This window comes from Lithobates pipiens, unplaced genomic scaffold (assembly GCF_037356315.1).
Source record: "Lithobates pipiens isolate NorthernLeopardFrog02 unplaced genomic scaffold, aLitPip1_a1.2 Scaffold_27, whole genome shotgun sequence".
Lineage (NCBI taxonomy): Eukaryota > Metazoa > Chordata > Amphibia > Anura > Ranidae > Lithobates > Lithobates pipiens.
In genome coordinates this window covers 47671503-47959860 of record NW_027507788.1, presented here as the reverse complement: position 1 = coordinate 47959860, position 288358 = coordinate 47671503, and the positions used below count along the sequence as shown (strand labels likewise).

The window sequence follows — 288358 nt, the reverse complement described above, 5'->3', positions numbered from 1 at the left end:
TCAGAATTCACCTATTAGTAAATAGAGTCCACCTGTGTGTAATTTATTCTCAGTATAAATACCGCTGTTCCATGAAGCCCTCAGAGGTTTGTTAGAGAACCTTAGTGAACAAACAGCATCCTGAAAGCCAAGGAACACACCAGACAGGTTAGGCATAAAGTTGTAGAGCAGCTTAAAGCAGGGTTAGTATATAAAAAATATCCCAAGCTTTGAACATTTCACGGAGCACTGTTCAATCCATCATCTGAAAATGGAAAGAGTATGGCACAATTACAAACCTTCCAATACATTGTCGTCCATCTAAACTGACAGGCCGGGCAAGGAGAGCATTAAATCAGAGAAGCAGCCAAGAGGCCCATGGTAATTCTGGAGGAGCTGCAGAGATCCACAGCTCAGGTGGGAGACATTGTTCACAGGACAACTATTAGTTGAGTACTCCACAAATCTGGCCTTTATAGAAGAGTGGCAAGAAGAAAGCCAGTGTTGAAAGAAAGCCATGTTGAAAGAAGTCCCTTTTGCATTTTGTAAGAAGCCATGTGGAGGACACAGCAAACATGTGGAAGAAAGTGCTCTGGTCACATGAGACCAAAATTGAACTTTTTGGCCTAAAAGCAAAAGGCTATGTGTGGCAAAAAACGAATGCCGCGTACACACGATCAGACTATCTGGCGGACTTTGTCCAGCGGACCAGAGTCCGCCGGACAATCCGTCCTTGTGTGGGCTCCAGCGGACTTTGTCCGTCACATCCCGTGGGAAGCACCAAGAAAATGGTTTCATCACTTTCTGTGTAGACGGCGGCATTCGCTTAGACATGGTATACCTATCCTGAGTCCCTCTGAATTTATGAGAAAGATTTTTTGGGAGCGTTTTTCTACAATCCTTATTTTGGAGTGGTCGCGCAAGGAGAATATCGAGGACCCCTCTGGATTGGGAGACGATTATATATTCATATGCCTTTTGTGACCCTCTGTAGTGGGGGGTCATGATTTTCTGGTAAGCAGCAAATTTAATTTTTTTGGTGGCGGATCAAGCACTACTTAATTGCACACAGCAGTGGATCGCTTATGGTTCATTTGTGGAGGACTTTATTCACATTCTTGAAAGAACTCTCTTTTGATTTACACATACAGACTTGTAATCCATGCCCTGGGTGTATTTAGAGTTTGTATTGCTATACATAGGGGCATGCGACTTGGTCCTATCCTGCAAGGAATAGGTGGTTCGCATGGTCTGAGTTTGTAATATTTAAACGCATTTATTTTTTATGGTTTGATTTCATATTAATTTATGTTTAGAGGCTGGGAACAGCCCATAATTCATTGTTACTTTGTTTATGTATACACAATTTGATGTTTGTGGGATTTAGCGCAGCTTATATTTTTATCTTTGGTTTTTTTCTGTAGTTATGTGACACAGTTAAGCCGCAGCCGAATCTGATCCGTCTAGGATCAATCTATATAATTGTTTCTTGTGTCTCACCTTAGCACAGTTTTTTTTCCCCTTTTTTCTATTTGTTTTCTAAGTCTTTCTACCTCACCTAACTCTGTCCTTTTTTGAGTTTCTTGTACAACAAGAACCATTCCCCTCCAATAGAAGCAGAGATATACACCATGATGGAGGAGAGGTAAAGAGGTTAAAGGTAGCGCAGAGGACTCCTTTTGCTTTATGATGGAGGAGAGTGTTTATGGTGTGAGGAGTATAACCTTGGCTCAAGCTTTATATGTCAGAATTACAGTCACAGTGCTTTTCTATGCCATAAGCATACCACTACTTTCAGAAATATTTCCCTTTATCATTCAGTTTGGCAGTTTTTCTCTACATAGAAAAACATTCTGCACCAAAAAATTATGTACTATTAGTTCAGATTACATAAAAACAACATTTTGTTTTAACATACACATGTAAAATGAATATAGTGTAATTAGCAGTTACACCACAAGATGGAGCTCTCTTACTTCAATAGGTTTGCTCTTAAAGTGAGATTTGGTAAGACTACAGAATATATTGTCAATGTCTATGGACATGCACATATTATGTATTAAAAGTATTATTTTTATGAAAGAGAAAAAAGGTATTTGAAATGTGATTTGATGTACTGTGAAATGTGACTTAGTTCCAGGTTCCCTTCATCCATAATCAAATAAATAGTTTCAAGCACACTTTTTTATTTGTTTTTGTCTTATTAATTTGCCTGTAAATCATGGTTTAACTATAGCTTTTTAGGTTCTCAGACAACTGGAGATGCAAATATAGCGAAATGTTTATTTATTTTTTCTTCACACATTTAAAGACATGTTAAAATAATATAATTTGCATACAATTACAAAACAATTAGAAGGTTTTCTTCCATTTTTTTCTCCCACAAGAAAGTGTAGAGACTTTAAAATATTGTCAAAGCCAGTGACAAAGTGGTCAAGATGATAGTTAGACCATTGCACTTCCACGATTATCCAAATCAAGTATAGACAGTCCTTACAGCCCCCCCCCCCCCAAGCCCTGATGGAGCTGGGTAGAGTACCCAATTGAGTATCACTGTAATAAATATATATATATATATATATATATATATATATATATATATATATATATATATATATATATATATATATATATATATCTTTTTACATTGTAAGCTCTAACGAGCAGGGCCCTCTGATTCCTCTGGTACCAAATTGTAATGTAACTGTAATGTCTGCCCTCATGTTGTAAAGCGCTGAGCAAACTGTTGGCGCTATGTAAAACCTGTATAATAATAATAATAATATATACAGTGCTGTGAAAAAATATTTGCCCCCTTCCTGATTTTGTTATTTTTTTGCATTTTTTTTACAATTAAATAATTCAGATCCTCAGACACAATTTAATATTACACAAAGATAACCTGAATAAATCCAGGACGCAGTTTTTAAATTATTATTTCATTTATTAGGGGAAAAAGCTGTTCAAACCTGCCTGGCCCTATGTGAAAAAGTAATTGTCGCTTCCCATGCTGAATCAAGAATGAACTGTGATTAACCACAATTTTATGGAAAGCTAAGTAAAATTTCACTTGCCACACCCAGGCCTGATTACTGCCAGACCTGTTAAATCAAGAAATCACATAAATATAATCTGTCTGAAAAAGTGAAGCACGCTAGCAGATCACAAAAAGCCAAACATCATGCCACCATCTAAAAAAAAAAAAAAACTGATTGGAAACAAACATGTTTTGTCTAGGAAGGGTTTCAAAGCCATTTCTAAGACCTTGGAACTCCAGTGAACCATGGTGAGAGCCATTATCCTCAAATGGATATAACTTGGAACAGTGGTGAACCTTCCCAGAAGCGCATGACAATGACTCATCCAGGAGGTCATAAAAGAACCCAGAACAACATCTTTAGAACTGCAGGCCTCACTTGCCTCAGGTAAGATTAGTGTTCATCATTCAGCAATAAGAAAGAGACTGGGCAAAAATGACATTCATGGGAGAGTTCCAAGGCCAAAGCCACTGCTGACCAAAAAGGACACAAAGACTCATCTCACATTTACCAAAAAAATCTTGATTATCCCTAAGCCCTTGTACACACGGTCGGACATTCCGACGGAAAATGTCCGATCGGACCATGTTGTGGGCTCCATCAGACTGTTTCCATTGGAATATCCGACCGACAAAGTTTTAGAGCTGGGCTATAAAATTTTCCGACAACATGATCCGATCAGACTTTGTCCGATCGGAATTCTCTACAAACGATCGGACAAAGTGCCACGCATGGTCAGATCAAATTCCTAGACCAAAGCTATTGGCTACTAGCCTGAACATAGTCCAGTCCTAACGAAAAAATGTCATCACATTCAGAACGATCGGATTTTCTGACAACTTTGTCCAACCGTGTGTATGCAACACCGGTTTCGGACAAAATCCGCCGGATTTTGCTGTCGGAATTTCCGACTGTGTGTACAAGGGCTAAGACTTTTGGGCAAATATTCTGTGGACTGATGAGACAAAAATGTAACTTTTTGGAAGGTGTGGGTTCTGTTATATCTGGCATAAAACGAATACAGCATTTCATAGCAAGAACTTCATACAAACAGTCAGACATAGTGGTGGTAGCGTGATGGTCTGGGGCTGCTTTGCAGCTTTAGGACCTGGACGACTTAGCATAATTAATGGAACCATGAATTCTGAGCTCTACCAGAAAATCCTATAGGAGAATGTCCGGCCATCAGTTTGTAAACTCAAGCTCAAGTGCACTTCATTTATACAGCAGAACAATGATCAGAAACACAACAGCAAGTCCACCTCCAAATGGTTAAAAAAAAGCTAAATTTAGGTTTTGGAGTGGCCTAGTCAAATCCCGGACTTAAATCCAATTGAGATGCTGTATCATGACCTTACATAAGCCATCCATGCTGGAAAACCCTCCAATGTGGTTGAATTAAAACAATTCTGCAAAGAAGAGTAGGCCAAAATTGCTCCACAGCAATGTGAAAGACTCAGTGTCAGTTGTCGCAAATGCATAATTGCAGGTGTTGCCTCCAAGGGTGGCGAATCCAGTTATTAGGTTTAGGGGGCAATTACTTTTTCAAATAAAGCCAGACAGGTTTGGACAGCCTTTTTGCCTTAATAAAATAAACCATCATTTAAAAACTCAATTTTGTATTTACTCAGGTTATCTTTGTGTAATAATAAAATTTGTCTGATGATCTGAGTCATTTAAGTGTGAGAAATATGAAAAAAAAAATCAGAAAGGGGGCAAATACTTTTTCACAGCATTGTATATTTTTGCAATATGACATAAATGGAGGTTGGTGAGTAAATGTTCTTTCGGGAGCTAGTATGCAAGCTGGCATCAAGAGAATGTCCGCTAGTAATGAAAGTGGAATCTTCGATACACATGTGTTTTTTTTTTTTTATTATGGTCAGCCAGCTATATGGCTGCAATGCTCACTTCCAATCAAGAGCTGTCCACTGCACTACTCCTTTCTTCTACTGTTTTTATGTCTTGTATCATTCAGCCACAAATACTGTGAGTGCGTGGTGTCATGGACCCACACCCTAAGGGGGTTTTACTATGGAACCCTGCACTCACAGTGCTCTGTATCATGGAGGACCACCTAGTGCTGGGAGAAGACTGAAAAGGAAAAGTATTTTGAATGTTAAATAAAAACCTGATCAATTCATGATTTATATAGCATGACATTTCTTTTTTTACTACTATTTCCTCCAGTAGGTGATTGCATTGCTCCACTGAAAACTTCATCAATATGAATGAAGTCTAATGCCCTGTACACACAACCATTTTTCCAGTCAAAATAAACTCTGAAGGTTTTTACGATGGTGTTTAACGGAATTCTGCTGAAACTGTCTTGAGTACACACGATCACACCAAAGTCCGACCGTCAAGAACGCGGTGATGTACAACACGTACGACCAGACTAGAAAAAGGAAGTTCAATAGCCAGTAGCCAATAGATGCCATCTCGTACTTGCTTCAGAGCATGCGTCATTTGTGTTCCTTCGGAGCAGCATACAGACGAACGGTTTTATCGATAGGAATTGGTTCCGACGGAAATATTTGAACATTGTTCCATGTCTAGGTCCATCAGAATTTTCGAAGTAAAAAGTCCGATGAGGCATACACATGATCGGAATATATGATGAAAAGCTCCCGTCTGACTTTTTCTGTCAGACGTTCCGCTTGTGTGTACGCGGCATAAGTGTAAGTGGTGCTAGGTTCCATTGTTGTTATAGAGCTTGGATGCCAGAAGAAAAATATGTATATGACAAGATGGGCCACTTAGCAAGTATGGATCCACAGAATGTTGCGATGCGACGCACGGGGACGGAGAACGGCGCCAAATTCAAAAAGTGAGACACACACATTACATACAGTATAATGTAATCTTACAGATTACATTGGTGTATGTAATTATTTCACATCCCCTTTGTCCCTAGTGGTTTCTCCAGTGCCCTGCATGCAGTTTTATAATATAAAAACTGTTATTTATGCCTGGAAACTGGAGATTGTCCATAGCAACCAAAACTGTCCCTTTACATCAAAAGTGGTTTTAGACCAGCTAGAAAACAGCGATAATAAATAAGAATCACTCGCAGATTTGAGCAATAGCAATTTGTTTGGAGATCCGTCATCAAATATTGAAAAGTAATGACAGTGACAATTCTGCAACTGAGCAAATTTCAGTGTTTTTGATTTGATTACATTATTTGAATAATTTTTAATATTATTATATTATTATTTGTTATAATTATTTATAGTAATTTATTATATTATAATTTATGATTCAATTTTTCAAACTTTATCATACCCGGGATGTCTGCTAGACTCTTGTTTGGACAGATTTAAGTGAGTTATTCCTAAGAATTACAGGACTACAATATAAAACGCCAAATTTCCATGCAAAATAATTGTACCGCTTTCAGCACCGAAAATCTGAAATAATCATACCGCCAGGGAGGTTAATATCTTGAGCAATATCACTTGAATTTCATACTTCTCAATATTCCTGCATGATACAGGCACAGAGGTGCATGGTCATGTATAATAAAATAACCAGCACATCCTACATATCTGAAATAATTAGCACATCCTAATGGGCACATGAAATCGTGCCTTTGAAATCATAAAAGTATCTGATTTATAGTGTACACTTTCTTTGTTTTACATTATTTGTGCTTTAGAAACCTATTAAACATTGCCCTTATTTATTTCCATGAAGCTACACTCTAGTCACACACAGGCAAATGAGGTGATTACAGAAAGCTAGCAATGAACTAATATTTTCTGTTGTCACTTTACACCCAATGCACAAAAGTAAGCACAGTCTTTGGTACATACACACTGGGAAATTGTGCTATTCGCCTGGTTTAGGGAACATCGGAATTTGTAGGGTGTTTGGCGGGTGTTCGCCCCACCCAACACCCTGCAATGCACTGGGCGCTGCACAGTGCATTTTGTGCCCTGATTGGGCAAAGCACAGTATAAGCTTGTTAAGGAGCCAACTGTGGCGTCCTTAACAACTGATGAATCATCAGATGTCATTGGGGCTTCTCCGTTGACAGCTGAGTACAAAAAAAAAAAATTGGAGGTAAAAAAAAAAGTAAAAAAAAAAATGACATGGGGTGGGGGGACTTTCAGATCTGATGATGATTTTAAGGGGAATTCCATGCCAAAATGTAAAAGAAAAAGCATGGGTCCCCCCAAAATCCATACCAGACCCTTATAAGGTATGCAGCCTGACAGGTCAGGAAAGGAAGGGGACAAGCGAGCGCCCCCCCCCCCCAACCTTACCAGGCCACATGCCCTAAACATGTCACATTGTCCCTATGTTGATGGAGACAAGGGCCACAGCTCCACAACTGTGGCCGGTGGTTGTGGGGGTCTGCGGGCAGGGGGCTTATCAGAATCTGGAAGCCACCTTTAACCACTTAAATACAGGGCACTTATACACCTCCCATGCTACACTGTACCCAAACTAAATTTGTATCATTGTTCCCACAAATAGAGCTTTCTTTTGGTGGTATTTGATCACCTCTGCGATTTTTATTTTCTGCTAAACAAATAAAAAAAGACTGAAAATTTTGAAGTTTTCTCCTTCCCTGATGGCCACTGAAGGGGCTGCACTGACGGGTACTGATAAGGCGACACTGATGGGCACCGATGAGGTGGCACCAGTGAGGTGTCACTGATGAAGTGGCATTGATGTGCACTGATGATGGGCACTAATATGCGGCACTGATGGGTAGCACTGACATGCGGCATAGATGGGCACTGATAGGCGGCATGGATGCGCACTGATAGTGCCACTGATGGGCACTGATAGGCGGCATGGATGGGCACTGATGGGCGGCATAGATGGGCACTGATAGATGGCATGGATGGGCACTGATAGGTGGCACTGATGTACTGTAATATATGTCACTGGTGGATGTCAATCAGTGCCAAACAATAATGCCTGCCAAACAGTGATCCCCATCGTGGGCACTGATTGGCATACATTGTGGGCACTGATTGGCATCCATTGTGGGCACTGATTAGCATCCATTGTGGGCACTGATAGGCATCCATTGTGGCAAACTGATTGGCATCCCTGGTGGTCTAGGTTGGCATACCTGGTGGGAACATCTCTGGTGGTCCTAGTGGCGCCCCTGGTGGTCCAGTGTGGGCATCCTCAAGGGGACTGCGCTGATAATCGATCAGCACAACCCCCCCCCCCTGTCAGAGGAGCAGACGATTGGCTCTCCTCTACTCGCATCTGACAGATGCGAGTGAGGAAAAGCCGATCACTGGCTCTTCCTGTTTACACTGTGATCAGCAGTGATTGGACATGGCTGATCTCCGTCAGAGACTCTTTTATCTAGATGAGTGTTGCGGGGTGTCAGACTGACACCCTGCAACAATGATCCCTGTGATGCGTGCCCCTGGGGGGGTACGCAGCGACTCAATATCCTGAAGACGTCATATGATGACTGGTCAGGATATTGAAATCACTTTGCTGCCGTCTTTTTGCTGTATGGTGGGTGGCAAGTGGTTAACAGGGACGAGCTTTATGATGAACTCATGTTCGATTCAAACATTGGCTGTTCGCCAGTTCGCTGAACAGCGAACAATTTTGGGTGTCCGTGGCAAATTCGAAAGCCGCGAAACACCCTTTAAAAGTCTATGGGAGAAAAAGAGCTAATTTAAAAATTTGAAAGGCTTATATGCATGGTATTGTCTTAAAAACTGTTTGGGTACCCGGATCCTGCCCCAGGGGACATGTATCAATGCAAAAAAAAAGTTTTAAAACTGCCCGTTTTTCGGGAGCAGTGAGTTTAATAATGCTGTGTTATCAGAGGTCACCCGTTTACGTAAACCCATTAAACACTACCTCAAAGCATCCTCCCAATGTTGAGGGCATGTGGTCTGGTATGGTTCAGGAGGGGTCCTGAAGGGTCTGGTATGGATTTTGAGGGGGATCCCCACTCCATTTTTTTTTTACATTTTGGCATGGGGTTCCCCTTAATATCCATACCAAACCTGAAGGGCCTGGTATGGAATTTAGGGTGACCCCCCACACATTTATTTTTTAAAATTTTGGTTCGTGGGTTCCCCTGTGTTCCCCTGTGGGGAAATCTCCATGCCGCTTTTATCAATGAACTTTTATGCATATTGCGGACCGACAATTCATTGTAGCCACGAGTAGTTTTAAATTCCTTTTTTTTCCTTTAGAAATGTCATTTTGCTGTCAGACAGTTTTAAACACAGGAAACATGTGCCCCTTTACGGGCATACTACAGACACCACCCAGGTACGAAATTTAAAGGAATATTACACTTTTATTGTTTCACTTTAATCATTATTAAAATCACTGCTCCCGAAAAAACTGCCATTTTTAAAACTTTTTTATCCGAATGACGGCTACAGCGCGGATCTCCTTTGCCGGGACTACGTCTATTGACGTCGTCCCGTGCACGAGCGGCCTGCGCGGCGCGCTCTGTGATCGGCGAGTCTATGAGACTCGCCTGATCACCGATCCGAGCAAGGGGTCGATCCCGACCCCTTATCACGTGATGATACAACGGAGCCGGTAATCGGCTAGCGCGAGGAGAAAAAAAAAGAGCCGATCACCGGCGGCCGTAATCGGGACATCAGTCCCGATCACGGCCAGCCCTGCCAGTGCCCACCTGCCCCCTGCCAGTGTCCAGCTGCCCCCTCATCACTAAACATCATTAAAAAATAAGTGCCCCCTGTCAGTGCCACCCAGCAGTGCCCATAGTGCCACCCAGCAGTGCCCACAGTGCCACCCAGCAGTGCCCACAATCTGCCTCAACAAAGGTGCTGCACCCCAGTGCCACATATCCGTGCCCATCAGTGTCATCTACCAGTGCCCATCAGTGCCCAGCAGTGCCGCCCATCAGTGCCCAGCAGTGCCACCTATCAGAGCCAACTATCAGTGCCACCTATCAGTGCCCATCAGTCCCATCGATCAGTGGTACCTATCAGTGCCCCTTAGTGCCACCCATCCGTGCCACCCATCTGTGCCACCCATCCGTGCCATCTTATCTGTGCCCATCTTTGCCCATCAGTGCTGCCTTATCTGTGCCCATCGGTGCTGCCTTATCTGTGCCTATTAGTGCCTCCTTAACTATGCCCACCAGTGCAGCCTATCAGTGCCCACCAATGCAGCCTATCAGTGCCCACCAATGCAGCCTATCAGTGCCCACCAGTGCAGCCTATCAGTGCCGCCTCATCAGCGCACTTCAATGAAGGAGAAAAATGACCTGTTTGCAAAATTTTATAACAAACTATTAAACATGATTTTTTTTTTTTTGCATATTTTTGTTTGTTTAGCAAAAAATAAAACTCCCAGCTGTAATTAAATACGACCAAAAGAAAGCTCTATTTGTGGGAAAAAAATGATAAAAATTTCATTTGGGTACAGTGTTGTATGCCCGCGCAATTATCATTCAAAGTGCATCAGCGCTGAAAGCTGAAAATTGGTCTGGGCATGAGGGGGGTTTAAGTGCCCAGTAAGCAAGTGGTTAAAGCAACAAGGCCATCAGTACATGTATATATGCTGCCTTGAAATTTGAAAATAAAATATCCTACAATAAAGAGAAAATTGTGAAGTCACTGACCCATCATTCCCCAGGCGGTGAAGTCACAAGGGAGTGGGGCCTCCGGATGACATCATCCGATGACCACACCCCATAGTTATTTATGAAATGCTTGACATTGGCGTGGACAGGTCAGTGGGATGCAGCATCGGAGGAGGGTCATTGGTGGGAGTGGTGGTGGAGGAAGAAATCCAGACAAAGAAGAACGGACAAAAAAAGAAGACCGGAAGAAGAAGCGGGAAAAGGAGAAGCCCAGAAAAGGAAGAAGCAGAGAAGAAGAACACATTTTTAATAAGGGACTTGTCAAAAGCTGTCTATTGTTTTTTGTTACACTACACTACTTTTTTTTGGTGAATGGGTAGGGGTACAATGTATCCCAGACTCATTCACATAGGGGGGTAGGCCGTGATCTGGGGCAGCTTTGTTTAAGGGGCTTCTGGATTCTGATAAAGCCTCGCCAGCAGACCCCAACAACGACCAGCCAGGGTTGTCAGGAAGAGGTCCTTGTCCCCATCAACATGGGGGGCAGGCTGCTTTGGGGTAGAGGGGCGCAGAGCCCCCCTGCCCCAAAGCACCCACCCCCATGTTGAGGGCATGCAGTCTGGTGTGGTTCAGGAGGGAGGGCGCTCACGCATCCTCTCTTTTCCTGTTCTGCTGGGCTGCATGCTCAGATAAGGGTCTGGTATGGATTTTGAGGGGGGACCCCACATCATTTTTTTTTAAATTTGGTGTAGGGGTCCCCTCCCAACCCATACTAGACCCAAGGGCTTGGTATGGACCTGGGGAGGGGGCACGCTATATTTTTCCCACGTATTTTTAGCCAGAAATTATTTTTTTCTACATTCAGCTTTCAGCAGGGAAACCCGCTGACAGCTGATGACTCATCAGTTATTAAGGATGAGGTAGCCAGCCTCCCAGTCTTCTCCTTAGCAACCAGCTCTATACAGTGTAAAACAAACAAAATGCAAAACACAAATTGCTGCAAAATCGCTGCAAAATAGTGGTAAAAACGGGGTGCTTGCGTTTTGGATGCCGTTCCATTGAAGTCTATTACATGCAAAACGCTGCATTTTGCTGAAAAAAAAGTCCCAACTCTTTCCAAAAACGCAGAGGCACAACAATGCATTCATGTGAACGTGTTCCATAGGAACCCATGTTAAAAAAATTCCCTGCATTATTGCAAAATGCATAAAACGATGCATTCGTGTGAATTGAGCCACAGAGATCTCTTTCATTTTCATATCATGAGTATTAGATAGAATTGTTGCTGTTTAATACACAGTGCTTTGTAAATTATTGTTGTAACTATGGGTCCATGTAATTTTAATCTGGGCACGGCATTGGTACTACCTGCTTTAATGTGCTGGATATGTACTTCTCTTTTTCCCTCCACATTGAGGATCAGACTGGTACCTGGTTTAGAGCGATTTTGAGGCTTGGTTGTTTACCACCTGGATATGATGTGTGATATGAGTAACAACTTTTGCTGCTGTTTTGAGATTGAGGCTTGTTTTCATTTGTTGCCACGCCTCTAGTATGTGATTGTCTAATTGCATTGATTCCCCTGCTGGACGCATATAAATATTAGCGCGGCTATTGACGGCACTCTATATGCCCCTGATGATGTCAGTTGTGACATAACATGTAGGACGGAGTCTACGTATGCGCCGTCATCACGTCTGCCTTGCTGTGTACACAAGCAGTTTCCTTGCCACACTTATTGATCTTATATGCCTGATTAACTCAGAGATATTGTGAGTACCTCCAACCCTTTGTTTTAATAAAGTGTTTTTTACGGATTTATGCTATGCTATGTGGATACTTTGTTCTATTGCATATCCATGATGAGCTGCTACTGAACTTGCTTCTTTTTTGATCCTTTTGGTTGGGTGACAAGAGCTGCCTCATTTATCACTATATGGTCCTTTATGACTATGCAATAAAGTCCCAACTATTTGGTAAGAGTCCATCTTATCACGGTGGTGGATCACATGGTGAAAGCAGCTGATCACATTTGCATTTGGATTATTATGATTTCATGGTTGCATGGACACTCTTTTCTTTGAGACTTATGTTTTATCAATTTATTTGAATATTCTATTGATGTGTGTTTAACTTTTTGTAACAAATTTTGCACACAATATTATTTAATATTTTTCATTATTGGCACTGTATTTTTTTGTTATTTTAATGGCACAGTTTTTGTCTGACTGGTCTTGCTAGCAGCTAATGCATGTCAGCATGTCATCTCCTCCCCTTGTAATGAATCTCCATAGACATTCTATAAATGAACATTTGGAGGGGACCTGAAGGACTGTAGGACAATATTTTGAACAACCAGACCATTCTATTGAAGACATTAATGTTTGGGTCCTTAACCACTTGCAGACCATCTGCCCGCAATGTACTGCAGACGGACAGCCTGCACAGGCAGAGCAACATACATACGTTGCTGCCTGCTTCCGGGTTGTGATTGTACACAGTGGGAGCCTGCCAACAAGTCCTGCTGATTGGCTGTGTGCAATCACATCCCAGAGCCATGTGTTGGCAATCAACACAGTGCTCTGTATACAGGGAACGATCTCTGGGTTTCTAATCTGTGCAAAGCAGATTTTTTTTTTTTTTTTATTGGATATACTTTGAAGTAGAAAGTAAAAAATATTGGGTTTTTTTTGTTTTGTTTTTAAATTTTTTGCCTTTTTTCATTTATATCGCAAAAAAAAAAAAAAAAAAAATCCCAATGGTGATCAAATACCACCAAAAGAAAGCTCGATTTGTGTGAAAAAATGATACAGGCATACCCCACTTTTAAGTACACAATAGGGTTTATTTACTAAAGCTAGAAAGTGCAAAATCAGGCTCCCTTCTGCATAGAAACCAATACAGGATATGCCTGTATATAATTTGGTAGGGTACAGCTTTGCATGACCATGTAATTACCAGTTAAAGTAGTGCAGTGCTAAATAGCAAAAAAATGGCCTGGCATGGGGGGGGGGGGGTACAATCTTCTAGAGCTCAAGTGGTTAAAGGGAGTGTAAAAAATACCCAGAAAATGAAAAACGGAACTATGAATGATAATTCTTTTTTGACACAAAAGAAAATTAACTGAATTCAGCCCAGTGACCCCCTTTTATTCCATAGCTATTCTCCATATATGTATGAAATGATCTGTTTAAAAGGTTTTTTTATATACATATACTAGATACTCAAGCTCCTGGGCAACATGAGCGTAACATGTAGAGCAATCCCCATGAGTGATTTTTCATTATGACTCAACCACCTCATGTATCAAACAATATTGGGTTTATATTGATAGTGTATATCTCAACTAACTGTATTAATATATATATATATGACCTTTTCTTTATATTATAGGTTGTAGGAGAATCAATGAGGTCATTCATTTACATGTATTTTTTAATATGTAATTACATACATTGTTTTTAACTTTATCCGATTAAAATATAAACAATTTTTTACATAAGTCTATGCGTGTGCCTTTCAATTTCATATCTTTATCCAACCATTTCTCTTCTCCTTATCTGACTAAAGCTGGGTATACACTTATCAAAAATCAACAAGTTCAGCAAGAACAGGACGATTTTTGGCATGCATGTACTGTTGTTTGTTTAATAGAAGACGGTCTAATTATTGACTTCTATAAAACAGTCTTGCTGGAAAAACCAGTATGCAAGCGCTGATCTGTATATTCTGACAGCAGGGAATTGCACTGTCAGAATGCAAGGACACAGTAAGAGAGATCCCTGTAACAACATTGCTTGTGTCGATGCGGTTATTAGGGAGATTTTGTTTTGTTCAACCCACTAGTTGAACAAAAACACTTAATGACCATGTGTCATGTGCATTTTTTAACATTTTGAGAATGTTGATGTTAGCATTTTGCTAAGGCTTTGTGTATCAATGCTGCTTGAACCTTAGAATAAGGGGGCTTACCCCCTAAAGCTCTTCCATCACCATAGGATTGCTTTTGTTACTGTGGAAATATTCATTGAGCCCTAGTCTAAGGAGATCCTCTATATCAGAGAATAATTGTTTATGAACCAGTTTGGTGGTTGGGCAGAATGTAAGACTTTTGGGGAGAACTGATATTTCTGGTCCTTAAAGGGACCCATTGGTTGAATGAAAACAACTCATCATGTATACCCTGCTTAATTTTCACCCTTTAATTACCATGTGCTGTGTTTCGTGTGTGTGTTTTGTCCAAGATTTTGCTAATTCTTGTCCTGAAAATGTAATTGTAAGCGCTAATAAAAAAGTATCATTGACGGTACTCAACGGTGGTGTTGCAAGCATACTAATTTGGCTACAATCACTTAATCACGAGTTGGTTAAATAAATCTCAAACTGTTAATTGATAAGTTTCAGATGTCCTTACAGATCAAAATTCAATACACAGAAGACCACTGAGATATCCTAACTTCAAAAATATAATCTTCATGTGAGACATGGTTTTTAGAAAGCTTCAGGCATTGCAGGTCAAAAGTTTGCAAACTTAGAAATCTTTATTAATAATTAAATTTAAAAAATGCAGTGTTGCTTAGGTATTTAACACAAACACAAGTACCACAAATAAAATATATATGTACGAATGAGTTCAAAGTCTTAAGGTTTTTTTTGTTTTGTTTTTTTAGGAAAATAGTGTATTTATTTGCCAATCGCATATGCTATAAACTGGGAAAAAAAGGTATTAGGTGTCCAATAGACAATAAACAGTTAACGTAAGTTAAGTTAAGTAAAACCAAACTTAGACGAGGAAGGATAATTTTAGGGTCATCAATAACAGTTAGTCTGAATTATTGAACTGCAAAGGTTTTTGATCCATTGACTATGTACACTTGGGTAGCTGAAAATAATTGAAATCACTTGACATTATTCATGCGTATGGCTAGTATATGAGGCAAAAAAACATAGTTCTTAAACTGATCTTAGACTAATAACTAGTGCAAATCCTTTAAATTTATGTTATAATACATTTCTATGAAATTACATTTTGCCATGCTACTAATTTATTTTTCAATGAAAAAGAAATCTTGTATAACCCATTTTATATACCACAGCTAACTGAAAGTAAACATGTTAGATTGTTCAGTGTTTTGAAAAAAGGTTGATTAGGTCAGGTTCAATTTGTTTGTCAGGGCCCACTTGATTACTTGTTGGTCAGGGTCCACTGTTACTTATGATCACACATGATGTGATACAAAATAAATACTCCCAACAATTTTGTCCTTGTCCATTATAATTTTTGAATTTTCTTAATATTTTGTTGTTGTTGTTTCAAGTTTATTTTGGGGGCAAAAATAAAAAAAGATCTAAAAATTGCACTTTTACTACTGGGTGCCTGATTGCGTTACTGTCTCTTTAATTCTGTTTGGACACCATTTGCCATTTGGATACCATTTATTTTGATGACACGCTAATTTTGCAGCATAAGATTTCATATTTAATCATATTTATAGATCAACATACCCTCAACTCTCATACCACCTATCCAAGCCATCAACAAGAAGAACATAGATCCAGACCTCCAAGAGACCAAACTGAGTACAGACCACAGTGGAAGACACCAAGACCACCCAGAAATGAAGGAGGATATAGATACTACAATGGACACACTCCACACAATGAAGATAGGAGATATAATCATTGGGAATGCACACCTCGAAACACATGGAGAAAACATCCCTACTGGAAAAACAACAAGAAACTGAATAATAACTGGTATAGACACAAAAATGGACCAAGGGAAGAAAGAGGTTCACCACAGGAACAAAGGTATCACAGACCTCAAGAAAAACGTCCAATACCTACCTACAATTAATATGACCCCTTGAGGGAAGACCATGAGGAAGAGAGACTTGATAGACAGTCATACAACAATAATGATCAAGGAAACTACAGATCTGAAAGACAACAATACAACAACAGCTATTATAAACAAGGAAACATCGGCCTTTTTTAGAGAGGGGCATGGAAAATCATTCCCCAAGGAAGAGAGAAGAACAAAGAGCACAAAGAAGAAGCATGGAAAGAAAAGAGGATGTAGAGCAGGGAAGAGAAAACAAAAGAAAAATTGAGTGATTGGAGAAGGTGTTTTCAACCTTAGTGCAAAAGAATTGACGAAGTAGGAGCTGATAACAGTGGATAAGAGTCTCAAATATGCACCAAAAAGAAATTTGCACAAGTTTTAAATGTATATAGAAGTACAAAAGTACATAAAAAAATTGAATATCAAAAAGTACATAATGGGCAATCCCATAACAAATACTAGGATGACAGGAAATGGAGACACAATGGCACATAGCTCTTTACGTAATAAATCTATTTTTAATACTGTAGTAACGGATAATAAACATATTGAAGTATTCAAAAAATTAGTACTGGAAGATGTGAGAATGCTGAAAATCAAGAAAAAAAAGAACCTGCAATGGGTTTTACTTTCTCTTTTGCTCCCCGCCAGGCCTGCAAATGAAAAGCATGGTATTGCATACTAGCCCATTATACAACACTTACCTGCGACACTATACAACACTTAAATGAAGCCCACGCAGTCCCCTGAACAGGCTGCATTCATCTTCATCCCTCTTCCTTCCGGGGCCACAGACTCTGGCTCTGTGACTCGCCAGAGTCACATGACGTCACGGCACATGCTGGGGGAAAAAACGGCACGGTCTTCTTCATAGTGCATGCGCCGCTGATGACATCGGCACACTACAAGTGAAATATCTCCTGAACGGCACACGTTTAGGAGATATTTCCACTACCTATTGGTAAGCATTATTCTAGGCTTACCTGTAGGTAAAAATCAACAAAAAGGGTTTACAACCACTTTAACCACTTAAGGGCTGCCTCACGCCAATATACGTCGGCAGAATGGCATGGCTGGGCACAGGCACGTACAGTTACGTTGCCCTTTAAGAGCCCAGCCATGGGTCGCGTGTCGGTGGCGGCGCACTCACGACCCAGTGCTGAGATCCGTGACTGTGGCCGCTGGACCCGCGGACCCGATCGCCTCCGGTATCCCACGATCGGGTCACAGAGTTGAAGAACAGGGAGAGGTAAGTGTAAACAAACCTCTCCCTGTGCTTCCTAGTGAGCCTGTCACCGATTGTCTGTTTCCTGTCATAGGGAAAGACAATCAGTGATGTCACATGCCAAGCCACGCCCCCTACAGTAAAAAAAACACACTCACACTTAACCCCTACACTGCCCCCTAATGGTTAACCCCTTCACTGCTGTGACATTTTTACAGTAATCAGTGCATTTTTAATCGCACTGATCACTGTGTTAATGCCAATGGTCCCAAAAATGTGTCAAAATTGTACAACGTGTCCGCCATAATGTCGCAGTTGCAATAAAAATCTCTGACTCACCGCCATTGCTAGTAAAAAAAATTATTAATAAAAATGCCATAAAACGAACCCCTATTTTGTAGACGCTATAACTTTTGCGCAAACCAATCACTAAACGCTTATTTTTTTTTAACAAAAATATGTAGAAGAATACATATTGACCTAAACTGAGGGAAAAAAATGTTTTTTTTATATATTTTTTGGGGGATATTTATTATAGCAAAAAGTAAAAACAGTTTTCTATTTTTGTTTATAGCGCAAAAAATAAAAACTGTAGAGGTGATCAAATACCACCAAAAGAAAGCTCTAATTTTTGGGAAAGAAAGGACGCCAATTTTGTTTGGGAGCCATGTCGCATGACCACGCAATTGTCAGTTAAAGCGACGCAGTGCCGAATTGCAAAAAGGGGCCTGGTCCTTTAGCTGGAAAATGGTTCGGGGCTTAAGTGGTTAAGAGAGGTATAAAAACATTGATGAGAAGAAACGATCTAATAATAGGGCCAACTGACAAGGGATGTGATACAAACAAAAAAGACTATCACACAGCAATGTCAAAATTATTGGATGATGAGATAACTTATCAAAAAACTAAGTGGCAATCCCGTATTTAAGACAAGAAGACAATTGGAACAGGTAACCCATCTGGGACTAAAATGAGGTATCCTTAACAAAAAAAGAAGCAAGGTACCTAATCCCAGAAACATGCCGTACGCTTATCATCTATACAGTACCAAAAATACATAAGAATAAAGAAAAAACACCTGCAAGACCTATAGTAAATGGAATAGATTCATTGACTTCAAGAATGGGCCAGTATATAGATAGTTTCCTACAACCAGCAGTACTAAAAACAAAGGCACATGTAAAAGACACAAATCATATACCTCAACTATTGGAGAATGTATAACTAAAAGGGAAAATAGTACTAATGGCTACAGCGGATGTCTCCTCGCTATACACGATAATTCAACACCATCAAGCATACGAGGTGGCAAATTGGGCACTCAGAAAATATACTACATTGATATGCATTCAAAGACAATATATCATCAAATGCATAGATTTTTGCTTAAAGAATAACTATTTCTGGTACCAACAGATGTTCTATAATCAGAAAACAGGAATAGTGATGGGAGCCAAATTTGCACCCAGCATCGTTATTTTATTTATGGCACAATGGGAAGAGGACTTAGTCTATAAACATACACCATCAGAGCTGATGCTATACAAAAGATATATAGACAACATAATTATAATATGAAAGGGTAGCAAAGAAAAACTAGACATTTTCCTTGACAGTCTGAACCAGAATGATAGGAATATTCAATTAACATGGGATATCAGCAAGACCAAGATTTCCTTTCTAGATTTGGAAATGATGCAATTGGATAACAAATTAATCACCAAGACACACTTTAAGAACGTCAATCGAAATAGCTACCTACCCATAGAGAGCTGCCATCACAAGAACTGATTATATAACATCCCCAAAGGACAAATGACAAGATTGAGACTTAATTGTACCAATGCTACTGATTACATAGAACAGGCAACAAAAGTAGATGAAAGATTTATCAATGAAGGATACGATAGAAAACGAATTGAAGAAACTACTAAGGAGGTATGAGAAATAGAAAGATCATTACTAATCAAGGAAAAAGATAAGAATAACCAACAGATAGATAGAGTACCCATTATACTCGAACATAGCATTCAATACAAGCAAGTAGAATGGATTATATGGATTTATATGGATATACAAAGCCATTGGCACATATTACGTGCTGATAAACATCTACACGCTATCCTACCAGACCAGCCTAAATTCGTATACAAAAAGGCCCCAACATTAAAGGATAAAATTGTAAAGTGTGTGATTGATCCTCCAAAAAAACATTCACTTTCTTTACAGGGAAAGGCTTTCACCCATGTAAGAGATGCTATGCATGTACCTATATACAGCTCCCAAATGAAAGAAGGTAAAATTTTACATAGAACAGTACAGGAATCACATATAACATGAATTAATTCATAGAGTGTAATACAGAAGGAGCAGTCTATGTCCTATAATGTAGCTGTGGGTTACAGTATGTAGGCTGTGCAAAAAGATCACTGAAAGTGAGAATTAAAGAACATGTACAAAATATAAGAAAAGGCTGTGATAAACATAATGGGGCTGATTTACAAAGGGTTTGTGCCATGAGTTGTGGCACACGCCAACGCGCAACCGCCATTTTCGTATTCACAGAGCATTTGCGCCTGTAACACAGCGCAATTCCCCATTTACTATTAGCATGTAGGCGCACAGGCGGGCGCGATCTCTGTGTCGCTATAGACCTGGCGCATGGCATCTTCAACTCAGAATTAAAAGAAGCTGGAAGTGCGAATATTATGGGGGTGATGGGGGGTGATGTGAGGAAGTATAAATATGAGCAAGCCTGCTGCGCCTGAAAACTTGGAACTGCGCTAGGTCAATTTATGCACTGAGCATGCGCAAACGGCATTTGCGCCCGTTCAAGTGCTCTGATTCACTGCGCCGGCAAAATCTTAGTAAATGTCAAGCCACATAGATTAATTTGCATAAGTTGAACAGGCACACCTCTCAACTTGACTTTTTTTTTTGCACTGGTTCACTTCTATGGGGTTTTTTAAGGCTATTTGCACACAGGTCATGTTAGCATTAAGTAAAAAAAAATTAAGAAATTCCTTCAGGCCTGGTATGGATATTAAGGGGAACCCTGCACCAAAAAAAAAAATGGTGTGGAGGCCCCCCTCAAAATCCACACCAGGCCCTTCGGGTATATTAAGGGGAACCCCACACCAAAAAAAATGTGTGCGGTTCCCCAGAAATTCCATACCAGGCCCTTTAGGCATGGTATGGATATTAAGGGGAACCCCACGCCACAAAAAATGGCATGGAGGTCCCCCTCAAAATCCATACCAGGCCCTTCAGGTCTGGTATGGATATTAAGGGGAACCCCGCACCAAAAAAAAAGGCATGGAGGTACCCCTCAAAATCCATACCAGGCCCTTCAGGTCTGGCGTGGATTTTAAGGGGAACCCGCACCCCAAAAAATGGCGTGGGGTCCCCCTAAAAATCCATACCAGACCCTTATCCGAGCACGCAACCTGGTAGGCCGCAGGAAAAGAGGGGGGACGAGAGAGCACCTCCCCCTCCTGAAACATGCCCGCTCTGCACAATGGGAGGCTCCTGCTGTGTGACACTTCTCTTCTTCTGACAGGTCTTATATAACAGAAGGCGGGGCCACCCGATGACCGGTGACCCCCACGCCATTTTATTTTGTTGGCACGGGGTTCCCCTTAATATCCATACCAGACCCGAAGGGCCTGGTATGCTCTTGGAGGGGAACCCACCATGCCATTTTTTTTTTTTAATTAAAGTCGCCTGGCCTGGGGGCGACTTAAAGTCGTGTTGTAAGTCGCCCCAAGTCGCGCTGTGATTCAGAGTCAAGTCGTGTCCAAGTTGCCTCCCAAAGTCACGCTGGAAGTCATATTGCCCCTGTGTGAATGGGCTGTTAATGATGATGATCAATTGCGCCAGCATATTATGTGTTGCGCTTATGCGTGTGCCGGTTCATATGCTCACTTGATAATTTATCTGGCGCACAAATTGAGGTATGAACCGGCACAGCGCATTCATCTTAGTAAATCAGTCCCAATGTGTCAACATATTTTTCCAAAGTACACAGGAGAGACCCCACACATTTGAAATTCTGGGGAATAGAACCCTATATAAGACACTGGAGAGGGAGACACAAAGTTGGAACACTCAGTCAGCTAGAGTCTAAATGGATATTTATTTTAAACATGGTTACGCCACACAGCGTTAATACAGAATTTTACCTAAATTGCCTTATCGGTGACTTATAATCACATATTTAAAGATAAATTATACTTCAATATAGAATTTAAGAATCATGAAAGGGTTTTACCTATTTATTACATCCGACCAGGGCAAGCCTACAGTATATGATCATAGAATTTGATTATAACTGCTATATCAGGGATCTCTCACCATACATTTGAGGATTAAATACTACTTGCACTCTTTTTTAGAGTATAACTACTACCAGGGTTTACCTATTTATTACATCTGACCCAGGCAAGACAGTATTATGTAGTTTTAATATCTCATCGCTCGATCACTATCTGTATTCCTCAGAGGATTAAAGATTCAAGTTAGAAGATACCTTCAACCCGGTACAATATTTTCCCATATGATTCAAGCATCCTTTAGTTTTTTATTTACATGTATTTTTAACAGGTGGAATGTGTTTTAAGAGTGCTTGAGTACTCTTTCCCTATATAATGTACTCTTTCCCTATATAATTGTTGAAGTTGGATGTCTATTCTGGTATTCTTTCAATTTAGCACTCGATTATTCCCCCATTTGTCCTACACTAACTGTCCATTTATTGCAATATACTAAGCCTTTCTCTTCCAGTATAAGGCTTTACCACCAACAAAATGGAGAACAGGAAGGATCAAGTTAAAGAGAGGCTGAAAGTTATACAGATGATTAGGGATCTATTGAAAAATGGCTGCCTGTAGATACAACATAGGACTACAGAAAAATGCCCGCAAATAATGACTGTTGCACACTATATAAACACGCTTTCCTTGTCCCACACTATCCCCTGATGAAGTCACGTGACCGCGATGTAACGCGTAGGGCGTGAGTGGAGGCATACCAGAAGTGACGCAATTGTGGAACAAGCTTGGAGCTTGTGGATATACTCCGTTACTCTGCTTTTTAATGTGAGTGCACTGTATGATGTTATGATTTTAATAAATTCATTCTAAGTTACTACAATACGAGAGCGCTCTTCTTCCTTTATATATACCCTTTGAGAGGACATTAGAGGGAACCCCCTGGGAGGAAACAGAGACACAACATATGTGAGAGCAGATCATCAGAAACAATTATAGAGGACCCCAAGAGGTGACTACACATCAGTACGCCGTCCAAGGAACCATAAGGCTATACTGATTTAATACTTACCTGAGGTGATATGGGTGATGTGGGGGAAATTTACTGCATGACAATCGCAGCGCGATTGTGGTGCCATTAGAAGTAATGTCTCACTGATAATTGGTTATATGGCTTTTGTATGGCTGATAGACTTTCACTGGAAATCTTCAGGTAAAAAAAAAAAGAAAATATTAGCCCACTCTCTGCAGGTTGCAGAATCAAAATGAATTTTATTCAATGACTGATTAGAGAGTTCTTTCTTTCATATGAAGCCTTGCACAGAAGGGCTTTAGACTGAATCAGATCAGTGTTTAAAGCACACACATGTTCAAAGAATTTGAAAGGCTTTCCTCGAGCCTTGAACAGCTTTCTTAACCGGTTCCCGAGCGGTGCACGCCGATGTACGTCGGCAAAATGACACGGCTGGGCAAATCGCCGTACCTGTACGTCCCTTTAAATTTGCCGCTGTGCCGTCGCATGCACGGTGACGTCTGGCCGGGACCTCCGTGAGTCGGGTCGCGGGTCCCGCAGACTCGATGTTGGCGGGGATACCCGCGATTGTCTCACGGAGAGGAAGAATGGGGAGATGCTAATGTAAACAAGCATCTTCCAGTTCTGCCTAGTGACAGTGTCACTGATCATAGCTCCCTGTGAGGAGCTATGATCAGTGATGTTTCACAGCTAGCCCATCCCCCTACAGTTAGAAACACTCCCCAGGGCACACTTACCACCTAGTGTTAACCCCTTCAGTGCCAGTCACATTTACACAGTAATCAATGCAATTTTAATCGCACTGATCACTGTACAAATGTGAACGCTCCCAAAATTGTGCCAAAATTGTCTGATGTGTCCACCATAATGTTACAGTTGCAGTCATGATAAAAATTGCTGATCACCGCCATTACTAGTAAAAAAATATATGGAATAAAAATGGCATAAAACTATCCCCTATTTGGTAGATGCTATAAATTTTGCACAAACCAATCAATAAACGCTTATTGCGATTTTTCTTTTTTTACCAAAAAATATGTAGAAGACTACGTATTGGCCTAAACTGAGGAAAAAAACTTTTTTTTATATATTTTTGGGGGATATTTATTATAGCAAAAAGCAAAAAATAATGTGTTTTTTTTTCAAAATTGTCACTATTTTTTGTTTATAGCGCAAAAAATAAAAATCGCAAAGGTGATCAAATACCACCAAAAGAAAAAAGTTAAAAATAATGATTTTTTTTTCAAAATTTTGGCTTTTTTTGTTTATAGTGCAAAAAATAAAAACCGCAGAGGTGATCAAATACCACCAAAAGAAAGCTCTATTTGTAGGAAAAGGACAGCAATTTTGTTTGGGAGCCACATTGCACGTCCGCGCAATTGTCAGTTAAAGTGACGCAGTGCCGAATCGCAAAAAGTGCTCTGGTCTTTGGCCAGCAAAATGGTCCGGGGCTTAAGTGGTTAAAGCATTTAAAGCATCCTCCAGTTTCACTTTGGGGAAATTTAACACCAATCATATTAATAGTGCTGGTTGTCACTTTAAGAAAGTTGCTAGCAGACATCTGATGGCTTTCAGAAAAATTCTGTGATACTTGAAATGTTGGAAGAGCTGAATCTGAAATTGATTTTGTTCCTCAGCATGACTAGTCAGCTCTCTAACACAAAATTATCTCCAGACAAAAAGCATCACAGAAAATGAAAAATGAAGAAGAAAAAAGAATACCAAAATTATTGGGGCTCCATTATTTTTCTGTAATCACAAAAACAGCAAATAAGTCATCTTTGTTATCTTTAAATTATATGAAGAAATACAAATACATATAACTACGGATACTTTTAGGGTAAAACAATTATTCTCTGCACCTTCCAAAAATAAATGAGAGCATGCTACAGGCATACATGTTGGGCACTTCTTGATGATTGTTCTGCCCTCACAATGATTTTATAGTACAAGGCTTGGCAAACAACTAACAACATTCTCTATAAAGAATGAGGCCAAAGTTTTAACAGTTGTAATCTTTACTGAGAATTAGATATTTTTTGTAAAACACAAATTATAAACGTATGCATTAGCATTAACTGCCAGCCGACCAGTCGCCACAGTTCTACTGCGGCAGGTTGGCATGGCTGCACAAATCGCCATAGATGAACACTGCTTCTTTAAGACGTCACAGCAGGCGCACGCACCCACCCCATGTCCCCGGTGCAATGACCGCCATGCACCCGCGAACACTTGTGACAGAGTGAGAACCAGGATCTTTGTGTGTAAACACACAATTCCCGGTTCTCTCAGGGGAGAGGAGACAGATTGTGTGTTCATACTAAGTGTGAACACAGATCTCTCTCCTGCCCTAGTCAGTCCAGTCCCCCCCAGTTAGAACACACAAAGGGAACACTATTAACCAATTGATCGCCCCGTAATGTCAACCCCTTCCCTGCAGTGACATTTATACAGTAATCAATGGCTATTTTTAGCTCTGATCGCTGTATAAATGTCAGTGGTGCCAAAATAGTGTCAAAAGTGTCCAATATGTCCTCCACAATATCACAGTCCTGATAAAAATCGCAGATCCCCGCCATTACTAGTAAAAAAAAAAAAAATGACATAAATCTATCCCCTATTTTGTAGATGCTATAGCTTTTGCACAAACCAATCAATATAGGCTTATTTTTTTTACCAAAAATATGTAGAAGAATACATATCAGCCTAAACTGAGGAAACATTTTTTTTTTTTTTTTTTGGGATGTTTATTATAGCAAAAACTAATAAAAAATTGTGTTTTTTTTTCAAAATTGTCGTCCTTTTTTGTTTATAAATAAAAAATAAAAACCGCAGAGGTGATCAAATACCTACCAAAAGATATCTATATTTGTGGGGAAAAAAACTGAATAAATTATGCTTGGGTACATCATCGCACGACCGCGCAATTGTCAGTTAAAGCGACAGTGCCGTATCGCAAAAAATGGCCTGGTCGGGGAGGTGGCAAATCCTTCGGGGCTGAAGTTGTTAAACATTACATTACAAAATGCAAATACAGCCAGGCATATTACATTAGTGTAAAGCATTAGCTAACAGAAATTAAGCCTAGCTAAAGAACTCCCTGGCAGAAACTACTACCAAGCAAATTAGTAGAACATATACTACTTAATTGAATGCTAATGACAGCCTACTTACAGACTTATGCTTCCAAGGCCAGTCTTAAGAAACAGTGGAGCTAATCCCATGCTTCTTTACTGCTGGAGGTATTAAGCAAAATGTCTGCTGAACAGGAAGTGGGCAATACTACAGTTCCTGCCAGTAATGGATGGCAATTTAAAGCAACAGTAAGATATGTAAATATATACTGTTTGGAGATCAGAACAATAATAAATTACCGTATTTATTGGCGTACAACACGCACTTTTTTCCCCTTAAAAGCAGGGGAAAATCGTGGGTGCGTGTTATACGGCGATCACCCAAAATTCTGAGCCTCTGGGCGGCTTTCAGCCACCTTCGGCTCTTCGAGGTGACTTTCGGCCGCCTTCCGCCATTATCGTCGGCTTTCGGCCATCTTCGGCCGTTCTCGGCAACTTTTGGCCATCTTCGGCCTTTCTCTGAAGCTTTCGGCCGCCTTCGGCTCTTCTCGGCAGCTTTCGGCCGCCTTCAGCCGTTCTCGGCTGTTTCCGGCCGCCTTCGGCTCTTCTCGGTGGCCGAAAGCTGCCGAGAATGGCCGAAGGCGGCCGAAAGCTGGCGAGAAGAGCCGAAGGCGCCAGAGGCCCACCGAGAACTACCGCACGCCGCCGAGATACATATCCGGCTCTGTATCTCGGCGGCGGCATTTAAAAAAAAAAAAAACAAATAGCAAAATAAATAGACAAGGCTGCAATGGGGGACAAGACTGCATAAGGCTGCAATGGGGGACAAGACTGCAATGGTGGACAAGGCTGCATAAGGCTGCAATGGTGGACAAGGCTGCATAAGGCTGCAATGGTGGACAAGGCTGCATAAGACTGCAATGGTGGACAAGGCTGCAATGGTGGACAAGGCTGTAGATGACACTGATGGGCATATAAATGTAAGGTTTTTTTTTTCCCCTTAAACTTCCCTCCTAAAAGTTTTTTCCCTTAAAATTCCCTCCTAAACTTGGGGTGCGTGTTATACCCCGGCGCGTGTTATACGCTGATAAATACGGTAAATTATTTAATTTTATAGGCAAATACTACATCTTTTTTTTATCCTACACAAAAAGATGTTGCAACTTACAATATGTTAACATCAAGAAGATGAAATGGGGAAGGAAGTTTGTTGCTGCGTCAATATTGCTTGGCATGAGTTTCTTTAAAGCTGCTGCCAGCAACCACAGAATTATAACCAACCTTAGGGGATATTTTTATAATTTTTAAACATCCTTTATCAAAGGTATATCCACTGAAGCAAGCGATATGCTAAGATATTAACCAAAAACATTACATACATTATCTTTGTTTCTACTGAGACCTAAAATGCAGTGAATGTGCTAATTATAAATACAGAAGAGAGCAACATTAATTATGCATTATTTATGAGAAACCAACATTTACAAACAATTTATAAAGACCCTTTAAAGACATTATGAACAAAATCAGGCTCAACTTCTGACTAATTATGCGCATTGTAACCAGGGTTCTCAGTGTTGGCTGTTTTAGTGATATTTTATAGCACACATGAAATATAATTTTTAGCTACAATTTGAGGTTAAATGGTTAATTGTGCTTCCAATGAGTTCCATTTAGTAGTTGGGCTTCCTCTATTTATAGGCTAAATTTACCATTAGGAACATGCTACATGTTACACCTCTATTAGTCATATGATGCAATAGATCCCTTCTGGACTGCAATAAGGTAGGACCTTTCTTTAGGTACACACATCTCTGCTTGCGTGACATTGACCCTTCCCATTGGCTCTCATGTGGCGGTGTCTTCTCAGGCTCCAGTAGACTACAGTAGTATGCAGATGTCATGATATCATGATGAAGGGTGGCGTCAAATCAGAGGTGCATAAGACCCAGAAGAGGAAATTTGTTTAAAAATAACAAACATGTTATATTTACCTGCTCTGTGCAGTGGTTTTGCACAGAGCAGCCCAGATCCTTCTCTTCTTGGGTCCCTTTCTGGCACTCCTAGCACCTCTCTCCTGCCGAGTGCCCACACAGCAAGCAAGATTGCTATGGGGGCACCAGAGCCGAGCCACTGCTCTGTGTGTCCAATCAGACACGGAGCAGTGGCTCAGCCTCGCCCCCTCTCTCTCCTCATTGGTTTACTGACTTTGATTGACAGCAGTGGGCATCAATGGTGCCCGCTGCTGTGTCTCAACCAATCAGGAGGTAGTCTCATGCAACATCACTGGATCAAGATAGGGTTCCGGTAAGTATTAAGCCCCATACACACTATCAGATTTTCTGCTGATTTTTGTCTTCAGATTTACCAAAACCATGTAGTGCAAGGACCTGCCTGATTGCATACACATTGAAACTCCTAAGATTTGACCTCATATTATATGCTTTTGCTAAATCTGAAGGAAAGAATCAGCAGAAAATCTGATAGTGTGTATGGGGCTTTAGGGGGACTGCTGCACATAGAAGGATTTTTTTTTGCATAGAATTCATTAAGATAAAAAACCTTCTTGGTCCTGCGGGGGAAGGGACGCGCACACTGTCCACGATGTATGCCGCGCTGACCGTATTGGACGAGACTAGGATCTCCCATTTGTTTGAGCTCTGGCACGGTGACATTCCGGAGCTTACTGAGGAGGACTGGGAGGAGGGTTTACAGCAATATCTGACCCTGGCGATTTCTGCAAGGGATAGGTTTATACAATTGAAGTTCCTCCACCGGGTATATTTTTCACCGGCACGCCTGGCAAGGATTTACCCTGACCGATTGACTACCTGCCCTAGATGCAACGAAGATGATGCTGACTTTTTTCACATGGTGTGGTCCTGCCCTGGGGTAGTGGGATTTTGGAGGGGGGTCCTGGCCGATATCAATGCTGTGGGGGAGCTTACGATTCCACTTAGCCCGCTACCTCTCCTGCTGGGTATCTGTGATTTCTTGGATATCTCCTGGGGGAAGAAACTGTTTATTTTTTACACTACAATCTATGCGAGGAAAGCCACATTGCTGCAATGGAATCAACCTCTCCCTCCTACTAAACAACTGTGGCAGTCCCTGGTGAACGCGGCTTTGCCGCTCTACAAACTCACATATCTGGGCAGGAACTGCCCTGGGAAATTTGGAAAGATTTGGGCGGCATGGGTTGAGGCGAGGCATTTGACCATTGCTTAGGCTAGGGGGAGTGGGGGGTGGGGGGGGGGTCTTTCCCCTTCTTGTAATTTCTGTGTTTTTTTGTGTAGTGGGGGGAGGTCTTGGGGAAGTTTTGTATTATATGCTGCAATGATTAGTGACTCTACACACTGTTAAGAACTGTCTGTGCTTTCTATGTGATACAATTTGATTATCTGTCTACTCAAAATATGTAGGTACCCTGCTGATGCATGTCTGTTTTCTGTTTTTTTTTTGTTTGAAATATAAATAAAAATCTTTGTTAAAAAAAAAAAAAAAGATAAAAAACCTTCTGCCATTAGAATCACTTTAAGAAATAGCTGATGGTACAGTGTAGTGAGAGTTACTGTTTTTTTTTTTGTTATTTATTAATTGTTTTTTTAGCATTGGTACATGTCCCCCCCGTGGCAGTGCAATCTTTCAACACTTTTTTTGGACATACATTTGCTTATTAGGCTTTCAAATGGTCAAAGTTAAATAACAAAGTCATCCCCACAGACTTCATGGTTTTGTCTACAAAGTTGGTGAAATTAGAGCAAGATTTTCAAAACTGTTAGTGAATCTGAACCAATGCAGCTTTGCTTATGTTTATTAACAATCTCATTGCCCAAACTCTTTCTCCAATGTTAAACTAATGCCCCAAACACAATAAGATTTCCTGCTAAATTTTTTCCTTCGGGTTTATCAAAACAATGTAGTGCAAAGGCCTGCCTGATTGCATACAAATTGAAACTCCTAAGGTTTGAGCTCATATTATATGTTTTTGGTAAATCTGAAGGAAAAATTCAGCAGAAAATCTGATAGTGTGTATGGGACTTTAAATGTAACTTTACCCTAACCTTTGTTCACAAGCTTAAAAAATTGACCAGAAAGTTAAATCTGTCCCAGGCCTTAATAAAGACCATATGAAAAGAAATATGTTTCCTGGAGTGATTTAAAAACAACATTTTGGAGCAAAGAGGGTTAACAAGCAGCTCACATTATGGTATTTTTATGATATAAAAATATCCTGGTTTAAAATGTCATACCAGTCTGAAGAATACCACTGTCTTTAAATTATTATTCAAGCTTACTCCAAAATTTGATACCAAGTCAATTCATTTGGCATCTGGAAAGTGCCATGCAAATAACGAAAGGCAAATTAGGCGTCCTTGTTGAACAAGCATGAATGCAAGTACTATTCATTGGTATAGTACGTGCATGAATTGAACTTCCCTCAGTAAGTATACAATGGTTGTTATATTTACTTTTCTACACATGCCTTCAAAGTTGTCATAGGTATAGTTACCCATGCATTCATACCTTTAGCTATTTATTTTACATAATTATTTAACATTTTAACAAATCACATTAAGTTGTTCCAAAAAAGAATATGCGATTAAAACTTGAGTCCAGTTGAACATATGGTGCACCAGTGCAAAACAGTACCACAAACATTCAAAAAGTAGGAAACTCACAAGCTGCTCCACTAACTGACTCTTTAATCGTAGGGAGTTATGGTATTTTTCAGCTTTTTCCTCTATTTTCCAAAGTTAGAAATTTCACAATATACAGTTTCACAAATATGTTGGTTGCTATTACTAACTTTTCCTACTTAGGAGGCTAATTAACTCTCCGTTAAACTGATGTTTTGATTTGTATACAATGTAGTAAATATATCTGAACTGTATTACTACTGCTTAGTGACTCAAAATGACTGAACCAAGACACAGCCTAGCAAATTTTCATTCCATGACAGGTGTACTTAAAGTGATTGTAAAGGATAATTTAAAATTTTTTTTTTAAAATAACAAACATGTCATACTTACTTCCATTGTGCAGCTCGTTTTGCACAGAGTGGCCCCGAATATTCTCTTCTGGGGTCCCCCAGTGGCTCTCGCGGCTCCTCCCCACATCAGATAACCTCCTAAGAGAAGCGCTCCTAGGGGGTTGGCTCCTCCTCACATCAGATAAGGAGAAACGCTCTCCCGAAGGGGTTACCTTGTAGGCGCGCACCCGAGTCCAGCATTTGCATCAACAGACACGAATGCCAGACTCGGCCCCGCCCCCAGCACTCGCGTCATTGGATTTGAATGACAGCAGTGGGAGCCAATGGCTGTGTTGCTATCAATCTATCCATTCAAGAGCCGGGACCTTGTGGAGAGAGGGACAGCACGTCCCCGCTGAAGAGATGAAGGGGCTCAGGTAAATAAAATGGGAGGGCTGAGGGGCCAGTGACTGCCAGATGTTTTTTCACCTTAATGCATAGGATGCATTAAGGTGAAAAAACACAAGGGTTTACAACCCCTTTAAACTGCAAACTGATTTATGTTTTTTTTATTTTTATTTCATGAATTTAAAGTTATTTTAAAGAAAGTAGCCCAAAAATGGCCACAGTGTTAAGGTTATTACTGCTGTTTTTTTTTTATATGTATGATTTGTATATAGGCTCTATGTATAACTAAATTGCCATACAGATTTCCTAATAAGTCGCATAGGCACACAGTTGATTCCTGTATTTTTTGTAATCTGATTACTGCCTATGATTATCAAGTGGCCATAAAGCAGAAAGGTTTTTAATTAAGGGATTCAGAAAATTATATTATTTTTTTTATACATGAACCCTTGTGTGTTTCTTACTGTTTAACTCGTGAAGATCGGCACAGGGAAATTATTCAGCTAATTCCATTTTTTTTGTATTTTACTGCAAAAATCTGTGTGTGTGTGTGTGTGTGTATCTTTCTGTCACAATTTTTTGGGGTAATAGATAAACTATGTCAAAAAATGTCATTGGAAGCTAGGCACTGTCATGGGGGATACTGTACCGTGGCAACTGGATGAGTTTTATGTGGCTTTGAAAGTGAGCGTGAAAAATACAAAGCAGTTGGTAGTTAGCTGTGACACCAGATTTCTAATCAAGCAGTAGTAGGGTTAATTGACCAGTGGAAGTAGATCTAAAATGTATAGAAAAGTATACTCTTGAAAAAATAATCCCAAAATCCTCAACTGCATACAAATTGACAATTGTGGAAAAAACAGTTTTTTTATAGTAAATGTGGGAGCTTCTACTTAAAGTGGATGTTAACCCGATTCATGAAATTTGAGCTGGACACATACAGTATCTCACAAAAGTGAGTACATCTCTCACATTTTTGTAAATATTTTATTCTATCTTTTCATGTGAAAACACTGAAGAAATGAAACGTTGCTACAATGTAAAGTAGTGAAGTAGTGAGTGTACAGCTTGTATAACAGTGTAAATTTGCTGTCCTCTTAACCCCTTCAATACCGGGCCATAGTCAAATGATGCCCACAGATGAGATCTCCCATCCTGGGTGGGCGTCATATGACATCCTCAGTATTTCGGCGCTCCTACGGGCCCCGGGAGGCCCGCAGCATGGGGATCATGGATGAGCTGTGTTCCTCGGACACAGCTCCACGAACGTCGCTCATGCAAGCCCCTAGGGCACGTACAGAGCGGCGAAAGGGGACGGGCTTGTCACCCTGACACAGCCCAACCCTGATCGAAGTAAAGAGCCAATGAAATTGACTATTTACCACATGACCGGCTATGTCCAATCACAGAATGTCAACAAACCACGGTAACGAGATGTTACCGGGTTCTCCTCTTCACACACTGATCCTGTGTGAGAAGGAGATTGTGGTAACATCTCGTTATCGCTTAGTGTACACCAATCACACTGATTACCCCCTTAATAAAGAGGACCTGTCACCAGCCATCAAAGTACCTGGCACCCGTCACAGCCCATCTGAGTACCTGAGTACCTGACTAAACCCATCTGAGCACCCGAGTACCTGAGTACCTGTCCCATCCATCTGAGTGCCTGAGTACCTGAATACCTGTCACAGCCCATCTGAGTACCCGAGTAACTGAGTACGTGTCACAGTCCATCTGAGTACCCGAGTACCTGAGTACCCATCACAGCCCATCTAAGTACCCGAGTACCTGTCCCAGCCCATCTGAGTACCCGAGTACCTGTCACAGTCCATCTGAGTACCCTAGTACCTGAGTACTCGTCACAGCCCATCTGAGTACCCGAGTACCAGAGTACCTATCACAGCCCATCTGAGTACCCGTGTACCTGTCACAGCCCATCTGAGTACCCGTCACAGCCCATCTGAGTACCTGAGTACCTGTCACAGCCCATCTGAGTACCCGAGTACCTGAGTACCTGTCACAGCCCACCTGAGTACCTGTCACAGCCCATTTGAGTACCCAAGTACCTGAGTACCTATCACAGCCCATCTGAGTACCCGTGTACCTGTCACAGCCCATCTGAGTACCCGTCACAGCCCATCTGAGTACCTGAGTACCTGTCACAGCCCACCTGAGTACCTGTCACAGCCCATCTGAGTACCCGAGTACCCGAGTATCTGTCACAGTCCATCTGAGAACCTGAGTACCTTTCACAGCCCATCTGAGTACCTGTCACAGTCCATCTGAGTATCCGAAAACCTGTCACAGTCCATCTGAGTACCTGTCACAGCCCATCTGAGTACCCGAGTACCTGTCCCAGCCCATCTGAGTACTCGAGTACCTGTCAAAGCCCATCTGAGTCCCCAAGTAACTGTCACAGCCCATCTGAGTACCCGAATACCTGAGTACCTGTAACAGTCCATCTGAGTACCTGAGTACCTGTCACAGTCCATATGAGTACCTGAGTACCTGTCACAGTTCATCTGAGTACCCGATTACCTGAGTACCTGTCACAGTTCATCTGAGTACCCGAGTACCTGTCCAAGCCCATCTGAGTACCCGAGTTTCTGTCACAGTCCATCTGAGTACCTGTCACATTTCATCTGAGTACCCGAGTACCTGTCACAGTTCATCTGAGTACCCGAGTACCTGTCACCAGCCCATCAGAGTACCCGAGTACCTGTCACCAGCCCATCGGAGTACCCGAGTACCTGTCACCAGCCCATCGGTGTACCCGAGTACCTGTCACCAGTCCATCGGTGTACCTGGGTACCTGTCATCAGCCCATCGAAGTAACCGAGTACCTGTCTCCAGCCCATCAGAGTACCCGAGTACCTATTTGCAGTCCATGCCTCATAGTATACACGTTGGGGTGTTTGCTTTCCAAAATGGGGTAATTTTGGGGGTAATTCCATTGTCCTGAGTAAGAAGGGTAGTGGTGCGCTGTACACAAGGAGGATATATCTATTGATAAAAGCAGTATATAAAATTCGCAATGGGGGGATATCCAGTAAACAATACAGGTCTAGGTATGTCTATGTGACTAGTTTAAACAGCAACACTCATTTCTACTAATAGTCCACAACATAAATACATAAAATAGTGAAAATTCATATAAAATCCAAAGTGCAACGTGTTGCGATCCTGTAGTCGCATAAAAGTGCAAATATTCCAATGTGCCGCTGTGGCTGATAAAACAATAATGTTCGTTGCTATTAGTGTAAAATCTACAACATAAAACCGTGAGATAATAAAAACAAGAAAAAAGAAGAAAAAACACAATATAATATTCAAAAGTGCAGCGTGTTGCGATCCTAAAATCGCATAAAGTGCAGGTGTTCTGCTGTGGTGCACATAGCCAAATCTTCAAACATAAATAATAATTAAGTGACAAAAAATATAAGTGTATCAGACAAAAAGTCAGTTTTCAGTGCAAAGTGCTGCGATTATTCTCAAAATCGCATAGGATGTGACTTCTTCAACAAGATATACGATGTGGAGCTGTTGCAATGGAAAGGGCAGTGGTGCTGGTGGAAGGGGATGTAGCCTTGGTGGTCCCGTATATACCAGTAATGGATGTCCCCTTACCTTACCGCTGTAAGGTAACAGCGTATATATAGAGAGCTTTTTGGAATCCTTTAGCGGAATTTTCCCTTTAATGTGGGGTGCCAAGGTCCTGACCAATGGTATGGTTCCTTTAAGGGGGTTTCCTCTGTGGTATTGCAGTCAGGGTTCCTCAGTGGTATGGCATATACATGGGTTTAAGCAGAGATGGAGGAAGAATACTCCATAGTGTAAGATGCTTCAACAGGTTTATTGTTATTAAAACAGTTTAAAAATACTCACAAACAAACAGTCTGTACAAGCAGTGTATAAACGAGCTGCGGGCTCGGTCTACGTCACTTCCTGGTTGCTGTGTCCCGACGCGTGTTCGTCATGGGGTCACATGACTTCATCATGATGAAGTCATGTGACCCCGTGACGAACACGTGTCGGGACACATCAACCAGGCGTCGGGACACAGCAACCAGGAAGTGACGTAGACCGAGCCCTCAGCTCGTTTATACACTGCTTGTACAGACTGTTTGTTTGTGAGTATTTTTAAACTGTTTTAATAACAATAAACCTGTTGAAGCATCTTACACTATGGAGTATTCTTCCTCCATCTCTGCTTAAACCCATGTATATGCCATACCACTGAGGAACCCTGACTGCAATACCACAGAGGAAACCCCCTTAAAGGGACCATATCATTGGTCAGGACCTGGGCACCCCACATTAAAGGGAAAATTCCGCTAAAGGATTCCAAAAAGCTCTCTATATATACGCTGTTACCTTACAGCGGTAAGGTAAGGGGACATCTATTACTGGTATATACGGGACCACCAAGGCCACATCCCCTTCCACCAGCACCACTGCCCTTTCCATTGCAACAGCTCCACATCGTATATCTTGTTGAAGAAGTCACATCCTATGCGATTTTGAGAATAATCGCAGCACTTTGCACTGAAAACTGACTTTTTGTCTGATACACTTATATTTTTTGTCACTTAATTATTATTTATGTTTGAAGGTTTGCCTATGTGCACCACAGCAGAACACCTGCACTTTATGCGATTTTAGGATCGCAACACGCTGCACTTTTGAATGTTATATTGTGTTTTTTCTTCTTTTTTCTTGTTTTTATTATCTCACGGTTTTATGTTGTAGATTTTACACTAATAGCAACGAACATTATTGTTTTATCAGCCACAGCGGCACATTGGAATATTTGCACTTTTATGCGACTACAGGATCACAACACGTTGCACTTTGGATTTTATATGAATTTTCACTATTTTATGTATTTATGTTGTGGACTATTAGTAGAAATGAGTGTTGCTGTTTAAACTAGTCACATAGACATACCCAGACCTGTATTGTTTACTGGATATCCCCCCATTGCGAATTGTATATACTGCTTTTATCAATAGATATATCCTCCTTGTGTACAGCGCACCACTACCCTTCTTACCCATTATTCCCCGGGGTTCATATATTTCCCTTTCAGTGTGTGCAGCAGTACCCTATCTCCCTCTATTTCCGTGACGTGGCGCAGGAATACTTCTTTTCCACTAATTCCATTGTCCTGGTGCTCCAGCACCTTCAAAAGTGTGATAGGTAGGAATGAAATGAGATGTGTAATTTATGCTCCTAGAATGCCTGAAGGTACTACTTCAATGATGGGCCTCTGTATATGGCCAGGCTGTGTAAAAGTCTTACACATGTGGTATCGGCATACTCAGGAGGAGTAGCAGAATGTGTTTTGGGGTGTCATTTTCTGCTATATACATGCTATGTGTTAGAAATATCTTATAAATGGACAACTTTGTGTAAAAAAAAAAAAGATTTTCATTTTTTTCCACGTATTCTGAAGACTTGTGTAAAAAAATTAACGGTTCAAAAGAATCATAATGCTTCATAGAATATACTTTGGGGTGTTTTTTTTTTTCCAAAATTGGTTCATTTGGTGGGTAATTCCATTGTCCTGATGCTCCAGGGCTTTCAAAAATATAATAGGTTGTTAGGAAATTAGAGGTGTCATTTATGCTCCTAGAACCCCTGACGGCGCTCCCTGCATGTTGGACCTCTCTGTGTAGCCAGGCTGTGTAAAAGTCCAACACATGTGGTATCGCCATACTCAGGAGGAGTTGCAGGATGTATTTTGGGGTTTAATTGGAAGTATGCATATGCTGTGTATGAGAAATAACTTGTTATTATGACAATTTTGTAAAAAAAAAACAAAAAAAAAACATTCTTCTTTTTCCCAAGAATTGTGGGAAAAAATTACAACTTCAAAAAACTCACCATGCTTCTTACTAGATACCTTGGACTGTCTACTTTTCAAAAAGGGGTCATTTGGGGGGTATTTGTACTTTCTTGACATTTCAGAGCCTCAAGAAATGAGATAGGCCGTCAGTGCATCAGGTGTGATCAGATGTGATCAATTTTCAATGATTTGCGCCATAGCTTGTAGACTCTATAACTTTCAAAGAGACTAAATAATATCCACTAATTATGTTATTTTTGCCAAAGAGATGTAGCAGTGCAAATGTCGGCCCAAATTTATGAACAAAAATTACTTATTTGTTATTACTTATTTAAATGTTATCATAGAAACTAAAAAAAAGTGTTTTTTTTTCAAACTTTTTGCATTTTTTCACTTATGTCGCAAAAAATAAAAAACCCAGTGGTGATTAAATACCACCAAAAGAAAGCAATATTTGTAGGAAAAAAAATTATAAAAAATTTGTTTGGGTACAGTGGTGCATGACTGAGTAATTGGCATACAAAGTGTGAGAGCGCTGAAAGCTAAAAATTGGTCTGGGAAGGAAGGGTGTATAAATGTCCTGTATTGACGTGGTTAAAATAACTCAATTCATGTCTAAACCACTGGAAACAAGTGAAAATGTCCAAATTGTGCCCAATTAACCATTTTCCCTACCCGGTGTCATGTGACTTGTTAGTGTTACAAGGTCTCAGGTGTGAATGGGGAGCAGGTGTGTTAAATTTGGTGTTATCGCTCTCACTCTCTCATACAGGTCACTGGAAGGTCAACATGGCACCTCATGCCAAAGAACTCTCTGAGGATCTGAAAAAAGAATTGTTACTCTACATAAAGATGGCCTGGGCTATAAGAACATTACCAAGACCCTGAAACTGAACTGCAGCACAGTAGACAAGACCATACAGCGGTTTAACAGGACAGGTTCCCTTCAGAACAGGCCACACCATGGTCGATTAAAGAAGCTGGGTGCACATGCTCAGCGTCAGAGGTTGTCTTTGGAAAATAGACACATGAGTGCGGCCAGCATTGCTGCAGAGGTTGAAGGGGTGGGGGGTCAGCCTGTCAGTGCTCAGACTATACGCTGCACACTGCATCAAATTGGTCTGCATGGCTGTCATCCCAGAGGAAGCCTTCTTCTAAAAATGAAGCACAAGAAAGCCCACAAACAGCTTACTGAAGACAAGCAGACTAAGGACATGGATGTCCTGTGGTCTAATGCAGTGGTCCCCAACCTTTTTGGCCCCGACGACCGGCTGCGTGGAAGAAAATTGTGCCAAGGCCCGGCGAGGGACTGGGGGTGATGTACGCACACACATGGGGGGGGGGGGGGTAAGCAAATTTTGCCGGCAATTTATCAGGGAATAGCTGGTGTTCGGCTGTTGGTACTTCAGTCATCCCGGCACCATGGTTGGTATGGTGTCAGAATTATTGAAGCGCATTATTTCTTATATTACATTGTAATATAAATGAAATAGTTCAACTCACCATAATGCAGAATCAGTGGGAGCCCTGAGTGTGTCACTTTCCAAGTCGCCTGCCACCAGATGAGAAATGCCACTTGTCACGCTGCCTGCCACCAGTTGAGGAATGCCACTTGCCATGCTGCCTGCCACCAGTTGAGGAATGCCACTTGCCACGCTGCCTGCCACCAGTTGAGGAATGCCATTTGCCACATCACCTGCCTGTGCGACCAGATGAGGAATGCCACTTGCCACGTCACTTGCCTGTGCCATCAGATGAGGAATGCCACTTGCCACGCTGCCTGCCACCAGTTGAGGAATGCCACTTGCCACATCACCTGCCTGTCACCAGTTGAGGAATGCCACTTGCCACATCACCTGCCTGTGCCACCAGATGAGGAATGCCACTTGCCGTGCTGCCTGCCACCAGTTGAGGAATGCCACTTGCCACGCTGCCTGCCACCAGTTGAGGAATGCCACTTGCCACGCTGCCTGCCACCAGTTGAGGAATGCCACTTGCCACGCTGCCTGCCACCAGTTGAGGAATGCCACTTGCCACGCTGCCTGCCACCAGTTGAGGAATGCCACTTGCCACGCTGCCTGCCACAAGTTGAGGAATGCCACTTGCCACATCACCTGCCTGTCACCAGTTGAGGAATGCCACTTGCCACATCACCCGCCAGTGCCACCAGATGAGGATTGTCACTGCATTGGTGACACTGGTTCAGTGGTCTTTGTTATATGAGGGCAGGAGAGCAGAGATGCGGGGCGAGCAGTGAGAGATGATGTCATCTCTCTGCTCCCCGCCGCACCTCCGACATTCTGTATGCTGTGAGGGCGGAAGACCGGTGATGCTAGGCGGGCAGGGAGAGATGATGTCATCTTTCTGCTCCCCGCCGCTCCGCCGTCATTCCGCACATTGTGAGGGCGGAAGAGCGGAGAGCAGGGATGCTAGGCGAGCGGAGAGAGATGTCATCTCTGCTCGCCAGCCCGCTGCTCTTATTCACCCGCCCGCTTTCCTCTCAATCCACCGCCTTAGAGTCTGCCGCGGCCCAGCTGCAAAGACGCTACGGCCCGGTAGTGGGCCGCGGACCGGGGGTTGAGGACCTCTGGTCTAATGAGACCAAGATAAACTTATTTGGTTCAGATGGTGTCAAGTGTGTTTGGCTGCAACCTGGTGAGGAGTACAAAAATAAGTGTGTCTTGCATACAGTCAAGCATGGTGATGGGAGTGTCATGGTCTGGGACTGCATGAGTGCTGCTGGCACTGGGGAGCTACAGTTCATTGAGGAAACCATGACTGCCAATATGTACTGTGACATACTGAAGCAGAGCATGAACCTCTCCCTTCGGAGGCTGGGCCCCAGGGCAGTATTTCAACATGATATCGACCCCAAACCCACCTCCATGATGACCACTGACTTGCTAAAGAAGCTGAGGGTAAAGGTGATGGACTGGCCAAACTTGTCTCCAGAGCTAAACCCTATTGAGCATCTATGGGGCATCCTCAAATAGAAGGTGGAGGAGCGCAAGGTCTATAACATCCACCAGCTACATGATGTCATCATGGAGGAGTGGAAGAGTACCCCAGTGGCAACCTGTGAAGATCTGGTGAACTCCATGCCCAAGAGGGTTAAGGCAGTGCTGAAAAATAATTTGTGGCCACACAAAATATTGACAATTTGGGATCAATTTGGATCAATTTGGACATTTTCACTTAGGGGTGTACTCACTTTTCTTGCAGTTTAGACATTAATGGCTGTATGTTGAGTTATTTTGAGAGGACAGCAAATTTACACTGTTATACAAGCTGTACACTCACTACTTTACATTATAGCAAAGTGTAATTTCTTCAATGATGTCACATGAAAAGGTATAATAAAATATTTACAAAAATATGAGGGGTGTACTCACTTTGTGAGATACTGTATGTCTGCAGTGTTTTCTTATCTCTCTTTAACCTCCCTGGCGGTATTATTATTTCCGATTTTTGATGCTGAAAGCAGTACAATTATTTTGCATGGAAATTTGGCATTTTATATTGTAGGTCTGTAATTCTTAGGCCGCGTACACACGGGCGGATTGTCTGCCCAACTAAGTTCGTCAGACAATCCGACAGACAGTCCGTCCAAATTTTGAATGAACGGACTTGACTACACACGATGAACAGACAGTCCGCTGAAAGCGTGCGCAATGACGTGTACAGCACGTACGACGGGACTAGAAAAACGACGTCCAATACACTGCAATGCAACCTTCGGCCGTGTAAATCCTTTCTGAGCATGCGCCATACTTAGTCCGTCCAACTTGCCTACACACGAGCGGACTGTCTGCCGAAACCAAGTTTGGACGGACAAAATTATGGAAATTCCGTAAGACTTTGTTCGTCAGACAGTCCGCTGAAAAAGTCCGCTGAAGCCCACACACGAGCGGATTGTCCGCTGAAACACGTTTCAGCGGACTAAGTTGGACAGACAATCCGCCCGTGTGTACGCGACCTTAGGAATAACTTAAATCTGTCCAAACAAGTAGACATCCCAGGTTTGATAAAGTTTGAAAAACAAAATCATAAATTATAATATAATAAATAACTATAAATAATTATAACAAATAATAATATAATAATAAAAATAATTATTCAATAATGTAATCAAATCAAAAACACTGAAATTTGCAGAATTGTCAATGTCATTACTTTCAGTGTTTGATGACGGATCTCCCCACAAATCACTATCGCTCAATTCTGCAAGTGACTTTAATTTATTATTGCTGTTTTTTTGCTGATCTAAAAGCACGTTTGATGAAAAGTTTCAAGAAATGTCAAAACAGATTTTTTTTTTAAAACCACAACCCAACATTCCCAAACTCTTATCCCTGTATTCCCAGGTATAACCAAAATATTCTAACATAAAGTATGTGACTGGTTAAAATTCACCAGCATCAGGAAAGTGCATGAACACAGGATTTTGGACAGCAAAAAGAGACAACGCAGTTTTTTTTTTTTTTTTTTACACAAATATGTGTGTACCAAATAAAGTACAAATGTGCGAAAGTTAGCTGTGACTGCTATACAATGTTCCATGTAAAACCAAAACAGTGTGAAAATAAACACATTTAAACATAAATCCAGTTTCCTATAAAGTGCAAAATGGTGAAATCAAACAACTGTTGATAGGTGGTTTGAATTCAATGAGAGATCACTTATGAAGTATGAAGCATGAATCAAAAATTTGACCATGTGAAACTCCTCACCACAGTGAGACAAGAGGCTTACCAGAAAGCCAGCGACCACCCTTATTCAGGGGGGGTCACAAAATGCTTGTTGGATCTGTATTCGCTGGAGAGTTTTCCTGATGTCCTAAACGTCCCCCACCAAAAACCTCCACAGATGCCGGGCGATGTTCAAATCTGGTCCAATAGCATCAATACCAGAGAGTGCAAATATTAGACATGTGCAATTCGTTTCGTTCCAAATTTATATTTTTAGAAATTTCGACAAATTCGTTAATTCAGAAATATCTGAATTAACGAAAACCCATTCTTAAATTTGAATACCGTATATACTCGAGTATAGGCCGACCCGAGTATAAGCCGAGGCCCCCAATTTACCCCCAAAAAACTGGGAAACCTATTGACTCGTGTATAAGCCGAGGGTGAGATATGCCTGTCCATCCCTGTGTGTGTGTCCATCCATCCATCCCTGTGTGTGTGTGTGTCCATCCATCCCTGTGTGTGTGTGTGTCCATCCATCCATCCATCCCTGTGTGTGTGTCCATCCATCCATCCATCCCTGTGTGTGTGTGTGTCCATCCATCCATCCATCCATCCCTGTGTGTGTGTGTGTCCATCCGTGTGTGTGTGTGTGTGTGTGTGTGTGTGTGTGTGTGTGTGTGTGTGTGTGGCCTTGTGTGTCCAGCCTACCTGTGTCCCGAGCCTCCGTCCGGTCCCGAGCCTCCGTCCGGTCCCGTCCCGTCCCGAGCCTCCGTCCGGTCCCGTCCCGTCCCGAGCCTCCGTCCGGTCCCGTCCCGTCCCGAGACTCCGTCCGGTCCCGTCCCGTCCCGAGCCGAGCCTCCGTCCGGTCCCGTCCCAGGATCACCGCTCTTCGTCGGCGCCCATTCCCCTGTTCAAATGCCGCGCCTCCCTGTCTGTGATAGGCGGAACACAATTTCCCAGCAGCCTGTGTTCCGCCTATCACGGACATCGTCTCATCCTCGTCCGTAGTACGAGGATGAGACGATGTCCGTGATAGGCGGAACACAGGCTGCTGGGAAATTCAGTGTTCCGCCTATCACAGGCGAAGGCGGAGCCGGAGGCGCGGCTTTTGAATTATAGAATGGCCGCTGTCTGTCTGCTCGACGCGCTGATCGAGCAGGCAGACAGCGATGACTCGAGTATAAGCCGAGGGGGGCACTTTCAGCCTCAAAAAAGAGGCTGAAAATCTCGGCTTATACTCGAGTATATACGGTATTCAAAAATTTGTAAATTCGTACATTCGCACATTCGTAAATCTGTACATTCGTAAATTCTTAACTTTGTACATTCGTAAATTCATACATTCGTACATTTGTAAATTTGTAAACTCGTAACTTTGTAAATTCGAAAATCTGAAATAATAATTATGATAACCAATAATAACTTAACTATTATTCATTATTAAATTATAGGTATTGTTAGTGAACATAACGAGTACAAATTTATTTGAAGTTACAAATTATCTGAAATAACCAATGCCATATCTAAACAAATGGAACGTAATGAATTAATAATAATAAATAATAATAATAATAATAAAAACATGTATTATTATTATTTGTTATTAATTTGTTCCGTTACATTTGTTTAGATGCAGCATTTGTTATTTTGGATAATTTGTAACTTCGGATAAATTTGTTACGTTCACTAACAGCCGCATTTTAAACGAAATTCCAATACCTATAATTTAATAGTTATTTCAGATTTTCGAATTTTCAGGTTTTCGGATTTTCGAATTTTGAATTTCCAAATTTTCGAATGTACAAATGTATGAATTTTAGGATTTATGATTGGACAAATTTACGTATTTACGAATTTGTGAATGTACAAATTTACGAATTGCAATCATAACGAAAGACCCGGAAAAAAAAAACAATTAAACAAATTAAACGAAAACAAACAAATTTTTTGTCAGTGAACATGTCTAGCAAATATGTAAAAAACTAAAAAACTCCAATAGTGCAATAATGCCTCTTAAGAGTACTTTAATGGTAGGTAATGCAATGCTGCATATAAAAAAAAACGGACTCACAAACGAGACATCCAATTCAGGTAGATAAAAATCACATCAACAAGTGAGGGCGATCGTGCATGCGCAGAGCTCGTGTATGTAGCTTCCCGACAATCGTTTTGTCATATGTGACGTCACCAGGGGTGCCTGATAAAAGACAACCAATAGTCCATGGGTCCTCACTTCTGCCTTAAAATTGATGTAGTCAGCAGTCATGTGGTTCAAGTGCTTCCTGTGATTTCTGCCAATATCCAGACCTGGCTGCTGTGGTTTAAATAAATTAAATGTAGTGCTGAGGTAGCTGCTGCCACTGCTGCTCCGTCCTTTAGAGATCTGAGGATTGGAGACAGATCAGAGGGAATTCTGACGCTTACCTGCTCCCATCAGAAAATGTGACAGAGAGATTCTAATGCAGCATCTCCTCATGGGATGGTGGCAGCCAGGACCACCGATCATATAGCACAGCATACTCCCAAATCCTGGAGATAGGAAGATAGCCTATTAATGACTGTCAGGAAGCTCTATGTGTCAGGGAGTTTTAAAATAAGTTGTAATGGGCAAACAAGCTCCAATATAGTATGAAGGTATGCTCTTCAGTGCTTTGGGTGCTTTCTGGTTCCAGGGAGTCAGAGAATGAGGCCAGTCAGGTGGAGGAGATACAGGTTACTGCACTGCCACCATCAGACTAGGCACAACATGCCTCCACCAGTTTCAGTGACATGCCCAGCCCTGTATCTTTCCCAGCCACCAAAGGATTCACCATGTGTTCCATGAATGTCACGTAGCATCCCTGCTCATGATTACCGAACCACATGCTCATGCTCATGTGTATAGAAATAAAACAGAAAAGGGGTTGATGGCGCTACCTGTATACTAAAGGGTGATCTATTAAGTCACTTTTTAGTCTCTTAGAGCAACTCAAAGATATGGTAAAATCGCACTGGGGATCCAAGTCCTACCAAACAGAATGGGTAATAGATACATTTATATTAAACCAGTGCCTAAAGGATGTCCAGGGTTATGCGAAATAAACAAAATAATAAATAACCAGTTAATTACTGTATTTATTGGAGTATAACACTCACTTTCACGGTGAGGCTGCTGCATTGATGGCAATGGTGAGGTTGCATTGATGTGCACTGATGAGGCTGCATTGATGGCACTTGTGAGGCTGCAGATGGGCATTGATCAGGCTGCATTGATGGCAATGGTGAGGCTGCAGATGGGCACTGACACTTATTTTGCTTAAAATTTCCTTATTTAAAATGTATTATTTTTTTTTTGTGAAACTTCCCTCTTAAAATTTATGTGCATGTTATACGCCGATAAATACGGTACATACATCCAAAAGAATTAGAAGTGAACCTCCATAATGCATACAATCCAAACACCAAATGTTATATGTTATGCAAAGAAAGTGTCCTAAAAATATATATGGTGTCCAAAAAAAGATGTCTGGGTACCTTCAACTTTGTTGTAGCACAGGCTATAGACTTGAGAATGGAGCATAGGCGTGCACACAAGGTGCGGCAGGTGTGCCTGGGCACACCCTAATCACTCATTCCGCGTATACACGATCAGAATTTCGTCCAGCAAAAGACAGATGAGAGCTTTTCATCGGAAAATGCGACCGTGTGTATGCTCCATCAGAATTTTCCTGGCCGAATTCCCGCCAGCAAAAATTTGATAGCATGTTCTCAATTTTCCCGAAAGAAAAACTTTCTATTGGAAATTCCAATCATGTGTATGTAATTCCGATGTGCAAAAACTCACGCATGTTTAGAATCAACTACAAGATGGAAGCTATTGGCTACTAGCTATTGGACTTCATTTTTCTAGTCCGATCGTACGTGTTGTACATCACCGCGTTTTTGGCGTTAGAAATTTGGTGTGACCGTGTATACGCATGACAATTTGAGCGGAATTCCGTCGGAATTCTGATGGTAAAACCATCACAGCTTGTTCCGATGAGAATTCCAATCGTGTGTACGTGGCAGTAGTGTGCATATGCATTATCGCTCTGTGTAGCAGCAGGAAGATGGGAAAGATCTCCCTCTTATTGGTTCTGCCATAAGAGAAGTGTTTATGCACTTGTCTTTCACTGTGCTGGCAGGGATATCAATGTATCAGGGCCGCATATATAGACACACACACCCACGCATGTGTGTTTGAGCTTTGGGTTGCACACCCTAATGCAATGGGCTGTGCACACCATTGGAAGGGAGCTGTTTCCATTAGCTGCAATGGGAGCAGGTGCAAAGTGAGCAGTTTTGATTAGCTGGCATTAACATTTTTGGCATGGGGGGGATTAGGAGATTTTTTTTTTCTACTCCAGCATCTGTGGTAGATATACCTGCTTTGGGAAGGATAATGCTATACTTAAGTCTTCTTAGCGTGGTCCTATGACCCTTTTCCATATTTTATGTGGCATATTGAAAGCCTCTGAAACCCTTTTTGAGACTTTCCTCACTGTCACTGAAGGCTGCAGATGTTGTAGAAGAAGGAGAAGAATGTTGTGGAGGGGGAAGGGGAGATGCAGAAAGTGAGGAACGGGGAGGAGTGTGTGACTTTTGCATTTGACTTGTCTCATCGAGATTCTACTCCCACTGAATTCAGAGTCATGCTCTTCTTCATGCATGTAGTACCCAAATGACCAAGATTTTTACCACGTATATTAAAGTGGTGTTACCACCCAAAAAAAAAAAAAAAATAGCTGAAAATTCATAAAAAAAATGTAAAAAAATAACTGGAAAAATATTTTTTTTACTCACCTATAAATGCCTGTTGCTATGGGGTCCCTCGTAGTCTGCCTTCTTCAATGCCCGGGCTGGTGACATCACTTCCCCTCGGGCCACACAATCATCTGGGACCTGTCACATGTCCCAGATGACTGTGCGGCGTATCACAGCACCCAGCGCCGCTCGCTCATGCGCAGTGGGTGCCCGGCTATGAAGCCACAGCCGGGTGCCCACAGTAAGAATGCCAGTGCCGCAAGCAGAGCAGGGAATGAGGTGGGGGCTTCGTTCCCCTGCATCGCTGGACCCTGGGACAGGTAAGTGTCCGATTATTAAAACTCAGCAGCTGCAGTATTTGTAGCTGCTGACTTTAATTTTTTTTTTTTTTTAGGGGGAACCTCACTTTAATACATTTTATACAGTGCATATATTTTTTTTTTATATTATATATCTAATATGGAGGAAACTGTTTTTTCAATTTCCTTAGTGGTTGTTAAAATGCTGTTTGGGATCTGGAGCCTGGAGAGTTCGTACTGTTCTGGGTGGGAGGAAATATCCAATCCTGGGACCAGCTTTTATGAATAGCCAGGATACGGATTGTACAGGTGGGTTCTGTGCTTTTTATATAGTCAGGACCAGAGTTCTGGGCTCCACCCTCATGCAGAGTCCATGTGGGTGCAGGGGAGCAGTCACAAGCATGCATGTCTGCATGGTGCAGCCTGAGAGAGCAGACAAATGGCCCAAGACTGTAGCCAGTAGCAGCAGGGAAGCTGCAAAAGAGAGAGTGCTAACAGAGGTATGGCTTTTGTACATGAAACCAGGGACACTGTTACATGGTCAGGAGGACCCAGGCAGAAAAGCCTCATCAGCAGTGCTGCTAAATAGAGCCAGGAGGCTAAATTGTACTTTATTTTTGCATTGATGGTGGAAACTAGGGATGAGCTTCGTGTTCAAGTCGAACGTACGTTCGACTCGAACATTGGCCGTTCGGCCGTTCGGCGAATTCCGAACGTTTTGGCCGTTCGCGTCAAAATTCGAGTGACGCGCGCGCGGACCACAATGCACTGCGTTGGCGCAGTGCATTGCTGCCCGATGATTGGCCAAGCATGCACTGTGACCCCGCATGCTTGGCCAATCGCAGCGCCGGCAGCGAGGAGAGCCATGATTGGCCACAGGCATCCTGCCTGTGGCCAATCATAGCTCAGGCTGTGTAGTGCACACCCCACACTATATAAGGCCGCCTTTAAGGCGGCCTCCTGTAGTGTGTTACTGTGCATCTGAAGCAGTGGGTGTTCTGTGTACCTTCAACACAGTACACACCAATCGTTTTTGGCTGATTTTCTATCTTGCTGCTGTGTAGTGGTTGTTGTCTGTGCCCTGACTGCAGTATACACCACTATATTCACCTCACCTATATAGCTAGTGATCTAGCTTTTTTTTTTTTTTTTAACAAAGAATTTTTATTTATGTTTCAAACAAAAAAAGAAAAAAACAGAAAACAGACATGCGTCAGCAAGGTACATACATAGTTTTAAGTAGACAGATAATCAAATGTATCACATATAAGCACAGATAGTTCTTAGCAATGTGTAGAGTCACTCATCATTGCAGCATAGAATGTAAAACCTCCCCGAGACCTCCCCCCACCACACAAAAAACCACATAAATTACAAAAAAAAAAAAAAGGGGAAACCCCCCCCCCCTCCCCCCACCCTCCACTCCCCCTAGCCTAAGCAATAGTCAAATGCTTCGCCTCAACCCATGCCGCCCAAATCTTCCCAAATTTCCCAGGGCAGTTCCTGCCCAGATATGTAAGTTTGTAGAGCGGTAAAGCCGCGTTCACCAGGGACTGCCACATTTGTTTAGTAGGAGGGAGAGGTTGATTCCATTGCAGTAGTATGGCTTTCCTCGCATAGAGTGTAGTGTAAAAAATAAACAGTTTCTTCCCCCAGGAGATATCCAGAAAATCACAGATACCCAGCAGGAGAGGTATCGGGCTAAGTGGAATCGTAAGCTCCCCCACTGCATTAATATCGGCCAGGACCCCTCTCCAAAATCCCACTACCCCAGGGCAGGACCAAACCATGTGGAAAAAGTCAGCATCTTCTTCTTTGCATCTGGGGCAGGTAGTCGATCGGTCAAGTGATCTAGCTTTAACCACTTAACAACTGCCCATTGCCGATTAACGGCTTCAGGGCGGTTGTTTAACTCAGAGAGGCCGTTAATTAACGGCCTCCCAGAATTCTGCTCTCGCGTGCCCCGAGGTGTGCGCACTCGAGAGCATCCGTGACCGCCGGGTCCATAGGACCCGGCGCATCACGGTAAACGGCCGCTCATAGCGGCCGTTTACCACGTGATTGCTCCGTCAAATGACGGAGTGATCACTTGGAAACAAACCGGCGTCATGTTATGACGCCTGTTCCTACCTCCCCTTTCTGTACCGATCGGTACAGCGGAGGGGAAAGAGATCGGTGTCAGCAGCGATGTGGGCTGCATCTGCAGTGCCCACATCGCTGCTCACCGAATTTAACCCCTCAATTCCCTGCCAATACTCTGCAATACCAGTGCATACTCTGCAGTACCCTGCCATTACTCTGCAGTACCCCGCCATTACTCTGCAGTACCCCGCCATTACTCTGCAGTGCAGTACCCCGCCATTACTCTGCAGTGCAGTACCCTGCCATTACTCTGCAGTGCAGTACCCTGCCATTACTCTGTAGTACCCCGCCATTACTCTGCAGTGCAGTACCCTGCCATTACTCTGTAGTACCCCGCCATTACTCTGCAGTGCAGTACCCCGCCATTACTCTGCAGTGCAGTACCCTGCCATTACTCTGCAGTGCAGTACCCCGCCATTACTCTGCAGTACCCCGCCATTACTCTGCAGTGCAGTACCCCGCCATTACTCTGCAGTGCAGTACCCCGCCATTACTCTGCAGTGCAGTACCCCGCCATTACTCTGCAGTGCAGTACCCTGCCATTACTCTGCAGTGCAGTACCCTGCTATTACTCTGTAGTACCCCGCCAATACCCCGCCAATACTCTGTAATACCCTGCCATAAATTGCCATACCCAGCCATACTCAGAGATACCCAGCCATACTCGGTGATACCCTGAAATACCCAGCCATAGACGCCCCCCACCCCTCACCGCCCTCCGGTGCTTCTACCAACTCGCCAGTACGATCAAAGCCAGAATCTTTTTTTTATTTTTTATTTCAGGCTTCCCAGCCTAGAGGTGAGATGTGGGGTCATATTGACCCCCCAGATTTCACTGTAAAGAGGACCTGTCACCCCATATTCCTATTACAAGGGATGTTTACATTTCTTGTAATAGGAATAAAAGTGATCAAAAATATATTTTTGGGAAAAAAAATGTCAAACTAAAATAAATAAAGTAAAATGAACAATAAAAAAATAAAATAAAAATTAAAGCGCCCATGTCCCCATGTGCTCGCATGTGCCACACATGTGAGGTATCGCCGAGAATGTTAGAGCGAGAGCAATAATTCTAGTCCTAGACCTCCTCTGCAACTCAAAACATGTAACCAGTAAAAAAATATTTAAAGCGTCGCCTATGGGGATTTTTTAAGTAGCGACGTTTGGCGCCATTCCACGGGCATGTGCAATTTTGAAGAGTGACATGTTGATATCTATTTACTCAGCATAACTTCATCTTTCACTTTATGCAAACATTGGGCTAACAAGTGGTTAATAATAGAGCTTGCAGTCAGTAGTGTTAGGAGTGCGTGCTGTCTGCGTGCTCTGTACCCAGTACATACCGCTATAATATAGGGCAGGCCCCTACTTTCAAACATCCAACTTACAAACATCTCCTACTTGCAAACGCAAGGAGACAGCAGCAAGTGAGATGAAAAAAGATGGACGACAAAACAAATTATACAGGGGTGATAACCCTTCCCTATGTTTTCCAAAAAGCTTAAAGATAGTTTTTTTGACTGGAGCTACACTTTAAAAATGTACCGGTTGAAAATGACAAACAGATTCAACTTAACACAACAAACCTACACAGTCCCTGTCTTGTTTGCACCGCCTGTATACTGCTGTTCTGAGTATATAGGGCCTGGGGGCCACACGCATTTCCTTTTTTTAATATGGGTACGGGGTTCCCCTTAATATGTGTACAAGACCCAAATAGGCTGGTAATGGGCAGGGGGGGGGCTACCCATGCCATGTTTCTCAATGATTTTCAACCATATTGCAGGAACCAGATATAACATTAAAACCGCAAGCAGTTTTAAATGGTGTTATTTCCGTTTAATGTCATTTTGTGCAGGGACTGTTCTAAACACGGGAAACACGTGGCACTTCACAGGCATACTACAGACACCCCGCAGGCACCATATTTAAAGGAATATTTCACTTTTTTTTTTTCACTTTAATCGTCATTAAAATCAGTGCTCCCGCCAAAACGGTAGTTTTTAAAACTTTTTTTTGCAGTGACCCATGTCCCCTGAGGCAGGAGGCAGGTCGCCAAACCCTTTTTAGGACACTATCTTGCATATTAGCCGTTAAAATGAGCACTTTCCAATTCGAACGTTCGAGTCCCATAGACTTCAATGGGGTTCTAACGTTCGTACCGAACGCGGGGGTCGTTCGCAAGTTCTGGTGCGAACCGAACCGGGGGGTGTTCGGCTCATCCCTAGTGGAAACCCTTGTGTGGGCAGCTGTTTGTTTTGTTGGACATTTTCCTTTATTTCACTGCAATAAAAGTGGGCCAGCAAGCCCTTAAACAGCACAACTGCCGTGGTCTCCAATCGCTGGTAATGTCTACACTTATGCTAAACAATCCCCAATATACAGTATATACTCATTCTTTTAACTTGGCAGAAAATCAAATCAAGTTTAAAACAAACAAGAAATAAAAGAACATTTAAAAAAAAAAAAAGCCTTCTGGGTACAAAAGGTCAGTGATGATCGCTTCCTGAAATTTTAGGATCCACTTCATCCTGTTGGCTTGTACAGCACAAAAGCATTGTACAGAGCCAACTGAAATAAATATACAGACACTTTTTTGTACCAGAATCTGTCTTTTTGGGAAATGAAGCACATATTCATCATCTGGTCATTGAAGTACACCTCTTCCATGTTAAGGCTATAGTTGGGATGTTGTGGTGTTGTTGAGAGACTTCTCAACAACACCAGATGCCAAGCAAATTTGGACTGTCGCGGGGCTGGACTGGGACAAAAATGTGGCCCTGGACTTCATCCAGACCAGCCCACTTTAATTTTGAAAACAAGCACAAAAACAGTTTATAAAACGATATGCAATTGTGCAAAAAAACATAAGTAGCATAACATAAGGAGTCCTCACTAACCTCTTTTATTATTGCACTTATTCTGATCTGTATTTTTCTCATCTTTCTCACATCAGTGCGTGAAGGTGAGGGCGAGACGCACAGCCATTACTTTGTCACTGAAACCGGCCCACTGAACCATCGGCCTACCGGGAAACTCCCTGTAGTCCCAATGGCCAGTACATGCCTGCCTGGACTGTCGTCTCTGTGTGAATGGAAGACAGGACGAAAATGCTTCCAATCTCATGCAGCACATGCATCTAGCCACCATGTTGGTGGATTGTTATCTCTCCAATCACATAGGAACCAGGGTTGGTTTTTCTTAGTTATTTCTTGTACAACACACACTCACTGTCTCCCATTTGGACTATCTTATCTACATCTTTGTTATCCGACCAATTGCATTACATCACTGTTAAACCAGGTTTGTGTGATGGCTTGTATGTGTTTACTCTTCTTCTCTTTTAATGATGATTGATATGTTTCTGGACATATGTCTTACTGTTTGCCACTGCTGTGCTAAGCATGATGAATTGATGACTGTCAGGTCACCTTGAGGCCAGGCGACAGATGCACACCATTGAGATCAGGAGTGCACCGCAAGGTAGTGGACCTTACGGCTGACTGCTGCGGACGGGAGTCAAGGTGATAAGGAAGGCAGGGCTGCCAGAACACCAAGACGGATCCCACCAGGGTTAGAGCGTAAGATTCCCTAGGGCGTGGAGTCTAAGAGCCAGCAGGTATTCACCAGAGCCTATAGTCGTGAGGATGGACTAGGCTGAAACTGGCTCCAGGTTGCGACCCCCAGGCTCCCCCAGCTCACACCCACAGTAGGCAACAGGAGGATAGGTATAGTAAGGGAATAAGCCAAGGTCAGGGCCACAAGCAGACAAGGACAGCAGAGTTCACGCCAAAGGTTTAGGGTCACAGGCACACAGGGATAGTCAGGGACACGCCAAAATGGGTAACAGAAACAAATGAAGAGCACACGGCAGGTAACAGGAAGCCAAACACACAAAGGTTGATCAGCAGGGTTGGCCTGCAGTGCACAGGTTAAAATAGAGTTCTCTGATAGGAGCTAGGATGGAGCCATGCCAGAGGAGGGATTATAAAAGCAGTCAGGTAAGAGTCGGCTGGTCTCTAGAGATGAACACATGGAGACAGGTAAGCAGACAAATTCTATTGCATAACCATGACAATGACACTCTTTGGTCATAATTTGAGCTAATAGGCTTACTAATATTGAAAAGTGATTACTACTTCCAGGCGCTTAAAAATCCCCTTTTCCCATTATTTCTTCCTATGGGGAGGTGTGGGGACTTGCTTTTGATTAATCCTATTTCATATAGGGTGGGGGGCCAGCAACGAGTAGATCGCGATCTACCAGTAGATTGCAGACAGGTGATTGGAAGATCATGGTCTGGAATATGCTGACCCCCCATCCCAGAGCATCAAACAGAGTACAATGCAGAGGAACTGCATCTATTTGTAAATTTGGAGCTGTAGTACAGATCAAGAGCCGCATAAGCCGATGCCTCCACTGTAGTGCTGGCTCCTGTCCCATGCGCAGTGATACCAACTGCACTCCATCTCTTATCCCAACTAGCGGTCCAGAGAGTGGTGCCAGCAGTAGGAAAGAAGAGATCTTCTGGTCAGTGTGAAGCAATAAACTATCCAATATAAAAAGCTATCTCCACCTTATAAAATGTTTCCAGCAGCTGCTGGACGATACTTCCACTATGGCTGGTCTTACTAAATGGACCAAGAATTGTCTCCAAAAGTTGACACAATTATAAAATGACTATGTTTGTCTTGGAAAAAAATCAAAGCTACAATGTACACAGGATGGTGCTTCAACTTTTCAATCAGTCTTACAGTATCTCACAAAAGTGAGTACAGTACTGGAGAAAAATTAAATTTCTAAAGGAAAAAATTAATTCAAAATTGCTCGCGGCTGTAATGTATTTTCGGATCCCGGCAATATACATAAAAAATCATTGGAAAAAAATCATCGAAAAAACGGCATGAGTCCCCCCCAGTCCATTACCAGGCCCTTCAGGTCTGGTATGGATATTAAGGGGAACCATGTGGCAAAATTTAAATAAAAAATGACGTGGGGGTCCCCCTAAAATCCATACCAGGCCCTTCAGGTCTGGTATGGATTTTAAAGGGAACCCTGTGACAATTTTTTTTAAAAATGGCGTGGGGGTCCCCCAAAATCCATACCAGACCCTTATCCAAGTATGCGAGCTGGCAAACTGAAGGAAAAGGGGGGACAAGACAGCGCCCCACCTCTCAAATTGTGCCATGGAACATATCCTCAACATGGGGAGGGTGCTTTGGGGTCACAAAAATGTGAGGAGTGTACTCAAAATTTTACATTTTGGCACAGGGTCCCTCTTAATCACTTCAATACACTTTGTTATATAAACTACACTGCCTGCATTGACTGAATATAGAGTATACACTGAATATCTAGACTACACTAAATGCAGAGTATATATACTGCCAGAGGTTTTGTGACAGATAAATAAGTACATCTGTCCACAGACTCTGTTGACCGACTGGCAGTTATCAAAATGAATCATTCCTGGATTAACAGCAGCTATCTGGCCCCTGATGCTGATGTCGCCAATTAAGTGTTTTTGGGATGTAGAGTCTCTAAAAGACTGTCAAGGCTGCCTAGCTTTGTGGGTGTTGAATTTATCTAGAAGAATGTTTTTGGTATAGGTTTAATGGGCACAATTGACACCAGTGTAGATTTTTGCAGCAAATTTCTATTTAGTTTTGGTCTTAGGACTAAAATTTCATTTTAGTTTTAGTCACATTTTAGTCTTGTGCAAGTGTTTTAGTTTTAGTCGCATTTAATCAACTAAATCTCCAGGACTTTTTAGTCAACTAAAATATGCAACATTTAGTAAAATGACTACGATAATAGCACAAAGGGACAAATAGCAGCAAATGCCTCACTTTTTATATATTTTATTTTGTTGTTTTGTAATACTATGCATTTTATTCATACATGATCCTTTCTTCCATTTTTCTTTGATAGTCAATATAAAATCTCCTGAAGAAGCGCTATGAGCGCGTAACATGTAGAGCGAATTAATACTTGAACAGCACTATACCGTCTACCTGTTTTTTTAACCATATTCCGGGATTCATACGGATTATGGAATGACTCCTACTCATTCTCTTGTCTCCTTGTAGATATCATTGGTTCTATTAGTAGCTGTAACACTATGATGTATCGTATTATCAATGTGGATTTTTAGAGATCATGTATTTCTGTGTTTATATTATAATAAATTATTTATGAATGAATGAATGAATTAAATACTTGTATAGCGCACAATGCGAACTGAATCGCCTCTAGGCGCTGTGGCGAGCTTTGATCATCTGCTAAAAGAGGAAGGTCTTGAGTTTTTTCCTAAAAGCCAGGTGATTTTCTTCCAGGCGGATGTTGATTGGTAGAGCATTCCATAGCCGAGGCCCTTGGACAGCAAATCTCCGATCTCCCTTGGATTTATACCGGGCTTTGGGCACGAGGAGGAGGTTTTTGTTGGCTGATCGAAGACTGCGGTTTGGTGTGTAATGATTTATTTTCTCCGTTAGGTATTGCGGAGCTTCTCTATGCACGCATTTGTGGGTGAGGCAAAGGGTCTTGAACGTGATCCGATTTTTTACGGTTAGCCAATGTAAGCTCCTCAGCGAAGGAGAGATGGATTCCCAGTTTTTTTTTCCTGTTATCAGCCTTGCCGCCGTGTTTTGGATCAGTTGTAATTGCGCAAGTTGATATTGTGGTAATCCTATGTAAAGCGAGTTTGCGTAGTCCAGTCGAGATAGTCTGCCCAAAGACGGTTGGTGGAGACCAGGAGGTTTTGGTTGCGGGCTTATGATTTGGGTGTAAGATAAGAAGCTTTGTCTTTGATTCGTTCAGCTGGAGGGAGTTAGTGGTCATCCAGTCCTCTATTGATTTGAGGCAGTTTTAAAGTTGTTGTTGGTGATCTTTTTTTCCATTGATCCGGAAATAAAGTTGCGTGTTGTCAGCGTAAGAGTGGAAGCAGAGATCTGAGCATCTGATGATTTAGAGAAGTGGGCGAATGTAAATGTTGAAGAGAACGGGTGATAAAGGAGAGCCTTGAGGGACTCCGCAGGTGACTGCCCGAGTTTCGGAGAGGAATTTTCCTAGTTTCACTGTCTGTGACCGATTTCCTAGGAAGGACGCGAACCATTGGAGATCTATGTCTTGGACTCCGGCTACTTCTGTGAGTCGGACGAGTAGAGTATTGTGATCTACTGTATCAAACGCTGCACTTAGGTCTAGCAGTACGAGGAGACGCGGCTCTCCGTCATCTGCTGCTTCGAGGGCGTCATCCCAAATCTTGAGGAGAGCTGTTTCTGGTCCATGACCCGGGCGGAAGCCTGATTGCAGCGGGTCCAGGAGTTTGTGAGTATCCAGGTGAAGTTGTAGCTGATGTACTACAGCTTTCTCCATGATCTTAGAAATGGTGTTGAGGCTTGTAATTGGCCTACGGTTGTTTGGATCCTGAGGGTCCAGGTTTGGTTTCTTGAGTAGAGGTCTGGTATGGATATTAAGGGGAACCATGTGGCAAAATTTAAATAAAAAATGACGTGGGGGTCCCCCTAAAATCCATACCAGGCCCTTCAGGTCTGGTATGGATTTTAAAGGGAACCCTGTGACAATTTTTTTTAAAAATGGCGTGGGGGTCCCCCAAAATCCATACCAGACCCTTATCCAAGTATGCGAGCTGGCAAACTGAAGGAAAAGGGGGGACAAGACAGCGCCCCACCTCTCAAATTGTGCCATGGAACATATCCTCAACATGGGGAGGGTGCTTTGGGGTCACAAAAATGTGAGGAGTGTACTCAAAATTTTACATTTTGGCACAGGGTCCCTCTTAATCACTTCAATACACTTTGTTATATAAACTACACTGCCTGCATTGACTGAATATAGAGTATACACTGAATATCTAGACTACACTAAATGCAGAGTATATATACTGCCAGAGGTTTTGTGACAGATAAATAAGTACATCTGTCCACAGACTCTGTTGACCGACTGGCAGTTATCAAAATGAATCATTCCTGGATTAACAGCAGCTATCTGGCCCCTGATGCTGATGTCGCCAATTAAGTGTTTTTGGGATGTAGAGTCTCTAAAAGACTGTCAAGGCTGCCTAGCTTTGTGGGTGTTGAATTTATCTGGAAGAATGTTTTTGGTATAGGTTTAATGGGCACAATTGACACCAGTGTAGATTTTTGCAGCAAATTTCTATTTAGTTTTGGTCTTAGGACTAAAATTTCATTTTAGTTTTAGTCACATTTTAGTCTTGTGCAAGTGTTTTAGTTTTAGTCGCATTTAATCAACTAAATCTCCAGGACTTTTTAGTCAACTAAAATATGCAACATTTAGTAAAATGACTACGATAATAGCACAAAGGGACAAATAGCAGCAAATGCCTCACTTTTTATATATTTTATTTTGTTGTTTTGTAATACTATGCATTTTATTCATACATGATCCTTTCTTCCATTTTTCTTTGATAGTCAATATAAAATCTCCTGAAGAAGCGCTATGAGCGCGTAACATGTAGAGCGAATTAATACTTGAACAGCACTATACCGTCTACCTGTTTTTTTAACCATATTCCGGGATTCATACGGATTATGGAATGACTCCTACTCATTCTCTTGTCTCCTTGTAGATATCATTGGTTCTATTAGTAGCTGTAACACTATGATGTATCGTATTATCAATGTGGATTTTTAGAGATCATGTATTTCTGTGTTTATATTATAATAAATTATTTATGAATGACTGAATGAATTAAATACTTGTATAGCGCACAATGCGAACTGAATCACCTCTAGGCGCTGTGGCGAGCTTTGATCATCTGCTAAAAGAGGAAGGTCTTGAGTTTTTTCCTAAAAGCCAGGTGATTTTCTTCCAGGCGGATGTTGATTGGTAGAGCATTCCATAGCCGAGGCCCTTGGACAGCAAATCTCCGATCTCCCTTGGATTTATACCGGGCTTTGGGCACGAGGAGGAGGTTTTTGTTGGCTGATCGAAGACTGCGGTTTGGTGTGTAATGATTTATTTTCTCCGTTAGGTATTGCGGAGCTTCTCTATGCACGCATTTGTGGGTGAGGCAAAGGGTCTTGAACGTGATCCGATTTTTTACGGTTAGCCAATGTAAGCTCCTCAGCGAAGGAGAGATGGATTCCCAGTTTTTTTTTCCTGTTATCAGCCTTGCCGCCGTGTTTTGGATCAGTTGTAATCGCGCAAGTTGATATTGTGGTAATCCTATGTAAAGCGAGTTTGCGTAGTCCAGTCGTGAATTAATGATTGTTCCAACTACCACTGCTTTGTCATTCTTTGGGATAAAACGGATGAGACTGCGAAGCATGCGTAGCAGATGGTGAGATCCACTGACTACAGATCCTATTTGCGCATCCATTGAAATTTGTGCGTCTAAAATAACCCAGAGACTCTTCGCTTTGGTCTTTGGGGAGATAGTCTGCCCAAAGACGGTTGGTGGAGACCAGGAGGTTTTGGTTGCGGGCTTATGATTTGGGTGTAAGATAAGAAGCTCTGTCTTTGATTCGTTCAGCTGGAGGGAGTTAGTGGTCATCCAGTCCTCTATTGATTTGAGGCAGTTTTAAAGTTGTTGTTGGTGATCTTTTTTTCCATTGATCCGGAAATAAAGTTGTGTGTTGTCAGCGTAAGAGTGGAAGCAGAGATCTGAGCATCTGATGATTTAGAGAAGTGGGCGAATGTAAATGTTGAAGAGAACGGGTGATAAAGGAGAGCCTTGAGGGACTCCGCAGGTGACTGCCCGAGTTTCGGAGAGGAATTTTCCTAGTTTCACTGTCTGTGACCGATTTCCTAGGAAGGACGCGAACCATTGGAGATCTATGTCTTGGACTCCGGCTACTTCTGTGAGTCGGACGAGTAGAGTATTGTGATCTACTGTATCAAACGCTGCACTTAGGTCTAGCAGTACGAGGAGACGCGGCTCTCCGTCATCTGCTGCTTCGAGGGCGTCATCCCAAATCTTGAGGAGAGCTGTTTCTGGTCCATGACCCGGGCGGAAGCCTGATTGCAGCGGGTCCAGGAGTTTGTGAGTATCCAGGTGAAGTTGTAGCTGATGTACTACAGCTTTCTCCATGATCTTAGAAATGGTGTTGAGGCTTGTAATTGGCCTACGGTTGTTTGGATCCTGAGGGTCCAGGTTTGGTTTCTTGAGTAGAGGTTTGACGATGCCTTGTTTGAGGATGCTGGGAACAATCCCTTCGTGGAATGATCGGTTTATGAGGTGGCTTATGGTTGGAGCCACGATGTCGGAGCATTCTTTCAGTAGTTTTGTGGGGAGGATGTCAATAGATGAGGTACTGTCACGCAGTTTATTAATGATGTTTTTTGCGGTGTCTACGGTAATTGGGGATAGTGAAAATTTCGGCAGTTGCGGTTGCGGTATGTTGGTGCAGAAATCCTCTTTATGTATTTGCTGGCTGAGGTTGGATGTTTTCTTCTGACAAATTGTTTCCCTGATGGTTTTGACTTTATCGATGAAAAAATCCAACAGTTTGTCACAGTAATCCTGGGATTCGCTTTCTGGGGGTTCTAGGCACACCGGATTCATTGATTGATTAACCAGTTTAAACAGTTCCCGTGGTTGGTTTGCGGCCGTTGAGATTGTATATGAGAAGTGGTCCTTTTTGGCTTTGAAGATTGCTTTCCGATAATTCTTTGTGAGACCTTTGTAGTTAAAGTGGTTTTCCTCTGTGGTATTTCTTCTCCATGTTCTTTCCGCTCTTCTGTGTTCTTGCTTTAGTACGGCGAGGGAGCTATTAAACCATCCAGAGTTTTTCTTCCCGATGAGAGCCGTGCGTTTTGGTGCTACCGAGTCTGCTGATTGCAGCAATGCCCTGTTCAGGGAGTTGAGTGTTTCCTCCGTAGAGTGGTTTAAGGTTATTGTAGTTATCTTGTTGGACAGAGTGGATTTGAAGGATTCAGAGTACAGTTTTTTATGCAATCTGGTCCAGTGCGTTGTTGTTAAGGGTTTCCGTTTTTCGTTGGTAATGTTGGTAGCTATTTTGAATTTGATGGCGTGGTGATCCATCCATGGCAGAGTTATGTTGTCGAGTATGTTGACGTCAATGTTCTGTTTGAAAATGAGGTCCAGGGTGTGTCCTGACCCATGCGTGGGAGTCTTTATCAGTTGCTGGAGACCCAGTTCTTCTAGTTGATTGATGCAGGCAGTCGCAATGGGGTCTTTAGGCTCATTTGCCCAAAGGTTGAAATCTCTGAGTGCCAGGAAATTTTTGAATTTTAGGGTGTGCATTGCAAAGGATTCCGTGAGGGGTGAAAGAAGATTGGACTTTGGTCCCGGTGGTCTGTAGCACAGTAGAATATGAGTGTTGTCATGGGGTGTTGGTTGAAGATGTAGCGTCAGGGTTTCCATAAAAGGCACTGGGTTCTGAGATGATGGTTTAATGAGATCCAGGTGACCTTTAAAGATCACTGCTAGGCCTCCTCCTTTTTTCCCTATCCGGTGTTCGGTTAGGATCCTGTAGTTTTCCGGCACCAATTCGGTGAGGATGGTGTTGCAGTCAGAGGTTAACCAGCTTTCGGTGATGAAGAGGCAGTCTACATTGTTCTCGATGATGAAGTCGTGTACTTCCAGTCTATGTTTGACTGCAGACCTGGCGTTAATCAAGGAGCAATCTAATTGTAGTGGTCGAGTAGATGTCTTCCTGTGGTTGGGAGCTGCTTGTCGTCCGGTTTTTAATAGTTGTTCTCTTTGAAGTATTTTTTGTATGGAAGATGGCAATGTGGTGCTGATGTTCCTTAGTCTGTGCAGAACTTCAGCTGAGTATTTGAAGTAGCACATGGTTTGTGGATGCTGTTGATGGTACTATGGGCCTAAGATGATGATCCTGATCAGGGTATTGATCCTGAGGAGGGTCTAGGTATCAGACTTGCCACCGTGCTTGAGGCTATTAGCGCGCAAGTTGATCAGGGGATGCCTATATGGATGCGGAAGGAGTTGTTGTATTTGGTTGCTGGCTGTTTCGGCTACCTTTACTTAAGGTGAAGGTCTCTGCTCAGAAAAGAAGTCTTGCTGTGATCTGGAATAGTCGTCCTAGGATAGCGTGAAAAATGGAATGGAGGCCGGAGGTAGGGGTATGCTAACCTACGGTTGTTCCTGATTGTTCCAGAGGAAGGCGAAAAACCCCCTGACAGTAGCAGCCAAACGCACCAGTGGGGCGAAAATTCCTTCCTGACCCCCATAGGCGGTCGGACGGAGTCCCTGGAACAATCACTGGGGGGAGGGGGGGGGAGTGGAGGTGCGAGCTTACCTGACGTTTCCAGAGAGCTGTCTGGTTGCCCCTTGCAGTGGGATCTTTAAAATGGAGGGGAGGATGGAGGTTAGAGACTCCTGTCTTAACTCCTGTTTTCAACTCCTGGTTATTAACTCTCCACTTTAGTTCAAAAAATCCACTTGTGTTCACAAAATCCACATGCAAGCCACCATCAGGGAGCAAGCTCCTGGAGGAGTTTCTATAACTACCTTTTATACACCTGTGCACAATTAACCCCTCCCCTAAATTGGCAGGAAGAAAGAGGAAAAAAAAATGCTGTTTAAAAAATGTCAGAAAAAAGGTCTTTTAAAAACTGCTAGCAAATGTATCAAATAAAGGAGGGGAGAAAAATAAATAAAACACCCCCAAAAACAACACTTGCAAGCAGAAGCAGTCAAGCAGAAGCTGTCAGTTTTTTGTATAAAATTATCTGTTGACTGTGCCTAAAAAGTCCAAATCCCACTCTCTCTTGCTATTCCAAGCTGTGAGGCCTATTGACAAGCAGCAGGTATCCTTCAGGGGGCCTCTATATGAAGTGTGTGTGGCAGTGTGTGAGAGCGTTAACTACTTAGCCAAGCCCCCACCATCTTAATAGAACACCCCCCTTCAGGATGCAGATAACAGCCATTGATAGTCTAAACTTCTGAGGGCAGCCTTCTATCTACAAATGCTGGGCTCCATCCAGAGGAAGCAGGAGCTCTATGGAAACTGGAAGTTCTAAGGGTAAACGTTCCTGCCTCACATTTTCCTTTAGTTTTAATTTGTTAATGAAAATGGAATTGATTTTCATCATAGTTTTCATCAGTGGATGAAAATATGGTGTACTTTTAGTTTTTGTCAATGTAAAAATGTCAATGATGAAAATTATGACGAAAACATTTTTGTTAGTGAAATTAACACTGATTGACACCAAAGGACCAATTTTTCCACACCCGTTGGACAGGTGCATAGAATTTAGAATTTTTACAGCAAGGCCAATTCTTGCTTTTATTAATTTTGTATCTTTTGTATCTCTCTCTTTTGTATCTCTATGGTGTGAAGGCACAACCAACACCCAAAGCCTAATTTTTCCTGCCACTGTTAGACTGGGCATATCATTTCAATTTTGTACAGCAATGCCACTTCTTTCTTTCATCAACAGTACCTCTATAGAGTTATAGTACGAAGGCACCGTATGAAGGCACCATCAACACCCAAAGCCCAATTTTTCCACACCTGTTATTTCTATCCAAACTCTGCAAAACAGACACCAGAATTTATACAAAAAATCTCAAATTTTGTTCCGAGTGCACTAAATTGTGACCTCATCATACAGACTGTCTCCCCAAGCCTATGATTACAAAATAAAAAAAGCTTGTATGGAAAATGTCATTTTTTTTCTTGATACATGTCATTTTTTGCTGCATCAGGTTCTATACACGGTACAGATGCACCACTTTACAGGCAGACTAAGGGGACCCCCCAGGCACTATATTTAAAATATTTTTTCATTTTTATTGTTTCACTTTAACCATCAAAATAATTTTTTTTTGCACTGATATATGTCCCCCATGGCAGTATCCGGACCCCCATACCCTTTGAATACCCAATAATTTGCATATAATTCTTCAAACTGGCAATTTTGATTTTTCGTGTCCCATAGACTTCATTGGGATTCGTTGTTCAGCTTCAAACTGTTATGATGTTTGACAGTTCTGGCACGAACCAAACTGCGGGGTGTTCAGCCCATCTATATTGAAAACCATTAATTATTGGTCACATAATTATTTATATATGTAGTATTAATTATTTGGCAAGATTTTTTTATTTAATTATTTAAATTTGTTCATGCACTTTTGGAGGAATATTCTTTATTTTTATGAAAAAAACTTTGTTTATTTAATTGTGTGTTTCAGCACTAGCACTTTAAAGCTCATTGTGGAAGCACAGCTATCTGCGATATAGTCTTACAACTAAGATATCTAATGATCTACTGATATTTATAATATGGAAACATTTGATCTAGGGAATTGATCCAGATGTGTTGGTAGAGATTTTACCTCCTTGTGAATCAAAGTCAGCAATATTGTCCTAGAAAATTTACATTCGCCTTCCTCTGTACCAAAGTTGTATTTGAGATGTAAACATATGAACCTGATAAGCAGAAGGTTTTTCTGCCTTCATACAAATGAAGGAAGAGCAATGGAAACTTTCTCTTCATAAAAATCTTAATTCACATAAATTGTAAGATGTTGTGGGCCTGACCCTTTCAAGGTTTATTTCCCACTTTGTTTACCCTTAAATAAATTTTCCCAGATTGTACAAAATTATAATGGTGCTACTGTATTTAATAAATAAATAAATACATACATACCCTCGACTCGCTGAGACAGAATATTAAAAATCTGTTGTGTTCGGACATACACAGTATATTATATGAATGGCTAATGATGGATAATTTCCTATTATTCATAATGTTGCTAAGGTACACAAACACAGCTCAAGTCAAACATGTATTCTCTTGAAGGGCTACAAAAGTTTTATGACTTTTGTTCTGTATTGAGTAGCACATTTTGGCAAGTTCAGACAGCTGGTTATTTAAAGGACTGTGGTTGGTAAAAAGATAAATGGAGAGAAATTACTTCACATTTTGCAGATTCAGCTAATGCATATGATTTGCATTTGAAGAAAAATCGTTGGGACCATCAATGCCTTCTTCTCTAGTGTAGAGACAAGTACAAACAATTTATCAGTAATTGAAACTAGACAACAGAATTACTGATACACCTTTGGCTTCCAGGTGACTTTTAAAAGAGATTCTACAGCCATATATCACTATCATATAGACATTGTTGTCGTTTTATCTGCCACTGTCTTGATCCTTTATGCAAATCAGTAGATTATTTGAAGGGAAGAGTCATTTATTTGTCAAGCATGTAAGCAACTTACAAAGCTTTGTAAATGCTGAACAAATCATTTGTTTCCCTTACAATTAAATATCTTTCATTTGTGTTATTTCATAGATCCATAAGAAAACAAGTAAAGGGCTACTATGATGATCCCGGGAAAAAATAGATAATATTGAAATTTCTTTAGATCTTTGAAAAAAAATTTTTTTACAGAACTTAGTGAATGAGATGACATTCTGCTGACTTCCATCGTCCAAAAATGTACAAACAAAAATGCTGTTTTTATTTTTTTTAATTGTCTTTGCATGTGATTAGGCATTCTTTAGGCATTAGGTAATTAAACGTTACTAAATTAACTAAGCTCTGGGGCAAATTTCCTTGCAAAAAGAACAGCCTATTTGCATTTAGTAAATCAACTCCTTGGACTAAGCTCCATCTTGCCCCTAAGACAAAAAAAGGATGTCTACCCTTCTACAACACAAGGGGAAGGGTATGCAGAGGCAAACAGATAAGGATAGAATTTCTCAGCCAGTCTCTGCCTGCCCTTCTTCAAACCTTCTTATGTGGGTATGAAACACATTAAAGAGGTAGTTTGGATAGTGACATCAGCTGTCATAGACTGGGGATTCTGTTCTGTTTGTAGTTGGTACATACAATTTTTATATACATTTTTTTATTCACATATTTACTACATTTTTTTAACTCCTAAGGCCTATACTACCCTGATAAATGGAGCGTGGGAAAAGATAGCAATGCAAACTGGATACTACCTTTTAAGAAAAAAGCCTAAACCCAACCTTATCCATCAGTAAAAAAAATGGAAAAAAAATAGGTTCCTTGCAAGATATGCCCAGACGCTGGCCTCTCGGAAGTCATCATAACAGAGAAAATCCAACTTGGAATTGAAAGTTTAATTCTCACAATCATTTTTGGAAGTACAGACCTGTTCAGGCATGCAGGACACATAACAAAATGTACCCCAGTACTGCAATTCAAAAAACATAAGCATAGATTGTTAAAGTAGATGTAAACCCAACCTCTAAACTCTCCTATATTCTTTACAAACAGTGATACTACTATAAAGGCATTTATTTGGGTTCTTTTTTATGTCTCCCACAATTTAGTGCCCATAAATCCGTTTGTCAGATGCTCTTTCAAATAAAAACATTGGTTTTTGTACTGATGTACCATACTGTACAAAAGTTTTAGGCAGGTGTGAAAAAAGTACTGTAAATTAAGACAGATTTTAGAAATAAAAGTGTTAATAATTTATTTTTGTTTATTTCCAAAAGGAAAAAAAGTGCCTTCAAAACCGCATCAATTCTTCAATTCTTCTAGGTACTTTTGTACACATTTTTTAACCACTTATGGACCGGAAGGATTTGATCCCCTTAATGACAAGGCCATTTTTTGCAATAATTTTTTGCATTGCTTTAACTGACAATTGTGCAGACGTGCAACATTGTATCCAAACAAAATTGATGTCCTTTTTTTCCCACAACTGTAGCTTTATTTTGGTGGTATTTCATCACCTCCGTGGTTTTTATTTTATGTGCTATAAACAAAAAAAGACTGACAAATAAAAAAAAAAATTCTTCCTCAGTTTTACGCCTATATATGTTCTCTTCTACATATTTTTGTTAAAAAATCGTAATACACATATATTGATTGGTTTGTGCAAAAGTTATAGCATCTACAAAATAGGGGATAGATTTATGGCACTTTTATTATTATTTTTTTTACTAGTAATGGCGGTGATCTGCGATTTTTAGCAGGACTGCCACATTGCGGCACACAGATCGGACATGTTTGACACTTTTTTGGAACCTTTAAAGTTTATACAGTGATCAGAGATAAAAATAGCCACTGATTACTGTATAAATATCATTGGCAGGGAAGAGGTTAACACTGGGGTGCGATCGAGGGGTTAAATGTGTGTGCTAGGGAGTGTTTCTAACTGTGGGGGGATGGGACTGCTTGAAGGAGGAGACAGATCGTTGTTCATAATCAGTATGAACAGCAGATCTGTCTCCTCTCTCCTGACAGAACGGAGATGTGTCTGTTTACATTGACAGATCTCCATTCTGTGTCTCTCAGGAGTGATCGCGGGTGCCCAGTGGACATTGCGGCCGCTGGGCATGCGCATCAGCTCAGTCATCATGGCGTACGCACACCCCCTAGTTGTCTTAAAGCAGCCGATGTACAGCTTCTGTGATTCGCCCACAGGAGCCAACCTGCCACATTGTAACTGCGGTGGCTGGTCGTTAAAGTGGTTGTAAACCCTTACAAACAACTTTGACCTACGGGTAAGCCTAGATTAAGGTTTAACTGTAGGTCCAAGAAATACCTCCTAAACCTATATGGTTTAGGAGATATTTACAAAAAGACAGGCACCGCTGTCTACAGCACATGCACGCAGGTGCATTGGGCATGCTGCTGCTAATGGCGATATACTGTTAATGGCAGCTCCCGTGCCCATGCGCGGGAGTGACGTCATCGCTGCTCCGGCGCTGTGAGTGGCCAGAACAGCGATGACGTCACTCCCGCGCATGGGCACGGGAGCTGCCACTAACGGCATATCGCCATTAGCAGCGGCATGCCCAATGCACCTGCGTGCATGTGCTGTAGACAGCGGTGCCTGTCTTTTTGTAAATATGAGAAGATATAAGAAGAGGGATGCTCCGTGCTACAGGGGACAGCAGTGAAATCTCTGGCTCCTGTGTCAGGTAAGTGACACATAATGGGCTACTATGCGATGCATAGTAGCCCATTATGCTCTACCTTTGCAGGGAGACAAAGATGAAGTAAACTCATCAGGGTTTACTTCCTCTTTAACTGGCTTGGCAGGTATGTTGTTCAATAAATCTTTGAGCATTAACCACACCTCTTCTGTGAATGTAGGCTGACTCAAAGCCTTCTGCCTGTTCATGTAAACCCATACAGACTCAATGATGTTGAGATCAGGGTTTTGGGGGGGGGGGGGCAAACCATCATTCCCAGGAGGACTCTTTGTTCTTCTTAACAGAGAATATCGTTTTTATTGGCATTGGCTGAATGTTTTGGGGGTGGATGTCCTGCTGCAGAATAAATTTGAGGTCAAACACCTCCATGATGGTATGACATGATGGATAAGTATCTACTAGTATTTCTCAGCATTGAGCACACCATTGATCTTGACCAAATCTGCAATGCCATTTGCAGAAATGCAGTCCCAAACCTGCAAGAAACTTCCACCATGCTTTACTGTTGCCTGCAGTCACTCATTATTGTACCACTGTACAACCCTTTACAAAAAAACAGCCTTTTTCTATAGCCAAAGATTTATTTTCATGATCGTCAATATCATCATAAATCTAAGTGAGCCATTGGCTACCGCTGCTGTCAATCAAAGCCAGTGAGTCAATGAGTAGATAGAGGGGGTGGGACCAAGTTGTGGCTTTGTGTTTGAATGTACACGCAGAGTAGTGGCTCAGGGGTGTGCCTGCTTGGGTACTGCCACAGCAAGCTGCTTGTTGTGGGGGCACTAGGCAGGAGGGAGGGGCCCGGAGCACTTGTGGGGGACCTGAGAGGAGGAGGATTAGGGCTGCGCTGTACTATGACAGGAGGTCCAGCCTTAAAGGGTGGTGGACTGTATAGGCACTTGAATTGTTTTATATAATACGAGGTTATAAAGAAGCTAGTTTGGCGTCACATAAGACTATTTATAGACTATACAGAACGTATATATAGGTCAGTGTACACTTTTATGGGGGGATAGTAGAAAACCCTCGAGAACACTGTAACATTCCTTATAAAATCCAAGGTGTATTCAAATATAAGAGAAAAATGCAAAAAACAATCAAAGTGTTTTAAAACCAGTGATTCCCAATACGATTTGTTATAGCTGCCAAAAAATCGCATAAAAGTGCCAGTGCCAGAAAAATAAAAATAAAATTGTAAGTGCAAAATTCCTCTACACCATAATAAAAATGCTGAAACAATGCAGATAAAACAGAAAATTGAAATGAACAAAATATCCGTTATACTGTGCAGAATGTGGCGATTACATCCAAAAAGTGCCAGTGCTTAGGGAATAAAATATAAGTGCAGAATCCCTCTAAAACAATGTTAAAACAATGCAAATACAATGGGCGAAAGAGAAAAAAAAAATTTATTATCAGAAAATGTCCGTTACACTTGTGCAAAAGGTGGCGATTATATCAGAAAAATCGCATAAGGTGCCAGTGCTTAAAAATAACGTGCACAATATTAGTGAACACAATGCAATTGATGGTGATGCTGGTGATGGTGGGTATATCCCTCGTGATCCTGTGTGATCAGGTTATGGGTGTCCCCTTACCTTACAGCTGTAAGGTAACAGCATGTAACATGTATATCCTCGGGGTCCCTGGTGCTCTTTGCCTTTAAGGCCCTGCTGTGGTGTCCCCAGATCCTGGCATTAGTATCCTGCCTATTGCGCTGTATGGTCCCTTTAAATGGTAACTCAGTAGCATTCAACGTGGGGGTGCCTCAGCGATTGGTGTATATATAGGGTTAAAGAGATGTGGAGGAAGGATGCCCCATAGTGTAGTAATTTTAACCATAAACGTTTTATTTAAAAGATAGATAAAATACTCACAAACAGATATTAAAAATGCTGTATAAACGAGCAACGAGCTCGATGTGCGTCACTTCCGGTAGCTCTCGTCCCGACGCGTGTTCGTCACGGGTCACGTGACTTCATCAGGGGATAACTAGTGCTAATGGAAGTGTCTTTAAATAGAAGGAGCAATTAGTTATATGGCGGCCATTTTGATGAAGACCCGGAAGTACCTCGGCGACCATTTTGCGGTCTATCTGGTCACCGGAAGTTTATGAGCGGCCATTTTTTTGGTTATCACGCCGCATCATGTTTACCGGATGGCCGGAAATGGACGTGTGGCCATTTTTTTGTATAATATATAATGCGGACACTCTGTAGTAACAAGCCTTAGAGCAGGAGGGGAAAAATACATAAAACAACGATGACTACAAAATATGAACAGGACTATTGATGTCAGGCAAGGAGACAAGTGGAAAAAATAAAGAATATTAATAAATAAAAAACTGAAAAAAACGATTTTAAAAACCATGCATGGAAATGTCTATAATGATAGGCATAACCTAAAAAACGAAATAGTAGTGAAGGAACAATATAAATTACAAGCGGAGACCTGGTAAATAATGAATGTGATCTAAATAAAAATATAAATAAAATATAAAAGAATAATGACGTAGGTGGAAGTAAATCAAGGTCTTTTTTCGTCATTGGTCGTGTTTTTGGTCAGGCATCCCACTGACACCTGTGTTGCCATTGTGCTGAGTGTTCAGTGTGCTCCTGTATCTTTAAAGCGGTTCTTCACCCTAAAGGGGAAGTTCCGCTAGTATTATCCCTCCCCCCTCCGGTGCCACAATCGGCACCTTTCAGGGGGGAGGGGGGTGCAGTTACCTGAATAATCCAGGTAACTGCACCCACTTCCGGCCAGACCGCCGCAGACCCCCGCATCGCTCCGCCCCCCCCGTTGTGTTCTGGGAAACACACAGTTCCCAGAGACACAGCGGGGGACCATAAGAGAAGCGCAGCGTGACTCGCGCATGCGCAGTAGGGAACCAGGCAGTGAAGCCCTCATGCTTCACTTCCCGATTCCCTGACAGAGGATGGTGGCGGTGGCTGCAGCGAGACGAGCGATCGCTCGTCATCTGCCGCCGACATCACTGGAACCTGGGACAGGTAAGTGTGATATTATTAAAAGTCAGCAGCTGCAATATTAGTAGCTGCTGGCTTTTAATATTTTTTTTTTAGGTGCAGCTCCTCTTTAAGAAGGGGTGGCTCCCCTTCAGTCCACCTGCTCTCACCTATCCATCAGAATGCATGTGCCTCCATTGGGGGGACACTCATAAGTCAGTGTTAGGTACCACAGATATCGGGGTGCCTTGGCGGGGCTCTGTGGCTTACGCATGCATTTGCAAATGTGTGCAGACTAAAGCCCTGTTTTTAACGCATATTGTTAGACAGGTTAATTGGTTGTCTGTGGGCTGGTGGTAAGCAAAGCTTGGTTTTTTCCTCGGTTCATCCTTGGGTTTGTTTGTATCCACTAATAGGAGATACATAATAAAAACTTGCAGTAAGAACCGCCGAAAAATTGTTGTGTATATAAAAATAATAATAATACAAATAATAATAAAATTCCGAGAGAGCATGACCCAGTGCTGCCAGAAATGACGTATAGAGCCATATCATAAAAAAATGCATCCAAAATAGTAAAATATAGAGATGGAGGTACAGATACAGAGAATATACGGTATGTATAAATATATATGCACATATTTCAGATCAATAAAACCGAGGGTCCCTATGGTGAAAGGCTGAAGGAAGGAGAGATTTCTAACCATATGCCGGGAAATGTAAGAAGGGAGGTGTTACATGGTACCCACAAAGAAGTATATGAACTGTATTAAAATCAGCAAAGGATAGGGGGCAGTTAAAAATCACTGATGAAACAATTCAAGTCGAATTCGACGTTGAGGCCCTTTGGTGTGAGTGTGTGTAATTCGAATATCCATTTAGACTCAAGCTGATAGTTCTTACTTTGTGTCCCCCTCGCCAATGTTTTACATAGGGCTCAATCCCCCAAAATTTAAGTTGAGAAGGGTCTTTACTGTGATGTAACGCGAAATTCCTTGATACACTATGCTTGTCGAACCCCTTTATTATGTTTTGTACGTGTTCTTTCACACGTACCCTAAGTGGTCTTTTGGTGCGGCCTATGTATTGGAGGCCACAGCTACATTCTAACGTGTATACGGCTCCGACGGTATTGCAGCAGATAAATTCTTTGATATCGTTAGTATTGCCTGTACTGGTTGAGGTGAATTCTTTTTTCTTTTCGGTAGCTCGTTGCTCGTTTATACAGCGTTTTTAATATCTTTCTGTTTGTGAGTATTTTATCTATCTTTTAAATAAAACGTTTATGGTTAAAATTACTACGCTATGGGGCATCCTTCCTCCACATCTCTTTAACCCTATATATACACCGATCGCTGAGGCACCCCCACTTTGAATGCTGCTGAGTTACCATTTAAAGGGACCATACAGCGCAATAGGCAGGATACTAACGCCAGGATCTGGGGACACCACAGCGGGACCTTAAAGGCAAAGAGCACCAGGGACCCCGAGGATATACATGTTACATGCTGTTACCTTACAGCTGTAAGGTAAGGGGACACCCATAACCTGATCACACAGGATCACGAGGGATATACCCACCATCACCAGCATCACCATCAATTGCATTGTGTTCACTAATATTGTGCACATGTTATTTTTAAGCACTGGCACCTTATGCAATTTTTTCTGATATAATCGCCACCTTTTGCACAAGTGTAAATGACATTTTCTGATAATTTAATTTATTTTTTTCTCTTTCGCCGTTGTATTTGCATTGTTTTAACATTGCTTTAGAGGCATTCTGCACTTATATTTTATTGCCTAAGCACTGCCACTTTATGCGATTTTTTTGGATGTAATCGCCACATTCTGCACAGTATAACGGATATTCTGTTCATTTCAATTTTCTGTTTTATCTGCATTGCTTCAGCATTTTTATTATAGTGTAGAGGAATTTTGCACTTACAATTTTATTTTTACAATTTTATTTTTATTTTTCTGACACTGGCACTTTTATGCGATTTTTTGGCAGCTATAACAAATCGCATTGGGAATCACTGGTTTTAAAACACTTTGATTGTTTTTTGCATTTTTATCTTATTTTTCTCTTTCTCTTTTCTCTTATATTTGAATATACCTTGGATTTTATAAGGAATGTTTCAGTGTTTTAAAGGGTTTTCTACTATACCCCCATAAAAGTGTACACTGACCTATATATATGTTCTGTATAGTCTATAAATAGTCTTATGTGACGCCAAACTAGCTTCTTAATAACCTCATATTATATAAAACTATTCAAGTGCCTATACAGTCCACCACCCTTTAAGGCTGGACCTCCTATCATAGTACAGCGCATCACTACTTAACGCTTATTAATTTTCTTCACAGGGGTTCAGATACCCCACTCCAATGTGTGCAGCAGTACCGCTTTTCCCTTACCTTGATTAGGCGCAGGAATACTTTCTTATACTTAGGAGGATTAGGGCTGCTCTGTGCAAAACCTTTAAAAAAAAGCAAACCTTTAATATCACTTTAAATTAACTGGAATTTATTGTTTTTGTATTGTACTGAATGTCTTATTTTCTCCGCCAGTGTATGCTCCTTGAATTAGCCATTGAACTGCAAACCTGATAGGGAGTCCAAGGGCCAGTCAAAGAAGTGTACAGCAGGCTGACAATGCTGCTACTAACTAAGAGGCATCATCTTAAGCCCTTGTACACACGGTTGGACATTCTGACAACAAAATCCATCGGATTTTGTTCGAAACTGGTGTTGCATACACACGGTCGGACAAAGTTGTCAGAAAATCCGATCGTTCGGAACATGATGATGTTATTTCGTTACGACGGGACTATGTTCAGGCTAGTAGCCAATAGCTTTGGTCTAGGAATTTGATCTGAGCATGCGTGGCACTTTGTCTGATCGGAATTCTCTACAAACGATCAGACTATGTCCGATCGGACATGCTGTCGGAAAATTTTATAGCCCCGCTCTAAAACTTTGTCGGTCGGATAGTCTGACGGAAACAGTCCGATGAAGCCCACATACGGTCAGATTATCCGACAACACGGTCTGATCGGACATTTTCCATTGGAATGTCTGACCGTGTGTACAAGGGCTTAGTGTTATCAGCCTGAAGCAGGAAGTGATGTCACTTACATGCTCTCCAGGTAAGAAACTGTGCTACAGATTTAAAAAAAATATATATTTACTTAAAGCTGAAAATTGTCCGATGTGTCTGCAATAATTTAGCAGTCACAATAAAAATCGCTGATCGCTGCCATTACTAGTAAAAAAACATTATCAATAAAAATGCCATAAACTATCCCCTATTTTGTAGATGCTATAACTTTTGCGCAAACCAATCAATAAACGCTTATTGTGATTTTTTTCACCAAAAATATGTAGAAGAATACGTATTGGCCTAAACTTAGGAAAAAAAACTGTTTATTTATATATTTTTTGGGGATATTTATTATTGCAAAAAGTTAAAAATAATGAGTTTTTTTTGAAAATGTAGGCCTTTTTTGTTTATAGTGCAAAAAATAAAAACCGCAGAGGTGATCAAAAACCCACCAAAAGAAAGCTCTATTTGTGGGAAAAGGACAGCAATTTTGTTTGGGAGCCACGTCGCACAACTGTGCAATTGTCAGTTAAAGCGATGCAGTGCCAAATCTCAAAAAGTGCTCTGGTCAGGAAGGGGGTAAATACTTCCGGAGCTGAAGTGGTTAACCACTTCAACACAGGGCATTTTCATACCCTTCCTGCCCAAGCAAATTTTCAGCTTTCAGCACTGTAGCATTTTGAATGAGAATTGAGCAGTCATGCAACACTGTACCCATATTATATTTTGATAATTCCCCCCCCCCCCCCACAAATAGAGCTTTCTTTTGGTTGTATTTGATCACTTTTACGGTTTTTATTTTTTGAGCTATAAACAAAAAAAGAGCAACAATTTTGAAAAAAAAAATCATTTTTTACTTTTTGCTATAATAAATATCCCAATAAAAAAAACAAACAAACAAGTTTCTTCCTCAGTTTAGGCCGATATATATTCTTCTACATATTTTTGGTAAAAAAATTGCAATAAGTGTTTACTGATTGGTTTGCGCAAAATTTATAGCGTCTACAAAGTAGAGGAAAGATTTATGGCATTTTTATTATTATTTTTTTACTAGTAATGGCAGCGATCTGCGATTTTTGTCAGGACTGTGATATTGCAGCGGACATATCGGACACTTTTGACACTTTTTTGGGACCATTGACAATTACACATGCTATAAATATGCACTTATTACTGTATAAATGTCACTGGCAGAGAAGGGGTTAACAATAGGGGGTGATCGAGGGGTTAAATGTGTTACCTAGGGAGTGATTTCAAATTGTGGGGGGAGGAGACGGACTGGGGGAGGTGACCGATCGGTGTTCCTATATACTAGGAACACACAATCAGTCTCCTCTCCCCTGGCAGGACATGGATCTGTCTGTTTACACACACAGATCCATGTCCCTGCTCTGTGACAAGCAATTGCGGGTGCACGCACATGCGCCCTCTCGATGGCGGGGAAGCTGAGGACTTCATATGACGGCCGCCCGTGATGGCACAGCCACCTTGCGGCCATCATATTACTATGCGAGGGATGGGAAGTGGTTAAGGGCCCTTTGACACTGATGCTTTTTGCTCTGGCTTTACCCCACTAAAAAAATGCAAGAAAATGTTTCCCTTTAAATCCTATGGGACTCTTAACACCATTACGCTGTGGTGTGTTTTGAAAAGTCCTGCTTGCAGCATCTTTAGTGCGGTTTTCAAAACCACGCCAAAAACGCCAGTCCACATTGAAATGACTAGAAATGAATAGAAAATGCATAAAAATTGCATGTGTTACATTTTACATGTCCATGTTTTACATAATAGGCACCCAGGGAACACACTGGAAACAGTGTGAAACAGTGTGAAAGTAGCATAAGAAAACTGTATACAGTAAGGCATGATGACAAAAATAGATGTTATATTTACATACACCTTACAGTATGTTGTTTGCAATTCACATTGCAGTAATTTTGTGGCATTATAAATTTGAAAATGAGTACACTTCCCCGTTCATTTTGTAAAAGCAAATGGCTAAAAAAAATTGGCTCCTTCTGCTGTCAAACACAGCCAGTTTGTCAATGGACAAACACAACTCAGCCCGGGATCGAGCCAGCACAAGTGCCTCCATAGGAAACAGCTTTTGGCGGGGGGGGGGGAGCAAGGAGTGCTAGCAGAGGGCCTGAAAACAAGAGCATTGTGGCTGCTCTGTACAAAACCATTTTTATTATTTAAAAAAACAAAATAGGTTTACAATCACTTTAATGTGTTAATACATGCAAAATAATAAATGACCTGTGTTCATGAAATTGTATTTAAAACAAAAAAGTATTTTCTAGTTTTGGATGGACTGATAAAGATTCCAATTTATTTTATATCTGGGGTGTGATGTCAACTAAGGTTCGACATGTTCTTTATTTCTTTCTTGTTCAGTCCTAAGGAACTGCCCAGTGGTCTGTGGTGCAGCTCAGGGTGTCCACTGGAAGCAAAAAGAAGACAGGAGAGCCCTAAGCCCTTGTACACATGATCAGAGATTTAGACGGAATGTGTCCGATTGGAGCCTTTTGTCGGATATTCCGCCTGTGTGTGGTCTACATTGGACTGTTTCCGTTGGAGTATCCGACGGACCAAGTTTTCCAACTTGCCGGAAATATTTTACGACAAAATGCTCCGATCGCACATACTCCGATCATGTGTAGAGAATTCCGATCGGACAAAGTACCACGCATGCTCAGATCAAATTCCTACATCAAAGCTATTGGCTACTAGCCTGAACGTTGTCCCATCGTAACTAAATTACGTCATCACGTTCTGAAAGATCGTATTTTCCGACAACTTTATCCGACCGTGTGTATGCAACAGTTTCGGACAAGATCCGTTGGACAAAATCCGACAGACAAAATCCGACGGATTTGGTTGTCCGAATCTCCGACCGTGTGTACAAGGGCTTATAGTGTAGTAATTTGGTTTAAACAGGGATATTGACTATTTTGACAAGAAATAATAAAATAATAATAAAAAAAAAAGAGAAAATGAATTACATCTGTTTAGGCTATGGTTACCCTATGGGGAGGAAACACACAATCTTCCAAGTACGTAGCTGCAGAAGAACTTTCTCCACGCAGGATTGGGGTAGTCACTCTTGATGCCATGGGGGTCCCAATCTTCTGTGGTGTTTTTGAGATGGGTGCGTAAAATTAATGCCTTCAAAAAGAGTTTGCAAAAAGCCCATTAGTGGTCTGGTTGGCAGAGGTGCCCATGGTCATATAGCTAAGAATAGAAAAGAACTGTCTGGTTTAGTGAATATCACATTTCTTTATTTCACCAAAAATTAAATTTTATGGCTTTAAATTTCCACTATCTAGATACCCAACCAGAACGGATGACGTTACTGCATTTTACTGCAATATAAGTGTTATCACTTTGAACTGAAGAAGTGGCAATTTAAAGACACTAAACCAGGGATCCTCAAACTACGGCCCTCCAGCTGTTGCAAAACTACACATCCCATGAGGCATTGTAAAACTCTGACATTCACAGACATGACTAGGCATGATGGGAATTGTAGTTCCTGAACAACTGGAGGGCCATAGTTTGAAGACCCATGCACTAAACACTGTCTTTCTTGTGTGAAATAAATAAATTCAATGCTTATTTAACCAGATGACTCTGACTTATTCTGAGTCTTATGACAAAGGGTGCCTCTGCTGACCGGACCACTAATGGACTTTTTTGCAGTCTCCGTTTAAACTCACTCGAATTTCTGTTTTACCATACAGGAGGTTAGGAGAATATCTGAAAATGAAACAAAGATAGATATAAAAGTTTGACAGAAAGTCTAGCCTTCCGCTACTAATTTTTACTGTCTGTGTTGCTGTTGGAGTGTTCCCCTCACTTCCTATCTGATAAAACATTGTCAGCAAGGCAGAATGCAAGGGGAAGTTTTTCTAATGCCGTGTACACACGAACTGACTTTTCGACGGACTAGGTCCGACGGTCTTCCTAACGGACTTTCGGCGGAGTTCCAGCAGACTTTCCCAACAAACGGACTTGGCCACACACAATCACACTAAAGTTCGACAGATTAGAACATGATAATGTACCACTGGATTAGAATAAGGAAGTTCATAGCCAGTAGCCAATAGCTGCCCTAGCATCAGTTTTCATCCATCGGTTTAGTATACAGACGAACACATTTTTCGACTGGACTCGAGTCTGTCAGAAAGATTTGAAATTCTAAAGTCCCTCTGATTTTTAGACAGCAAAGGTCCAATGAAGCCCACACACGATCTAATTGTCCGGCGGATTTGTTCCGTCAGACGGTCGAAAAGTCCGGTCGTGTGTACACAGCATAACAGAACCCAGAATAGCAGTATAAACCTGACAGGGATTTTTTTCCTTCCCCACTCCAAAATTAAGAACACATTATTGGCTAGACATACACTTTAGGTGTACTTATCATTCTTCCATATTAAAAAAATGCAGATTAGAAAGACCAGAGTGCATATTAAGCTATCATCTCCTGCAATAACTTTATTTCACGTATTTAAGGAACCTTATTTAAAATAAACCTAAACCTACTGTTGGCCTGTAGAAATGCTGAAAAATGTAATGTAAGTTATATATAGCTTTCTGGGTAATAGGAAAACACAAACTCCTAAGACCTGTACACAAAGACCTACTCATACGGTAGCCCAGGATCACAGCCTACACTGACAATGCAAATCATGGAGACATACAAGCAAAAGAGTATTTGCATGAAAACAAATTAGTAAAAAGTCATTTTGGACACAGCAGACTAAGAATATGTCCCTTCTCTTCACCTTTGTACTAAGTGATATGAACACAGAATATCTGCAGTTTATTTAGCTCTTAGTTGTGGAGAAGATTCATGCTAAAGGCTCACTGAGAACCATTAGTGACGGGATCCATATCTGACCACAAACAACATGGAAACAGGTTAGTAGTGTACCAAATAGGTTGTGTATAAGTTGGTTAAGGATGGGTTCCCTGTAGATATAGTCCAGGACAGTAAATGGGCTAAAATAGTGGTGCTTCTCATAGCAACCAGACTGGTTACTGCGCTTACAAAACATTTTAGATGTTATCTGAATGATTTCGGTGGGAAATATTCTTATTTTTGCCTCTCTCAAATTTAATAGGTAACTGCTGTAAGGGCAGAAAATATATGCAGAGATGTGAACCTAAAACAGATCTGCATATATAATCTTTTTGTTTCATATACAGAAGCAGGTCTTTTGTTACAACAAAGACTTGACATCTGCCCATCTTTCAAAGAATTACAGAGTATCACACAGACACGAAAGACTGTCTAGAAAATAGGAAACGTTCGTTTAAACGAATTGTATTATTATTATTATTATTATTACTATTTAGTGTTAGTAGTTGTATTTTTACCTTTAAGAAATTGAGCACAAAAGAAAAATCATTCAAAAAGTTGCCTTTTACGTTAACACAATTTAGTGTCTTTAGGCAAACTTCAAAAACTTCCTGCATGCTGTAAGATTTCTTTGTTTAGCTCTAAAGCCCCATACACACTATCAGATTTTCTGCAGATTTTTTCCTTCAGATTTACCAAAACCATGTAATATGGGGTCAAACCTTCAGAGTTTCAATGTGTATGTAATCAGGCAGGCCCTTGCACTACATGGTTTTGGTAAATCTGAAGACAAAAAAAAACAGCAGAAAATCTGATAGTGTGTATGGTGCTTAAGGAATTTATTTTACAGATTCACTTTAACCTCCCTCTCGGTATGATTATTTCAGATTTTAGGTGCTGAAAGCAGTACCATTATTTTGCATGGAAATTTGGCGTTTTATTTTGTAGGCCTGTAATTCTTAGAAATAATTCACTTAAATATGTCCAAACAAGAGCCTAATAGACATCACGGGTATGATAAAATTTGAAATATGAAATCATAAATTATAATGTATATATATATATATATATATATATATATATATATATATATATATATATATATATATATATATATATATATATATATATATATAGAAAATAAAATAAATAACTATAAATAATTATAACAAATACTAATATAATAATAATAAAAAATATTCAATAATGTAATCAAATCAAAAACACTGAAATTTGCTCAGTTGCAGAATTGTCGTTGTCATTACTTTTAGTGTTTGATGACAAATTTTCCCACAAATTACTATCGCTCAGTTCTGCGAGTGATTCGAATTTATTATCGCTGTTTTCTAGCTGGTCTATAACCACTTTTGATGTAAACGGACATTTTTTGGTTGCTATGGACAATTTCCAGTTTCCTGGCATAAAGAACAGTATTTATAATATAAAACTGCATGCAGGACACTGGACAAACCACTAGGGACAAAGGGGATGTGTAATTATTTGATACAGTACTGTAATCTGTAAGATTACAGTATGCTGTATCTATACTGTGTTTTTTACTTTTTGAATTTGGCACCGAACTCCGTCCCCGTGCGTCGCAATGCTCGCAGGGAACGGAGCCCTGCGCTGTCACAGATCGATCGAGACATGGCGGCTCGCTGATCACAGTGGGGAGACATCGCTGGATCCAGGGGACAAGGTAAGCAACCCCCTACATGGATCCAGCGATGTGATCCCGAGTCTGGCTCGGGAATACGGCTTATGGTAATTAATTCTCACCCCCAGCTAGACTCGGGAATACCGCCAGAGAGGCTACTCATGTTATACCATGTGATTATACCTTATTTAATGGCCAGTCAATGGTTAAAAAGTTAAACGGTATATCAATCAAGCCTTTTTGTTTTTTTTTGGGTAGAGTAGGGAGTCTGTGTCAGGTTTTTACAGCAAGCTGGGCATCCATTAGAGAGATTTCACCCCCACCTCCTGTCACTGATGGGGGGTTCTAGCCTGCCCCCACTCTGCTGGAAAATAAATAATAAATAATAATAATAACGGAAAAATAATGTTATAGATATCTGTGTTGCTGTTTGATAAATATTGTCAATGTAGAAAATAAGGTGAAATCTCAATAATAGAGCCTTGCCCACTCTATCTAAAAAGGAAAAAAAAAAAGTCTGGCTGGTCAAATAAAAAAGAAAACTAAAATATTAAGGTATTTTCCTAAAGGAGTCATTTAAATATTGCCAACCTGTGCGAGGTGAAGGTGAATATGATTGGTCATTAAAAAAAAAAAATACGTTTTAAATATACTCTTTATGTAAATAGCCACCGTTTAAAACATGTTTACATTGTATATATTTTATGTCACACGTTGATGAGCCTACGTCTGTAGTCTATAATCAGACACATTTGTATCCCTGGGCTTCATAAAAGCTTATCTGCTGGAATTTATAGGGCTGGGTCTCTATATACTGATTGACAGTAAAGCCTCACAGCTATTCTTCGGGCTGTTATCTGGAATTCTTCATTTAAATATTACTGTGGGAACATAGAGATTACAATTCGCTTTAAAAATAGTAAAGACATTATATTTTGTATTGTTGCATGTCATCATATGGATGTATTTTCTAACATCGATAAGCACTTTTTCTAGGCTGGCTAAGCATATAATAATTATAATAATAATATACATATAATATTTATATACATATAATAATAAGCATATTATTGCATATAATAAGCATTATTACATATAATAAGCATATAATAATTATATACAGGGTATTGTCATCCTGTTGTGAAATAATATAGATGAGTTTAATGCAACATTCTAATATAAAATCTTCTGATATAAATCAAGGCATGAGTGAAACTGAAAGTTTTTTTTTTAATTATTTATTTTTAAATATAATCGTGAAACAAAATTAAGTGACAATACATAATTAACTATGAAATACACAAAAAAAAGCTAAATATAATACAAACAACATCAAATTAAATAATCTAAACTACCCTAAGTACAGACCACCCCCCCCCCCAAAAAAAAATGAAAAATAAAAACTGTAAATGCATTTTTAAAAATATATACATTCTGCCTAAAAAGCACAATGAGCACAATTGCAAAACACGTTAACAAGTTCTAATAGTTTAGTAAAAATATATTAGCACCAGTGCTAAAATAAATAATGTTTTGTAACCCAGGACCATCAGAAAACTACCTAAAGAAGTTTAATGTCATAGCGTTAGTGAAAGATATCCATTGCACAAAAAAAAGAAAAAAGCAGTACACAAACAAAATTCCTTTTGTAATTATTAGAGATTAGAGGTTTAGTTCACCATATAAGAGTTTCAAGACAAATTGGGTTCATTTGTTGCCTTCGGGCCATTTAACTGTTTATCCTTAAACAGTAAACAAAAGGCACAAAATGGTTCCATACTCCTTCATTTTAAAAAGTAATATAACCCCAAACATTCACTAATTTATTTAATGACTGTTTGGGGTTATATTACTTTTTAAAATAATTTATTTACCAAAATGTTAATTTATTTAACAAAATATCAAGGCTTCCTCTGCTTAATTTATTTCATTTTGGGTCTCCTTGGTTATTAAAAAACATACTCAAACATATTTGTGGTTAACAATGTGGTCAACAATGTTTTGTGACCATGTTTTTACTCTGGGTCTTCCAGATGAAGAAAGAACAAATCTCATGAGGAAACATATACGGTTGATTAGTAGCATTCTTGGTGATCCATGCTCTGATTTGGTTTCTTCAAAAGGAAATTGATCATAGGAAACCTTATTACAGGACCTGAAATGTTTAACATTATTAAAGTCCTGTGACTTTCCAAATATTATTTTTTTTCACCACAATTGCTATGATTGACACCTGGGTAAACACTGCACACCAAACAGCTCCAGGTGATTATTATTATACAGGATTTATATAGCGCCAACGGTTTACGCAGCACTTTACAATATAAAAGGAGACAATACGGTTACAATACAATAAAATACAGGAGGATTAAGAGGGTCCTGCTCAGAAGAGCTTACAATCTAATAATGAAAAGTGGCCTCAGTTCTGACACCTTCCAATAGGCCACGCCCCTAGCCTTGTTTACTGTGCAGCGTTTACCCAAGAGTTATCATACTGCATTACATTAGCACATATGCCTGCACCCTATTTAATATGGGTTATTACAGCCATATCAATGACGCATGGAGCGGCGTTCCACTAAGCATACATAAGGTTACCATGATTGACTACTACAATTCTATCTTAAAGGCAAAGAGTAAATAAAAGATTTTCCCTTTTTTTTTTTCATTTGCGGAAGGGCTGGCACACGTTAAAAAAACAAAAGTCTGTTTTAACTATATTTTTAGTAAACTGAGAAAGGATTGCATTGATTTTTTTTTTTAACCAGTGTGTCTCTTTTTTTAATTAATTCTGTTTGTATTGAGATGGTTAGCAACCCTTGAATACCCCATACTATCTACATGGTTTGTGTTTTGAAAGGGTTTTTTTTTTCCGATTCTTGAAGCACATTGCAGGGGTTTATTGTGAGGTAGAAGAAATACTTATACATGATTAATACATATTTGTCCATCGTCAATTGTAAATTAACAAAATATCCTATTCAAGTTTGCCCTACAGCTTGTGAGTAGGGAATGCTCCAATGAATGAAATTATTCATGATTTCTATAGTGCCAACAGTTTACGCATCGCTTTACAGTGTAGAGGGAGGACAGCACAGTTACAGTATAGTTCCATACAGAAGGGACAGGGGGGCCCTGCTCGTAGGGCTTACATTCTAAAGGGAGGGGGTGGTGGTACAAAAGGTAATAGTTTCAGGGAATGATTTGATGGGGGTGGCTCTGGCACAGTTGTTAGGTGGGTGTGGGATAGGCTTCTCTGAATAAGTGAGTTTTCAGGGATCTCCTAAAGGTGGACAGGTTAGGGACTCATTGGATATATCGGGGTAGGGATTTCCAGAGGATGGGAGAGGCTCTGGAGAAGTCCTGAAGGCGAGCATGAGAGGAGGTAACAAGGGAGCTAGAGAGTAGGAGGTTCTGGGGGGAGCGGAGGGGGGATTTGGGCGATATCTGCAGATGAGGTTGGTGATGTATCTGGGGGCAATGGATGTTGTGTGGATGGCCTTGTATGTTGTGATTAACATTTTGAATTTTATAAGGTGGGGTAGGGGAAGCCAGTGAAGGGTTTGGCAGAGAGGGGCAGCAGTCACAGATCGATTAGTGAAATGTATTACTCTAGCAGCAGCATTCATAATAGACTAAAGGGAGCATAACCTGCGTAAGGGTAGGCCATAAAGGAGAGAGTTGAAGTAGTCAAGGCGGGAAATAATCAAGGAGAGAATAAGTTGTTTTGTGGTGTCATTAGTCAGGAAGGGTTAAATTCTGGAGATGTTGCGGAGGTTAAGGCGGCAGGATTTAGCCAGTGATTGGATGTGGGGGCTGAAGGAGAGGTCAGAGTCAAGGATTACACCCAGCACCCTGGCATGTGTGGAGGGACCAATGGTTGTGCTGCTGATCTTAATGGTAAAGTCATGGGGGGGGATCGGGAAGTCTACAAGCTCAGATACAAGCTCAGATATCTATAGATATATAGGTATATATCTAAATATCTATAGATAGATATATAGATATAGTGTATATAGGAAATGGGTGCTCATCCATTGAGATTTCAATAGGTATTAAAGGACATTAAGTCTGCCCACCGCTATCTCCTGATAAAGTTACGTGCTTGTGAGATAGCACATAGGGCGAGGGCAGAGGCTGATGTGGACTTGAAGTTATGCATGCAGAAACAGCAATCCGGTACCCATTTATGATTTTAATTGCAGTTTTACAAGTTTTTTTTATTTTTTTATAGTAAGTGTTACTCTTTTTAATAAAGTGATTAATTGCAACTTACTACACTATGGGATGCTTTCTTTGAGTTTTCCTAAACATGAGTGAGGCGCAGCTGGCCACATGATAGGTGGAGTTTTAAAGGAGCATGACACCATTTACCACTGGAAACTGGGAGACTTACTAGAAGAGCCCTGTAACGGCTCCCCTAATATAAAGGGGGTTAACGCCGTTTACGATGTTCCCTCTCCGAGACACACATCCACTCGGTACCAATATCCACAGCTAAATGACCCTTTCCTATAGGAGCCGATCCCTCTGGCAAAAAGACAAGACGCACTCTGTCTCTGCTGTAGTAGGAATGACTTTATTAAAAACCAACATTGAACTTTATACACAATTCAAGGCACATGCTTTAACATGAACAAGAGCCCAGCTCCACCCACACATCCCAAGACGTCTGCTAGACTTCAAACGATCCCACCCAATACACATCTTTTCACAAAGGGTTAGCAGCCAGTCTGTCTGGCACTTTACAATACACACAAGGACAGGCTTAAATGAACAATAGAAATGCAAAACAACTTAATTCCTCACAGCAATGATACTTAACCCCCACATACAGTATACATCCAAATTATACACAATGTATTATACAGCCTTGAATATGGCTATCACAGACCATATCGGGGGTTTCTTTTATTCACCCTGTGTCCAAAGTGACCCCACTGTCACAAGCCCCTATTGGGCAGGGTATGTCAGATGACCCTAAAGTTTGTGTTACCCTGGTGGATTGATAAATTATTGCATTATTGCATCTATTTGGAGGTGAGAGTTCTGTGAGCACAGAGATGGCATAAGTTTTTTATCGCTAGAGGCACAACAGGAATTGGTTTGGTGTTGGGTATTACCTAAACATGGAAGAAGGCATTTATTTACCTCACTGTTTACTCGGGAAGCTAAAGAAAGACTTTTTCACTATTTGTATTTACACATATGATTACGATTTCAGCACTAATGTGAAGGAGATATCTGAGGATCTGAAAAAAAGAAATGCTGCTCTATATAAAGATTTCAATGCGTGTTCTCTTCAGAAAATAATTAAATACTGAAGTTTTATGAATAAATAAAATCATAGGTTTAAATGTTATTAAAAAAGCTGACGTGGATAATCTGTCAAAATTATAAAATTGCTTACATTGTGTATTTTAAGGCTAAACATTTTCTGAAGCAGACAATATCTGTTATGGATACTCCCATAATTTTCTTCAGATTGAGCAATTGTATACATTTAGAGCTCACACGACTGATAAATCTTCATTAGTAATATTTATGACAGCTTCTATAACTGCAACACGTTTTATTTCCATTGGCATGTTATTGCTGTACCTTGTAACTACTGTCACATAAGGCTTTTATGTCATAGACTTACTATTTACTATAATCTAACTATATTTATACCGAACTAGTACATTGCTTATAAAACTGCATATGTATTCCTCAAAATAAAGTAATTTCTCAGGTCATTAATTTTAACTAGCATATCATTGGGTGTTGCAGTCTAAATGGTTACATAGTTACATAGTTAGTCAGGTTGAAAAAACACACGTCCATCAAGTTCAACCACAAAAAAAAAAAAAATAATAATAATAATAATATCATACAATCCCATATACCCAATTCTATACCCACAGTTGATCTAGAGGAAGGCAAAAAACGCCAGCAGAGCATGATCCAATTTGCTAAAGCAGGGGAAAAAATTCCTTTCTGATCCCCCGAGAGGCAATTGGATTTTCCCCGGATCAACTTTACCTATAAATGTTAGTACCCAGTTATATTATGTACACTTAGGAAATAATCCAGGCCTTTCTTAAAGCAATCCACTGAGCTGGCCAGAACCACCTCTGCAGGGAGTCTATTCCACATTTTCACAGCTCTTACTGTGAAGAAACCTTTCCGTATTTGGAGACGAAATCTCTTTTCCTCTAGACGTAAAGAGTGCCCCGTGTCCTCTATGTTGACTGTAAAGTGAATAACTCAACACCAAGTTCACTATATGGACCCCTTATATATTTGTACATGTTGATCAAATCCCCCCTTAATCTCCTCTTATCAAGAGAGAATAAATTCAGTTCCTCTAATCTTTCCTCATAGCTGAGTTCCTCCATGCCTCTTATCAGTTTGTTTGCCCTTCTCTGTACTTTCTCCAGTTCCCCGATATCCTTTTTGAGAACCGGTGCCCAAAACTGAACTGCATATTCCAGATGAGGTCTTACTAATGATTTGAACAGGGGCAAAATTATATCTCTCTCTGGTTGTGTAGAAAGGGATGACTTTACAGAGTAGGAAGAGTTCTATGTCAGAATTGATTGTGCAGTGACTCTGAAACCCGGTAACTTTATGAAACTAAATATTCTGACCTCATCAATATATATAATTCACTGATTCATTTTAAGCCTACAAATATAGTGCTAGTGTATCAAAAAGAATAAAAAGTAACATTTATTTATCTGGGTAATAAAGTTGGTTACAAAAATAGCAGTCTTGGGTTCAGTCCTAGGCAGTACTATGTGGCTTGCAGCCATAAGAAGTTCTTCCCTACACCAAATGGAAAAAAAAAGTTTTGGCTATACACTATAAGCTTTGAGATGAATACAGAGAGATGAATACATACAATGCAAGTATTTTTGTAGGGTGTCGATCTACCTTAGTGATCTGAAAATTCCTACTTGTTATTAAAAATGAGTTTAACCCAAACCCAAGCTATACACTTTTGTTATTTCTTTTCTCTAGGGCATGTAGCTTGATATGTTTTGGGTTTGGAGCTTTCCAGGCTTGTTGTCTCCTTTTCTAGTCACCCAGGTTGCATGCTGGTGTTTGGATTTTGAAAAGGACCACATACAAAAATAAAACTGCATGGGGACCCCTCAAAATCCATACCAGGCCTTTATCCTAGATATGTGTCTGGTATGGATTTTTAAGGGGGTCACCACACAAAAAAAGCTAAGAAAATGGAGTGGGGTCCTTCCAAATTTGAAACCAGACACTTATTCAGGCATGCAGCCAAGAAAGGGAGATGCGGCAACTGTGCACTCCCTTCCCTTTGAACCATACTAGGCCACATGCCCTAAATGAATGAATAATAGGTACATAATACCCATGTCACCCATTCACAAAAAAAAGTTAAATAGTAAATAAATACATGCCCACAGAAAAGCCCTTCACTGAAAACATAAATAAATTAACATTGCCCACCTATATAAATTCAACAAAAAACACATTTACAGTGGATTATGTAGATCAATCAAAATCATCAATCATAATGAGTGATGCCATAATGACCCACAGACATTAAGACCCATGCCACAATGCTCTTCTGTTGCACTCTGGCACACATGAAAGTCCCCTGCTAAATGTCAAAGTGGCCAGGGGTGCTGTTTGATGTCATTGACCACATACAGTCAGGGCCGGTTCACACTGCGGGCGATGCGAGGCGACACCGACTTGCCTCGCCACGACCTGCCGCGACCTCAGTGGCGATTTGCAAATTACTTCTGTATAGAAGTCAATGCAAGTCGCCCCGAGGTCACCCAGAAGTAGTACAGGAACCTTTTTTCTGAGTCGGAGCGACTCGAGTCGCTCCTCTCAGAACGGTTCCATTGTACAGAATGGGGGCGACTTGTCAGATTGCGGCGAGGCAAGTCGTGTCGCCTCGCATCGCCCGCAGTGTGAACCGGCCCTCATGAGCATATGTGGTCAATGGCATCACATGAAATCCCCTGGCTGCTTTGTTTACAAACAAACTGTCAGGGAAAGAACTGTTATTTAGCAGTTTTGTCACTTTTTCTGGTGTATATCCTACAGGTGCACCACTTCATGTGCAGACATCCCATGTTATTTAAAGTACCGTAATTGTTTATTTTTAATGTTGCTTCTTAATTGTTTCCTCCCTGGCTTATAGACAAATGACAGCTGGGAGGGAGCTCTCTTGTTCTGTGCAATTTAACAAGTCAAAACAGTGTTTTTTTATAGTTTTATTAATTTTTTTTACAATTAACATAAACAGAAATTGACCCGTTGGGGTTGATTTACTAAAACTGGAGAGTGCAAAATCTGGTGCAGCTGTGCATGGTAGCCAATCAGCTTCTGACTTCTGCTTGTTCAATGAAACTTTGGCAAAAAAACTGGAAGCTGATTGGTTTCTATGCAGAGCTGTACCAGATTTTGCAATCTCCAGTTTTAGTAAATCAACCCTATAATGTCATTGGTCATAGCAACAATGTAAATGTAATTTAAAAAAAAGAACATTATGTGTTAACCTAACAATATTCACCCCAGATTAGATAAAAAAATAGGGTAAAGGAGTGTGGGCAGGAAAGAAGCACTAATTACTATCACTTTGGGATCAAGCCTTCTCAAAATATAAAGACAAAGAGGAATATATCAATTTGGGAACAAATGTAGTAGAGCATTGGCCAATTCGGTTTAAACAAACTAGTTTATACATAAAATATGCTGCCAGAAGCAGGGTTCATGCCCCGGAACAGATAGCATCAGTCTTCCATAATTAATATACAGCTCTAAATAATATTCATGAGCCAGGGTCACTACTCTCAAATTCTTTAAGTTTTCCCCAGCTCTTGGACTATTTCAAACATACAGCCTTACCTCGTCTTTGGATTCAGAAAGCAAAGAGTTTATCAACTCCTTTTAACCTATGGAATTAACATAAGTTATTAACCTCTTCCCGCCCGCCCTATAGCCGAATGACGGCTATAGAGCAGGCACTTTCGTCCGGGAGGCCGTCCCTGGACGTCCTCGTGTTTACTTCCGCAATGCGCGCCACCGCGGGTGCGCATCGGGGAAGTTTTGTGTTTGCCGTGTCCCCCGGAGACAGGTAAACACAGATCGCTGTAAACGGCCAATCACAGCGGCCGTTTACAGCACGATCGGCGTGTCCAATGTGAGCTGATCTCATATGTAAACATATGAGATCATCTCTCAGCGCCGCTCTCCCTCCTCTCACAGACAGCATGTGAGAGGGGAGAGATGAACGGCTGCAGCGGCTGTAAGTAAAAAAAAAAAAAAAAAAGTAAAAAAAGTGCCATCTGCCCCAGTGCAATCCTCCCCCAGTGCCATTCTCCCCCAGTGCCATCCGCCCCAGTGCCATCTACCCCAGTGCCATCCTCCCCAGTGCCATCCTCCCCAGTGCTACCTGCCCCCAGTGCCACCTGTTAGTGCTATCTGTCCCCAGTGCCACCTGTTAGTGGTATCTGTCCCCAGTGCCACCTGTTGTCAGTGCCATTTGTCCCCAGTGCCATCTGTCATCAGTGCCACGTATAAGTGCCATCTGTCATCAGTGCCACGTGTCATCAGTGCCACATAGTGCCATCTGCCCTCAGTGCCACATATTAGTGCCATCTGTCATCAGTGCCACGTATCAGTGCCATTTGTCATCAGTGCCACCTGTCAGTGTCACGTGTCATCTGTTGTCAGTGTCACATGTCATCAATGCCACTTATCAGTGCCATCTGTCATCAGTGTCATGCGTCATCGGTGCCACGTATTAGTGCCATCTGTCATCGGTGCCACGTATTAGTGCCATCTCTCATCGGTGCCACGTATTAGTGCCACGTATTAGTACCATCTGTCATCAGTGCCACGTATTAGTGCCACGTGTCATCAGTGCCACGTATAAGTGCCATCTGTCATCAGTGCCACGTATAAGTGGCATCTGTCATCAGTGCCACATATTAGTGCCATCTGTCATCAGTGCCACGCGTCATCAGTGCCACATATAAGTGTCATCATTGCCATGTATCAGTGCCATCTGTCATCAGTGTCACATGTCATTGTCCTGGTGCTCCAGGGACTTCAAAAGTGTAATAGGTAGTCAACAAGTTAGATGTGTAATTTATGCTCCTAGAACACCTGATGGCGCTCCCTGCATGTTGGGCCTCTCTATGTGGCCGGGCTGTGAAAAAGTCCCACACATGTGGTATTGTAATACTCAGGAGGAGTAGCATAATTTTTTTGGGGGTGTCATTTGTGGTATACACATGCCATGTGAGAAAAATAACCTATTACAATGACAATTTTGTGGAAAAAAATAAAAACAATAAAAAAAATAAAAAAATCTTAGTTTTGCAAAGAATTGTGGCAAAAAAATTACAACATCAAAAAGCTCACTATGCCTCTTACTAAATACCTTGGAATGTCTACTTTCCAAAAAGGGGTCATTTGGGGGGTACTTTTCTGGCTTGTTCGGGTCACAAGAAGTGAGATAGTCCACCAGTACATCAGATGTGATCAATTTTGTGCGATTTGCTCCACAGCTTGTAGACTCTCTAACTTTCACAAAGACCAAATAATATCCACTAATTTGGGTTATTTTTACCAAAGATATGTAGCAGAATAAATTGTGGCCTAAATTTATGAAGAAAAATTAATAATTTGCATAATTTTGTCACAGAAACAAAGAAATATGCGTTTTTTTTCCAAATTGTCGGTCTTTTTTCATTTATAGCGCAAAAAATAAAACCCCCAGAGGTGATCAAATACCACCAAAAGAAAGCTCTATTTGTGGGAAAAAAAGGACAAAAAATTCATTTGGGTACAGTGTTGCATGACTGAGTAATTGTCATTTAAAGTGTGAGAGCACCAAAAGCTGAAAATTGGTCTGGGCAGGAAGGGTGTTTAAGTGCCCAGTAAGCAAGTGGTTAAAGCCCTAACTTCTGGCAAAAGTCCTGGACCAGACGGTTTTACAATTATCCTCTATAAATAATTTTGGGACTCTTTGTCTCCCATAATTAATATACGGCTCTAAATAATATTCATGAGCCAGGGTCTCTAATCTAAAATTCTTTAAGTTTGCCTCAGCTCTTGGGTTATTTCAAACATACGACCCTACCTTGTCTTTGGATTCAGAAGGCAAGGAGTTTATCAACTTTTTCACCTAAGGAATAAACATAAGTTATTAAAGACCTTCCTTCTGGTAAAAGTCCTGGACCGGACGGTTTTACAAGTGTCTTCTGTAAACAATTTTGGGATTCTTTGACTCCCATTCTGTGTAAAATGTTTGATACTGTTTTCCCAACTTGTCCTTTTACTTGTCAGGCCTTGAGGGGCATATCACTCTTATTCCAAAAGAAAAAAAAGACCACACCCAATGTATGTGTCATTGACCAATTTTTTTAATTAACACAGATCTAAATATTTATGCAAAGGCCTTGGCCACCAATCTCTAGTCTGTGATACCAGCTCTGATAGCCTTAGAGGTTGGGTTTGGGCCTTAGCAAAAAGCTTGGGACAGCACAATTAAGGCAATTTTATTGATGAACTATGCCCAGAAGACTAAGCACTAAGACTAAGGCTTTTGACCACCTGGGCTGGTGGTATTTGGAGGCAACACTGGATCAGGTGAAATATCCCACATGCTTCTTACGCCTAACTAGTGCTCAGACAGCTCAGATGAGTGCTCCATTTCGCATTAGTGCTCAAAGATCACTCAACAGATCACCATCAAGTGCTCCCCCCTCCAGGAATAATTTCACCTGAGGGAATGTGATCTCTACAACTAGGTGAGATCAATACAAGCTATTTAGTCTCCCGAGGCTTTGAAATTCCTTGCTGTTGTCCGCTCATGTATGGCTCATGGTGATTCGTAGCATCCAAACTGCATATATAAAGAAAAACAACTAATAGTCCTTTTATCCTCCATAAAACTTAAATGTATTAATTAAGTTCAGATTACTCACATTGCAACTGGCTCTGACAAGCATTTAAAATCTGTGTTTTGAACACACCTCTTTCTCCACATAAGCTTTGTAGACAACGATCCGACTCACAGCTCCATGATGAATGTAGATGACGTCACCTTTCTGGGCCGTGTCGGCATGCATAGGGTAGGGGCCAGGACGGTGACGACATCTGCATTGTAGAGATCACACTACCTCAGGTGAGATTATTCCTGGAGGGGGGGCCTTGGAGGTGATCTGTTGAGTGACCTTTGAGCACCAATGAGAAGTTGAGCACTCGTCTGAGCACTAGTTGGGAGTAAGAAGCAATCTGTGTGATATTGAAGCTCTTAATGGGAGGCTGCATCTTCTTTATTTCATCACTGTTTCACTTTTATCATTTTTACAGTTTTTTTTTGCATGTACTATTCATTGTTTGCATTGATTTAAACTATCCACTGATATTGGATTTGTTTATGTATATTTTGGTGGATCCTACATTTTTTATAATTATTGTTATTATTATAATCATTCCATTACTTTGGTTACTGTAGCAGGGTACTATTTAAATTTGAAATATACTTGGCACATTTATGAGAGTGTGAACAGTACCAGCAGCATAGTCAGCCTACCTTTTGCTTATTATTTTCATTTAGTAGTTTGTAGGATTTTCACAATATAACACTGGATCAGGTCGGTCTTCCATAGGGGTTTATAAATGAAATACTGGCTCTGTACTCTACCCCTATGGCCAGAATCATTATTATTGGTCTTCAATCTGATCCGGTAAATATCTTAAAATGGCACTAGACATGGGTGCCCCCTTTCCCCCTACGTGTACATATTAGCTATGGAGCACCTTGCAGTTGCTGTCAGAGTAAACTACTCTACTCAGGGCATAATGGTGGGGCACCTCCCCTATAATTTAAGTCACTTTGCAGATGACATGCTGATCTATGTCACCCTACAATGGCGTTCCCATATATTTTGCATGTATTGGAACAATTTGGTCGGTTTGGCAATTTTGAGATTAACGCCACCAAGTCTAGTTGCCTAAATATCACTTTGTCTCAAACTGAGGCTTTTTTGGAACTTTCCTTTGCCCTTAACTGGGAACGTTACTCTCTAAAATATTTAGGGGTTTCCCCTGATAAATTATACAAACTGAATTACTTACTAGTCTTGAACTCCACAGTTGGTAGACTACAGGCCTTGTCAGTTGAGAAAAACTCCTGGATAAGCGGAATGGAAGATTATAAGATGGGTGTACTGCCTTGTTTTCTTTATCTCTATCAAACTCTCCTATCTTTTCAACCGAGACCTTTTTTTGGTCATTACAAACAGCACTATTGTAATCTCTTTGGTCAAACTTGACACCTCTTATATCCTATTAAGTATTGGTAAAGTGTAAATTGAAAGGAGGGACAGGGTTGCCGCACATACATGGAACTGTATTATATGGCTCTGACTCTGCTACGTAATTGGTTTTTCCACTTTAAATTTAAACAATGGTTTCTATAGAACAACAAATGGTTAATCTACCACTGACCTCCCGTCCATGGGTGTACAACGAATATCACACACCAAGATTGTCACTCCCATATTTAACTCAAGCTCTTTTGAAGGTTTGGACATAGTGTTGCAGAAATGGGAAATCTCCTCCTTGCCACTGCCAGGCCCACTGACACCGATACTGGGCAATCTGGGCTTCCCTGCAGGGTTTTTCTGCTGGAGGATATGGTTTCCCACTCCAATACAACAAGTGAATAATGCTAATGAACTTCTTCCATTAGTTCAGCTTACAGCAGGGGAACTCAGCAGCCTGGGCAATTGGCTGTGTTATTTCCAACACAAAGTCAGCTTACTAAACAAAGTATTCGAGGCAAAAATCCTATAGATTTTCTGTGCCTCCAGAATGGGCAATATCTGCGAGCAATATCTATTATGTACAACATAGTTCTTCAACATGTCTCCTCTCAATCCATTGTATGTCAGGGACTGGGAGTGAGTGTTGGGCCACCCATCTTCATTAGAAGACTGGGAAAATAATTTTTTTTAACATATAAATCAAGCCTCCCAATTCAGATACAAGAGAGGAATTTCAAGATCTTATCCAGGTATTGATGCCCTGACAGAATACAAAAGATGTTCCTAATTGTTGGTGCTGTGGCAAGGAACTTGAGACACTGCTACATCTGTGGTGGTTGCATCCGTAACTGAGACCATTCTGGAAGGATATGTACATATTACAGGCAATAAATTGCCTGAACTACCAGAATGGGCCTTACTTTCAATCTTTCCAGGATTACCGCAGATGGCCAAAAAGGGTTTAACATGCTTTATTTTTGCCTCAGCCAGGGATTTTAAACCCAGACATTGGAATTCTAATGCCATACCTAGTATTAAAGAATGGGTGTCTGGATTAAATTATATTATGTGTATAAAGGAACTGACAGGGAGCTTACAGGAGAAATATCCCAAATTTAAAACCAAATGGGAGGCTTGGAATGATTCTTGTACTTCGGATGTTTTGAGACTTTATCTGTGACCTAGCTTTTCACCATATTTGAACATGGAGAACTTAGATGAAAAGTTCATGGGGAAGGGGTTCCCCCTCCTTTTTTTTTCTCCCTCCTCTCCCTATTTATTTATTTTAAATTGGAGTTGGGCTTTAAAGAAAACTAACAGGGAATATAGTAAGAATACATAAAAATGAGATAAAATATAAAATACACAAATTAGCTAAGATTGAAGTGGAATATTAGTTCACATAAATAGGTAAGCAACAACAAATGCCAAGCAGAAGCAGCAAAGCAAATAATATCTTGTGATGTTTTTTGGGAGATATAAAACCTTAATGACCTTGAAGAGATTTAATCTCCAAATACAGAAAGGCTTCTTCACAGTAAGAGCTGTGAAAATATGGAATAGACTCCCTCAAGAACTGGTTCTGGTAAGCTCAGTTCATTGTTTTAAAAAAGGCCTGGATTCTTTCCTAGATACACATAATATAGGATAACACAAAACATCCAGTTGCAATTTGCGGGATCAGAAAGACTGTTTTTCCCCTGCTTGAGTAAATTGGATCATGCTTTGTTGGGGTTTTTTGTCTTCCTTTAGATCAGCTGTGGGTATAGCATTGTGTATATAGGATTGTATACATTTTTTGCTCCTTTTATTGGTTTAACTGGATGGACTTATGTCTTTTTTAAATCAGACTAACTACGTAACTACTGTTTGTAAAAAAAACAAATGTCTTTTTATAAATCACATACAGTATAAGAATATATGGTGAAATGGTTGTACTTTCAGGCACAACAGTAAAAGTGCTATGGTAGATTTAAAAATAGCTTACCTAATTAATTGGGGAAAAACACCTTTAAGATAATATCATTATAATCCATATATGTTGTGTATATACTGTAGGGATGGATTTACTAAAGACAAATACACCATACAGTTTGTTAGGGCAGTTACACTCATTTTCCCCAGAGTTTAAGAAATGAGGGGAAGCTCTGCTGATTTGTAGCCTGCTGTCCGCTGAAATCACTCAGCTGCTCCAGATTCTGGAGGTATCCTGACTTTATTGTCGGGATCCACCCAAGTGCCTAACCTGCAGCTGGCAGAGCTAGTTGCTCCTGCCACCTCCATAGCCCAGAGCTCCAATGAGCACTGAAAGGCAGAGAAAAGAGACTGCTCACTGAAGACTGAGGACTGAATAAATGTTTATTTCTTTTAATTTCCTCAATTCTCTTTTAAACCCTTTGAGCATTCCTTACAGGTTACAAAGTGTATTTAAATCCCAAAATAAATATTATTTTGCAGTTTGCAGCTTACCAGTTCCTAGATGTGGTGGCTGCATTTGTTTTCTTTTTTTTTTTTTCAGGATGTTTCATTTATTTTCACCTGGTGATGCTGCATATAACATATTTCCTGTCCCTTGGTGTCTACAGTCACCCCTACACTTTATCTATAGCGGTACCACAATTTACACCCAGGCTAGACTCCAAACATTCAACTAATTTACATAGGAGATGGAGAGGTAAGTAGTTTAGAGATGGAAGACAATTGATTTATGCTTCCTGTTTAGCTCACAGTTAGTGGTGTGGATTCTGTAGTTTGGGCAAGGTCAACGGGTATTTGCTGGCTTGATGAAAAATGTCTTAATCTGAAAAAGTAAAACAAATGCAGCACCCACATCTAAGTACTGGCAATGGTAAGCTGGAATTGAAAATATTACACTTTAGTTATTGGGTTTAGTTAACCTTAGAAAAACCTAAACAGAATGTTTTCACCCATTTCTTAAGAAAAACCTATACATTTGCTATGTAAAAATTAGATCTGCCGTGAAAAGAAATGTAGGTGTAATTGTGAACATAACATAGTTCATCATTCTAAAAGAAAAAGAAGCATTTGTCCTTTGTTTGTCTTTAAGCCTGAAAATAAGGCTACCTTGATGTTTGTTTTGTACAAAGATACATCAACATATAATTTGAATGCAGAAGCCATAAAAAGTCTAAGGCATAATGTGCAGGTGCTGTAGCAGAAGGGATATAAAAGAACCGTGCACAGAATGGTTGTCCTCAGGCGAGGCTCGAGGCTTGCAGGTAGATCATATAAGTGAACAAGGAGGCCTTGTTAATAGATTCCACTGCAGGCAATATTGAGTATTGATGTATAAGTATATGTGAACTCTCACCTTGTCAAACAACCCATTCAGTTTAAAATAGAAATACATGGCAAAACGTGTGTGTGTATATGTTATATATATATATATATATATATATATATATATATACAGTGTCTTGCAAAAGTATTCAGCCCCCTTGAACTTTTCAACCTTTTGCCACATTTCAGGCTTCAAACATAAAGATATAAAATTTTTATTTTTTGTGAAGAATCACCAACAAGTGGGACACAATTGTGAAGTGGAACGAAATCTATTGGATTTTTGAAATTTTTTTAACTAATAAAAAAAATGAAAAGTGGGGCGTGCAAAATTATTCGCCCCCCTTGCGTTAATACTTTGTAGAGCCACCTTTTGCTGCGATGACAGCTGCAAGTCGCTTGGGGTATGTCTCTATCAGTTTTGCACATCGAGAGACTGAAATTCTTGCCCATTCTTCCTTGCAAAACAGCTCAAGCTCAGTGAGGTTGGATGGAGAGCGTTTCTGAACAGCAGTTTTCAGCTCTTTCCACAGATTTCGATTGGATTCAGGTCTGGACTTTGACTTGGCCATTCTAAGGCCGCGTACACACGCGGGGACTGTTCGCCCAACTTTGTCCGCTGAACAGTGTTTCGGCGGACAGTCCGCCCGTGTGTGGGCTTTCAGCGGACAGTTTCAGCGAACAGTCTGCTGAACAAAGTTTTTCGGAAATTCCGAAAAACTGGCCGCTGAAACTTGGTTTCAGCGAACAGTCCCCTCGTGTGTAGGCTTGTTCGTCAAACTAAGTTCCGCGCATGCTCAGAAAGGATTTACACGCCGAAAGTTGTAATGCAGTGTATAGGACGTCGTATTTTCCGTCCCGTCGTACGTGCCGTTCACGTCATCGCGCACGGTTTCAGCAAACTGTTCGTTCGTCGTGTGTGGGCAAGTCCGTCCATGCTAATTTTGAGCGGACTGTTTGCTGAAACTGTTTGATGGACAAAGTTGAGCGAACAGTCCCCGCGTGTGTACGCGGCCTAACACCTGGATACGTTTATTTGTGAACCATTCCTTTGTAAATTTTGCTGTATGTTTGGGATCATTGTCTTGTTGGAAGATAAATCTCCGTCCCAGTTTCAGGTCTTTTGCAGACTCCAACAGGTTTTTTATCCAGAATGGTCCTGTATTTGGCTGCATCCATCTTCCCCTCAATTTTAACCATCTTCCCTGTCCCTGCTGAAGAAAAGCAGGCCCAAACCATGATGCTGCCACCACCATGCTTGACAGTGGGGATGGTGTGTTGAGGTGATGAGCTGTGTTGCTTTTACGCCAAACATATCGTTTTGCATTGTGGGCAAAAAGTTGGATTTTGGTTTCATCTGACCAGAGCACCTTCTTCCACATGTTTGGTGTGTCTCTCAGCTGGCTTGTGGCAAACTTTAGACGAGACTTTTTATGGATATCTTTGAGAAATGTTTTTCTTCTTGCCACTCTTCCATAAAGGCCAGATTTGTGCAGTGTACGACTGATTGTTGTCCTATGGACAGACTCTCCCACCTCAGCTGTAGTTCGCTGCAGTTCATCCAGAGTGATCATGGGCCTCTTGGCGGCATCTCTGATCAGTCTTCTCCTTGTCTGAGCTGAAAGTTTAGAGGGACGGCCAGGTCTTGGTAGATTTGCAGTGGTCTGATACTCCTTCCATTTCAAAATGATCGCTTGCACAGTGCTCCTTGGGATGTTTAAAGCTTGGGAAATCTTTTTGTATCCAAATCCAGCTTTAAACTTCTCCACAACAGTATTACGGACCTGCCTGGTGTGTTCCTTGGTCTTCATGATGCTCTCTGCGCTTTCAACAGAACCCTGAGACTATCACAGAGCAGGTGCATTTATACAGAGACTTGATTACACACAGGTGGATTCTATTTATCACCATCAGTCATTTAGGACAACATTGGATCATTCAGAGATCCTCGCTTAACTTCTGGAGTGAGTTTGCTGCACTGAAAGTAAAGGGGCCGAATAATTTTGCACGCACCACTTTTCAGTTTTTTATTTGCTAAAAAAGTTTAAATTATCCAATAGATTTCGTTCCACTTCACAATTGTGTCCCACTTGTTGGTGATTCTTCACAAAAAATTAAAATTTTATATCTTTATGTTTGAAGTCTGAAATGTGGCAAAAGGTTGAAAAGTTCAAGGGGGCCGAATACTTTCGCAAGGCACTATATATATATATATATATATATATATATATATATATATACATACATACATATATATATATATATATATATATAGTTACAAAGTAGGTGAGGTAGAAAAAAGACACAAGTCCATCCTATGTATGTGATTATATGTCAGTATTACATTGTATAATCCTGTATGTTGCGGTTGTTCGGGTGCTTATCTTATAGGTTTTTTTTAAACTATCGATGCCCATTCCTCATAACTAATATCCTCCAGACCCTTTATTAGCTTAGTTGCCCTTCTTTGTACTCACTCCATTTCCAGTACATCCTTCCTGAGGACTGGTGCCCAGAACTGGACAACATACTCTAAGTGCGGCCGGACCACAGTCTTGTAGAGCAGGAGAATTATTGTTTTATCTCTGGAGTTGATCCCCTTTTTAATGCATGCCAATATTCTGTTTGCTTTGTTAGCAGCAGCTTGGCATTGCATACCATTGCTGAGCCTACCATCTACCAGGACCCCCAGGTCCTTTTCCATCTTAGATTCCCCCAGAGGTTCACCCCCCAGTGAGTAGATTGCATTCATATTTTTGCAACCCAAATGCATTATTTTACATTTTATACATTAAACCTCATTTGCCATGTAATGGCGGCCATTTCATTGGAGTCTACTGGAGCCTTTGCCATTTGCCTACCCCGTTCATTCAGATCTTTTTGCAAGGTTTCTACATGCTGCGGAGAAGTTATTGCCCCGCTTAGCTTAGTATTGTCTGCAAATACAGAGATTGAACTGTTTACCTCATCCTCCAGGTCGTTTATGTACAAAATAAATAGGATTGGTCCCAGCACAGAACCCTGGGGGACCCCACTCCCACCCCTGACCATTCCGAGTACTCCCCATTTATCACCACCCTCTGAACTCTCCCATGTAGCCAGTTTTCAATCCATGTACTTACCCTATGGTCCATGCCGAACTTATTTTGTACAGTAAACGTTTATGGGGAATTGAGTCCAATGCCTTCCTTTATCTAGATGGCAACTCACCTCCTCATAGAAGGTTAATAGATTGGTTTACCAAGAACGATTCTTCATGAATTCATGCTGATTACTGCTTATGATATCGTTCTCGTTACTAAAATCTTGTAAAAAGTCCCTTATCATCCCCTCCAAGAGCTTGCATACTATTGATGTTAGACTAACTGATCTGTAATTCCTAGGGATGTATTTTGAGCCCTTTTTAAATATTGGTGCTACATTAGCTTTTTTCCAATCACCTGGTACCATTCCAGTCAGTAGACTGTCAGTAAAAATTAGGAACTGATTTTATAATATACACACTATATTGTCAGAAATATTGGAACACCTGCCTTTACATGCATAAGCTTTCCAGTCTTAGTCCGTAGGGTTTAATATTGAGTTGGCCCACCTAGCGCAGCTATAACAGCGTCAATTCTTCTGGGAACACGGTCCACAAGGTTTAGGAGTGTGTCTATGGGAATTTTTGACCATTCTTCCAGAAGCGCATTTATAAGGTCAGCAACTGATGTGGACGAGAAGGCCTGGCTTGCAGTCTCCACTCTAATTCATTCTAAAGGTGTTCTATCGAGTTGAGGTCAGGACTCTCTGCAGGTCAGTCAAGTTCCCCCATGCCGAACTCGCTCATCTTTGTCTTTATGGACCTTGTTTTGTGAACTGGTCCTAATCATTTGGTGGAAGGGGGGATTATGGTGTGGGGTTGATTTTCAGGGGTTGGGCTTGGCCTCTTAGTTCCAGTAAAGGGAACTCTTAAGGCGTCAGCATACCAAGACAATTTCATGCTCCCAACTTTGTTGGAACAGTTTGGGGATAGCCCCTTCCTGTTCCAACATGACTGTACACCAGTGCACAAAGCAAGGTCCATAAAGACATGGATGAGCAAGTTTGGGGTGGAGGAACCTGACCTCAACCCGATAGAACATCTTTGGGATGAATGGCTATGAAAGGGAGAATTGTCACTACAAGTCTTGGCCATTGAAGAACAGACAGGCTGTTCTCCAAGCACAGTCAGAAAACTGACCACATTGAGATAGATGGGCTCCAATGCCTAGAATTGTTAGTTTGAAATTGGAAAGCAAAGGGACTGGCAAGATCATCAAGTATAAGGAATAATTACAAAGAGAACAGAATACCTTTTAACACCAGTAAATTGCACAAAATACACATGTCTGGAATGTGAAATACAAACACTTTAAGCCCAATATGAATTTTAACCCTTTTACTGCCAAGTCTGTATGTCGTTCAGACCTGACAGCTGGGGATTTAACACACATTCCCAATGGTTGCAGCCACCTGGATTGTTTGTAAATCTGACAAGAAGACCCTTGCTGAGTACCTGAGTACCTGTCACCACCCTTCAGAGTACCCGAATACCAGTCATCAGCCCACCAGAGTCTCAGAGTTCTTATCTGTAGCCCATCAGAGTACCCGAGTACCTTTTACCAGGTCATCAGAGTATCAGAGTACCTGTCACCAGGCCATCAGAGTACCTGTCTGCAGCTCATCAAGTTACCCGAGTACCTATCTGCAGCCCATCAGAGTACCCGAGTACCTATTTGCAGCCCATGCCTCATAGAATATACATTGGGGTCTTTGCTTTCCAAAATGGGGTAATTTTGGGGGAAATTCCACTGTCCTGGTGCTCCAGGACCTTCAAAATTGTGATGGGTAGGAATGAAATGAGATATTTAATTTATGCTCCTAGAACACCTGAAGGTACTAGTTCAATGTTGGGCCAATGTATAAGGCCAGGCTGTGTAAAACTCTCACACATGTGGTATCTCCATACTCAGGAGTAGCAGAATGTATTTCGGGCTGTAATTTTTGCTATACACATGCTATGTGTTAGAAATATCATATAAATTGACAACTTTGTGTAAAAAAATGCGTTTTCATTTTTTTTACGCATTTTCTAAAAACTTCTGGAAAAAATGAACCATTCAAAAGACTCATTATGCCTAATATATTATACGTTGGGGTGTTTGCTTTCCAAAATGGGGTCATTTTGTGGGCAATTCCATTGTCCTGGTGCTCCAGGGCCTTCAAAAATGTAATAGGTGGTTGAGAAATGAGATGTGTAATTTATGCTCGTAGAACTCCTGAAGGTACTACTTCAATGTTGGGCCTTTGTATGTGGCCAGGCTGTGTAAAAGTCTCACACCTGTGGTATTTCCTTACTCGGGAAGAGTAGCAGAATGTATTTTGGGGTGTAAATTGTTGTATGCATATGCTGTGTGTGAGAAATAACCAGATAATATGACAATTTTGTAAAACAAAAAATAAATAAAAAATATTCACTTTGCAAAGAATTGTGGGAAAAAATGACAACTTAAAAAACTCACCATGCGAACTTACTTAATACCTTGGAATGTCTACTTTCTAAAAAGCGGCCATTTGGGGGTATTTGTACTTTCTGACTTGTTAGTGTCTCAAAAAATGAGATACACCTGATGTACTGAAAGCCTGATCAGATGTGATCAATTTTAAGTGATTGGCACTATAGTTTTTAGACTCTATAACATATGTGCAAACTTTTATGACAAAAACAAATAAAAAGGCATATTTTTCACAAAATGTATGGTCTTTTTTTATTTATAGCACAAAAAACAACAAAACCCACTAGTGATTAAAAACCACCAAAAGAAAGCTCTATTTGTGTGAAAAAAGGGACATGAAATTTCATATGGGTACAGCGTTGCATGGCTGAGTAATTGTCATTCAAAATGTGAGAGCGCTGAAAGCTGAAAATTGGTCTGGGCAGGAAGGGGGTGTAAGAGCACTGTATTGAGGTGGTTAAGCATGTGCGCAAAAAAAAAATGGAAACATGACTCTGGCAGTGAAAGAGTTACACTACAATTAGATAAAGAAACCATGCTTTTTATATTTAACACATATACACACATAGAACATTAATTAAAGTGGTTCTAAAGTCATATGGTTTCTTTAACCTTAATACATTTTCTGTACAGGGCTGGTGCAAGGATTTTTGACACCCTAGGCAAAACCTAATTTTGACAACCCCCCTGGCCTCACCCCTGACCCCACCCCCTCTGTCCTGTCCATGTATACCCCACCCTTTTAATGAAGCACCCATCAAATGCAGCCTCACCAGCATCATCAAATGCAGCCTCCCCAGCGCCCACCAATGCAGCCTACCAGGGGGAGGGGGGAACCCGACCCTTCAGTACATGGACAGATCAGTCTTTATACACCAAATACATTTACATACAAATCTGCAATAATGCAGTCCCAGACAGTGACAGTATTTCACCCACAAGATCTGGGGCTCTGCAGACTGCTCTGCATCCATGCTGCAGGCTTTGTTCAGGACAGGCCAAGAAGGAGAGAGGCCTCTACGACAGGGGGGGGCGGGGCCAGGGGACACAGGATTAGGAATCACCTATGGGCAGAGAGGCAGAGCTGGCTGTGGTCAAGTCATGGACAGCAATCACTGGTCACTGATGACTGATCAGAGGTGCGCAGCATGTTTTCTTGCTTCCATTCATTCGGGAGTCGGGACACAGACACAGTCCTCCGCTGCCTCTGTGCCTCTGACACTATGTGCGAACAAAGCGGCGGCTGCCTGCTGATGCTGAGACTTAGGTGCTTGCTGTAGAGAGGGGAGAGTAGGAACACCAGCGGCCGAGTGCCCTAGGCGGCTTCCTATTTTGCCTAGTGGTAGGAGTGGCCCTGTTTCTGTATTAAGATAAAAAACCTCCTAGTATCAGCTGCCCCTCCCTCAAATACTTACCTGACTCCTCTTTTGATGCAGTGCTGTGCCTGAGAGCAGCTTCACTGCTCTCTCTTTCTCCTCACACACTCAAAGGTAGCAGAGGTAGACAATGGTTATCGCTGCTGTCAAAAAAATCCCGTGAGGCAGGAATGGGGCGTGGGTCCGTGCCATGATGTACATGCCTATGGACACACTTGGCCAGCTCGGGAGTGAGCTTGCATGTCTGCCCCCATATACATATTTGTATTATATGTTGGTATACATTTTAGTACATTTTAAGACAGTCCTGGCACTAACAGTGTATGATTAATGTCTCCCTATGCTTAAAGAGGAGCTCCGGAGTCCTTCAGAAAAAAACTAAAAGCCAGCAGCTACAAATACTGTAGATGATGACTTTTATTAGAACACTATATTAGAATATAGAATATTAGAACACTTACCTGTCCATGAATCCAGCAGTGTCTTCACCTGAGCCGATTTTTCAGGCTCTCGGGTGCTGCCACTGCCATATCAGGTAAGGGAAACCCGGCAGTGAAGCCTTGCAGCTTCCCAGCCAATTCCCTATTGCACATTCACAAAGCGCACTGCACTTTGTGAATGGCCCAGCTGCAGGGGAAGATGGAGGGGGGACCAAACTTACGGATGACTTTGTTGCAGTAAAGTAAGCAGGAAGTGGGAGTGGGTACCTGTCAAAACCAGCAGAGGGGGCAGCAGAGGGGGGAAGGAGGCAAATAAGCAGAGCTTCCCCTTTTGGGTGGAGCTCTGCTTTAACTGCAGTATGTTAGGTGGCAACCTTGCTTTGTAGTCCTGGAGCCACAAATTCAATTCCCAGAAGGGAAGCTGTCTGCATGAAATTTACAGTGTGCCTACTGCTTCTGTTTATGTGAATTTTGTTCTGGTGAGTTCAGTTATACATTCAGTGCCAAATGAGGTTAAAGTGAGTGTCAATAAGGACAGGTCTGATATTATTTACTTTATGTGTTAAGCAAAATCCTGAATACACGTTGCTAGAGGCGTAGCTTGAAGCTTGTGGGCCCCTATGCAAAAGTTGACCTGCCCCCCCCCCACTACTTTCAAAGTGCATGCAGATACATCCACCGCATGCCAAGATACTCAAAGTGGCTTAAGAGTTTTGAGTTCCCAGAGTTCCTCTTTGCATCACAGGACAGGGATCATCACTGGAGAATCAGAGGACAGGGACCCCTGGCAGGTCACTTGGCAGAGCTCCTTTCCCATCCCAGCACTGTATACAGCTCCCCCCGACACTTTACTAGGCTGAATTCACATTCCTTTACACACAGTCTGTCAGTCTTCACAGGGTGTATTTGGCTTTTATGTTGCCCATCTGACCTGTGAAATTCTCTGGTAAGAATGGCAGTATAGTTGAAGTAGGCAGATACATCCTGTGCAGATCATGGCTAACTGGCTGTGTTGTAAAGGAATGTCATTTGAGCCCTGCGGAGGAGGAACTGTATAGAGTGCTGTAATAGGAAAGGAGCTCAGCAGCTGGGCATAACATGCAGGGTGGAGGGAGTGGTCAGGGGGCAACTTAGATCTGGGAGGGCAAAGCCAGAAGACACAAAACCTGGAGCCTGCAGCCTTTCAGGGGGCCCCAGGAGGTGTTAAGGGATTTGTTCTAGCAATTTCTGAAGGTTTCTCTGTCAGTGTTGGGGGAAGGCCACCTCCCAGAGGTGTGTATCTTTCGCCCAGTTGTCAATGAAGTGGGGTAAGTACATATCTCCCGGGTGGGGGGGTACAGAGAATCCCAGGTGGTAACTAGGAGACAGTGCAGTGTCATAACTCACAAGTGATATCGGTCCCATTGTGGTTACCATTCCATGTTGCCAGCACACAGCACAGACACTTCCCCATCCTGAACTTTTCTCACCTCATGCTCCTCTCCATTCAGGAAATGGCTCACAGCTTCTACCCAGCCAATGGGAACAGAGGGGTGTGGACTTTGGAAGGCAAAGTAGAAGCCCAGTACTAGAGCGAGGCTGTGGGGCCCTAGAGAGATGAATTTTGTTGAGGATATGATAATATGACAGGGAGGCTGCAGGGGCCACCTGGAGCTACTGGCGGGGTGGCGATTGTGACCCCTGCAACCCCTCATGCTACATCTATGAACGTTGCAATATGTAAATGCTATAAACAAAAAATTGAAATACATTTTTCTTTGAGAAGCTTGGGAATCTCTTCTATATAATAGGCAAATCTTGATGATTGCGCGATTGGTGTGTCAAGGAAAGAAGAGACACATATTTCTGATCATGCTCATTTTAAAGGTTGCTGTCTGTGATTTCAGCAAAATGGTGGCCGTCTGCACACAGGCACTGACTCTTTGTTGCATTAGTGAAATGAAATGGGTAAAAGATGGCTCCAGCTCCTGTTCTCTACCTGTAGAGAACTCCTCAGTTGCGTTTTTCCTTTTTCAGTGCTTACATGTAGAGGTGAAACGTGTCTGCTGAGTTCTCTACAGGTTGAAAATAGGAGCTGAACTCATCTTTTACCCATCTAATTCACACTCATGCAACACAGAGTCAGTGTCTGTGTGCAGATGGCGGCCATTTCATTGGAGTCTACTGAAGCCTGACAAGCTGATCCTGTCTGTCTATCCACATGCTGATCCAATTGATACAGGTTTGGGGGGAATTTGAGTGGTACTATTTTCATTGTTTTGGGCTCTATAATATAATTTTTGCTCTGCTAATGTATCATGCTGCAAATAATTATATTTGATGCTTCTATCCTAAAATGTCTACCGGAACATTTGTGATTGATCAGCCCCATGAAGTTTATCAATAGGTTTGTTTTATGCAGTCTAAATTAAATAATATAGGTAAGTCCAACAAGAAAAAACGAAAATTGTAAAGCTATTTTAAAATTACTAATATTTCTTAGGCCGCCATCACCCTATGGTCAGGGTCAGCAACCCATCAAATGCAATTTACCTGTCCATCGCAAAAAGTACACAGGTAGGTCATGATCAGGGCAATGCTGAGCCTTTCCTCCAGGAAGTTAACCAGCGGGTGATTGGTTGCTAGGTAGTCCTAGCAGCCAAACATGAAAGGTTAACTCTGGCAGCTCCAGAGGACACTACTGTGGGGGGGGGGGGTGTACAGAGGACATTTCTATGGGGGACTACTGTGAGAGGGGCAAAGGACACTACTGTGTGTGTGAGGGGCTACTATGGAGGGGGGGCAGAGGTCACTGTTATGGGGGGTGAGGGCAGAGGACACTACTGTGTGGGGGGGTGCAGACAACAGTGCTATACACGCGGCAGGGAACACTACTGGGAACACTACTGTTGGGGTGGTGCAGAGGACACAGCTATGAGGGGATGGCAGAGGACACTGCTATGGGGGGACAAAGGGAACTACAGTGGAGGGGGGCAGAGAACACTGCTTTGAGGGGTACAGGACACTAGTGTGGGGGGCAGAGGACACTACTGTGTGGGGGGGCAGAGGGCCAGAGAGCACTACAGTGGGGGGCATAGTATATTACTTGGGGGTGATGTGGAAGGGGGCAGAGGACACCACTGTGGGGAGGGGGTGATTGGAAGCAAGGCAGTAGCCAGACACACTATATGTTTTTATTGGGGGCTTTATGTTTTTATTTTTTAAAGGGTGACAATGATACACAACCCCTTCCCAGGGATTTTTGATTTTCCCCATGTCCAAGAAGGTCTCAAGCTCTGATCTCAACAGGCCAGGTCACATCCCCCCACCTCCAGAGAGACAGTGTCAATTTGGCTTCCTTCCGCAGGCCTGTTGTGAACTGTTTTTTTGTTGACTGCAATACAAGTTTCAATATTTTCACCTGGGCTGAATGTGTGTTATTGCAGTACAGCACCCAAGACAAAGACTATTGGCATAATACAAGGGAAAATAGTATAGGTATTACTATTTTAATTTGGGGACACTGTATGTGTGGAGAACATTTATTTTCCCTGATTTTCTACTAAGAAAAAACCTATACATATATTATACCCCTCCCCCCTAGATTGTAATCTCTAACGAGCAGGGCCCTCTGATTCCCCTTGTCTTGAATTGTATTGTATTGTAATGTCTACCCCAATGTTGTAAAGCGCTGCGTAAACTGTCGGCGCTATAAAAATCCTGTATAATAATAATAATAATAATAATAATAATATACCATAAAAGCTCATTGACAGAATATTTATACATTGCAGAACATTTTCTCAGACATGGTGTAAATCACTGCGGATACTGTAGCGATCTTTTGCGGAAAGTGGAAGAAAATACCTGTATTAGACAGGTATCTGCTCCCCCCTCCCCGCTGAAAGGTACCAAATGTGACACCGGAGGAAGGAGGAACCGGATCAGATTTATCATTTTTATCTTTACCACCAATGGGAACATCCCATCCATTTAAATATAAATATCCATAATATGTACATCCTTTACTTATAAAATAAACCCCAATATATCAAGTGTCCCCTCAGAGTTATATATATATATATATATATATATATATATATATATATATATATATTTATGGTCGAAGCCCTATGGCCGATACGGATATGAACCAATAGACTTTACCATAAGATTAACAACATGAAATGGACCTGAAGTGTGCCCTGGTCTGATGGTCGGTATACCAAAATAAGGGGGCATACCCTAGATTAGAAATTAATATATTGTGAAGAGAAATGAATTTGAGAAATGCCCTGAAAAGGGGATGGGAGGGTGGGTGCCGCGCACCGGAAACCGACAAAGACCACAGGCGAGCGGGCTGGTTAAATACCCTCCGGGCTCCTCCCATAAATTCAGGCCACCATACTGGCCTTCCTACTTATGGTCGAAGCCCTATGGCCGATACGGATATGAACCAATAGACTTTACCATAAGATTAACAACATGAAATGGACCTGAAGTGTGCCCTGGTCTGATGGTCGGTATACCAAAATAAGGGGGCAAAAACATTCAGGTAGGGGTGTAGTTTTATTCGTTTTAGCTTAATTAGATGAGCGAGTTTGGTGAATGCTTGTGCCACTTCCACACAAGGATTGGAGATGTACTGGGCGAGGTAGGCAGGGTTCCAACTGCTTAGTCTCTCAATGCCGTGACTTGGGACCCAGGCCAACATGCTGCCAAGGGTGCTCAAATACTAAAGAATGACCACAGTATGGACCGGGGTCGAGGTGTAGGCTGCGTAGAAGGACCTAACTGAGAGCGGTCCTGACCTAGCTTCATCAACAAGATCAACCTCGGCCCAGTTGTCGGTGGTGAACGCCATGGCCTGTCCTGTCTTGACATGACCCCAGAGTCGAGAGGCTGTCATGACCGGGTATAGCTTGAAGAGGGAGGAAGTCCAGGTAAACCAGGGGTTTAGGAGTATCCCTGATGCCATGGTTCTGTAAGCCAGTGGTGGCCAAAAATTGCAGCGAAGCCTGTGGAGGCTGCGGCATCCGTCACTACCAGGGGTGACATGGCATCTTAGATGGTATAAACATCGCTATACCAATCCATGCAGTAAGGAACCTTCCGACATAGATATAGACTGCTAATGCTACGGCATCTAAATTAAGGATCTAAGAGGGGTCCTGCGTCCGTGAGAGGGAGACCAGGAGGCGTGACATAAAGATTGACCCTGGGGGATGGCCCGTATTGTAGATTTTGACCATTCGTCAGGTGGTGTCTGTGTAGAACTTGGCTGCCAGTGCTACTAACGATAAACTGGGTAGGCCGTGAAAACCACAAAGGGCCCGGTAGATGGCCGCTTGGACGACTAGACTGGGGAATGTGCGAGGATTTTATGTGTCCCTAAAGATGGCAGATGTGATGGGCGAGTGTATGCCGTTGGCTATGGGCTGATGCCTCTAGATGCCTCGTAGTGGGGATCTTACTGTATGGGCCGTAAAGACAGATGGCTCTCCGGGTCCTGAAATGATAAGAAATGCTGAACGCTGGCTAGGTATAGCCTGACTGTGTAACAAGAAGAAGCCAGTTGCGTGTGTCAACACGATCCCGGTGCAGGACGGAAGTTGAACTCAACTGTCCTAAGGGAGAGATGACAGACAGGGAAAGGTGAATGGCCACAGAAGACAAGTGGCCAATTAAGTGCTGCTGAAAACAACGTGTAGCCAGTTTGTGGGCCACTGAGAATGTGCTAGCAAAAGAATGATTGCAAGAAGTCATGCTAAGTCGCGAGCCTTGGCACGATTGCAAAAGTTGTGTTTAAACATGTGCTTGCGACAATGGCACGGGAGTTTGTCACTGGAGATGTGTTTGTAGTGACTCTGAGAAATTCGTGTACCGCATGTGCTTTGCGAAGACTGCAGGAGTTGTGCTTGAACGTGTGTTTGGATGCGTGCTTGCAACGATTGCAAGATGTAATGCCAAGATGCGTGCTTGCAACGATTGCAAGATGTTATGCTAGGACGCGTGCCTGCCACGATTGCAAGGAGTTACACCAGGATACGTGCTTGCCATGATTGTAAGAAGTTATGCCAGGATGCGTGCCTGCAATGATTGCTTAGCTGTTATGCCAAGATGCGTGCTTGCAACGATTGCAAGATGTTATGCTAGGATGCGTGCCTGCAACGACTGCAAGGAGTTCCCCAGGATGCGTGCTTGCCATAGTTGTAAGGAGTCATGCCAGGATAGGTGCTTGCAGCGATTGCAAAGAGTTATGCCAGGATGTGAGCCTGCAACGATTGTAAGGAGTTATGCCAGGATGCGTGCCTGCAACGATAGCAAGGAGTTATGGTAGGATACATGGGTAGCCAGGTTGAAAAAGACAGAAGTCCATCCAGTCCCACCACAAATCAAAATAAACAAAGTATCGCACAACCCAACATACCCAATTCTACACCCACAGCTGATCCAGAGGAAGGCAAAAAACCCCAGCAGAGCATAGTCCAATTTGCTACAGCAGGGGAAAAAATTCCTTCCTGATCCCTCGAGAGGCAATCGGATTTTTCCCTGGATCAACTTTACCTATAAACATAAGTACCCCGTTATATAATGTACATTTAGGAAAGTATCCAGGCTTTCCTAAAGCAATCTATTGAGCTAGCCAGAACTGCCTGCTAGCAATGATTGCAATAAGCTTGTGCCTGGACATCTGCTTGCAATGATTGCAAGAGTTCTATGCTTGAATGAGTGTTTGCAATGATTGCAAGAGGTCCATGCTTGAATGCGTGTTTGCGATGATTGCAAGAGGTCTATGCTCGAATGCGTGCTTGCAACGATTGCAAGAAGTCTATGCTCGAATGCGTGTTTGCAACGATTGCAAGAAGTCTATGCTTGTATGCGTGCTTGCAACGATTGCAAGAAGTCTATGCTAGGATGCGTGCTTGCAATGATTGCAAGAAGTCTATACTTGGATGCATGCTTGCAACGATTGCAAGAAGTCTATGCTTGGATGCGAGCTTGCAACGATTGCAAGAAGTCTATGCTTGGATGCGTGCTTGCAACGATTGCAAGAAGTCTATGCTTGGATGCGTACTTGCAACGATTGCACGAAGTCTATGCTTGGATGCGTGTTTGCAACGATTGCAAGACGTCCATGCTTGAACGCGTGCTTGCAACGACTACAAGAAGTCTGTGCCTGGAACATGTTTGCAATGATTGCAGGGAGCGTATGCTTGGGTGCATGCTAGCAGTGATTTGCAAGAAGTTGTTTCTTGGATGTGTATGGAATGAATCCGATATGAATTGGTCGAACAAACCGAATCTTATATGAGCCGATCGCATGAAATTAATCTGACAAAACTCGTTTTAGCGTGTATGAATTTAATCTAATATATAAGAGACTGTGGAGAGTACGGGATGAACCCTGGTGCGAATCAATTTGCCGCTGGGGCGACTGGAATTGAAACGGGTTGTAGCGTGTATGAAAATGAAACTGGCACGAATCTTTGTAACTATATGTAACAAATCCTGATAGGAACCGATCGTAAGATGTATGAAAGGAAACCAAGATGCATTGGATTGTGCGACTATCAGGGGGAGTAGTAGTGAGGTGAAGGTTTTAACGAACGAATCGAGACCCTTGGCTGAAATTCGAAGCACAAAGGATCGATCTATAGTGAGTGTCGGACTTGGAGGAATGACAGGCAACATGCGAACGATACCTGTAATGCTGACATGACGGGTACGAACCAATGTATTGTTGGTATGAGTGGATTAGACTCAAGTGACAAGAGTGCGCAGTGAATGAGTGAAATGTTTGCTGTGACATAGGCTGATTGCGATAACCGACGTTTCAGACGAAAAGTGATGAGATGAACTGTGGAGCATGTAACGAAATGCGACCGAGCCAATTCAGAACAAAACAATTGGAGCACACCGGAACAAATCGGTGCCTCACGGATGCGACTGACTCGTATCGGGGCACGGTATATGACGGTCAAATTAATGAAATATGTGTTATGACAGAGGCATAAGTCGATCGTGCCGCGACTGCGACTGATGAGGAACCGGACCCTGGAGTATGCACTGAAATTAGGTTAAAGCACTGGGGCACACCGTAACGAATCGGTGCATAACGTATGCAACCGGATTCGAAACGGAGTGTGGTACGTGGCGGCGAAATTATTTTGATTGCCATGACAGAGGCACGAATCGATCATGCCGCTGTTGCGACTGACCGTTAACCGTGTACGCTCTGGAGCATGTACTGAAATGTGGCTGAAATACCTGGGGCGCGCTGAGACGAATTAGCGCACGATGCGACTGGATTCGTATCGGAAGCGTGATACGTGACAGTGAACCGATTTCCCATGACAGAGACATGAATCAGAGAACCGAAACCTGCAACCAACAATGAATCATGACTCTGGAGCATGTACTGAAATGAGGCCGTAACAACTGGGGCACATCGGAACGAATCGGTGCATCATAGATGCGACTAGATTCGAATCGGAGCGCGGTAGGTGACAGTGAAATGAGTGACAAAAGTTTGCCATGACAGAGGCCCGAACCGGTCGTGCCGCGATTGCGACTGACAACGAACGGGACTCTGGAGCATGTACTGAAATGAGGCCGAAAATACCTGGGGCCGTTCGGACGAATCGATGCACGGGGATGCGACCGGATTCGAACTGAACGTACTATGTGACAATGAAATGTTTCCCATGATAGAGCTACGAATCGGCGAGGACGCAACCTGCGACCGTCAACGAACGGGCTCTAGAGCATGTACCGAAATGAGGCCAACGCAACTGGGACACGTCAATCGAACCTGCGCGTTTTGAGAAAAGCGACTGGTTTCGAATCGAACGTAATAGGTGAGGTGAAATGACTCCCATGACAGAGACCCGGGTCGTTTTAACAACGAGCGGGCTCTGGAGCATGTACCGAAATGAGGCCGAGCAAGTAGGGGCACACCAGAACGAAACGGCGCATTTAGCGAATGCGACTGGATTCGAATCGGAGCGCCGTGCGTGACAGAAATGAGTGAAATGATGAAATGACCTACGTGAGCCAGCTATGGCAGAGGTACGAGTCGTTGTGCAGTGAGACACGACTGGCAACGATTTTGACTGTGGAACACGGTAACGAGACTATATAACAAGTACTAAAACAGTGCAGTTTTTTCCTACCAGCAATATCTACCGAAATGACGCCCATGAAATGAAGGGCGCTGCGAAATTGGAGCGTATTGAGTGATAACAACCGGTATCATAACGAGCGATTCGATATTTCAGGTTTTAACGACACTAAAAATAGTACAGGAAGGTCAATCGAGACCCTTACCTGCGGCAGTCGAGCTGGCGACGTTGTACAGAGCCGGTGACGTTGTACAAAATGAACGGGAAAGAAAACCACGAGAGAGACGTTTTGTCCGAATGGAAACGAAACACGAGCCGTCAGCCTAGTGACGTAGTGCCACGCACCGGAAACCGACAAAGACCACAGGCGAGCGGGCTGGTTAAATACCCTCCGGGCTCCTCCCATAAATTCAGGCCACCATACTGGCCTTCCTACATATATATATATATATATATATATATACACTACTCTTATACTGTATCCCTGGGGAGCAGATCCAGAAAAATATATATTCTCTATAAAAATAAATGCAAATCAAAATCAGAGTTCAAACCCCTCAGTTGTAATGTATCCATGTGATTTTGATTTATCCATTGAACTTCTAATTTTCTTAATTTTAATTCCCAATTTCCCCTTCGTCTATTTATAAGAACTGCATCGATTACCATATACTAGAGTTGTGAAACAGTGTGGCCCATTTCAACAAAATGTCTTGCATGGGGCAATTTTGTTAGTTTATCCCTTATTGAGTATTTATGCCTAGTTATTCTCTCCTTTACCTTTTGGGTAGTTTCCCCCATATATATAAAACTGCGTGGACATTTTATTATATAAATGACATATGATGATTGGCCTGTATAATACCCTTTAATCTCTATGTTATAACTCTGGTAGGGATGTGTAAAATACTTTCCTTTTGTCATAGAATTGCAATGCATGCAACTCAAACATGGATATGATCCATGATTAGGTGGACCTAAAAAAATTTAATTTTTTTTTTTTTTTAATTGGTCAGATCTAACCAATCTGTTATGTATGGTCCTATCCTTACGATATAAGGGGAAGAGGGATTATAGAATTCAGGAACTTGGGGAAAATTTTCTTTTAATATATGCCAATGATTTCTAATGATATTTTGTATTTGGAATGAATGTGAATGATATTGGGAAACAAAAGGTCATCTTTTATCCATCCTATTCCTGTTTGTTTTTTTTATCCACTTCCTTTGTTTCATTCCTTATAAGCTGCAATGGATAACCTTCTCTGACTTAATTTCCTCTCCATTTCATCATTTTTTCCTGACTCACAGCAATGTTAAATTGTAATCCTGGTATCAAATAGTTAATTATACAGAATTTATAATGTAAGCTGAAATAATGATAATGTATTCAAATCACCCTCCCATATAGAAAATACTTCATCCAAAAATCGGAACCAGCAATTTTCTTTAAATAAATAGCAAATAGATCGTCCACAAATCGGAACCAGCAATTTTCTTTAAATAAAGCATTATTATATATGAAAGCTTCTTGATCAGATCAACTGATGTATTTGCATATGGGGGTGCCACATTTGAACCCATCACTGCACCCCTGAGTTACCGATAGTATGTATCTTTAAAGATAAAAACTCCTTCTTCCAAGACAATTTCCGGTAACTGTATCAAAAAACAAATCTGTTTTTTATTGTATAATCCTGACTCAGTCAGGAGTCGGCGACAGGCTTCAATTCCCAATCCATGAGGGATAATTATATAAAAACTTGAAATGTCCCATGTCACCAGAAATGAATCTGTCGCTACGTTAAATCATTCATTTTCAGGCAAGTAAGTGATTACTTTGTGGTTTTTGTAAAAGATATTTTCTATTTTAAAAAATGAAATAAAGAATACATTTTTTTTTTTTAATCAAGTCGAGCATAGGTTTGATCATCAGATAACTGTCTTAATATTTCCCTTTCATATTTAACTGTGTCCATTACAACAATGGATCCTCCTTTGTCAGCTGGCTTATAGTTAGATAGTTATATCTAACTATATGGATAGTTATATCATTCCTAGCTGAAAAGGAAGCTAATGCTAGTTTTTCAGCCAGATTTAGATTGTTAGGTATATGGTCAATTATAGGTTGGTCATGCAAAAAAGCCTTTATTTCTTAGTCCGTTTTTTCTATATATAATTCCACTGCTGGAAAAGAAGTAGGTGGTATCATTTTACTCTTAATTCTCAAACACAATTTTTTTTATCGATAAGGCCAGAGTATTTGGATTACCCACATTTGGAGGCATAGAAAAAAGTAGTATTTTAATCTAATTTGCCAATAAATCCTATACATATTCTGTTGCAACAACAAATCACTCATATGCAGTGGCGTATCCAGGGTATGAGGGAGGAGGGGGAGGAGGACCTCCTATCACAATTTGGATTAGCAGTAAGGATGGGAAGCATCATCATAATGGGGGATTTTAATTATCCAGACATCGACTGAGTGGAGGGAACCACGCATTTGCTTAAGGCTCCCCAGTTCTTAAATGTCTTGCACGACAATTTCATGGGTCAGATGGTAGACGCAACAACTATAAATAAAGCCTTACTAGATCTACTGATTACCAATAATACAGACCTGATCACGGACGCGGAAATATGGGAAAGTTTAGGAAATAGTGATCACAGGTCAATTGGCTTCAGTAAAAATCACACAAATAGGAAACATAAGGGAAATACAAAGACACTGAATTTCAAAAGAGCCAAATTCCCTAAACTACGAATCTTGTGAGAAGATATAAATTGGGATAAAATCTTAGGAACACAGAACACGGAGAAGAGTTAGGTTGAATTTAAGAGCATATTAAATAAGGGCATTAGCCAGTGAATCCCATTGCATAATAAATTTCAAAGTGCAAAAAAAAAGTCCAGGATAGCTTAATGCCAATGTAAAAATGCATATAAAAGCAAATGAGAAGGCCTTCAAAAAATACAAGGTTGAGAGATCATCATCAGCATTCAAACTTTATAAAGAATGCAACAAGAAATGTAAGGGTGCAATTAGAGTAGCTAGGATAGATCACAAAAGATACATAGCGGAGGAGAGAAAAAAAAATCCCAAGAAATTCTTTATGTATGTAAACAGGGAGGACAGACCATATTGGTCCCATAAAGAATGCGGAAAGACATCTGGTTACAAAGGATGGGGAGATAGCGAATGTATTGAATTTATTCTTCCCCTTAGTCTTCACAAGGGAATCGGGGGGCTTCAGTAACCAAAACTGCAGTGTTTATCCTTGTGACACATCACAGGAAGCACCCTCATGGCTAACAGGGGACAGAATTAGAATTAGACTTGGGAAACTTAACATTATTAAATCACCGGGGCCTGAAGGCTTGCACCCGAGGGTACTTAGGTCAAGTAATTGCCAGACTATTGTTCCCAATTTTTACTGACAGGCTACTGACTGGAATGGTACCAGCGGATTGGAGAAAAGCCAATGTAGCACCAATATTTAAAAAGGGCCCAAAATACATCCCTGGGAATTACAGACCAGTTAGCCTAACATCAATAGTATGCAAGCTCTTGGAGGGGATGATAAGGGACTATATACAAGATTTTAGTAATGAGAACGATATCATTAGTAGTAATCAGCATGGATTCCTGAAGAATCGTTCTTGGCAAACCAATCTAATAACATCTATGAGGAGGTGAGTTGCCATCTAGCTAAAGGAAGGCCCGTAGACGTGGTGTATCTGGATTTTGCAAAAGCATTTGACACAGTTCCCCATAAACGTTTACTGTACAAAATAAGGTCTGTTGGCATGAACCATAGGATGAGTACATGGATTGAAAACTGGCTACAAGGGAAAGTTCAAAGGGTGGTGATAAATGGGGAATGCCAATCCTATTTAATTTGTTCATATATGACTTGGAGGATGGGGTAAACAGTTCAATCTCCGTATTTGCAGACAATACTAAGCTAAGCAGGGCAATAACTTCTCTGCAGGATGTGAAAACCTTGCAAGAAGATCTTAACAAATGAATGGGGTGGGCAACTACATGGCAAATGAGGTTTAATATGGAAAATGTAAAATAATGCATTTAGGTGGCAAAAATATTAATGCAATCTGTACACTAGAGGGAGAACCTCTGGGGGAATCTAGGATGGAAAAGGACCTGGGCTAAGCTACTGCTAACAAAGCAAACAGAATATTGGCATGCATTAAAAAAGGGATTAACTCCAGGGATAAATTCTCCCACTCTACAAGACTTTGGTGCGGCTGCACCTGAAGTATGCTGTCCAGTTTCGGGCATCAGTCCTCAAGAAGGATGTACTGGAAATGGAGCGAGTACAAAGAAGGGCAACTAAGCTAATATAAAGGGTCTGGAGGACATTAGTTATGAAGAAAAGTTGCAAGCACTCAACTTATTCTTTCTGGAGAAGAGACGCTTGAGAGGGCATATGATTTAAATTTACAAATACCAAACTTTTTCATGGAAGGGAGTTTAACAAGACATGTGGCCACTCATTAAAATGAGAAGAAAAGAGGTTTAACCTTAAAATATATAGAGTGTTCTAATACTGTAAGAACAGCAAGGACGTGGAATTCCCTTCCACAGGTGGTGGTCTCAGAGGGGGGGGAAGCATTGATAGTTTCAAAAAACTATTAGATAAGCACCTGAACGACTGCAACATACAGGGATATACAATCACATATAATCACACACATAGGTTGGACTTGATGGACGTGTGTCTTTTTTCAACCTCACCTACTATGTAACTATGTATGGCAGATATAAAAGAGAGATGGCGCCATAAGAAGGCAGCGCTCTCTTATTTCCTTCTGAGTCCAGGTGACTAACCAGCACCACCATGTCCTGTCTCCCAGCACAGTGAAGAGAATGGTATTCCCTCTCCCCGCACAGTGTGAGGCGTACTGACTGAGCGCACACACCTCCCACACACATGCCTGTCCCTGGGTGGTGGTACTGGTTTGGGGTCAGTAGGAGGCAGTGTCTGGGGGAAGAGTGGAGGAGGAGGGGCCGGCTGTTATTGTTGCCACGCTGTGAGCTGTGGCGGGTTGGCGGATGCTGGGAGATGAGCTGAACCAGTCCCTGGATACTGATAGACTTGGAAGGGAAGAAGAGGGTCACCGGGGCGGAGAATCTGAGGAGACACTACCGGCAGGGGGAGGGGATCTCACTATCAACTTCCTGGCTTCTGCGGATTTGCTTTTCCCTTGTCTTGGGTTACCTATCGCCGTCTGTGCCCGGGGGGGGGGGGGGGGCTCCGGAGGAGCAGGTAGGAGCCATGCTGAACGGAGAAGGGGGGACATATAGGGAGTGAGGACGGGGTCCAGAGGGGGAGTGTGGAGACAAGCATGCAGGAGAGAAGGGGGCAAGGGGGTAACACGGGGAATGGGAAAGGTGACTGAGGAGATATGTGGGAAGTGACTAGAGAAGGGGGGATGAATGAAGTTGAATGGAGGAGAGGGGTATAATGCAAATGAATGGTGGACATGGGTATAATGGCAATGAAAGGCGGAGGAGGGATATAATGGCAAATGAATGGAGGAGGAGGAGAAGGGGGGTATGATGACAGATGAATGGAGCAGGACAGGGAGGTACGTCACTTCCTTCCAGTGCACAAACTGTGCAGGGAGAAAGAAGACAGAAGGAAGGGATACGGAAGAAGAGAAGAGAGAGCTGTTTTTTTTGTTAAAGTTATCTGAAAGATTTTTCACTAGATACGCCTCTGCTCATATGTTCCTTAGGACAAAAACCCAAGCCCTTATTAAGCAGTTGCAATTCAATATCAGATAGGAAAAAAGATGAAATGTTATATACCACATTTTCTACTTGAGTCTCTGTTCATTCTCTGTGTCAATACTCTTCCTCCTGAAGCTTCATTTATGGCGCCTGCCTCCCCTCTTCCTCTGGGGGATTTCTAGAGGCTGCCTCCGAAAAATTAGGATTAAATCCTTGCGCCGAGGCATCTGATGAGGTCCTTGAAGATGTTGAAGTAGATGAGGGGTTTATGTCGCTGTCCTTGTTGATAAGGTTTATATTGGTAATATTTGGGATTATTCCAATTATAAACTCGTTCGTGTGTATAGTCCTCCCAATCTTTCTCCAATTTGTTTCTCTTCCTAGTTTTCACATTTTTCCTGAAGGATTCCAATTTCTCCATGCATGTTTTCTTTGTCTTTATTAACTCCCCTTGTCCCACAGCAGCATCAAGTTGTGTTTCAATCTGCAATATTTGTTCAGCCAGGGATAAACGTTCCTTTTGCAGAAATTGTACAGGCAGGGTCATAATATCAAAAGAACTCTTGTTGATAATTTGGGCAAATTTAATTTTAAAGTGTCGTGTGCAAACAAGGTAGGTACTAATCTTTCATGCAAACCCCTTTAAATAAATTGAAGCTTAAAATATTCCGCCAGTGTAACTTCATGGAGTTCCATTTTGTGGATCTTTGTGTCAATTTTTCAAGATTGCATGTTAGCGATACAGATGAACTTTGTGTCAGAAAATCTTGTGATCCATTAGTTCCGGTGTAGATCCAGGAAGTATCTTCCTCTGTATAGGAAAATTACCCACTCACAGCCATCTCGCTAAGGATTCCTATATACAGTAACAGCAAAATGAAAATATGTAAATGAAGCTGGGTTGTTGCCCATGGTGACCTGCTTTTATTTTTGTGGCAAATTAAATTTGCAACATGCATTGACTTCCTTTCCATTTTCTTTTTTCTAGTTTGCATAATAAGGTATTCCTTAAAACTACAGTTTATTAAGTTGTGCCTTCAATCATACCCCACAATTTTTTTTTTTTTTTTAATGACACAATAGTACTGTGTACTGGCATGTTTATTTACCTTATGACTCAACTTTTATCTATTGTGTATTTTTTGTCATTTTCTATGGAATACCGTATTTTAATACAGCTGTCAAATGTTACAGTAAGCCAAGAAAATGACAGCAAAAGAACTTGGTTTTATTATGCATGATACAAGGTGGAACACAATCTGAAAATATTGTTCATGTAAAGAGTGGGTAAAAGTATGCACTTGCTGCAAAATATATTTTTGAAAAATAACACCATCAATATTCAGATTAAAAGACACTGGCAGGCGATCTTGACAAGCAGTAGTGTTTGAAGCCAAAATACAATTCCTTTCTTAAATACACATATATTTTATGGGTGTATTTGTGAATGTCTGCTGACCCCTTTTCACAGGTGTTACATTTTTTGCCTAACATTGCATTAATTGTGGAAATTTTTTTATATATATATATATATATATATATATATATATATATATATATATACACACTGTATTACCAAAAGTATTGGGACACTTGCCTTCACACGCATATGAACTTTAATGTCATCCCAGTCTTAGTCCGTAGGGTTGAATATTGAGTCGGCTCATCCTTTGCAGCTATAACAGCTTTAGCTTGTGGAAAGACTGTCCACAAGGTTTAGGAGTGTGTATATGGGAATGTATGACCATTCTTCCAGAAGCTTGTTTGTGTAGTCATGTTGGAACAGGAAGGGGCCATGAAAGCATGAAATTGTCCAAAATGTCCCAACCCCTGAAAAATAACTAACCATAATCCTCCCTCCACCAAATGACTTGGACCAGTGCACAAAGAATGTTCCATAAAGATATGGCTGAGCGAGGAACTGGATGAACTTGACTGACTTCAACCCGATGGAACACCTTTGGAATGAATTAGAGTGGAGACTGCGAGCCAGGCCTTCTCATCGACATCAGTGCTTGACCTCATAAATGCGCTTCTGAAAGAATGATCAGACATTCTCATAGACACATTCCTAACCCCTGTGGACAGCCTTTCCAGAACAGTTGAAGCTGTTATAGCTGCAAAGGGTGGGCCAACTCAATATTGAACCCTACAGACTAACACTGGGATGCCATATATGTGCGTGTAAAGGAAGGAGTCCCTATACTTATTATGGTAATATAGTGTGTATGTATATATATTAGGGCTGTTACTGATTAAAATTTTCCTGTTCGATTAATCGATTTTTTTTTAATCGATTAATCGACTAATTTCGATTAATTATAATGCACATACAGTTTTTACAAATTTTTTTATTAAACTTTAAGAAAAACGTAGAAAGTTAGTTTAACTTTAACTGTAATGTCCACATCTCCCCCATACTGTACCGTCCACATTTCCCCCACATCTCCCCCCATGCTGTATTGTCCACATCTCCCCCCCCATAAAGTACTGCCCACATCTCCCCCCCATAAAGTACTGCCCACATCTCCCCCCCATAAAGTACTGCCCACATCTCCCCCCATAAAGTACTGCCCACATCTCCTCATATCTCCCCCATACCTTAATATTCATGATTGTCTGCTCTGTCTGGAATAGACAGCAGGCAGATCCATCCGTCCTCATAGTAGACACAAGCAGGCGGGCGATGATGACGTCAATGCGCGCGTCTAGGCCGCCGTCGGGTGGACCAAGATGGCCGCGGCTCCGGAGCTAGGCCGAAGCCGCGGCCTTTCCTATGGGCGAGACCGCGGAGCTCACTCCGCGGATCGTCCTCGATCAAAATTATTTTGATCGATCAAAGAAATTAACGATTAATCGAACAATTAATCGTTAATTTCCGCAGCCCTAATATATATATATATATATATATATATATATATATAGTATCTCACAAAGTGAGTACACCGCTCACATCTTTGTAAATATGTTATTATATCTTTTCATGTGAAAACACTGAAGAAATGACACTTTGCTACAATGTAAAGTAGTGAGTGTACAGCTTGTATAACAGTGTAAATCTGCTGTCCCCTAAAAATAACTCAACACACAGCCATTGATGTCTAAACTTCTGGCAACCAAAGTGAGTACACCCCTAAGTGAAAATGTCCAAACTGGGTCCAATTAATCATTTTCCCTCCCTAATGTCATGTCACTTGCACAAGTGTTACAAGGTCTCAGGTGTGACAGGGGAGCAGGTGTGTTATATTTGGTGTTATCTATAAGAGAAAAAGCACCCACATAGCCACATCTGTAATTTAGAGGAGAACAAAAAAGGAAAGGGGTACTTGATAGGTATCCCTAGGTCGAATTTTATAGGCATAAGAAACAATAGAGAATTATGAGAAAATAACAATGTTTATTGAAAAAGTACATGACATAAATTAAGCATTCAGGAATTAAAAAATCATATATAATTATACAAAATATACAATTAGCCCTTGTGTGTCAACGCGTTTCATCGCTTCTTCAGCACACATTCAAGGTTTCAAGGATAACAAAAGAAAGAGCGGGACTCACTGTCTTGTAGGAGACAAAGCCTCATATACAGATATCCAAAAAACAGGAGTACTTAAAAGTATAATCCAAAAGAGCGATAAGTCCAATGGTCTACATATGTGTATTCAAAAATGACCAAATCTGTTTGCATAGGTAAATAAGGAATATTAAGCCGGTAGTTCCCAAGCAGGGGCAAAATAGTGCCATCAAGAGTCATCCAGAGACAGTAGCTAGGATAGGGGTACCATGGCCTTGAAGCCAAAATGCCTTAATGGTTGACAGAGCAGAAGCTCCTATACATAAGTAGATAATGTGGTCCCTTTATAGTAGTTGCCAAGATGGACATGTGTTGAATAGCCCCTGGGAGACAGCCTTCCGCTGATCAGTGGACAAATCTGACACTAGTGAGACTTTTTGGGGACCAGTGATACCAATACAGTAATCAGTGCTAAAACAAACACACTAATCAATGTATAAATGACACTGGCAGGGAAGGGGTTAACACTAGGGGGCTATCAAGGGGTTAACTGTGTTCCCTGGGTGTGTTCTAACTGTGTTTAGGGGTGGGCATACTGGGAAATCACAGAGATTGCTGTTTCTGATCACTAGGAACAGCAGATCTCAGAGTTATCCCCTGTCAGAATGGGGATCCGCCTTGCTGGCAGACATCGAGTACGCCGGACCCACGCGCCAACTCCCCCCGCACAGGTACATCTGTTTGATGAAACCGAGCTGCCTTGCCACAGTATATCTGCAGAAGGTGGTTGGCAAGTGGTTAAAGTTGTACTAAAGTCTTGGAGGGTTTTTTGCCTAAAAAATAACAAACATGTTATACTTACCTGCTCTGTGTAATGGTTTTGCACAGAGCAGCCCATATCCTCCTCTTTTCAGGTCCCTCATGAGCGCTCCTGTCCACTCCCTCCTGATGAGTGTCCCCACAGCAAGCAGCTTGCTATTGGGGCACTTGAGCCAATTTGTTGCTCTGTGTGTCCATTCAGAAACGGGTGCAATTGTTATCTTCTATTTTCACCTGGTGATCTGGCCACTAAGTTGAAGTGGATCTGAGATCCAATTGAGAGCTTTGACCCCCTGAGCAAGGGTGATCATTGGTTCTCTGGTGAGCCTTCAATCGTTTATGTATGGAGGGTGGTTCACATTGGTGGTTCTTTGGCTTATAGTTTCAGCACAGATTTATGGAGTTTTTTTATGTGACTCTTTTCTATGGATTCATAGCTTGATTATTTCTCGTTTGATTATATTGATACATGCACATTATTATACAGTATTTGCACTTTATTTGTATGTATTCACATATATTTAGCACTGAACTTTGTTTATGTATATTTTAATGTGCCTGATATTTAGGTTATAGTGCACAGCTGCTTGTTATGCCGTGTACACGCGATCAGAACTTTGGTCAGAAAAAGCTCTGATGGTTTTTCGGACAGAATTCCAATGGGATTCCGCTCAAGCTGTCTTGCATACACACAGTCACACAAAAGTTCTCGGAACTTTCGACTGTCAAGAACACAGTGACGTACAACACTACGACGAGCCGAGAAAATTAAGTTCAATGATACAGAGCATACATCGAATTGTTTCTAAGCATGCATTGTCTACAAATTCCGACGCGCAGAATTCCAATCAAAATTCCGATCTGAAATTTTTCCGACTGAAAAATTGAGAACCTACTCGCAATCTTTTGCTGGCCAAAATTCTGCCAGGAAAAGTCAGATGGAGCATATACATGTAGCACTGACCCCCAAAGGAGCTGCTGGTTTTATTGGGCTTACCGTTACCTCCTTATTTGTCTCTCCTTCTAGGGATTCCCATGGTAGATGGCCCAAAGAATGTGGAAACTGACACTGAATCTTCTTTTGGGTTATTTATTTGGAACAGAAACAGAGTCTTTCAGTAAAGGGTAGAGGGATAGGAGTAAGTTCAGGTACTTTAGACTGCAAAAAATAAAGGAAATACTTATAGAAAATCCAGAGAATAAAGACTGTTTCACAACTGGATTTTACAACCCCCGGATAGACCTCTCACTAGGCCTAGCAGCCGGTAGGGTGCTTGACAAAGTCTCTGCCACAGACTTATGATGTACACTTGAGCATTACTGAGGGACGTAGATAAATTTAAAGAGCTATCATACAGTACCAGGTTCTGGCGATACTGTATGAGTGTAGATCCAGGTTGTGTCCTTCAACTAAGCCTCCAGGCTCCTTCAGAGAAGCCAGCCTTGCACTCGGCCTTCTCCTGAAGAGTCCTCCCCTGGGGTTCTTCAGTTGCTGGGCCTCTCCCTTCAGATGAGACGGCACCGGACCACCCTTGGATCAATAGGCCCCGAAATCCACTCGGAATGCATGGTTCTGCGCCCCAGGTCAGGAGGGCCCTGGGCTGGGTCAAGAGGACCACCAGATCCGAACAAACAGAAAATCAAAGATGGAACCCCCGAACCTTGTGGTGTCGGTACCTTAAATGCCACCCCCCCCCCCAGAATGCACAGCAGGAGACCACTCCCACTGGGCTGGTTCCCGAGAGAACAGTGGCATTCAATACACCCAGCTAAGCTGTGTTCCTACTCTTGCTGGCGGTGACAGTGACACCTGCAGCCAAGGAGAACCAAGTGCAACCCAGCTGGACTTGTACTGAAACCAGAAATTTAGAGAATAGTCCTGAAACTCAACTGTGGTTTCAGGCAAATGAACTTTATAAAGAAACATAGCGCTTGCTCATCAGGAGCCAGCGCTATACACGCAATTATATTTTCCAACCAAAAGCTCTCATCAGACTTTTTGTGGTGGAATTTCCGTTTGTGTGTACGGGGCATAACTATTTTGGGTTCTACAGCGCACATATACACATTTTTCTTTTCTTTTAAGTCTGTTGTTTTTCAAAAGAAAATGCTCTCCTGCAAATGTATTTGTTTACTGAGATAAACCATTTAGCACTGACAGGGGGACTTACAATGATCATCTTTTATTTATTGATGTAAGACCTTTATCCTGCCTATAAAGTTTAATTGCCCAGAATATAATTTTTTTTTTTCTATTAGATTGAAAAAATGCATTTAGATGGGTTTAACTGTGCTTAGGCACATCAGGCATTGTTTTTATGTCCAAAGGCTCCTCTCTTGAATGTACAAGTGATGTGTTTTTTTCTGCCTCTAAACTCCTGTAAATGCCTACAGTGTGCATGGAGTTTAGAGCATAGAAAAAAAACGCTCAAATGCCTGTAAAAGCAGTATTTTTGAGCTCAAGTGTGCATGAGGCCTTAGATAAAATGAACTTAAAAAGTGAACCCACATGCAAAAAGCCTAATCATGCAAATACATAACACTACAGTCATTTTCAGTTCCTTTAGGCACGGACAATTACAGAAAATGGTTGAACAGTTTTGTTTAGGCATGCATCTTACATTCCTGAACATTATGCTGCATCAACAAAAAAACTGGTGGCCGTGTTTTGCCTTTAGGTACAAATTTATAAAATTGTCAAGATTTTCTGCAGTTTATACCAATGGTTAGCATTCTTTTCTGGTGTCAGGAAGCATTTCATGGTTTCTGCCTTTCTTTTGTTAAACTGGTCATGCCCACAGAGAGATCTCGGCATGATACAAGTGATTTAGACTCAGTAGTGTGACAATCTAATAACAATTTCAGCAGTGAATCTTAGGAGGTTGGAAGTGTAAGGCGATCTGATAGGTAAATGCTCCTTATTCCTTAATATTGATTGACTGAAAAGAGAAACGCCAAGCTCACTGGTAAATAGTAACAATACATAGGACCTTGATCATTGGAGGATCTGGGAGGAAATGAACAATTAGAAAAACATATACATAGTATATGACCAGCTTTAGCTGTTGATAATAGCAGAACTAAATGAATGAAGTCATTTTCTAGATTGTAAGCTCTAACGAGCAGGGCCCTCTGATCCCTCCTGTATTGATTTGTATTGTAAGTGTACTGTCTGCCCTCATTTTGTAAAGCGCTGCGCAAACTGTTGGCGCTATATAAATCCTGAATAATAATAATAATAATAATTTTAAAGTAAGACCCCTTTCACACCACACCGCCCATTGCGTCGGCGGTAAAACGGCGCTATTTTTAGCGGCGTTTTACCGCCGGATTTGCGGCACATTTCGGCCGCTAACTGGGCGCTTTTACCCCCACTAGCGGCCGCAAAAGGGTTAAAACCGCCGGCAATACGCCGCAATAGTGGCGTTTTGCCGGCGGTATTACAGCGCTGCCCCATTGATTTCAATGGGGAGCAGCGGTGGAGGAGCAGTAAACACACCGCTCCTTCACCGCTCCAAAGAAGCTGCTGGCAGGACTTTTTTCTGATGTCCTGCCAGCGCACCGCTGTAGTGTGAAAGCCCTCGGGGCTTTCACACTACACACAATGGTGCAGCTTCTTTAGGGCGGATTGCAGGCGCTATTTCTAACGCTATAGCGCCTGCAAAACGCCCTGGTGTGAAAGGGGTGTAATTGCTGGCTAAATGAACAGACTAGAAATGCATGCTTTCTAGACTCCCCCCCCCCCCCCCCCCGCCTACTCTTTAGCTAACTATACATATTTCAATCCAATATATTTTAATTATTCGTTTTGAAGCAGAACCACGACACTACCTGCCTGGAGATTGCATGTTCTCCCTGTGCCTGCGTGGGTTTCCTCTGGGTACTCCGGTTTCCTCCCACACTCCAAAGACATGCAGGTAGGTTAATTGGCTTCTGTCCAAAAATTGGCCCTAGTATATGAAAGAGGACCTTGGATTGTGGGCTCCTTGAGGGTAGGGACCAATGTGAGTGTGCAATGTACAGGGATAGGGGTAGACACACTCACTCAGGTTGAACTGGATGGACTAGTGTCTTTATTCAACCTTACTAACTATGAAACTATGAAACAAATGACCATACATAGTAGTATTAGATCAACAAAGAGAACAAGTATTAACAGCATGTTAAACAGTATCTAAGATCCATCCAGTCATAGAACTCACCTAAATAACAGAATTCAAGTCAGATGTTAGAATTATGTAGATTGAACTAAGGTTCCTTTAGTAAATGTCTCATACCAAGCTGACCACGAGGACCAAAGCTTCCCCTCATGGGAATATGCCTTTCTTTCCCCAGATAAAATTAGTTCATAGGTATAATGGGTATGGGTTAGTCTGACTGCGTCTAGAATGTTTAGAGGGATAGGTGCCTTCCAAAGTTTAGTTAAAGGGATTGTAAAGGTATTTTTTTTCTCTTAAAATAACAAACATGTTATACTTACCTCCACTGTGCAGCTCGTTTTGCACAGAGTGGCCCCGAACCTGCTCTTCTGGGGTTCCTCGGCGGCTGTCTCTGCTTCTTCCCACAGGTGCTTCTCACGTTCATGCAAGCTCCCTCGCATGGTGAGAAGCACCTGCGGGCGCGCTCCCGTGATACAGCCGGCGGTTATAGCCGCTCGCTGTATCACACGGCGCCGCCCCCGGCGCGCCACGTCATTGGATGTGATTGACAGCAGCGCGAGCCAATGAGAGGAAGTCGGGAGCGAGCGCGGGACTTTCGAGGGGTGAGGTAAGTAAAATGGGGGGGCTGGGGGAGCCGGCACTGTGAGATGTTTTTGCATTAAGGTGACAAAACATTTACCTTTACAACCCCTTTAAGGATATCCTGGCTGCTAACAGTACATAAGGAATTTGGTCTATATTTAAGATGAGAGTTGCTGGAGCGGGAGTAGATGCTAAGGTGATAAGCACAACCTTGCTTATTATTTTAACTGCCTCTATCCAAAAGCCCTGAATATGGGGACAGTCCCACAATATGTGTAGAATGGTACCTACCACCCACAATTTCTCCAGCAAAGTGGAGAGGTATAGCCTTTAAATTTGTATAGAAGTGCAGGGGTCAAGTACCATTGTTGGGCCAATTTCTGGGTTAGTTCCCATAATGTAGTGCAGGAAGTAGCCTTCTAGATGGAGGAGAATGCAGCCTTCCATTTAAAGGTGGAAAACTGTTATGTATGTCTTCTTCCCATTTACGTAAGGGTGGAAGATTATTAAATAAGTTATTTTCCCCATAAAGTGAGTAGAATAAAGAAATACCCTTTTCCCCTGGGTAGTTTGGAAAGAAGGTAGGCTTCTGTTATAGCAGGAATGATTACACTAATATGGGGGTTATGTTTGATGCACGCAGATATTTGGAGATATTTGTAGTAGTCGGTGGGCACTAAATTGAATTCAGAACTAATGCCGCGTACACACGACCAGACTTTTCAACATCAAAAGTCTGACGGAATGATTCTGGCAGACCATTCGATCAATCGTGTGTGGGCTGCAGCGGACTTTTGATTTGCAAAAGTCTGACAGACTTTAGAAATGGAACATGTTTCAAATTTTTCCGACAGAACTCCGCCGGACCTAGTTCCTACTGAGAAATCCACTCGTGTGTTTGCGCTAGTCCGACGGACAAAAACCGACGCAAGGGCAGCTATTGGCTACTGGCTATGAACTTCCTTATTCTAGTCCAGTCGTACGTCATCACGTTCGAATCCGTCGGACTTTGATGTGATTGTGTGTGGCCAAGTCCGTTCATTCGGAAAGTCCGTCAGAACTCTGTCAGAACTCCGTCAGAACTCCGTCGAAAGTCTGTCGGACCTAAGTCCGGTCGTGTGTATGCGGCATAAGAGTATTAAAAGCCTTGGGTGAGCAACTATACATATTTCAGTATGATTGTACAACTCCCTTAGATTTATTAACAACTCTGTTGTGCAAGACCCTGCTTAACTGAATATGAAATGGACGAATGAGTGAGGTGCTCCCCCACATTTCTCAGCTTTGGTGATTTTAAAAAAGACATAATGGTATACAAAGTGTACTATGTATGGGCAGTTTTACATCAATGGAAGATCTGCATATGTATGTAATTTACAAATGTAGTGCTAATGCTTTTTTATCTCAGTGTGTTATTGAGAACACATTAGTCTGCCCCCAAGTATCTTCATGTAACCCTTCCTCTTCCCTCTTCTCCCTCTGCTTCCTTTCTTTCTCTGCCTCCTCCCTCTGTCCACCTCCTTTCCCTCTCCCCCCCCCCCCCTTCCTCCCTCTCTTTCTCTTTCCCCACTCCCCCATCTCTTTCTTTCTCTCTCCCTCTCCCCCTATTTCTCCCCACTTTCTTTCTCTCTTCCCCCTCTCTCTTCCTCCCTTTGCTTACTAGAATGTTTATTGTCCCAACAGCTGCTGTTAAAAACATTGTTATTTTTAAAAACGGGCTCAGACAAAGTAAACGTTTTTGCTTGCAGAAATGTTTGAAAATTGAAGAGTTTTATTTTTTCAATAACGATCCTTTGTACTGAAGTTTATATCATTTGAAATTAATAATTAGGAGCTTCCTTGGCCTGCTTTACTTACTCTCGACCACCTACACTCTCTGTGTTACTTACTCCTCACCCCTGCACTCTCTGTGTTACTTATTCCTGACCTCTGCACTCTGTGTGTTACTTGCTCCTGACCTTGGCACTCTCTTTTTTACTTACTCCTGACCTCTGCACTTTCTGTGTTATTTACTACTGACCTCTGCACTCTGTGTGTTACTTGCGCTGACCCTGCACTCTGTGGTTTCATTTCTCCTGACCACTGTTCTCCGTGCATTACCTAATCTTGAACCCAAGCAAAGTATGCTCAGGTTTTATTTAAAGTGTAAGTTCAAAAAAATGTAAAGGTGAATTAACACTGTACACCCTCCCCACTGCCCTGATCTTCAAGGCACTTATCTCCTTGGGTGATTAGCTGAAGAGTTTTATTTTTAATCATGATCCTTTGTACTGAAGTTTATATCTGCCAAGACTCATTTGTAATTACACTGAGCAAAATTATACGCAACACTTTTGTGTTTGTCCCTATTTATCATGAGCTGAACTTAAAGATCTATGACTTTTTCTATGTACACAAAAGACCTATTTCTCTCCAATATTGTTCACAAATCTAAATCTGTGTTAGTGAGCACTTCTCTTTTGCCAAGATAATTCATCCACCTCACAGGTGTGGCATATCAAGATGCTGATTAGACAGCATGATTAATGCACAGGTATGGGAGAAAAACAAGGTGTGCCAAAAACTAAGTGCATCAATAGGCATATAACAGTATAATACTGTAGTCACTCAGTGGGTTCCTGGTGGATGGTGGTGTGTAGATGTTAACACAAGAGGAGAGGAACAACTGACCGGACATCTATCTTGTTGTCTCCGAACCAGCATGGAACAGAGTCGCATTGGAAGTGACGTCAGAACTAGAGTTGAGCAGACACCTGGATGTTTGGGTTCGATGGGTTCGGCCGAACTTCTGAAAAAAGTTTGAGTTCGGGACACGAACTTGACCCGAACTTGACCCCAAACCAGAACCCCATTGAAGTCAATGGGGACCCGAACTTTTGAGGACTAAAATGGCTCTAAAAAAGTAATGGAAAGGGCTAGAGGGCTGCAAATGGCAACACAATGTTGTTACGAGCATGGCAAGTGCTCTGCAAACAAATGTGGATAGGGAAATAACTTAAAATAACATAAAATAAATAAAAAATATATGCTGGAGGCCCCCTTCTCAGAAGAAGAGGTACAGGAAGTGATTAAGAACCTCAGAAACTCAACGGCACGATGCCACACATATGGTGGGAATGCCCCAGAATACGCCCTTTCTGGAAAAAAATATTCAATTTAATGGATAAGCTAGTGGGAAAATAAAATACATTGAAATGAAAAAAAATGTAAATTATAATCTTGACCTAGGAGGACGAGGTCCATATGGGGTAGGAGGTTGAGGTGGCGGTGGATGTGGTGGTGTAGGTGGAAGCAGCGGTGGAGGAGGACGAGGTAGCCAACACTGGTTCAAAAATACAACAATGGCTGGGTAAGTCCGGTGATGTGTCGAATTCTGTCCACCATCGGATAGTGTCCGCCCTGTACTGTGCTTGCTCAGTATGTAGGACAAGAGGATTTCGAAAATCTCGAAAGACAAACGGCGCTGCGCGGTGAGTCCAGGTTCAAGCCGCACCATCCGAGGTTCAAGCCGAGCGAAGCGAGGCCGTGCCCGGAGCATGGCAAGCGAAGCGTGGCGAGTGAAGCAAGCCCGTGAGGGGCCCTTTTACTATGTGCTACTGTATGTCCACTTGGATGGTGGGGCTTGAACCTGCACTCACTGCGCAGGTGACGTTCATCTTCCAAGATTTTCGGAATCTCCTTGTCCTCGGGCCGGACACTGTCAGACAGTTTTTGTCAGAACACCAGTATACATGTCTATTCTGCACATGGTACAGACAAGTCCTGTGGGATCCATGCCTGGTTCATTTTAATGAATGTGAGCTTGTTCACATTGGCTCTGGACAGGCGGCTGCGCTTGTCTGTGATAACGCCCCCTGCCGTGCTAAATACATGTTCAGATAATACACTGGCTGCAGGGCAGGCCAGCACTTCCAAGGTGTAAAGGGCAAGTTCAGGCCATGTGCCCAATTTGGAGACCCAGAAGTTGAAGGGGGCAGACCCGTCATTCATTACGTGTAAGCGTGTGCACACATACTGCTCCACCATGTTGGTGAAATGTTGTCTCCTGCTAAGACGTTCCATCTCAGCTGGTGGTGCTGGTTCTTGTGGCGTGCTGACAAAGCTTTTCCACATTTCGTCCATGCTAACCCTGCCTTCTGAGGTGCTGGCAGTACCCCGGCTGCGTTGGCGACCTCTTCCTCCTCCTCTGCCTTTGCCTTGTGCTTCCACCGTACCCCCGCTGTCAGATGGGAATGCCACCAACAGCTTGTCTACCAGCGTGCGCTTGTACTTGCGCATCTTACGATCACGATCCAGTGAGGGAATTAAGGATGGTAAGTTGTCCTTGTAACAGGGATCCAGCAGGGTGGCCATCCAGTTTAGAATGTGGGCAACTCGGCGGTCGTTGCGGAGACACTGCAGCATGTAATCGCTCATGTGTGCCAGGCTGCTCAGAGGCAACGAAAAGCTGTCCTCTGTGGGAGGTGTATCGTCTGTGTCCTCTGTATCCCCCCAGCCACGCACCAGTGATGGCCATGAGCTGGTCTGGGTGCCACCCTGCTGTGAACATGGTTCCTCCTCCTCTATTTCCTCCTCATCCTCCACCTTGTCATCCTCCAGAACTGTGCCCTTGCTGCTGGACAATTGTGTACCTAGCGTTTGTTGGTGCAGGAACCCACCCTCATAGCAACTTGTGAATGACTGCCCTGAAAGCCTTGGAAATGATCCCTCTTCCTCCTCCTCCTCCTCCTCCTGTGCCACATCCTCTACCATCATCGCCCAAAGCGTTTTTTCAAGGAGGCATAGAACTGGGATAGTAACGCTGAGAACGGCATCATCGGCACTGGCCATGTTGATGGAGTACTCAAAACAGCGCAACAAGGCACACAGGTCTCACATGGAGGCCCAGTTATTGGTGGTCAAGTGGTGCTGTTCCGCAGAGTGACTCACGCATGCAGGCTGCAGCTGAAACTCCACTATCGCCTGCTGCTGCTCGCACAGTCTGGCCAGCATGTGCAAGGTGGAGTTCCACCTTGTAGGCACCTCACATGAGGCGGTGAGTGGGTAGGCCAAAGTTACGCTGCAGTGCTGACAGGCGAGCAGCAGCAGGGTGAGAGCGCCGAAAGTACGCACAGATGGCCCACACTTTCTGAAGCAGCTCTGGCATATCGGGGTAATTTTTAAGGAACCTCTGGACCACCAAGTTCAGCACATGCACCAGGCAAAAGATGTGCGTCAAACCGACTAGGCCCAGAGCTGCTATGAGATCTCGCCCATTATCGCATACCACCAGGCCAGGCTTGAGGCTCACTGCCACCAACCACTTATCGGTCTGTTGTTCCGTGTCCCTCCACAACTCCTGCGTGGTGTGTTTTTTTTTCCCCCAAACAGGAATGTTTTAAAACTGCCTGCTGTCGTTTACCCCTGGCTGTGCTGAAGTTGGTGGTGAAGGTGTTACACTGACCGGATGAGGAGGAGTTAGAAACAGGAGGCAAACTGAAGCACCCTGCAATCCTCAGTGGTGGAAGGACATGCTCCAAACTGCTATCCGCCTCAGGCCCAGCCGCCACTGCATTTACCCAGCGTGCTGTTAGGGAGATATAATGTCCCTGACCGTGCTTACTGGTCCACGCATCCGTAGTTAGGTGGACCTTGCCACAGATGGCGTTGCGCAGTGCACACCTGATTTTGTCCCCAACTTGGTTATGCAGGGAAGGGATGGCTTGCCTGGAAAAGTAGTGGTGGCTGGGTACGACATACTGTGGGACAGCCAATGCCATCAGGCTTTTAAAACTCTGCGTCTTCACCTGACGGAATGACAGCATTTCAAAGGCGAGGAATTTTGAAATGCTGGCATTCAGGGCCAGGGATCACGGGTGGCTAGGGGGGTACTTCCTCTTCCGCAACAGTGTTTGGGAGATAGAGACCTGAACGCTTCCATGGGACATTGTAGATATGGTTGGTGCTCCAGGTGGTAGTGTTGCTGGCAGATCCTCTGTTTACGGGTTGGCAGGTGCCACTGTCACTACAGAGGTGGATGAAGAGGCCGAGACTGAACCAGAAGAGGAAGCAGGAGGAGCCAGAGACCTTTCTTGGTTTTTGAGGTGTCTACTCCACTGCAGCTTGTGCTTTGCACTTAGATGCCTGGTCATGCAGGTTGTACTCAGGTTGAGAACATTTATGCCTCGCTTCAGGCTCTGATTGCACAGCGTGCAAACCACTCGTGTCTTGTCATCAGCACATTTTCTGAAGAACTGCCATGCTGGGGAACTCCTTGGGCCTGGCTTTGGTGTGCTCGGTCCCTTGCTGTGTTGGGCAGTAGCAGGCGTACTGTCTAGAGGACGGACGCTCCGCTTTTGCACCCTGCTCCCTCTTCTGCTGTGCTGGTGGGTCTGTGCGACCACCGCCTCCTCCTCCGAACTACATAGGCCACCAGCATGATGTTGATTCCATGTGGGGTCCAGGACCTCATCATCATCCACATCATCTTCCACCCAGTCTTCACCCCTGCCCTCCTTGTTGGTCTGCACAATTGCAAAAGCAGCAGCAGTTGGCACCTGTGTTTCGTCATCATCCGAGACGTGCTGCGATGGTCCTCCCATGTACTCATCATGAAACAGAAGTGATTGGGCATCGGTGCACACAAACTCTTCCACTTCTGTGGCAGGGCTAGGTGGATAGCCCTGGGAAACCCTGCTAACAGAGTCATCAAAAAGCAGAAGAGACTGCTGCATGATTTGGGCTCAGACAGCTTGGCTGATTTGCAAGGGGGTGATGTGAAAGACTGATGGACATTGTCTGCTGGAGCCAAGTCTGATCTTTCATCAGGAGACTGGGTGGGAGACAATGTCAAGGAACCAGAGGCACTGTCAGGAACCCAATCTACTATCGCCTGTACTTGTCCTGGCCTCAACATTCGTACAGCCGCATTAGGCCTGACCAAATACCGCTGCAGGCTCTGTCGCCTACTCGCACCTGAGGAAGGTGTTTCACATATGCGTGTAGCTGGCACAGATCGACCACGTCCTCTCTCTGCAACAGGAGCTCCATCAGCAGCACCATGACAGAAATGCCAAAAATGCTATTCAAAAAAAATGTTTTTGCCCTAAATTATTATTTTTTTGAATAGCACAATAGAAGAAAAATATATAAATTGTGTAACGCACACCTCCACATATGCAGAAAACACTGCAAAATTATTTTTTTGCCCTAAATGGGTGTTTTTGGAAGAGCAGAATATACCCACAGTATGTACAGGGTGTATCTCACAGTAACATATGCAGTACTAGTGCACTGAGCTTGCAGATAAGTTATATTTTCTCTGGCACTGGGCTCATGGCAGTAAAAAGACTGTGCACTGCAACCCAACCAGGTAAATCTATGTAGATCGCTGAGTTATTATAATAGATTTCTGAATCTGGACTCCTAGATAATTCTCTCTCCCTCAAAGCAGCAACAGGAACCTTGCCCTACACTGTCTATCTTTTCTCTCAGTGCAGTGTAAAATCGCTGACTAATTAGAATAGATTTCAGAATCAGGACTCCTATCATGTAATTCTCTCCCTCACAGCAGCAGCAGCCAGGAACCTTTCCCTACACTGTCTAAAGAAGAGTGACGTGCTGTGCTGTGTGCCTCTAGCTTAAATAGATGCTGGGTCACATGCTGCACTGGCCAATCACAGCCTTGCCATTAGTAGGCATAGCTGTGATGGCTTCTAAGGGCACACCAGTTAAACGAATGTTGATTGGCTGCCGCAGGGCTTTTTAAAATGTGCCATTACATTGCTGAACACCGGACCCGAACCCGAACATACAGTCAATTGTTCGGGTTCGGATTTGGCAGCCAAAAATCCAAAAGTCTGGTACGAACCCGAACTTTACAGTTTAGGTTCGCTCAAACCTAGTCAGAACATGGCGATAATGTTTCAAAACATCCACTTCTTCGTCAGATCTAATTGGCTACAGATGAAGAAACAAGACGAGAGTCATTACTAGCCCATATTACAATTATAGCCAAAGAGGGAAAGGATAAAACCATTTGCTCTAACTATAGGCCCATCACATTACTGAATGCTGATACAAAGATCTACAGTATGCACAAATCTTGGCATTGAGATGAAAAAAATGAATTCCAATGTGGGTGGACCCAGACCAAACAGGGTTTGTTCCTGGAAGAGAGGGCAGAGATAACAGCATAAAACAATATTAATGCTGTGAAAGGGGGAAAATAGGAGACCCCCAGTACTACTCCTGTCAAAAAGTGCTTGATAGAGTAGATTGGGGATTCATGATGGATACCCTTCAACACCTAGGACTGGGAACTAAAATCATGAGATGGATCCAGAACTTGTATAATTGGCCTATGGCAATGGTTAAAGTCAACGGAAAGCTGTCATCATCCTTTGAAATGTACAATGGAACAAGACAGGGGTTCCGACTCTCGACACTCCTATATGTATTGTCCATGGAACCTTTCCTTGTGACCATACAGAATAATCGAGATATAGGAAAATTGCAGCATACACAGATAACATCTTGATGTATGTAACCAATCTAAGGTTGACATTGTCAAATATAATCAGAGAAATAATATACGATGAACTCTCAAATTTAAAAAAAAACCCCATAAAAACAGAAATATTAAAAATAGGAGTAGGAAAAAATGAAAAACTCACATTACAAAGGGAATTCCCATTCACATGGGTGAGAAGAGAACTGCCATATTTAGGAATTAAATTGACTGAGAAGTTATATCTGGTGAAGTACATCCCATTATTAAACGAGATTAAAGCGGAATTAAAGATGGGTTCACTGCAATGCAATCCCTATCATGAATGGATAGGATAAATATGTTTAAAATGTTGATTCTCCCAAAATAATATATAAATTCCAGATGTTACCAATAGCTATACCACAGAGTTTTTTTTTTTCAGAATAATAAAAACAATGATATTAAAGTATATTTTGCAACGCAAAAAAACGAGAGTAAAATTTGCACTAATCACTAGGAAAAAAAACATGGAGTGTTAACAGCACCAGATATAAATAGATATTATAAGTCAGTAATTATTTCATGTATGATAGAATGGGTTAATGAAAAAAGTAAAAAAAAAAGTGGATTAGGATTGAAAACACATTAAGTAGAACAACACTGCACAAACATATTTGGATACAATGTAGGCACAGAACATTAGACTTGGAGACACATGATTTGACTAAAAATCTGTTTAAAACCTGGGACAAATTATACTGACAAAAAAATTGAGTATATAATTCACCATTAATTGCACTCACTGGAACAAACTTATTTGCCCCAGGAAAAGGGACACTTTCTGGTGTTTGAATGGGGAACGCACAAATAAGGGCTATAACTACACAAACGAAGCTGAAATCACTACTGGAAATATACAGGTGGAAGATAAGTGAATGGGAATATTTTCAATTAAAACATTTGGTAAACACATTACCTCAACCAATCAGAGATGGAAAGAACTTAAATCCATTGGAAAATCTCTGTGGTATACAAACTCCACTGAAACATGGTATATCTAAAGTGTATGGAATATTGACAGAATTGGAAGGACAAGAGATGCCCCCCATATAGTGAAATGGGAGAAAGGAATAGGTACGTAATTTGAAGATCAGCAAGCTGAGAGAATTAGAGGAGCAGTATATAACTACGCAACAGATATAAATACAATCGAAATGAACTATAAGCTTTTATTAAGATGGTATCTGACACCGGATAGAATTCACAAATACCAACCAGACAAATCCCTGCAATGCTGGAGGGAATGCAAACAGAGGGCCACAATGACACATATTTGGTGGGAATGCCCCAAAATTAAGGAATACTGGCAAGAAATCCTGGAATGTATAGAAGAGATAACTGGAGAAAAGATAACCAACAGCCTCCAGATGTGTCTATTTCACGATTCAAAACTCTCAAATAAGCAATACGGGAAAAAATTAACTCCAATATTGTTGAACGCTGCAAAGGGTCTAATCCCAAAGAAGTGGTTAAGTGGAAGGAGAAGTAGGTGGGTAGTTGGAAGAATATGATTAGCAAAATAATAAAACCTCCGTAAGACAGACATGGAGGGTAATTGTGGCGACTAAGATTTTAACATTAAACATTGTAAAATTTTGTTAAGAAGGGGAGGAGAGGGGGGCGGAGAAAGAAAAAAGTTGAAAAGGAAAATATAAAGCCTGAGGAGAACACCACAATGATGTGAAACCAAGAAAGAGACAGTAAATGAACATAAAGTTGAATAAGTCTCTCCAGAGTTTGCTGAAGTGGTTAAAAAGAAAAGAAAAAAGATCTAAATGGATATTGATCTAAACAGTCTATATAGAAATTCACACGGAGCATGGACCAGAGGCAATATAACTTATTTGAGAAAACATCTAAACAATTAAAAATACATGTTTAATTAAAATACATGTTGAATATTGACATTCTAATATCCTGAGACAAAACCAGTCTATCCTAACAAAGGATCCTCATTTAACAGCATCCATCCCAGCCTTACCAAAGTTTGCATATAGACAGGGACCTAAAAACTCAAATTGCACCTAGTAAATGCAAACCTCATTCTAAAGTCCCCACTATTAAACAACTTACTCTCATTCCACTAGTGGGTATGCATCGTTGCAAGAAACCGCTATGTCTCACTTCCTCACATGTTCCTCATGGTAAAAAAAAAACCTTTACAACCAATGGCAATACTTACACCATTAACCATGCTGGTTCCGAAATGACAAGGTAGATGTCGGGCCGGTTGTTCTTCTTCTCTTGTGTTAACATCTATACACCACCATCCACCGGGGACCCGCTGAGTGACTACAGTATTATACTGTTATATGCCTATTGATCTTTATAAAAGTGTGAGTAGCCATTTGGCTGATTTTACTTAAATATATCATTCGTTGCATCTCCTGCTGCACTAAGTTTTTGACGCACCTTGTTTTTCTCCCATTGTTCTCCCAGAGACTGCTTCGCTCTCAAGGGAGCTGCTACTAATGCTGCATACGTATATTTTCTGGACTTTATAGACTTTTAGTTCCCCTCTCATGCACCGTTCTGTTTTTTTACCTTATTGCACAGGTGTGCCTTAGGCTGGCCACAATAAATGTGAAGTTTTACTGTAATGGGGGGGGGGGGGGGTTGGGGGTTACTATCTGTGTTACTTACTCCCAACCTCTGCACTCTCTGTGGTACTTACTCCCGACCTCTACACTTTGTGTGTTACTTACTCCTGATCACTGCACTCTGTGCATTACTTACACTAATCTTGAACCCAAGCAAAGTATGCTCAGGTTTTATTTAAAATGTAATGTTCACCTTTTTATAAAAAAAAGGTGAATTAACACTGTACACTCTCTCTACTGCTTTGATCTCCTTTGCACTTACCTCCTTGGGTGATTAGCTGTCACTGCCCACGAAGAAGAAGAATGGGGTTTTCAAATCCCTGGACCACTGCACTGGCTGTATAGGCATTGACAGATAATCACCCGCGGAGGTAAGTGCATCAGGGACTGGGGAAGGTGGTGAACTTACACTTTAACCATGCCCCTTTAAGCCCCTCCCAGCGCAACTTGACCATGACCACATCTACTATTTGCTGCATCACTGTACTTCTTAGGGTACTCCGGGTCTTTCACAATCCTAATTACCCCCCTTAAATACAGAGAAACCCCTTGCAAGGATAGGAGGAACATTCCAACTCAATACATATTAGTGTACCTGGTAATTACACCCAGAACCCAGTAGCAACAAGGTATTGGCAAAAAACAAGCACCCACTGCTTCCTTAGCGACTAGTGACATCAATCGGCCACATTGTGTATTAATTTGGATTCAATATCATCTCTTTCTATGGTACATTTTTTTTTTGTTAAAACTTTTTCAATTGCCATTTTGTGTCTGCTTTTTCAATAAATACGTATTATTGTGGATTGAAGTATCAAGGATATAGGGACAAAGGTGGTATCACAGTTAATCACATGTCCTCAGAAGTCAGCTAGAACATTGGCAAAATATTATGAGAGCCAAATTCTCCCCTATCCAGACACAGGAAACATCCAAACATGGCATGCGTGCACTAATTTCCAAGCTACCACTGCTTACAATTTACAAGATTATGAAAAACCTTGTTCCCGACACCTCCAGTCTGAACAATGTGGCTGACACACAGGCTTTTACAGACCACACACTGCACTCACTTGCATTTGCAGGTAATCTAACCCATGCAATAGTGCTTATAGTCAAGGAAAATACTCAATCACAGTCTCTTTACTGACACTAATCTGTGCACAATCAGATTAACCACCTTGTTCTCTGTCAGCCAACCACTACAGGGAATATGAGGGCACAACCACATAATGCAATCAGTAAAACAGATTAGCAGCAATTTACAACTGATCTTATAGACACTAATGAAATGGTACAACTTCAAACACAACACTCTCTTTAGGAGTTTTGAACTCTTTTGATCAAGTAAAAACCAGTTTATTAAATTTATATCTAATATCTCTAAGCAGTCAGTGCATAAAAGAGGTTACAAAATTTAATAAACCGCAGTTACAAAGTGAGACACACAAAAGCAAACAGTATTAAAATTAAGTGATACAACTTACAGAAAAAAGTTTCCTTCTTCTGGGGTTGAACTGGAACATACAAGAGCCATAGCCCCCCCAAGCCTAAAAGGGCACCTTCAGATATGTCCAAAATGTAATTGCAGATCTCCGTGTGTATACCTTAGCCCTTGTACACACGGTCGGAGATTCCGACAACCAAATCCATCGGAGTAATTTTGACTGATTAATTCCGGAAGAGGTCCAGAAGTGATGTTGCATACACACGGTCGGACTAAGTTGTCGGAAAATCCGACTGTACATAACGTGATGACGTTATTTCGTAACGACGGGACTACGTTCAGGCTAGTAGCCAATAGCTTTGGTCTAGGAATTTGATCTGAGCATGCGTGCCACTTTGTCCGTCGGAGTAGGCTACACATGATCGGAGTATGTCCGATCAGAGCATTTTGTCGGAAAATTTTACCGGCAAGTTGGAAAAATTGGTCTGTCGGATATTCCGACGGAAACAGTCCAATGCAGACCACACACAGTCGGAATATCCGACAAAACGGTCCGATAGGAAACATTCCGACGGAATCTCCGACCGTGTGTACAAGGGCTTAGAGATCACAGTAGAGCTCCCAGCCTCCCAGCCTGTCTATTCAGATGAAAGGGGCTGGCTGCTGTATCTTTTCTAATTAGCTAAAGTAATATTTGAGAAATTATCTTCAAAAACTCATAGCCAATGCATTGCTGGGTTAGAAATTATGAATCTAAAAGGAAAAGTAATAGTAGCAGTCATTGCTTTACTATGGGTAGACACCAAACTCTCAAGCCTTACACCTACTAGGCCAGTACCACCTTAGAAAGACCCAAATATTGAGAACTATCACATCATTTTCAATAAAGCCAGCAAGCCTGAAACACCTTCTTTCTGTGCAAACAGGCATTTTCAGAAAGTTTTATAATTGTGCAGTACACATGATGGGATTTAAGGGTTTTTACATCTTCCTGAACTTCAAAACATTGAAAAACACATATATCTCAGATTCTAGGTAGAACGTTTACCTTTAGACAGTGCAAGCTCAGATGAAGCCACATAATCCGTGTCTAGTAACACCACACTTTGGAGGTAATTGACCCCCATTGTCAAGGGAGCAGATTAAACATTTTGGCATCTATTGACAATATATTGTTAAAATGTTCTGTATATTATTAGCTCTTCCCTGACTGGATCATGATGACTGTGATGTTAAAAATGTTTGATAGAATATAAGTGGAAGTATTATCCAGACCCACTCACTCCTGGTTTTATCTTGACACTTGCATTGCATGTTTATTATTTGGTTTACAAAGATAAATATATTTTCTTTTTTTATAGAGTTTTTCAGGGGAAATACAAGACATAGTAACCATATGCACATTCCCTAGCTTAAATGTACAAAGTAGTCATCTTTCATACGAAAGGAAACAGTGGTGAATCAATCAGACTCAGGTCCACCATGGTCAATCCAACTTATAGTAGAATATCATGAAGGTTAAAATGCATAGATGGATATAATGTCCCTAGCACACCCATCCAAGCTGTTTTCTTCCCCTTCAGTACAGAAACATAAAGTGGGAGTAAACTCCCATTCAAGAATTATAAGCCTATAATAAGGCCAGCCCTCAAAAATTCCACTCGCCTGCTCGCATTTTGCAAGGGGATTTTGAGGACTGGCGAAGAAGGGCTGCCTGGGAGCGAGGGGGAAAGCACCGCTGGTAGAAGGGTTGTATGGGAGCCATTCTCCCAGTGATCGGAGGGGAAGAGAGAGGAGAGCCGCCACCAAGTGATCAGACCGTAGGGGACATAACAGCTTTCATTTTAATAGCTGTTAAAGGAAAAGGTCTGGTGTCCCCAGTAACACACTTCCATCCCTGTAATATATAACAAACAACAAAGGATTCGCCCTGGGACTTTAAATGAAGTGGGTACTGTTTCCGCCAGTAAACATATCAGTAATAAATATAATATATGGTTTATTCAAGTACAATTGTTTACATGGATAAATAACATCAACGGTTGCCAATATAAAATATATAAACAAGGAGTATTGGTACATAAATGTAGAAGTAGTACATGGTACACGGGCATCATACTACCCGACTAGTTTCGTGAGATCCAGCTCGCTCTTCAGGGGTGGATGTGTGTAACAATGTACCTAGGATGAACAAAAATATATATGTTTGGCAATATAGCACAGTATTAGTTATAACAGCGCAGGGTAGGAGGGGTTGTAGGCCCCCCCATACTTACCACTGAGCTTGGCCATGGCTCCAGGTGTGCGGCCTCGAGACGGCAGCAGCGTATGCCTCCCCTGGGAGCTGAGGGGGCAGGATCAAATGGGACCCCATCCAGGGCCAAACGGAGAGCAGGCATGGCAAAGGTGTAGTGATGTATCCCTAGGGTCCTCATTGGTCGATAAAAAGTATAGGCTGTGAACATAAGTATGTTTGTCAGGCATCTGAAGTAGTAGAGTAAAATCAATAGATATTGGTATAAAGATATGTATGCATGAATGAAAGGCCTGAGCCAAAAGTTGTAGGGCCATGAAGATGGTTAGAAACCTAGGACAACAGAGGGGTACTACCAGGTGACAAAGTGGACAAAGAGAGGGGGGAAAGAGGTGAACTGCAATTGTGTGGGTAGTGATGTATCCCTAGGAACCTCATTAGTCCATAAAGCGTATAAGCTATAAACAAATATGTTTATCAGGCATCTAAAGTAGTAAAGTAAAATCAATGAGTATAGGCATAAAGATATGTATAGCCAAGTAAAGCCTGAATCAAGGATGGTAGGGACATGGAGATGGTGGAAACCATAGGGTAGCAAGGGGGTACTGGCAGGTGACAAGGTAAGAAAAGAAAAAAAGAAAGATGGACTCGTGTGGAAAAATCATCAGTATCCAAAAAAATAAATAAATAAATAAATAAATAAGAATAAGTGCTCGTAAGATAAACAATGTGTGAGATATGCAAGTGTGCCTAGATAAGGTAAGTATCAAAAAGGTGAATATGGTAAGTACCTGAGTCAGGTGAATATCCTAAGTATAAAAGTAATGAGACACAGCAAGCAATCTCCACAGCTGTGTGTGTCCTCAGTGAAGAGTGAAATGAAATTCAAGCCATGCCTGACCTCCAATTTAACCCCAGAAGGCCCCAGCAGACTCCGCCCCCAACACCCTGTGTGGATGGCTGACATGTGAGTGCAGGAGGCACACGCTGCTGCCGTCTCGAGGCCGCACACCTGGAGCCATGGCCAAGCTCAGTGGTAAGTATGGGGGGGCCTACAACCCCTCCTACCCTGCGCTGTTATAACTAATACTGTGCTATATTGCCAAACATATATATTTTTGTTCATCCTAGGTACATTGTTACACACATCCACCCCTGAAGAGCGAGCTGGATCTCACGAAACTAGTCGGGTAGTATGATGCCCGTGTACCATGTACTACTTCTACATTTATGTACCAATACTCCTTGTTTATATATTTTATATTGGCAACCGTTGATGTTATTTATCCATGTAAACAATTGTACTTGAATAAACCATATATTATATTTATTACTGATATGTTTACTGGCGGAAACAGTACCCACTTCATTTAAAGTCCCAGGGCGAATCCTTTGTTGTTTGTTATATATTACAGGGATGGAAGTGTGTTACTGGGGACACCAGACCTTTTCCTTTATCTCTATATTGAACCCGGGTGGAAGACACCCATTAGCCCAAACCTGGTCTGTTGTCACCCCCGCCAGTATTTACATGTACAAATAACTGTTATACTTTGATACTATACTAGGTTACTCATTCTCCAACACAATTTTTATTCCAGTATTGTTATATACCCTGGCTCTGTATGCGATTCCTCGGTTGGCGCTAGCGATTTCTGTCTCGCATTGGGAGCTGCGATGTGTATAAAGGGAGGCTTTTTCATGTCTCCTGCTGTCCCCATCTGCTTTCTGACGGATGGGGACACCTACACATCGGCACCATGTTTAGGCTTCAGAAGCATGGCGTCTGCGATTTTGCAGACGTCGGCATAGCTGGACGCACTATATCATCAGATGGCATGGGGGTACGCTTGCATTTGCGTGCCTTCCTATGACAGTGGGTGCCTCCTGCACTCACATGTCAGCCATCCACACATGGTGTTGGGGGCGGAGTCTGCTGGGGCCTTCTGGGGTTAAATTGGAGGTCAGGCATGGCTTGGATTTCATTTCACTCTTCACTGAGGACACACACAGCTGTGGAGATTGCTTGCTGTGTCTCATTACTTTTATACTTAGGATATTCACCTGACTCAGGTACTTACCATATTCACCTTTTTGATACTTACCTTATCTAGGCACACTTGCATATCTCACACATTGTTTATCTTACGAGCACTTATTCTTATTTATTTATTAATTTTTTTGGATACTGATGATTTTTCCACACGAGTCCATCTTTCTTTTTTTCTTTTCTTACCTTGTCACCTGCCAGTACCCCCTTGCTACCCTATGGTTTCCACCATCTCCATGTCCCTACCATCCTTGATTCAGGCTTTACTTGGCTATACATATCTTTATGCCTATACTCATTGATTTTACTTTACTACTTTAGATGCCTGATAAACATATTTGTTTATAGCTTATACGCTTTATGGACTAATGAGGTTCCTAGGGATACATCACTACCCACACAATTGCAGTTCACCTCTTTCCCCCCTCTCTTTGTCCACTTTGTCACCTGGTAGTACCCCTCTGTTGTCCTAGGTTTCTAACCATCTTCATGGCCATACAACTTTTGGCTCAGGCCTTTCATTCATGCATACATATCTTTATACCAATATCTATTGATTTTACTCTACTACTTCAGATGCCTGACAAACATACTTATGTTCACAGCCTATACTTTTTATCGACCAATGAGGACCCTAGGGATACATCACTACACCTTTGCCATGCCTGCTCTCCGTTTGGCCCTGGATGGGGTCCCATTTGATCCTGCCCCCTCAGCTCCCAGGGGAGGCATACGCTGCTGCCGTCTCGAGGCCGCACACCTGGAGCCATGGCCAAGCTCAGTGGTAAGTATGGGGGGGCCTACAACCCCTCCTACCCTGCGCTGTTATAACTAATACTGTGCTATATTGCCAAACATATATATTTTTGTTCGCCCTAGGTACATTGTTACACACATCCACCCCTGAAGAGCGAGCTGGATCTCACGAAACTAGTCGGGTAGTATGATGCCCGTGTACCATGTACTACTTCTACATTTATGTACCAATACTCCTTGTTTATATATTTTATATTGGCAACCGTTGATGTTATTTATCCATGTAAACAATTGTACTTGAATAAACCATATATTATATTTATTACTGATATGTTTACTGGCGGAAACAGTACCCACTTCATTTAAAGTCCCAGGGCGAATCCTTTGTTGTTTGTCATTTTAATAGCTGTGTATTCCCTGCCACGTGCAGCCACATACAGCCCCATACTTTGTCTGAGCACCTTGATAGACAGATCATCCGTCCAATCCTGGGATGGGTGATCTGTCTATCAAAGTTCCCCGGACAAGAGGGGGGGCTGTATGTGACAACGCACTGCGAGGAATACACAGTTATTGAAATGAAAGCTGTTATGTTCCCCGCGCTTTGATTATCTGGGCGGCGGCTCTCCTCTCTCTTTCTCTGCACAGGTAGGATGCATTGGTGGATATAGGCTGCATTGGTGGACACAGGCTGAATTGGTGGCACAGGCTGTATTAGTGGCACAGGCTGCATTGGTGGATACAAGCTGCATTAGTGGAACAGGCTGCATTGGTGGACACAGGCTGCATTGGTGGACACAGGTTGCATTGGTGGACACAGGTTGCATTGGTGGACACAGGTTGCATTGGTGGACACAGGTTGCATTGGCGGGCACAGGCTGCATTGGCGGGCACAAGCTGCATTGGTGGGCACAGGCTCCATTGGCAGGCATAAACTGCATTGGCGGACACATTCTGCATTAGTGTACACAGGCTGCTCTGTTAGGCACAGGCAGGCTGCATTGGTGGACATGGGCAGGCTGATTTGGTACTAGCACATTATAACTTTGCTTTACACATTAAAAAAAAAAATGCCGGCGGGTACCGCTTTAAGAGTTTCATTATGAAATTTTGTTTCTTGCACTCAATAATGTTTTGCACCCATGCATCCTATATTTCAGTAAATTTGTTTGGACAGTCTCTAGATCTATACATGGTTTTTTATAGTGAAAGTATTGAATTAATACAAACCAATATTAATACATGACTCCCATGATTCCCAGGGCATTATGAGTTAAAAAGACAACACAGTATAACTGTGAAAGGAGGCAAGTTCTCAGTGAAAGTGTCCCAAAAAATAGTGGCATGGGCTCGTGGAACCTTTTCTCTTTAAAAATTCTTAGAAAAGTATTTTTACATGGCCCCTAAGGATTGAGGAATGTTAAAATAATAACTACTCATTCCTCAAGAAGATACACTGTTTGTGCAAATGTACTGTAACTGATGGACAAATTGCCCCATTTGTAGGTGCATGACTTTGTATATCCTTAGATGGAGTAATTATAGACACAGGCCTCAACTAGTCCAGAACATATGAAGAAGTTAGTAACAGCCTGGTTTTGAGATTCCTGTCTGTTGTCCTGTACAAGTGGGTAAGCCAGAAGAACTTAAATAAACAAAGTTAGCTTGTAGCTGAAGACTTAATTGTCCCACTGATTAATGTCTAATGAGACTCTAGGTACAACAACACTTGACACTGAATATTAAACCTCAGCAAGGATTCATTTAGACTAGCATTGCCCTCTGAAAAGTGATTTGCAGTGGTTCACTTTTCAGATGGTGTTTGACAAGCAGTGAAGAGGCATTATATCCTCTCCTGTTTTAACTCCTAAAAAGTTGCACTGTTGCACCGTGGCAATCTGCATTGAATTGTAGTTGCGGTGCAGCCCCATTCACTTGAATGGGTTGTGATCAAAGGGCCTTCCAAATGTAATGAAGGAGATATTTTTAGCCACATCACAATGCAAAGCAATCTTCCAGCTGAGACATCATAATAATTCCATTAGCAACAGCTGAAAGGATAGTGACAGGCTAATTAGATTACCTCATGGTCCTAGCAAATGTACCTCATGGACTACTATGCCTGCTGACTAGACCAGTGGCTTCAACTGGCCCAGTGTACAATACTTTTGCTTACACGCTCACCCTTTCGCCTGCTATTTAACAAGTCCCCACCCGGCCTATAGACAAATGACGGCTGGGCGGGACAGTCACCATTCCAGGTGGAAGTCATATGACATCTTCCCAAAACACAACTTGCTCATGCACCATGGGCCACGCTGCAGCACAATCTGTCACCCGCTGTGTCCAGTGGACTGACCAACCACAGCATATCACATGACAATAATACACAATAAATGGCTTTCATTCATGCTATCTATTGTGTACTATTCTGTTGATCTCTGTGATTGGTCACAGTGTTAACATGGTACAGACAGGTCCAATCACAGCCAGTCTGTATCATGTGAATAGCTGTGGCCAATCACAGCTAACCACAATAGTAAACACTAAATGGCTTGATTTAATTCAGTAAAAATGATTGCTTATAACAGTGATCACTTCCCTAGAGGAGTACAGAGTTATTAATAATTAGTAATACTGTTTTTCTCTGGTCAGTGTGGTAAAAAAAAATATTAAAAAGTGTAAAAAAATAAATAATAAAAATTAATAAAAAATAAAAAAAAAAAAATGTTTTTTTTTTTTACATACTGTCACAAATCAGTGTCCCTAAACACCAATTACACCTGTTATATGTTGATGTTGTACTGCACTGGTGACTGTATGGGAAAAAAAAAACATTGTAAACATTTTTCTTTTGAATTTCATTTTTTTTTTTAAAAGTGTGACACAAAATTACAACTTCCAGGGTAGGGAAGATAGCGGAAATGGAGGAGCTCATCCATATTGCTCGAGACTCCCCCCACAAATACGCGCGTACATGGGAATGCTGGACCCAATTCCGCTCCTCGGCGGATATCGGGTCCCCTACAAGCCCAATCACACATGATTCCAGGAACGCCCAAGCCTCTGAATGAAACTGATCCTATGACCCCCTGACATGATGACGCGTCCGGGACTGGAGGGGGCCCCTCATATCACCCTCATATCAGCCCCAAAGCTAATGGGGCTTCTCACACCCGGAACTGGAGCTACCATACCCAGCCCCTATGAAAGACTTGTCTTGGTGGGAGTCAGAGGGTGGACCACAAGGGTCCTTATTCCCTCTCCTCTTTCCCTCTCTTTGACCCCTCTTATGTGCTCCCCTTCCCCCCTGTCCCCTCCCCCTTTTCCTTCCCCTCCCATCCCAGACCCCCCGACAGTACCCTCGTGCTTTATGACTTGACGCCAGATGCTTACCCCCCTTCCCCATACACGGAAGACTGACACGACCGCTCTAATTACCAGGTAAATCTGAGGCCATTCGGCACACGCTATACCCAGGAAAGCTCACCCTATTCCAAGGAAAGGACCAATCAGACCCCGAATACGCCAAGCGCCAAGGTGCCTTTTTCTCTCCCCTGACTTCGGATAGAATTCTTTTCGGCGCAAAGGCAGACATCTAGGAATCACCTTCTCTCCTCTCTCCCCTCCGAAGTTTACACTCACTTTTTTAGCCAGAGCTCTTGGGGTTAGGGGATCTTTTTACTTTTCCAGTCGAAATGTTTTGCGTGTTCATTAGACCACATACCCAGTAACAAGTTTGCTTCATAGTTTTTTATGTATGGGATGGTTACTTATTTGTTATCTACCTGACTGTACCTCTGGCATACTATGTAACACAATCTGTATTTTTTTCCTTTATGAAAAATAAAACTTTTATGGATAAAAAAAAAAAAAAAAAAAAATTACAACTTCGAAAAACTCGCCATGCCTCTTACTAAATACATTGGGCTGTCTACTTACCAAAAGGGGGTCATTTGGGGGGATATTTGTACTGTCATTTTTGGGCCTCAAGACATGAGATAGGCCGTCAGTACATCAGGAGTGATCAGTTTTCATATATATATATATATATATATATATATAATGTGTATATATATGTATGCCATAATTTGTGTACACATAACATAAACAAAGAAATACATGTTTATATTTCAAAAATGTATTTAGCAAAAAAAATAATAAAAACCCAGTGGTGATTACATACAACCAAAACAAAGCTCTATTTGTGTGAACATTTTTTAAAATTATATGGGCACAGTGCTGCATTACCGCGCAATTGTCATTCAAAGTGCAACAGCGCTGAAAGCTGAAAATTGACCTGGGCAGGAAGGGGGGTGAAAGTGCCTGGTATTGAAGTGGTTAAAAGAATATTTTGTACTTTGTTATTTTTCTTTATGAGTGCAAAATACTGTCTTTTATTACCATTACCATATCACAAAGCTGGATTCAGCCATCTAACCTGATAGCAAGTTATCAATTGGTGTTATCTGAGTGGCGGAGATCCTATGTAAAGAACATTTTCCTTACTCTACCCCTGTACATGCTCAATAAAAATTTCATTGGCCACATCGGTTAAAAATTAATTCACCTGGTTATGCTCTATTACCAGCATTTATAATCTGTACTTTTTATAGAGGCATTCATATATCCAAACAGTGTGTAGTATACTTAGTAAGAAAAATGTACCCTCTAGTGATGAGCAAATTGGTGTAAACGCTAGGTGAATGTGCAAATTTGTGCATTTCAAATTTAATTCCCTTTGTTACCATACTCTCTACCCCTCACAAAAAAATATAAAATAATTTTTTCGCAAACCCAGGATTTACAGAATATATTAAACAGCTAATTGATTGTGTAAATCTCTGGCTTTTTTTTCAGATGCTTATTAAAATGTTCATTATATAGTGGAAAAGTATATGAAAAGTAGACCATGTTGTTCCAGTAGCTTTTACAACATTTTTGAATTTCTGGTAGGGATATGTGACAACAAAGATAGTAAGGATAGTGATTACCAAATTCCAAATGACAAAGAGAGGAGGGGGTCAATATACCATCTAAAGATTAGGAAGAGTAAGAAAGAGAGAAGCAGCATGATTCATAACAATTATAAACAATTATTCTAACATTGGCAACTCCACAACTCAATGGGTTAAATCACTAATTAGATATGTCATCAATATATGAAACCTTTATGAAATGGGTTGTGTTTTTCAATAGTCTACAGTATCTCACAAAAGTGAGTACACCCCTCACATTTTATATTATATAAAAAAAATATATATATTTTATTATATCTTTTCATGTGACAACACTGAAGAAATTACACTTTGCTACAATGAAAGTGCATGTACAGTGTGTATAACAGTGCAAATGTGCTGCCCCCTCAAAATAACTCAACACACAGCAATTAATGTCTAAACCTCTGGCAACACAAGTGAGTACACCCCTAAGTGAAAATGTCCAAATTTGGCCCATTAGCCATTTTCTCTACCCGGTGTCATGGGAATCGTTAGTGTTACAAGGTCTCAGGTGTGAATGGGGAGCAGGTGTGTTAAATTTGGTGTTATCCCTCTCATTCTTTCATACTGGTCAGTGTGTGTGGCGGCAGCCAGGTGAGGAGTACAAAGAAACGTGTGTCTTGCCTACGGTCAAGCATGGTGGTGGGAGTGTCATGGTCTGGGGCTGCCAACACTGGAGAGCTACAGTTCACTGAGGGAACCATGAATGCCAACATGTACTGTGACATACTGGAGCAGATGATGATCTCCTCCCTTTGGAAACTGAGATGCAGGGCAGTATTCCAGCATGATAACGACCCCAAACACACTTTCAAGATGACCACTGCCTTGCTAAAGAAGCTGAGGGTAAAGTTAATGGACTGGCTAAGCACTAAGCATGTCTCCAGACCTAAAGCCTATTGAGCATCTATAGGGCATCCTCAAACGGAAGGTGGAGGATCGCAAGGTCTCTAACATCCACCAGCTCAGTGATGTCGTCATGGAGGAGTGAAAGAGGACTCCAGTGGCAACCTGGGAAGCTCTGGTGAACTACATGCCCAAGAGGGTTTTGGCAGTGCTGAAAAATAATGGTAGCTACACAAAATATTGACAATTGGGGCCCAATTTGGACATTTTCACTTTAGGGGTGTACTCACTTTTGTTGCCAGTGGTTTAGAAATTAATGGTTGTGTGTTGAGTTATTTTGAGGGGACAGCAAATTTACACTGTTACACAAGCTGTACACTCACTATTTTACATTGTAGCAAAGCGTAATTTCTTCAGAGTTGTCACATGAAAAGGTATAATAAAATATTTACAAAAATATGAGGGGTGTACTCACTTCTGTGAGATACAGTAGAACTGTGCAGTATTTATTTTAAGCCTTCTGAGAAACAGATTAAATGACTAGAAAATGATGGAAGCAATAGGGAATTACTATGCGGTCAATGAAGACATGGGTTACGCAGGGGTCCCATTAACGTCTTTGTATTATACAATGTAGTTTCTTTTGTTTTTTTGGGATTTTTTTGTTTGTTTTTTTAAGGCTAATACCACAGAGTGAAATCGAGTTCCAGACATGGTTTCTGAAAGAATGAGGGGCAAGTGTTAAATCTCTCAGTTTTGGTAATTTAGAATGCTTATCCAGAATGTATTTTAAATTATTTGGTCATTGCTAATTACCATATAAAAAATCCCTAAATTGCTTAAAGTATAAATAAAGGCAAAACGTTTTTTAGTTTTGCATAGAGTGGAGAGGAATAAGCCTCTGTACACACGGTCGGAGATTTCCACAACCAAATCCGTCGGATTTTGCCCGTCGGATTTTGTCCGTCGGATCTTGTCAGAAACTGTTGTATACACACGGTCGGACTAAGTTGTCGAAAAATCAGATCTTTCAGAACGTGATGACGTAATTTCGTTACGATGGGACTACATTCAGGCTAATAGACAATAGCTTTGATGTAGGAATTTGATCTGAGCATGCGTGGCACTTGGTCCGATCAAAATTCTCTACACATGATCGGAGTATGTCCGACCGGCCCAGTTGGTCAGAAAATATTTCCAACATGTTGGAAAATTGGGTCCGACGGATATTTTGACGGAATCAGTCCCATGCATACCACACACAGTCAGATTATCCGACGACGCGGTCCGATAGGACACATTCCGATGGATTCTCCGACCGTGTGTACAAGGGCTAAGACTCCTTGTCAGTCTTTATGGCTCGCTGTGTCCCCAGAGATTCACCCTCTCTATTTGTCCTGTTTACCATTATCATTAAAAGTGAACGTAAAAGAAAAATCCCAAATTTTGGGTTTTCCCAAGAAAAGTAATAGAGAGGACATTTTCTAATGGGTCCACTAGTTTTGGCGACCTTACTGAAATGACTTTCATTTTCAGGGATTTCCTCTCACTTCCTGTTTTGGCCATGGGACAGGAAGTGAAGGTAAATCTCACCAATGGAACAAAGATGGCAAAAATAAACTTTACAGGGGTTATAAAATGTTTCTACTCTATCCAAAATGAAAAAAAAAAAATGTTTTTGCTATAGTTCTACTTTACGTTTACAGATAAACCACATTCATGCTACACTCTACTTTTTGAAAGCAACATAATGTTAATATCTACCTTAAACATTAAGCAAATATTTTTAAGCATTTCATTTGGTGGTGTCACCACCTTTCAAGCTGATTGCAGGTTGTTAGGCCAAGTTGAAGCTTGCCTGTAGACTCATTGACAAAGGCTATTGTATCTAAACAATCTATTCTGATGATGGGATCAAGGCAAAAATGACCAGAAGGGGAAGTCATTATCAAAGTAACATTTCTCATAAATATTTATAGTAGCTGAAGTTTGCATTGTGTTGGGGCGTGTGCAAACATTATAAAACATCCCTTTGTGTCCTTGATATACAAATATGGAATTTGTGCTAGTGCGGCTCTTATATTGTTTCTTTATCCCACAGCATAATTGTCAAAAGCATTGTAAGCTACACAGATATACTAATATAGCTTAGTATGTTTTAGTGGAAAACCTTTTCTTTAACAAAGACGGTACACCATTCATTACCCACTTTTACCACAATGTATAGAGCAACAATTCAGACTGTCTGCCAGTGTTATTGGAAGATTCCTCATCAAACAAACTACAGCTGAAGAAAAATAACTTGTATGATGCTTTATAACCTCCTTATAAAAGGCTTATTTACCTTTATTCCCACACACGGCAGCTGCGACTTGTGTGCAATAGCATTCTTAAGCCTTTTAAATCCCTAAGGCAAAACATTCTTGTGGATGTTAAAACTGACATTTATCTATACCAATGTGTTTATGCAATTTTTACTTCAACATGATTTTTATTTACTATTTCCAAGGGCTTTTTCACATGTCACAATCAGATAGTACATATACATATATATATATATATATATATATATATACACACACACATATATCCAACTATAACACATATTTATAACACATATTTATCCAACAATTCTTTAATTTCTGTGGGAGAATTTAATAATGTGTGTTCCAGCTATTGTATCTACCTGAACACATTTTTCTTTAAATTACACTAAATGTGGTATCTCGATAAGACAAAAATAGCATATACCTTATCTCTTAACTCTCATCTCTTATCATATTACTATAACTAACTATAACCTGCTGCTTAGAGACAATAACCTTTTTTTTTTCTATGGGTATAAAAATCCAACACGTGTGATGGTGTGCAGAAAACCATAGCTCAATGGACATGGTATGAAAAAGTCCGGAATGTTTTTTTTTTTTTTTAAATAAGTTATTAAATAATGGAATGGGCATGCTTTAAAAGCCTTAAAAGAGAAATATGGCCTGTAGAAAACAAAAAACAAAAAACATTATACTCACCTGTGTGGATGCAGCATCGATCTGCACAGATATCGTAACGATCAAACATAGTGATCTCACAGTTCTCCCCCACCATGCTGAGCAGGGAAGTATGGCTGTCAGTCATCGGCTCTCTGCTCTACCCCTCCAGCGCTCACTGGAGAAGTGGGCTGTGGAGGGGACAGGAGGGGCTGGCTTAGGCTCTGGGCGGATTGCCGAGAGGCTGAGCCAAGTGCCGGTGCAGGCTTCTGGGTGGATCCCAACCATAAAGTTGAGTCTGGACCAGCTCTGTGACACCCAAAAACAGGTCACAGCAGTGTAGAACTGACTGCACACTTCTGATCCATAGAAGTACAGCCAAAAAAGTTTTTTCTCTGTCTTCGGTGAGCAGAGAGCCAGTGACGGACAGCCTGCACTGCCCCTCCAGGGCTCACTGGAGCACTGGGCTGTGGAGGGGGCAGAAGTAGATGGCTCAGGCTCTCAGTGGCTTGCTGAGAGGCTGAGCCAACTGCCAGTTCAGGCATCTGGGTGGATCCTAACATTAAAGTCAGAATTTCTCCATAGCCTGGACTAGCAGAGTGACGTCAGATGACAGCGGGCTATCAGCTCACTGAAATGCAGAATTGAGTGCACTCCAGTGACCCACAGGAGAAGTAGGGAAAAAATAGCTTTTGTCCTCCTTCCCTTTTAGGTACTGGAAAACATATTTTGATATAACAGGTAGCTGAAGTTTAGAGAAAAGAAATTTCAACAAAATCTGGTGAGATTTGTTTTGGGGCTTCAATGTTTCGAGGCTAGAACTTAAATATCACAATCTGGGCCACTTTGCTGATAAGCATTTTTAATTTTTGTTCTATTATAGATGAATTAATTTTAGCCAACTCCCTGGAGGACAAATGCCATAAAGGGGCTTGAATCTTTCTTAATCAATGTTTAAGAGCTTAAGTGGTGTTAATACAGCAAAACATTAAACAGTGCATGGTAATGCACCTTGATACACTGTAGTGCCATGTGTTCTGAATGGCACTCCAATGCACCTTCCTGGCGCACCTGCATTGTAATATAGTGAAAATCATGGCAACTCGCTATGATGCTGCATACCCTATTTTTTTGGTCCATTGTGGTGCGTTGGGCTGCCCATTAAGAATGTCATAATGGAACATGCCCATATATATGCTCAAATGCCTTGCTTATGTAGGCATCTCTTCATTCTGCCTCTCCTCACCGCAATCGTGGACTGCCAGTGATCATCGAGTTTGTGGATCCCACGAGCACGATCCTGCAGTGGTGCAAGTGCAAATTCAAATGTACAGATATGCCTATTTGCCTGCCTGCGCCATTCTGTCAATGTATATATGTGTGTGCAGCGGTCGGCAAGTGGTTAAACAGGACCTTTTTAACCTGTCCCAGAGGTTGAACAAAGTGGTGTGGGAGTAAGTAAAAAATTTGTATATGCGGCTGTAGGACAATTACTTAAAGTGGACTCATGAGGATTATTTTTCCCATCCTTGTCCCTTACTTCTGGTTGCCTCCTTTCTTGAACCAATTTAAATGGTCAAAAGGAAAAGTTGTCCAAGAATAGAAAATGCAAATATTATATGCGACATCTTCAACAATTTGGATAAGGTTCACAATCTTTATATAAATACATGATAGCTAACCCGGGAAGGTAGCGATGGAGAAAGTGAGAGGACGAAAAAAATAAACAAAACTCAACTCATTACACTAACCCTCTATATATTTCAACAATTGAATATGTAAATATCTAAATGTAATATCAAGTACTACATTCATATCATAGCTTTACACCTATGTGTGGTAGTGAATAAATATATAAATTAACGTAATTATCTCATTACAAAACATTACAAACATAATAAAGCGTTCAACTATGCCAGGTCAAATATGGCAGTGCATTCAGTAGGTAGCCCCATGTGGTATGGTCCTCCCGACTCCTGGGGGAATAACCAGCCCCTAGATAGGTTTCTACAGGGGACAGGAAAGATGGTTGAGCTAATGAGCCCCTGATTGTATAGAGAAGAGAGAATTAAAAGAAATTAACATATAAAAGGGACATAAAGGGTGAGAGTGATATTAACATGACGCCTTACCTTATGGATTATAGAGTGTATGAGCACATGATTGTGATAATTAGCATATTCAATGACCTTTTTAATGCTGTAGCCCAGTCTAGACGAGAATGACATAAGCACATCCCACTGGCTCCTCTCGGAATGTGCGATGTAGACATCCTAGGAGGAAGTGGTATGCTAAGGAGTGCACAAAGATACCCGACAGCATGTTTGTACATTTGTGAGGTATTTCTGCACATGGTCTCTGTAAAGTAGCGGATGCCAGATACCAATACCTATGTGTGCAAAGCTACAGGAATCCCCCACATGTGTGCAAGTGAGCCACAGGTTACTGCCAGGTGCCAAAGACCTGATCACCCTTCACCTGACCCCGCCCTCCTCTGACGCAAGGGGAAACCTGGGCTTCCCCAGTGATGTTCAGGTGACCCCGCCCCCCTCTGATGTAAAGGAAACCTGCATTACATCAGAGGGGGGTGCGGGTCACCCGTACATCACTATGGAAGCCTGGGTTTCCCCTTGCATCAGACGGGGGCAGGGTCAGGTGACGGATGGCCCTGTCCTCCTCAGCTAAAATCTGTCAGGCTGCCGGGATTCCCGCAGTGTCTCCGGCGGAGACAGGATGTGCTGGGCTGGACCATCAGGAGAGATCATCCATCGTTGGACCCCGGAGAAGAGATCAGGCATCGCTGGACACTGGAGAAGAGATCATCCATCACTGGATAGCAAGAGTGGATTACCACCACTGGAATCTTTTTTTTTTATTATTATTTTTAATAAAGGACTTTTCCCAACGGTGTAATTTTTTACACTTTCTTTGTGAAATTGTAGGGGTACTTTTGTACCCACTTATCATTTCAAACGGGGGGGTGGGATCTGGGGGCTTCCAGATTCTGATAAGCCCCACGCCCGCAGACCCCCACCAACGGCTAGGGTTGTAGGGATGAGACCCTTGTCCCCATCAACATGGGGACATGGTGCTTTGAGGGGTCACAGACCCCCAAAGCATCCTCCTAATGTTGACGGCATGTGGCCTTGTACGGTTCAGGAGGGGGAGGGCGCTCTCTCGTCCCCCCCTCTTTTCCTGCGGCCTGCCAGGTTGCGTGCTTGGATAAAGGGTCTGGTATGGATTTTTGGGGGAACTCCACGGCATTTTTTTTTTATTTGGCGTGAAGTTCCCCTTAAAATCCATACCAGACCCTCCAGGTCTGGTATGGATATTTGGGGGGAACCCTACGTCATTTTTTTTACATTTGACCCGCGGTTCCCCTTAATATCCATACCAGACCTGAAGGGCCTGGAAATTGAATTTGGGCGGAACCCCACACTTTTTTTTTTTTTATCAATGACTTTCAATGACTGTTCTCTGTATTACTGGGAGTCGACAATTCATTACAGCCGCGAGTGCTTTTAAATTACTTTTTTCCTGTAGAAATTACACTTTGTGCTGGGACAGTTCCAGGCACGGGAAACATGCGCCCCTTTACAGGCATACTATACACACCCCCCAGGTATGAAATTTAAAGGAATATTACACTTTTATTGTTTCACTTTAAGCATTATTAAAATCACTGCTCCCGAAAAAAACGTCAGTTTTTAAACGTTTTTTTGCATTGATACATGTCCCCTGGGGCAGGACCCAGGTCCCCAAACAATTTTTATGACAATAACTTGTATATAAGCCTTTAAAATTAGCACTTTAGATTTCTCCCATAGACTCTTACGGGGTGTTCCACGGCTTTTCGAATTTGACGCGAACACCCCAAATTGTTCGCTGTTCGGCGAACAGGCAATGTTCGAGTCAAACATGAGTTTGACTCGAACTCAAAGCTCATCCCTACTGAGTAGCATGCTAATTCTGGGGTTGGCTTATCATTATGGGTAAATCTGTTCCAGAGCTTCATTGCCCTGTAACTGACAATCGGCAAAAGATCAGATGAAGGTCCAAAAGGGAGCTTATTTCTTTTGGACAACATGTTTAAAAAAAGAACATGACATATACTCTTTAATTTTGTTTGAATCACTTAGGCTCCATTCACACCTGAGCAGAGCGTCTTTCAGGCATTTTTAATTGAGAGTTTCTGAGAATTTTTAGAAGCAGATTACAAACATTTTACAGCTCTAGGCATTTGTTTAGCAAATAGAAAGCACTAGGGGAGGAGAGGAGATGAAATTGGGGGTGGAGAGCTTGAGCTGAAAACAAGCAAAAAAATGCTCGAAAAATGTTTAAGTCTCGAGTCTACAGGTGTTTCTATTGAAGTTTTTGGGGCCAAAAATGCTTGTAATTTGCCAAAAATAAGCTCATGTACTTTTTTGAGCAACAGGTGGTTTGCTTTAGGTGACAAAACGCTCATATGTGAACAGGGGCCATAAACATGAATGGGATTTGGCTTGTTAAGCATTTTAGGAGCTATAAGCTTTAAGCAGAAAATTGCACAGGTGTGAATAGGGCCTTATGGGTAATTAGTTTGCTGTTTTAGGATCTTGTGTGGGTGTGTGTTTTAAGAAGATGCCGTTTCCCCTACTTTCTATAATAATTCTTCTTTGGACTGTAATAAAAATAAACATGTATGGACAGTGGGCAATAAAATATAAAATGGATTAACTCATTAAAATATTATAGTCTTTTGGCATATCACCTGAAAATTCATAAACACAAACAGATTATATATATTTTGTTTTTATATGCATGTCATTCCTTTTTAAGTGCAGTTTACTATGTACCTTTCCTTTATAGTGTCCTAGTAAAGAGACACAGGTTATTAGTCTACGGTCTCTTGAGCAGGTGGTGTTAGAAAATTGTAAGTGTCATAAAATATAAAACAAACTGCCATGTCATACATATCTTTAAAGTATAACTAAAGACAAAACTTTATTTTTTTTTTAGTCTTGGATAGAGTGGAGAGAGATTAGAACACCTGTAAGGTTTTATATTGCCGTCGGTGCCTAGGGTTGCCACTTTTTCTTCAAGCTAAACCAGAACACTATAGCGACGCACAGTACATTTTGTTTGTATTACTATACACTATAGGATTGTAACAGACCTGGGACACCTTTGGGCACTCCAAAGAGAATTGTAATGCAGAGCACATAGTGCCCCCTCACCCTCCTGTCAAGCACTGTTTTGAGCCACATTCCAGTCTGAACAATGTGTCTGTGACTAAAAGCTAGACACGTGATTCAAACCCCGAACTGTCCGGGTGAATAACAGACAAATGGTAACCCTATCTGTGCCCCTGTAAGGGGGAGTCACACTCTCTATTTGTCCTGTTTACTATTATAACCTAAACTGAAAGTGAAAGGAAATCCCAAATAACAGGTATAAGGGGGAAATCTTCCAATGAGGGCACATCAGGAGCCTGCAGCGCTTCTGTTCCATGTCAGCTACTATCCCCACATTGGACATCCTGGTTTTGGCTATGATGCATTCTCCCTGTCTGCCTATCCACCTGCAAGGTGATTGATGTAGTCTATGGGTGAAGACCAAACCTAAGTTAAGCCAGCCAAGCCTGCAGCCTCATGCTTGTGATAGCGTTTGTTACACGTGCTTCAATTTCCCTGTTCTGCTGTTGGATTTCCCTGTTTATGACCTCAGATTGAAACTTGGACTATTCTCTGAACCATGCCTGCCTTTTGACTACAGATTGGACCCTGACTATTTTTGAATCTTGCCTGCCTTGTACCTGGACTGTTTTTGAACTACTCTGCCTTTCTGCCTACCGCAAATACCAGTTTGCTGTGCTCTGCTTGTGCCTGCCCTGGTGTGATGGCCAGGAACTATAGCATTGTGTAAAAGACATGGGGCAACCGAGTACCGGTAAACCTGCTTCCCTTATGGGAAAGAGTGTTGTGTGAAGAACACAGAAGCGAGCTATAGTGTCTGACCACACTTGGCAGACAGAACAAGGCAAGATGCAGAGTCAGACATGCCAGGTCAGTAACAGATGATTAGATCAAGCAAAAGCGGCAGGCAAAATAGTAGTCAGGACACAGGCCATGGCCAACAGTGATGTAGCAGGTCAGGTAACGCAGGAGGTGGAGGCATATTCCAGCAGCAAAACCGGGTCATGGTAGGGAGCATTCAAGTGTGATCAGAGACCAGCCAGGTCAGCAACAAGGATTCAAGCACAGGAACTGGTAATATGTTACAAGGAACTGGGGACGTGCACGTGCACTGGGGCATGCGCAAGCATGAGCACACCTGCTGGCCTGTGCCTGCACACACATATGCACCTTGGAGCACCATCTGTACTATGGGCAAGCCTTCCCTGACACCAATATTTGCAGGAACTGCTGCAAATATCACCTATTCCGCAAACGGCAGCAGCTACCACAAAGGCTCAGTTGCCTCCATCCCACAGTTATACTTACAAAGAAGTACAAAAAAATATTTGCCTCTGGGATTTTTATGGAGGTAAAACAAAACAAATGAAACATAAGATGATAAGATAAAAGATCATATTCTTGATTACAAATATCTAATAAAAATGTTAGAACTAGAGAAGTGCACCATAACAAGGTATCACATATATTGTCCCAAAATACACAATAACATATTTCTTCATGCTGGAGTACTACAGTTGTAAAACAACACGTCAAGATATAAAACATCATGATCTCAATGCATTTCGTGAAACAGAGCTCACTTCATCAGGAGTTTAATGTTGCTGGTAGGGTGTCTGTAAATAAATCTGTAAAGTTGAAAACAAAATAAAAAAACAAAACAAATTTTAGTGGCTAAAAAGGGAGCTTACCAAACATCACAATAACAGTCAAAATCTGAACATCCAAAAGCAACATAGGCCCACAGGAGGTAGAGTCTAGCCTGAGGACTGTGGAAACGAGGGAAGTAGCCCACCCACAGGCTCAGGGGAACAACCATGGATAAAACAGCAGACATAGCTGGAGTGCAGGCACTACAAAACAAGGGACTTGCATAATTCCCAGACTTGCCAAAGTAGGCCAAAGAACTGAAATCAGGTGAAAAAAGTGCAGAAATGTAATACACAGAGATGTACACAAAAACTAAAAAGCCCAAGTTTCAGCCTAAATAAGGAGATAAACAGTTACCCAACAATAAAAAAAAAAAAAAAAAAAAAAAAAAAAAAACCATGGTACAATGAAATCCAGCAATAGACACCAGAAACGGAAAGATAGAACCAATAAGACTTTAAGGCAGCCAAGAACCAGAAAGAATACCTTCTTGCTTGGAACAAAGTGTCTGAATATAACACCAAAAAGATGCCCTTGATGGTGCCAAATGCAGCCCAGCTCCATCTTCCCTCCACTTATATAGCCCCCGGAAGTGTTGGGCCTCTACCCAGAGTCCAAAGCTATGCAAACAAGGGAGACAATCCAGCCCAAACACATTCAGCTACCACATGGCAATCATAATCAAAATGGCAGCCAGAAATGACAACCACGTGTGGTCGGACAGAGCAATGCCACGTGCATGCATAGTCATTGGCAATGGCATGGCGCCAATGTGGAAGCAGGAAGCCACCAAAAATAAACAAAATAATCAGCGGAACCCAAAAGAACCACACATAACAGGGTGAAATAAACAAAAGCCAGAAAAGAGATAAAATGAAAAAAGGAAAATAGGAGAAACAAAGAAAAGAAGAAACAAAGAAAAGCAGAGGCAACAACAAAGAAAAAATCTAAATAATAAGCAATGATAAAATAAAATAAAAACAGAATAAATAAACAAACTAAAATCACCTCATCAGCTCATAAACCACTCACAATTTCTCAACCAGTGAACAAATACTCTGCTCCCTTCTGTCCTGCAAGGTCCAGTTATTCTCTCATTGCTGTAATTTCTTCTTTCTCAGCATTGAGAATATGTACCAGGCTGTCGATTAAAGATCACATGTCAAACTTTTGTGTCGGTATTGAGAAGTGCGTAGTACAAACATTTATATCACCAAGAGCGCTTTCTGAAATGTTTATTGTTTAAGAGCATGAAATAAAGCCAACATATTTTGGGTGGAGAGCGCTCAGTTTTCCTCAGCACTTGACTAGTGAATGTTATTAGAATTACGATAAGATGCATTGAGAGACTCAAGCCCCATAGACACTATCAGATTTTCTGCTGATTTTTGTCTTCAGATTTACCAAAACCATGTAGTGCAAGGGCCTGCCTGATTGCATACACATTGAAACTCCTAAGGTTTGACCTCATAGTATATGGTTTTGGTAAATCTGAAGGAAAAAATCTGCAGAAAATCTGATAGTGTGCATGGGGCTTTATGTTGATAAAGACTGCCAGATACAAACAGCACTAAGAAACAGAAAGTGATCAGAGGTGAGGGCAAGCTGGATGGTGCTATATACAGGGATATTCTTGAGCACAACCTGTACTACTCTGTGTGTGATTTGAGGCTAGGACGGAGGTTCACCTTCCAGCAGGACAAACACACTGCTAAAGCAACACTTGAGTGGTTTAATGGGAAACATGTAAATGTGTTTGAATGGTATAATCAAAGCCCAGACCTCAATCCAATAGAAAATATGTGGCCAGACTTAAAGATTGCTGTTCACAAGTGCAAACCATGCAACTTGAAGGAGCTGGAGAAGTTTTGCAAGGAGGAATGGGCAAAAATCCCAGTAGTAAGATGTGGCAAGCTCATAGAGACTTATCCAAAGTGACGTGGAGCTGTGATAGCCGCAAAAGGTGGCTCTACAAAGTATTGACTTTAGGAGGGTGAATAGTTATACACATTAACTTTAAAGTTGTGGGCATGTTCTGTAAATTAAATGATGCAAATCCTCAAACAATCCATGTTAATTCCAGGTTGTGAGGCAACAAAACACGAAAAATGCCAAGGTGGGTAAATACTTTTGCAAGGCACTATACAAATGCCAACACAGCTGCCAATCCTACTTAATGTGCTTATAACCCAATCAGGACATCATATGTACTGCAGGTGATCAACATATCACTGCAGTAAAAACACTATACCAAAGGTATAAGCATTATTACAGCACTGAAATAGACCACCGAGTAAATCTCCAATACGATTAAAGTCTATCTATCACCATGGTAACTCCACTTCCCTTGAAAAGGCACATTTACAACATGGGGTCAAAACAGGAACTGAATCGGAGCCTGGCAGGAAGTGCATCAACAGACACACTTCTCAGCCACACCCAGCATGCTCCTACCAGAACCAATCATAAAAGTTGAGATGGAACAATAGAAGGACACAAGATATCAACCATGGCAACAGTAACATACAAAGCTGTAAGACATAATATTGTGCCTCAGGCCCATAGTGATCCCCAGCACTCCTCACTCAATAAAAAGACCAATCAGCGACTGTTCAGGAGCCACCAACAACATGCCATCTAACAGCGAAGCAAACTAACCTGTTTATATAAAATTTACAATAAGCAAGAAACATATTAGTAAATACTATGAGGCACTGTTCCACAAAACCAGAATGTCCCCAAACACATTCAGGTTAAGGAGGATGTCTTTGAATTCTTATTCGTCATCACTGTTACCTCATTTTTCCATTTAGGAATTTTGGCAATAAAGTTTATCCTGATGATGATCAGAGAAGATGGGTGTGTACACTACTTTAGGCCATAGCTGGAATATTTGGAAAGCCTTTGACAGAGGGCAGCAAAATTTCACTGTCTGCCCTCTAGATATTTAAGTGCATTCTTTTCCTATTCAAGTCTGGAGGCATAAAAGATTAATGTGAACAGGAACTTATATTTTGCCAGTGATAATATGTTTAAGAATGTGTGTGAGAAAATGGCCATAAAGTGTATGTCAGGGTAAAATTAAAAAGCACAACACATACAGTACATCTCTACAATGCGTGTAGTTTCCGTATGTTTTATCCTTTTACAAATGCTGCAAGTATTTATTTGCCAGAAATTCAGTGAGCTACTAACTTCCTGTTTGGACTTATGCTGCGTACACATGACCGGACTTTTCGACAGACTAGCTCTGATGGTCTTCCCGTTAGAAAGTCCGTTCATTTTGAACGTGATGACGTAAATGGGACTAAACAAAGAAGTGCAATAGCCAGTAGCCAATAGCTGCCCTTGCGTCGTATTTGGTCCATCAGACTAGCACACAGACAAACGGTTTTCCCGATTTGTAGTCCATCAGATAGATTTGAAACATGTTTTATTTCTAGGTCCGTCTGACTTTTGGGGAAAAAAAGTCTGCTGGAGCCCACACACGATCGAATTGTCCGACGGATTCCGGTCCGCCGGACCAAGTCTGCTGGAAAGTCTGATCATGCACTAAAATTCCATCTCACTGTCAACTATGCCTGCTAGACTACGGAACTCCTCCTATCCCCATTATTTACACTATATCCCTCTCTATGTGCATACACTGGTTTCTTTCTAAGCAAAATAATTCTGTTTCCTTGACTCCAATGACCCTGTCCAAGCACTGTGTGTAGGGAAAGGGATCTTGGGTAATGTGCTGTAGATGTACATGATTGCACCCCACATATGATACATCACCACACAGCAAGTAAGAGCACTTTTTATAGGTCCCTTATTTTTGGTTAACTTTAAACTGAGCTGTAAAGACATCTATTGATAATTTTAGATTGTAAGCTCCATTACCTATTACATAGGTCTTCAAGGTGAAAGCCTCGGAAATTAAAGTAACTAATTTTTACCAGAATTGGGTCACTAAGAAAGGAAAACTAAGTTCTGAGTGTTAATTGGCTCCAGTTTCCAAGATACAGCTTCAGTTCAAAATTGCATTAAAATAATTCAAAATTAGGAGGGGGATGTGTTATTATGCTCCATACCTTTTCTGCAAAATGTGATATAGCAATGAGGCTGGTGCCACACCAATCAATATAAATGTATCTTTTTATTGATACCAAAAACATAACTTTCCAGGTATTGGTTTTTTCATGTAACATTTTCATGCTCCCTCCACACCATTGGGCCTGCGAAACGCATGGACTTTTTCATCTTGTTTAGTCAATGACGCAGATAAGTTGCACATGTAATGCAACAATAACGAGGGGCCTAACTCTTGTCCCAATCCCGTATTTTACATCTAAAATATAGGCGGTATGCCTTTTATACCACTGCCATCATACTGCACTTTTGAAATACAAATGTAACCTCGCCACAAATATAGCAGAAGTTATCTGCATTGATTACAGTTTTGAAGCATTTTGGCTTCTGAGTGAAAATATCACGCAACTGTTCCTTGGATATGTTAGACAATGACACTTTCACAAGCCACCAGAGGTAACTATAGATCAGGCCAAGACAAATGTGCTCTGCAATAAAAGAACAATAAATTATAGTTAGGTAATAGTTAGTCTCAAAGTGAACATAAATGTATACACTTCCATGTGGTATCATTTCCATTGTTCTATGGTGCTTTGTTGAGATTATGAGGCATGATGATCATCAGACACCTCCCACCCATGTAGGCAAATATACTCTCCTGTGTATAAATCTGAATTGTGAAATAGCTTGAAAACTTTAGACAACTAGCACCTTTATCAGCTGTTTTCTAATTCATCTAATCAAAATATGTAAGAATTAGCACATTTTATCTTGGAGGTCGATCATTTCCCAAAATCTGTAGACCAGTGTTATAGTATTTAATTGTATTGTAATTGTACTGACCCCCTTTACATTGTTAAGCTATGCGCAAACTGTTGGCGCTATATAAATCCTGTATAATAATAATAATTTTGAGTATGACAATTTTTTGTAATTTCACAGGTGCATGCAGTTTTGAGACATGACATATTTGGTATCTTTTCAACACTGGCTCCTCTTTTACTTTTCAAAGACAAACTACTTAGGAATTAAATTGTGTTTGTGTGCAATAACTCAGTTTAGTGTATTTTTAACTGAAAGAATAAATTTCATAAACAGCAAATGTTGTGAGATATAACTACCACCTCTACATTCTATAAGGCCTTTATGTTTTTATACTGTCACACTTTGAAGGACAATTGTGCGGTCATGAAACACTGTACACAAATAACATATTTTTTTCACACAAATAGAGCTTTCTTTTGGTGATATTTAATCATCACTGAGATTTTTTTTTGCTAATTAAAGCGGGGTTCCCATTTAAAAACAAAAAATGAAAAGTCAGCAGCTACAAATACTGCAGCTGCTGACTTTCAATAATCAGACACTCACCTGTCCCAGGGTCCAGGTGGGCCCCACTAGTCTCCGTCTCCATTTGGCGGCACTGACATTGCAACTGTGGGCGTCCCACTTTGGCTTCACAGCCGGGCACCCACTACGCATGCACAAGTGGCGCATCGTGCCGTGATCATCATCTGGGACCTGTCACGTGTCCCAGATGATTGACAAGAGGGAGAGGGCAGAGCTGAGCCCTTCCTGTGCTGAGGATGTCAAGAGCCCAGGCACTGAAGTAGGCAGACTACGAGGGACCCCCTAACAACAGCCATTTAAAAGGGGGTAAAAAGAAAATCCAATTTTCTTAGGCACATTCATGTTTTTTTTTTGGGGGGGGGGGGGGGTGGAACACCACTTTAAAATAAAAAAAGACCAAAAATTTGGAAGATACAGAAAACGTCACTTTGTATATGGCATTTCTTTGGTGAAAATAACCCAAATCAGTCTATATTATGTAGTCTGTAGGAAAATTTTAGAGTCCACAAACTATGGTATATACAGCTGAAAATTATTCATTATCTCATTTCTTGAGGCCTGAAAATGGCAAGACAGTACAAATACCCCCCAATGACCCCTTTTTGGAAAGTATACAGTCTGAGGTATTTAGTAAGAAGCATGGCAAATATTGGAAGTTGTATTTTTATTTTGTCCCAATTTTTTGGAAAATGAAGACATTTTTTAACCACTTGCTTACTGGGCACTTAAACCCCCCTCCTGTCCAGACCAATTTTCAGCTTTCAGCACTTTGAATGACAATTGCACGGCCATACAACACTGTACCCAAATGAAATTTTTATCATTTTTTTCCCACAAATAGAGCTTTCTTTTGGTGGTATTTAATTACAGCTGGGAGTTTTATTTTTTGCAAAACAAACAAAAAAAGATGCGGAAAAAAAAAATCATGTTTAATAGTTTGTTATAAAATTTTGCAAACAGGTCATTTTTCTCCTTCATTGAAGTGCGCTGATGAGGCGGCACTGATAGGCTGCACTGGTGGGCACTGATAGGCTGCACTGGTGGGCACTGATAAGCTGCATTGGTGGGCACTGATAGGCTGCATTGGTGGGCACTGATAGGCTGCACTGGTGGGCACTGATAGGCATAGTTAAGGCGGCACTAATAGGCACAGATAAGGCGGCACCGATGGGCACAGATAAGGCGGCACTGATGGGCAAAGATGGGCATAGATAAGATGGCACGGATGGGTGGCACGGATGGGTGGCACTAAGGGGCACTGATAGGTACCACTGATAGATGGGACTGATGGGCACTGATAGGTGGATCTGATAGGTGGCACTGCTGGGCACTGATGGGCGGCACTGCTGGGCACTGCTGGGCACTGGTAGATGACACTGATGGGCACGGATATGTGGCACTGGGGTGCAACACCTTTGTTGAGGCAGATTGTGGGCACTGCTGGATGGCACTGTGGGCACTGCTGGGTGGCACTGCTGGGTGGCACTGTGGGCACTGCTGGGTGGCACTGTGGGCACTGCTGGGTGGCACTGACGGTGGCACTTATGTTTTAATGAGGTGGTCACTGGCAGGGGGCAGGTGGGCACTGGCAGGGCTGGCTGTGATCGGGACTGATGTCCCGATCACGGCCGCCTGTGATCAGCTCTTTTTTTTTCTCCTCGCGCTGTCAGCGCGAGGAGGAATAATAGCCGATTACCGGCTCCGTTGTATCACATGATCAGCTGACAGCTGATCACGTGATAAGGGGTCGGGATCGACCCCTTGCTCGGTTCAGTGATCAGGCGAGTCTCATAGACTCGCCGATCACAGAGCGCGCAGGCCGCTCGTGCATGGGGCGACGTCAATAGACGTTGTCCCGGCAAAGGAGGTCCGCACTGTAGCCGTCATTCGGCTATAGCGCGGGTCTCAAGTGGTTAAAAATTTTTTTTTTCACAATTGTCACAACTGCAGTACAATATCATTATATAATTGGTGGGGCGGTGATCAGGGACACTGACTGGTGACAGTATGGAAAAAAAAAATTATGTTTTTATTTTATATAATGACACTGTACTTACTACACTGTGGAGGTGATCAGGTTTTTTTTACACGCGATCGCACATTCCGGCAACAAAATCCATAGGATTTTTTCCGACAGATGTTGGCTCAAACTTGTTTTGCATACACACAGTCGCACAAAGTTGTCAGAATTTCCAAACATCAAGAACCCGGTGACGTACAACACATATGACGAGCCGAGAAAAATGAAGTTCAATAGCCAGTGTGGCTCTTCTGCTTGATTCCGAGCATGCGTGGAACTTTGTGTGTCAGAATTGTGTACACATGATCGCACATTCCGACAACAAAATCCATGGGATTTTTTCCAACAGATGTTGGCTCAAACTTGTCTTGCATACACACAGTCGCGCAAAGTTGTCAGAATTTCCAAACGTCAAGAACACAGTGACGTACAACACTTATGACGAGCTTAGAAAAATGAAGTTCAATAGCTGCACGGCTCTTCTGCTTGATTCCGAGCATGCGTGGAACTTTGTGCATCAGAATTGTGTAAACTTGATCGGAATTTACGCAAACGGATTTTGCTGTCGGAAAATTTGAGAACCAGATCTCAAATTTTGTGCAACGGAAATTCCGATGGAAACTGTCCGATGGAGCCTACACACGGTCGGAATTTCCGACAACAAGCTCCGATCGCACATTTTCCATCGGAAGGTCTGACCATGTGTTACATGGCATATGACTGTTTATAACAGTGAATATCACTATTATAAACAACTATTGAATATCACCGAAAGAACTATTACTGTTATAAACAACTATTTTTTTTCTGAATGAAATCCATTCATTCATGGTGTACTATTTTGATTAGCTATTGGCATGTGACTTAAATGGATGAATCCAGAATTGAAGAACCCCCTTCATCAAGGCTAAAAAATGGCATAACTATTTTATTTTAAGAGATTTTTTAACTCTGATGAAGGGCCAAGGGTTATGCCCTGAAGCTGTTTTGCTTTGTGCACAGTCTTCCAACTGATTTTATACTAGAATAAAGTTGTATCTAAACAATAATATCACAGTGTGGTACTTTAGTTCTAGTGTTCCTCATTTCAGGACTTGTTACTGAACCTTTTACATTCATTTATACATTTCACTTTGGAGCAAAATAATAATACAAGCGACTGAAGTCTTATGAGTAAAAGAAAATGTTACAAGTACAGTAGTGCAGTTGATCAATATGTCATTTTTTATTTTTTTTTTCGCTTTAAATTATCCTAGTTGTCAGCAGTTTTTGACATCCCACAGACTGCGAAAGGAATGTTTACTCCACTTTGGGTGTTTCCACTCAGTGTTTGCCATGCGTTACAGCTTCCACAATTGAAACCTTTGGCACTACTATACACAGTATTGCTCCACTTCATCGTTAACACCTTAAATATTATTTTTTACCTGTTTCATCCTCTTAAACTTTCTTCTATTATTGTTCCTTATACACCTTCTATTATTTTCATTATAAAGTCCCACATTATCTTGGGTTGTGTATGTTACACAAGTGCTCCAGATGTGGCTGACTGCAGTGAAGAATCCCTTTCATATCCCAAGAGAATATTGTGTTTGAACAGTGAATGTTTGTCAACTCATACTATGATCAGCGAGATGCCTCTAATCCCTGTGTTTGCTAAGGAGCCAAGAACTAATAGTATTCTTGTTCTGAGGGTAAGAGTTCTGAATACATCTCTTCATGCTTAACTTGCACCTGTCACTGTGTTTTATCTTCTTACTCAAAATGTCTAACACGAAGCTGTGCTTGCTGCTTATAAATACATGGTTAGCCATGTTTATTGTATACATAAGAATGACAAGTTATTGTAGAATACGTTTTTTTATGTGTATAAGAGAGCAGGCCTTAAAAAAAAATGTCAAACCAAAAATGTTTAGTAAAAAAAATAATTCTGTATGTATTGATTTTGTAGAGTTTCCATCATTTTCCTATGGGTAAAATTTCAACTAGACAGGTAATAAGGGGAAATCTCTCTATGCCCTTGTACACACGGTCTGAGATTCCAACGGAATGTGCCCTATCGGACCGTTTTGTCGGATATTCCGACTGTGTGTGGTCTGCATCAGACTGTTTCCGTCGGAATATCCGACGGACCAAGTTTTCCAACTTGCCGGTAAAATTTTTCCGACAAAATGCTCCTATCGGACATACTCCGATCATGTGTAGCCTACTCTGACGGACAAAGTGCCACGCATGCTCAGATCAAATTCCTAGACCAAAGCTATTGGCTACTTGCCTGAACGTAGTCCCGTCGTAACGAAATAACGTCATCACGTTATGTACAATCGGATTTTCCGACAACTTAGTCCGACCGTGTGCATGCAACATCACTTCCGGACCTCTTCCGGAATAAATCCTTTGGAAATACTCCGACGGATTTGGTTGTTGGAATCTCCAACCGTGTGTACAAGGGCTATGCCCTCTACTCTACTCGTCCGCCTCACAGAAGTAGCCGGAGTCCAAGACATAGATCTCCAATGGTCCGTGTCCTTCCTAGGAAATCGGTCACAGACAGTGAAACTAGGAAAATTATTTTCCGAATCTCAGGCAGTCACCTGCGGAGTCCCTCAAGGCTCTCCTTTGTCGCCCGTTCTCTTCAACATTTACATCCGCCCACTCCTCCAAATCATCAGATGCTCAGACCTCTGCTTCCACTCTTACGCTGATGACACGCAACTTTATTTAAGGATCTATGGAAAAAAAGATCACCAACAACAACTTGAAAATTGCCTCAAATCAATAGAGGACTGGATGACCACTAACTCCCTCCAACTGAACGAATCAAAAACAGAGCTTCTTATCTTACACCCAAATCATAATCCCATAACCAAAACCTCCTGGTCTCCACCAACCGTCTTTGGGCAGGCTATTCACCCAAAAACCAAAGCCAAGAATCTCGGGGTTATTTTAGATGCACAAATGTCAATGGATGCGCAAATAGGAGCAGTAGTCAGTGGATCTCTCCATCTGCTCTGCATGCTTCGCAGACTCATCCCTTTTATCCCAAAGAATGACAAGGCAGTGGTAGTTGGAACAATCATTAATTTGCGATTGGACTATGCGAACTCGCTTTACATAGGATTACCTCAATATCAACTTGCGTGATTACAACTGATCTTAAACATGGCGGCAAGGCTGATAACAGGAAAAAAACCATGGGAATCCATCTCTCCTTCGCTGAGGAGCTTACATTGGCTAACTGTAAAAAATCGGATCACGTTCAAAACCCTTTGCCTCACCCATAAATGCGTGCATAGAGAAGCTCCGCAATACCCAATGGAGAAAATAAATCATTACACACCAAACCGCAGTCTTCGATCAGCTAACAAAAACCTCCTCCTCATGCCCAAAGCCCGGTATAAATCCAAGGGGGATCGGAGATTCGCTGTCCAAGGGCCTCGGCTATGGAATGCTCTACCAATCGTAAGACCTTCCTCTTTTAGCTGATGATCAAAGCTCGCCACAGCGCCTAGAGGCGATTCAGTTCGCATTGTGCGCTATACAAGTATTTAATTCATTCATTCATTCATTGCATCAATTGCATTGATTACTGTGAAAATGTCACTGAAGTGAAGGGATTAACCACTAGGGGCAGTGAAGGGATTAAGTGTGTTCTAGTACGTGTTCTAACTGAAGGGGGGATGGGGCTGTGCAGGGGAGATGACAGATTGTCTAGTCATACTCTGATTGTCTGTTCTCCCTTCAGAGAAATGGAAACTGTGGGTTTACACACACAGATCCCGCTTCTCTGTGTGCTCTGAACGACTGCGGGGGCATGGCGGTGATCGCGACCACCGGGCACTCACACTGGCTCTGTGGGCAAGCGGGGGCCAGAATAAAAAAAACAGAATAAGATTTTGTGGCCTGCATAGGGAAAATAAAACCAAACTTTAACAATATCCAAAATCTAATATACGTTGGCATAAACACAGAGTTTTAAATAATGAACATAGTGAGAAAACAGAAGTAAACAGTATTGAATAGTTATCTGTCCCCGGGGCTTGTTTAGTATTATCATGAAAAAAGATGATAGACATAAATAGGGAAGATGTTTTTCCATCAATACAACGGTCTAAATATAACGTACACAATACTTATAGTATCTATAATAACATGTAAATGAAAATGCAAACCCTATTAAAGTCATATATTAATGTCATAAATGCAAACAACGTACTGGTGTAGGGTAGCATCTATGCTACATATTGTAGGCACCAAACAATCCAACACATAATGTTGGCTGTAGAATTATGAGAAAATAATAATGCAGTGTGAAACTTTGCTTCTGTGCCGGAGCTTCCTGTAATAATGACCAGTGTTGCCTTGAGGGGTTTTATTGTAATCTCCATTAGCAACTGTAAATAGATATTTGTATAAATATATGTTTAATCAAGTTATAAGGTTAGAGGTGTTAGATCTTGGCTTGATATAGGTATACTGTAAATATATATGGGAACAAAGGTTCAGGTTTTTAGTGTGACTGATTGAGTTATCAGATGACTTTGCAGTCAAGGTATGTTTTGATGTACTGGACGTGTCATAGCGAATGCTCTATTATTTACCAGTCCTAATACTGTATGCAAGAATGGACAACAATTAAATTAATTACCTTATTGCAGGCTTTACGGAGCCAAAGTAATTATTTAGAGCAGGTCATTTGAATCTCTTTGGTTATCACTAATCCCACTTTAACGAATCCTCTCTTTAGGTATGCAACGGGTATTGCCATCTGTCCAGGAATGCATCATTTGCCCAAGCTATGACCTGCATACCTAATGTTCCCTCCAAAAAAGATCATGACCAGGCATACTTAAAGTGATTGTAGGCAATCACCTTGTGAAACAACCCTTTCAGTTTAAAATAGAAATGAAAGGGAAAACATTTGTGTATAGATAAAAAACATTATACAGTGCCTTGAAAACGTAAATGCATTTTATTGGGATTTTATGTGATAGACCAAAACAAAGTGGTGCATAATTGTTAGGTGTATGAAAAATGATAAATGGTTTTCACAATTTTTTACAAATAAATATGTGAAAAGTGTGGCGTGCATTTGTATTCTGCCCCCCTGAGTCAATACTTTGTAGAACCACCTTTCAATGCAATTGGAACTACATGTCTTTTTGGGGATGTCTCTACCCGCTTTGCACATCTAGAGAGTGAAATTTTTGCCCATTCTTTGCAAAATACGTCAAGCTTTGTCAGATTGGATGGAGAACATCTATAAACAGCATTTTTCAAGTCTTGCCACAGATTCTCCAATTTAGGTCTGGACTTTGACTGGGCCATTCTAGTACATGGATATGCTTTGATCTAAACCATTCCTTTGTAGCTCTGGCTGTATGTTTAGGGTCATTGTTCTGCTGGAAGGTGAACCTCCAGCCCAGTCTCAAGAACACAAGAAAGAAGTTGGCACCCCTGGGTGCAGACTGTATAATAATTTTAATGCGACAAGTAAAAACAAGTTAAACTCACATTTCGGTAGTGAATGAAAGGCATTGAATGATCTCATGAATCATCAGTGGAATCAGTCCCTGTAGTGGATTAGCCTTTCCTGTGTTTGTCTCTCATAGCCGCTAGATGGTGTTTGACTGACAGTGGATAATGGGCATCAGAACGAGGCTTGGTAGACAGGTTGTAATCCAGGCGAGGGGTAATGACGTCACTGCATGTGCAACGTGTTTCTTTGTATGTTAATATTAAAAAAAAAATCTATATTTGTTCAACATTCACGTGGACTCTTACATTAAAAACGTGTAATAACAAACAGAGAAAAAATTCAGCGTTGTTCGGCGCCTTCTTACGTTACTTCCGGTGTGCGTCTATACTGGCCAATCCCTACGCGTTATGCCAAATTTATTCTCTGTTTGTTATTAAACATTTTAATGTAAGAGTCCACCTGAATGTTGAATAAATGTAGTATTTTTTTTAATATTAACATACTACACTATCAGAGGCTCCTTGTTTTGCATAATCTCTCCCACATTGAGGTATTGAGGTATTTTTTTATTGAAACAAATTGAGACAGAACAGTCCTATTGGAGAAATAGTCCATCTTCTGCCTAAAGAAGGTTAAAGAGAGGCTAGAGGGGGCCAAAAGAAGATAGTGGTGGCACTGTAAGGATTCTCTGAATGTGATTTTCTTTCCTAATCAAGGTGAGAGTTCTGGAAGACTTTAAGAGGCAATTTGTGGATTATTTATGAATATGTTTTATATTGGATCCATTACTTTGAAAACCTAATAGAAGACTCATTTAGAGGATTATTTGATTCACATCTATAGAGGATTATTTTTATTTCACCATACTTATTTATGTTTTATCACATGTTTTTAGAGTTTTATTCTCACTTTTATTTGTAAATTCACTTATTTATATCCATTATTTTTCATGAGGAGATATATTTTTATTCGCATTTTTTATTATCATCTTTCACATTGTTTTTACAGTGTTTTTCCACATATTTTATTGCTTAATTATTGCACTGGAGATTTATTGATTTATATTCACAGTGTCTTATAGTGATCATTCATTTATTTTGCGCAAGATCACTTTATTTACAATTTATTGATTTTGGTGTGTTGTGATACACTTTAGGTTTTGCTGCATTATATATATTATATATATATTTTTTTGATCGCCTTTTATCTGTCACTAGACACTTTCACCAGTTACTCAGAGTTGCGCGAGGGACACTTTGACATTGGTGACACATAATGCCTTCTGCATTTGCCGCCAAAAGATGAATGGGATAGAAGCAGCCCAGCACAGTAGCCTAGGAGGCTGAAGGAAGCTGAGGTATGCTAAGGAGAGGGAGGAGGAGCGGAGCTGTGCTTCCTTATATGGTGGGAGGAGGAGATGGAGCGGCTGCACTCAGTGCATTGCAGTCTGCAGGGCTGACTGAGCCTGTCAGTCTCAGAGGACAAGGGCAGTGTGTGTGGGGATTTCCTGCTGTGTAAGTGCTGTGGTCATGTGGTGTGGTCTAAGGAGGAAGGCTTAGGAGGAGCCAGGATGATTCATCATTGCTGCAGGCATTGTTCTGTTCTTAAAGGAGCTGCTGAGCCTGGAAAGGGAGGGTCTTTCCAGACCTTCAATCTGATCTATGGCCGTATGCTGCGGTACACAGGCACTAAGGGGCATGCCTGATCTGCTCTGGGCCCTGTTATGGGGTTGCTGATCTGCTCTGGGCACTGTGTATGGGATCATATTCCTGCTCTGGGCACTGTGTGTGGGATCACATTCCTGCTCTGGGCACTGTGTATGGGGTCACTGACCTTCCCTGGGCACTGTGTATGGGGTCACTGATCTGCTCTGGGTACTGTGTATGGAGTCACTGATCTGCTCTGGGCACTGTGTATGGGGTCACGGTCCTGCTCTAGCTACTGTGTATGGGGGCACTCTCTCTAGTTTGGGCACTCTTGGGGGTCACTGCTGCTCACTGTCCCTCACTGTTATGCTGTACAGGGCTTATGGCTGGCCCCAACATGTACTAGGGGTTGTCATTGCTGGCCCTTATACTTGCTGGGGTTTATTATCGCTGGTTCCGTTTGGGCTTGTTTCACTCCAATCAATTCTGTGTGCCTAAAGGCCCTATTTTGTCTATACCAGTGGTCATCAACCCTGTCCTCAGGGCCCACTAACAGGCCAGGTTTTATGTATTACCTTGGGAATATGCAGACTAGAATATTGCAATCACTGAGCAACAAATTATATCACCTGTGATGTATTTCAGTTATCTTGCAAACCTGGCCTGTTAGTGTGCCCTGAGGACAGGGTTGATGACCACTGATCTATACAATAGGAGAGACCATGAAAAAACACCCACTTTTTTGGACACACACACCTTTGGACATACCCACTTTTGGCCCCACCCACAAGACGCCGCATTACCACCACCACTGATACTTTCAGCACCTACACAGCATCCCCAAAAAAAATTGTCTTGAGCCGCCCCTAATTCCATGTTATATGTCTCTTCTACCCTTCCAAACCAATCTTTTATTGTGGGGCTTTCTGTTTCTTGGCAATATTGTGGTATCTGACTTTTTAGCTGCATTAATCATGTGAGGTATCTTAGCTTCTTTATATTGTTTTATTGAACTTTCTATCCCATGATATAAGTATGTTCAAGGTTCTTCTAATATTTATCTATTATGCCGCGTACACACGACCAGACTTAGGTCCAACAGACTTTCGACGGAGTTCTGACGGAGTTTTGACAGAGTTCTGACAGAGTTCTGCCGGACTTTCCGAATGAACGGACTTGGCCACACATAATCACACCAAAGTCCGACGGATTCGAATGTGATGACGTACGACCAGACTAGAATAAGTTCATAGCCAGTAGCCAATAGCTGCCCTCGCATCGGTTTTTGTCCGTCGGACTAGCATACACACGAGCGGATTTCTCAGTAGGAACTGGGTCCGGCAGAGTTCTGGTGGAAAAATTTGAAACATGTTCCATTTCTAAAGTCTGTCAGACTTTTGCAAATCAAAAGTCCGCTGCAGCCCACACACGATCGAATAGTCTGCCGGAATCATTCCGTCAGACTTTTGATGTTGAAAAGTCTGGTCGTGTGTACGCGGCATTAGTCATTTATTTTATTAACTGTAAGATCTCTTTCCAATAGCTTTTTATTTTTGGGCAATCCCACCATTTATGTGCTATCGTTCCCACTACTTTGCATCCCCACCAACAGTTTGGTGATCCTCCTGTTCGATATTTATTTATTTTGTCTGGGGTTATACACCACCTTGTAAGGCATTTATAGTTCATCTCAGCTCTGTTAGTGTCAACTGAGGAGCTATGTACCAATCTAAAAAAAATCCTGATTTTTTTTGTTCCCTCGTGTTCCCAATTCTTTTTCACATTTTTTTTTATGTATGGCTGGACCTCCAGCCCTTATTTTGCCATTACATTTTAATAAATCCGTGATGTACCATTTTTTGTGCTTGATGCTAAACTCAGTCTCTCCAGTGGCCTCAGATCTTCCATTGATCTTATTGGTTGTGGCAAAGTTATGAAAAAGTGTTTCAACTGGAGGTACCACCATTCATAATTTCACCATCAAGTCTATCTTGTGTTTTAAATCTTGAAATGAGAATATTTTCCCCTTTTCTGTTATATCCTTTAATTCTGCATTTTCATTTTTTATCCAGTCTCCAAATAATTTCCCTTTTCCTGGTGTAAAATAATTTGTTTCTTTCAGTGATATTAGTGGAGAATTATATTCTGATTTACCTTGTTTATGTATTAGATCTCAAATTCTAAGTATATTTCATGTCATTGCATGTGTATTCTCACCCAGTGCTCTATATTGAGATGGGATCCAAATGATTCTGCCCAACCATGTATCACTCATTATGTTCTCAATTTGTACCCATCTTTTTAAATTTTTCTCCCTTGTCCACTCCATTACTTGTGAAATTAACACTGCATTATAATATTTTTTTAAAGTCTGGTACCTTTTAGACCACCTTGTGTTTTATCTCTATGTTTTTTAATGTTTTAAAATATGTCTGAGGTAGGGGAATAGGCAACATTTAAAATTTGTACATAACTTTTGGTACTATTAACATCTTTATGGTATTTATGCGTCCTATCCATGAGAGGGACCTTGTTGCTATTTTTCTTATTTTCTTTTTTATTTAATTTAATAGTGGGATATAATTTCCCGGGGAATGATGTCAATCGTATTCCTAAATATTTTAATTCTGTCTTCTATATAAATTTAAATTCTTGCTGTAGGCACCTTTTTTCCTGTTTATTTACATTTATGTTTAAAATCTCTGATTTAGAAAGATTTATTTTTAAGTTTGAAAATTCTCTGTAAGGCCGCGTACACACGCGCGGACTGTTCGCCCAACTTTGTCCGTCCAACAGTTTCGGCAAACAGTCCGCTCAAACTTAGCATGGACGGACATGGCCACACATGACGGACGAACAGTTTGCTGAAACCGTGCGCGATGACGTGAACGGCACGTACGACGGGACGAAAAATACGACGTCCTATACACTGCATTATAGCTTTCGGCGTGAAAATCCTTTCTGAGCATGCGCGCAACTTTGTTTGACGAACAAGCCTACACACGGGCGGACTGTTCGCTCAAACAAGGTTTCAGCGGACAGTTTTTCGGAATTTCCGAAAAACCTTGTCCGTCCAACTGTCCGCTGAAACTGTCCGCTGAAAGCCCACACACGAGCGGACTGTCCGCCCAAACACTGTTCAGCGGACAAAGTTGGGCGAACAGTCCGCCCGTGTGTACGCGGCCTGAGTCTTCATTAGATTGGGCATTGCGATCCTAGGGTTAGAAATATAAAATAATACATCATCAGCGTAAACTGCTATTTTATGTTCTTCATCTCCAATCTTAATCCCTCCTATGTCTGGGTTGTTCCTTATTATTATTAGTATTATTATCCAGTAGAGGTTCTAGTGATAGGACAAATAATAGGGGTGATAGGGGACACCCCTGTCTCGTTCCGTTGTACATTTCAAAGGGGGATGATATAGTCCCATTGATCTTCACATTTGCAGTAGGATACTTATATAATGCTTTAATCCATTGGACCATCCTTGGGCCCACCCCCAGTCTACCCTGTCAAACGCTTTTTCTGCGTCAATTGACAGGAGGAGACCTGGGGTATTTTCTTCTCTAATTTTCTGAAGCAAGAGCATGGTTCTCACCCCATTGTATCTCCCTTCTCTGCCGGGGTTGAACCCCACTTGATCCGCATGTACCAAATCGGTTATCAAGTCTTTCATCCTGGTAGCTAATGCTTTTGGGAATAATTTCATGTCTGCGTTCAACAGAGATATTGGTCTTTAACTTGAACATAATGTACTATATTTTCCCTCCTTTGGGATAATTGCGATTGAGGCCAACAATTATTATAAGGCTGTATTGATCTCTTCTGTTATGTTTTTTTTTTCTAATGTAATTAGCTTATTATCAGTTACTTGAGGTAATCTCACACTTTTTAAGAACTCTTTTATCTTTTCCAGGCTATTTCTTGTTGACCCTTTTGTTTTATTGAGTATAAAGACTCATAATAGTTCTGGAACACTTTCCCTATTTCTGTTGTTTAGAATACCATTTCCTGAGTACCATTCTGTATTTTTTTCTATATAATTTAATGATTTTTTTCTTCTTTAATATTCTTGTCAGATGTTTCCCCTTTTTAATTCCCCATAAATATCCTTCTTTTGCAATTCTGTTGAAGTCCCTTCTCATCTCCTGATCCAATAGGTCTTTTAGTTTGTTCCTTTTTATCACTAGTGCCTGGAGCCACTCCCTTTCTCCCTTTTAATGCCTCTGTTCTAGTTCATGGATGGAATATTTCCATCTTCTATTTCCTTTCCTTTTTTGTCTTGATCCTATCTCTATCAGGATGCCCCCTAATATAGGCATTATGGGCCTCCCAAAGGGTGGCCTCTGTTATCCCATTTGTATCATTTATTTTTAAATATTTTTCTATTTCCTCTTTTATTTTCTCTTCCTCTTCTATACCCTGTATTAGTTCATTGTTTAATCTCCATGAATTGAATTGTCTTTGGATACCTGGTATTTTCATTTCCGTGGTCTGACAATGTTGTTGTTTCAATATCTGTCTTAGTCACCATCTCTAGTAATCTATGTTCAACCGTTATATAGTCGATTCTTGAGTATGTCGCGTGCACAGGGGAGTAGAATGTATAATCCTGTGTCTTGGGATGCTGCACTCTCCATATGTCCAGCAATTGACACTGTTACAATTTCCTTTTTATTATTTTAACTGTACATTCCTAGTCCCCTGTGCCTGTGACCTACTATCAATTCTTGGTTCCAAGCAGAAATTGAAATCTCCTGTCATAATCACACTTCCCTTTTTAAAGTCCATTAACTTCACTATGATCTTTCTCAAATAATTTGTTGGGTTCTTATTGAGGCAATAAATGTTTGCCAGGGTACATTCTATTTCGTATAGTTTCCCTTTTCGGAAGAGGTATCAGCCTTCAGGGTCTGTATTCCCTTCCTCCAATATAAACCGCACTCCTCTGGCTACCCCAATGGCTACCCCCTTTGCTCTTTTTGTTGTAGAATCTCCCATAAAACCATGTTGGGTAATCTCTCAAAAACAGCTTTACATTGGCCTCATGGGTAATATGCATCACCTGAAGGAACATTACCCCAGCTTTATACTGTTTAACTTCCTTTAAGGTTTTGTGCCTTTTTGTTATATGTTTTGTCATATTAAGCCTGTGAACATTAAATGATATACATTTTAATGGTGTCATCTTTGATCACAGTACTCTCTTTCTAAACTATCTGGGAGAGAAATAATCTGTTTGATATACCTCACATAGATAAGGATCTCCACCCCCCCTTTTGGCCCCTTTCTGGCCCTACAGCCATAGATGGAAATGCAGTTCACCTCCACCGATGACTCTCTTAACCTGGGGTGAGACTCTGAACATGCCTCCCCTCTCCTGGGCCGGAAGTGTGTCAGTGATCCATATGTCCCAACTCTCTGTTACCTTTTTATCCCACCACCACTGGTTCCCCCTCCATTTCTATTCCCTCTAACCTATTTTGCTTAAACATTTTCCCCTTTTTTCTTCTAGTTCTGCTCATTCTGATTTAATTCCATCTATCTGATTCCATTCGCCATCAGCTTATTTCTATTCAGTCTCTAGGGTACTTCTTAATATTTATTTTCAAGTCTTCCTAGCGACTCAGTGGTTTTTGCCATACTTCATCTTCCTTCTGTATTGATATTTCTTGTTCTGACCATCCTGGGATAACTGGAGCTTGTAAGTCCAGTTTATTACAGAATTCTTGTAGATCCTCTGGAAACCTTAATTTAATTGATCTTCCAACCTTCTGACCTATTGATCTCTTCCCGACCAGCTGCTGCAGTTGTACTGCGGCAGGTTGGCTCCCCTGGGCAAAGCGACGTTACCTTACGTTGCTTCGCCTTTTGACCACTAGGGGACGTGAGCACTCCCGCGACTGACCACTGGAGCCAATGCGAGTGCCTGGTGGGTTCGCTGGCCGCCAGGCACCTGTGATTGCTTGTGACAGAGCAAGAACCGGGATCTGTGTGTGTAAACACACAGATCCCGGTTCTGTCAGGGGAGAGGAGACAGATCATGTGTTCATACTAAGTAGGAACACAGATCTCTCTGTCCTCCTAGTCAGTTCCATCCCCCCACAGTTAAAACACACCTAGGGAACACAGTTAACCCCTTGATCGCCCCTAGTGTTAACCTCTTCCTTCTCAGTGGCATTTATACAATAATCATTGCATTTTTATAGCACTGATCTCTGTATAACTGTCACTGGTCCCAAAAATGTGTTAAAAGTGTGCAATCTGTCTGCTGCAATATCGCAGTCCTGATAAAAATCACTGAACACTGACATTACTTGTAAAAAATAAAAAATAAAAATGCCATAAATCTATCCCCTATTTTACCTAGAACTTTTGTGCAAACCAATCATTATACGCTTATTGGGATTTTTTTTTACCAAATATGTAGAAGAATCCATATCTGAGGAAAATAATTTTTTTTTAAATTGGGGATATTTAGTAAAAAGTAAAAGATATGGTGTTTTTTTTCAAAATTGGCACTTTTCTTTTGTTTATAGCGCAAAAAATAAAAACTGCAGAGGTGATCAAATACCACCAAAAGAAAGCTCTATTTGTGGGGAAAAAAAGGACTTAAAAAAAAGTAAAAACTAGAAGGTCCGCTCCGTCATATTTTAGTGGTGGTCGTCCTCTCATTTCCCCCCATATTTGTGCTTTTTCTTCATATAGTTGAAATCTCACTATAACGTCTCGGGGTAAATCTGCTGATATATTTTGAGGTTTTCTAATCCTGTGAACTCTTTCTATCTTGAGGCCATTCTCCACTATATTATCCAAGAGAAGATTAAATATTTAGTTTATTTTTCTTAAATCTTCTTCTCTTTCTTCTGGTAAAGCACGGATCCTTAAATTCTTTCTTCTGGTTCTCCTGATCTTCTAGTTTATATAACATTCTCCTCTGCTCCAATTGCATATCCTTAACTTGTTATTTTAGTTTTATTACTTCTTGGACTTGTTTATCCATTTTTTCCTCTGTCTCCTCCAGCCTTGTCAACAACTGACCTAAATCGGCCTTAATGTGGAGATTTCTGTTTTGATAGAATTCTCCAGTCTTATGAACATGTCTGTCATTTCCAATTTGGTTGGAATTTGGGCACCCACTCCTTGTTGCTCCATTTTACTCATTTCTAGTTCACTTTCTGTAATAATATCTGCCTTTCTTTTTTCCAGGGTTTTTTTTTCTTGTCTTTATTCCCTTTTTGCTGTTTATCTGGTCCTGGACTCTTTAGGCTCCTGTCCTTTGTCAGATATTTCTTTATTGTACTCGTATTTGCATTTTCTTTAGGGGATTTTGGTTTGTCGCCTTTTATAGCTCTGCCTATCATCGTGTTTTTTTTCCTTGTATTTTTTTGTTTCACCAGGTTGATTTTCAGCTTCATGTACCTTCCACACCTTCCTGAAACTATATAATTATATGATCTCAACAATTTCATGAAGCACTTTTTTATCGCCAACCTTTTTTTATCCAAATAATTAGTCACTTATAGCACAGTTCAATAGGGGGTATCTAAGGTTATTCAGGTATTGCCTTTCTCGAGACCCTTCTTAAGCAGTTCATATGCCCTTCATACACAGTTTCAAATACAGTTTATAATTGGTTTCATAGATAACTTGTCTGCAATTTCATCCGTAGTTTATACGTAATTTCATATAAGCTTCATAAGACTGCTTCATACGCCATCCAGATATTACTTCAGATGGATGTAAAGCCACTATTCTAACGATTTAATTGGAAGAAAATAGGACTATTCAGATAATACCTTATCCCAGACCAATTCTAGGCAGTTCTTAGCCAGTTCATAGACAGATCCTCAACAGTTTCATAAACAGTTCATGAGTGGTTTCATGTATAATTTATAAGCAGTTTTATAGCCAGTTTATAAGCAATTTCAAACAAAAATGTGTATATTCGTATATGATTTCACTTGCCAAACTTGTGCAACTTCCTACTGCATACATGTGCTATTTTCTTATGCGACTTATAAGCAATTTCATGAGCAGTTCATATATTATTTTCCTAAGCAATTCAGAGGCAATTTCGTGAACAGATCATATGTATTTTCATAACAAGTCAAAACTGTTTTATAGGCAGTTCATTCTTGAGTAAAGCATTACGTTTTTCACTTTAGGTGTAAGTTGTCACTCCCCCCTTCTTCTCTGCTTGCTTCTTTGTCATCGACACTTTCATGGCCAGTTCATAAGGGGTTTCATGGGTAATTCCTGAGCAGTTTTATAGCCAGTTTATAAGCAGTTTCAAGCAAAATTTGTATATTCATATGTTGTTTCACCTTCCAATCTCGTGCAATTTCGTACTGCGTACCTATACTGTTTTCATATGCGATTCATAAGCAATTTTCATAGGCAGTTTATATACTATTTTCCTAAGCAGTTCAGAGGCAGTTATATAAGCAAACCATAGGCATTTTCATAACAAGGCAAAAACTGTTTCCTAGGCAGTTCATTCTTGAGTACAGTATTAAACTTGTCACTTTAGGTGTAAGTTGTCACTCACTGCTTCTTCTCCGCTTGCTTCCTTCCTTCCAGCCTTTCAGGAGACTACGCAGAATGCCTCTGCCTCTCCTCTCCCTCCTCCAATATCTTCGATGAGAGGGGGTAGAGAGGTAAAAATAAAAGATGAGGGGGAAGAAATGAACTTTCAAACACGATACCAATCCAAACTCCCGAAGCAGTTTGTAGACATTGGGGGTAGACATTGAGGGGAAAGTAAGAAATAAAAGCAGGTCATCTGCAAACAATGCACATTTGTGCTCCTGCCCCCTGCACATCACTCCTTTGACATCAGCGTTAGGTCTGATTGCGATAGCCAATGTTTCAATGGCTATCGCAAATATCAATGGGAAGAGTGGGCACCCTTGTCTGGTCCCTTTTCTGATAGCAAAGGGTTCAGAGTATTTGCTTAGTAGACGCACTTGGGAGATGGATGATAAATAAAGAGAGTGGATAATACCTAAGAGAGTTGAGCAATGAGATAATATCAACTGCTCTCCTGATCTGATATGGTCATTGTCTCGCAAGGATGAAGTCCACTTGGTCCTTGTGGATGTATGTTGCTATGAAGCTTGCTAGTCTGGTTGCTAGGACTTTTGTCATAATCTTTAGATCATTATTGATAAGTGAAATCGGTTGGTAATTACCAATTTCGCCTGTGTCTTTCCCTGGTTTGGGAATAACAGAAATATATGCCGTGTTGAGCTCCCCGCCGTATGAGGCGTCTTCAATTTGACAGCTCTTTTATAACTGAGGGCAGGGCAGGTGCCTCCCATGGAGGTGGGTTGTCACGTTTTTTTTTCTTTTTCGGTCCGTCGGCAGAGCAAGAGAAGAAGAAGAAGACTTCGTGGGACGGTATTATTTTTTAATAAAGGACTTGTCCCCAAGCCGTGTTATGTAATTTTTACAATTTTCACACTTTTTTGTGGGAGAGAGGCCAGGATCTGGGGGTCCCCTTGTTAAAGGGGCTTCCAGATTCCAATAAGCCCACCGCCCGCAGACCCCCACACCCACCAGGCAAGGGTTGTGGGGATGAGGCCCTTGTCCCCATCAACATCTATCTATCAATCCCAAAGCACCCTCCCCATGTTGAGGGCATGTGGCCTGGTACAGTTCAGTTCATCTTGGTGTGGGGTTCCCCTTAAAACCCATACCAGACCTGAAGGGCCTAGTATGGAATTTGGGTGGACCCCCACACAATTTTTTTTGTTTTGGTTTCGGGGTTCCCCTTAATATTCATACCAGACTCAAAAGGTCTGATAATGGACTGTGGGGGAATCCCATGCCGTTTTTTTCAATGACTTTTATGTGTATTGCCGAGACCGACAATTCATGACTTTTTTCCTTTAGAAATGTAATTTTTCTCTCGGACTGTTGTAAACACAGGAAACATGCGCCACTTTACAAGCATACTATAGACACCCCCAGGTATGAAATTTAAAGGAATAATTCACTTTTATTGTTTCAAAAACGTCTGTTTTTAAAACTTTTTTTTTAATTGATACATCTCCCCTGGGGCAGGACCCAGGTCCACAAACACTTTTTATGACAATACCATGCATATAAGCCTTTAAAATTAGCACTTTTTAACTTTTAATGTTCGTGTCCCATAGACTTTAACGGTGTTCATGCGTTCAAACTAATTTCTTGCCTGTTCTCATGCTCTGCTGCGAACCGAACCGGGGGGGGGGGGCGTTCGGCTCATCCCTATTAGCCATAGACCAAGGGGGAAGAGTGTCTCAGTGACATTGTATAACTTACCTGATTAGGAGATGGCTCTTGACAGTGTGGTCGTGCATCAATCCTATTCATCGCCTGCGTCTGGGAGCGGATTGTGTGAGAACTCCTGGGAGACATAGAGACGGACAGAGAAAAGACAGCAGAAGAGAAGGAGAAAGAAAGGACAGTAACAAGTAAATATGAGTGAGTATAAGTAATAAGCATTTGGAGCTGAATATAACACTAACCCCACCCAGGATAGGAATGGACCTGCCAATTCCCATCCCATAATCAGAGAGATCTGAAGATCCTCAAGACAAGGGTCTTCATACCGTCTGTGGGAGGTAAACACGTTTAACTCAGAAATTGCGTGTAGTAGGGAGAATGGCTCTGCCTATCACCTGAACAGTGATCCTCTCCAATTAATCACTCCTCCAAGTGAGTGCTCAATAGGTAGGTATTTAGTTGCTGTAGATAGCGTGTCCTGTCACCTGAAGCATGACTCCCCACAGTGAGTCATTCTTCTCAGATGAGTATGCAAATAAGTAACTAATGCCTATTCCCGCCACCTAAAGGGGTCACTTTTACAGCAGAAATGTAAAGGTGTGTGTGCTTAACCTGTGACCTATATTGAGTAATGTGCTAATATAGCTCTATTCTTCGTACTATTGGAAGCTTTATATTCAACACCTACTTCTAAAATGTTCGTGCAAAACGTGATGCTAATCTCATCAAATCATCTACTACAGGCAATATTCATTCCTTGAAAATACATACTTGTTCAAGTTCATGTATAATAAATTGATAGTTAATTAGTTATGGTATTAAAAAAGAGTAATTAAAGCAAAGACCAGTGGGAAAAAGTATATAAAAAAGATAAAGAATAAACAAATAAATAAATAAATAAATAAATATAATGAATGGAAAATGATTATTGAAAAATAGCAAGTTGAGTCTTAAATGATGCAAAAAATCGTAAATTAACCACTTGCAGACCGGACCATTTTGCTGGTCAAAGACCAGACCACTTTTTGCGATTCGGCACTGCGTCGCTTTAACTGACAATTGCGCGGTCGTGCGACGTGGCTCCCAAACAAAATTGACGTCCTTTTTTTTCCCACAAATAGAGCTTTCTTTTGGTGGTATTTGATCACCCCTGCGGTTTTTATTTTTTGCACATTGCACATTTTGCACAGTCAATGTGCATTAGAGAGACCTATAGTAAATAGAGAGAGATCACAAAGTGCTTTCGGGGTAAGATAGTTGCTGTTATACAATGCAGTACTGCTGCAGATTAGAGATATGTTTAGTTAGTGATGTCTACAGTCAGGGTGGGTTGGACAGACCTGGCATAGACAGGGAGAGAACAAAGACTGTTTGCAGGGAGAGACAGTGCTGCTGCTAAATGCTGCTATATGTACAGTCATGCTATGTACACACGATTGGATTATTCAGCGGACTTGGTCTGGCGGACCAGAGTCCGCCGGACAATGCGCCCGTGTGTGGGCTCCGGCGGACTTTTTCTTCCCAAAAGTCTGGTGGATTTAGAAAGAAGTTTTGACTCAATCCAACCGTCTGTGTGCTAGTCCGCCGAACTTTTGAAATGAATGGACTTTCTCACACATGGAATAAAGTCCGTTCATTTTGAATGTGGCTTCAGGTAGATGGAACTAGCGAAGGAAGTCAATGTTGCCAGCTCCATCGACGAGATTGACACCTCGCTAGCCCCATCACCTGGTATGGATTTAAAGGGGAAGCCCTACGCCAATAAAAATGGCGTGGGGGACCCCCCAAAGTCCATAGCAGACCCTTATCTGAGCACTCAGCCCAGCCGGTCAGGAAAGCCATACCAGGCCTCGTGCCCTCAACATGGGGGAGTGCTTTGAGGAAGGGGGGCCCCTGCGGCCCCCCACCCCAAAGCATCTTGTCCCGATGTTGATGAGGACAAGGGCCTCTTCCCAACAACCCTGGCCGTTGGTTGTCGGGGTCTACGGGAGGGGAGCTTATCAGAATCCGGGAGCCCCCTTTGATAATTGAATAATAATAATAATTTAATAATAATACCCCTACCCATTCACCTGGGGAAAAAAAGTGTACATAAAAAAAACACAACACAGGTTTTTAAAATACTTTATTAGACAGCTCCGGGGGTCTTCTCTTCTTCCGTCTTCGGGGGTCTTCTCGCCTCTTCTATGCCTCAGTGAAGAATCAACAGAGTGAGTGACTGTGTTCACTGTGTTAATTTTAGATAAGGAAAACACTGGAAAATGACATACCGTATTTATCAGCGTATAACACCCACCGGCGTATAACACACACCCCAAGTTTAGGAGGGAATTTTAAGGAAAAAACTTTTAGGGGGGAAGTTTAAGGAAAAAAAACTTACATTTAAATGCCCATCAATGCAGCCTTATCAGTGTCCATCAGCACCCTTGTCAGTATCATCTGCAGCCTTGTCCATTATTTGCAGCCTTGTCAGTGTCATGTGCAGGTTTGTCATGCAGCCTTGTCCATCATTGCACCCTTGTCAGTGTCATATGCAGCATTGTCATGCAGCCTTGTCCATAGTTGCACCCTTGTCAGTGTCATTTGCAGCCTTGTCCATCATTTGCAGCCTTGCCAGTTTCATTTGCAGCTTTGCCTTTTAAAAATGGCTCTGTTGAGATACAGAGCCGAATGTCCTGTGTATCTCGGCGGCGCTCGGCCGTTCTCAGGAGCTTTCGGCCGCTCTTGACCATTCTCTGCAGCTTTCGGCCACTTTCGGGGCTGATTTTCCCCTGATTTTAAGGGGGAAAAAGGTATGTGTTATACGCCGATAAATATGGTATTTACTAGCCCCTTCCCCCACTCTCCATCCTGAAAAATCCCCTGTGTCTACAAAATAGGGGATAGATTTATGGCATTTTTGAAAATTATTATTATTTTTCACTAGTAATGGTGGTCTGCGACATTGTGGTGGACAGATCGTACACTTTCAACACTTTTTGGGACCAGTGACATTATTACAGTGATCAGAGATAAAAAATGCACTAATCACTGTATAAATGACACTGACAGGGAAGGGATTAACACTAGGGGGAGATCAAGGGGTTAAGTGTGTCCTAGGGAGGTGCTTTATAACTGCAGGGGGAGTGGACTGACTGCTAGTACAGAGAGATTGCTGTTCCTGATCACTAGGAACATACTATCTCTCTGTAATCCCCGTCAGAATGGGCATCTTCTTTGTTTACAAAGGCAGATCCCCATTCTGCCTTTCTAAAGGAGAGATCGTGGGTGGCTGGACCCATGAATCACTTCCCCGACCACATAGCGGGAGCATTTGCAGCATCCAATGCACAAAACGACTTACGGGTACGTCATTTCAAGCAACAGGGCCGCCCTGCCACAGTATATATATGCGGTGGGCGGCCCTTAAGTGGTTAAAGTAGTACCTGCCCCCTGCACTACCTTGATCCGACTTTGATGCGACTTGAGGTCCATAGACCTCAAGATTGCACAGGCATTGCTTCAAGTTGTTTTAAAGTCATGGCAAAATCACGCCAAAGTCACAGCTAAATTGCACGTATTCAGGTGGCAGAAGTGTGAAGAGGGCCTTGGGAGCTGTTAAAGTTAGGGTAGGTTCAACCTCTCTTGACCTCCCTCTCCTAAATGAGGAAGAATCGCTTTCAGGAAAGGAATGTTTTGACCGCTGGCCGCAAAACGTGAAAAACCCCGGTAAAAAAACAGCAAAAAACATTGTTTTGCCACGATTTTGCAGCGCTTTGCATTTTCCCACAGTCAAAGTAGTTAACTGAGTGTAGGAAATTGGAGTACATACTGTAGGCTGAGATCACATAACATACTCTTTATATTTGTAATATATGTGTTATGCCAGGTTTTTTTTGTTGCCTTTCGCAGGGTGACTGTAATATTCCCTAACATTTCATTCTAGGAAATAGACATAAGAACATAAGAGCATAAGAACATTTAACCATAAGATTTACGGAAAATCCACCAGCAGCAGCTTTCTGAGCATTTTTTTTCTGCTTCTAGAAGCAGTGTTATCCCAGGTGTCCATGCACACTATTTTAGTTTAGAAGTGTTTCTGAAGCTTCAGCTTCTAGAAGCAGAAAAAGCTAACTTTTTCGCAGCAATTTGCAGGCAGAAATAAAGCAAAACAAACTGCTGCTAAAAGCTGGCACAAAAACGCTATTATGAGCGTTTTTCATCCAGCAATTTTCTGACATTTTTTTGAGCTTATAGCGTGCATGGAGCCTTTTAGAGAAAATTGTCTAACACTAAGAACATTTGATCAGCAGATGAAGAAATAGTATTAGGGAAACCTCAGCACTGTGTACAGTCTATAGAGAAATGTGTGTGAATGGCCAAAAAAATCTGTGTTCAGATAAACAAACCTTTAACTGCAGCATAGAGTGAGTTGTTTGACAGCAATAATAATAGCAATCAAAAATTGGGAGAAATTAATCTCTAGTGTGGAGACCTACAATATGTTGTCTACCACATCCTATATGTATTTGTAGGTATATGTGTATATATAAAAAAAATGTATCTACTAGAAAACTACCAGGGCTTTAACGGTACCATCAAACAGAAGAAAGTATAAAAAATGTCAAGTTTTTTTGTATACAATATTAAAAGACATATCATGTTAAAATCATGAATGTAATAAATATGATAATCTATTGAAACAACCATTATTATCTCCTACAATACTTGTATAATGTTACCCCAATCAGCCATAATAGAAGTGGGTTGATGGGTTGCTTGTTAGTTCTTCAGCGCGTTTCACAGGTCTTTGCCCTGCTTTATCAGGAAGACAAGCAATATCAATAAATCTCTGAAATTATAGAAAGGTTTGTATCAAAAATATGTACAAAAAACAAAAGGAAAAAGCAACATAAAGGGCAAATGTTGGCATTAATATGCATATATACATATATTGTACCTATTGTGAACAATTGTTTAATAAAAACAGAAAAGCTGTATGGTCTACAATCATAACACCATAACAAGAATGGAGCCAAGAAAGTTGAAATATACCTCATCAGATCGGCAGGTAAATTGGTCTCAGATTTGGAAACCATTGCTGCACAGTATACTGCAAGGTAAAGTAGGTTTTGATAAATGGTATGAAATGAGATAATAAAGTGGCTGGCTGCAATGAGAGACTATGTACCACCAACAAAATAATATATAGTATATATTATAACATGATATATCTAAGGGTCCCCCTTCTATCCCAACTGCATCCCTAAGAAGGTGCTGCTATACACAGTAAGTGGGTGTTGGGGAGAGCTGGAGCAGATACAAAAAACACTATCGTGATTCCTTGATTAAAACCTGCCCAGTGTCTCGATCAGAAACTTCAGCCTACTAAAACTGTTTACAGACTTCATGGAGTCTGTGCAAAATATCTGGCTATTGTCTCTGAACTATTACACTTAAATATTTACCGATAAAACCTGCTTTAACTCTTCCTCTAAAATTTCTGCCTAATGAATCTGCTTGCATAATGTGTATTGACTGAACAATATTTCTTACTATTTTGAATTAATACACAGTGTTTTTGTTTTTTACTAAAACCTGCTTTATTTATCCCATTAAAATTGAGGCCTAATAAAGCTGCTCACATACTGAGTATCAACTGTACAATATTCTGACTATTTTCTGTTAACTATTTCAGCTTTCAATTTGATGATTATATTTTTATTATTTTATTTTTTGATGGCAATAATAACAGTTACTGATTTGCGTTACAACTCTGTTGTATCTGTTATTTACTGTTCTCTTTCATTGGGTTCCTTAAGTAAGACTTGCAACACCTTTGAAACATCATTGTCTACTTTTTCCATTATGCTATCAATACCCTCCCTCCACACTGTTATGCCGCGTACACACAACCAGATTTTTCGACGGACTAGGTCTGACTGTCTTCCCAACAGACTTTCGGCGGAGTTCCGGCAAACTTTCCAAATGCACGGACTTGGCCACACACAAACACACCAAAGTGCGACAGGTTCAAACGTGATGACTTACGACTGGACTAGAATAAGGAAGTAGCCAGTAACCAATAGCGGCCCTAGCATCGTTTTTCCTCCCTCGGACTAGCATAAACACGAACGGATTTTTCGACCAGACTCGAGTCCGTTGGAAAGATTTGAAACATGTTTTATTTCTAGGTCCGTCTGACTTTTGGGGAAAAAAAAGTCAGCTGGAGCCCATACATGATCGTAATATCCAACGGATTCATTCCATCGGACCTAGTCCATCGAAAATTCCGGTCGTGTGTACGCGGTATTAGAAGAGCCCAGGGATGCATTTGAGGCTAAATAAAAAAGCTGCTTTACATCAGAGAACCATGTGCAGAAAAGGCCACGAAAACTCCTTATCACCATTATTACCTCTGCAAGGCCAGTGTCTTCCTGCTTGTGTTTTGAATTTTAAAAATTAAAAAAATTTAAAAATAAATATCTAAATAAAAAATACTGTTAAAAACCACAAACAAATAACCTACTGCTCTGTGAGCAGAAAATCTGTTTTTTTTTATTTATTTTTTCACCTTTCTTCACACCTACCCTGAAGTTCAACTTTAAGAAGATAAGTTGAAATTGCTCCACCTGTATATCAGTCATTTTGCCTGATGTAAAAGATGTAAATCTTAATTGGTGCATTTTGTGATCACCCACATTACACGGAACCTTCCCAAAATCAAACTTCTGGCTGAATAAAATAAACATGTTTATGTTGCTCATTTTTTTTTTCTTTTCAGTTCACAGTGAATTCAATAAGCGGATTTACCAAGGAGTCCGAGTTAAACATACAGTCAAAGATCTTCTAGCAGAGAAAAGATCAAGACAGACGACCAGTTCAAGGCTAAATGTAAGCTAGCTTCCATAATGTATTCTGCTTTTCTGGCTATTTAGGAATGCAGACAGAAAATGTTGCTTTACCAGATAGATATTTTCAATCCACAGTGCCTTGGAAAAGTATTCATACCCCTTGAAATTTTCCACATTTTGTCATGTTACAACCAAAAACATCAATGTATTTTATTGGAATTTTATGTGATAGACCAACACAAAGTGGCACATAATTGTATTTTTTTTTTTTTTTACAAATACATATCTGAAAAATGTGGCATGCATTTGTATTCAGCCTCCTTTACTCTGATACCCTTAACTAAAATCTAGTGGAACCAATTGCCTTCAAAAGTCACCTAATTAGTAAATAGTGTCCACTTCTATGTAATTTAATCTCATTATAAATACAACTGTTCTGTGTAGCCCTCAGAGGTTTAATAGAAAATCTTAGTAAACAAACCACATCATGAAGGCCAAGGAACACACCAGACAGGTCAGGGATAAAGTTGTGGAGAAGTTTAAAGCAGAGTTAGATTATAAAATAAAATATCCCAAGCATTGAACATCTCACAGAGCACTGTTCAATCCTTCATCCGAAAATGGAAAAACTGCAAACCTACCAAGACATGGCTGTCCATCTAAACTGACAGGCCGGGCAAGGAGAGTATTAGGCTGCTTTCACACTGGGGCGGGAGCAGCGTCGGCGGTAAAGCGCCGCTATTTTTAGCGGCGCTTTACCGTCGTTTTAGCGGCGGTGTGCGGGCGCTAGCGGGATGGTTTTAACCCCCGCTAGTGGCCGAAAAGGGGTTAAACCCGCCCGCAAAGCGCCGCTGCAGCGGCGCTTTGCCGGAGGTATTGCCGCGGTGTCCCATTGATTTCAATGGGTAGGAGCGGTATAGGAGCGGTGAATACACCGCTCCTTCACCGCTGCAAAGATGCGTATAGCAGGACTTTTTTCACCGTCCTGCCAGCGCATCGCTCCAGTGTGAAAGCCCTCCGGCTTTCACACTGGAGTTAAAGGGGCCGGTTTTTTTCAGGCGTTACACAGGCGCTATTTTTAGCGCTGTAACGCCTGAATACCGCCCCAGTGTGAAAGCAGCCTTAGAGAAGCAGCCAAGAGGTCCGTGTTAATTAGCTGCAGAGATTCACAGATCAGGTGGGAGAATCTGTCCACAGGGCAATTATTAGTCGTGCACTCCAAAAATCTGGCCTTTATGGAAGAGTTGCAAGAAGAAAGTCATTGTTAAAAGAGAGCCATAAGAAGTCCCATTTGCAGTTTGTGAAAAGCCATTTGGGGGACACAGCAAACATGTGGAATAAGGTGCTCTGGTTAGATGAGACCAAAATTGAGCTTTTTGGCCTAAAAGCAAAACTCTATGTGTGGTGGACAACTAACACTGCACATCACACTGAACACATCATCCCCACCATGAAACATGGTGGTGGCAGCATCATGTTATGGGGATGCTTTTCTTCAGCAGGGACAGAGAAGCTGGTCAGAGTTGATGGGGAGATGGATGGAGCCAAATACAGGGCAATCTTAGAAGAAAAAAAGGAAAAAATATGTGTAGCGCTTCAATATTACTAAATGTAATCAACATGAAATAATTAATGTGTAATCAACATAAATTGTAGAGTAATTAAATACAGAAATTCATATAGTTAATAATTTGAGAAAAAGAGTCCATAAGATGGGCACCAGTTTCACAATGGAGCTGGTATAGAGATGACTGGACCGTCATAAAGCAAAAACAGGTCACTGGGCAGATATATTCATGTAGGCCAGCTTGTCTGTAAACGTCAAAAGAAGGTAGATAAATACTTCTTACCAGCTCTGTTGGACTCACAAAGTCATATGACAGTTGAGTCTGAAAAGGCTTGAGGTCTCACTCTGGGACCAGAGAGTATATGGAAGGAGGTCCGTTGGACTGGTGGAGGAACTTCAAACAGCTGTGTACTCAATGGCGTGTTTCGCAAACTGGAACATCGAGGTAGTTTGGAATCCAGCTCAGACACGGTCCAATACTCCAATCGCCCCAAATGGGGAGAGAAATGTTTGGGGGTTTAAACCACACAGAAGGGAGAAAAGAAAAAAGAGCTCCACATGGTGCGGGTCAAATGATATAAAATACGGATTTATTGAAGTCAAAAAGTTATAAATGACTTGGTGATCACAGAAATAAAATGAAGTAAAGTTAAAAGCAATGTAGGGTGCCAACAGCTAGCCCAACGCGTTTCGACATAAAAGTCTTCGACAGGGGTTTAAACCCCCAAACATTTCTCTCCCCATTTGGGGCGATTGGAGTATTGGACCGTGTCTGAGCTGGATTCCAAACTACCTCGATGTTCCAGTTTGCGAAACACGCCATTGAGTACACAGCTGTTTGAAGTTCCTCCACCAGTCCAACGGACCTCCTTCCATATACTCTCTGGTCCCAGAGTGAGACCTCAAGCCTTTTCAGACTCAACTGTCATATGACTTTGTGAGTCCAACAGAGCTGGTAAGAAGTATTTATCTACCTTCTTTTGACGTTTACAGACAAGCTGGCCTACATGAATATATCTGCCCAGTGACCTGTTTTTGCTTTATGACGGTCCAGTCATCTCTATACCAGCTCCATTGTGAAACTGGTGCCCATCTTATGGACTCTTTTTCTCAAATTATTAACTATATGAATTTCTGTATTTAATTACTCTACAATTTATGTTGATTACACATTAATTATTTCATGTTGATCACATTTAGTAATATTGAAGCGCTACACATATTTTTTCCTTTGTATGCTGAACTTTGTTTGTTTTTAGTGTTAGCTGCTATTTTTGGCCATTGTGGCCGTCTTGTTACAGGTTTAACTTTAGCGCAGTGTTTTCTCTTTTACTTTATTTAATCTTAGAAGAAAACCTGTTAGAGTCTGCAAAAGACTTGAGACTTGGGCGAAGGTTCACCTTCCAGCAGGACAACGACCCTAAACATACAGCCAGAGCTACAATGGAATGGTTTAGATCAAGGCATATTCATATGTTAGAATGGTCCAGTCAAAGCCCAGACCTAAATCCAATTGAGAATCTGTGGAAAGACTTAAATATTTCTGTTCACAGATGTTTTCCATCCAATTTGACATAGCTTGAGCTATTTTGCAAAGAATGGGCAAAAATGTGCTCTCTCCTAGATGTGCAAAGCTGGTAGAGACATGCCCAAAAAGACTTTCAGCTGTAATTGCAGGGAAAGGTGGTTCTAAAAACGATTGACTTGGGGGGCTGAATACAAATGCACACCACACTTTTCAGATACTTATTTGTAAAAAATGTTGAAAACTATTTATTATTTTCCTTCCACTTCACAATTATGTGCAACTTTGTGTTGGTCTATCACATAGCATCCCAATAAAATACATTGATGTTTTTGTTTGTAACATTCATATTTCTGGTTCATTGGGGACCCCATAGTAGAATTTCCTATCCAGTCAAATACCTATGATCTGTGGTTGTGGTGTGGGTGTGATGTTATCCCGTTCTATTGCCCTCCTGATGCCATGTCACTTCTGGTTCCGGCTGACAGTGCATTCCACAGTAGTGGAACAGTGATCATCACTGTCTGTCTTACCATCCTGGCCCCTCCTTTCATCTGCCTAGGAGGAAATAGACACCATTTCAAAACCAGCCGCTGTAATATTTCATGTCATACACAGAGTGGTGCACTAATGCACCTGGTACATGTGAGTATCCCATTGGGGGGTTGTTCTTATTAGTTTAATAAAATGTTTAAAGCCATATCACACTATCAAGGCTTTTTATTTCCCATTATTCCCGAGATACTGTGTGGGAAGTCCAAGATCCTGTTACCATTATAGAACCCAGGGGTGGTTCACAAGCGTGTATTGACTGACCGTAATTGCTAAGTCACACGCTCCAAGGTGAGCATTTAATACCTAGGGGGTCACTCGAATAAGAGCACCAATGCATGATCTGCAACACCTGTCAATCATTTTTAGACAGATGGATTTATAAGCATGTCAGCAGTGCTATTACTGGATACCACACATGTGCACTTTTTTCAACGGGACTGTCACCATATTGTTTTGTTTTTGCACAATAGTACTTTTTTTATATTTAAAGTGGGACTAGTGTTGTTCCCCGGACACTTATATCTGTGTTACAAAGCACTTGGATACACATGAGCACTTTATTACTAATGTTTTAATTGATATATTTATTGTTTTTATTTTGGTCATATCACATGTTACATGTGTCATATTAACACTAAACGTATTTGTTTTAATCTTTAGCATGCATTTATTGTGTAATATTCTAAAGTGCAGCGTATAATTTACTATTTTTGTCTAAGTGCATGAGCTTATGAGACATGTGTAACGCCTGCAGCTGGTTAGTGATACTTATTAGGCTTTGGTGTGATTGAGGCTCGCAGGAATTTTATCACTTTTCTAGAACATTTTATGTACATGCCAAATTAGGTATTTGGATTATTTATATTTATTAAAATTAAAAACAGCAAGCATTTCAAAACCTATTGCAGCAGAAATTGTTAAAAGAGCTTTTAACAAACATAAATAAAAATGCAAATGTTTTAAGGTTAAGTACTGTATATTATCGTAAAATACAATTTAAATAAAGACAGTATAGTGGGGCACTACTTATTGTATGCTGGCTTCCCAGTTCCTATGATACATAACTTGCTATCTTATTATTTTTTCATACCAGTCAATATTTTCTTTGGGTTCTCTTGTTTTAAAGTAGTTCTAAAGACCTAAATTATATATATAAAAAAAAAATAACAAACACGTTATACTTGGTTTTTGCTCAGAGCAGCCTGGTCCTCTTCTTTTCGGGTTCCCTGCCGGAGGTACAGGCCCTTCCCCCCTGCCAAGTGCCCCCAATAGCAAGCCGAATTCCATGGGGGCACTCAAATAGGCTCACTCCCGAGTCATGCTCCTGTGAATGGACATTGTCCATTCACACACGGAGCGTGGATTGACCCTGCCCCCCGCTCTCTCCTCACTGGCTGTGATTGACAGCAGTAGGAGCCAATGGCTCTTGGTGCTGTGTAAGCCAATTAGGAGACCGAGACCCGGGAGAGCCACTGCTCTCAGGCACATCGCTGGATCAAGATGGGGCTCATGATTACCTGAGTCCCATCTCTATCCAGCAATGTGCATGAAAGCAGTGGGGGGGAGGGGCTGGGGAGGAGCTGTGCCCATAAGGTATTTTACCTTAATGCATAGACTGCATTAATGTAAAATCCTTATGCCTTTACAAACACTTTAGGCTCATTTTTCTTCTTCAGTATGACCTGTACAGTTTACGCAATACACTATTAAAACTATAGATGCACATCGATACTGTGCTCCACTTTTATTCCTTCTCGGATTCGCATTTACTCATGGCTTATTGCCTGCCTTTCAAGGAAGCATCAACATGCCTCTTTCAAATCTTGGTCCAACATTCTTTCAAATGATAATGCTATGGAGAAAATTCCATAAAGCATGCAAACCAATTGTGTGCGAGGTGTGGTGGGAGACTCAATTTAAAATCATACGCAGGCTTACATTCCATTCTGTATTGACAAAGAGAATCCTTCACAATCGTGGTGTTGCCTCCATCGTCCTACTCTATACCATGGCCCTGGATGTGTGAATTTATCTCTTCATACCAGGAGCAAGTTCTCTCCTAAATTTCTAGTTACCTCTATTCACTCATATAAAGATCCAATTTTGTATCTCTTTGGCTATTATGGCCACTCCGCCCATGCCACATCATCGATATCCCAGAGGCTTTCTCAATGGACCCATATTTGCTTGCTTATAGCCAAAGTGTGCTTCTTAAAGCATGGACCTCACCTAGAGCACATCACATCTCAGAAGTCAGAAAATAATTTAAGTCACTACTCTACCTAGTGAAACTTGATCATATATTACAAAATTTTGGGTCCACCAAGCGTTTCTTTACTAGATGGAAATGAGTTATGGAGCACTCCTTTTCTACTGTGGAACTCTCTATCCTCATGCAATCATTTTGATATACTAAATGGTATTTGAAAGCTGACAAGGCTAATACACTAAATAAACGAAAGATCAAAGAGTCTAGTCTCGCTTCCTCCTTGGATTCCACTACATAACCACACTTTTACTGTTATATTCTACAGGCATTTCTCTTAAGATGTAATGTCAATCCATTTCTGCTGTATAAGTTTGTTTGTACCTGTATTGCAGTATTATACGTGAAGAATATCCATGCTTCAGCTCCTCCATTTTTTAATAGACCTCACGCTCCTTCAGCTTCTTTTACTTTTACATTTTTATTAGAATTTTTATAAAGCTTAAAAACCCAACTCCAGATTCCAGGATCAAACTGATGGGGATCAGGGATGAGGCATGTCCCTTGGACACAGCCCATCCCCGAACAGGGTAAAGAGCCAATGAAATTTACCTTTACCATGTGACCGGCTGTGTCCAATCACAGCCAGTCACAAATGTAAACAAACTCCAGTAATCCACTGTGAGAGGGTTCTCCTCCTCAGACACCGATCCAGTGTGAGGATCACGGGAACAGTGAGTTAACGGTTAACCATTTATAGTACTGTGCCCTGATTGCCCCAGTAATAAAGAGTACCTGTCTGCAGCCCATCAGAGTACCTTTCTGCAGCCCATCAGAGTCTGCAGCCCCTTCAGAGCATCAGAGTACCTGTCTCCAGCCCATCAGCGTACCTGTCTGCAGCCCATCAGAGTCTGCAGCCCCTTCAGAGCATCAGAGTACCTGTCTGCAGCCCATCAGAGCATCAGAGTACCTGTCTCCAGCCCATCAGAGTACCTGTCTGCAGCCCATCCGAGTACCTGTAGCGCAGCCCATCAGTACCTGCCAGTTGTTCATTCTGTCAGTACCTATCAGTTGTGCAGCCCCCATCAGTACCTGTCAGTTGTGCAGCCTATCCATACCTGTTGGAAATGCAGCCCATTATCACCTGTCGTGCAGCCCATCACTACCTGTTGGTCATGCAGTTCATCACTACCTGTCGTGCAGCCCATTACTACCTATTGGTTGTGCAGTGTTATAGGTAGTCAGTTAATTAGATGTTTAACCACTTCAGCCCCGGACCAATAAACAGCCTAAGGATTTTCAATTTACAATTTCGCACTGCACTGCTTTAACTGGTAATTGCGCGGTCATGCAATGCTGTACCCAAACGAAATGTGCGTCCTTTTCTTCCCACAAATAGAGCTTTCTTTTGATGGTATTTGATTGCCTCTGCGATTTTTATTTTTTGCGATATAAATGGAAAAAGACCGAAAATTTTGAGAAAAAATGATATTTTCTACTTTTTGTTATAAGAAAAATTGAATAAACTAAATTTTAGTCAAACATTTAGGGCAAAATTTATTCAGCCACATGTCTTTAGTAAAAAATAAGCGTATATTTATTGGTTTGCGCAAAAGTTATAGCGTCTACAAACTAGAGTACATTTTCTGGAATTTACACAGCTTTTAATTTACGACTGCCTATCTCATTTCTTGAGGTGCTAAAATGGCAGGGCAGTACAACCCCCCCCCCCCCCCCCCAAATGACCCCATTTTTGAAAGTAGACACCCCAAGGAAGTTGTGGAGAGGCATGTTGAGCCCATTGAATATTTTTTTTTGTCCCAAGTGATTGAATAAGTTTACAAAAAGTTGTCACTAAATTATATATTGCTCACACATGCCATAGTTATATGTGGAATTGCACCCCAAAATATATTCTGCTGCTTCTCCTGAGTAGGGGGATACCACATATGTGGGACTTTTTGGGAGTCTAGCCACGTACGGTACCCCGAAAACCAATCACTGCCTTCAGGATTTCTAAGGGTGCAAATTTTTGATTTCACTCCTCACTACCTATCACAGTTTCGAACGCCATAAAATGCCAAAATAACACAAAACCCCCCCAAATGACCCCATTTTGGAAAGTAGACACCCCAAGGAAGTTGTGGAGAGGCATGTTGAGCCCATTGAATATTTTTTTTTTGTCCCAAGTGATTGAATAATGACACAAAAAGTTGTCACTAAATGATATATTGCTCACACATGCCATAGTTATATGTGGAATTGCACCCCAAAATATATTCTGCTGCTTCTCCTAAGTACGAGGATACCACATATGTGGGACTTTTTGGGAGTCTAGCTGCGCACGACACCCAGAAAACCAATCACTGCCTTCAGGGTTTCTAAGGGTGCAAATTTTTGATTTCACTCCTCACTACCTATCACAGTTTTGAAGGCCATAAAATGCCAAAATAACACAACCCCCCCCAAATGACCCCATTTTGGAAAGTAGACACCCCAAGCTATTTACTGAGAGGCATGTTGAGTCCATGAAATATTTTATATTTTGCCACAAGTTGCAGGAATTTTACAATTTTTTTTTTTTTTGCACAAAGTTGTCACTAAATGATATATTGCTCACACATGCTATGGGCATAAGTCAAATTACACCCCAAAATAAATTCTGCTGCTTCTCCCGAGTACGGGGATACCACATGTGGGGGACTTTTTGGGAGCCTAGCCACGTACGGGACCCCGAAAACCAAGCACTGCCTTCCGGATTTAAATATAAAATGCTACCAAAAAAACTGTTAGCGATCGCAGGGATCAGGCCTGACTCTGCGATCGCTGCAGTTATGTGTTTAGTGTTTTGTAAGTGACAGTGATCGATCGATACTGCACTTGGGTGGGCTGGGCAGAGGGGCAAAACGCAGGTGCTAGCAGGTATCTGGGCTGATCCCGCTAACAATGCGTTTTTTTGGAACCCTAAACTGCTGGGGATGCTAGTATAGATCTGATCAGATCAGATATTGATCTGTTCAGATTCTATACCACTACGGGAGGTTTATGCTTTGCGTGTGGGTGTTAGCAGTACTGGCACTAACCTAGCGCTGCCTGGGGCAATGCAGACCCTGACCCTAAAACCTAATTGATATCACCCGCCAGGTGATCAGGGGGTTAACCCTTTATTGGGTAATAAATGGTGGGTGCCCTGATGCTATAAAAAGCAAACTAACCAGAGTCACCCGTAACACTTATACGGTGATCACAGGTGAAAGGGTTAACTAGGGGCAATCAGGGGGTTCAAATTTTTATTAGGTAGTATATGGGGGTCCCTGGCGCTATATAAAAACCTGACGGGGAACCTAAATAACTAACTGGCTAACCAGCGTCACCAGTGACACTTATACTGTGATCGCTGGTGAAAGGGTTAACTAGGGGCAATCAGGGGGTTAAAACCATTATTGGGTAGTATATGGGGGTACCTAACGCTATAAAAATGCTATAAAAATCTGGCGGTGAACCTAAAAAAATAACTAGCTACCTAACGACACTAGTGACACTAATGCAGCGATCAGAAAAATTATCGCTTAGTGACACTGGCAAAAGGGGGTGAAAGGGTTAACTAGGGGCAATCAGGGGGTTAAAACCATTATTGGGTAGTATATCGGGGTACCTAGCGCTATAAAAACCTGGCGGTGAACCTAAAAAAGAAACTAGCTACCTAGCGACACTAGCGACACTAATGCAGCGATCAGAAAAATGATCACTTAGTGGCACTGGCAAAAGGGGATGAAAGGGTTAACTAGGGGCAATCAGGGGGTTAAAACCATTATTGGGTAGTATATCGGGGTACCTAGCGATATAAAAACCTGGCGGTGAACCTAAAAAAATAACTAGCTATCTAGCGACACTAGCGACACTAATGCAGCGATCAGAAAAATGATCGCTTAGTGACACTGGCAAAAGGGGGTGAAAGGGTTAACTCTAGGGGCAATCAGGGGGTTAAACCTTTATTGGGGGGTGGTAGAGGGCTACCCTGGACCTAACACTAACTGCCCTGACAGTTTTTACTGTTACAACTGACACTGAATGCAGTGATCAGTAAATAAATGATCACTGCAATCAGTGACACTGTGACTGGGGGGGGGGCGGGGGGGGTCGGGGGGCGATCGGGGGGCGATCGGGGGGGTGATCGGGGGGGTTTGTGTGCCTGTGTGTGCCTACATGTCAGTGTAGTGTTGGTGCACACTTACTTTGTCTTCTCCTCGTAGTCCGGTCAAAAAGACCGCCCCGAGGATAATGACATCACTTCCACCCTGCCTGTGTATACAATACACAGTGGGAGGAAGCTTCTCATTCGCCAGGAGCGATCGAGAGGGGGTGGCCAGAAACCAACGGCCATCCCCTCATCTCGGATCGCTCCTGAAGTGAAGCGGACCACCGTATCCAGCGGGAGGGGGTCCGATCGGACCCCCCACCCACTGGAAGGCAGGCATGTACATGTATGTGCTTGTGCCTGCCGGTGCCATTGTAATGACCTTAAGCGGTCCTTAAGTGGTTAACTTATGCTCCTAGAATGCCTGAAAGTGCTACTTGGATGTTGGGCCTCTCTATGTGGCCAGGCTGTGTAAACATCTCTCACACATGTGGTATCGCCATGCTCAGGAGGAGTAGCAGAATGTATTTTGGGGTGTAATTCTTGGTATGTACATGCTATGTGTTAGAAATATCTGATAAATTGACAACTTTACATTTTCATACATTTTCAATACATTTTAATTTTCTATCCAAGTTTTCCAAAAATTTGTGGAAACAAAATTACATGTTCAAAAGACTCATAATGCCTCATAGACTATACGTTGGGGTGTTTGCTTTCCAAAATAGGACCATTTTGTGGGTAATTCCACTGCCCAGATAGCAAGCAATTTAGCTGCAAGTTTGACTTGCTAAGCTATTGCTAGACTTGCTAGGCTTCACACGTTTGTTGCACAATTGCAGCAAGTTTTTAATGTGAAACCGTAGGGGGGGGATGATTCTAAAAAGTGGAAGTTCCATTTTTGGCTGGAACTCCGCATTAATATGATTAATACAATTCAATTTTTCATGTAGACACACAAAAAAACAAACCCATAAATTCCAACAATGATATAGTAATCCTGTGTGCTGAAAATCAATAAATACATTTTCATTTATATCTCTAATGTCCACTTTTCTGCACCGTCACTCATAGCAAAGTAAAAAAAAAAAAAATTGACAGTGTTTTACAATTTAAAAGCACATTTCTTTAAAATCCTTACACATAACCACTCACATTATCCACTGTACATTATTCCTCAGTGCACTCATGTAAACAGTAATGAATGAAGGCTCCTATAGGCCAGTCACGTGACTCGCCGCTGCTGCTGTACAGCTTCTGCAGGAAGGGCCGAGATCTTCCTCTGATATCAGCCAGGGAGGTCACCTGGCCGCTCAGCCCCTCCTGCAGTACCCCTGGAAATCACGTGACTTGCCTGAAGATCACGCTAATTCGGTTCTTACAAGCCTCGTGTTTATAAAAGATTCATACAGTGTGCGCTATGGCAGGCTATAATAGAGGGGCTGGCAGTGACCATATATACAATTTTATTTGTACAAATAGCAGCGGGGATGGGAGAGCAGAGACAGAGACACAGACACAGAGCTGACAGGCAGGGAAGAGGGGGTGAGGGGGAGAGAGGAGATTTTCATGGTCAGCGCAGAGCGGGGGATACATAAAGTGGCAGGTTCAGCCACGTTTTTTTTAAAGTTTAGAGAGGGGCAGATAGATTACACAGCAGAAGCATTGTGCTGTGAACTCTGCGTTAAGGGAACAGGATACCTATTTTTTGTTTTTTGTTGTTGGGGGGGGGGGGGTTAACAAACACTTTAAAGCAGAATTAAACCCAAATGCAATCAGTTATTCTATTTTTATTTACCAATTCTTAGCTGTGATGGCTGCATTATATTTCTTTTTTTAGGCTCTCCTCTTTTATTTTCATCTCATGATCTAGACGGAAAGTCTGTTTTTCAAAAGCAAAAGCTCTCTTGCAAATTTATCAGTTACAGGGATGAGACAAACTATTTAACACAAGGGTGCTTTATTTATTTATGTAAAACTCTTATCCTAAGGTCCCTTTCAGACTGAGTGGAATCCGTCAGTGGAGAAATCAGTGGAGCGGATGAAAGGTCTGAGTCAGTTCCACTATGCAGAGTGGATATGGACACCGCCCCCTGTTCTCTATGGGGTGGTCAGATGGAAATGGGCTGCCTGTCCATTTCCATCTGACTGCCGTTCGATCCACCAGATGGATGAGGAACATATCCCCATCTGTCTGTTTTTAGGGGACCAGATCGGATTCAGGTGGGTGGCAGCGGATGCATGTCCACTGACATCTGCCACTCTATATAGAATAATGGGTATCTGAGTGTGTCCATCTGAAAATCCGACAAGCAGACCCGTTGGTGTGAAGGGGGCCTAAAAGGAAAAAAAAAAGTTAGCTGTAACTGCTTATAAAGTGTGAGCTGGAGTTTAGCTTCAATTTGTCAGTGTATAGAAATCTGTAAGTACATCTAACACTCCCCTCTCCCCAGATTAACACTGCTGCTGCCCAAATGTGACTGCTGTGCTCATTCTTCTAGAGCTGTGTCTCACTAATACAGAAGGTGTGTTACTGGCTAGATCACCAGGCAAAAACAAAGGAAACAATCTAGAAAAAAACAAATGCAGCCACCACATCTAATGATTGGTAAGCTGCAATATATTACATTTTTGGTTTGTATGAATCACATAACAGTGTGAGCAAGCTACTGATTGTCAGGCTATATTTAATAGTGAATAGCAGTGCAGAAATGTCTACATTTAAATTTTACAGATCTATTACTTAAATATAGGGGTCCCCTTGGTAAACCCATTATCGTAAATCTTTAGAGCCCCCAAGTTGTGACCCTTTGTACTAAGTACCAGAAGTATCCTGTTAACCACTTCACGCGAAATCACGTACCTGTATGTCATTTTGTTGAAGTGGTTGTACTGGGGTGATGCCTGGAGCCAGAGGCATCACCACAGTACAGTTTTTTGCAGCTGTTGGCTTTCAAGTGATAACAACCGATGCAGCAAATGAGCAGCTTGTTCCTTATTACAAGCAGCAGGAGGGGATGTCCCTCCCCTCCCCTCGCTCAGCCCGGGTCTCCTGGGAGACCCGAGCAACCAGTTGGCACGTCTACCAGTTGGCCGGAGTAACGAACAAAGCCGGTGCCAATGTAGTAACCCGGAAGCGACATCACAAGATCACTTCTGGTTTACTCAGCAGCCAAGGGCTCTGATTTAAAAAAATCCAAGGTATTCAAAAGAGCAGATTTTGTCAGAGGAGGGGTTTGGGGTCTTTTAGACCCCAGGTCCTTCCATAAAGAGTACCTGTTACTGCCTATTACTGCCACAAGGGACACATTTCTTGTGACAGCAATAAAAGTGATCAGAATTTTTTTTTAAAGGAAAAGTGTAAAAATAATAAAAAAAAAACAAATCAATAATAAAAAAAATTAAAGCGCCACCCCCCCCCTCCATCTCCGCATGCTTGTGCACCAAAAAAATGCATACGAAAGTCGTGACTGCAAATGTAAACAGTGTTCAATCACTGAGTGAAAGCAATAATTCTAGCAAAAGATCTCATCTGTAGCTCTAAACTGGTAACCGTTAAAACATTTTAAATGTCGCCTATGGAGATTTTTAAGTACCTTAGTTTATTGCCATTCCACAAATATACATATACATAACATAATATGTTAGGTATTTATTTACTTGGTGTAACATCGTCTTTCACAATATGCAAAAAAAATGGGCTTTACTATTTCATTTTTTTTTATTTGGTGAAGTGTATTTTTTCCCAAAAAATTGCATTTGAAAGACCGCTGCACATATACCGTGTGACATAAACTATTGCAACATCCACCATGTTATTTTCTAAGGTCTTTGCTAAATATTTTCTAGCAAAAAATGCTGATTTTTAACTTGTAAACAACAAGTGTCACAAATAGGCTTGATCTTGAAGTGGTTAAATGGGAAATTTTGGGGATTTCATTATTTAGTGTGTGTGTGTACTGAGTAAATAGTCATTTCCAAGACATCATTCTTCTGTAACAGCAGAGGGTAATGGCATAGCCACCAAAGAACTCAAACTGCTGCAATAGTATTGTGTTATTTGTCTTCTACCACAGTGTATTCTTTATTAATTAATTTTTCATTTTGGATAGTGTAAACCCTGTGAGATTTTTTTGTCATCTGTCTCCCCTTGGGGGAATCCCCCTTCACTTCCTGTCCCAAAGTCACAACAAGAAGTGAGGGGAAATCTTTCTAAAGTAAATCCACGGTTGTCTTCCAGGGTCACCAGTGTAACTATTAGAAGATTTCCCCCCTATAATGCCCCGTACACACGGTCGGACATTCCGACGACAAAATCCGTCAGATTTTTTCCTACAGATTATGGCCGAAACTTGTCTTGCATACACACCGTCGCACAAAGTTATCGGAAAATCCAGGACAAGGTGTCGTACAAAACGTATAACGGGACTACAAAGAGGCCAATAGCTTTCTTCTCTAAATTTATTCTGCGCATGTGTGGCACTTTGTGCGTCGGAATTCTCTACACACGATCGTAAAAAGTCTGATCAGATTTTGTTGTCGCAAAATTTTAGATCCAGCTCTCAAACTTTTTTCCGTTGGAAATTCCGACAGGGAAAAGTCCGATAGAGCCCACACATGATCGGATTTTCCGACGACATAATCCAATCTGACTTTTTCCGTCGGAATGTCCCACCGCGTGTACAGGGCATTACTGTTCTGGGGATAACCCAAAATTCTGCATTGTCTTTTGCTTTCACTAACGATAAAAGTAAACATGACAAATCTCTAACTGATGGGGGCAGAGGCAGCAATAAAAACCTGATCGGTGTTCCAAGCCCTCTCTACTCTATGGGAAATTAAAAATATATTTTGCCTTTAGTTATACTAAAACATTTGTGCGAAAAAGCCACACTAAGTAGAAATCTCTTCTGTGCAATGCCAGCCTTATTTACCATAAGGATGTGCAATTTACATCTTTGATATTGCCTTGCTCATTGTGTGTAAATGTATTTGCTATCGATATAACTATTTTTTTTTTTCTGTTACATATTTTGAGGCAGCCTTTAGCTCTTTGGCTTTGTGAATACACAAACCAAGTTAAAGCAATGGAATTAGAGGTATCCTAATCCATGAAATACCTACATGTTTGTGATGACAAATCTGTATGTGTAAGTGTAAAACCTTCAGAGCTTTATGAATGAGATGAAAAAGGATGCTTGTCCAAACGTCTGTTGTATTGTTGTAGAAAACCCCTGCTTTAGCTTTCATCAGCCCTCGTACTTTGCCATATGGTAAACACTCTGCTTTTAAAGCAACTCTTTTATTACAGAGGATTTTTTTCCTTTATGGACAGCTGCTGCTCTTCAGAAAACCCCTGATGGGCAAATTTCATTCAAATTTTAACCTCTGAATTTGTCTGCTGCATGTGGCAGGAACTTTCTGTTTACAGTATGCAAAAACGGCATAATTCGTCATCTCCTGTGTTTCCTAATCATAAATAAGTGTACTTTTTTGATGTTACCGCTTCTTGTTGTTTGCATTTTTCATTGTTTGTGACTTACTAATTTTAAAACAACACTGGGTTATAATATTTATGTGTATGTTCATAATTAACGGTAATAATGGATGAACAAATTGATTTGCTTAAGGCTGAGTTCACACTGATGCGGCTGCAGGTCCCAGCAGGGGTCCGGTGCATCCCTGAATTCGCACCTAAAACTGAGCCAAATTCAAGCACAATGTTCTCCAGGCACACATTCAAGAAAACCGGCTGTTCGGTGTTGCTGGGTGCTGTAATGACCATAGGCTGGGTAACCGTGGATAATCAAAGTGAAGAAAGGTCATCAGCACACCAAGGATTCCTATAAAAGGTCCAAAGCTTTATTTCATGGTCACATGATAAATATACAGCAATGTTTCAGAGCCACGCAGGGCCCCTTCATCAGGCTAGTGACTTGTCGGATTCCTTGAAAGGGTCCAAAGGTTGATTCTGTGGTCACATGATAAATATACAGCAATGTTTCAGAGCCACGCAGGACCCCTTCGTCAGGCAAGTGACTTGTCTGACAAAGGGGCCCTGCATGGCTCCGATATGTTGCTGTATATTTATAATGTGACCACTGAATAAAGCTTTGGACCCTTTCGAGGTATTTTTGGTGTGCTGATGACATTTCATCACTTTGAAACTGAGCCAAAGACGCACAGGACCCTTTTCCAATGTGAACCACGGCCCCCCGAAGCTGTGTGACCTGGCTCCATGGAGAGCCCATAAATGTGGACCCGGCCTAAGCCCTTGTACACACGGTCGGACATTTCGACAACCAAATCCGTCGGATTTTGTCAGTCGGATCTTGTCCGAAACTGTTGCATACACACGGTCGGACAAAGTTGTCGAAAAATCAGATCTTTCAGAACATGATGACGTAATTTCGTTACAATGGGACTACGTTCAGGCTAGTAGCCAATAGCTTTGATGTAGGAATTTGATCTGAGCATGCGTGGCACTTTGTCCGATCGAAATTCTCTACACATGATCGGAGTTTGTCGGAAAATATTTCCAGTAAGTTTGAAAATTTGGTCCGACAGATATTCCGATGGAAACAGTCCGATGCATACCACACACAGTCGGATTATCCGACAACACGGTCCGATAGGACACATTCCGATGGATTCTCCGACCGTGTGTACAAGGGCTTAGTCATAACTCGTGGTCAATCTAACCAGTTGTTTGCTGCAATTTGTGCCATTGTAGAAGGGTATATTCACTGATCAGCCATAACATTAGGATCACTGACAGGTAAAGTGAATAACATTAATGATCTCATTTCAAACAGCATCTGAAAGTTAGTGGGATATATTAGACAGCAAGAAAGCATGTTCTCCATGAAGTTGATGTGATGAAAGAAAAAAAATGAAAGTCGATGCTTAGTTATCAAGATAGCCCCGCAAAAATCATAAGCTGAATTCTCAGCCTCACATAGATCCAAATTTGAAAGTGCAGATGTTAACCAGGATTTACAGATCTGCCTGCTTATGCATGAACTGCAACATATTGAGCAAATATGTGAACCTGAAGCTAACTTACTCTCAGCAGTGAGAGGACAGTGGCATGACCCAGGCACATTGCTGGTGTAGTGATTTGTGCAGTGTAAGAATTAATTTGGTTGGGAAATAGTGGAGTGTGGGGACCTTTCATTATGGTGTAGTACACTACATAAGTTGGTGAAAGAATATAGGCTCTACTTGATTAATGGACAGCAGCATCATCTTAGCCAGATGAGCATTTAAGTAGGCCATGGGATGTATATACTATAAGTTTACTTTTGACTTACACTTAGCTTATTCATCTTCTCATCCTGTTGATTACAATGGGGTGAGATAAAGTTTAGAAAGCTTTCTTTAGATACATCTTGGCACCATTTGAGCTATCTACCAATAATGGATGACATCTGGTTGTGCATAAAAAAACCTAGATACCAACTGATCTTCATAAACAAAGATCTTGCATGTTTGTGGTGGGGAATGGCAGCACTTGGGGAAAATAATTATTAGCCAGGAAAAGAACTTTTGGAATATTAACCTTCCCTTAAGTAGCCCCAGCCACAACCACATTTATGAAGGTGCACACAACATACTAATATTTCCTGATATGACTGTTCTCTCATATCTGCATGCAGGAGCTATTTCCCAAACTATAAAGAAAGGGATATGTACTTAAATGCTTAAGATTTTTATTTTGTTGACATTTAAAACTAGTTTACACATATCTATCAACTATTTATACATTTTGATATTAGAAAAAATGCCAAGCCAGAAAAATGTACTTTCGTTTTCTTCTATTTTAGTGAAACCAGCTGTATACATGATTGATAGAGATTATCATTTGGCCTAGTTTCAATTTTGAAAACATGTGGGTTTAGTGGAAACAGACCATGTAACTTTTGCTATTCTCATAATAAATACTATACTCATAATAAAGGTGTCATCTATTCATTAATATTAGGTTTGCAATTTACACATACAGTTTTCTACATTCACATACAGTACATGTGTTTGCACTGCAGTCTTTCAAAGTCTTTTCACATTCTTATAGGAATACATAATTCAATTCTATTAATATTTACTAGGTCAATAATTGTATGACACATACTACAATATGAAACTTGTGCGGAATTTTAATAAAATGATTAGCATAACTAGGTAGAAGTAATCAGAGGAAGCAGTAGATGGGTGGTGTACTAGTACCTCCAGCCATTAACACCACAGCCTGGCCCAGCTTCGGGCGAAGACCACAATCATGGCATAGCAGCTATGTCATGTTGCAGGTGAACTGCCAATATATTGTATTCCTCCATTATAGCCACTTACACACGTCCTTACCTTGAGTTTTCATTTTAAGTGCATCCACTCCTTTTTTAACTTAAAATAAAGTTCAACAGAATAACACCAGGTCAGAACAACCGTGTCCTTCCTTTATTTTAACCACTTAAAGATGTGCCCCCCTTCATGACCAGGCCAATACTAGTGATGACGGCTATCAGCAACTTATAGCAGGTCTGTGATATTGTGGCAGATGATCTGACACTTTTGACACTTTGTGGGAACCACTGACATTAATACAATGATCAGTGCTAAAACGAAACACTCCAGCTGTACTAATGACACTTGCTGAGAAGGGGCTAAACATTCAGGGTGATCAAAGGGTTAAATGTGTGGCTAACCAGTGTTTATGTGTGTACTATGTTGTGCTTTTACTAAGGGATGTGTTCGTTTTTTAATAGTTAGTAAGGTTGAATAAAGACACCAGTCCATCAATTGTCCTTGTACATTGCACACTCACATCGGTCCCTACCCTCAAGGAGCCCACAATCCAAAGTCCCCATTCATATACCAGGGCCAATTTACCTACCTGCATGTCTTTGGATTGTAGGAGAAAACCGGAGTACCTGGAGGAAACCCACACAGGCACAGGGAGAACATGCAAACTCCAGGCACGTAGTGTCATGGTTGGGATTCAAACCAGTGACCCTTCTTACTGCTAGGTGAGAGTGCTAACCACTACACCACTGTGCCGCCCAATTTATTTCTTGGGTTTCCCTTTGTAGGGGAACACACCCCTGCTGACAGAACAGAGCTTTGTCTTGTTTTTCATATACAGAGCTCTGTCCTGTCTTCCTCCTCTCTGATTAGCTGGTGCCGGCGGTCAACCATTGACCACTGATCAGCTTGTACTGTGACTAAACACAGCACAAATGGCGCACCCCCTACTCAAAAGTGCCGGATCACGTAATGTACTAGGTACGTGATCCAGCGCAGGAGAGCTACTCTGCCACCATATAGTCAAGTCAAAAGGTTTTTGTTTAGAGTGAGGACCAGTTTAGAACTATACCCTGGATTTCTCTTCATTCTCAATCTTGAAATTAAGTGGTGGAAGAGTGGAGAAAAGTGGCCATAACAGTATATTTAACTACTTGCAGGCCGCTAACTGTACATTTACTGGTAGTGGGCAGCTCGGCCAGGCACAAAAGCAATGCCAAAAACCACAAAAAGCCTTTCACCATGATGGTGTTTGACTCACATTGCTACTGTCTCCCTGAATTGACCATAACAAACCAAAAAACTGTGTATGACATAAATATGAGCTCAAATTATAAATGTTAATATTAATAAAACAATCAATAAATAATGTGTACTACTGAATGGGTAGCCTGACACGCAACTACTACATACTAGAAGGAGTGCTGCTGTAATCAGGGAGAGGGAACTCCACCTGTGAAGACGAAAAGCAAGGGAAGGGAGAAAACAGTGCAGACCTCTGCTATAGGAAAAGGATCAAAGGGATTTATTGAATAAAACATATTTTACAAAATAAAATGTTACAAAATAAAATGTGAAATGCTGCATATAGTCCACGAGAAAGTGGCCACTCAACGCACAACACAGTCACAAGGAAAGGATGGATGAGCAGCCACAGTGTCCAGATCACTGTGTGGCCAGCTGACAGGTGAAGAGCTGGGCTGGATTCCAGAAATCTCTGCTGCTCCTGCTCGGTTCGCGTAATCCCAAGGACTTTTAGTGCACAATGGTCTCCTTTAAAAGTGGGGCCACAGGATGCATTTCGTGGACTCCTCTTCTTCAGCTCTGCCAGGCACGGCAACATACTGGTATGTTGCCAGCCACTTCCTGGTGTTCGGGTAGACATGTGTGTGCTTCCCGTGCTGACCTGTGTTATAATTGGACACAGCATGAGTTTGTCAGTAGATTACAGCCAATGATTTTGGCTGTATACCTGCTGATCGGCTATGGTCAATCACAGCAGAGAATTGTGTTTACAAACACACAGAACACAGAATACCAAACACAGAATAGCAACCTGGCTGTTTCTTCTCCCTAAAATCAATTCTGATTTCAGGGAGAAAGGACAGGCAGATCCTGTGAGTAAAAGTAGGACACAAGTAGGACACATATTCTTGTTAGTAACACAGTTATTCCCTTGATTGCCCTTCTGGCCATCCATTAGTGTCATTAGTACCGTTTACAGTATTATCACTGATCACTGTATTAGTGTCACTAGCGAAGTCAGTTAGTGTCTCTCCCAACCAGTCAGTTAGCACCAGATTTTCTGCCACACTATCACTGTCACAGATCACTGCCATTACTAGAATAGTGTTTATAGCTGCATAAATTCCAGTATATATACCATCGCTTGTAGACACAATACTTTTCACACAAACCAATTAATATAAATTTATTGGGATTTTTTTTTACCAAATGCATGTAGCAGAATAAATTTTGGCCTACATTTATGAAGAAATTTGAAGTAAATTATTGAAGTCAACACATTTATTAAGCACTGGTAGCCTGCAATACGTTGAATAGCTCACTTCAAATTAACCTATGACTTTACCTTGCATGGGCAAAGAACAGGCTAATTTTATTGGAGAAACAGTATTTTCTCATTTATTTTCATGCTCGTAAGGTTAAAAGATATCTTTGTGATGTCTAATATTTCAAAGTTGAGTTGATGCATTGCATCATTTTATAAATATGATCTACTGCTGACTGAAGTTTAAACCATGTCTTGCATTTACAGGGCAGTACCAATGTTTCCCAGACTCCATTCGTCCAAATGTCAGGTAAATATTTTATTCAAGTTATAATAAATTAAAACATGTCTAGCCTTTGGCAAAATAAAAAGAACATTTAAATGTTTTATTTAACTTTATTTCTATGGCTACAGTGAAGAATTTATAAACAGGTACACATTTACCCTTTCAAACATTTTCTTCAGTTTTATTTTTTGTATATGAAATTTTAAACATGAAATTCAGGCAGATTTTAAAGAAGCATAAATTATTGTAGGTTTAAATGTATTAAAAGTAAGTCTATGTATTTTAAATGCAAGGAATACACATACCTGAATTTGTTTCTATATCTTCTATAATTTTTGCACAACAGACTGGAAGAAGAGAGGTATAACTAGGAGCTAGTTAGGATCTTATGCTGCACACATATGTAGACAGTAAACATGCTGAAAGGAGAAGAGATCCAAGTTGGTAATTCTTCTTCACTGTCCAATTAGTAGACTTGGGGTATGCTCTCTACCTAGTTATGGAAGCAAAGGATGTGGCTGTGCTGCTGACAGAGGTTCCCAGATCACAAAACTGGCTGCACAGAGATATTAGGCAAATGCAACAGTCATATTAAATGTATTTGGCTGCCTGTCTGACATTTAGGCAAAAAAAAACACACAAAAAACACAAAAAAAATAAAAAATAGTTGGGGTTTTATTTTTCTTCTCTCACTATTGTTCTCTCTCTATTGCCCGCTCTATTGTTCACTCTCTATTGTTCTATATCTATTGTTCTTTCTACTGATACTGCATTTTGGAACTGTAATGTTGTATTTTTACTATGTTTTATTGTATTTGATTTTATACTTATTGTCTTACTGTTATACAGTAATGTTACTTTATTTTATTGTTAACTATTATTTGCTTAGCAGGTACAAAATTCAGCTGCAGCACGGGTTTCAACAGCATTTGCTCCCATGATACGTAAAGCCGTGACTCCACCAGCACAGTTAAAAAAAAGAGCATAGATGCCGAAGCATGGGGGTAGGAGTGGAGGAGCGATTTGCTCCTAACATTAGGGACGGGTGCCCCCATGCTTCGGCATATCTTTTTTTGGCAGATTGCGTTAAAAAAATCAAGTTGTTTTATTGAGTTAATGTTTTATCACTACCATTGTTTTCTTTTCAGGTATGCCATTCAGCTGCAGCATTGATTTTTTTATCTTGACAGCAACAGCGTTTGCTCTCACGAAATGAAAATCAGCGATTCAGTGCTGTAGGAGGTGATTTCACCACGACAGTTTTAGAAAATGGTACATGTATGCCCATCATTAGAAGTGGGTGGATGAAGGGCGGTATTATAATGGTGGGCATACCCTCCAATCAATCTCTTTTTTCATTCATCCCACAGGCTGCCTGAAAAAAAAGAACATTACACTATATGCCCAACAAGCATCAGCAACGTGCTGGTATGTTGCTGGAATTTGAGTGGTTATACCAAAATGATGCCAGAATGATGCCTGCAGGTTTAGGTATCATCTTGGTATCATTCTTTTCAACCAGCAGTTGACTTTCATTTAAAAGCAATCCTACTGGCTAATTAGCCTATAGACTGCTTTTATAAGCAGTGGGAGGGAACACCCCCCACTGTCTTTAATGGTTTTCTCTGGCTCTCCTGTCCCAACAGGGAATCCAAGAATACAGCCAGTGGTTCTGACAGCTGACCATAAAGGGAGACCAGAATGGCTCCAATCATCTATATGACCTAAGAAACCGTAAGCTTTGAGCATTTCATGACTTGGTTTCGCCGGATATAAACAGCGCCATGGGTAAATTGGGAAAAAAATTTATCACACCGATCTTGGTGTGGTCAGATTCTTTGAGGGCAGAGGAGAGATCTAGGGTCTAATAAACCCCAATTTCAAAAAAGAGTACCTGTCACAACCTATTGCTATCATAGGGGATATTTACATTCCCTGAAATAACAATACAAATGATAAATAACACAAATAAAAGGAACACTTTAAAAATAAAATAAAAAAATGCAAAATAAATAATAATAAAAATAAAAAAATAAAAAAGCACCCCTGTCCCCCCATGCTCAAGTGCAAAGTTGAATACAAGTGTCTGTCTGGTATCATATGTAAACAGAAATTGCACCATGCATGTGAGGTATCACCACAAAGGTCAGATCGAGGGCAGTAATTTTACCAGTAGACCTCCTCTGGAAATCTAAAGTAGTAAAGGATTTTAAAGGCCTTTAAACATTTATGTAGTTTGTTGCTGCTGCTGCATGTTTGTGTGCAATTTTAAAGTATGTCGTGTTTGGTATCCATGTACTCGGCATAAGATCATCTTTTTTATTTCATCAAACATTTGTGCAATATAGTGTGTTTATGTGCATTAAAATAAAAAAGTGTTTTTTTTTTTTTCCAAAAGAATTGCATTTGAAAAATTACTGCACAAATACTGTGAAAAAAAAATGAAACACTCACAATTTTAATCTGTAGGGGCCTTTGCTTTAAAAAATATATATTATATATTTATTATATATATTTATTATATTATATTATATATATTATATGTTATTATATTATTTATTATATAATTATATATATATATATATATATATATATATAATGTTTGGTGGTTCAAAGTAGTCTTCTAGCAAAAAAAAATAATAATTTCATGTAAACAAAAAGTGTCAGAATGGGCTTTGTCTTCAAGTGGTTAGAAGAGTGGGTGATGTGTGACATAAGCTTTTAATGTTGTGCATAAAATACCAGGACAAGTCAACACCCCCCCCCCCAATACCCCTTTTTGGAAAGTGGACACCCCAATCTATTTGTTGATAGGCATGTTGAGTCCATGGAATATTTTATTTCTGCCACAAGTTTCTGGAAAATTACAGATGTCACTAAATTATATATTGCTCAAACATGCCATGGACATATGTGGAATTACACCCCAAAATACATTCTACTGCTTCTCCTGAGTATGGGGATACCACATGTGTGATACTTTTTTGGAGCCTAGCCGTGTACAGGACCCCAAAAACCAAGCATCGCCTTCAGGCTTTCTAAGGGAGTAAAATGGTGATTTCACTTCCTCACTACCTATCAAAGTTTTGGTGGCCATGAAATGTCAATATAGCACCTCCCCAAATTACCCTATTTTGGAAAGTAGACACCCCAAGGTATTTTTTAAGAGACATGATGAGTATTTTGCAGCTCTCATTTGTTTTTCAAAATGAAGAAAGAAAAGAAAAAAGTATTTTTTTCTTTTTTCATTTGTTAAAACTCTGTGATAAATAGCGAGAGCCGCAAAATACTCAACATGCCTCTCAGCAAATAGCTTGGGGTGTCTACTTTCCAAAATGAGCACATTTGGGGGGGGGGGGTTGTGCTATCTGGGCATTTCATGGCCTCCAAAACTGTGATAGGCAGTGAGGATTGAAGTCAAAAATTTACACCCTTAGAAAGCCTGAAGGTGGTGATTGGTTTTTGGGGTCCTGTATGCAGTTAGACTGCTAAAAAGTCCCACACTATAGTATCCTCATACTCAGGTTAAGCAGCAGAATGTATTTCAGGGTGTAATTCCACATATAACCATTCCATGTTTGAACAATATATCATTTAGTGACAATTTTGTGTAAAAATAAGTAAATAATATTCCTGAAACTTGTGGCAAAATATAAAATATTCCATGGACTCAACATGCCTCTCAGCAAGTAGCTTGAAGTGTCTTCTTTTCAAAATGGGGTCATTCGGGGAGGTTTGTGTTACCTTGGCATTTTATAGCATTCAGAACTGTGACAGGTAGTGAGGAGTAGAATCAAAAATTGACACCCTTAGAAATCTTGAAGGCGGTGCTTGGTTTTTCGGGGTCCTGTACACAGCTAGTCTCCCAAAATGTCTTACACATGGGGTATCCCTATACTCAAAAAAAGCAGCATAATGTGTTTTGGGGTGTAATTCCACACATACTGTTACCATGGTATGTGTGAGCAATATATCATTTAGTGACAACTTTGTGTAATTTTTTTTTTTTTTTTCAAGTGCTGTTTTCAAACACTTGTGACAAAAAGAGATATTCAATGGCCTCAACCTGCCTCTCAGCAATTTCCTTGGGGTGTCTTTTTTCCAAAATGGGTTCATGGGGGGGGGGTTGTACTGTCCTGACATTTTAGCCATTTTAGACATTTTACATATACACTTATTGGCATTTTTCTTTACCAAAGACATGTGGCTGAATACATTTTGGCCTAAATGTATGACTAAAATTTAGTTTATTGGATTTTTTTATAACAAAAAGTAGAAAATATAATTTTTTTTCAAAATTTTCTGTCTTTTTCCATTTATATCACAAAAAAAATCATAGAGGCAATAAAATACCTTTAAAAGAAAGCTCTATTTGTGGGAGGATGCAATTTATTTTTGGGTACAGCATTGAATGACCATACAATTACCAGTTAAAGCAGCGCAGTGCCAAATTGTAAAAAGTGCTCTGGTCATTGAGCAGCCAAATCTTCTAGGGCTGAAGTGGTTAAAGCAAATATACTTTGCACATTTATACTATTTACAATGACTTATTAAAAATGCCCACTTTTTTTATGTTTTTTCTGTGTCTGACCAGATATGAAAACATTAAAGTAATATAATGAAGCCACAAAATTAAACCTTCTCTACTAAACTGAATAGAGGTAGTTTAAATAGAGCACATGGAAAAATGGATTTTAAAGGCACCAATTGTAGAAGAAATAAAGTTGATTTTATCAAACATATATTACATAAAAGACATTTAAAATACTGCCAATTGCAGTGAACGACTAGTCCTCTCCAATATGGATCAAACATATCAAGAACATGTCATATAAGGCATGTGTATCTATACTAGATAATGACATAATAACAATAGCTCTACATGTTTCACAAAAAATGCTTCTTCAGGAGCTAGGGTAAATTCTAAGAGATGAAAAAGAGGCAGTCAGTAATAAACATAATATCATACATCAATGGTAAAAGATGTCTCAAAGGAATACATATATATATTCTGTCTAGGTTGCTTGCCTGTCATTTATTACTCTGTTGCTCCAAACAACTCCTATTCATTACCATTCGTTGAAATTTTGTTATTTATACTTTATATCAAGGTACGACTAGCTATTATTAATAACTTTTTACATTTTTAAATACACCATCACGGGTCATGTGATGTATTTTGTGTTTTGGCCATCTCTATTATCTATGATCACATTCGCTACAATATCCATTGTTTGTTAGGCCATGCACCGACTACCTATACATGGTGTCTTTACTCTGCTACACTTCTTTACTGTTTCTATCGGGCACATCCCCATGTGTTACCAAGTGCACCACCCACTTGTCACGTTCTTGGTCCTTTCTGACTGATGCCATGGGGTTCTCTGTTCCTTTGAGACATATTTTACCATTGATGTATGTTATTATGTTTATTACTGACTGCCTCTCTTTCTTCTCTTAGAATTTACCCAGCTCCTGAAGAAGCGTTTTTCGCGAAACATATACAGCTATTGTTTTATGTCATTATCTAGTATAAATCCACATGCCTTAAATAACATGTTCTTGATATGTTTGATCCATATTGGAGAAGTCTAGTTGTTCACTGTAATTGGAAGTATTTTAAATGTCTTTTATGTAATATATGTTTAATAAAATCTACTTCATTTTTCTACAATTGGTGGATTTTAAGTCCATGTTTCCATGTGCTCTATTTAAACTACCATTATTTAGGATGTGGCACTGCGCTATCTTAGGCTCCCACAGATCTATTCTGTGTTGGAGCTTACCTAGCTTGTTTAATTTAAACTGAATAGAGAAATGCAAAGCAGAAGTCATTGCTTTGTTTAACGTTTTAATTTCTGGGCACTGGCTTCCATGTTGCTCTTCAGATGGCCAAACCAGTGTAGGCTATAAGGTGAACTTAAAATGAATTTTCATTCCATAGCTTGGGCAGTACTGTTTAAATGCATTTTTGCATAGGCAACACCCTAATGGACTTTATGTTAAAAGTTCGCCACAAAATATCCTGTATTTTTTTTTTTTGTCACAATCCAAAAATGTATGTAATTGTGAACCAAAAAAACAAAATATGGTGCTGGTTTTGCTTGTAACTTTATTTCTATTCATTTTAGCAACACAAAATATCTCTCAAACTGACATTTACACACTTGTGTAACATTTGAGACAGATATTTGTGCATTAGTATAATCAAAAGTGAATGTTGACCATGAAATATGGCAAAGTTATAAAAAATACACTTCATCTTCACAGATTGCCACCAAGCAAAATTAAAATTCTACAAGAGATTCATTACAGCTCAAAAATCACTCTAAAATATGAAACAGTGTCTTCAGTCATCAGTCTCATCCCTATCACTGTCATCAGAGCGTCCAATGTAGCCCTTTCCTCTTTTTCTTGGGAAACATTTGCACAATTTTTGCACCGACATAAATCAGAACAAGACAGTCTTGTGGACATATAGGAACATCGTCCAGTCAAGTTATCTCAGTTGACTCTGGTTTTTCTGTACCTAATGGATGTGGTAGCCTGTCTATCAGCATGTATTTTTTCACAGGGATTGACAACAAAACATGGATCATTGACTTAGCTAATGTGTCATCAGCTCTTGGCACCAGTGTGTGTTTGGCACTTATTGGGATCCATATCTTCTCAGGTTGTGACTCTACAAGTGCCTTTTATGGCAAAGATAAAAGAAAGGCATTTTCTATTGCTTGCGAGAAAGAGGAATACCTAACTGCATCTACAAATCTGGGTAGCCATTTTAACCTGGGCCAGTCTACCTTTCAACTACTTTGCAAATATGTGTGCCACCTGTATGGCAAGTCATCTGCAAAAAATGTGAATGATGCAAGAGACAAAGCATTTTGCATGGCATTGACAACTTTGTCAGAACTATCCATGCCTCCGACAAGTGATGCTCTTTACCAGCACTGTAAAAGGGCAAACTACCGAGCAGCCATAATATGACATTCTCTAAAAGGTATAATGTGTGTCCTGTCACCCATTGGCAACGGATGGCACCTCAAGGATGGGAAGTTAACATTGACCTGGATGACTAGAAATCCTGCCCCTGAAAGTGTGTTGCAGGTAGTCCACTGCAGTTGCAAGCAAGACAGATGAGAGACTGGAATATGTTCCTGTCTGTCTGCAAGACTGTCTTGTACTGATTTATGTTGATGCAAAAATTGTGCAAATTTTTCCCAAGGAAAAGAAGAAAGAGCTACATTGGACGATAGCTCTGATGACAGTGAGAGGGATGAGACTGATGAGTAAAGACACTGTTTCGTATTTTAGGGTGATTTTTTAGCTGTAACAAATCTATTGTGGAATTATTGGCAATAACCACTTCCCGCCGGGAGGGCACACATGGGTGTCCTCTCATTTCAGTGGGTATACCGGAATGATACCTGAACCTATAGGCAGTCATCCTAGTATTGATCTTTTAGCCAGCGAATCCCTGCACCGTAAGAACAATCATAGTGGCACTTCAGCTGCTTATCGTTCTTACAGGTGGCAGCAGGGGCATCCCCGGTTGCTCTCCAGTGCTTCTACCCTGTGCGACCAGCAAGAGTCAGACAAGGAATTTGCCACCAGTGTAAGTTCACAATAAAGAATACCATTGACCAGATGGTCCCTGGCAGTCTTGACTCTCGGGAGCCCAAGCGTGATGTTATGATGTCATGTCCGGCCTGGCAGTTGTATATTTTTAAGGGAAAATGTAAAAACTAAAAAATTAAAATAAAATAAACAATAAAAAAATAAAATAATTTAAAGTGATCCCGTCCTGCACGCAGAAGCAAACGCATATGTACATCGAGCCCACATATGTAAACAGCATTCAATCCACACATTTGAGGTATCGCTGTTAACATTAGAGTGAGAGCAACAATTCTATCCCAAGACCTCCTCTGTAAACATTTAACCTGTAAATATTTGTCATTTCATTTCATTGTTTTTTATAAAGTTTTGTCATATACACAAATAACGAGTACAGTTAAAGGCAACCATCATACATTAGAACACATTTGTTGGCGTTTTTTGAGAGATATTGCATAACTTAATATACAATCATACCTAGATGACTGATATGTTTACAACCCTGAGTCAAATGCAAGGTAGGGTGTGAAGTCCCGCCATCCCCAGGCACCCCAAAAGGAGCAAACTGTGCCATGGAGTAGGACAACCCAACCCACCTTATAGTACACCTACGCACAACATCAGTTACCTGTCGTCCCTTAATTCCTTGTCAGCATCGCTCTACGGTATACTTGCATGTAGTTGTACTTTATTGCAAGATTAAACCATAGATTTGGGTTGAAATGATAAAGTGAAACTATAAATAAATTAACTTAAAATAGATAACAAACATAAATTACCACCATTTAAGAAGCATCTGAATATCAACACATCAAGGAGAAGTTCCTGGAAATCTTGTGGACCATGTTATCCAATTAGTGGTGAATTGAGACATAGAGTTGAGTGAGTATGCAAAGAATTTTTCATATAGATATTGGGTATTTACTCTGTGTATTTCATCAGTTATGCTGGGTATTGAATCCTTTTTCCATTTCAAGGTAATGATTGATGTGATAGTGATGTAGCTGAATATCAGCGTATGATAGTTTAGGTGGATGATTGGAAATAAATTGTTTATATGTGGTATCTTTTGTAAAGGTTCCCGCAGTTATTTTTAAAGAGGGAATGAGATATTCGTACATACCCGTAGTAATATCCTTCTTTTGTAGAGATTTGCTACTGTCAGTTTGTCCATTTAAAGTCCTCCATGTGGTTACCGTTGCGTCAATGGAAGGGAATTTGGGGTAGTACAGTGGCCTATGCATAGAGGAAGCTAGTAAAAGTGATGGTAAGACTCTTCCTGTTACTATAGCTTGTTCTATTTGCACCCATGATTTATCTGTTGTTTGGTCGAACCATGATTTAGGTTGATCTAACAGTGCAGCAAAGTGGTAGTTGTATAGATCAGGAAACCCCGTCCTCCCTTCTGTCTTTGCTTTAATAATATAGGGTATGAAATTCTTGCTATTTTGCCAGCCCATATAAATTTCCTTAGCATTTTGTCAATTATAGTGAAGAAAGATTTGGGTAAGCTGATGGGGATCGTTCGGAAATAATAGATTGTTTTTGGTAGTACAGTCATTTTGAAAGCCGCTATCCTCCCTAGCCAGGTGAGTTCATGTGAAGAGATGTGTGTTAGGCCATCTTTTATTGTATTCACTAGGGCAGGATAATTATGTTCATACACAGCACTAGAGGGCTAAAAAAGATTGATCCCTAGGTATTTCAAAGTGATTTATTATGAGGTAGAGAATGGATGGCCTGGTAGATTTCTGTTTCCGTTATGTTGGCATTTAAATACTGTAGTTTTTTAGTGTCTAGGGATGGAAGCTTGATTGAGTGAAGAAAGTTATCATCTCTACATCAGTAGGTTGGGTTGTTGAGGGGTCTGACTTTAAGTTGTAAATTTGCTGATACTTACTAAAGGCGTTAGCTATGTCTAGAGGATGGTATACAGTCTTGGCCGTGCTGGGATCAATAATATGAGCAGGTTTGGATTTTAGTTGTTTCTTGCGAAGGTAGGCAGCCAAGAATTTGCCAGCCTTATTCCCCTGAGTGTAGTGGGTGGCTTTAAATCTTTGCAGTAGAGTGGGTGGTCTGCGATTAGGTATGTACATATCTCCTGCCTAGCTAGATACAGTGCTGATTGTATTTGAGGAGAAGGGTCAGTTTTATGTTGCATTTCAAGGGATTTAAGTTTAGTTAATAGTGTTGTCAGTGCTTGTAGTTTCCTCTTTTTTTCTCTTGAGGTTGCCTGGAGGAGCAAGCCTCTGCTGTACGCTTTCTGGGCGGACCACAGAGTAAAGATCGAGGTCTCAGGTGCATTATTATAGGAGAAAAAATCTTTGATCTGATCACGCAGCCTATCCCTATATTTGGCGCCATTAAGTATAGAAATATTATTGCGCCACAAGTGCACTGGTGCCACGGAATTGTGTTCTTTAATTGAGAGAGAGATTGGAGCATGATCAGACCAAGTGATCGAGTGAATTTTGGCTGAAATTAAATTTTTGAGTAGGGAAAGGTCAATTCTTGAGTATGACTTTTGAGGAGCAGAGAAGTAGGTGAAGTCTCTTTCCTCAGAATTGCCATACTTCCATATATCATGTAAGTCAGATGTGTGTAAGAAGGGTTGAAGTTCGCTACGGGATGATCTTTGCAGGGCAGAGCAATCTAAACATCTGTCAGACACACAATTAAAATCTCTGCAATAGAGTACCAAACCCTTCTTGACCCGATCAACTTTTTTCTTAAGCGTACGTAGGAAAGTAATTTGTCTGTTATTCGGAGCATACAGGTAAATTACAGTGTACATAACATTATTTAATTCACAAACCAATATGATAAATCTCCCTGCTTTATCTTTGGTTATGTCATAGAGGAAAAATGGAGGCAAAATGCTACTGTGTGGCTAACCGCTATCAGAACTCCACCTTTTTTCTTTGGGCTAGAGGCTGTAAAAACATGGGGAAATAATTTATTAGTACACAAAGGTTGTTTCTGCAGAGCAAAATGAGTCTCTTGTATACATAAAACATCACTTTTTAGAGTTTTGGCCTGTTGCCACATGGCCCTCCATTTAAAGGGGCTATTGAGGCCATGAGCATTTAAAGAAACAAAGTTAAGGACCATTACTTAGATGTAGGATACTGCCTTGTGGGGGTAGTTGTAGAAGTGATGAAGCAAGCGTTCATACCTCAGTGTACCTGTAGTTGAGGGTTTGATGTCCTAGGATATGGCGTAGTCAATTACATTTGGTGGCGACCACAGGTGGATGGATTCCAGGATGTTTCGTCAACAGGTTGACCATACTTAATCATAGGTGGTAAAACAAAAATGAGAAAACCAAAAACTTCAACAATCAAACAGAAAGAATAACATAAAAAAAGCGAGGGAATAGTGCTCAATGTGCGATTGGTATCGCATAAGACCATCTGGGGGAACAAGCTCTCAGTGTCCAGCTTCAGTCCTTGATATTGTTAGATTGAGACTGTTTGTAAGATCCTTACATGTGATGTGGTAGGGCAAGATCATGTTACGTCCCTTTGTTTCCATTCAGGCGTAATGCGCCCCGGGGCTTTGGTGGTAGGTATATCCTCTTCTTCAGTTGGGAGAAGGCCCCACTTTTTTGTGAGTTGAAGACCTTCCTCTAGAGATTTAATAGCGAAGGTGTGGCCATCTTTGGTAACAAGGAGCTTTGCGGGGAAACCCCATGAGTATGTGAGGTGGTTGTTGTGCAATAGTTTAGTAAGTGGCACTAGCTTTTTCCATGCCAACATAGTGTGCTGGGAAAGGTCGGCATAGATGGCAATGCGTAGGGGTCAAGCAGTGGGGAGTGTTGTTTTGCAAACCGCATCAAGTTGTCCTTGACGTGGAAGAAATGTATGCAGGCTATGACGTCACGAGGGATTTTGCAGGTGTTGAGGCTTAGGTAGCCTATGAGCCCTATCCACTGTTATTTCTCCATCTGTTAAATCAGGGAGTAAGTCCTGTATCAGTTGTTGAATGTAATGTCGGAGGTCAGAGGGGGGTACAGATTCCGCCACCCCAAGCAACTTAACGTTATTTCTGCAAGATCTGTCCTCTAAGTCCACCATTTTGTTTTTAGTGCCTCTATCTCATCATCCTTGTCGTTATGTGCGTCCACTAGCTCATTGTGAGCGGTCGTGAATTCTGCAATTTTATCCTCCACATGGCTGACCGCTCTCTCACAGCAGCTATGTTTGATTTAATTTGAGTGATACACTCCATGAGCTCCCTGTGCATTGATCCCCTCAAAGAAACCAGCATCTCCTTCATTGTGGTATCACTTATGGGTTGTCCGGTGGTAGGGGAATCATGAATTTGCTCATAGAATTCAGTTGTGCTATTCTGGGATATGTAATCCTCCTTTCTGTCTCCTGCATATGTGTGGGCAGAGGAGCGCTTAGGAACTGCATTTTGTGGACTCTGGGAAGGTGTGTTGCAGGAGGATGAGCGGCTGCTATGGCTTCGTGAGATAGATGGGGGCATACTTATGTCTCTCTCATCCCCTCGTTGTGTCATCCTGTCTGGTGCGCCTCTGACTGTGAGCGGCTGCACCATCTTGTGAGATGGGCGTGCTAGCAGAGCCAAATAATTCAGTCATTTTGCGGGGACCTCACTGAGTTTTTCTCTTACCCATTACCGCGGTGAGGTCAGCAGGGTTCACAAGCACCCTTGGAACTTGTTTTCCATCACTCTCAGTCGCTTTATGCGAGCTAGTGAAGCTGGGGATCCCAGAGATCTCTCCTTACATGGTCATCTCCTTCAGCTGATGGCCACACCCCCAACCTGTAAATATTTTTAAAGTGTTGCCTATGGAGATTTTTAAGTCCGGAAGTTTGGGGCCATTTCACAAGTGTGCACAATTTTAAAGCATGACATGTTAAGTATCTGTTTACTTGGCGTAACATCTTTCACGTTATACAAAAAAAATAGGCTAACTTGGGTGTTTTTTTTTTAATTCATGATTTGTTTTTTAAACATATTTGAAAAAAAATATTTTCACTAGGGTCTCTGCTAAAAAATATATATATCATTTTTGGGGGTTCTGAGTAAAAGAACCTGAGCAAAGAAAATTATGATTTTTACATGTATGGCATGTTATGGCAGGTGGCAAGAAGGTTCCCATGTTGCAAACAATCATTGGAAATTATAGTGCTATTTGTACTACTAAAAAACACCAGAGCAAAATGTAATAATGCATTAAAGTGTTTGTTCACCAATTCCAGAAGTCAGCCAAGCAAAATAATTGAGTTGGAAGCTCTGGTGCACGAGGAGAGCTATAATAAATCAGTATGGCTGAATCTTGGCTTCATTCCTCACATGACTGGGCTATTAATATTCCTGACTATGCGCTCTTTCGGAGAGACAGAGTCTCTAATAGAGATGTGTTTTTAAAGCGAGTGTGAATGAGGACCTAATTGATGGAAAGTGTGATGTGGCTGAAGCATTATGGGTTGAACCAAATATAGATGTGTGTAGTTCAATGTTAATCATTGGAGTTTGTTATAGACCACCCAATGTTAATGAGGAGGTGGATGTAAGGGCTGAAAGGGCTGGGACAGTGATAATAATGGGGGGGGATTTTAACTACCTACCTACTAGGACAATTTTATGGTCCAGTTTATTGAGGCCCCAACTAGGAATGATGCTCTGTTGGACCTGGTAATATCAAACCATACAGAGCTTATTACTAAAGTTCATATAAAGGAACATCTTGGTAGCAGTGACCATAACATGATTTCATTTTATGTTAGCTGTAAGAAAAAAACACATACAAGAAAGATGAAACCACTTAAATGTAAGTACAAATTTTCTAAGGATGAGGGCTGCTCTCCAAGACTTAGACTGGGAAGGAATTCTGGCATTGTATATTCACATGGGCAATAAGTTTAAAGTAAAAAATGTGGCTCACGGTCAAAGTTAAAAAAAAACTATAAACAGAAAGTAAAGCTCTTTTAAAAAATATATAAATTAAGGAACTCTATTGTCATATAAATGTTACAAAGAATATAACAGAATATGTAAAAAGGAAATCAAGGACGCAAAAATTCTAAACAAACGACAGATTGCAAAAGATAGTTGGACAAACCCCCAAAAAATTCTTCAAATATATTAATAGTAAAAAGGTCAGGTCTGAGCATGTAGGTCCTTTACAGAATAATCTAGACTGGGTGACTGGGGACAAAGAGAAGGCAAATTTAAGAAATACTTTCTTCAGTTCTGTGTACACAAAGGAGCATGGGGGAGCTCAAGTCCATAATGGGGATGGTATTGATACAACCCCAAATGATCCCCAATGGCTCAAAAGTGATATGGTCCAGAAATATTTAGACAGAATAAAGATGGATAAAGCAACTGGACCAGATGACATCCACCCACAGTTCCTAAATTTTTTTAGCGCTGTCATTTCAAAGCCATTGTATCTAATTTTTAGGGACTCATTAATGACGGTAATAGTACCACTGGATTGGCATAGGGCAAGGTCTTTCATTTTACTACATGCCTGGTGGTCATTTGATGGCCGATGCAATCTGGTGAGCATTTTGATATACCTCTTTGGGTGAAGCACTTTGCTTCGAGCATTGGAAGCGCTTTATTTGAAGCACTTAGCACTTTTATTTGAAGCATCTAGCACTTTTATTTCACATGGTGATTGGGAATATATAGAAGAATCACCCATTCATGTCTCACAGCAATGCTTGAGATATATACATATGGACTTGTATACATTTTTTTTGTTTATTGATTGCGTATTCACATATGATACTGAGCCTAATTGTATTGCACTACTGTTGCGCCCTTTATTATTTTCTATTTGTTTATCAGTTTTCAAAAATTTTAGGAGCAGCATCAGTTGATAATAGTTTATAATAAATCCAACTTGCGCTGTACCCATTTTTATTTCTATATTTAAATTATTTTTTATTAAATTATTATAAACATACAAATTCTTCCATATCATTTCCAAACATGAATATAAAACATACAAAAAAGGGAAAATACATACACATTTACAAATACAAAAACAAGAAAAAAGACAAAAATAGGATCTATCCTTTATCATGGCCAAATTTCTGAAAAAATGTATAGTCAAAACATTTTCTTTCACTTTCCCCTTTCCTCTCTCCCTTCTTCCCCCTTTCTCCTTGTTTCCTGTTAAGTGATGCAAGGATGCTGCACCCTTAGCTCCCAATCCCCTCTTCATACCCCCCCAAAAAAAATTAAAAAAATAAAATACAACCCCTCCTTACTTCCCCTTTTCACTCCCTCTCCTCTCACCCCCCACCTTCCTTTTTAAATGTATAATGTGTTTTTATATACAACCCTCTCCCCCCCCCACACTCTCCCCCCCCCCGTGTAGTGCCTGTCCCCCATCCTCACTCTAGTCTATATTATTTATTTAATAAACACACCCCCCACTCCTACCTTTTTATTAAGTAATATCTCTTTTATGTATGTGTATATACACACACACACACACACTAGTGAATCTGTGATCCTCCCTTACCCTTCTCTTTATTTATTTATGAGGTGGAGAGAATCATATCTCAACCACCACTATATACCCCTAATAATGTGCCTTTTCATGAAGGGCATAGAGAAGGGGAGGGGGAAAGAAGAACGAAGGAAAAAAAAAGAGGGGAGAAGAAGGAAAGGGGCCGGTGCAGGACCCTACCTACCACACTCAATTCCCATATAACTCCTGTAAACCAAAGAGTGTTTAAATTCTGACCTTTGCAAATACTAGCAAATCTTGCTTCAGAGTCATTTTGCAAGTGGATTACTTCCTCCATAAGACTAATTTTATCTACCTCCCTCAGCCACTTCTCTATTGATGGGGCCTGCTTAGACCCCCAATGTTTGGGGATCAGTGCCTTTGCTGCATTCAGCAAAAAATAAATAATTGCTGTTCTATATTTCTTCCTTGTGAAATTGATCGCATGGAACAAACATTGCCAAGGATCCAGCCCCATTTCATTTCCACAAATTTTTTGGATTAATTTTATAATATCCATCCAGTATGTTATATTATCTGTGCAATGGTCTTGTTTGTTCTTTGTTTTTCATGTTATGGAAGCCTGCTGAAAGTTGCAAGTTCATCCATGGGAATCAGCAGTGCAATCTCTGAATGAACCATCCGTTACTCAGAAGACTCATTAAAGCGGTGTTGTACTCACATTTTAAAAAGCTCACAAGCCATGTTGTGTTTCTCCCATAGATGCCAAAACAAACCTTTATAAAAATCCGATCGCCGTAATTAACTTTTAATTTACATTTCAATGGTGACTTTTTTTCACTTGTGGCAAAGGTTTGCTTTATTGTTACCAGTACACAGAAGGAATTTCATATATTTCTTATATTTTGTATGGTTTACTATATGTTCATAATTATTCACGTAATTTGGTGGTACACTGTGCAATATTAGTATGTTAATATTAGTGCAATTATTCATTTAAAACATTTTTCTTTAGCCACATGTAGTGTATGCATTTTTACAAAAATCCCCCCCCAAAAAAGCAACATTTTGTCTTGGGCCACATTCATAGTCATCTTGAGTCATAAGTTGGACACCCCTGCACATGAGTATTGATATTGATTGGAATAGTGACTAAAAATAATGGCTAAAAGAGTCAAAATAGTTAATATTGTATAAATATTGTATAACTAAGAGTGGATAATAGTCATTTACATGCTAAATACAAGGGTATGTTACATAGTATACAGTAGTGTAGGAGTAGCATTGCTTTAAAATGCTATATAAAATATGTTTTAGAATTTTAACAATATAATTTTCAAGCTTTATTGCAGTCGTCAGTTGCATAAACTCATGTGGGTTGACATGAACACAGATACTGCCAAACAATGCATACACATTCAACAGGATTTATTGGCTTTTCATAGCACACAGAAAATGCCATACAAACTACAGTGTCAATACTTCACAAGCATGAAGAGATATTCAAGGTTGAATGAATATAAGGAAACCGTTCACAAGTGTCAAATTTACTTCAAATAATGCTGTTACACAGACTCAACAGTCCAATATATGTCAGCACAAAATAATCACATTTTTTGAGGGAACTAATGAAATGTATTATTCACAAAATGATCCTAATAGCTAGCAGTAAGAATGTAGAAAAAAAATTATGCAATAAGTCATGGATTGAAAAACATCGTCATGGAAAATAAAATTTGATTCATCAAACTATCACATTAAGCTGAACTTACTAAGGCTGATAAGTTATTTTAAATCTGTTCATCATTTTATCTCATGATAGTTATCACTTAAATATCTTAACATTTACAAACATTAAAAAAATGCTTTAGTGTGGAAACTATTTTTTTTTTCATAAAATGACTTATGACCAAATTGCTGAAAATGTTTTTTTTTTTTTAAATAAATCACTTTTTTACAAATTATTATTTTATCTCTCCAATGACTCCTCCCGTTTTGAAAAAAAAAACTATTTTGATACTCACAGTTATCAATAACATGAGATATTTTCTGACTTTTACAGCAAAAATAGTTGAAAATTAAATATGATAATGTGTGTGCAGAAAAACTGTGCACTAAAAAAAAAAAATATTTTAGTAAGCCATCATAATGAAAACACTGCACAACCTGTCAGAACAGGAAGTGATGGAAAGTGTCTCCAAAGGAACAGAAACACAGTAGGAAAACTGATGTGTCAGGCCATATTATATACTGCAGTCATAAATATAAAAATAAAGGGATGTTTCCCCACTAGAGTAACTGGTTACTCCCCATTATATCCAAAAAATTTTTGGAGTTAAGCTATGTGGTGTCAGATAAATGTAGTTATGGTGGTTGTGGTGGCAGTTATGGTTGTTTTTTCACTTTTGAATTTTCTTAAACAGTCTAAATAGAAGCCCAGGACTAAATAGAAATGGGGTACATTCTAAAACATAAAAGTAAACTTGTAATTCCTTACAGAAATGTTACTGTAAAACATGGGCTGTGTCCTTTTAGTTAAAAACAAAAAATTAATCTGTCCATATGGAAAGTATGTAAACACATTAGCTAGATTGCTAAATTTTTTTCAATATAACAGATTCATTCAATATTTTTTATTCTGCAATTTTGTAATAACTTTTGTCTATTGCAGAGAAAAAAGTCTGTCAAATATATACAAATTCAGATTATTACCTAAATATTTAAAAAAGGTAATTCACATTTTGGTACAGGAAAATAAAATGCTTAAAACATTTTACCCTAAAGCTGAATTCAAGGAATTCAGCCACTTTGTAAAAAGTGCAGGCACACTATGAGTTAAGTCCTAGTAGGTGCATGACAGCTCCTGAACTTATTTGTATTATTTATATCTGACAGTTGTATGCTCTGCCGGAGCATAAACTGCAACTTTGGTCTGTGAGAGAGGAGAGTGGCACATAGAGTAGCTATGCCCACCCCTTCTTTCTGCTGCCTATTCAGAGAAGCCTTTGTATTTTGTAAATTAGTTCACATAATACAAAGGCTTCTGTGACTGGGCAAGAGGAGGGGAGGGGCAGGCATAGCAGGTGCACTGATTGTAATGTTGAACATGCTTAGACCTGAAGAGTGCAATAAAACTGTCAAATGTAAATAATAGGGATAAGCCTAATAGATGTCTTACAGCTCTTTAGTCTTAACTCATAGTGTGTCTTCACTTCTTAAAAAGGAGCTGAATTCTGGAATTCAGCTCTAACTAGCTGACATTTTTATGACTTTCTGCTGTTTTTCTATATTAATTTCCCATCTTTTTAAGTGAGAAAAAATGTGTATTTTAATTCTTATGGTCATGGCATGTCTTACAAATGCCCCCTGATAACTAAAATGTTGTACATTACCATTTAAGCCTATGTATGTTTTTATAGATGATTGTATAATTTATTTATGATGCTTTATCAGGATTACTGCTTTAGAAATGGATACATTTGAATAGATAACAACATAGTCAACACACAGACACACATTGTTTTTTTTTTAAGGGATTAGAGACAAAGGTCATTAATAATTTGGTTATTGAACTTCCAAGAAGTAAGTATGAGCTGATTTGCCTACTCATAGCCATAAATCTGCATGTGCCTCTGCATGGACCTTTCAATGGTCTCAGTGATCACACATGCTTTGTTCACAGTGTGAGATATGTTTCACTAGTGAGACTCATTGCAGGTCACTGTTAACTAGCACATGTAGTTTTCAGAATTCTTAATGGTATTTTTGAAGTGAATAGAGACAGGCATTGGGCTGCTCATATATATATATATATTTATATTACATATATACATAGAAATATAAAAGAGTCACATTTGAAAAAGACCAAGTAGTCAATTGAGTCTGCCCCCTTTTAAAGTAGCTTAGGAGGTGAAATGTACCTATCAATTTATTCTGATGATCTCAGAACCATTTAAAAATGATTTCAATTGCAACTAGATTTTCCCTAGAAGCATGCTGCATTTGACCATTGATACAAGCCTCCTCTGTGCTCTAGCCTCTAGGCATGTTTTCTCAAACCTTAAGAGCTCATAATGTAGTGGGGTAAGGCATGAAAAAATGCAGGTTACTGCAACCAATGTTAACGCATGATACAATATGTGGTGCATTGCGGTGGCATTCATTTAGAACACTTAGCATCCATACCAGACCTGAATAAAGAATAAGGGTCTGTAATGTTTATTTTTTTAGGGGGAACCCCATGAATTTTTGTTCAATTTTCTCATTAACATTTATGGCAAACTCTCATGCAGGCAGTGGTGTCGGGAGGGGGGCTGAGGGGGATGGAGCCCCTAGTGGGCCCCCAAAAAATCCAAGGGTCTCGGTCATTCACAATTCTATTATCAGCACTGAGCCTGAGCGTGGACTGATCTGACTCCGAGCACGGCCTAGTGACATAGCAGGTCCTGCCTTCTGCAGCCTGCAGCACCTATGGTGGACGTCCCACTGGACCAATGCCGGGACCTCGGGACCTGTGATGTCCATCATAGGAGCTGCAGGCTCCAGAAGGAGGAAATTACAATGCGGCCATGTTGAGCTCTGTGGGATCCCCTCTCCGCACTTTGGCGGGCGGCTCTCCTCTCCTGTCCCTAGCTGCCTGCCTGCTGTCTACTGGGATGCGCGTGCCGCATACTACAGCTGAGCTTCGGGAGGAAGTCACCTGAAGTCTGACGTGTAATGGTCAGGTAGGCCAGCACATGTCTGTGTGTCAGGTAGGTCAGTGTGGGTCAGGCAGGTCAGTGCATGTCAGTGTGTATCAGGTAGGTCAGTGTGGGTAAGGTAGGTCAGTGTGGTCAAGGTAAGTCAGTGTGGGTGAGGTAGGTCAGTGTGGGTCAGGTAGGTCAGTGTGCATCAGGTAGGTCAGTGTGTGTCAGTGTAATGGTAAGGTAGGTTAGTGTGGGTCAAATAGGTCAGTGTGTGTCAGGTCAGTGTGCGTCAGGTAGGTCAGTGTGCGTCAGGTAGATCAGTGTGGGTCAGGCAGATCAGTGTGTGTCAGTGTAATGGTCAGGTAGGTCAGTGTGGGTCAGGTAGGTCAATGTGTATCAGGTAGGTCAGTGTAATGGTCAGTGTGGGTCAGGTAGGTCAGTGTGGGTCAATGCAATGGTCAGTGTGTGTCAGGTAGGGCAGTGTGTATTAGGTAGGGCAGTATGGATCGGGTAGGTCAGTGTGGGTCAGGTTGGTCAGTGTGGGTCAGGTAGGTCAGTGTGGGTCAATGCAATGGTCAGTGTGTGTCAGGTAGGTCAGTGTGTATTAGGTAGGGCAGTGTGGATCAGGTAGGTCAGTGTGGGTCAGGTAGGTTAGAGTAATGGTCAGTGTTGGTCAGGTAGGTTAGTGTGGGTAAAGTAGGTCAGTGTGGGTCAGTGTGGGTCAGTGTAATGGTCAGTGTGTATCAGGTAGGTCAGTATAATGGTTAGTGTGGGTCAGGTAGGTCAGTGTGGGTCAGGTAGGCCAGTGTGCATCAGGTAGGTCAGTGTGGGTCAGGTAGGTCAGTGTAATGGTCAAGTAGGTCAGTGTGGGTCAGGCAGGCCAGTGTAATGGTCAGTGTGGGTCAGGTAGGTCATTGTAATGGTCAGTGTGGGTCAGGTAGGTCAGTGTAATGGTCAGTGTGTGTCAGGTAGGTCAGTGTACTGGTCAGTGTGTGTCAGGTAGGTCAGTGTACTGGTCAGTGTGTGTCAGGTAGGTCAGTGTGGGTCAGGTAATTCAGTTTTTAGTGGTCAGCATTGATGGGCAGGCAGCAACCAGCAAGGGTGAGCTTACCCCCCCGCCATACAACACCCCCCCCCCCCCCGAGGCCCCTGGTCTTTTTCCCACCTAGCAACATCCCTGCATTTAGGATAAGGATCTGGTATAGATGAAGGGAATCCCTGGTTGCTTTGTTTACAAGCACAACTAGGCGGCCAGGAGATTACATTTGCTGGCAATTTAAACAGTTTTTTTTTCCTTGTGCATGTCAATTTTGCTGTAGTAGGTTGTATACATTGTACAGATATGCCACTTCATAAGTGGCTTCAGAGAATCCAGCAGGCATGTTACTTAACCCCTTCCCGTCTGCCCCAGCATCCCTTTGAATAGTTTGGAATGCCCAAGGGTGGGAATGATTGGCGGTCATATGACCACTATCACAGTAGTCACTAGTTAAGGAGCCTGTCCCACCAGCTACCAATCTGTAGCTTGGACCAAGCTTGGACCAAGGGCTGTCTGTGACAGATTAGCCTTTGTTCTGAGAGCATGCAGTGACCACCCAGAGATGCATATCTGCAGCATGTAGATTTTAAAGCTCATCCATGTGCTGCAGCACATATGCGTTAGGCACTTGTAAAGAGGTTAGGAGAATTTTTTTTGTTCTGCTTAAAGCATTATTAAAATTGCTGTACCTTTCTGTACGTACTTTTGTGGACAAACGTGCACTGCACAAATACAACTTCTGTGATGAATGTGGAATGTTGCTGGCTCGCCCCCTCCACACAAAACAGAGCTCTACTTTTATCTCACATCTTCAGGGACCAAACAGGGAAAGGATATCTGCAACCTCCTCAATAACAAAAGCATTCAGCGATTTCTATCCATTTTTATATGATATACTCACAACAATTTTTGAATTTCTCTGCTGCTACTAAAGCTGAAATGGCATGGAAACCCCACTACCTACCTAGGCTGAAGACACAGCTGATGATTTGGAAACCCCCCTCACTGAGGAGGAGGTTGCTACGGCCATTGCCGGCACTCCAGCTGGTAAAAGCCTGGGCCCAGATGGCTTCACATTCAAATTCTACAAATTCTTTGCCCCTTTCCTTACTCTTTTCATGACTTAAGTATTCAATTCTCTGGCGGATGACTCTACATTGAAAAGATTCTTTACCGTCAGTAACATCAAGGTTAATCACACTAAATCGGAACTTCTCAATATTTCCTTAACATAACCGGCTATAAAGCAACTCCCGATAAACATTTCTTTGAAGACCTGCTCCTTCTCTATCTGTTATCTCAGGATCCGAGTATCAACAGAGGCATCCCAATTATGCTCTTTAAATTTTACTCCACTGCTTCACAGGACTCGGGCAAACTTAGCCTTTTATGCTTCCAAGTGACTTCCGTAATTCGGCAAGGTCAACGGCCTTAAGATGAATGTCCTTCCACATTTCCTCTATCTATTTCAAAAGGTTCCTATCCCTCTATTTTCCTCCATGTCCCACCCTAGAATCCGTTTTGGGTTGTTGTCCCTCCCAAAAATGACGGGATGGGTGTCCCAGATGCTTCCATCTACCATAAAGCAGTAGTGTTCACACAAATCCTTGACTAGTTTCACCAGTCTTCGCCCAAATTATGGGTTCAACTGTAAGGCTACATGGACCCTGTAGACCTTTGCTCTTTTCCTTAGATCCTGTCATCTCTTCTTAAGGGTCCCTTATTCCCCGTCAAACTCACTCGAGGGACATTTTTTAAGTGGGACCATACGCTATCTACGTTCAGCTTGTCTAAATACCTAGGCCCCATGACTCCATTGTTTGTGACCTTCCTACCAGCTTTCAGATCTACTGAATTTGACACTTGGTATAATCAGGAACACAAACAACTCTCTCTAATGGCAGCTTCCTACCCTGCTATACCCCTGCACAATGCTTCACAGTTGCTACAGAGGCAACAGGCCCTATCCTACATCTATATCCCCTTGCTCCTAGATGTCTGTGCTGAACTGACCGCCTTTGAATCTCTCACTTTACAGAAAGATTCCCATCACATGTGGTCTCTCAGTTATACTCTATTATCCTGGCTGTCACTCATCCAGACTTTCCTTCGTATACACGGTCTTGGGAAAAGGATCTTCAGCAGACTGTCCCCCCTTCAGACTGGCAAAAGTTTTCTCTTAACACATAAACTGTTGCTGACCACAAAAACACAAGGAAAAGAGTTTAAATTAGTTACCAGATTGTATAGGTGTCCTTCAGTTCTTCTCACGATACCTGATATCTGTTGGTGGACCCACACTTTGAAGCGCACTATGCTCCACATCTGGTGGGACTGCCCCACCCCTCCATACGCCTGTTCTGGAAGACATTTTTAAAATTTTCAACCTTTACTGCAAACTTATGGCAACTTCTCTTCAAGTGTCCACCAGAATAGCCCTTCTATCCATAATCCCTGGACCTTTTGTATCTGTGAAAAAAGACATTCTTAGACACGTTCTTGCAGCAGCTAGAGCGATCATTCCCCATTATTGGAAATCAACCTCTATACCCTCCCTTGGGGAATGGGCAACATAACTACACTCTATTAGGGACATAGAACATCTATTGGTGTAGGAAACAGTAAAAGAGGAACAGTTATCTCTCACCTGGACAGCGTGATCCATTTTCCGGCTTCTCCTCCATCCCTCCTGCCCCAGGTTTTGTCTTCCACAGCTTCCATGTCCCCTCCCCATTTCCTTGCTGTTTTTTTTTTTTACTTTGCTAATTTTCATTTTCTGCTACATTCGTACATTATTGACATCAACAACACAGATGTGTTCTCCAATACACCCAATGAGTACAATGCTGTTTGAAAGTTTATTATCTATCATTATACCTTCTGTCACAGGTAAATTGTAATATTTGTATAACAACATAGTTTTGGCAACTTTTGGCAATTCTTTTTTATACAAATGATTTTTATGAAGTTTGTGTGTAGTCTGTAACTCTTGTTCCTATTATATGTGTGTATAAAAATATAATGAAATACGATTGAATTTAAAGTGATGCTCCTCACCAAAAAGAAGTTTCCAAATGTTTTTGCTTTGGTTTATGTTCACAAGTCAGTGCTCAGTCCCCATGCTATTTGTTTGGTAAACTCTTACCTATTAGCCTAGAAAATGGCTTTAGTTTAACATTCAGATTCCTTTGACTTCAGTGTGGTTCAGATTTGGCACCTGAGCTTTAGTAATGTTTTCTCCAAACCCTCAAACTAAACCTAGGTGTGTTCCTAGCTGGGACATCTTGCATTAGGGACAAATGGTATAATGCATGAACTGCTTGTAAATACACTTTACTTGCATTTTATTTGAATTTAATATATGCACCACATCCCCCCCCCCCCCCCCCCCCCCCGGAATATGCATACAAAAAACATATCTTGAAATCTTGAATTGTATGGAAAACATATTAACAATGCTCTAAATACTTCAAAAACCATAAAGAAATTGTATAATTTGATGTGTATGCTTTATCCCAAGTATGTCGTTTTTTAGGAGTATAGGGAGACCTATGAATAATAAATAACTGAGTCAGACACTATGAGGAGGATAAGGCAACTCTGCTCAAATTTATCAGAGCTTGCTCCCACTCCTTCTTACTAATAGTCTCCAGATCCCTACGCCACCGCTCAAAACTACCACCCTGTGTACTAGTGCTAGTTATTGTTTGTAGAGAGGAGTATATGTCACCAATAAGTCCCTGTTTGGAGCATCTTGTGGATGTTGCCATAGTTAAACTTGGGGAAGGATTATATTTTAACAAAAAAGTTGCTGCCTGACTCTGCAGAGCATGCCACAACTGCAAGTACTGAAAAAATAATTTATTAGATAGATGATATTTCTCTGCCAGTTTATTAAATGGGTGTAAAGTATCATTATCAAAAACCTGATCCATGAGTCAAAGTTTTCAAGCTTTGCTACCTCTGGTAAATTATTTTATATGGGCATATATTGGGTATATCCCTCATGAGAAGTAAGTTGTTGGACAGTAGTCAAAACATTATGAATTATGTAAAATGTAGGAAAGCAACATTTAATATAAAAAATTATGAGCTGCTATTAGCTGCACCGTTGGCTCCACCGTAAGTTGAGAAAGTATAATTTGCTGTATAGGGAACTCAGAGTCTATAGCATTCCAGCCATACAAATGTTGGAGTTGTTATGTCAAGTAGTACAATCTGGCATTAGGGACAGCTAGACTGCCTTGGGCAGCTGCAAAACTCCTAGACTAATATGGGGGTATTTATACCTCCAGATATAGTTTCTAAAGAGGGTGTCCACCTGTTGAAAAAATCTCTGGGGCAACCATACAGAACAATTATGTAAAAGGTACAACAACTGTGGCATCCAAACCATCTTTATGAGGTTTTCTCTACCATCTACCATTAAAGGCAGCTTGCTCCATATTTCCCCTGTCTGTTTAAGGCATTTAAGCAATGGATCTAGATTTCTCTCTACATACTCAGTCATTCGTGATATACCTTGAACACCTAGATATTTGAATGTAAAGACTACAGCTTTTTGGGATGCGGGACTTGGTATATTATCTACCAAAAGGTCTGTCGGTAAAAGAAAAGACTTATCCCAATTTATTGTGAAACCTCAAAAGGAACCATATGTGGTAATTAGGGACATCACTGCTACTAGAGAGTGCAAGGTATCTCCCAGAAATAGATGTGCGTCATCAGCATATAAGGCAATCTTGTACTCTCCTAAAGATCTTCAGAACCTCATAATATTTGGTGACTGACAAATAGCAGCAGCCAGAGGTTCAAGAGCCAGATCAAAAAGGAGAGGTGATAGTGGGCATCCCTGTATTGTTCCTCATTGTAATGAAAAGAAGGCCAATATGTGTCCATTCACCTGAACCCATGCTACCGCTACAACAAAATAGAAGCTGTATCTAATGATAAACTGGATTCAGTTAAATACCTCAAATAATTCAGGCAATAAATTGGCTCCATAAATTTTATAAACCTCCCCCCAGCCCCAGCACCTGGGGCTTTATTGTTTGGTAAACAGGCAGCAGCGACTCAAAGTTCCTCTAGAGTCAGAGGTTTATCCAAAGCCTCACTGCCAGCTGCAGACAGTTCTAGTAATGTAATTGAGTCAAGAAAACCTTACTTACTTACCTACTAGCCTAGTACACACTGCTATTTTTCTTTTTTCGTTCAACCCAGCAGGCTGACCGAAAAAAACTGACAGTTTAGGTCGGAGCCACTGTACATAACAATCTGATGTTGGTACAGTGATATCTCCTGCTATTCTAATGTGTCTGGCAGACATTTTTCGGTCATGCCCCTTCGAAACCGGTTGTGCACAGTGCACTACACACGGGCCGAATGTTGACCGGTTTCTATTGAACCGGCCTATGTCACTCAACATAGCACACCACCAACAAAACACACATGATTTGCACTACTATTTAGAGGTATATTACCACATTTTATTCCAACTTATTATGATAATAAGACTCAAAAACCCTTCATAAATGTCTACAAAAGGCTGTATCCAAAACAACTACCACATGAAAACAAGCTAAAATATTATGTTTAAACTCATGTTGCCCCCCCCCCCTTAGTGAATAGGGCCAATTGTGAGTTGTTATTATTACAAAGTTCATCTTATATTAACTTTTGATGTGACTTTTCCTTTTAAATGCTTGCATTTGCCTTTCTTTGTTATTGTAGTAAACACAGTGATTTATTAGTTAATCATTGGAGGCAGTTTGAATTTGATAAAGCATCAATAAACTTCCCCGCTTAACAACTGTTAGGATATAAAGCAGAAAGTAGTACCCTGTTTGCAAGTCAACTGACTCTTAAGGCCTATTCATACAACAGTGCTATGCATTGCAATGCATGCTCCTATTTTTACCCACTGAAGCACATATATAAGTACACCATGTGTTGTGCTGCTCTAAACTCTATTGCTGCGCACATGAGTTTGGAGATCAAGACATCTCGTCTACATGTATTTGTAAAGGATATGAAATATATGAACAGGGTTTCTTCTGAACAAAACAAAATACAAATCCTCTCTGCATTTTACAGTATATTTTATTTCAAGTGTATTTTTTTTTTGCAATACACAATGTAACCACCTGTAAATTATTAATATATTCTAACAGGTTCACCTGTGCTGTCTGGGTATTACAGCGTCCGAAGATCTTTCCTTCCTGAATCTGAGTTCCATGGTGCCAAGCAATACTCAAATGACATCTACTCATCACCTTTGGGGTCAAAGTCGATAGGATGTGATTCAGCAACCATCCAAAGCTACCCATCCCTGCTTGAGCCTTATTTCTCTGACTCTATAGGTGACTACCGAAGTACATCAGTAACATCTGCTGGCAGCTCTCTATTCAGTGCTTCATCGCTGCCACCTCTCCTACCTCATTTCTCTGGTGACCCATCACATTATCTGTTAGTAAGTAATTCTAAATTATACTACTCTACTACTACTAAATTAAAGTGACTCAATCAATAATAATACTTTCCGAGCTCTCTAAATGTAATTTCCCCCCCGCAGCACTTCAATAATATCAAAATGTAATTTAAAATTTGATAAAGACACAGAAAATATCACAGCCTGTGCTATTAGTCATACAATACAATAAATTAAAAAAAAACAGACATAACCCCTTGTTGCAATCTGCACAGAAAAGTCTGTATATTGGGAATCACTGCAGAAGTTTGAATAATTGGGAAAGTGTAACCCACACCTGAAAAAAGGATTAGGCACAGAGATCACATAAGTGTGAATTATCTCTCCTAGAGATGTAAAATTTCCCCAAATTCTGAAACCATGGGGGAAAAAATTATTTCCCCTGTTTTTGCAAAAAAAATAAAAATTAAATTTTCAGAAATGACATAAAATAAAAATTCAGTGTGGAGTTGTTGTACAAATTGAAAATCATTTTGTTACACTGGGAAGGCGAAATGCACTGTATACAAAGGTATTATGTTTGGAATAAAGGTACAGCTTATTCAGTAAATACATAAATTTGATTTTTTAAATAGCTTTTTTGTTTCAAATGGAATAACAAGGACTGTATATGTTGGGAACATTTCACCTATACATGAGAACGGGTAACCACCCCCCATCCCTCATAATAATGTAAAAGCTTGCTGCCAATATGACTTAAAATTATTGACCATGCTGATCCAGAAGCATATATTGCTCTGTTAAGGGCTTGATGTATATTCTACTGATTGCCAGGTGTCATTTTCTCTATTGATCAAGGTATTGTGTATTTTGGGATGCCATGGTTTGTGACATTTCCTTACCTGAACTTGCTGCTGGTGAAGAAACACTTTGTGATGATCCAGAAGCAGCAGAAAGCATGTTTCTGGAATGAGCACTTTGGAGAGAAAAGCTACTTGCACTTTCATTATGGTCATACAATTTCAAGTCTCATTTAAAGTGGGGTTCCACCCTAAAGTGGAACTTCCGCTCATCGGAACCCTCCACCGCTCCGGTGTCACAGTTGGCACCTTGCACCCATTTCTGGTCATAGACTCCCACGGGAGTCTATGCTGTTTTCTGTCTGGGCGCTCTGTCTGCTGGGACACACACGGGTTCCAGAGACAGCGCGGACTATTCTGCAATGCTTCACTTCCTGATGCCGACATCGCTGGACCCTGGGACAGGTGAGTGTCCATTTATTAAAAGTCAGCAGCTGTAGTATTTATAGCTGCTGGCTTCTAATATTTTTTTTGTAGGTGGAATCCCTTTTTAACGTCTTTAGGGCACCTCTGGCATGCCAGGATGTGTTTTGTCATCCTTGTAGCATTTGGAAAATGTTTTTTTTTTCTCGTAATTGCAAATTGCAGCTTTGCTCTCAACAGAAATTGCACGGTGGAAATGTTTCCAAACTCTAGATGTTGGTCTCACCATTTTACTAAGAGGAGGAAAAGAAAAAACTATTTGCTGACCAGACTATAGGTGAACACTATGCTGTGATGGTGGAGAGCATTAACCACTTCAGCCCTGGAAGAGTTTTATCCCCTTCCTGACCGGAGCACTTTTTGCAATTTGGCACTGCGTTGGTTTAACTGACAATTGCGCAGTCATGCAATGCTATACTTAAACTAAATGTGCGTCTTTTTTTTCCTACAAATAGAGCTTTGTTTTGGTGGTATTTGATCACCTCTGTGGTTTTTATTTTTTGCGCTATAAACAAAAAAAGAGCAACAATTTTGAAGAAAAAAACAATATTTTTTACTTTTTGCTGTAAAAAATATCCCCCATTTTTTTTTCTTTAAAAACCTAAATTTCTTCATCAGTTTAGGCCGATATATATTCTTCTACATATTTTTGGTAAAAAAAAATCGCAATAAGCGCATATTGATTGGTTTGCGCAAAAGTGTATAGTGTCTACAACTATGGGAAAGATTTATGGCATTTTTCTAGCTTTTTTTTTTTTTAACTTTGTTTACTAGTAATGGCGGTACTGTGACATTGCGACACACAGATCGGATACTTTTGACACATTTTTGGGACCACTGACATTTATAAAGCGATCAGTACTATAAATATGCACTGATTACTGTGCAAATGTCACTGGCAGGCAAGGAGTTAACACTAGGAGGCGATCAAGGTGTTAAATGTGTGTTTCCTCAGTGTGTTCTAACTGTGGGGGGATAGGACTGACTAGGTGAGGAGACATATCGTTGTTCCTACTTAGTAGGAACAAGCGATATGTCTCCTCTGCCCTGACAGCACAGGGATTTGTGTGTTTACATACACAAATCCCCGTGCTTGTGCTCGTGCATGCGATCACGCGTGGCCTGCTCCGATCATGCCCGACTCTGGTGGTGCACACATGCCCTCTGGCAGCCACTTAAGGGAAGGACGTGCCCATACGGGAGAGCAAAATTAGGCTCACTTCTGCATAGAAACCAATCAGCTTCCACGTTTTATTGCTAAAACGTAATTAAACAATCTGAGGTTAGAAGCTGATCGGTTTCTATGCAGAAGTAAGCCTGATTTTGCACTCTCCAGCTTTAGTAAATAAGCCCAAGTGTATCGCAAGAGTCACACTTGGTTCTATAAATTTAGGCAATTACATACTATAGAAGACATGCTTTGTTCATTTTTAATTTCAGAGGTTTACAACTACTTTAAAGTGGTTGTAAACCCTTACAAACCACTTTGACCTACAGGTAAGCCTAGATTAAGGCTTACCTGTAGGTCCAAGAAATATCTCCTAAACCTATATGGTTTAGGAGATATTTGCCCGAAAACAGGCACCGCTGTCTACGGCGCATGCGCCGTAGACAGCGGCGCGCAGGCGCACTGAGCGCAGAATTCTCAACGACGGAGCGTGTCAGCTCCCGTGCGCATGCACAGGAGTGACGTCATCGCGGCTTCGCCGAATGACAGCAGCGGAGCTGCGAGACCCCACCAAGAAGATGGATGCGGCGGACTACAGGGGACAGCGGCGACTTTGCTGGCTCCTGTGTCAGGTAAGTGACACATAATGGACACATAATGGACTACTATGCGATGCATAGTAGTCCATTATGCTTTGCCTTTGCAGGGAATGAAAGAGGAAGTAAACTCATCAGGGTTTACTTCCTCTTTAACCACTTGGGATCCGCGCTATTGCCAAATGACGGCATTAGCGCGGACCTACTTTTCCGGGACTACATCTATTGACGTCGTCCCGTGCACGAGCGACCTGCTCTGTGATCGGAGTCCATGAGACTCGCCTGATCACCGATCCGTGCAAGGGGTCGATCCCGACCCCTTATCACGTGATCAGCTGTCAGCCAATGACAGTTGATCATGTGATAGAACGGAGCCGGTAAACGGCTATTATTCCTCCTCGCGCTGACAGCACGAGGAGAAAAAAAAAAGCCGATCACCGGCGGCCGTGATCAGGACATCAGTCCCGATCACGGCCAGCAATACAAGCGACCACCTGCCCCCTGCCAGTGCCCACCTGCCCCCTGCAGTGCCATCCTGAATAAAAGTAAGTGCCCCCCGTCAGTGCCACCCAGCAGTGCCCATAGTGCCCACAGTGCCACCCTCAGTGCCACCCACAGTGCCACCCACAGTGCCACCCAGCAGTGCCACCCAGCAGTGCCACCCACAGTGCCACCCACAGTGCCCACAATCTGCCTCAAAGGTGCTGCACCCCAGTGCCGCCCATCAGTGCCCAGCAGTGCCGCCCATCAGTGCCCAGCAGTGCCGCCCATCAGTGCCCAGCAGTGCCGCCCATCAGAGCCACCTATCAGTGCCACCTATCAGTGCCCATCAGTCCCATCTATCAGTGGTACCTATCAGTGCCCATCCGTGCCACCCATCCGTGCCACTTATCCGTGCCACCCATCCGTGCCATCTTATCTGTGCCCATCTTTGCCCATCAGTGCCGCCTTATCTGTGCCCATCGGTGCCGCCTTATCTGTGCCTATTAGTGCCGCCTTAACTATGCCTATCAGTGCCCACCAGTGCAGCCTATCAGTGCCCACCAATGCAGCCCATCAGTGCCCACCAATGCAGCCCATCAGTGCCGCCTAATCAGCGCACTTCAATGAAGGAGAAAAATGACCCGTTTGCAAAATTGTATAACAAACTATTAAAACATGATTTTTTTTTTTTTGCATCTTTTTTTGTTTGTTTAGCAAAAAATAAAACTCCGAGCTGTAACTAAATACCACCAAAAGAAAGCTCTATTTGTGGGAAAAAAATGATAAAAATGTCATTTGGGTACAGTGTTGTATGACCGTGCAATTGTCATTCAAAGTGCATCAGCGCTGAAAGCTGAAAATTGGTCTGGGACTGAGGGGGGTTTAAGTGCCCAGTAAGCAAGTGGTTAATATTTTATAAATCTTTTGAGGCATTATTATGATTTACAGCAGCTATAACACAATGGTAATATGCAGATGGAGCACTCACTTACATTTAGACCTCAAATGCGGAAGGCAGATTGCTAAAAGAGAATGAAAATGATTCAAACACTGGACTGCTACAGTACCATGGCACGAGTTTGCATGTTCTCCCAGTGCCTGCAAGGGTTTCCTCCGAGTACTCTGGTTTCCTCCCACACTCCAAAGACATGTTTATAGGTTAATTGGCAACTGTCTAAATTGACCTTAGTATGTGTTTTTTTTTATGTAAGTTAGAGACCTTAGATTGTAAGCTCCTTGAGGGCAGGGACTGATGTAAAATGTACAATATATATATATACATACTGTATATATGTAAAACTATGTAAAACCCTGTATAAGTTTCCAGCATTACATAGGTGCCTGTAATAATAATAATAATAATAATAATAATAAATATAAATATATATATAAAAATATATATATATATATATATATAAATATATATATATATATATATATATATATATATATATATATATATATATATATATATATATATATATATATATATACATATATATATATATATATATAGAAAGGCCAGTATGGTGGCCTGAAATTATGGGAGGAGCCCGGTGGAGTATATAACCAGCCGTCCGCCCGTCTTCCTCGTCGGTTCCGGTGCGCGATACCTGATACGTCAGATATCAAGGGCCGACTATCCTAGACCAGACGCAGTGAGCCCGTTCGCGTTGTTCGTCTCCGTCTTGACCGTCTTCCCGTTCATCAGCGTCCGTAGGTTTCGCCGTCGGAGTGTCGTCTTACCCATCGAATTTGTCGCTACACGTCGGGCCGCCTGTCGCAGGTAGGGCTTCGGCACCCCCTTTTCGGTTTATGTATTACGATGTCCCTTCAACGTTCCCTGAACTCACGAACCGCTCGGATGTTACTGTGGCTCTCGTACTCATGTCACTGTTTCTACTTTTGATGTAGTCGTTATCACCTTCGGTTGATCACGCCACGTCAGGCGATTCATTCGCAGGTACGACATTCGAAACCGTTCGACTCCCCGAGCATTTCTGTTTAGTATCGGTCGAATCGTTCGACTCACAGCCGACTGCTTGTTACGACAAAGCAAGCAGTCCGCACGTATCGGTTGGTATCTGCTCCAGTTCGGATATATCTCGTCATTCATGCAGTTGTGTTATGTATCTTATTTCATCTCATTCAACTCATTTCAGTCCCACTCATTTCTACCGTTTCAAAACATTTCTGTCACTAGCCGCGCTCCGGCGCGAATCCTGTCGCACCTCTGGTGCACCGATTCGCTTTGAAGTGCCCCAGGGTTCGGCCTCATTTCTGTACATGCTCCAGAGACTGAGTCACTCGCAGGTTCACGCACGGTCCCTGATTCTTGTCTTTGTCATGGCATACCATTTCTGTCACTTATTACGCTCCAGTTCGAATCCTGTCGCATTCCTCTATGCACCGATTCGTCCTGGTGTGCCCAGCTGCTACGCCTCATTTCGGTACATGCTCCAGAGACGGATTCTTTCCGTAACCGCCAGTCCAGTCGTTGAATCCGGCCTCTGTCATGGGATATCATTTCTGTCACTTATTACACTCCAATTCGAATCCTGTCGCATTCTTGTATGCACCGATTCGTCCTGGTGTGCCCAGCTGCTACGCCTCATTTCGGTACATGCTCCAGAGACGGATTCTTTTCCGTAACCGGCAGTCCAGTCGTTGAATCCGGCCTCTGTCATGGGATATCATTTCTGTCACTTATTACACTCCAATTCGAATCCTGTCGCATTCTTGTATGCACCGATTCGTTCTGGTGTGCCCAGCTGCTACGCCTCATTTCAGTACATGCTCCAGAGACGGATTCTTTGTTGTAACCATCAGTCCAGTCGTTGAATCTTGTCTCTGTCATGGCATATCATTTCTGTCACTTATTACGCTCCAATTCGAATCCTGTCGCATTCCTTACGCACCGATTCGTTCTGGTGTGCCCAGCTGCTACGCCTCATTTCAGTACATGCTCCAAAGACAGGATTCATCTATTTGGTTCAAGGGCTCGTCCTCTGATTCTTGTCTTTGTCATGGGTTTTTCATTTCATTTCACCTATCACGTTCCGGTACGAATAGTCACATCTGTGTACTAAATTCGTTTCGGCGTGCCCCAGGAATGGCCTCATTTCAGTACATGCTCCAGAATCCGTTTCGTGCTCAGTCGCAAGTTGTGGCATGGCGATCCGGATCTCTGTCATGGCAGGTTCTCTCATTTCACTGTCACATACCGCTTCCCGGCTTGGGTCCAGTTGATTCTTCAATGTTGGACGCCTGCCCGGGGCCTTTCTCCTCGGCCTCATTTCATTGTAGATTGCCTTCAAAAGGGAAACACAGCTTCGTTTAGGCGTGTCTCGCTGTTTTCTCCACATACAAGCGTAGACTTCTTGCAATCGTTGCAAGTACACATCCAAGCGTAGACTTCTTGCAATCGTTGCAAGCACGCATCCAGACATAGACTTCTCGCAATCATTACAAGCACGCATTCGAGCATAGACCTCTTGCACTTATTACTAGCACGCATTCGAGCATAGACCTCTTGCAATCGTTGCAAGCACGCATTCGAGCATAGACCTCTTGCAATCATTGCAAGCACGCATTCGAGCATAGACCTTTTGCATTCATTACAAGCACGCATTCGGGCATAGACCTCTTGCAATCGCTGCAAGCACGCATTCAAGCATAGACCTCTCGCGGTCATTTCAAGCATGCATTCGAGCATAGACCTCCTACACTCATTACAAGCATGCATTCAAGCATAGACCTCTTGCAATCGTTGCATGCAGGCATTCGAGCATAGACCTCTTGCAATCATTGCAAGCACGCATTCGAGCATAGACCTTTTGCATTCATTACAAGCACGCATTCGGGCATAGACCTCTTGCAATCGCTGCAAGCACACATTCAAGCATAGACCTCCTACACTCGTTACAAGCATGCATTCAAGCATAGACCTCTTGCAATCGTTGCAAGCACGCATTCGAGCATAGACCTCTTGCAATCATTGCAAGCATGCATTCGAGCATAGACCTTTTGCATTCATTACAAGCACGCATTCGGGCATAGACCTCTTGCAATCGCTGCAAGCACGCATTCAAGCATAGACCTCTCGCGGTCATTACAAGCACGCATTCGAGCATAGACCTCCTACACTCATTACAAGCATGCATTCAAGCATAGACCTCTTGCAATCGTTGCATGCAGGCATTCGAGCATAGACCTCTGGCGATCATTGCAAGCACGCATTCGAGCATAGACCTCTTGCACTCATCACAAGCACGCATTCGAGCATAGTTCTCTTGCAATCATGGCAAGCACGCATTTGAGCATAGACCTCTTGCAATCGTTGCAAGCAGGTGTCCAGGCACAACTTGTTGCAATCATTGCTGGCAGGCACTTCTGGCTTGCTCAATAGATTGCTTTAGGGAAAACCTGGATACCTTCCTAAATGTACGTTGTATTACGGGGTACTTATATTTATAGGTATAGTTGATCCGGGGAAAATCCGATTGCCTCTCGAGGGGTCAGGAAGGAATTTTTTCCCCGGCTGTAGCAAATTGGCCTATGCTCTGTTGGGGTTTTTTTGCCTTCCTCTGGATCAGCTGCGGGCGTAGAATTGGGTGTGTCGGGTTGTGTGATACCTTATTTATTTTGATTTGGTTGGACCGGATGGACTTCTGTCTTTTCCGGCCTGGCTACCCATGAAGCCTACCATAATTCCTTGCAGTCGTTGCAGGCACGAGTCCTGGCACAACTCCTTGCATTAGTTGCAGGCACGCATCCTAGCATAACATCTTGCAGTCATGGCAAGCACGCATCCTGGGTAACATCTTGCAAACATCGCAAGCACGCATCCAAACATGCATTCAAGCACAACTCCTGTAGTCTTCGCAGTGCACATGCGGTAACACGAATGGCTCACAGTCACTACGTATACATCTCCAGTGACAAACTCCCGGGCAATTGTCGCAAGCACATGTTTAAACACAACTTTTAGTCACGCCAAGGCTCGTGACTTAGCATAACTTCTTGCAATCATTCGTTGGCAAGCACGTTCTCAGTGGCACACAAACTGGCTACACGTCATTTTCAGCAGCACTTAATTGGCCTCTCGTCTCCCGTGGCTTTCTTACAAACCACTCACTGTTGTCTGTCTATCCGTCTCTTCCTTAGGACAGTTGAGTTCAGCTTCCGTCCCGCACCAGGATCATGTTGTCGCACGCAACTGGCTTCTTCCTGTAGCACGCCCAGGCTATTTCTAGCCAGCGTTCAGCATTTCTTATCCTGACAGTGCACGGAGAGCCATCTGTCGTTACGGCCCATACAGCAAGATCCCCACCTCGGGGCATCCAGAGGCATCAGCCCATAGCCAACGGCAAACGCTCGCCATCACAACTGCCATCTTTAGGGGCATATTATATCCTCGCATATTCTCCAGTCTAGTCGTCCAAAAGACACCTACAGTCCCTACACGGCATGTTGAGTTCGCTATGCGCATCATCCCTCAGGGTCGCGCCTTGTGTCACGCCTATTGGTTTTACTGTCCCGCGGCAATAGCAGTCCTTGCTATGCGGGAGGAATTCCTATCGTCTGGGAATGGCGTCTCCCTGTTCATTCCCTCCGTGTATTCCCTTTCGCCCCAGGTGATGACCGACGCAGCGGCCTCCATGGGCTTGCGGCTGTTTTTTGGCCACCTCCGGCTCGCAGCTCCCTGGCCTCCCCAGTTACTGGCAATTCCTGGCTGCGCCAAGGCGTCCTCTCTGTTGATTATGTCCTTCCTACGTCAACTGGTCCAGCTCTTGTTGTTGTTTCAGTTCAACATCTATTGTTCCTTTATCCACGGTAAGTTCAATCAGGCAGCGGACGCCCTCTCCCGCTGTAACCTTGTCTCTTTTCCGATCAGGTACCCGGAGCCGGACCAACATCAGCAGCTATCCCGGACTGGTCTCAAGTAACCCTGGATTAGCCCCTCACCTCCTAGCGGCTACCCAACTTATCGATCACCCCCTTTCCCGCAATACCCTCAAGGCCTATCAGTCAGCCTGGAGGGCCTTTAACCGCTTGATCACGTATCACAGCACAGTGACGTCCCGTGTCAAGCGAGTCGTAGCCTTCATTTCCTACTGCCACTCGCAGTTGGTGTTATCCGTTAATACGATCCGGCTATACCTGACCGGTGTACAACATTTCACGTCCCTCCAGGACCCTACCGTACCCTCCTTATTTTCTTACCACACCGTCCGGGCTGTTATGCGCAGTGTCCAGAAGCGCCAGCCGATGGCCGGCACCAAACCACCGCCTTTCACAGGAGACGTTCTAGAACTATGTCAAATATCCTGGCCACTTCACCTTTCGGTCTCCACATGAGTGGCATTTACAAGCAGCCATACACCTGGCCTTCTACGGCTTCTTACGACCAAGCCAGTTTACTTGTAGTAGCCTCACAGCACGCATGCTGTACAAGCACCACCTGGTCCGATACGAAGACCATTTCATCTTACACTTAGCAGTCTCCAAGACGCAGCAGCTTGGCTCGGGTATGGACATACACTTCTATAAAACCAACAACCGCTGGTGCCCGGTCACTGTTCTCATCCGCTTGTTGACCCTTTTGGCCAACCAACCAGGAACTGGCCCGCTTCTGCCTTTTCACACGAAACCTCTCAACGCAGCCCAGTTCATGGAGCATGTCAGGATACTCCTGGGCATCCTTCACCTCAATCCTGCTCACTACTCCGGACATTCATTCCGTATCGAAGCAGCTTCTACTGCCTCCCGCCAAGGGGTCCCGGTCCATGTTATCAAAAAATTGGGTAGATGGAAGTCCTCCTGTTTTGCCCGTTACATACTCAAACTGCAAATAGAGATGGCCCAGGCCTTTGTCAAACTCACCCAGTGAAAGTCTTGTCTCAATAAAGTGCAACCCCTACCTGGATGTTTTGCCCCCTTATTTTGGCATACCGTACGTTAGACCAGGGCACACTTTCAGGTCCATTTCAAGGAAGCGAGTTTATGTTAACCTTGTTTGTCATCCTTATCCGTATCGGTCTGAGGGCTCTGGACCATAAATAGAAAGGCCAGTATGGTGGCCTGAAATTATGGGAGGAGCCCGGTGGAGTATATAACCAGCCGTCCGCCCGTCTTCCTCGTCGGTTCCGGTGCGCGATACCCGCCCACCCATCCCCTTTATCAGGGCATTTCTCTAAGCATACTCCTCAAGTGAGTACTCATTTCACCCATTTCATATTCATTTCATTTTAAGGTATGCCCCCTTATTTTGGCATACCGTACGTTAGACCAGGGCACACTTTCAGGTCCATTTCAAGGAAGCGAGTTTATGTTAACCTTGTTTGTCATCCTTATCCGTATCGGTCTGAGGGCTCTGGACCATAAATATATATATATATATATATATATATATATATATATATACATATATATATATATATATATATATATATATATATATATATATATATACAGTGGTGTGAAAAAGTGTTTGCCCCCTTCCTCATTTCCTGTTCCTTTGCATGTTTGTCACACTTAAGTGTTTCGGAACATCAAACCAATTTAAACAATAGTCAAGGACAACACAAGTAAACACAAAATGCAATTTGTAAATGAAGGTGTTTATTATTAAAGGTGAAAAAAAATCCAAACCATCATGGCCCTGTGTGAAAAAGTGATTGCCCCCCTTGTTAAAACATACTATAACTGTGGTTGTCCACACCTGAGTTCAATTTCTCTAGCCACACCCAGGCCTGATTATTGCCACACCTGTTCACAATCAAGGCATCACTTAAATAGGAGCTGCTTGACACAGTAAGGTCCACCAGAAGATCCTTAAAAGCTACACATCATGCCGAGACCCAAAGAAATTCAGGAACAATTGAGAAAGAAAGAAAGTAATTGAGATCTATCAGTCTGGAAAGGGTTATAAAGCCATTTCCAAAGCTTTGGGAATCCAGCGAACCACAGTGTGAGCCATTATCCACAAATGGCGAAGACATGGAACAGTGGTGAACCTTCCCAGGAGTGGCCGGCCGCCCAAAATTACCCCAAGAGCGCAGCAACTACTCATCCAAGAGGTCACAAAAGACCCCACAACAACGTCCAAGGAACTGCAGGTCTCACTTGCCTCAGTTAAGGTCAGCGTTCATGCCTCCACCATCAGGAAAAGACTGGGCAAAAATGGCCTGCATGGCAGAGTTCCAAGGAGAAAACCACTGCTGAGCAAAAAGAACATCAAAGCTCGTCTCAATTTCTCCACAACACATCTTGATGATCCCCAAGACTTTTGGGACAACATTCTGTGGACCGATGAGACAAAAGTGGAACTCTTTGGAAGGTGTGTGTCCAAGTATATCTGGCGTAGAAGGAACACTGCATTTCATAAAAAGAACATTATACCAACAGTAAAATATGGTGGTGGTAGTGTCATGGTCTGGGGCTGTTTTGCTGCTTCAGGACCTGGAAGACTTGCCGTGATAAAAGGAACTATGAATTCTGCTGTCTACCAAGAGATCCTAAAGGAGAATGTCCGACCATCTGTTCGTGTACTCAAGCTGAAACGAACTTGGGTTCTGCAGCAGGACAATGATCCTAAACACACCAGCAAGTCCACCACCGAATGGCTGAAGAGAAACAAAATGAAGACTTTGGAGTGGCCTAGCCAAAGTCCTGACCTGAATCCTATTGAGATGTTGTGGTATGACCTTAAAAAGGCCGTTCATGCTCGAAAACCCTCTAATGTAACTGAATTAGGACAATTCTGCAAAGATGAGTGGGCCAAAATTCCTCCAGGACGCTGTAAAAGCCTCATTGCACGTTATGGCAAACGCTTGGTTGCAGTTGTTGCTGCTAAGGGTGGCCCAACCAGTTATTAGGTTTAGGGGGCAATCACTTTTTCACACAGGGCCATGATGGTTTGGATTTTTTTTCACCTTTAATAATAAACACCTTCATTTACAAATTGCATTTTGTGTTTACTTGTGTTGTCCTTGACTATTGTTTAAATTGGTTTGATGTTCCGAAACACTTAAGTGTGACAAACATGCAAAGGAACAGGAAATGAGGAAGGGGCAAACACTTTTTCACACCACTGTATATATATATATATATATATATATATATATATATATATATATTACATATATATATATATATATATATATATATATATACATACATATATATATATAGTCTGCAGTGCCCCACCCCATCCCTAAAGAGTACCTCAATTACTTTTCTGGAAAAGCTATTTGATGACAACAGTTTTATCTAAAACTTTATTGGCATGTTGATGGGGTGGGGGGTCAGTCCAGGGATAGCAAGATTTAAGTAGACAGTTTTAAAGTGGCTTGCAATAGGTTGCAACTGTTCTATGTTACTAATCACTCTTATGAATATAAGGCTGCATTGTAAACTTTAGGGATCGATAGATAGATAGATATAATTTTGTATATGCATATTTATACTGTGTATATTTTATTCCTCAGAGAGACTCATGGGAACCGACTGTTTCTGATTCAATTAACCAGCTGGATGCCTTGTGCACAGATGCTTCACAAACTGTATCATCATCCACAAGCTGCATCTCATCTGAAAATGGAGCCACACACTACAGGAGTGCTAGTAGAGGGTCCTCCTCATCCCAGGGCACTCAGTCTTATTCCTTGCATCCTCTAGAAGATGTCCACTACTCTTCTACCTTTCCGGCTACCTCTTCCTATGCCTTTCCACCATTTATGACAGTGAACAATGAATTGACCCCAAAGATGGTTCATCACCTTTCTCAAGAGGACTCTGCAGAAACAAGTCCCATGCAAGATAGTTCTGCTTGGCCAAAGGAAGATACAAACACAGTATGGGGACCATATGAAATTAGAAGAAATTACTGAAATCTGTGTTATTCCTTCAGCCATCAAGAATTTGTCATCATAATACTTTTAGATCACATAACAGGATGTGATATGTTAGATTATGGTTAGATTATGAAAACAACACTAACAGGACAATGCTGTTGCTATTAGTATTCATACTTAATAAACATATTTGGGAGAACCTATAAAAATAAAAAAAGAAAGCAGATGTTTTAATTCAATATCAATTTTTATTTAACAGGGTATTGTTTCCAATTTTTCTTAGTTATGTATATCCACCACAGCTTTATCAGGGTCTGAGCACTACCTTTACTATTAAAAATGATTACATTTATCATCCATGTACACTGCTGCAACACCACTTTAGCTGTATAGGCTATCACCACATAGTTAATGCAGGAACTTAACCACTAATTTATAATACCATATCATGAAGACTTTGCTTTCTCCACATTGGCTGCTATAGTCCAGAGCAGTAGTCATTCAGATGCACAGGTGAATTATAAGACAGAGACATATTCTTCTACTACCTGTTGTTGAATGTCATCATTATTGTAGTAAACTGATCTCCCAAAGCACAGAGCATGACATAAACCCTGAGCCACACTGTGTACTACTCACAGAAAGTATGAGTAACAGCAGACATACATGTCTGAAATATTTTAAAAAAACATTGTAGTAACGTTAATAACCATCTCAGAACACCACATTTGGAATGTTTAGGTTAAACATTTTCATTGAGTTCTTAGTTATTCTTCCTCATACAAAGTACAGAAATACATTTAAATCACACAACCTGAAAATGAGCTCAGCAGGGGTAGGTTTCTATCACTTGATCCTATAGACCAGCCCTACTCAACCTTTTAACCTGTGGGGCACCCTTGAAAAGGCTTTCAGGTCTTGAAGAACCTCTACTATAAATGATTAAACCTACAGCTTATGGTACATTAGCATTATCAGTAAGTTGTAGAAAATTGGAAATAAAGAATGTGGTTTACACACTGTATTTGACACCCAGGGTAGATCATTTTCTACTACCTGCTCTAGGCAACCACATACTCAGTAGTAATCCAATAATGAAAAAAATGTGATTTTGCGTTACATTTAAGTCAGTGTAGTAGAGACCACTTATATTGGTGGTTTGTGGAAAATTGCTCCCTTGCATTGGTGATCAGGATAAGTGAGGGATTGGTTCACCAATGTTCACTGCAAAAGGAACCTCCAGCAACCCAAAGAGAATACCTAGGGCTCCACTGAAACCTGGTTGCGGAAGGCACAACCATTGATACCCAACACAGCACACTTCTGGTAGGATCATCTTTTACACAAACATTTTTGCTGATCCTAACAAGACTTAGAATATTGTTACAGTGTTAAATTTAACTTATAGGGAGATGTATGTTTGGAACAAAAAATGTAACTTATAGGGAGATGCTATATTTCTGCTGGTGATAGCAAGACAAATGTATACATCGAAAAGCCTCTCTTTTCTCTTTACTACCTGTAGATGCAAGACTACTGGTTCTAATGGTAAATCTGTCTCTGTTGCTCACTGCTAAAGCATGCATATATGCATATGTCAGATATACAATTGATTTTGTGATTGTCAGGCTTACTAAATGACAACAAACACAGTGGGTATAGAAAATATTCACCCCACACCCCCTTTTAAAATAATCAAATTTTGTTGCTTTGCAGCCTAAAATGAAGACAGACACAGTTTTTGAAAGATATAATGCCAACATGTCAGAAAAAAAAATCAAAAACAGAATCACTAAGTTGGAAAAAGGATCACCCCTTATGTTGGTATTTTGTTGAAATACCTTTTGCTTTAATTACAGCCTTTAGGCTGTTAGGATATGTCTCTACTAATTTTGCACATCTAGACTTTGCAATATTTACTCACTCTTTTTTGCAGAACTGCTCAAGTTCAGTTAAATGTGATGATGACCATTTGTGGACTGCAGTCTTCAAGTCATTTTACAGATTTTTAATGTGGTTTAAGTCTGGGTTATGACTGGGACATGCAAGGACTACCTTTTTCTCCTTCAACCACTGTGTAGTCAATTTTTATGTGTACTTTGGGTCATTGTCATGTTGAAAGATTAACCTTCTTCCCATTGACAACTTTCTGGCAGAGGGCAGCAGATTTTCCTCAAGAATCTGAGGTATTTTGCTCCATCCATTTTTCTTCTATCCTGAGAAGTGCTCCAGTCCCTGCTGCAGAGGAATACTCTCATAATGGGATATTACTGCCTCCATGCTATATTGTATTGTTATTTGGATGGTGATCTGTATTTGATTTCTGCCAGACATACTGTTTGGTGTTGAGGCCAAATTATTACATTTTAGTCGCACCCATTGAAAATCTGTGAAATGACTTGAAGACTGCGGTCCACAAATGGTCACCATAAAATTTAAATAAACTTGGGCAGTTCTGCAAAGAAGTATAAATATTGAAAAGTCTAGATATGCAAATTAGTAGCGACATAACTGTTTAAAGGCTGTAATTAAAGCAAAATGTGGTCCAATAAAATACTGACAAAAGTGGGGAGATCCTTTTTCCAACTCTATGATTCTGTTTTCGATTTTTTTTTTCTCCAACATCTTGGTGTTCAATCTTTCACTTGGATGTTATAAGTTGCACTAGTAAATACAGCTGAATAAAACAAAAACTGCTTACCTTAATTTATTGGCGTATAACACGCACCCCAAGTTTAGGAGGGAATTTTAAGGAAAAAAACTTTTAGGAGGGAAATTTAAGGAAAAAAAACTTACATTTAAACGCCCATCAATGCAGCCTTATCAGTGTCCATCTGAAGCCTTGTCAGTGTCATTTGCAGCCTTGTCATGCAGCCTGTCCATCATTGCAGCCTTGTCATTGCAGCCTTGTCATGCAGCCTGACTTTCATGCAGCCTGTCCGTCATGCAGCCTTGTCATGCAGCCTGTCCGTCATGCAGTTTGTCCGTCATTGCAGCCTTGTGCATCGTTGTTCCCTCAGTGAGTCAGGTTTTGTTTTTAAAAATGGCACCGCCGAGATGTCCTGTGTACCTAGGCGGCTTCTGGCCGCCTTCGGCCGCCTCGGCCGTACTCGGCGGCTTTCGGCCACCTTCGGCCGTACTCTGCGGCTTTCGGCCTCCTCGGCAGTGCTCGGCGGCTTTTGGCCGCCTTGGCCATACTCAGCGGCTTTCGACCGAAGGCGGCCGAAAGCCGCCCGGAGTGCAAAAATCGTGTGGAAATCGCATGGGATCAGTGTATAACACGCACCCGTGATTTTCCCCTGATTTTAAGTGGAAAAAAGTGTGTGTTGTACGCCGATAAATACGGTATGTCTTCATATCAGGCGTAAAACATCAAAATGTAATTATTTTAAAGGGGGTGGAATGATTCTTTTCACCATTGTATTTGTGGCCAAACATGGGTAAAAACATTGATCCAACCAGTTATATTATACTTATTTAGGTAATTCGAGGTATGTAAATACAGAACCACAATTGGTGGTTTCTAGTGTTATTTAGAGTAAAGACTAGTCGTTTCCAGAATTAAAATAATTAAACTATCTTTTTATGAAAATATATGACCTAGAATACATAGTTTTTTCCAGACTTCTATCAAGGTGTTTACCATGTTTTTTCTTTCATGTTTTTTGATATGCTATCTTCAGGTTTGATCCACGCAGAACCTGAAGGTCTGCTTGGGAGAATTAGGAAGTGGTTGTAATGATATGTATTACATATTTGGTATCAACTTCAGCTAGGTGTACAGTTACCTTGATCTTCAACTCCTTCTCTCATAATATAAGAATTTTAGTTTTATGGGAAAACTCAGTTGGAATTTTGTTTGTAAACTCGTGTCCCTTTCATGTTTAAAAACTATTAAAGGAATGTATGTTGGCTTTGCTAGGCTATCTATTTCATGTATAAATTTAGAATATTGTTGGACTAGTTTGCCCTTCATAGAACACATTTTATAATTTTTTTATCATGTTATCAAAACTCCCTAAAATAAATGTTAACCTTTTTTAATATTAAAATTTAATTACCTGAATTAGTACTTTAATAATATTGTAAAGTACTTATTTCAATATACATTTTTGTACTTTGACATAGCTTACACAATAAAATAATATTCATCTACATTGTGCATGGTTATAATTACCAAGTGCATTAATACAATGCGTAACTGTATTGGAGTGCCACAGGGTCTGTACTGAACAAAATACAGTGGATTACATGCCGTGAAATGAAAGTCATGCTGTCAAAACATTAATAAAGTTGTTATTAATCTAAAAAAAGCATTTTATGCACAGCTAGTATGTAGAGAAGCAATATAAAAGTATATGAATCCCTTGAAACAGTTTTTCTGCAGTTGTTTGCCAAAAAACGTGATCCTCATCTAAGTCACAACTGTTTGTGTGATAACACACAAACAATTCTAATTTCTCTTGTCCTTATTGAATACACCCATTAAACATTCACAGTGCTGTATGAAAAAGTAAGCGAACCCTTAACGTTAATATCCTGTTGAACCTGCGTTGGCAACAATGATTTCAAGCTAGCAGTTTTGGTAGCTCTGGATCAGACCTGTACAATATTCAAGAGAAATGTTTGACGATTTCTCTTTACAAAACTGCTTTAGTTTCAATGCATTTATAGGATGTCTGGGGTAAATTGTGCTCTTGAGGTCATTCCATGGCATCTATAAGGGGGTTAAGGTCTGGGCTCTGACTGAGCCACTCCAAAAGATACATTTCCGTTTTCTGTGGTGGATTTATTTTGATGCTTAGGGTGATTGTCCTATCGGACAGCCATCCTGACATTATCCTGTAGGATATTTTGGTAAACTTGGGAATTCATTGATTCAATCCAATGATGGCAAGTGGTTCAGGCACTGAGGCAGCAAAGCAAGCCAAAATCATGATGTTCCCTGCACCATATTTCACTGTTGGGATGATGTTGGTAAGCTGTGCACTTTTTGCACCTTACATAGTGCTGAGTATTCTACCCAAACAATTAAACTTTTTGTTTCATGTTTCATATTTTACTAAATATTTTCCAAGTAGTGTGCCCTTTGGCAAACTTCAGGTATGCAGCAATGTTTTTTTTGGAGAGCAGTGTCTTCCTACATGGACACACTGCCTGTTCAAAGACTAACAGTACATATGGTAGACTCAAAGAACGGGGGTGTTTTCCAGTTCTAGTTTTCAAGCCTTTAGCAGTAACTCGTAGGTTTTTTTTTACCAGAATATACTATTCTGCATTGTGCTTTGGGAGTCATCTTTGCGTGGGCACCCACTTCTAGGAAATGTAGCCACAGTAATACACTGCCTCCATTTATAATTTGTCTAACTGTTGACTGATGGATGCCTAAACACTTTGAGATTGCTATGTATCCCTTTCCAGTCTCATGCAGTTGAACTACTCTTGATAGTATGTCTTCAGATAGCACATTTTTGAGAGGCAATTTTCACATCAGCTGGTACTTCTTATGAACAGCAATCATAAAATGTTTGAGTGTCCAAACTGATTTCTTTTTTCTTTTTTTTTTTTTTTTTTGAAAGCAAGTAGCCATTTATTTAGTTTTGTTTTTAATGGTCACATGGGCTTCTGGCTGGTTAAGTGTAGTACAACAAATACATAATTCTATGTTCAACATAAAAAGATCTCCCTCATCACCCACTTTTAAAACTCATGTATTCCCTGTTATGTTTGTTTATGACTTGCAGCTAGGGTATAATGACTTCAAAGCAGGTTCTCATCCTTCTACTGTAAAGCGCTGAAAATAATCAGTGCAGTAGCACCAAATTTTTTTCTGGAGAAATTCTTCACTCTCAATCAAATTTCACAAAAAAAGGTTTATATTGTTGCATGCTCAGCATCCATGGAAATCATACAAGATAAAGTTCGTACAGCTTCTTTACACAGTATGCCAATGCAGCAAGTGCTATCGTGTTTTGTAGTCTTTTTCTATGAACGTCATCCTTTCTTACAAGCACGACTGGTGTAGAGGAGGTAAGAGTGTGTAGTGGAAGTCTTGATAGTTTATAGGCATCATACTCCACCTGATATTTGCAGCAAGGATCAAACTGCCAGGAGATTCCATAAAGAGTAGAGCAGGCCAAGCTGAGAATACCAGCTGGCAGATACATATATGGTGAATACTCAAAAGGCAAAACGAGTGGAGTGAGAAGGCACACTGTACCAGAAAGTACTGCTGTCTTGTGTAGGCAGTTCCCCACACTAATCCAGCGTGCAGTTTCATCTCCAATACGGGTTGGTTCAATCACTATATATTTGTATTGAGCTTTGAGAGCTTGCTCCAGTTCGTACTCAAACTGGTCTTGTGCATTTTCACCATTGTAGATCTCGTGCACGATGTACCACTCACATGTGGAAAAGGGAACCCTATCTCTTCTCCCCACACCAGCGCGCCTCCTTCCCCAAGTGGCCATCTTGGAGACTCGCCTCACTCCCGCCTCCTTGTGTTCTGCCCCAAACTGATTTCATTAATTGCACTCCAGGTTTGCAAACCACTGATGCAATTAGCTTTCATTAAAGTAATTAGTCTGTCAATGGGTGTGTTCAATAGGTAGGTGAGAAATTAGAACTGTTTGTGTGTTATCAAGTTAAGCACATTGTGTTTTTCTATTGTTGTGATAAGGATCAGATCACATTTTATTGCAAATCCCATTAGATGTCAATCTTCTAAACAACATCTGTACTCTGTACAGGGTTCGTGCTTTGAGCCAGTCAGATCTCTATTGCTGTGCACAGTGATGACAAGTTAAGGGATGTGTCAACAGGTTTTGGGCTTGTGTGGATGGTATCAGTATGGCATCCATATGATAATTCTGGGTTCAATGAGAATTCACTGACAGGTGCTTTTGCCCTGCAGTTAATATCCATGTGACCTGTATTGGATCTGCTTCTGTAGTTCTATAGACTCGTATGGGAATATAATAATACATTTAAATTGAACAAAAGCCTGTTAACGCAAACCCTGATACTGTGAATACATCTACATGAAAAAAGAACATGTAAGGAGCTCATTGACTGTGCTTCTGCTAAATTGTTGTTTAATCAGTGGGATGGATGTAGCAACCATTTTTTTCTTAGGCCTCCATTGCATTGGTGAGTACTGTTGCTATTATTACATGAGGAGAACATTGTTAAACTGTTTTGGGGCGGTGACAAAAAAAACACCCGTTCCCACCGTTCAGTTGGTCAATCGGTCAGTTGGTCAGTCAAATAGGGGTATTTAATATACCTCTATATGCAATGTGCTCACATGTTATAAATACAGTCAGTGGCAGGCAATAGAGCAGTGTTTCTCAGCTCCTGCCCTCAGGACCCACTAACAGGCCAGGTTTTAAGTATTACCTTGTAGAGATGCAGACTAGACTACTGCAAACACTGAGCAGCAAATTATATCACCTGTGATGTATTTCAGTTATGTTGCAAACCTGGCCGGTTAGTGGGTCCTGAGGACAGGGGTTGAGAACCACTGCAGTAGAGCAAGCTGGGCTCTCTTCTTACCTAGGTATTAGCAGGCAGGCTCATGGCTGTATAGGGGTGACATACATGCTTCAGCCATCCTCCAGGTAGGTAGGTAGTATTGTTGGTTCCTTGCTGAGTACGGGATAGGAACTTTCCCACTGATCACACTGACATTCCCCACATCCACTGAGCTGCTGCTGCAGGTTAATCCCCCAGGAACAGAGAGAGGCGACTATGGCAAGGCAGGAGCAGGCATATTATTATTGTCATCTGTGTACACCATTGATGACAGGCAGCATCATTAGATGGTAGTAACCCGTTAGTGCCTGGCACAGGGGAGCATGTCAGCAGTGCAGAGTTCAAGGCATCCATGGAGGTTGGTGGGTCGGTCAGGCTTCCCCTGCGCCTTCTCCGGCCGCACGTCTCCTTCCTCCTCCTCCTAGGCCAATAAGATTGCATCTGCTTTCGGACAATCTGGAAATGGGTATTAGGACCTGCTTCCTGATCAGCCAGGAAGACAATCAGTGTGACAATAGCAAATATTAATTCAGTATTGTCACACAACTGGGTGGGCTCAGGGCGCAGTGCACTGCGCCCCAAGCCTACCCTTTTTTGGAGCCTATTAGAGCCCACGTGCTTCAAGGGAAAAAAATCCATTGGAATCGATTCATCTGGCGCCCCACATGTAGATTAGGGGGCCAGATGGATGGATGGATAGGGAAGGAGCCCCTGCACCCCTAATGGACGGGCCGCCACTGAGATTAGATCTGGAAATATCTGGTGATCTGTGATTGTGACTCAGGCCGCGTACACACGCGCGGACTGTTTGCCCAACCTTGTTCGTCAAACAGTTTCGGCAAACAGTCCGCTCAAAATTTGCATGAGCGGACTTGCCCACACACGAGCGGACTGTTTCAACGAACTGTTTGCCAAACAGTCCGCTCAACTTTTGAAATGAACGGACTCGCCCACGTAAGGCGGAGGCAAATCCGCCCATTTCGAGCGTGTGTACAGGTAGGCGGGGCCCGCGAAGGAGACGTCGCGGGCTCCGCCGCCTGGAATGGGCTTAAAGGGGAACCCCAACGCCGAAAAAAATCGGCGTGGGGGTTCCCCCAAAGTCCACACCAGACCCTTGTCCGAGCACGCTACCCGGCCGGCCAGGAAAGGGGGGCGAGCGAGCGCGCCCCCCCTCCTGAGCCGTACCAGGCCGCGTGCCCTCAACATGGGGGGTGCCTTGGGGAAGGGGGGCCGCGCGGCCCCCCCACCCCAAAGCACCTTGTCCCCATGTTGATGAGGACAAGGGCCTCTTCCCGACAACCCTGGCCGTTGGTTGTCGGGGTCTGCGGGCGGGGGGCTTATCGGAATCCGGGAGCCCCCTTTAAGAAGGGGGCCCCCGGATACCGGCCCCCCACCCTATGTGAATGAGTATGGGGTACAATGTACCCCTACCCATTCACCTGTGAAATAAAGTACAAAAAAAAACACAACACAGGGGAAAAAATATTTTATTGCACAGCTCCGGGGGTCTTCCGTCTTCGGGGGTCTTCTCGCCGGACTCCTCCGCTATGTGTGTGTAGCTCTTTTACTAGCGGAGGAGTCCGGCTTTCTTCCTCCCCGCCGCCGGCCTCTTCTCCCGACTTCGGGGGTCTTGTCCCCCTCTTTGGTTCTTCTGCCGGGCCACCGCGCCTTCTTGTAGCTCTTTTACAGGCGGTGGCCCGGTCTTCTGTCGCCGCTGCCTTCCGTTCTTCTGTCGCCGCCTTCGGTTCTTCTGCCGGGCCACCGCGCCTTCTTGTAGCTCTTTTACAGGCGGTGGCCCGGTCTTCTGTCGCCGCTGTCGCTGTCGCCGCCTTCCGTTCTTGTTCTTCTTCTTGTTCTTCTTCTTCTCCAGGCGATGTTGACACGTCGCTCCCTCCGGCCGGAATGCCAGGGACACGCTCCGCTGCCACTTATATAGTGACAATGGGGCGGTGTCACATGGTATATGTCACATGGGTTGGTCACATGGTGACCCCGCCCCCTTACGATGTCATAGTCCCCATGTGACATCAACCCATGTGACCAACCCATGTGACATATACCATGTGACCCCGCCCCATTGTCACTATATAAGTGACCGCACAGCGCGGCTCTGGCATTCCGGCCGGAGGGAGCGACGTGTCAACATCGCCTGGAGAAGAAGAAGAAGAACAAGAAGAAGAACAAGAACGGAAGGCGGCGACAGCGGCGACAGAAGACCGGGCCACCGCCTGTAAAAGAGCTACAAGAAGGCGCGGTGGCCCGGCAGAAGAACCGAAGAGGGGGACAAGACCCCCGAAGTCGGGAGAAGAGGCCGGCGGCGGGGAGGAAGAAAGCCGGACTCCTCCGCTAGTAAAAGAGCTACACACACATAGCGGAGGAGTCCGGCGAGAAGACCCCCGAAGACGGAAGACCCCCGGAGCTGTGCAATAAAATATTTTTTCCCCTGTGTTGTGTTTTTTTTTGTACTTTATTTCACAGGTGAATGGGTAGGGGTACATTGTACCCCATACTCATTCACATAGGGTGGGGGGCTGGTATCCGGGGGCCCCCTTCTTAAAGGGGGCTCCCGGATTCCGATAAGCCCCCCGCCCGCAGACCCCGACAACCAACGGCCAGGGTTGTCGGGAAGAGGCCCTTGTCCTCATCAACATGGGGACAAGGTGCTTTGGGGTGGGGGGGCCGCGCGGCCCCCCCTTCCCCAAGGCACCCCCCATGTTGAGGGCACGCGGCCTGGTACGGCTCAGGAGGGGGGGCGCGCTCGCTCGCCCCCCTTTCCTGGCCGGCCGGGTAGCGTGCTCGGACAAGGGTCTGGTGTGGACTTTGGGGGAACCCCCACGCCGATTTTTTTCGGCGTTGGGGTTCCCCTTTAAGCCCATTCCAGGCGGCGGAGCCCGCGACATCTCCTTCGCGGGCCCCGCCTACCTGTACACGCGCTCGAAATGGGCGGACTTTCCGAGCGGGAACAGTCCGCTCATTTCGAAAGTACAGCGGACAGGCCCACACACGGGCGGACTGTTCGCTCAAACACAGTTTCAGCGGACAGTTTTTCGGAATTTCCGAAAGACTTTGTCCGTCCAACTGTCCGCTGAAACTGTCCGCTGAAAGCCCACACACGAGCGGACTGTCCGCCCAAACACTGTTCAGCGGACAAGGTTGGGCGAACAGTCCGCCCGTGTGTACGCGGCCTCAGTGTGGGGTTTTGCTTTAAGCTGTAAAAATGTAGCGTTAACTTTTTATTTTTATCTAGATTTTATTATATCTCCTATAAAAATTATAACATACTGTATAATAAAAAGTGGTAATAAAAATAGTTATAATAATATTAATAGAGTTGGGAGAACGATTCGGGCAAAAGTTTGGCCCAAGCATTGCCTGTTCACCTGTTCAACGAACACCTAAATTTGCAATGTGGCTGGAGCGTCCTTAACAACCAATGATTCATCAGCCGTCAATAGGCTTCCCCACTAACTGCCAAAAGAAAAAAAAACATTGCCTGCAATAAAAAAAATGGCATGGGGGTCACCCCCAATCCATACCAGGCCCTACAAGCCTGGTATGGATTTTAAGGGGAATGCCATAATTTAAAAAACAACAGTGTAGGGTCCCCCCAGACCCTTATCCAAGCATGCAGCCTGGCAGGCTAGGAAAGGGGGCGAGCGCCCTCCCTCCTAAACCATACCAGGCCACATGCCCTCAACATGAGAGAGTCGGTGCTTGGGGGAAAGTGCTTAATCCCCACAATCCTGGGCTCCCCCAATGTGAATGAGTATAAGGTACATACTACCTCTACCCCTTCACCAAAAAGAGTCAAAAAGTAATAAAAACACAGAGACAATTTTTAAGAATTCCTTTATTAAAAAAGAAAAAAAGTGTCCCGATGTAGCTCAATTGCCAATCGTGATGCCACCGCCGGACCTAAAAAAGTAAAAATAATAACTTTGCCATCAAAAAGGAAAAACTGGCGAATACCTTGCTTGCCGTTTGACATTTCTTATATAGGTAAGGGACAAATCCTCCTGGTGACACCACCTGGTGGCACTTCCCCCTTGTGGCATCACCAACCGGTGCATGCTGGGTCTATGAGGTCACAAGGGGGTGGTGCCACCAGGTGAAGTCACCAGGTGGCCCCCTCAGGGGACCCCTAGGCACTATATTTAAAGGAATTTTTCATTTTTATTGTTGCACTTTATTTATCATTAAGATCACTGCTCCTGTAAAATCGATCTTTTAAAAAAAAAAAAAATGCATTGATATATGTCCCCCAGGGAAATACCAGGACCCCATATCATTTTTAATACCCTTTTCATGGCCAATTTACTTGCATATAAGCCTTCAAAATGGGGACTTTTGATTTTTCAAGTTCGGGTCAGAACTTTTTCTCTGTTCGGGAGTTCTGGTGCGAACCGAACAAGGGGAGCGTTCGGCCCATCTCTAAATAATAATAATATCATACATCCACAGACAAACATTTCATCATTAGTGTAGGCCAGATTATAGCCATGATCCATTTATTCTTTTTTTTTTAATCAATACATTTTTATTGGATTTCAAATTTTTTAACAAGCATTGAATCAAAGTACATGGAAAAAAGTTTTAAAAAAAAAAAGAAATGTCAAGAAAACAGGTATTGTTACACACAATATGCCTTACACATCAGAGTATAGAAGAGTTGTATGCTTATCAATAAATTTAAGTCAATACAATATGCTTATGCCAAAGTTGAGGCCGTTAAGATAGTACGCTGTTAACTAGGTTTGAAGCTCTTGCACCAAGTTTGCCATATGGTATCAAACTTGTGGCATTTTAGGTTATTGATGGCTAACAGGCGTTCAAAAGCGTGGTTTCTATTAACCAGTGTATAAACATCAGAGATATTAATGGCCGAAGTGTCTTTCCAATTTTGTAGGATGAGATTTCTAGTTGCCAGCAAGATATGGGTAATAACTGGTCTATCACCTGGGGGAAATTTCTCTATACCTATCTGCAGTATAGCTAGAGCAGGATTTGGGGGCGTTAATACGCCTGTGAGAGATGCTATAAGGTTGAAAACTTTATTCCACAAGCTGGTTAGGCTCGGGCATTCCCACAACATATGGAACCGTTTGACCACACTTTCTCCAACAAAGTGGCGATGAGCCTGGAAAAAAGATGGCGATCCTATACGGTGTGTAGTGCCATCTGTTGAGAATTTTAAATATCTAAGTATTTATTATATGATCAGTTCACAGTTACTATTAAATCATGCACACAACAATGTATATATATATATTTTTTTTTTTTTCAAGCCTATGAAAAAACGAGTTATTACTCTATTAGTAGTTATTTGGCAATATATATTGCAAGAGGAAAAAAAAAGAAATAAATAAATAAAATTAATTAATAAAAAAAAAAGAGAGAAGATAAAAATTAAATAAAAGTAAAGTAAAAAATATTTCTTAGGGGGTGAAGTTCAAGTAGTAAGGTATTGAGCATCAAACCAGACAGTATATGTCAGTAATGCCTTTAACAGGCAGGAGTAGTTCATTTGTATTTAATTCTATTTTGTTCACGTTTTTGTCCAAAGTGGAACAAATTAGGTTTTTCCTTCAAGGCAGGGTTGTTATGTGGAAGATCAACTATAATACCCAATGTTTGGAGTAATTGCATGCCATCTTCAATGGTAGATATAGCAAAATGTTTCCCGTGGTAAGTGGTCAAGATAGTGGCTGGATGTCTCCATTTGTATGTGATCTTATGATTAGATAATGCCTTTGTTACAGTTTTGAGCTGTCTTCTCATTTATAGTGTAAATTGCGAGAGATCGGCGAATAATTGTATATCTGAGTAGGGTGGTGGCAGAGTAGTTAGCTCCCTCGCTTTGGAGAGAATTTGCTCTTTAGCTTGATAAAAATGAATTCGCAGAATAACATCTCTGGGAATTGATTCTTCTAGATGTTTTGGTTTGGGAATTCTATGAATACGATCGATTGTAAGTTCAATCGGCGATAATTCTGGCAATAATGTAGAAAATAGTGTATTTGCATAGTTACGTAAGTCCATAGGTAGAACTGACTCTGGTATTCCTCTCATTTTAATGTTGTTTCGACGTGAGTGGTCCTCGAGATCTGCCAATTTCATCTTGACCCACATGGAATCATCTTTTTGTTCTGTAAATGCATCCACTAGCTCAGTGATGGCGAACCTTGGCACTCCAGGTGTTTTGGAACTACATTTCCCATGATGCTCCACTACAGTGCAGAGTGCATGAGCATCATGGGAAATGTAGTTCCAAAACATCTGGGGTGCCAAGGTTCGCCATCACTGCACTAGCTCATTCACTGTTTCAGTGCATTCCTCCATTTTGTTTTCAACGTATTGCAGTCTACCATCCATATGTTTCATATCAAGAGAGAATTTATGAACCATGGAGGATAGATTAGATATAATAGATGATTGTAATGACACAAGCATTTATTTCATTGTGGTATCTAGTACTGGCTGACCTGATGTTGGGAAAGCAGCTATAGATGTCTGTAATGAGAACATAGCATTATCACTATGCAGAGCTGTGTTCACAGTATCAGCTGCCTGACAAGATGAATCCAGCTTCATCCGCGATTTTGCGAGTCCCTGAGATGTTGGGGATAGTTGAGAGGAGCCATTAGAATATGAGGATGATAATTCATCATCCATTTCAGGTGGATGGCTATCAGAAAGGTTTGTGTGAGTTTTATTATTTTTCCTCACAGCTCCGGCGGCGCCATCTTGGATTTTAGTCAGCTCACTGCTCTGTTTAAATGTAAATGATGACAGCTTTTTTGGTCCCCTTTCTTGTCCTCTTTTGCGAGACATTATTGCCCCTACTGTCCCAGGAGTACTGCAAAGTATTTAGGTATGTTTTAGAGGAAAATACCTGCCTGTTTTTTTGCTGTTAAACGGCTGGCTGTGGAGAGCTCTAGGCTTAAGCAGCCATCTTCTTCAGCGCGCAAGCCACGCCCCCCACCCATTTATTCTTGATGATGGCAGTGGTAAGGTAGTTTACTTTTTATTTTGCCTCCTGTTGATTTTGCTCATAGTTACAGCTTTGTCTTATAAACTCAATTCCAGGATAAAAGTTTTCACTTACCTTAATCTGCAGTCACTTGATCATCCAGATCCTTCTGTCTTTTATCTTTCTGGATGGTTAATTTTGACTGCATCACAAGGACAAATCCCACTGGCTGGCACTCAGGTGAGGTATACTGACTTCAGCAGGTAAGAAAAACTTAACATCTTGTAGGATGGATTAAAGGGGGGTGGAAGGTGAAGATGTTTTTGGAATCATAAGTATATCTATGCCTTCAGACACATTGGTTGGCCCTGAGGGGCTCCTCCCCAGGCCTTTCATATAATTTTCAGGTCCCAAAGCATGTTCGGGAGGACCTGACTGTGTTGGGCTTGGGTTTTATGGATTCCACTCAATATTCATCTGAATGGAAATGTGTGTGTGTTTTTTTTTTTAAATATATTTTATTGAGAAAGCAACAAAAAATACAAATAAACTGATATAGTCTGTTTGCATTAACAATCAAACAGCAGATGAAGAAATTTACATCGATTGACCAGAACATTTTTCTAGGTTGGGGGGGGGGAGAGGCTGAAAAAGAAAAAAAAAGAGGGTATAAATGGCGGTATCATTCCATACAGCCTGAAGAGGATAGAGGAGGAGGTATAGGGAAAGTAAGGGGAGTAAGAAGTGGGGGAAGGAAGCAGTGTGGAGCAGGGTCATAGAATGAAGAAGGGGGGATGGTGATTGAGAGAGATGAAGGACAAACGGTATGTTGTATTGTATATTGGGGGTCTGACATTGGTCCTTCATCTCGCTCTATGTTACATGGCATAAAATAAAAGATCCATAGTTTCATAGTTAGTAAGGTTGAATAAAGACACCAGTCCATCCAGTTCAACCTGAGTGAGTGTCTACAATTGTCCCTATCCCTGTACATTACACACTTACATTGGTCCCTACCCTCAAGGAGCCCACAATCCAGGATCCCCATTCATATACTAGGGCCAATTTTGGACAGAAACCAATTAACCTACCTGCATGTCTTTGGTTTGTGGGAGGAAACCGGAGTACCCGGAGGAAACCCACGCAGGCACAGGGAGAACATGCAAACTCCAGGCAGGTAGTGTCGTGGTTGGGATTTGAACCAACGACCCTTCTTACTGCTAGGTGAGAGTGCTAACCACTACACCATTGTGCCACCCCATGAACCCCATGTACCCCATGTACCATCCGCTATGGTACAGTCAGGTTACAATGTATCAAATACACAATTAGGTGATTGAAAAATGTCCGGAAGGTTCGTGAGTGTTTTGATGTCATATAAGTGCTAGTGGTGGGTGTTAGCCCTTGTAAACATGGTCGGACATTCCCGATGGAAAATGTCCGATCGGATCGTGTTGTCGGATAATCTGACCGTGTGTGGGATCCATCTGACTTTTTTAGTCGGAATTGGTCCGACCAACAAAGTTTGAGAGCTGGATATAAAATTTTCAGACAACATGATCCGATCGGACTTTGTCCGATCGTTTGTAGAGAATTCCGATCAGACAAAGTGCCACGCATGCTCAGATCAAATTACGAGACCAAAGCTATTGGCTGCTAGCCTGAACGTAGTCCCGTCGTAACGTACGAACGTCATCACTTTCCAAAATGATCGGATTTTCCGACAACTTTGTCCGACCGCGTGTATGCAACACCAGTTTCGGACAAAATCTGTCAGAAAAAATTTGATAGATTTTGTGGTTGGAATGTCCGACCGTGTGTACAAGGGCTTAGACTTATGCGTAGGTTGAGAGTGTAAGTCCATGGGTCTCTGCATTGGCTGGTGAAGAAAGCAGGATTATTAAGAGATGACTTTATTCCTGGGCTGTCAGGCAGTGCTTGATAAAGTGTGACCATTTCTTGTGTGGTGGTTTTGTAGGTCATTGTTTGTAGATTGTAGTATCCAATTGTTCCTGGGATAGTAACGACTTTAGGCCATTGATTGTTCAGTTAATCCTGGAGGTGTCGTTGAGATCCAGTGTTTGAAAATGTTTCTTTGAGCTATGAGCAGAGTAAGGAGTATCCACTGGTCATGCAGGATTATGCTCATCGACGGATGAGAGCCATTTCTCTGTGGGGGGGGGGAAGCCAAATAGTAAGAGCATTGGTTCTTTGTTGGGTAGGAAGGCAGTTACGTCCTGGATGAATTGGAGAATAGAAGACCAAAATTAGTCTATTCATGGGCATGTCCATAGACAGTGCAGTAGAGAGGGTTTGTGGAGTGAGCACCATGGGCAGACAGGGCCTGCGGGAGGGGGATGAGAGGAAGAGAAAGGATAATAGGCTCTATGCATCAACCTGAATTGAGCTTCTCTCCAGGTTTCACACCGGGTGATTCTCCTGATCATCTGATATCCCTTGAGAATATTGGTTATGTCTAATTGTCCCAGAAGGTCGGATATCCAGGATGAAATGAAAGTGGCATCAAGGGGACTGTTGTACTTCTCGTTGAGAGGACGGTATATGTCCCATATTGAGTAAGGTTTTTCTGTGATCAAGGTATCTATGAAGGAGGATTTAAATTGTAGCGTTTTGTTTGGGCATGACTTGGTGATGAAACCCGCAAATTGCATGACATGTAAAAAGTGGTGATGGGGTAGTCTGAACTCCTCTGTGATGCTCGCAAATGGTTTAAGAGTGGTGTAGTCTGCTCCCTGGTAAAGGAAGTAGGCTTTGGTCAGGCTTTTATCTCTCCATTTAGAGAATGGTTCGTATTGTAGCCCCAGTTGGAACATAGGGTTGTTTTGGATTGGTAAGAACTTGGAGGTGAATGGGGATAGACCCAGTTTTTTCCTCTTCTCTCTCCAAGCCACAATCGTATCTCTGAGCAGTAAATTCTGTTTAAGGTCAATCAGATGTTTCTGTAAGTTACTATGGAAGAGAGCGGCTAGGTCGAATGGGTGCGCCATTGAAGACACTTGAGCATAATTCGAATATTTGGATGACTGAAGAATCCAGTCTACCCCATTTCTTAACAGACAGGCTATGTTGTACACTCTAATATTAGGGAGGTTGGCACCACCATCCCCTCTCGGGAGATACAATTTGGATAAGACTATTCTTGGTTTGCCACCTTTCCAGAGGATTTTCATTCCTGCCTTGTTGAGAGTTTGTATATCCTTATGTTTTAACAGTAAGGGTAATGTTTGGAGGGGGTACAAAAGTTGAGCAAAGCTGACCATTTTGAATAGGGCGCATCTCCCAAAGAGGGACAACGGTAGTTTCGTCCAAGTTTCTAGCTCGCCCAGGATTTTCACAATCAGTGGAGGGTAGTTTAGTGAGTAGAGAGAGGAAGGTTCCTTACTAATTTGTATACCCAGGTCAGTGGTGTAACTAGAACCTTCAGGGCCCCGGTGCAAGAAACCATGGAGGGCCCCCTCTGACCTCCAGCCAGGGCCCTTCCCACTGATCCCGGGGGCAACAGGACCTGGATAGAAGGGGGAACAAGTCCCCTCCATTTTCCTCCCACAGCCACTTAAAGCGGGGTTCTACCCTAAAGTGGAACTTCCGCTGATCAAAACCCTCCCCCCCTCCGGTGTAACAATTGGCACCTTTCAGGGGGGAGGGGGGTGCAGATACCTGTCAAAGACAGGTATTTACACCCACTTCCGGGCATAGACTCCCACGGGAGTCTATGCCTCTTCCTGTCCCTGCGCGCTGTCTGCTGGGACACACATGGGTCCCAGAGACAGTGCGGACAATTCCTATTGCGCTGCACGACTTGTGCATGCGCAGTAGGGAACTGGAAAGTGAAGCTGCATTGCTTCACTTCCTGATTCCCTCACCTAGAATGGAGGCGGCAGCAGCCGAGTGATCGATCGGCCTCGGCTGCCGATATCGCTGTATCCTGGGACAGGTGAGTGTCCATTTATTAAAAGTCAGCAGCTGCAGTTTTTGTAGCTGCTGGCTTTTAATATTTTTTTTCACAGTGAAATCCCTCTTTAATGCCTATCAGAGGGAGAGGAGAAGATGCAGACTTTTAGTGGCTGCAGGAGAAAAATTGAGGGGATTTGTTCCTCTAAATGCCCCCACCCCATCCAGGTGTTCAGGGGCAACATGTGCGCTAATGGAATTGTGATCCCTGGAGTTACACCCCTGGGATGAGTGGCAGCGGTGGTGGTGGGGGAGGGATCAGTGGCAAGGGTTGTGGTTGGGGAGGTGGGCTCAGTGGTAGAGGGGTTGAATGTGATGAGTGGCAAGGGTGATGGTTGGAGGGGGATAGGATGGGATGAGTCGCAACAGTGGGGGGCATTGGATGAAATGTGTGGCAGTTGTGGTGGGAGGATGGTGGTTGGGAGGGTGAGATGGGATGAGTGGTGGGGAGGGGAATGGTATCAGTGGCAAGGATGGTGGTTGCGGGATGGGATCAGTGGCAGTAGTGGTCATGGTGGGGTGGATCAGTGGCAGCAGTGGTTGTGGTGGTGTGGGGGGTATCAGTGGCAGTAGTGGTTGTGTTGGGGGAATCAGTAGTGGTGGTCTGGGGGGGTATCTGTGGCAGTAGTGGTGCTGTGGGGGGTACCTGTGGCAGTAGTGGTGCTGTGGGGGGTACCTGTGGCAGTAGTGGTGCTGTGGGGGGTACCTGTGGCAGTAGTGGGGCTGTGGGGGGTATCGGTAGCAGTAGTGGTGCTGTGGGGGGTATCTGTGGCAGTAGTGGTGCTGTGGGGGGTACCTGTGGCAGTGTAGATATTGAGGGATGGGTGCCACTCACTTGTATATCACTTGTGGTTCCTCTTCCTTGCTCTGTCTTGCTTGGGTGAGCAGAGAGGATGGGTGGGGCTTGTGAGTGAAGGCGGAGCCAGAGAAGATGGTGGGGACTGTGCCCATAAGTGCAGGCGGTGACAGAGAAGATGGGCGGGTCCTTGAATGAAGGCGGAGAAGATGGGCAGAGCGGACGGGTACTGATTTTGTGTGTGCAGGCGGTGACAGAGAGGATGGGCGGGGCGGGCGGGGACTGATCCCGTGAGTGCAGGCGGTGACAGAGAAGACTGTGAGTGAAGAAGAGAAGATGGGCGAAGTGGGTGGGGAATGTGCGGGTGGAGAGGATGGGCAGAGTAGGCGGGGACTGTCCCCATGAGTTTGAGAGCAGAGGATGGGTGGAGAAGATAGGCGAAGCAGCCCATCTATCTCCCTGGCATGTCTATCTCCCGGGCATGTCTATCTCCTGGGCGGCAGCGGGCCCCCCTACAGTGGCGGAACTCAAGGGCCCAGTCGCAAATGCGACTGGTGCGACCCTGATAATTCCGCCACTGACCCAGGTAATTGATGTCTTTGTTGTTGATGCGGAAAGGGGATGCCGGGAGCCATGACTATGGTGGTTTGGCACCTAAGGGGAGAATTTTGCTCTTATTGTCAGTCATTTTCAGGCCCGAGCTTTTGTGGTAAGAGTCAAAAATTTCTTCAATGGCGGGTATATCTGAAAGTGGGGAGGTGGTAAAAATTAGCATGTCATCCGCAAATAGTGCTGCCCGTAAATCCTCTTGTCTGAGTGGGATGCTGTGGATAGAGGGCGTGGTGTTAAGGTATCGTGACAGGGGTTCAATAGCTAGGTTGAAAAGCAGGGGGGAAAGAGGACAATCCTGTCTCTTACCTTTGTGTAATAGTTTTGGGTTGGATTATATGCCGTCTGCTATCAACGTTGCTGTAGGGGCAGAGTAAAGATTATGTATAAATTTGTGAAAAGGTCCTGTGATACCAAATTTTTGCATTACTAGGGATAGCCAATGAAAATTTACATTATCAAAGGCCTTTTCGGCATCTAGTGTCAGGATCGCTATATCTTCCATCGGTCGGTGTTTGGCAAATTCCAGGGCGGCTAGTACCTTTCTAAGATTGGATGCTGCCGATCTACCCTTGGTAAAGCCTGATTGTGCTTGGTGGATTAGCAATGGCATTATGTTGATTAGTCGTGTGGCCAGGATTTTGGACAACATTTTTGAATCTAGGTTTAACAAAGATATGGGGCGGTAGGATCTGGGGTCCTGTGGGTCCTTTCCTTTTTTTGCTATACGTTTTATGTGAGCTTGATGTCCAGTCCGGAGGTAAGGACCTCCATTCCAGATTGAATTATACACCGTAAGCAATGTGGAGGTGACATCATGTTTGGGGGTTTGCTATTCGTTAGGCCACTGATGACTTTTAAGATTTCCTCCTCAGTGATCCGGGCGTTTAACGTGTCTAAATGGCTGGGGTTGATCTGAGGGAGAGGAGTGGAATCAACCCACTTGGCAGCGGAGTGTGGATCCATAGGTTCCTGAGCATATAGATTGGTTTAAAATGTTTCTAGTGTGATGTTAATATCTTTGGGAGACGTGGATAGGGTGCCATCTGGATTAGGCAGGGTCGCGATATGAGTAGGGGTTAATGCGTTTCTAGTGAGCCTGGCTAACTTCCCTGCTTTATTAATGTGGTTGTAGTACTGCAATTGTGCACATGACATTTTCACCTGTTCTATGTTGTTTGCCCAGGAATCAAAAAGATTATTTGCATGTCTCCATGCTTTATGATTTTCTTCAGTGGTTTGCTCTTGGAGTCGTGTTTGTGCCTTTCGTACTAGTGCACTGGCTTCTTGGTATTTTTTATGGGCATTTTTTCTGTGGGCCGAGGTTAGAGATATTAACTTTCCTCGCAAAAATGCTTTACCTGCCTCCCAAAATAAATTTGGGTTTTCTATGTGTGGGCTATTGTTGTGTGTGTATTCAAGGCACCCTGCAGCAAGCATCTGGCTGAACTCGTCATTACGTGATAGGTACGTCGGGAACCTCCATTGTCTGTGTTCCGGACCATGCCTTACGTAGTCTAGGGTGATGGTAATGGGATAATGGTCTGATATGACCAAGTCATGGATATGAGAATCTCTGACTTTATGGATTAAAGAATTTGGACAAGGGTGCGCATGCGTGAGGGCTCAGTGATGGCCGCATAGACACGGAGCTACGCGCCACCATGGGAGAAGGGACACACACCACAGCAGCCTGAGCAGCCCTACTCCCGCAATAGCGGGCATACAGCTCCCGGAGCACCTGGAGACCCCCACCACATGTACTCCCAAGCCCTATGGCGAAATCTGGAGCCGGCCTTTGCAGCCTCCATCCATATACCAAGATGGCCGCCACCACTGATTCAGTCAGCCAGCCACGTGTATCATCCATGGATCAAGACCAGAGGCAAGTCATATCCCCAGCTCATCTACACTTTCCGCCCGGTCCACAAGCTTCCAACATACAGGACATAATTCCCTCCCCAGCTTCTACAGAATCTCTCCTGGGCCCATTTGGAGACCCCCCCTTCTTCCCTGCAGGACCTGACATGGCTGCATTCTCTGACTTTCCTCATGCTGACAACACTGCCAGAGAGTACTCTTTCAATGTGGAGGACTTGTACCTCAGATTCTCTACTCTCCTTGAAAAGGGCTTAGCAGCCACAGCAGCCAAAATAGCTGGGCAAATTAAAGCGGACCTTCAGAACATCGGGTCCAGAATTGAAGCAGTCAAAACAAAACTGGAACAAACTACTGCGTCCACACACCAAAATTCAGACCTCATACACTCTCTCCAAGACCAGCTAGATACGGCTATGTCGCGAATAGATGGTTTGGAGAACAGGTCCAGGAGGTATAACTTCAGGGTCAGAGGCCTCCCGGAATCCATCATGGATGTCACCGCTGCAACTCAAGACCTCATGAAATCCCTAATCCCTAACATTCCGCCCCATCGTTTGGAATTGGATAGGGCCCACAGAGCCCTAGGTCCCCCCAGGAAGGATGGCTCTCCCAGGGACATAATCACAAAGCTGCACTATTATTTTGTGAAAGAAGCCATAATGAAGCAATCCTGAGCCCTCACACAGGTAACCTGCCAGGGCCACACCGTGCAAATCTTTGCTGACCTAGCCCCCTCAACCACTCAACGCAGGAGGGCCATGAAGTCACTCTTGCAAGCCCTTACTCAGAAGAACATCAAATATAGATGGTCCTTTCTATTTGCAGTGAAGTTCTCCTTCAAGGGACATAATTACTCCTTCTTCAATTTCACATCGGGCCAGAATCTCCTTCTCAAATTGAAGATTATTTCTCAGGAAGCGGACATGGAAATCACAGCCCCTCATCCTGGATCAAACAAGCTCCCTCCACCAATGAGCCCGCAGGATCCTTTGTGGAACAAACAAATGGCTCGCCGACCAAACCAAAATGGTCATCCATGACTTTCCTTCGGAAGCAATGTTTTGTTCTCTCTTTTTTGCCATTGAGGGGATCCCCCAGACCTGATGGTTTCCTTGTGGGGGAATCCCCCCCTATCCCCCCCCCAGGCTTTATACTCCAGGACTTGTTCACGGGCCCTAATTGCGAAAGTTTTTTTTTCCTTTTTCTAAAAAAAATGTATCCGTTTATTGAGACTGCTCACCCCAAGGGCCTCTCCCCCGGAAAAGACTTGCAGAGATCCCCTCCCTTACTACCTACGGGAGGTCTTGTGATTTCTCATCGCCAAGGTCCTTCTTGGGGCCCCTATGAAGCCGCCAGAGGAGCCTCGGGTTTCCCACCATCTTCCATTCCTCTTCGCTTCTCTTAGTGGGAGGGAAGGTAAAGGGGGATATGTATTATTTTCAACTACGGTTATATGTTTTATTCGCTTTTCTACAGTTACATGCTTTGTTCACCCTCTTTAGTTTAATTGCTCATTTCTCTCCATATTGATTTTCAGGTTATTTTGTCTCTGGTCTACACAAAGGTTATTTACATGTTCCAGCCCTCTTTTAGCCTTATGGTGTCCTAGCCCGGGGTGGCACACATGCGCCTCCTCCTATCCCTTTGACTCTTTTCGGATTCGGGGGGATATGATCTCGAGGCCGAGTTTGGCATGGAGTTTTTTGTTTCTCTTTTTCCCCGGGGTTTCTGTCCTCCCACGGGAAACTCTTCTCTACCCCCTCCTCTACTACCTCTCCTACCTCTCCTCCCTCTCCCCCCTCTTCCTGGAGCATCAACTAACTTGTCTCTCTATTGCAGAACGGTTCTTCAACTAGCACAATCCCCTGCAGGGGCCCATCAGGATTAGATCAGAAACACCCACTACCCTGTCCCACAGCATCGACTTCCCAGAGGTAACTGATGGTAGACTTGGGTGTGCACTTCCCAGACAGACCCATGGCTGAGCACACACAGCAGGCGTTCAAAATCGCAACTCACAACATTCAGGGTCTTACCTCCCCCCTTAAAAGAAGAAAACTTTTCCTCCTGTATAAATCCTCCAAGCTAGACGTTGTCCTGCTTCAAGAAACACACTTTCTGGTCCGGTATAGCCCCAAATTCCTCCACTCTCATTCCCCTACCTTTTTTCTCGCAAGTACAGAAAACAAGACTAAAGGGGTAGCTATTCTTTTTGCTAAATCATGTAATTTTCACTGGATCTCAGACGTCAGGGACCCAGAGGGCAGATTTCTGCTGGTGAAAGGAACGATAGATGAACAACTTCACTCCCTTATATCTCACTATGCACCAAACAAAGGTCAAGCAACCTTCTTTAACCACTACAATACAGGGCACTTTCGCCCCCTTCCTTCCCAGCCCAATTTTCAGCTTTCAGCGCTCTAGCGCTTTCAGTGACAATTGCGCGGTCATGCTACACTGTACCCAAATGAAATTGTTATCATTTTGTTCGCACAAATAGAGCTTTATTTTGGTGTTATTTATTCACGACTCCGTTTTTTTTTTTTTTGCGATATAAGCGCAAAAATAGCAGAAATTTGGAAAAAAAACAATATTTTCTTTTTTCTATTTGAAAAGAAATCCAATAAAATCAAATTTTGTCATAAATTTAAGCCAAAATGTATTCTGCTACATGTTTTTGGTAAAAAAAATTCCGTTAAGTGTATAATAATTGGTTTGTGTGATCACGGACATATGTACGCAAATGATCATGTACATATGTGTGCAGGTGATCACGTACATATGTGTGCAGATAATCATTGGGACATGTGATTTTAGTGGGACATATGTGGGGGACATGTTTTTATTATTAGGGACATGTGTTTTTATTATTTGGGGACATGTATGTTTTGGGGACATGTGTGTTTTGGGGACATGTGTGGGGACTGTGTTTGTACTGTGTGGTGTGTTGTGTGTTTACACTACACTGATGATCAGTGAGTAAAAAGCTGTAAAAAGCAGCCCATACTCACTGATCATCAGCCGGCTGCAGCGTTCTGCTCTCCTCTCCTCAGCGGTGACTTCCGTGTGAGGAGAGGAGAGCCGATTGCCTAGCAACCGGCTGTTTGTTTACATCACATGACGGCCGTGATTGGACACGGCCGTCATGTGATCAGGAGGGCCAATCACAGAGCCCTCCTGCCGATCTGAGATGTGCCGTGTCCGGGTGACACGAGCACATCGGGATCGCGCCGCTGCGCGGGCGCGCGCGCGATCCCGCTACTCCTGAATGACGTTCCTGAACGTCCTATCAGGAGTAGACGGCTCCCACCCGGCCGTATATATGCATTGGCCGGGTGGGAAGTGGTTAAGCACCTATTAGAGGCACTATGCCCTGAGCTGGAGGGTAATGTCATCTTCGGGCGAGATTCCAACTCTGCCTTTGACCAAGGACTCGATAGATCTAAACCCCCAAACTCCCAACTTTCCCGACCAACAAGGGAAAGTCTTAGGATCGCCAGACTCATACATAAGCACGGCCTTGCAGATGCCTGGAGAGAACTTAACCCCAACAAATGAGACATTTCTTACATTTCTCTAGTTCCCACAATCTATACGTTAGAATTGACCATCTCCTGGTCCAAGCCCATGCTATCCCTCCGAAGTGCGAATCCTAGACACTGTTCTATCAGACCACTCTTTAGTCCTTATGTCACTTCAAGTATGCAACTCTAGACCAGGGCGGGGTCATTGGAGACTAAATGAATCCCTCCTGTCAGATCCAGTGAGGGTTACTATTCTGAATATCTCCCTTAAGGAATACTTCTTACTCAATAAGTCTGTAGACACTTCTGCTGAAACACTGTGGGCAGCCCACAAGACGTTCATTAGAGGTGAATTCATCAAAATGGCCACCCAATTGAAAAAATAAAGGACAGCTGATATAAAAATACTTGAGGAATAATACAGCTCCTTACGATCTCGACACAGAAGACACCCCTCCCCTTCCCTTAGGACCCAACTAGACAAAACTAGGTTGGAGCTCAATCTGGCTCTCACAGCTAAAGCTGAGAAGCAAATTCGTTAGAGCAAGAATACATTTTACACGCAGGGAGACAAATTGGGCTCCATGCTGGCCTCAAAACTATCTCCCAAGTTCCGATCTTATGTTATGCCCAAGATCAGAGTCCCAGGCCAAGGCACCTCAGTTAACCCAGCCAAAGTATTAAAGGTTTTTCACAAGTTTTATTCCGATTTATACAGCCCCCTTAAAACCAAAGGTGAGGCGAACATTACAGATTACCTCAACAACCTCCCTATTCCATCCCATTCTGTGGAACACAGAGAAGTATTGGAGGCCCCCTCCTCAGACGAAGAGGTACAGGATGTCATTACAAATCTTAAATCGGGTTCTGCCCCAAGTCCGGATGGCCTCTCAAATCTCTATTATAAGACGTTCGCCTCCACACTGAATCCACACTTGACAAACTTTCTTAATACTAAATCACAAGGGTCCCCTTTGGACCCTCACCTTAACACCATCTACATTACAGTAATACCAAAACCAGATAAAAACCCGGAAAAAGTCGGCAACTATAGGCCCATCTCCCTCATTAATAGTGACTTAAAAATCCTCACCAAAATCCTTGCCAATCGTCTAGCTTCCTTTATCAAACGTTATATACATAAGGACCAGGTGGGGTTCATTCCAGGTAGGCAGGGCCCTGACCAAATCAGAAGAGCAATAGACATTGTCTCTATCCTACAGACAAACTGGTCTGAGGGCCCTCAGCAATCAGGCATGCTGCTATCACTAGATCTCCAAAAGGCCTTTGACTCAGTCTCCTGGCCATATATCTTCACAATCCTCAAACGCTGGGGCTTTGGCAATAGATTCATGGGCATGATGTGGGCACTCTATTCAAACCCTACAGCCTACATTAAGCTGCAAGGGCACTTCTCAAATCCAATACAAATAGCTAGGGGCACCAGGCAAGGATGTCTGTTATCCCCTCTTATCTTTGCAATAGCAATCGAGACACTTGCCATCTCAATTCGCCAAAGTCCTGACATTCAGGGTGTTCAATGCGGTTCCCAGGTCCACAAATGCGCGCTCTTCCCGGACGACATTCTCCTATTCTTTACCTCCCCTATAACCTCACTCCCCAACCTCTGCCACTCTTTAGATGAGTTTTCCAAGACTTCAAGCCTACAAGTAAATTATTCAAAATCACAGGCCCTCAACATCTCACTACCACCAGATACTGTAAACCTTTTAAAAACTAACTTTGACTTCCTATGTAGCTCCTCTTCCATCAGATACCTGGGCATAAACCTCACGGCTAAAACGGAGGACCTCTATAAGAGTAATTATCCCCCTATGTACCGGAAACTGAATTTAGATCTTTCTACTTGGTCCAAACACAATATATCGTGGCTTAGGAGGATCAACTCTGTTAAGATGACATTACTCCCTAGACTTCTTTACTTATTTCGATCCCTTCCGATCCCCATAAAGAAAAGCCATATTAAATGATTCCAAAGCAAAGTCCTCAGATTTAACTAGGGAAAAGCAGGCTACAGAATCCCCCAACAGACCCTATATTTACACAGGAAAAAAGGAGGTCTAGGACTACCTCACCTACACAAATATTACTTGGCAGCCAGGATAACACAAATGTCAGTGATCTATTCCAAATATGAGAAACCTGACTAGATGGAAAAGCAAACAGTTCCTCAATTCATCCTTGACTACCTCTTCTGGTCTAACCCTAAAACACGCCCTCCAATCTTAGCCCCTACCCTTACCCACACATATGCTCTTTGGGATTCCTGCGTTCGAACTATGCTTTGGTTTCACCCTATAGACCATTGGCACATATCTTTAACAACCCAGCCTTTCCTCCTGGAGAAAATATCCTAGCATTTAAATGGTGGTTGGATAAGGGGCTATACCGGATTTGACACTTCTTTACTTCGGCTGGCCCGATCACCCTGTCATTCTGTAACAATAAATTAGACCTACCTGTCTCGGCACAGTCCTTCTTTTGTCAGGAGCATACCATGAGTGGGTGGTCTTTCACATCTGTGATATTGGAGAAATTTAGGGGAGCGACCATATGTGACGAAGTTGCATAGGGATTCCCAGTGTGTGTCAAAAACATATGATTATGGTTTTATCAAACAGATGGTAGTATTAACAGTATGATAACAAATACGTTAACTATTTCAGCTTGAGGGAGGGTGTAATAGTCTTCCCACCAGCCACTAAGGTGGCGTCGAAAGTAAGTGGGGAGACCGCGGTTCTCATGAAAGCCCTACCCGTACCTTTCTCCAACCTGAGGGGAGGTTGGTATTGGGAGTCAGCGATAGTCTGTGTGGTCTGGCAGAGAAGCGGGTTTCATACGTTTGGGGGGGGTCTTTCCTGGGACTCCGTTGTTCTCTCGGTCCCTGTTTTACCTTGTCTGTGTATGAAGCAGAGGTAGGTTGTTTTGGCAGTGGCGCGTGGAGGAACGCACTTGCTTTATCCGGTGACTGGAAGATGAGTTGTTCTTCATCCGGAGCTTGGAAACGCAGGGTTGCTGGGTATGTCAGGGTGAAGCAGATGTTTCTTTTGTAAAGTTCAGTACAGATTGGTTGGAATTCCTTGCATTTGCAGGAGACTTCTGCAGATTAGACCACGAATAAGAGCAATTTGGTGCCCTCTATGATGACAGAGCGTGACTTTCTGAAGCTCTGAAGGATATCCGTATGATCAATGTAATTGAGGTATTTGGCAATTACCGGTCGCGAGTGTTTGTTGTCATTCGAAGGGGCTCCGATCCGATGTGCTCTTTCCACCACACAGCGGCGATTCAAGCCAAGGGCTTCCGGAATAATAATAGTAAAGATTAAGCAGCGAGTCCTGTTTGTGCGATTCCGGGAGGAATACGTAAATTGTTCCTCCTGAAACGATTCTTGAGGTCCTCCATTCCATCGTGCAGGTGTTGTTGATCGCGGATGAACTTTTCCAGTTCAGCATTCATGGTGTATTGGTCATCTTCTATGGATGATATTTGCTGCTCTGCTGAGGTCAGTCGTCTGCAATGTTCCCCTAGCTCTTTCCGCAATTGTTGTATGCCTTCCATCATTGCTTTGTCTACTGCAGCTGTTAATGTAGGCAGAATCAGTGGGGCAACTGCTTGAGCTAGCTTGTCAGGGGTGTTAGAAATGCCTGGGTTGCCTGAGTTTGAGGTGTCCATTACCTCGTTTACAGGTCCCTCCTCCTTGGTGCTGTTGTGAGTGAAGGATGCCTGTGTGCTCTGTGCGGGAGCTGGCGCTGGAGATGGATCCCGGCTATGATAAGTACCGCTCCATCCGCGGCAGTGTGTGGGAGCAGTGTAGGATGTTTCCGGCCCTTCAGAGGGCTTTATAGGCTGGTTCTTTCACAAGCTGTGCGGAGCCTCCGTGATCACCTCCTCTCACATACGGCGCGGGAACCAGAAGTAAAATGTGTGTTTTAAATAACAATGTATATGGATATTGATGAGGATAGATATGTATGCAGTATTTTTTTATATAGTAAAATTCTGTATGCCTTTTAAAATAAACAACAAAGATTTTTGTGTTTCAGGCCTCATGCACACTGGACATTATAAAAAAGCCAGTAGCATTAGCTGTAGAAAGCTTTGGCTGTAGAGTGAGTTTTTCAGCCTTTTTGCAATAGCGTTTTTCAGCGTTTTTTTGCTGTTTTTTAGCAAAACTATATTCCCAGAAAGGCTCAAAAATGCAGATAAAATCTGAATAGCCGTATTTCAGCGTTTTTTGAGTTTTTCAACTTTTATCAGAGTCAGGCTAATATTCATTACCCGCTGGGTTATACTTCATCATTAGGTGAATGGACACTGGTATACCAAAGGTCTTCAGACAGGAAGTGATCCCCTATATAACCCCTCCCATACAGGAAGTACGTTTGTTTAGTAGCAAGCACTAAATCCTCAAAAAAGAGGGGAGGGATCTTCTGTTTCCCATGATGTACTCAAAGAACGGGATTTTACAGGTAAGTATGACGTAAAAATCCTATTTTCTTTTTTTCATACATCATGGGACACAGAGTCAGGCTAATATTCATTACCTGCTGGGACATCCCAGAGAAATAACCTTGAGGCGAGGGAGACACCCTGCCAAACAATAGCCATCAGAACTTATATGGCAGCCCGCAATACACTGCGGTCGAAAGACAAATCCTCGGCTGCTCGAACATCCACTTGATAAAATTTTGTGAATATATGCACTGAAGACCAGGTAGCAGCTTTACAAATCTGAGCTACAGATATCTGATGGTGAAAAACCCAGGAGATTCCTACACCCCTGATAGAATGAGCTCTCACCCTAAAGGGGGGAGCTTTGTGTTTCAGACCGTAGGCCTGAATGACCAATTGGCGGACCTAATTGGCAATGGAAGCTTTTAAAGCTGCCTGCCCCTTCTTGGGTCCTTTTTGGTAAAACAAAAAAAAGAGTCTGATCCTCGGATCTCCGCAGATCTAGACAAATATACCTTGACTACCTGAAAGAATGCAGTCTTCTCTCTTCCGCCAAACGAAGCTGAGAAAAAAAGAAGGCAAAACAATGTCCTTATTTAAATGAAAGGACAATACCACTTTTAGCAAAAAGGAATGAACAGGTCACAACACAACTCTGTCAGGGTGAAGGATCAACTATGGTTCCCTGCATGAAAGGGCCGCCAACTCCGACACTTCTAGCCGAGGTGATAGCCATTAGGAAGGCTAGCTTGCGTGACAGCAAGTCTAATGGAATTTCCTTAATAGGTTCAAATGGTTGTTTCTGTAACACAGACAGCACCAAGTTCAAGTCCCAAGGACACATAGGTGGACTAACGGGAGGAAGCAAGCGAGTAGCCCCTTGCATAAAAGTTTGGATCAGTGAATGGGAGGTTAAAGGCCTTTGGAAGAATGCTGATAGGGCTGAAACTTGACCTCTGATTGTACTGAAAGACAATTTGATTTCCACAGCTGACTGTAGAAAAGAGAGAATTCTCCCAATTGCATATTACTGAGGATGCCATTTTCTGGCTTCACATCAAGCAATGTAAGTCTTCCAGACCTTATGATAAATCTTCCTAGTGACAGCTTTTCTAGAATTCACTAGAGTAGACACCACTGGTACCAAGATGCCATGGTTCTTTAACACCCTGGCTTCAATAGCCATGCCGTCAAATTTAGAGACTGTAAATTGGGGTGAAATATAGGACCTTGAGACAGTAGATCAGGGACGTGGAAGTGCCCATGGCCCAACTATTGTCAGTCTCACAATCTCCGGGAACCAGGGCCTTCTGGGCCAGGCTGGTACCACCAGAATGACTGGAACTCTCTCTCTCTTTGAATCCTGTGCAGGAAATGTGGAAGGAGAGGGATCAGAGTGAAAGCATAAAGCAGGGTGTACTGGCTCTATGGAACTATCAGAGCATCTGCTACAATTGCCAGGGGATCTCTTGTTTAAGACACAAACTGCTGTAGCTTGTTGTTGAACCTGGATAGTAGGTTGACCTCTGGCCAGCCCCAACCTTGGCAAATTTCCTGGAACACCTCTGGGTGTAGGGACCATTCCCCCGGGCAGATCTGCTGGCGGCTAAGATAATTTGCCTTCCAGTTCGCTACTCTCGTGATATGGACGTGGCTTTGTCGGACTGAACCCTGATGGGGCAGTCCTGAAGCTCCACCATCCAGGACCGTAGGGTCAGACGTACTGCCCATAATTCTAGGGCATTGATGGGCAGGGTCTGCTCTGTCCCTGACAATTTCCCCTGAGCTGTGAGCCCATCTAGGGTCGCTTCCTAGCCTGAGAGACTGCCATCTGTTTTCAGTACTCTCTAAGATACCGGGAGAAAGGATTTTCCCTAATGCAGGTTCTGATCCTGCAACCACCAGTTTAGGCTTAAGCCTGCCTGAGGAGATAAGCACATTGGATAATCCAGGGCTTTTCTTCCTCTGTTCCAAGCCAACAAGATTTCTTGTAGTAAGGGCCTGGAATGGAACTGAGCATAGGGCACTGCCTTGTAGGAGGATATCATCCTCCTTAGAAGACTCATACAGAGCTGAATGGAGGGTTGTTTGGTGCCCCTTATCTGATGCACCTGATCCTTCAGGGCACAGATTCTTATGGGTGGCAAGAATACTCTTGCCTGGACCATGTTTCGGATCAGACCTAAATACTTTAGATTTTGAGCTGGTCTCAAGACTGACTTTTCGGTATTTATGATCCAGCCTAAGCTTTTCAAATACCGCAGTTTATATTATGCTCTGTTCTAGAGCCTGTACTGAGTGATCTTTGAGCAGGAGGTCATCCAGATACCCGAGCACCAGGATCCCTTGAGCCCTTAAAAGACCCAGTACTGGTTCTAGGACCTAGGACCTTTTGGAGCTGTAGCAAGCCAGAAGGGTAGAGCCACAAACTGAAAATGACGTTCCTGTACTGCAAAACGTAGAAACCTCTGATGAGGCTGAAAGATAGGTACATGTAAGTACCCCATCCTATCTCCATATTTTACACATTTCTTTAATTCAAGTCGTAAGGGCAAGCCCAATGATAGCACATCTAGCCTTTATTTCAGTAATTTCTAAGCCAGGGAAAGACCCTAAGAAGTTAGCAATTACAGACCCATATCCTTGATCAAGAACGACCTCAAGATTCTGCCAAAAATAATAGCCAATAGAATGTCCACATTTATTAGTTTGCATGTGCCTAAAGATCAGGTGTGGTTTATCCCAGGTAGACAAAGACCAGACCAAATCAGGATGTCGATAGATGTGATCTCACTCCTGCACTCTTGATGGGATGGTGGTATTCCCCAGGAAGGATTTTTACTTTCTGTTGATCTACAGAAGGCTTTCAACACAGTAGAAGTTTTCAACACAGTATTTGAAGTTTTACAGAGGTGGGGCTTTGACCCAAACTTTCTGGGGACACTTCACGCTCTTTACTCAAATTCAAGTGCACAGGTGAGATTACAGGGGTGCTACTCGGATCCCTTCATCATTACTAAGGGGATGAAACAAGGATGTCCCCTCTCCCCCCTGATCTTTGGAGTCCCAATTGAGACCCTAGACATAGCAATCAGAAATAACCCAGATATACATGGGGTAAGTTGTAGCCCCCAAACCCACAAACGTGCTCTCTTCACTGACGATCTCCTTCTTTTCGTCACATCTCCGTTAAACTCTACTCCCAATATTGTCAAAATCTTACGAGACTTTGGGAAAGTGTCAGGACTTCAAATGAACATGTCCAAGTCAATAGCTCTGAATATCATCACCCCCCAGTCTGGTGGAGAGGATAAAATCCCATTTCCCATTTGCATGGAGCACATTTACATTCCCCTACATTCTGGGTGTTAACCTGGCTTCCAGTATAGACCAACTATATAAGGCTAACTATCCCCCACTGTGTAAGAAGCTGACAGAGGACCTAGAACTATGGGCTCAAAGTGATATATCATGGCTGCCTAGAATATTGTATCTTTTTCACTCACTACCTATACCAATTTTGAAAACACATCTAAATAAATTACCATAAGACTGCTCAACTTACATAGTTACATAGTTAATCAGGTTGAAAAAAGACGCAAATCCATCCAGTTCAAAATAAAATAAAATAATATCATATAATCCCATATACCCAATTCTATACCCACAGTTGATCCAGAGGAAGGCAAAAAAAAACAGCAGAGCATGATCCAATTTGCTAAAGCAGGGGGAAAAATTCCTTCCTGATCCCCTGAGAGGCAATCGGATTTTCCCCGAATCAACTTTACCTCTAAATGTTAACCCAGTTATATTATGTACACTTAGGAAATAATCCAGGCCTTTCTTAAAGCAATCAACTGAGCTGGCCAGAACCACCTCTGCAGGGAGTCTATTCCACATTTTCACAGCTCTTGCTGTGAAGAAACCTTTCCGTATTTGGAGATGAAATCTCTTTTCCTCTAGAAGTAAAGAGTGCCCCCTTGTCCTCTGTGTTGACTGTAAAGTGAATAACTCAACACCAAGTTCACTATATGGACCCCTTATATATTTGTACATGTTGATCATATCACCCCTTAATCTCCTTTTATCAAGAGTAAATAAATTCAGTTCCTCTAATCTTTCCTCATAGCTGAGCTCCTCCATGTCTCTTATCAGTGTGTTTACCCTTCTCTGCACTTTCTCCAGTTCCCCAATATCCTTTTTGAGAAATGGTGCCCAAAACCGAACTGCATATTCCAGATGGGGTCTTACTAATGATTTGAACAGGGGCAAAATGATATCTCTGTCTCTGGAATCCATACCTCTCTTAATACAAGAAAGGACTTTGCTCGCTTTGGAAGCTGCAGCTTGGCATTGCATGCTAT

At 41.7% G+C, this 288358-nt stretch overlaps 1 protein-coding gene, 2 long non-coding RNA genes and 1 pseudogene across 3 annotated transcripts; 2 read left to right on the top strand and 2 right to left on the bottom strand.

Annotated features, from left to right (window-relative positions):
- The first annotated feature begins 77909 nt into the window (after positions 1 to 77909).
- Positions 77910 to 256014, top strand: POU2AF2 (POU class 2 homeobox associating factor 2). Its single transcript, XM_077456946.1, has 5 exons — positions 77910 to 78061; positions 192463 to 192572; positions 213598 to 213640; positions 240590 to 240888; positions 253868 to 256014. Exons 1-5 carry the CDS (start codon positions 78052 to 78054, stop codon positions 254267 to 254269), a joined length of 864 nt encoding a protein of 287 aa, XP_077313072.1. The 5' UTR covers positions 77910 to 78051; the 3' UTR covers positions 254270 to 256014.
- Positions 142124 to 143263, bottom strand: LOC143933178 (uncharacterized). The gene is made up of 3 exons (XR_013263025.1): positions 143187 to 143263; positions 142418 to 142596; positions 142124 to 142322 (listed from the first exon to the last, which is right to left on the bottom strand). It is a non-coding gene; the product is annotated as an uncharacterized LOC143933178 (long non-coding RNA).
- Positions 144354 to 145523, top strand: LOC143933177 (uncharacterized). Its single transcript, XR_013263024.1, has 3 exons — positions 144354 to 144468; positions 145051 to 145229; positions 145325 to 145523. It is a non-coding gene; the product is annotated as an uncharacterized LOC143933177 (long non-coding RNA).
- A 4072-nt stretch (positions 256015 to 260086) lies between the features above and the next one.
- LOC143933860 (transmembrane protein 11-A, mitochondrial pseudogene) lies at positions 260087 to 260752 on the bottom strand (annotated as a pseudogene).
- Positions 260753 to 288358: the final 27606 nt, after the last annotated feature.

Bases quoted from the DNA above. Each gene is read 5' to 3' on its own strand.
- POU2AF2 (XM_077456946.1), top strand. The intron at 192,573-213,597 runs GTAAGCTAGCTT...TTGCATTTACAG, and splicing joins CGACCAGTTCAAGGCTAAAT to GGCAGTACCAATGTTTCCCA. The intron at 213,641-240,589 runs GTAAATATTTTA...ATATTCTAACAG, and splicing joins TCCATTCGTCCAAATGTCAG to GTTCACCTGTGCTGTCTGGG.